Source organism: Pleurodeles waltl, chromosome 4_2 (genome assembly GCF_031143425.1).
Source record: "Pleurodeles waltl isolate 20211129_DDA chromosome 4_2, aPleWal1.hap1.20221129, whole genome shotgun sequence".
NCBI lineage: Eukaryota > Metazoa > Chordata > Amphibia > Caudata > Salamandridae > Pleurodeles > Pleurodeles waltl.
This window is the reverse complement of record NC_090443.1, coordinates 94,328,658-94,617,015: the sequence shown is the minus strand read 5'-3', so window position 1 is coordinate 94,617,015 and position 288,358 is coordinate 94,328,658. Positions and strand designations below refer to the sequence as shown.

General features: G+C 44.8%; 1 protein-coding gene across 19 annotated transcripts; it reads right to left on the bottom strand.

The window, feature by feature from the left end:
- Positions 1 to 62,034: 62,034 nt before the first annotated feature.
- Positions 62,035 to 284,459, bottom strand: DTX3 (deltex E3 ubiquitin ligase 3). 19 transcript variants are annotated; one of them, XM_069230827.1, is made up of 8 exons: positions 284,391 to 284,459; positions 257,778 to 257,900; positions 171,624 to 171,768; positions 135,443 to 135,523; positions 135,245 to 135,323; positions 128,691 to 129,427; positions 72,987 to 73,204; positions 62,035 to 66,627 (listed from the first exon to the last, which is right to left on the bottom strand). In XM_069230827.1, exons 6-8 carry the CDS (start codon positions 129,405 to 129,407, stop codon positions 66,552 to 66,554), a joined length of 1,011 nt encoding a protein of 336 aa, XP_069086928.1. In that variant the 5' UTR covers positions 129,408 to 129,427; positions 135,245 to 135,323; positions 135,443 to 135,523; positions 171,624 to 171,768; positions 257,778 to 257,900; positions 284,391 to 284,459; the 3' UTR covers positions 62,035 to 66,551. The 19 variants fall into 19 exon arrangements, with proteins under 19 accessions (XP_069086928.1, XP_069086927.1, XP_069086926.1 ...); XM_069230826.1 differs by having other exon boundaries at positions 171,656 to 171,768; XM_069230825.1 differs by having other exon boundaries at positions 171,656 to 171,768; positions 284,241 to 284,417.
- Positions 284,460 to 288,358: the final 3,899 nt, after the last annotated feature.

Sequence of the window (288,358 nt, the reverse complement as noted above, 5' to 3'; positions counted from 1 at the left end):
GAACCATAATAGAGAAATCAAGTCTACAACTGGAAAACCACCTAATGTAGTCAAAAGTATTCACTATTGCTGAAGGACAATGCAACTGTTATGACTTACTGTTCTGAATTGTTTTGTGGAGCAAAAATGGACCAAATACTCCTTACACATATGTAATGCTTTCACACATGTATGAGTGTCATAAGGAGTCTACTGAAAATGTAACTGACATATGGCATAAATTCTTCTTTCTATGTGCCTGTGCTTTTGAAAAAACTAAACTCAATAAAAATTGGTTGCCAAAAAGTAAAGACATCTTTCGGACTGTCAGAAAGTTGACCTAGAAATGCATGATTACGCCTGTTGATTAGCATTTGCTTTGTGGTTTGTAACTCACATTTTCAGGCTTTCTATTTGCTGGCTTTATATGATTTAGGCTGTCCAGATTCAGTTTGTCCCTCCTGTTGCCTAAATCGTGCTTACTGTATTCTTCCACAAACTCACTTTCTATAAAGAGGCCTTTAAATCTTGTTCTTATCTTGTCACATTTGCTGTGCATTTAAGGATAGAGGTCAAATGTCAAGCTCTGTCGTCGAGGAAACTTTATGTTTGCTTTCAGATAACTTCAAAATGACAGCGTTTATAGGAAAGAGGAATGCAGATTACTCTCTCCATGGAGCCCTCTCATGCCCCCTCTATATTCCATTTGTGTTTATAGAAAAGAAGAATGCAGATTATTCTCTCCATGGAGCCCCCTCATGCCCCCTCTATATTCCATTTGAGTGGCTGTAAAATAAATCTTAAATAGCACATCATGTAATATGCAGATGACAGAATTTTATTTTAGCTAAATAGTTACAATGTATGTTATGTAAAGTGCTCTGACACCCTGCACTGGGATTAGTGGCACTATAGAAGAAATATAATAGTGGTATTTACATTGAAGATACTGGGACACACATCTAACATTCTTACAGTGCATGCATTTCTCTTACAAACAGGGACTGAACAAAGTCAAGAGCATGCCTCTCTCAAGCACCTGTGAAGTGAAAACAAGCTTTGAGCCTTTCTTTCCCCTCCTTTCCATCTGCCAATGAGCACTTTTTCATTAAAATAGATTTAAGCTACTTGCTTTATCAACTCTAGCCTACACCAATGTGTCCTTTCGAAACAACAACAAATCCTCATCAGTAATATTTCATAACACTTTAGCAGACGTCTCTTTCTCCCATCCCTACGTTTTGCACATGCACTTATATGTCACTCTGTCTATTTGTGCAACAGATGCCTTCGCACAAGGACAATCTGGCATCAAGGACATATTGAAAACAAATTTCTGCCTCCGTTTGAATATTTTTACTGGACACCAGGATATCATCTCCTCAATCTCTATGTCACTGCTCTATGCGCTACTTTACTCTATACCATGCACTCTACAATACTTTACTCTGCAACACTGCAGTCTCTGCCATTGAACTATCCAACACTTTACTCTCCACCATTCTACTCTGCTCCACTGCCGTCTACGCCACTGGACCACTCTACTTTGCGGTACTCTAGGCCACTGCACTCTATTGAACTCTAATCTACTGTGCACCACTGCACTCTATGCCACTTTACTCCATTCTGTACTGCTGTACTCTAAGCCAATGCACACTACTTTACTACGTGCCTCTGCACTCTACACCACACCTGTCTAGGCCATTTCACTCTACTCTCCACCACTCCACTCTACGCCATTGCACTCTATGCTACTACTCGAAGCCACTCCACCCCACTCTACCTGCAGCACTTCTCTCTACGCCACTTCACTCTACTCTGAAGCAATCTACACTACTGCACTCTATGCCACTCTACTCTAAACCCTGCACTCTACCCAATGACCTCTACACCGCCTTACTCAAAACCAATGTACTCTGTACTACTGCATTCTATGCCGAACCTACCCTCTACCACTGTACCTTACACCACTACTCTATGCGACTGCTCTCTACGCCAATGCACTCTACACCACTTTACTCAAAACCAATGCATTCTAAGCTAGTGCACTCTATGCCATTCTACTCTCCACTACTGTACTTAACACCACTTCACTCTAGGCCACTCTACTCTACAACACTCCAAAGTATGACTCTCCACTCGATTAAACTCTACTTCACTCTATGACACTCTGCTCCACTCTTTGCCACTCCACTCTATACAGCTTAATGACTACTCCACTCTACAATGCTCTCTGCCACTCCCTCTACATTACTCCATGCCACTTTACTCCACTCTATTCTACACCACACTACTCCACTCTACCCCACTCCACTACCTACTTCACTCTACGCCACTCCATTCCATGCCACTTTATGCCACTCCACTCTGATACTTAATGTTACTTAATGTTACTTCACTCTACAACATTGTACTCCATTCTATGCCACTCCACTCTACTACACAATTAAACTCTGTGCCACTTCACTCACAACAATCTGCTCCGCTGTACACCACTCTACTCTAAAGCACTTACTCCACTTGACGCAACACCTTCTATGCTACTCCACTCTGCTCTAAATCACTCAACAACGCTCTAAGCCACTCTACTTTACGACACTACTCCCCTCTGGCACTCTATAACACTCTACACCACTCACCTCTACAACACTCTACGCCCTTCCACATTATAAACTATACTCACTCCACAACACTATGCCATTCCGTTCTATGCTACTCCACACTATTCAACCCTACTCTACACCTTCCCACGCCTCTCTACGCCACTCCATCCCACCTCACTCTACCCTGTGACACTATCCTTTACGACAACCCACACCACTCTTCTTTAAGCCACTTTTAGCCATGCTGAACAGCTGGAAAGCTGGTGTACAACATGGCTAAATCATATTGGCAAAGTCAATAGCCCTTGCATAGGCGAGACCTATTGGTTTTGCCATTGCTTGTCTTTTGGTGCTGCTCGCACTGAGTGGCGATGAGTATCCAATACCTCTTGCATGAGCCATTAAACACACTGCTTCTAAGAGGGTCACGTGCGTTAAAAAGTAGGAAGCCCCAAAGAGAGACGTATTTATTTTGTAAAACTTACATTTCTGAAGAGTTCGCCGAGATGATTTCAGCACAAGGTTTAATTCCAATAGCGATCGGGACAACACCTAAGAATACATGAACCATGGATAGGATTGTACATAGCAGACATTGTGTAGTCATCAGACGCAGCTGGAGACTGAAAGCAGGGTCTGCAGTTGTGCAGCTGACAGAGAAGGGGACAAAAGATATCTGGTTGGCTGTCCGCATCTGCCATCGGTATATTTATCACAGGATCCATAGGAGGTTATTAAAGAGAGAAAACACAGATCCCGAGACTATATCGAGTCCCAATGGCACAGGGGCACCAGATTTGAGAATGAGATGACTAGCGTTGCATAATAGTCAACTCAATTGTTTGTGAAAATATATGTCGAAGTGCTGTACTTTTAAGCAGGAAAATACAACCGCAAACTTAAAGAGAAGGGAGAAAGCTGGAAAGTCGACGTGACTGGTATTTGTTTTAGATACGTTTTTATCCCTTACAAGTCAGAATATCTGTATTTATGAGCAGTGTTTTTAACACCCACACAATGGAGAAAACAACATCACCAGTTTCTACTGTTCTGTTGAAACTCATACAAACATGCATTGACACGGTATCGTGCAAGACTAACCCGAATAACCATGTGGACTGACTACTAACTTTGGGCTCACTTTTAGCGTGCTACACGCTGTAAACTGCTTCAACTCCTCGTCCTGTGGTAGTAAGCGTTTTAGAAATACAATTGCAATTCATTTCAACCTTCCGAAACCATGGAAATACATCTTTCAACCGAGAAATTCAAATACACATAAAAAATCCACCACCTTGACTCAAAGAAACATTTTTATGGCCCTGGAGCGCCATCTGGTGGTTTGAGTAGTACTGGTTTGTCCACTCCAAACTGGAAGTCAAAAGAAATTATTAGTGTGCCAAAACACCACTGATCAGCAAAAGCGCGCTTTCAAGGGCCAAGTCCCCGTGACTGCACCGAGGTTCATTTGGGACATCATCCTGGTCCGGAAATTTAAAAAAAGAAAACAGTGTAATTAAGGTCAGTCATAAAATAAATCTAAGAACGCTGAATAAGCGGGTGGTGAACAACTGATATTTCAAAATAGAAGGCTTTTATATATTGCATCGCCTCATCCTCCTTGGCTACTTACTAATAACATTGGCTGATGAAGTGTGTCTGCTTAAGCTTGCCCATTTGTGGCGAGTACAATATTGTCTTCCAATTTCTCCAGGGCGAAACGAAAGATACAGTTAGGCTATTCCGTAGGCTCTCAGACTCGCCCTTTGTTAACTTGTGGATGCAGCAAGCGGTCTGTTACTGGGCTCGGAAACAGCCTTCTGTGTTTTCCATGCAGCATCGCCTGCTCGCTTGTAAACAATCGAGTTTGCAGGCAAAGCTCTCTTAGCCAGTGGGGGCGCACAGTGCCTCGATTTCCCTTAATAACGAAGCCAAACTGTTCTAGCTTTAGGCTGCTGATAGGCTGGTTGGGGGTAACGTGCTTATAATGCAAGCGAGTCTACAAACTAGGAGTAATGGAGACCCCTCAGAGACCCTTTCTCCGTATCCCCAGGTCATTGCTGTCGCTATTCGTTATGCTATGGATTCTATCCACGGTTTGGAACGAGAGAGATAAGGCAGTGTTGGGCAGATTACAGCCTAGGCGGGTAAAATGTTCTGTGGAATCTCCTGACTGAAAAGGAGCACAGTTTGAGAAGAACGTCTCAAACTGGTGCAATAAACTGAGAGCACTGAAACAGGCTGCCTCGCAGCCGGTGGGTGGGCTGTCATTAGGAGAATCTGCCCCGTGCAGACTAGAAAGGTGAGGCAAATAATTCACTTAGCCATTGTGGCCTAAACTACAGTTCAACACTATGCCTGTCTTCAAAGGCTGCAACGCCTTGGTCTGATTAACACAAAGGCGAAGTTCTTTAAAAGCAAAAGTGTAAAGCGTCCCTGGCCTTGAGGTTGTGCAGCATTTCATCAGCCGAGGAGATATGCTGCCAAAGAAAAACAGCATGAAGAAATGTCTACTCGTTCGAGTAGAACTCAGGACTACAAGGGCCTGGCCGAAACCATAATGTCCAGAGATGCTGGAGATCTGACACTTTCTAGCTAGGCTTAGCCAGAGGTACTGCAACCAGAAAGAAAGTCGGAAGTCTTTCACTGCAGAAGTTTGAAGTTACTGAGTCCATGGGCTCAAAGGGTTTGTGTAACAGTCTGGATAGAACCAAGCAGAGATTTGAAAAGTCCAGAGTGCCTGACTAGAGGGGCAGGTGATTCATACATCCTAACCATGGACCCTTGCTCCTTTATTTGTGGAGGTCTTCTTGGAAGCCATCAGAACATCTAAGCTTCCTAAACAGAGATTAAGTGAGTAAAGGTTAACTCCTCAGCAAGCATGCAACAAAGCTGAGCAATTGTAGGAAAGGTGCAGACTTCTTCATCACTCCATAAACAGGTGGTCTCTCCTCTAGGGAAGACTAAAGTGTAGTCTCTGAAGGTGGCACAGGAGGTCAGAGAACCAGACCTGCCACCGTGAAAGGTCCGGCCACCAAAATTATTGCGCATCTGTGGCTTTCTCTGATCTTCCGGAGAACCCTTGAGAGCAGAGAAGTCATAGGAAAGGCATGAAGAAATTTCCATCTCCAGTCAAGCACCACAGGGACCCTGGATTCCCCTCCCAATCCAGACAGCAACCTGCTTTCTGCTCGAGTTTATTTGGTTGGTCAAGGTGCTGGTGGCTAGTCTACGTCATGCTTTGAAGATGAACTTGAGGATTCTTGGAGGAATTCCTATTCATGACACAAGTGAAGATGCCTAGCACGGTGGTGTGCCTTTTGGTTGTTGACTCCAGCAATATGGCAGAGAGTGGAGTGTGTGTGCCGCGTGTTTCTGAATACAGAAAAGGGCGAGTTCACTTCACTGAGCCCTATCCCAAACTCATGGTTTGGCCAGCTGCAGCCACTACAGGCAGAAAGGGAGGTCGGAGCATGAGTCTACAAACTCCTGTTTGGCCTTTGAGAACTTTGTACTAGGGAAGGGTTTGACTTCAGCAACTGATCATAATTCTAATCTAGGTGAACTAAAGTGAAGCTTGCAATGGGAACCATAGACGCAACATGCCACTAGTACCATGCAACCACTAAGCTGAACTTCAACTCTGAACGCAGACCATTGCCTTTTAAGTTACAGATCACTCTAACTTGTCTGACACTTAGCTAAACCTGAGACTGATATAAGAGGGCACTAATCCTCCACCAGCTCACGTGATAAATTGTGTTACCTTTCACTATCCACACGTCTGCCACAGACTTACACTCAGGCAGGTCTGAGATACCACTAGTCAAAGGTTGAAGTTTAAAAGCAGTACTTACCTCACTAGTGAGGACTCAAGCGAGCCATCTAAGTATATGTCACCCCATGTTAATATGAACTCCACTTTAAGAGAACCATAAGCCAGTCTTTATTTTACTTTGCTGAAACACCATATTGTGATTACACAGAGTACGACACGCAGGCGTCATGCAAATGTGTTTTATCTTGGAAATTCACAGCCAGACTTGAATTCCAGACACACACAATTCAAAGGAGGCTCTTGGATTTTTACTCACATCATTTCAGGTCCCTCAGTATGTTAACAAACACACTAGGTGGTGCATATTCTCCTGTGCATGCAGCATTAAATTCAGATCAGACACAAACAAATAGAAGTCACCCAAGTGAGAGGTTTTGTCCACTTACACCCATACTAGGAATGCCCTGTTGATGCAGCCGGTAATACCTCTTCTTGGAATTACCAATACACAGATTACTAGAACCTCGGGGATGGGCGATAGAGGTATTACTTGATGATTACAAATGGGACATTGGTTCCTAGCTCCTGGTTATTCTTCATTTCCTCTGGGGATTTGATATCCAATGAGGTATCCTAGGAAGCGTTTTGTGTTAAGAAATAGGGCTAAGTGCAACAGAACATGAACTGTGTGCATGAGCAGCCACTCACACTTGCTAAATGTGTTCCTCGATTTGGATTTTTCCCCCAACTTACTACCGGATGTTAGCGCTATTTTCTTAATGCAAAATGCAGATGCATTTCCACTAAGAAAAAAGAGCTAAATACAGCAGTACACAAATAGCAAGTGTGCTCTCGTAGTAAGAATTTTTCCTTTAAATTACTTTTAATTACGCAAGAGAAGTAATCGCGTAATTATCAATAATTCTGCATCAAAGAGTAACATGGAATTACCAAAATTATTCTGATTACTCCAGTATAATTGAAATTCTGCCCAGGTCTAGTAGAAACACTGCAGGATGCAGAGTACATGTTTTGGGACTTGAAAGAAGTTCCATAATTATAAGTATTATCTATAGTGTTGCTTTGTGTGTCAGCAGTTTCTGTTTCACAGTTAGACCCCGGAATGTGTTAGGTCTTACCTGAGACAGTACATGTGTTGTCGCTTGCAACAACCTCTTGTTTCTGAAAAAAAAGTAAAGAAAACTCTAAAAGGGGGCTATAAGCCCGCCTATTTCTTACCATTGGTTGGTTTCATTGTCACTTTTTCTTCCTTTCCATTGGTGAGCACACGTTAGCACATGCCAGTTTCACTTTGTAAACATGTGTTTGTTTTCTTCCTGGAGCATTGACCAAGTACTGACTGATTTATTGATTCATGTTCTGCACCAAGCATGCCAAGAGGAAGACTGTCACAGCCATGGATGTGGTGTACCCCTTTAAGGTCAGAGGCACACTCTCTAGAGATTTGGCTACTAAATACTCTACTTACTTCCTTTACCTCTATCCACCCATAACCCTAAAATCACCCTTACCTCTCTTTATGTCTACCCACTCCAAACCCTAAAATCACCGTATCTCCTTTTACTTCAACCCACACATGAACTTTAAAATCACCTTTACCTCCTTTTACATGAACCCAACCCCAAACCCTAAACTCGCCCTTACTGCCATTTACCTTAACTCATCACTGGACCCTACAATGATCCTTTCCTCCCTTTACCGCTACCTACCCCTGAATCCTAAAATCACCCTTAGCCTGTACCCTCTGGAACTATAAAAATCAACCTTACTTTACCTCTATCCATCCCCCAAACATAAAATCACCCTTACCTTCTGTTATAAGATTGGCGCGAGTAATGGCACGTGAGGCGTTGAATAGATGACTGAATATGATTTTATTGGTTGTAAACAACAGTGCAATGGCATGGAATGCGGGTGGGGTTGTGGTTTCTCGTCAAGTCTCTTTGCCAACCAGGTATTCACGGTTTCTTCCTATTCTTCTGTTCTTCCTTTAGGTCTCTCGGGAAGCACATGTGGGAGGAAGAGAAATAGTCTCAGTAAGTATTTCACGTTTCCTTTTCTTTCTCTGTTTTCTTCCTGCCTCTGAATTTCCTTCTTCTCTTGCTATATACTTCCAGGTCTTTTGGATTCTTTTTGTTCTCTCTTTCTCTGTTTTCTCTCTCTTTCTCAATTCTTCGTTCCCTGTTCTCTTGTACACTTTGCGATATCTTCTCTAGTTAAATATCTACTCTTTTCATCTGGTTTGGTCACTCTTCTTATGGCGCGCTGCCTCTTGTTATGCTTACTCTTGGTTTTCCTTTCTGTTTTTTTTTTTCTGTTATCTCCCTTTCCTTTTCTGCAGTCCTTATTACCTCTTTTCCTTGTCTGTCTCGTGTTCTCTCTCTCTCTTCTTTCTGTTTCCCCCCCCCTTTTGTGCTTGTTACTGTTGCTACGTGCCCTCCACCTTCTCCTGTGTATGTTGTGTATTTGGGTCTTTCTTCACCTTCCCCCTCTTTTTTTATTAGTTTTCCTTTCCCTTCCGACCTCCCTAACCCCGTTCAGGAATTTGCCACGCACCTGCCAGTGCCACGCTCTTCCTGGAGCGTGGAGGGAGATCGCGTTCCGCTTCCCGGAGTCCGCACACCTCGTCTCTGGTTGAGACTGCCAGCCTTCAGGGCATCTCCCTCCTCCCGTCCTCGGAAGGAGCAGGTTGCTCTGTGCAGCAAGTGGTTTTCCCGGTCGCCTCCTCCGATGCGTTCTCGTCTTCTTCCTTTCGTGCTCTCACCGATATCGTTCTCCTCCCGCTCCTCTCTTCCTCGTCGGCCTCCATCCCTTTAAGACCCGCAGCTCGGGTTTTTAAATGTCCCTTTCCCTGCCAGGAATGACGACGGACCTCACGATTGGCTGACCCCGGAGAAGGATCCGGGTCAGCAGGGGCAGAGTCGGCACAAGCGGGAACACAGTGCGGGCCGGACCAGGTCGGCCCGTCACATACACTCCTCCTAGAGAGCGGCAGATGATGCTGCTCCGGTGTCGGATAACAGAACAAGAAGTCAGCATTCCGCATGTGGCTGCCAGGGGAGTGCACAACCTGAAAGGAGAAGGATTGCAATGAGAGAAACCACTGCAGGACACGTGAATTAGAGTCTTTGTTGTGAGCCAGCCAGGTGAGAGATGCATGATCCGTGATAAGGGTAAACAAGCGACCAGTGAGATAATACCGCAATGACTCTACCGCCCACTTAATTGCTAAACATTCTTTTTCGATAGTGGACCTCTCTGGGAAGGAGCTTCCGACTGATATACAACAGGGGGTGTATTGAACCATCATCCTGTGGCTGAGAAAGAACTGCCCCAAGTCTCTCATTGGAAGCTTCTGTTTGTAATATGAATGGTTTATGGAAATCCTGACAACATAATACTGGATCCTTAGTGAGTACACCTTTTAGGCGTTCAAAACTGGTTTGGGCTGTCACAGGGAGGGTGCGCAGGTTATTGGGCCAGGATTTTGTTAGCATATCGGTGAGTGGGGCTGCTTTGGTGGAAAACTGAGGCATAACTCGCCTGTAGTACCCCACCAAACCTAGGAAGGCTCTTACATCTTTCTTGGTGTGGGGTAAGGGTACCTGTCTGATGGCTTTCACTTTTACTACCTGTGGATGGGCCAATCCTTCTCCTAAGACATACCCGAGATATCTGATATTTGTGTATCCTAACTTACATTTTTCTGGGTTTGCTGTCAGATGGGCTTCCCGTAATGTTTGTAATACCGACCCCAACTGTTCTAGGTGTTCCTCCCAGGTTGTACTATAGATGACTATATCATCCAGATATGCCACCACATATGCTGATGGGTACGTAAAACCCTGTCCATCAGTCGTTGAAACGTGGCTGGGGCCCCATGTTTTCCAAAAGGAAGGACTGTAAATTCTGTAAATTGATAGAGCCCGACGGTGCCGCAAACGCAGTTTTTTCTCTGTCTTCTTTTCTCAACGGGATCTGCCAATATCCTTTTTGTAAGGTCCAGTGTGGACATAAAATGTGCTTGACCTAATCTCTCAAGGAGCTCGTCAATGTGTGGCATAGGATAGGCATCAAAGTAAGTTAAGTCGTTGACCGTCTATAGTCGACGCAAAAACGAGTACTCCCATCCGGCTTCGGTACCAAGACCACTGGGGAGCATCAGGGGCTATTAGGGGATTCAATAATACCGGCCTCTAGCATAGATTGAACCTCTCGCTCTATCACCTGTTTTTTTATTTCTGGGATATGAAATGGGCGTTGTCGGGAAATAGCTTCATTTTTGGTTTGTATGGAATGTTCTACTAATTGTGTTCATCCAGGATGTTTAGAAAATACATCATGGTTTTTCTTGATTACTTGTATTAGTTGTCTGTGATGTGGCTCTGTGAGGGTGGAATTTGTTTGGGGATAAGGGTTCTCCGTGAGACACCGCGTGGGAAAGGGCCAAAAGGGGATTTAGTCCGTGGCCACATTAGTGATATACCGAACGGAGTGTGTGTTTGTTGGCTCATACAATTTTTTAAAGAGGTTTATATTGTATATTTGTTCTCGGCCTTGGCCGTGGGGAAGAGCTAGGCGATATGTAGTGGGATTAAACTGTTCAAGGATTTCATAGGGACCTTGCCAGTGAGCCAGTAGTTTGTTTTCACAACTGGGAAGAAGAATTAAGGCCTTGTCCCCTACGTTCACAGTACGGAGTACACTTTTTGCATCATACCATCGTTTCTGTTTTTCTTGTGATTCTCGTAGGGAGTTGTGGGCTTCTTCCCACACGGTATGAAGATTATCCCTAAACTCCCACGTATAAGTCATCAGATCTTTGGTCTCGTCTTCGATCTCTTCCCATTGTTCGGCCAGCATCTCGAGGAGTGTCCGAGGGGGTCGGCCGAACAACAATTCAAAAGGACTGTGCCCAAGAGAGGACTGTACGTGTGTACGTATAGCATAAAGTACAAGGGGTAATTTCTTCTCCCAATCTCTACCTCCGTCGGAAATACTCTTTTTAAGTAAGGACTTAATGGTTCTATTGTATCTTTCCACAAGGCCGTCTGTTTGTGGATGATATATGGATGTTCTGATCTGTTTTACCCCATAGTGTTGTACTAACTTCTTCCATGAGCCTAGACATAAAAGGAGTTCCCTGGTCTGTTAGGATTTCTTTGGGGAACCCCACCCTGGAAAATAACTCGATCATTGCCTGTGCTATCACCTTAGTGTGCATACTAGGGAGGGGAATAGCTTCTGGGTAACGGGTGGCATAGTCTACCGATACTAATACATATATGGTCGTCCCCTACTGGACGGGGCGAGTGGTCCAATAATATCCATGCCTACCCGGGAAAAAGGGGTCTCTATGATTGGCAGGGGCTGGAGTGGAGCAGGTTGGTGTGGAGACGGATTAAACAATTGACATTTTGGGCAGTCAGAGCAGTGCGTCCGTATGTCCCCAAAAACCCCAGGCCAATAGAACCGCCGGAGGATCGCCTCCTCTGTTTTTTCTCTTCCGAGATGTCCCTCTCCATTGTCTCCGTGACCTAGATGCAAAACCTGTTGTCTATGACTACTGGGAACTATCAATTGCTTTTGTCGTCCCTCCTCTGTATGTGGTATTCGATATAGGAGTTGGTTTTGTATAAGGAATTTTGGACCTACTGCATTTCCTTCATGGTTCAGTGCTTGGTGCCATGCATTTTTCAGTGAGGGGTCCTCCCGTTGACTCTGTCTGAAGTCCCTTGAGGCGGTATATACCTTGCTGGCTATGGCCTGTCCACCATTGGAGGCAGTATGGTTGCTTCTCACATATAGTTGTCTCTGTACTCTTTTTTTGTCTTCTACTGAGGGGTTCCTTTGGATTTCGGCTTTTTCCCTCACCTGCTCCTTAGGGTACCTCCTCCCACCAAGCTTTAAGAGTGTGCTCCTGGTCTGCTTTCGTTAATAAAATGGGAAAGTCCTTATAGTCGGTTCCAATGATAATGTCCTCTTCTAGGTGAGGTAGTATGCCGACTTTGAGGGTTTCTTTTTCGTCTCTCCACTGTAAATGTACCAATGCTACCGGGTAATACTTTTGATCCCCACGGACACAAGCGAACACTTGTGATTGGGGTATTTCTTGTCCATGTTCTACTAATTCCTGACGTATCACACTCTGGCTACAACCGGAATCGATAAGTGCTGTCCTTTTCCTACCTGTATTGCTATTGCTACATGCACTACGTGCAAGGTAAACAGTGGTGCAGGGTATGGACCATTGGCCTCTGCTTCCATTTTACATTGGTTCACAACTCCATTTTGTCGAGTCCGGTTCTGTGCGTGAAACACTGTAAGGAAATGCCTCCTTGGCATGGTTACCCCCTGACTTTTTGCCTTTGCTGATGCTATGTTTTGAATTGAAAGTGTGCTGAGGCCTGCTAACCAGGCCCCAGCACCAGTGTTCTTTCCCTAACCTGTACTTTTGATTCCACAATTGGCACACCCTGGCATCCAGATAAGTCCCTTGTAACTGGTACCTCTGGTACCAAGGGCCCTGATGCCAGGGAAGGTCTCTAAGGGCTGCAGCATGTATTATGCCACCCTAGAGACCCCTCACTCAGCACAGACACACTGCTTACCAGCTTGTGTGTGCTAGTGAGAACAAAATGAGTAAGTCGACATGGCACTCCCCTCAGGGTGCCATGCCAGCCTCTCACTGCCTATGCAGTATAGGTAAGACACCCCTCTAGCAGGCCTTACAGCCCTAAGGCAGGGTGCACTATGCCATAGGTGAGGGTACCAGTGCATGAGCAATGTGCCCCTACAGTGCCTAAGCAAAACCTTAGACATTGTAAGTGCAGGGTAGCCATAAGAGTATATGGTCTGGGAGTCTGTTTTACACGAACTCCACAGCACCATAATGGCTACACTGAAAACTGGGAAGTTTGGTATCAAACTTCTCAGCACAATAAATGCACACTGATGCCAGTGTACCTTTTATTGTAAAATACACCACAGAGGGCACCTTAGAGGTGCCCCCTGAAACTTAACCGACTATCTGTGTAGGCTGACTGGTTCCAGCAGCCTGCCACACTAGAGACATGTTGCTGGCCCCATGGGGAGAGTGCCTTTGTCACTCTGAGGCCAGTAACAAAGCCTACACTGGGTGGAGATGCTAACACCTCCCCCAGGCAGGAGCTGTAACACCTGGCGGTGAGCCTCAAAGGCTCACCCCTTTGTCACAGCACCGCAGGACACTCCAGCTAGTGGAGTTGCCCGCCCCCTCCGGCCCCGGCCCCCACTTTTGGCGGCAAGGCCGGAGAAAATAATGAGAATAACAAGGAGGAGTCACTGGCCAGTCAGGACAGCCCCTAAGGTGTCCTGAGCTGAGGTGACTCTAACTTTTAGAAATCCTCCATCTTGCAGATGGAGGATTCCCCCAATAGGATTAGGGATGTGACCCCCTCCCCTTGGGAGGAGGCACAAAGAGGGTGTACCCACCCTCAGGGCTAGTAGCCATTGGCTACTAACCCCCCAGACCTAAACACGCCCTTAAATTTAGTATTTAAGGGCTTCCCTGAACCTAAAGATTTAGATTCCTGCAACAACAAGAAGAAGGACTGCCTAGCTGAAAACCCCTGCAGAGGAAGACCAGAAGACAATAACTGCCTTGGCTCCAGAAACTCACCGGCCTGTCTCCTGCCTTCCAAAGAACTCTGCTCCAGCGACGCCTTCCAAAGGGACCAGCGACCTCTGAATCCTCTGAGGACTGCCCTGCTTCGACGACGACAAGAAACTCCCGAGGACAGCGGACCTGCTCCAAAAAGACTGCAACTTTATCCAAAGGAGCAGCTTTAAAGAACCCTGCAATCTCCCCGCAAGAAGCGTGAGACTTGCAACACTGCACCCGGCGACCCCGACTCGGCTGGTGGAGAACCAACGCCTCAGGGAGGACCCCCGGACTACTCTACGACTGTGAGTACCAAAACCTGTCCCCCCTGAGCCTCCACAGCGCCGCCTGCAGAGGGAATCCCGAGGCTTCCCCTGACCGCGACTCTCTGAAACCTAAGTCCCGACGCCTGGAAAAGACCCTGCACCCGCAGCCCCCAGGACCTGAAGGACCGGACTTTCACTGCAGAAGTGACCCCCAGGAGTCCCTCTCCCTTGCCCAAGTGGAGGTTTCCCCGAGGAAGCCCCCCTTGCCTGCCTGCAGCGCTGAAGAGATCCCTTGATCTCTCATTGACTTCCATTGCGAACCCGACGCTTGTTCTAACACTGCACCCGGCCGCCCCCGCGCCGCTGAGGGTGAAATTTCTGTGTGGGCTTGTGTCCCCCCCGGTGCCCTACAAAACCCCCCTGGTCTGCCCTCCGAAGACGCGGGTACTTACCTGCTGGCAGACTGGAACCGGGGCACCCCCTTCTCGCCATTGAAGCCTATGCGTTTTGGGCACCACTTTGAACTCTGCACCTGACCGGCCCTGAGCTGCTGGTGTGGTAACTTTGGGGTTGCTCTGAACCCCCAACGGTGGGCTACCTTGGACCAAGAACTGAACCCTGTAAGTGTCGTACTTACCTGGTAAAACTAACAAAAACTTACCTCCCCCAGGAACTGTGAAAATTGCACTGTGTCCACTTTTAAAATAGCTATTTGTGAATAACTTGAAAAGTATACATGCAATTGAAATGATTCAAAGTTCCTAATGTACTTACCTGCAATACCTTTCAAACAAGATATTACATGTTAAATTTGAACCTGTGGTTCTTAAAATAAACTAAGAAAATATATTTTTCTATACAAAACCTATTGGCTGGATTTGTCTCTGAGTGTGTGTACCTCATTTATTGCCTATGTGTATGTACAACAAATGCTTAACACTACTCCTTGGATAAGCCTACTGCTCGACCACACTACCACAAAATAGAGCATTAGTATTATCTCTTTTTACCACTATTTTACCTCTAAGGGGAACCCTTGGACTCTGTGCATGCTATTCCTTACTTTGAAATAGCACATACAGAGCCAACTTCCTACATTGGTGGATCAGCGGTGGGGTACAAGACTTTGCATTTGCTGGACTACTCAGCCAATACCTGATCACACGACAAATTCCAAAATTGTCATTAGAAATTGATTTTTGCAATTTGAAAAGTTTTCTAAATTCTTAAAAGTCCTGCTAGGGCCTTGTGTTAGTCCCTGTTAGCATTTTCTTTTAGAGTTTAAAAGTTTGGTAAAAGTTTGAATTAGATTCTAGAACTAGTTTTAGTTTCTTAAAAAGTATTCCAACTTTTAGAAGCATAATGTCTAGTACAGATGTGAATGTGGTGGAACTCGACACCACACCTTACCTCCATCTACAGATGAGAGAGCTAAGGTCACTCTGTAAACTAAAGAAAATAGCAATGGGCTCCAGACCTTCCAAACTACAGCTCCAGGAGCTGTTGGCAGAGTTTGAAAGAGCCAACCCCTCTGAGGATGGCAACACAGAGGATGATGATAGTGACTTGGAGGGTGATTCCCCCCCACCAGTCCTATCTAGGGAGAACAGGGCTTCTCAAGCCCTGACTCCACAAATAATAGTCAGAGATGCTGGTTCCCTCACAGGAGGGACCAACAACTCTGAAATCACTGAGGATAACTCCAGTGAAGAGGACATCCAGTTAGCCAGGATGGCCAAAAGACTGGCTTTGGAAAGACAGATCCTAGCCATAGAAAGGGAAAGACAAGAGATGGGCCTAGGACCCATCAATGGTGGCAGCAACATAACTAGGGTCAGAGATTCTCCTGACATGTTGAAAATCCCCAAAGGGATTGTAACTAAATATGAAGATGGTGATGACATCACCAAATGGTTCACAGCTTTTGAGAGGGCTTGTGAAACCAGAAAAGTGAACAAATCTCACTGGGGTGCTCTCCTTTGGGAAATGTTCACAGGAAAGTGTAGGGATAGACTCCTCACACTCTCTAAAAAAGATGCAGAATCTTATGACCTCATGAAGGGTACCCTGATTGAGGGCTTTGGATTCTCCACTGAGGAGTATAGGATTAGATTCAGGGGGGCTCAAAAATCCTCGAGCCAGACCTGGGTTGACTTTGTAGACTACTCAGTAAAAACACTAGATGGTTGGATTCAAGGAAATGGTGTAAATGATTATGATGGGCTGTACAATTTATTTGTGAAAGAACACCTATTAAGTAATTGTTTCAATGATAAACTGCATCAGCATCTGGTGGACCTAGGACCAATTTCTCCCCAAGAATTGGGAAAGAAGGCGGACCATTGGGTCAAGACTAGGGTGTCCAAAACTTCCACAGGGGGTGACCAAAAGAAAGGGGTCACAAAACCTCCCCAGGGGAAAGGTGGTGAGACAGCCAAAAATAAAAATAGTAAAGAGTCTTCTACAGGCCCCCAAAAACCTGCACAGGAGGGTGGGCCCAGAGCCTCTTCACAAAACAATCCTCGGTATAAGGGTAAAAACTTTGATCCCAAAAAGGCCTGGTGTCGAAACTGTAGTCAGTCTGGACACCAAACTGGAGACAAGGCCTGTCCCAAGAAAGATACCACTTCTAACTCCCATCCAGCTAAAACTGGAATGGCCAGTCTCCAAGTGGGATCAACAGTGTGCCCAGAGCAAATCAGGTGTCACACTGAAGCTACATTAGTCTCTGAGGGTGGGGTGGATTTAGCCACACTGGCTGCCTGGCCCCCTAACATGCAAAAATACAGGCAGCAGCTCTTAATTAATGGGACAAGTGTAGAGGGCCTGAGGGAAACAGGTGCCAGTGTCACCATGGTGACAGAGAAACTGGTTTCCCCTGGCCAATACCTGACTGGACAAACTTATCCAGTCACCAACGCTGACAATCAGACTAAAGTACATCCCATGGCTATGGTAACTTTAGAGTGGGGAGGGGTCAATGGCCTGAAACAGGTGGTGGTCTCCTCAAATATCCCAGTAGACTGTTTGCTTGGAAATGACCTGGAGTCCTCAGCATGGGCTGAGGTAGAACTGAAAACCCATGCAGCCATGCTGGGTATCCCTGAACTGGTGTGTGTCAAGACTAGGGCACAGTGCAAGGCACAGGGTGAAAAAGTAGAGCTGGAGTCTGGAAAAATGGCCCAGCCTACCAAGAGACAAGGAAAGTCAGCTGGGAAACCAGCTGCAACACAACACCAAAAAGAGAACCTCTCTTCTCAGGAAGAAGTTCTGCCCTCTGAGGGAACTGAGCCTATGGAGCTGGAACCTTATCAGGTTGAGCTCTTGGGCCCAGGGGGACCCTCAAGGGAAGATTGTGTAAGGGACAAGAAACCTGTCCCTCTCTTGAAGGCCTTAGGCAGCAAGCTGCTGAAGAGTCCAAAGGCAAGAAAAATGGAACACATAGGGTCTATTGGGAAGATGGACTCCTGTACACTGAGGCAAGAGATCCCAAACCTGGTGCCACTAGGAGAGTGGTAGTGCCTCAGGGTTTCAGAGAGTTTATTCTGACCTTAGCCCATGATATTCCCCTTGCTGGGCATTTGGGACAAACCAAGACGTGGGAGAGGTTAGTCAACCACTTCTACTGGCCCAATATGTCCCAGAAGGTTAAGGAGTTTTGCCTCTCCTGCCCCACCTGTCAAGCCAGTGGTAAGACAGGTGGGCATCCAAAGGCCCCCCTCATTCCACTTCCAGTGGTGGGGGTCCCCTTTGAAAGAGTGGGTGTGGACATAGTTGGTCCACTAGAACCTCCCACAGCCTCAGGAAATATGTACATCCTAGTAGTAGTGGATCATGCTACTAGGTATCCTGAAGCTATTCCCCTTAGGTCGACTACTGCCCCTGCAGTAGCCAAGGCCCTCATTGGTATCTTTACCAGAGTGGGTTTCCCTAAGGAGGTGGTTTCTGACAGAGGTACCAACTTCATGTCAGCTTACCTAAAACACATGTGGAATGAGTGTGGAGTGACTTATAAATTCACTACACCATATCATCCACAAACTAATGGCCTTGTTGAGAGATTCAACAAGACATTAAAGGGCATGATCATGGGGCTCCCAGAAAAACTCAAAAGGAGATGGGATGTCCTCCTGCCATGTCTGCTTTTCGCTTACAGAGAGGTGCCTCAGAAGGGAGTAGGATTCTCACCCTTTGAACTTCTGTTTGGCCACCCTGTAAGGGGACCACTTGCTCTTGTTAAAGAAGGTTGGGAGAGACCTCTTCATGAGCCTAAACAAGACATAGTGGACTATGTACTTGGCCTTCGCTCAAGGATGGCAGAGTACATGGAAAAGGCAAGTAAAAACCTTGAGGCCAGCCAACAACTCCAGAAGTTGTGGTATGACCAAAAGGCTGCACTGGTTGAATTTCAACCAGGGCAGAAAGTCTGGGTTCTGGAGCCTGTGGCTCCCAGGGCACTCCAGGACAAATGGAGTGGCCCTTACCCAGTACTAGAGAGGAAGAGTCAGGTCACCTACCTGGTGGACCTGGGCACAAGCCGGAGCCCCAAGAGGGTGATCCATGTGAACCGCCTTAAGCTCTTCCATGACAGGGCTGATGTAAATCTGTTGATGGTAACAGATGAGGACCAGGAAGCTGAGAGTGAACCTCTCCCTGATCTCCTCTCATCAGACCCTAAGGATGGCTCAGTAGATGGAGTGATCTACTCAGACACCCTCTCTGGCCAACAGCAGTCTGACTGCAGGAAGGTCCTGCAGCAGTTTGCTGAACTCTTTTCCCTAACCCCTGGTCAGACACACCTGTGTACCCATGATGTGGACACAGGAGACAGCATGCCTGTCAAAAACAAAATATTTAGACAGTCTGACCAAGTTAAGGAAAGCATCAAGGTGGAAGTCCACAAGATGCTGGAATTGGGAGTAATTGAGTACTCTGACAGCCCCTGGGTTAGCCCAGTGGTCTTAGTCCCCAAACCTCACACCAAAGAAGGAAAGAGAGAGATGAGGTTTTGTGTGGACTACAGAGGTCTCAACTCTGTCACCAAGACAGATGCCCATCCCATTCCTAGAGCTGATGAGCTAATAGACAAATTAGGGGCTGCCAAATTCTTAAGTACCTTTGACTTAACAGCAGGGTACTGGCAAATCAAAATGGCCCCTGGAGCAAAAGAAAAGACAGCATTCTCCACACCTGATGGGCATTATCAGTTCACTGTTATGCCCTTTGGTTTAAAGAATGCCCCTGCCACCTTCCAAAGGTTGGTGAATCAAGTCCTTGCTGGGCTGGAATCCTTTAGTGCAGCTTATCTTGATGATATTGCTGTCTTCAGCTCCACCTGGCAGGATCACCTGGTCCACCTGAAGAAGGTTTTGAAGGCTCTGCAATCTGCAGGCCTCTCTATCAAGGCATCCAAATGCCAGATAGGGCAGGGAACTGTGGTTTACTTGGGACACCTTGTAGGTGGAGGCCAAGTTCAGCCACTCCAGCCTACGATCCAGACTATTCTGGACTGGGCAGCTCCAAAAACCCAGACTCAAGTCAGGGCATTCCTTGGCTTGACTGGGTACTACAGGAGGTTTGTGAAGGGATATGGATCCATTGTGACAGCCCTCACAGAACTCACCTCCAAGAAAATGCCCAAGAAAGTAAACTGGACTGTAGAATGCCAACAGGCCTTTGACACCCTGAAACAAGCTATGTGCACAGCACCAGTTCTAAAAGCTCCAGATTACTCCAAGCAGTTAATTGTGCAAACAGATGCCTCTGAACATGGGATAGGGGCAGTTTTGTCCCAAACAAATGATGATGGCCTTGACCAGCCTGTTGCTTTCATTAGCAGGAGGTTACTCCCCAGGGAGCAGCGTTGGAGTGCCATTGAGAGGGAGGCCTTTGCTGTGGTTTGGTCCCTGAAGAAGCTGAGACCATACCTCTTTGGTACTCACTTCCTAGTTCAGACTGACCACAGACCTCTCAGATGGCTGATGCAAATGAAAGGTGAAAATCCAAAACTGTTGAGGTGGTCCATCTCCCTACAGGGAATGGACTTTATAGTGGAACACAGACCTGGGACTGCCCATGCCAATGCAGATGGCCTTTCCAGGTTCTTCCACTTAGAAAATGAAGACTCTCTTGGGAAAGGTTAGTCTCATCCTCTTTCGTTTGGGGGGGGGGGGTTGTGTAAGGAAATGCCTCCTTGGCATGGTTACCCCCTGACTTTTTGCCTTTGCTGATGCTATGTTTTGAATTGAAAGTGTGCTGAGGCCTGCTAACCAGGCCCCAGCACCAGTGTTCTTTCCCTAACCTGTACTTTTGATTCCACAATTGGCACACCCTGGCATCCAGATAAGTCCCTTGTAACTGGTACCTCTGGTACCAAGGGCCCTGATGCCAGGGAAGGTCTCTAAGGGCTGCAGCATGTATTATGCCACCCTAGAGACCCCTCACTCAGCACAGACACACTGCTTACCAGCTTGTGTGTGCTAGTGAGAACAAAATGAGTAAGTCGACATGGCACTCCCCTCAGGGTGCCATGCCAACCTCTCACTGCCTATGCAGTATAGGTAAGACACCCCTCTAGCAGGCCTTACAGCCCTAAGGCAGGGTGCACTATGCCATAGGTGAGGGTACCAGTGCATGAGCACTGTGCCCCTACAGTGCCTAAGCAAAACCTTAGACATTGTAAGTGCAGGGTAGCCATAAGAGTATATGGTCTGGGAGTCTGTTTTACACGAACTCCACAGCACCATAATGGCTACACTGAAAACTGGGAAGTTTGGTATCAAACTTCTCAGCACAATAAATGCTCACTGATGCCAGTGTACCTTTTATTGTAAAATACACCACAGAGGGCACCTTAGAGGTGCCCCCTGAAACTTAACCGACTATCTGTGTAGGCTGACTGGTTCCAGCAGCCTGCCACACTGGAGACATGTTGCTGGCCCCATGGGGAGAGTGCCTTTGTCACTCTGAGGCCAGTAACAAAGCCTACACTGGGTGGAGATGCTAACACCTCCCCCAGGCAGGAGCTGTAACACCTGGTGGTGAGCCTCAAAGGCTCACCCCTTTGTCACAGCACCGCAGGACACTCCAGCTAGTGGAGTTGCCCACCCCCTCCGGCCCGGCCCCCACTTTTGGCGGCAAGGCCGGAGAAAATAATGAGAATAACAAGGAGGAGTCACTGGCCAGTCAGGACAGCCCCTAAGGTGTCCTGAGCTGAGGTGACTCTAACTTTTAGAAATCCTCCATCTTGCAGATGGAGGATTCCCCCAATAGGATTAGGGATGTGACCCCCTCCCCTTGGGAGGAGGCACAAAGAGGGTGTACCCACCCTCAGGGCTAGTAGCCATTGGCTACTAACCCCCCAGACCTAAACACACCCTTAAATTTAGTATTTAAGGGCTTCCCTGAACCTAAAGATTTAGATTCCTGCAACAACAAGAAGAAGGACTGCCAAGCTGAAAACCCCTGCAGAGGAAGACCAGAAGACAATAACTGCCTTGGCTCCAGAAACTCACCGGCCTGTCTCCTGCCTTCCAAAGAACTCTGCTCCAGCGACGCCTTCCAAAGGGACCAGCGACCTCTGAATCCTCTGAGGACTGCCCTGCTTCGACGACGACAAGAAACTCCTGAGGACAGCGGACCTGCTCCAAAAAGACTGCAACTTTATCCAAAGGAGCAGCTTTAAAGAACCCTGCAATCTCCCCGCAAGAAGCGTGAGACTTGCAACACTGCACCCGGCGACCCCGACTCGGCTGGTGGAGAACCAACGCCTCAGGGAGGACCCCCGGACTACTCTACGACTGTGAGTACCAAAACCTGTCCCCCCTGAGCCTCCACAGCGCCGCCTGCAGAGGGAATCCCGAGGCTTCCCCTGACCGCGACTCTCTGAAACCTAAGTCCCGACGCCTGGAAAAGACCCCCTGCACCCACAGCCCCCAGGACCTGAAGGACCGGACTTTCACTGCAGAAGTGACCCCCAGGAGTCCCTCTCCCTTGCCCAAGTGGAGGTTTCCCCGAGGAAGCCCCCACTTGCCTGCCTGCAGCGCTGAAGAGATCCCTTGATCTCTCATTGACTTCCATTGCGAACCCGACGCTTGTTCTAACACTGCACCCGGCCGCCCCCGCGCCGCTGAGGGTGAAATTTCTGTGTGGGCTTGTGTCCCCCCCGGTGCCCTACAAAACCCCCCTGGTCTGCCCTCCGAAGACGCGGGTACTTACCTGCTGGCAGACTGGAACCGGGGCACCCCCTTCTCGCCATTGAAGCCTATGCGTTTTGGGCACCACTTTGAACTCTGCACCTGACCGGCCCTGAGCTGCTGGTGTGGTAACTTTGGGGTTGCTCTGAACCCCCAACGGTGGGCTACCTTGGACCAAGAACTGAACCCTGTAAGTGTCGTACTTACCTGGTAAAACTAACAAAAACTTACCTCCCCCAGGAACTGTGAAAATTGCAGTGTCCACTTTTAAAATAGCTATTTGTGAATAACTTGAAAAGTATACATGCAATTGAAATGATTCAAAGTTCCTAATGTACTTACCTGCAATACCTTTCAAACAAGATATTACATGTTAAATTTGAACCTGTGGTTCTTAAAATAAAGTAAGAAAAGATATTTTTCTATACAAAACCTATTGGCTGGATTTGTCTCTGAGTGTGTGTACCTCATTTATTGCCTATGTGTATGTACAACAAATGCTTAACACTACTCCTTGGATAAGCCTACTGCTCGACCACACTACCACAAAATAGAGCATTAGTATTATCTCTTTTTACCACTATTTTACCTCTAAGGGGAACCCTTGGACTCTGTGCATGCTATTCCTACTTTGAAATAGCACATACAGAGCCAACTTCCTACAAACACTGTTCTGTGTTTTTCCACAAGCTTCGGCAAGCTGAAGGGTGGGGTGTTTTTCTGCTCAACTTCGCTCCATCTGCCTGATACGAAGGGCGCTATTTACATTCCATGAGCTATCAGTTAGGACAACAGGGGGATGCGCCTGTACTCAAGGAGGAATGCAAGCTTCACCTTGTAGCCCTCTCCTGGGAACCTGGCCCGTTCTGAGGAGACGTCTCGAAGGGTGAACAAGGTAACGCCGATTGCACAATTTGTAAAGGAGGGGGTCTTTTTCTAGAAAAGACTCCTGGGCGTTAGTAAATACTATAAAGGTCAGGAGCCTGGATGGACTGGTTTAGGAACTCTCTTCTGGGTTGGACGCAACGCCAGGAGGACTGATTGTCCCGAAGGAGACTCCCTGTGCCAGTCGATTTGGGTTCCCCAGCTTGGTGTGCGGCAGAGGGATGCAGAATCTCTTTTCGGTGAAGCCTTTCAATTTATAAGCATTGAAGCATATTGTGTGTGCGTGTGTTATATGCACTTATTCTTGCAGTTATTTTCATGCTATTCTTCATGATATCACAGAGTGCTTATATTCTTACAATTATTCTCATGTTATTCATGATATATTAGTGTGGTTAGTTTTGCCATATGAGAATTTGCCCCTTAAATATTTTAAATAAACTTGATTATTCTACTCACTAAGGTGTCTGAGAGTGATTGCTTTACATTGTGCCTTAAACTATCCTGAAGTGCATAGTTCTGTTATTCTGAAGAGTGAAGCAACACACTACGGTTGAGCAGGATAGGAAGAGTGTAAGTAGGTCTGTCTCCACCAGCCCAGAATACTCTTCCTTTTGTTATTCTGATTTCCATGGGCTCTTCCAGGTCCTTTTTGTGTGGACAGTATCGTGCTATATGACCCCACTCCGAGCAGTTGTAACACTGAGGACCCGTGGTAGGATAGGTGGGGTGGAAAAGGTGGGTCCCTAGAGCTCGCTCCTGTCCCTGTAACAACATCGGTCTTTGTGTTGTTCCTCTCCCCACAGGCGGACGCACCGGAGCCGGGGCTGGGTGTCTACTAGGGGTGGCCTTGAAGTTAGTACCCCGGTGGTACGCACAAGCTAGATCGATTGCAGTTTCATTGGTCAGCCCAGGGTGTTGCCTAACCCAGTTACGGGTGGTACTGGGTAATGCGTCCAAATACTGTTCTAGGACGATGATATCAAACATTTCTTCTCGGTTTTTCTCAGTTGGGTGCAGCCATCGTTCTGCTGCATGTTGCACCCAATAGTACAGTGTGCGGGGATTCTCTTGTGATAACCACTTGGTCTGTCGGAATCTGGTACGGCAGCTTTCACTGTCTAACCCTATTCGTTATAGTATAGTTTTCTTGATTTATTTATACGGCAGAGTCCCGCTGGGATTGATAGCTTGATAGGTGGCTTGTAGGTGCCCTGACAGTAGCGGGGAGATATATTGTCCCCATTTCTCCTTTGGCCAGCTCGCCGTGCTTGCGACCGTCTCAAAATTGGTGAAGAAGGAATCCGGGTCTTCGTGTTCCTGGTACCATTGGAGCACACTGCTTGGCACATTGGGATGCACCTTCGTGTGTGCAATGATGTCTGTGAGCTTCCCCAAGGCGGTTTCATGTACCATCATGTTGATTGTTTGCCATGATTGTGGCCTGGCTTTTGAGGGCGGTCTGTAGAGCCTCTCTCTCTTCTTTAGCCTCCTTCATTTGCTGTTCCCACATTAACTGCAGGTGTCCCTGCCCCTTCGCCAGCTTGGCAATTACTTCTGCCATGGTGTGTTTCTCCTCCATTGTGTCGGGTTTCGTCTAATCCCACTTCTGACACCGCTTGTTACAAGATTGGCACGAGTAATGGCACGTGAGGCGTTGAATAGAGGACTGAATATGATTTTATTGGTTGTAAACAACAGTCCAATGGCATGGAATGAGGGTGGGGTTGTGGTTTCTCGTCAAGTCTCTTTGCCAACCTGATATTCATGGTTTCTTCCTATTCTTCTGTTCTTCCTTTAGGTCTCTTGGGAAGCACATGTGGGAGGAAGAGTAATAGTCTCGGTAAGTATTTCACGTTTCCTTTTCTTTCTCTGTTTTCTTCCTGCCTCTGTCTTTCCCTCTTCTCCTGCTATATACTTCCAGGTCTTTTGGACTCTTTTTGTTCTCTCTTTCTCTGTTTTTCTCTCCCTTTCTCAACCCTTCGTTCCCTGTTCTCTTGTACACTTTGCGATATCTTCTCTAGTTAAATATCTACTCTTTTCATCTGGTTTGGTCACTCTTCTTATGGCGCGCTGCCTCTTGTTATGCTTACTCTTGGTTTTCCTATCTGTTTTTTTTTTTCTGTTATTTCCCTTTCCTTTTCTGCAGTCCTTATTACCTCTTTTCCTTGTCTTGTTTCTTCCCCCCCTTTTTGTGCTTGTTACTGTTGCTACGTGACCTCCACCTTCCCCCGTGTTTTTTGTGTATTTGGGTCTTTCTTCACCTTCCCCCTTTTTTTAAAATTAGTTTTCCTTTCCCTCCTGACCTCCCTAACCCTGTTCAGGAATTTGCCACGCACCTGCCAGTGCAACGCTCCTCCTGGAGCGTGGCGGGAGATCGCGTTCCGCTTCCCGGAGTCCGCACACCTCGTCTCTGGTTGAGACTGCCAGCCTTCCGGGCGTCTCCCTCCTCCCGTCCTCGGAAGGAGCAGGTTGCTCCGTGCAGCAAGGGGTTTTCCCGGTCGCCTCCTCCGATGCGTTCTCGTCTTCTTCCTTTCGTGCTCTCACCGATGTCGTTCTCCTCCCGCTCCTCTCTTCCTCGTCAGCCTCCATCCCTGTAAGACCCGCAGCTCAGGTTTTTAAATGTCCCTTTCCCCGCCAGGAATGACGACGGACCTCACGATTGGCTGACCCCGGAGAAGGATCCGGGTCAGCAGGGGCAGAGTGGGCACAAGCGGGAACACAGTGCGGGCCGGACCAGGTCGGCCCGTCACACCTTCCTTTACTTCCACTCAGCCAAACCCCAAAATCACCCTTACTTCTCATTACCTCTGCCAACCCATGAACTCTAAAATCACTCCCCTTTGTCTGTCCTCACCACTTATCCCTAAACTTACCCTTAACTGCCTTTACCTCTATCCACCACTGAACCCTAAATTCACGCTTGCCTACCTGTATGGCTACCCAAATCCTGAACCATAAAACCACCCTTGCCCTCCATTTACCTCAACCTATCCCTGAACCCTGTCACCCTTACCCCCTTTACCTATACCCACCTCCAAACCCTAAATTCATCCTTACCTCCCTTTACCTCTACCTATCCCTTAACCCTAAAATCACAAATAACTTACTTTACCTTGACCCACCACTAAACCCTAAAATCACTATTACCTCCCTTTACCTTTACCCATAATCAAACCCCAAATATGTTTACCTCCCTTTGCCTCTATTTTGCCCCCTAACCACCAAATCACCCTCATTACCCTTTGGCTCTACCAACCTCCAAGCCCTAAAATCAGCACCCTCTGCCTCTCCCTAACTCTGAACCCTAAAATCACCGTTACCTCCTTTTACATTGACCATCTTTTGAACCTTAAATTGACCCTTACGTCCCTTCAACTTTACCCATATCTCAACCCTGAATTTACCCATACCTCCCTTTTCTACTATCCACCGTGAACCCTAATATCACCCTTACCTCTACTCACTCCGAAAACCTAAAATCACTGTTAACTCTCTTTACTTCTACCAATCCCTGAAATCTAAATTCACCCTTACCTCCCTTTACCTCTACCTACCTCAAAACCCTTTAATCACCTATAACTCACTTTAACTGTACCTACTCCTAAACCCTAAAATCACTATTACCTCACTTTACCTCTACCCACTCTTAAACCATAAAATACCCCTTGACCTCTACCCATCTCTACACCCTAAAATAATTTTTAAATAACATAAAAAGTATGTTATTTTGTTTTTAAATACTTACCTGCCTGGTACAGTATTGCATGGTAAATGTACAAATGCTTACTTGTGTAGTACTTACCTATGTAGTAAAGACTATCTGGTAAATGTCCACCTTGGATAAGGCTATTTCCCCTCAGGCATTGCACATTCCTGCCTGCTCTTTAAACACTTTCCTGCTTTCACGCTAGTGCCCCTAAATGGTTTGGGGACACTGTTGGCTATTTTATGCCTTTTGGGATGTTTAGTGGGTACCTTCACCTCTTTGACAGTTTCCCCCCTTCTCCCCCATGCACTATACTTTAGGTCTTTCCTGAGACAGTGCACGCACTGTTGCTTGCAGGACATTTTGTTTACTTACAGGGGTCTTAGAGCCCATCCATTGCTTACCATTGGTTGGCCTCATCATCACTCATTTACTTGCTTCATTTTGGTCAGCAAGTGTTGGCTTCACTTCTTCTTCGTATGCTCCTCGCTACACTGTATCATAGCCAATTACTGCTTCCCTTCCTCAGAGTCTTTCCTGCTCTCCAGTTTCAGCAATTGTTTTTGTACTTATACTAGCCCCCCCCATGCCTCCTTTCCCACTCCCACATTGTTGCTTGTCCTGTCTGCCCCACCTCTCCCCCTCACATTTTGTTGCTTGACCCATCCCGTTTCACCAGCATTAAAGCTCCTAAAAGTCACTCCAACAGGTTTCAAGATAGTACAAACATGCAGACTGTACTGCACTCCCCGCTATGCATGGCATTTTTGGATCGGTCTTCATGTGGAGCCAACACAGCAAATCTCAGCTTCAGGAGCATAGCTTCAGGGTGGGGGGCTGTTACACCCACCTAACAAATGTATCTTGTAAGAAATAGTTGGGTACAGGTGCTTTTAGTTGGGTATGGTGCGGTGTCATGTCAGATTTCACCAGGAACTTTACACACACACACACAAACAAAAACGAACAAACTTTCTCTCTCAATCTGTTTTGGGAATACTTAAAAAATGTTGGTTATTTTACAAAATAATGTGCTTTCTCTCACTTAGTGCACCTACCAATCTTCATACCTCTTCCTTTTTTCTGCCTCTAAGCCCCCTTTGAGCTCCACTTGTCGTATAATGTCTTTCAACATTATGTGCCAGCGTGATTGTTGGAAAACCTGAAGCTCACAGCCCCCAGTCTTACAGACCAAGATATGCCCCTACTCAGCTTGGATGTAAGATAAACAAATTAGTTTTTTTCCTTGATATCTTTAATGAATTTGTCAGTTTCATACATCGCAGCCATGCCATGATCCTTCTCACTTTTGAAAACTTCAGACAGCTTTAAGTAGATTGCAGCCCTTGGACCCATTTATGGATAGCGGTTTTCATTTATGTTTATTATTGATTAATTTGTGTTTTGCCTGCTTTCACAGTCTTTAGCTCTCATTTCCTGCCTCAATTTAAAAAGATTGATGCATAAATGCGCAGTTTAATTGCTTGTTGTTTGCTGACAAGATGATATTGTCATTTGTTCCTGAAAGGTGTTTTTTTTGTTTTTTTGTGAAGGCAGAGAACAATCCCTTACTATGAAAATGAATCACTGCCCCTTGTTGTCAGTGCTGGCCGTGTCATGGTACTTTTATTTCTACATTTCAGCCATGTTGCTGTACACCATGCCTAAAAGACATTGACAAAGCCAATTGCTGTAACATAGGCAAGACCTACTGGCTTTGCCAATGTTTGTTTTGCAGAGGTCACAAATAAACCAATGGGTCTAACACAGCTGCTCTGCCATGCTGTGGTAGCATCACAAGGACAAAGAATTAGTTACACACCACCATCAGTAGACACGTTGTTGATCTTGGTAGTGAACAAGTGGTGGGAGTACTCAAGATGCCCAGCTGCAAGGCTATGCACCTGGAAAGTGAAAACACATGTGTAAACATAGAGCCCAAGTGCACCGCTAAAGCGCAGCAGGTGATCCAGACATAGGATATCAAGAAAATCACTAGACTCTGAGATAGAATAGAGAAGGAGCAACTGGACATCAGGAACCACTGGAGCATTCCTGGAGGGAATTTTCTCATAAAGGAAAAAGGCTTTAACCTCCTGTCCATTTGTTAAGACATGTCATGATACTGGATCAAAGACCACAATGTAGCCCAGAACGTGCACCAGTGAAGATGAAATCAGTATGGTCAAAACCGCTGATATTGAGGAGGATGACGGAAACTGTGCTTCAGTGCAGAAACAAACTGAGGGTCAGCTAAAGGCACTGCACGAGCCAGAATTTTCAATGCCAATAAGTCAGACTTATAAATGATGGTGTCTCTTAAGTCACTGGGGTGTTCTAGCACTGATTAATTAATCATACAAACTCTCACTCATCCACACATCCATCGACAGACTCATCCTTGTATTCACCCACCTACTCATCCACAATAAAACACAAACTTATCAATCATTCAGTAGAAGAACAGAACTAGAACAAGTAAAACATTCTACCACCTAAAGCGGCGTGCATATGCTTGTGAGAAAAAGTGACACTAAGCATAACAGCGGGCAGCTGTCTTACAATGTTTTTTTGTTTTTTTTACATAAAGTATTGTTTTAAAGTTCTGGATATAGCATCACATTTAGAAGCAATATTTTGGACATCTTGGAGCACTAAAATAATAATACACTATGCACAATACCATTCCAATCCAAGACGGACCTAAAAAAAGATGGCACTGGGTTGCAGTCTCTAACATACGCACCTTGATAGAAAACATTAAGTTTTAAGGAAGCTTGCACCTTAAATCATAGAAGGCAGGGATGCTAGTCTAGTTTTTTCATTATTCCCAATAATGCCTCATCATGCCTTCACCACAGAACTCCTATTATTCAGCGAAGCTCTACCACACATTTTCAACACCTGGATCGACTCAGCCACTGTACTGGACACCTGAAAACATGTCACCATCATGCCCCTGCGCAAGAAAACATCTTCTGACCCAGTCACACTTTCCAACTACAGACTCATCTCCCTCCTACCATACCCAGCAGAAGTCTTAGAGAAACTGATCAACCGACGCCTCACTGATCACCTCAGCAACAATAGCTTCTCAACACCACACAGACCCTATTCAGGCCCAACAACCGTAAAGAAACATCACTCACACAGGCACAAACAACATTTACATGATCCTTGACAGAGGAGATACAGAAACCCTCATTCTCCTCGACGTCTCTGCAGTATTTGACATGGTCTCAGATCCTACCCGCATCAGGCGCCTGCAAAAGATTGACATCCAAGGACATACTTTGCACTGGATCTGCTTCTTCTTAACGGATAGTTGGCATGTTACTCCTTAGAAGCCTGCAAAGTCATTTGTGGAGTGCCTAACCCTCTTTAACGTATACATGATCCCTTTGGCCAACATATTCCATGCACACATCAACATCCTCTCCTATGTAGACAAAATACAACTCATACTCACCCTCTCAGACATAACCCCAACACAACAAACAAGTTCACCACTTGCATGCTTGAAGTGGCCATCTGGATGAAAACCAACTGTCTCAAGCTCAACATCGACAAGACAGAAGTAGTGATCTTCAGCAAGAACCCCTCACCATGGGACTCCAACAGGCTGTCAGCCAAAATGAGACCCGCACCCAAAATCCACACTAGAAACCTCAGAATAAACATCAACAGCAAACTGGACATGACGGCACAAGTCAGCCCCGTCACTGCATCCTGCTTCCACACCCTGGGGATGCTAAGGAAGATCTACCTACAAATGGCTCCAAAGGAGCTCTAGAAACACTGTCACTCATTCTATAGCCACCTTCAAGTTGGACTAAGGAAACACGCTCTCTGCTGGGATCACCAAGCAACTGACTAGAAGACTACAAACCATCCAGAACTCGGCAGCCAGACTCACCCTCAACCTCCCACATTGTACCCACATCACACCACACCTCAGGGAACTATGCTGGTTCCCGCTACACATACGCACTCAAATCAAACTCCTCACACACAAATAGCCAAGGCACCACACAACTCAGGACCTGCCTACGTGAATAGTTGCATCTTCTTCCACCAACCACCCAGAAACCTCTGCTCTGCAGGACTCCTAGTCACACACATCTCATGCATATAAAGAACCAGATCAGGAGGAAGGGTGTTCTCTTACATCGCTCCTAAAGAGTGGAAGAGGTTCCCACTCCACATCATAGCCTCCTCCTTCTCTCATCTTGAGCTCTGCAAGATGCTAAAGACCTGGCTTTTTCATTAACCAAACTGACATAGGCAGGACTAGGCACCCACACGTGTTCAGCACCAGAATAGCCTTGTGGGTGATAGTGCTCTTTAAAAATACTCATAACATAAGTACAAAGATGTGCATTTGACTTTGGTTCTTGAGATTCTGAATACATTTCTGACGGAGAAAAGGTTTAGTTATACAATCACTTCAAGACCAGGCCCAGCTTGTGTTTTTAGATCTGCAGGATGCTGATTAACACATTCAGATTGCAAGGACTCACATGAAATACCTCAGGTCTATTAAGAGGGCATTCATATAAGCTCCATTTCAGGTCATCTTCAGCACTAAAGGCATTTACAAAGGTGATACCTGTGGTTATAGCTTAGCTTTATCATCAGGAAGATTTTCTGCATTCCTGCCTAGAATAGTGGCTTTTGAGTGTTTGTCTAAATAAGAACTGCTTTGAGACCTTCCCAGAGCTGTTATGCTTTCCTGTGAGCTATGATTCTCGGTTAATGTGAAGAGATCTCATTGATCCCACACCAATTATTTCATTTTGCCCTAGTTTTCTAAATTGGTGTGGGTTTTTCTTGTGTCTTCACTCTATTACTGTTTGAACTGATGCCTAAATACTTTAAACATTGCCTCTAATGTAAGGTTGCCTGCTTTTGTTCCAAGTTATCATAGAGGTAACCGCAAGTTAATTTGGGGTTTGCTTGTGACTTCCTCCTGACAGATATTGTGGCTACTGCTTGTGTAAGGTTTCACTTCCCTCAACCAAATTTCCAATAGAGAGCTAGACAATACACTATAAAGGGCATTACAGAATAGAAGTAATATGTGTTTTCACTAGACTGATGCTCGCTCAGATTCATAGCAGGTTACTTATCTCTCATAATGTTAATTTAGATGTATTGTCTACCTCCCAAAGATGTATTAAAAACATTCCTCTGCCTCTTGACGTGGGGGTTTTCACTGGTATTTAATACTTAAATTGTTTTTTTGTTTTTTTTATCTGCCGCTTCTCGGTTTCAGTTTCAGAATGAAAATCAGATTAAAGCGGATGTCACCAGGGCGATTAATAATATATATCCTAGGGTGAGGTCACAATTGGAGTCATTGTGGCTTCTATGAAGAATTCGGTTAGTACTGTCTGGTGCCGATAAGAAGCTGTGTTAGCTCTCAGTTTTTCAGACCCTAGCTCGCTGCCAAGGGAAATTCGTGTAATGAATCTGCAAGAGCTATACCATATATCAGAAAGAATGTTAGAGGTGATAAACTGTTCTTTGATCCAATTCCTGAATGACACAACTTAACCAAGTTTGAAAAACTGTTGGCCCAGGTGTTTCTAGATGCAATTTGTATTGCACTTTTAATGCTACAAAACTGTTTGAAATATCATGAGTGTTGCTATGTGTGGCTCTTTGAGCCAAAGTTAGGGACTACATATCTGTAAGAGTTTCAACTGGTGGCGAAGGTAGCTACTTTAAGATGGTGCAGTGTCTTCCCTCTTGGAAATGTTAAACAAATTACTTACCTTACCAATCCATCACTGTCCCCATGTTTAAAAAGGGTGTCCCCCATAGCGACCCAAGATTTTATAGGCCCATCTCTACGATCGACACAACGAGGAAGGTGTTGGGCCAGGTGATTTTGGCGAGGTTATCCAGGTGGGATAAAGAAAACAATATTATTTCTGACCTGCAGTATAAGGTTACTCCTGGTCTTAGTACTACCGATCAATCTCTGAACCTTTATCTTTTAACCGAGAAATATAGTATGATTAACAAAGATACCTTCTTCCTTAGTTTTATGGATCTTACCTCAGCGTTTGATCGGGTAGTCACACAAAGTTATGGGCTCCGATGTTGTCGGTAAGGGTGATTTGGCATTGGTCATTTTTGGGGGACCTGCACAAGGACATGTCTGCCTCAGTTAGGCTTGGTACTGATATATGATGTTCTCGATCTTTCCCCATAACCCATGGCGTCAGGCAGAGCTGCATCCTGGCACTGTTTTTGTTTACTATCTACATCAATTGCTTTGAGGGTGTGCTAACCGAAAAGAAATGTGATGCCTCTCGAGTTGCCTAGCGGGCGATACCAGTTGTGCTTTAAGCAGATGACACCGTCCTTATGTCAAGGATGGTGGGAGGGGTGCAACTTTTACTTAACACTTTCTCTGAGTTAATGGAACACCTTGATCTCTCAATAAACCACATGTAGTCCCGTGTTATGGTTATTAGACGTAAGCGTTACAAAGAAAAAGCCTTTTTCTGTAATAAGTGCAAAATTGAGCAAGTACCCACTTTTAATTACTTAAGTATCCCCCTATTAGAAGAACACTTGGGTCCCCCTTCTCATGTTTAAAAGAACATTGGCCCCACACTTGGGGAGCTATGGTGGATTTTGATGCTACAGTGGTTGGGAAATTGATAAACGCCCCTCTTTGAAATTTACTGTGTTAAATGCGTGCTAGCTACAATTTATGGTAGTGACATTTAGGGGTACAAATACTGTCACTTGATTCAGGCCGAGGAAAATAGGTTTCCAAGGAAACTCTTGGGTGTGCTGCAGTCTTCTTCCACCTTTGCTGTACATGAGGAACTGAGCCTTAAATATATTTAAGATATTTTCACTTTCAGGCCCCTACTGCAGTGGATTTCTGTATGCTACAAAATTGGGCCTTCTCTGAACCCGAATGATTATTAGGGACTGTCTTTCCCTTAGTGCCGAAAACTATACCGTGGACTGGTTATATTAAGTTGAAATTCACTGGTATGGGTCGTTCTGATTTATTTTCTACCCTGGATAAGATTAATAAAGCACATTTTGAGTGGGTTAAATGTGGCTTTTTTGCTCATACTGAGGCCTCCAGGGAAAACTTGGAACTATTGAAACCCATTGCTCGTGCTCTTTGTATAGTAAAAACAGTACCCTATGTTGAAGGCTATTTAACTTGGGTGACTAACGTCTACCATTGGCAGCTTATGACTAGATTTAGGTTCAACCTTTTTGTACACTCCATCAGTTTCCCTAAGGGTTGGTCAGATCCCGGTATTCTTGGTCTCTAGCAATACAATACAAACAATGGCACATTTTATCTTGTTTTACCCTGGCTTTTTACAACGAAAAAGCATTTTTTAATACCACTTTAGTTTTGTTTTTTGTTTTTACCCAAGTCAGACCTGCCATGTTGCATCTTATGAAGCTCAGGGATATTCATACCTGTGTGAGCGTAGCTAATTTTGTGAGCTGCGTGATCAAGTTGTGGGAAACGTGGTGTTAACTTGGGTCACAAGGTTTATTAGGGTGGATTGTGTGCTATTCTGACTTATTGAGGAGCTGTACGATGGACTGTGACTTTTAAAAACTCACCTGGGTTTCTCTTGCTTCAATATTCGGGGTTTAGACTATGTGAAATAATCCAGAATGGTGGTTTGGGGTTCAGGTGGATATAGGATGTATTTTATTTGTTTAAATGTACAAATGTTTTTATATGTTTTACTTTTGCATGGATTATGTGTATCTTTTATGGTAATTTTTAACCGAATAAAGAATACTACTACTAGTTACCTTTTGTAACACTCTTTCCGGTAGATTCCTCACTTTTTAAATATTCCTCAGGCATCGGAATAAATCTGGAAAATCTTTAGCAATACTCCTGCGTGCTGGTAGGTATTGCTGTTTGGCTCTGATCTGACAGTTTAGCTCCAGTAGCGATTAACAGAGCTGCATATAAACACCACCTATGCATGAGGACAACAGTTGGTTCTAGGCTGTCCGAACCCCAAGACAGAATAAACTGGCTTTGATCTATGTGGATATCTCTAAACTTGGAACACAACCCACTCTGAAGGCCGGTGTTTGCCTTGCAGTGATTGTCATTTTTATGTATTTATTTATTTTTATGGGGGATGTCCTCTCTCCCCCATGACCCTTCCCCACAATGCCCATAGGTATTTCACCACCACTAACTGTAATGCTATTTAATTAGGTGCTGCAGTAGAGGTAGTGAAATGTCTGTAGGCAAAAAAACCAGCCTACAGATAGTTCTGCGTACCAGAAAAAGACTGCATACCAGAAAAAGAGCCCAATTCGCAGAGGTGGCAGAGTCAGTAAGGAATCTGCTGTTAGAAAACAGTATCTACCAGAAACAGCGTTACTGAACATAAGTAACTTGATCAGTGCTTAATCTGTAAAAGAACGAGTGTTGGTGCCCGAAGATCTGTTCAGAACTCCATGGCCGGGGCAATTAAACATTGGCGAGCTGAATACCTCGTCTGGTATTCTTAAATTCACCTCATGTCTCTTCAATCCACTATCAGGTACTTTCTGACCCTTTATCTAATTCCTGCTTTCAACCTTTATGGCAGTTTTGCAGTCTTTCTTGTCCTTTAAATTTCCGATCTATATGTTTTCCCCTCTCTTGTGCCTGGTAATATCGGATGTGCAAACAGAAGGGCTGATCCTAAAAGATGAGTGCTGGTAGCCACAACCGGTAAACACCGGCTGAAATTAAGCACTGAACTCCTGGTAGATACACATAACTGCAGTTTCCTCTCCTTTTGAATAGATACCAATTAGTACCCAAGTGCAGGATCTGATATTTTTTTTATAAAGCTTTAAGTCCTGCAGAACTGAGCTGGGAAGTGTCCACTTCAACAGACCTGGCAGTCCAACTGTGGCGAAGAGATCGAGCAAAGGTTCTCCCCATTTGCAGAAAAGACAGCGCCACCTCCAGGTTCAACTGCCATTCATGATCCGCCAGGCATCAGCAGCTGAATTTGTCCACCATGGTGTTTAAAGGTCAAACCAAGTGGTGTGCCAACAGAAAAATCCCTGGTGTTCCAGCCACTTCCAGAGGTGTAGCTCTTCCCGATAGAGTCCAGGACCCCACCAAGCCCTGCTTGTAGCAGTAACACAAGGCAGTGGTGTTGTTCATAAACAATTGAAGCAGCCTCCCTTTCATGTATGGCAGGAAAGCTTTCAATGTGAAGCGGATGGCCCGCAGTTCCAGAAAACTGACGTGGAGCCACCCCTCTGCCGGACACCAGGTGCCTTTGACCTCCACCTCTGCAAGGTGGATTCCTCAATCCAGAAGCAATGCATGAGTCACCAGTCAGCTCTGAGAGCGGTCTGACACAGACTCAATGGTGGTCCAGCAGCCACCACTGCAGGTCTTTTGCTGTCTCCTGCAAAATCTGGACATGATCAGAGAGGTCCCCATGATGCTGTGCTCACTTAGACTTCAGACCCCACTGCAGAGCCTGCATATGCCACCTAGTGTGCTCAGACCACAGGATGCAGGTCACCATTAGTCCCAGCACCCTTAGTCATCAGCACTAAAAACCATGACATAGGCTGAAACATAGGGATCATGGCCTAAACACCCTGCACTCTTTGCTTCATGGGACGGCGTGAGACTGCACTGTGTCTAGATGGCTACGATGAAGGAGAGAGTCCGCAAAGGAGTAGGGCGTGTCTTTGGCATGTTGAGAGTGAACCCCCAACTAAGTTAGGAAGTTTGCCGTAGCTTGGAGGTGGCTGACGACTGCTAGAGGCGAGCCCGTCTTCAGCAGCCAGTAATCGAGGGATGGGAAGATTGAAACCTCTGACCTCCAAAGATGAGCTGCCATCATCCCCATCCCTTTCGTGAACACCTAAGGAGCAATGGTGAGGCCAACGGGGAGCACAGGGAACTGTAAGTGCTCCTGATCCACCATGAACCACAGATAGCATCTGTGGAGGTGCAGGCCAGCGATGTGAATATAAGCATCTTGCAGGTACAACCCTACCATACAGTCTCCAGGGTCGAGGGCACACAAGGCCTAGGAAAGGGTGAGCACCTTGAATTTGTCCTTCACGTGGAACGCATTGAGATAGCAAAGGTGTACAATGGGACAGAGGCTCCCATCCTTACATGGTACCAGAAAGAAGCAGGAGTAGCAATTAGCACCTACTTAAAATGCAGGCATCACTCTCTATAACTCCTTTGGCAAAAACAGCCTTCACTTCCTGTTGCAAGCGTTCTGAGGATGGTGGAATATGCAGAAGGGTGACAAGAAATGATAGGGCTTAACCTGGCTGAACAATTTGGAGGACCCACTTGTCCGAAGTGATTGCCTACCTCCCTGACAGAAAATATCAGATTCTGCCTCCGAAAAAGTGTCTGTGTGCTTGAGATTTTACAACTGGCTGGAGCTGGGGTGGGGTAGATTGGGTGGCTTGGCATCCTTGCTGGCTGTGGGTACTGCAGCCTTGGCTGAGAAGTCTGCGAGGCCGCCTGCATAGGTTGCTGGCAGTATGGAAAGCCCCTACCATAGTCACAGAGGGGATGAAACCGTGGAGCAAACAGGCTAACCTTGAAGCACATATGAGCTGAATCTGGCTTTCACCACAAAGAACATATCCATCAAGGTAAATTGGACATCCCCAGACAAGCCTGTGGATCACATCAAGGCATGGTGTTCACTGACCTCAGAGCAAGGCCTGTAGAGGAGAAAATCCACTTACCAAATTTCTCTATTAGTTTTGACTGATGATCAAGCATGGTGGTAGAGAAGGTGTTGGGGTCGATTATACTGGTGGACACCTGTATCACCAGGCTCTATCTTGTCCGATGTTGTGTAAGAAAGGATGGGTCACCTGCTACAGAATGATGGCGACGAGCAACCTGCCTATTAACAGATGGACCAGCACATGGTGTTTCTCAAGTGCCCATAAGGTTATCTCATAACTGATTCATTTAATAGCAACTGAGCCTCAGTAGCAGCCTGACCAGAGTGAAGTACTTGCCAAAACATTTGTTTTCCCCTCCATAGTAGGTAACTGTAGGTCTAAAACTGCTGCCATCGTCTGCATAACGAATATGAAGAATGTACTTTCTTCAGCGCAGGATAGAGGGGACACAAGGTCAGTATCTGTAGAAGTATCCAGACCACTGATGTCTTGGAGTTCTTCATACCAGTTTCCATATCATATTGTGGGACATATATTTATCCTTGTGATCATAATTGTCATTGTCCGAGTCAGTGCTGAAAAGATTGGGCAAAGTTCACGTCTCAGTGCCAGGTAAGGACGTGTCAGAATCAGAAATCATTGCCTGCTGGCTGCATGTTGTCAGAGCGGGCAAGGCCTTCTTTGAGGTTGATTCTGCTCTGAGTTGGATGTACAATGGGCTGCAAATCCTCCTCTGGCGTAGGTGGCTTTGATACAAAGGAAACCGGAGCAGGGGGTGGAGCCAGAACCAAAGTCAGCACCAGAGTCAATGTTGAACCTGAGGAGGGTTGTTGTGGCACAAAGGATAGACCTGCTGGAGGAAGCCGGCAGAGAAGCCCAAGAGGATCTTTGGGCCCAAGGCATACCACAGGGAACAGGTGTAAGGAAATGCCTCATTGGCATGGTTACCCCCTGACCTTTTGCCTTTGCTGATGCTAAGTTATGATTTGAAAGTGTGCTGGGACCCTGCTAACCAGACCCCAGCACCAGTGTTCTTTCCCTAAACTGTACCTTTGTCTCCATAATTGGCACAACCCTGGCACTCAGGTAAGTCCCTTGTAACTGGTACCCCTGGTACCAAGGGCCCTGATGCCAGGGAAGGACTCTAAGGGCTGCAGCATGTCTTATGCCACCCTAGGGACCCCTCACTCAGCACATGCACACTGCTTCACAGCTTGTGTGTCCTAGTGCGGAGAAAATGACTAAGTCAACATGGCACTCCCCTCAGAGTGCCATGCCAACCTCACACTGCCTGTGGCATAGATAAGTCACCCCTCTAGCAGGCTTTACAGCCCTAAAGCAGGGTGCACTATACCACAGGTGAGGGCACAGGTGCATGAGCACTATGCCCCTACAGTGTCTAAGCAAAACCTTAGACATTATAAGTGCAGAGTAGCCATAAGAGTATATGGTCTGGGAGTTTGTCAAACATGAACTCCACAGTACCATAATGGCTACACTGAAAACTGGGAAGTTTAGTATCAAACCTCTCAGCACAATAAATGCACATTGATGCCAGTGTGCAATTTATTGTAAAATACACCCAGAGGGCATCTTAGAGATGCCCCCTGAAAACATAGCCGACTTCCAGTGTAGGCTGACTAGTTTCTGCCAGCCTGCCACACACCAGACATGTTGCTGGCCACATGAGGAGAGTGCCTTTGTCACTCTGTGGCCAGGAACAAAGCCTGTACTGGGAGGAGGTGCTTCTCACCTTCCCCTGCAGGAACTGTAGCACCTGGCGGTGAGCCTCAAAGGCTCACCCCTTTTGTTACAGCACCACAGGGCATCCCAGGTAGTGGACATGCCCACCCCTCCGACAACTGCCCCCACTTTTGGTGGCAAGGCTGGAGGAGATAATGAGAAAAACAAGGAGTCACCCCCCCCCAGTCAGGACAGCCCCCAAGGTGTCCTGAGCTGAGGTGACCCTTACTTTTAGAAATCCTCCATCTTGTGGATGGAGGATTCCCCCAATAGGATTAGGGATGTGCCCCCCTCCCACACGGAGGAGGCACAAAGAGGGTGTAGCCACCCTCAAGGACAGTAGCCATTGGCTACTGCCCTCCCAGACCTAAACACCCCCCTAAATTCAGTATTTAGGGGCTCCCCAGAACCTAGGAAACTAGATTCCTGCAACCTTAACAAGAAGAAGGACTGCTGATCTGAAGCCCTGCAGTGAGGACAACAACTGCTTTGGCCCCAGCCCTACTGGCCTGTCTCCCAACTTCGAAGAAAACTGCAACAGCGATGCATCCAACGGGGACCAGCGACCTCTGAAGCCTCAGAGGACTGCCCTGCAACCAAGGACCAAGAAACTCCTGTGAACAGCGGCCCTGTTCAACAACCTGCAACTTTCTTGCAACAAAGAAAGTACTTTAAAGAATTCACGTTTCCCGCTGGAAGCGTGAGACTTTCCACTCTGCACCCAATGCCCCTGGCTCGACCTGCGGAAAACCAACACTACAGGGAGGATTCCCCAGTGACTGCGAGCCCCTGAGTAGCCAGAGACAACCCCCCTGAGCCCCCGCAGCGACGCCTGCAGAGGAAATACAGAGGCTCCCCATGACCGCGACTGCCTGTAACAAGGGACCCGACGCCTGGAACCAACACTGCACCCGCAGCCCCCAGGACCTGAAGGAACCAAACTCCAGTGCAGGAGCGACCCCCAGGTGACCCTCTGCCTAGCCCAGGTGGTGGCTACCCTGAGGAGCCCCCCCTGTGCCTGCCTGCATCATTGAAGAGACCCCCGGGTCTCCCCATTACTTCCTATCTGAAATCCGACGCCTGTTTGCACTCTGCACCCGGCCGCCCCTGTGCCGCTGAGGGTGTACTTTCTGTGCCTGCTTGTGTCTCCCCCGGTGCCCTACAAACCCACCCTGGTCTGCCCCCGAGGACGCGGGTACTTACCTGCTGGCAGACTGGAACCGGGGCACCCCTGTTCTCCATTGAAGCCTATGTGTTTTGGGCACCTCTTTGACCTCTGCACCTGACCGGCCCTGCTGGTGTGGTAACTTTGGGGTTGCCTTGAACCCCCAACGGTGGGCTACCTTGGACCCAACTTTGAACCCTGTAAGTGTTTTACTTACCTGTGAACTTAACAATGACTTACCTCCCCCAGGAACTGTTGATTTTTGCACTGTGTCCACTTTTAAAATAGCTTATTGCCATTTATACAAAGTCTGTACATGATATTGTGATTATTCAAAGTTCCTAGAATACCTGAGTGAAATACCTTTCATTTGAAGTATTACTTGTAAATCTTGAACCTGTGGTTCTAAAATAAATTAAGAAAATATATTTTTCTATATAAAAACCTATTGGCCTGGAGTAAGTCTTTGATTGTGTGTTCCTCTTTATTACCTGTGTGTGTACAACAAATGCTTAACACTACCCTCTGATAAGCCTACTGCTCGACCACACAACCACAAAATAGAGCATTAGAATTATCTCTTTTTGCCACTATCTTACCTCTAAGGGGAACCCTTGGACTCTGTGCACACTATTTCTTACTTTGAAATAGTACATGCAGAGCCAACTACCTACAACAGGTAAAGTCCAGGATACGCGTAGCATGACCTTTCTGAAGGCCTCGACTTCTTTGATGTTTCAATGTCGCTGTGAACCCCGAACTCACTAGACTCAGAATCAGTTCCGATGGAGACTGAGAGCAAGACCGTGATGCACAATAATGCCCACATGACCGGAATCCAAGAGTGGCAGGAACGGGCAGATTCCCACTTTGACTTCTTATGTTTTTACATTGAATTGCCTGAAGACTTCGACTGTGACGATGATCTGCCATGGCAATGCGACCGTCCTTTAAAGTTAAACCAGTGTCAGTGTGGAGTCTTATTATGTTTGACGATGTAAAGTGAACCCGGACTTTGAGCGCTTCAAACTATGACAAGTGTCCCAAATTTGAAGGGGCGTCAGTTGACAATTTTATGCCCCCTCCATGAACTGGCCATTACATGTAATGCTGATGATCAGCCAAAGGAAATGAGGGTGCAGCTCATCCAAGGATGCCAGTCTAAAACTCTCTGAGGCCTCATCCTGTGGCAGCCCAACATCAGCGTCGACAACATCCTGGTGAAATCCCATTACCTCTCTGTGGCACACTTCAACAACATGGACCTAGCTCTGACCCACAGTCAAAACAGCAGTAAAGCACCCATCGTCAAGGCAGAAACTGTAGACAGAGTATCCACTAGGCCAAAGAGCACACGGCACAAGCTGGCCGCTCCTTTGTCAGGCCCTCGCTGCAGGAACTGTGGCAGATAGGAACACCCCCAAGACAACTGTCCAGCCCAAGGAAAGACGTCCTCCAACTGCAGAAAATTCAACCACTTTATACAGGTATGCTGGGTGTGATGGGTCGAGGAGCCACAGAGTCAAGGGAAGAACACCTGCAGCAAAACCCATCCAACAGCTCAGCCCCATATGGTGCGTGGATGAGAAGTGTCCAGGACGAGACACCCTCTGAGGACCAAGATGTAATGCTCATCTCAATTAATAAGCACTTTAAAAAGCACAGGTGGCCTCAACCCATCTCTAAAGTGAAATTAAATTAAATGAAAAAGAGTTTGTAAAGAGAACTAAACCAAAGAGTATCAAGCGCTAAGCCAGTCCAAAGACAAACCTCTTATGCAAAGGGGTGATCTCCCAGAGCTAAAAAACTCAGAGGAAAAAAGCAAGTTTTAAAGATTTTTGTGAAAAACAGGCAATCACTCAGTTTAAGAGATGTGACCCGGTAAGGTATTCCACAATTTTGCAGCAATAACAGAGAAAAGATGGCCACCCTATCTGGCTCTATAGAACCTCTGCACGGAACCTCTGCACTACCACATTCCTGCTATATGCTGATCTAAGTGTCCTGTTAGGCAGATACCATTAAAAAGATGACATAATGAGCCTGGGTCCCTTTTGGTGAAGTGTAAGAAAAACTGTACGAAGGGCCTTAAAAATGACTCGTTTCCTCACTGGGAGACAGTGAAGGGCCTTTGGGAATGTTCAAAATAAGTCGTGCTGTAGCATTTTGGATAACCCTAAGCTTGTTCACTGAGGAGTTGTTGATGTTCAGATAAAGTGCATTTCACTAGTCTAAACAGGATGTGATCAAGGACATGGCCACTGACTTGCAAAGCTGTTCAGGAATGAAATTTGTTTTTTTCTATGTTCTAATTATATAAAAGCAGGTAATAGTAGTATGATTGACCGGCATACTGAAGCTTAAAGAATTTTCATAAAGAACCCTGAGGTTGCTGACAGAGTCCACAGGGGTGAGTAATGGGCCACATGATTCAGGCCACCATAGTACAGACCAGACAACCTTGGTTTTGTCTGCATTCAACTTAAAAAAATATCCTTCATGCAGGTACTAATACTGGCCATAAAATGTTGAAATTTATCTGCCATCAGTGGTATACTGTCAGTAATCAACACGATGATTTGCATGTTATCACCATATGACAGAACCCGGAAACCAAAAGACAGCACCAGCGGGCGAGATGGGGGGATGGAGAAGGCACAGAGATTGAAAAGAGTAGGGCTAAGTGAGGAGCCCTGTGGCAACCCACAAGGAAGGCTAAAACCTTCGACCTGAACTGTCCACAACTGATGACCTCACCCCAGTCAGTGAGAAAATACTGGAGGAGGCAGAATGCTTTGAAATCCACACCCAGATGTTGAAAACTGTGAACTATGTGTATAGATGAGACCTTATCAAAAGCTACCAATAGATCCAGCATAACCAGTATGGCAGGACCATTCTGGTCCACCTGGTTTCTGATATAGTCTGCTCCTTTTACAAGTGCAGTTTCAGTGCCATGTTCCCTCCAGAACCCATTCAGAGAGGGGTCAAGGAGGCCATGGGTATCAATGAATCGTTTCAGTTCTTGATGTACAAGTTACTTACCTTCAGTAACGAAATATCTGGTAGAGACATATTCTAGCTGCAGATTCCTTACCTTAGAATTTACCACAAGGCGTCAGACTGGCTCTGGAGATTTTTCTTCGAGCAATATCCTTGCGCGTCGGTCGACTCGGCGGGCGTCGTAGTCGCCGTGATGATGTCGGGAGTAGTATATAGACGCCGCCCTCGCGCAGTGACATCAGTTCCTTTTAAAAACTTTCCACACCAAGGCGCATAGCCGCTAAAAACACTGAGATTGGTGCGCCAGAGCTAAGGGCCTGAAAGGGGAATCCCTGTCCCTAGAAATCAGTTCGCAAGTGGGGAGGATGGGTGAGCGGTAAGGAATTTGCAACTAGAATATGTCTCTACCAGATAGTTCGTTACCAAAGGTAAGGAACTTGTACATCTGATAGAGACTTCTAGTTGCAGATTCCTCATCTTAGAATAGATACCCAAGCAATGCCATCCTCGGTGGTGGGCTGCGAACCAAGATCATACTAGCAAGTCCTGCAGGACCGTATGACCAAAGTAGCCGTCTCGACGGACCTGACTGTCCAGATAGTAGTGTTTAGCAAACGTGTGTAGGGACGCCCACATAGCTGCCTGGCAGATATCCAGGACAGGAACTCTGCGTGCTACCGTAGCGGAAGCAGCAGTTGCCCTGGTGGAATGAGCACGCAAGCCCTCAGGAGGCTGCTTTTTGGCCAAAGCGTAGCACATTTGATGCAAAGAAGCACCCATCGAGAGATGGTACACTTTTGCACCGGCTTCCCTTTTTTCGCACCCATATACCCAACAAAGAGTTGATCGTCCACCCGGAAATCTTTAGTACAATTGAGGAAGAATGCCAATGTTCTTTTTGGGCCCAGGCGGTGGAGTCTATCCTCCTGATGGGAAGGATGTGGGGGTGCGCAGAAAGTAGGCAGTGCGATGGGCTGGCCTACATGAAAAGGTGTGACCACCTTAGGAAGGAAGGAAGCCTTAGTGTTCAACACTACTTTGTCAGGGTGCACAGACAAGTATGGAGGTTTTGAGGAAAGGGCCTGAAGCTCACTCACCCTGCGAGCAGAGGTGATAGCAACAACAAAGACAGTTTTGAATGTGAGGAGCCGCAGGGGACAATTATGCACTGCCTCAAAGGGAGTACACATCAAATAAGTACAAGATTGAGGTCCCACTGAGGCATGATAAATGGAGTGGGAGGAAATAAATGGGTGAGTCCTTTCAGGAATCTACTCACAATTTAAGATTTAAAGAGTGAGGGCTGATCAGGTAGCCCAAGAAAGGCCGAAATGGCAGATAAATACCCTTTAAGTGTGCCCAAAGCAGAGCCCTGCTGGGCCAAAGAAAGAATGAACAGAAGAATCTCAGGTAGAGGGGCAGAAAGGGGATCAACAGATTTGTTGGTACACTGTAGGGAGTTGGCTCTGTATATACTATCTCAAAATGAGAGAAAGAGTCCAAGGGTTCCCCTTAGAGGTTGATAGTGGCAAAATTAGATAATACTAATGCTCTATTTTGTGGTAGTGTGGTCGAGCAGTAGGCTTATCAGAGGGTAGTGTTAAGCATTTGTTGTGTACACACAGGCAATAAATGAGGAATACACACTCAAAGACTTAACTCCAAGCCAATAGTTTTTATATAGAAAAATATATTTTCTTAATTTATTTTAGAACCACAAGATTCAAGATTTTAGGTAAGTACATAAAAAGCAAGGTACTTCACACAGGTAAGTATAGAACTTTGATTTAAAACAGTAGTGAACACAGTTTTGGTTAAAATGGCAATAAGCTATTTTAAAAGTGGACACACTGCAAAAATCAACAGTTCCCGGGGGAGGTAAGTTTGGTTAGGTTTCTCAGGTAAGTAAAGCACTTACACAGTCAGTCTCCTGGGCATAGGCAGCCCACCGTTGGGGGTTCAAGGGAACCCAAAAGTCACTGCACCAGCAACACAGGGCTGGTCAGGTGCAGAGGTCAAAGGCGGGCACAAACACATAAGCGCCTATGAAGAACGAGGTGCTCCGGTCTGAGTCTGCTTACAGGTAAGTACCTGCATCCTCGGGGAGCAGACCAGGGGGGGTTTGTAGTGCACTGGGACACACACACACAAGCCCACAAAATACACCCTCAGCGGCACAGGGGCGGCTGAGTGCAGTAGGCAAAGTAGGTGTCGGGTTTGCTATAGAATGCAATGGAGGGACCCAGGGGTCACTTAGGCGATGCAGGCAGGGCACAGGGGGGCTTCTCAGGCCAGCCACCGACTGGGCTAGGATGAGGGCCGCCTGCTGGTCACTCCTGCACTGGTAGGTGGTTCCTCTCGGTCCTGGGGGCTGCAAGTGCAGTGCTTGGTCCAGGCGTCAGGTTCCTTTGTTACCTGGCAGCCATGGTCAGGGGGAACCTCTGGGATCCTCTCTGGAGGCATCGCTGAGGGGGTGCAGGGAGGTCGACTCAGGGTGTCCACGTCGTTGGAGTCGCCTGGGAGTCCTCTCTGCAGTGTTGGTTTCTCCAAACTCGAGCTGGGGACGTTGGGTACAGAGTGTGAAGTCTCACGCTTCCGGCAGGAAGTGAAAGTTCTTTAAAAGTTGCTTCAAAGTTGCAAAGTTGTTGCAGTTTTTTAACAGTGCCGCTGTTCTTAGAAGTTTCTTGGTCCTTTAGGTACAGGACAATCCTCTGAGTCCTCAGAGGTCCATGGTCCTGTCGGATGCGTTGCTGTGCAGGTTCTTTGAGTCTGGAGATAGGCTGGTCGGGCAGGGGCCAAGTCAGTTGGTGTCTCCGTCGTCTCTGCGGTGCTTTCAGGTCAGCAGTCCTCCTTCTTTCTTCAGGTTGCAGGAATCTGATTTCTTGGGTTCAGGGTCACCCCTAAAGACTAAATTTAGGGGTGTGTTTAGGTCTGGGGGTCAGTAGCCAATGGCTACTGTCCTTGAGGGTGGCTGCATCCTCTTTGTGCCTCCTCCCAGAGGGGAGGGGGGCACACACCTATTCCTATTAGGGGAATCCTCCAAACTCAAGATGGAGGATTTCTAAAGGCAGGGGTCACCTCAGCTTAGGGCACCTTAGGGGCTGTCCTGACTGGTAGGTGACTTCTCCTTGTTTTTCTCATTATCTCCTCCTGCCTTGCCGCCAAAAGTGGGGGAAGTGGCCAGAGGGGCGGGCATCTGCACTAGCTGGGATGCCCTGGGGCGCTGTAACAAAAGGGGTGAGCCTTTGAGGCTCACCGCCAGGTGTTACAGTTCCTGCAGAGGGATGTGAGAGGCACCTACACCCAGTACAGGCTTTGTTCCTGGCTACAGAGTGACAAAGGCACTCACCTCATGTGGCCAGAAACTCATCTGGTTGTGGCAGGCGGCAGAAACTAGTCAGCCTAGCACTAGGAGTAGGACTGGTATTAAGGGGGCATCTCTAAGATGCCTTTTGGGTGTATTTTAAAATAAATCCCACACTGGCATCAGTGTGCATTTATTGTGCTGAGACGTTTGATACCAAACTTCCCAGATTTCAGTGTAGCCATTATGGAACTGTGGAGTTCGTAATTGGCAGACTCCCAGACCATATACTCTATGGCTACCCTGCACTAACAATGTCTAAGGTTTTGCTTAGACACTGTAGGGGCATAGTGTCATGCAACTATGCCCTCACCTGTGGTAAAGTGCACCCTGCCTTAGGACTGTAAGGCCTGCTAGAGGGGTGACTTACCTATGCCACAGGCAGTGAGAGGTGGGCATGGCACCCTGAGGGGAGTGCCATGTCGACTTAGTCATTTTCTCCCCACCAGCAAACACAAGCTGTGAGGCACTGTACATGTGATGAGTAAGGGGTCCCCAGGGTGGCATAATACATTCTGCAGCCCTTAGAGACCTTCCCTGGCCACTGGGCCCTTGGTACCAGGGGTACCGTTTACAAGGGACTTATCTGTGTGCCAGGGCTGTGCCAATTGTGGGAACAAAGGTACAGTTTAGGGAAAGAACACTGGTGCTGGGGTCTGGTTAGCAGGGTCCCAGCACACTTTCAATCATAACTGGCATCAACAAAAGGCAAACAGTTAGGGGGTAACCATGCCAAGGAATGCATTTCCTTACATACACCATGCCACAAATGTATTCCAACGACAGGCGTATACAGTTTTGGTTGATGGACGCCTGGCTGCCAAGATAACATCGCAGACTTCGGGTGGAAGTTCAAATGCCATCAACTGTCGCCGCTCACTCTCCATGCATGAAGGCGGAGGTTGGACAGGTTCGGGTGAACAACCGTCTCCTGTTGGTGCGACAGAAGATCCGCCCAAAGAGGCAGTCTGAGTGGAGGATAGATGGACATGCTCAATAGCTCTGGATACCATACTCTCCGTGCCCAGTCCACAGCCACCAAGATGACTTGGGCCCGGTCGTCCCTGATCTTCTTGAGAACTCTGGGCAGAAGAGGGATAGGCAGAAAGGCGTAAAGGAGGCCCGAGTTCCACTCAAGATGAAAAGCGTCTCAGAGCGAGTGCCGTCTTGGAAACTCCAACAAGCAAAACAGCTGACATTGCGCGTTCTCTGCAGAGGCGAACGTATCTAACTAAGGCTCTCCCCACTGCGGAAAGAGACCTTACGCCACCTCCGGATGGAGATGCCATTCGTGATCGGCTGTGCATCGACGGCTGAGTTTGTCCGCTCTGGCGTTGAGGGAACTAATGCTCTGATGTTCCAGCCATGTCCAGAGGCGTAGTGCCTCCAGACAAAGGGTCCAGGACCCTACTCCGCCCTGTTTGTTGCAGTACAACATGGCGGTAGTATTGTCCGTGAACACCTGCACCACTTTCCCTTTGAGAGAGGGAAGGAATGCTTTCAATGCAAGCCTGATCGACCGGAGCTCCAGAAGATTGATATGGAGCCCAGACTCCGCCGGAGACCAGAGTCCTCTGATCTCCACCTTTCCCATGTGGCCGCCCCAACCCAGAAGTGACGCATCTGTCACTATAGAGATCTGGTTGGGGAAGGGAGAGGGATCTGCCGTGGACCCAATGCGGATTCGAAAGCCACCACTGCAGGTCTTTCGCAGTCCCCTCCGAGATCTGGACCATGTCAGAGAGATTCCCCTGATGCTGTGGCCACTGGAACTTCAGGTCCCACTGCAGAGCCTGCATATGCCATCTGGCATGTGTTACTAGCAGGATGCAGGAGGCCATGAGGCCCAGCAGCCTCAGAGTCAGTCTCACCGAAACCCAAGACCGAGACCGAAAGATCAGAATCATAGCCTGAATGTCTTGGACTCGCCTTTCGGGAGGATAAGCCCGAAACTGCACTGTGTCCAGAACAGCTCTGATGAAAGGGAGAGTCTGAGAGGGAGTCAGGTGTGACTTTGGCACGTTTATAGTGAACCCCAGCGTGTGCAGGAGGTTCGCCATAGTCTGAAGGTCGGAGACGACTTTCTGGGGCAAGTCTGCGCAAATGAGCTGCAACCACCGCCATCACTTTCTTGAACACCCAAGGAGCGCTGTTAAGGCCAAAGGGGAGTACGGTAAACTGAAAGTGCTCGTGACCAACAACGAATCATAGGTAAAGTTTGTGGGCAGGTGAGATGGGGATGTGGAAATACTGCAAGTCCAACGCTACCATCCAATCTCCTGGGTCCAAGGCAGACAGAACCTGAGCCAGGGTGAGCATTTTGAATTTCTCCTACTTGAGGAAGTAGTTTAGGTCCCGAAGGTCTAGGATAGGACGTACAGGGAGTGCAGAATTATTAGGCAAGTTGTATTTTTGAGGATTAATTTTATTATTGAACAACAACCATGTTCTCAATGAACCCAAAAAACTCATTAATATCAAAGCTGAATATTTTTGGAAGTAGTTTTTAGTTTGTTTTTAGTTTTAGCTATGTTAGGGGGATATCTGTGTGTGCAGGTGACTATCACTGTGCATAATTATTAGGCAACTTAACAAAAAAAAATATATACCCATTTCAATTATTTATTATTACCAGTGAAACCAATATAACATCTCAACATTCACAAATATACATTTCTGACATTCAAAAACAAAACAAAAACAAATCAGTGACCAATATAGCCACCTTTCTTTGCAAGGACACTCAAAAGCCTGCCATCCATGGATTCTGTCAGTGTTTTGATCTGTTCACCATCAACATTGCGTGCAGCAGCAACCACAGCCTCCCAGACACTGTTCAGAGAGGTGTACTGTTTTCCCTCCTTGTAAATCTCACATTTGATGATGGACCACAGGTTCTCAATGGGGTTCAGATCAGGTGAACAAGGAGGCCATGTCATTAGATTTCCTTCTTTTATACCCTTTCTTGCCAGCCACGCTGTGGAGTACTTGGACGCGTGTGATGGAGCATTGTCCTGCATGAAAATCATGTTTTTCTTGAAGGATGCAGACTTCTTCCTGTATCACTGCTTGAAGAAGGTGTCTTCCAGGAACTGGCAGTAGGACTGGGAGTTGAGCTTGACTCCATCCTCAACCCGAAAAGGCCCCACAAGCTCATCTTTTATGATACCAGCCCAAACCAGTACTCCACCTCCACCTTGCTGGCGTCTGAGTCGGACTGGAGCTCTCTGCCCTTTACCAATCCAGCCACGGGCCCATCCATCTGGCCCATCAAGACTCACTCTCATTTCATCAGTCCATAAAACCTTAGAAAAATCAGTCTTGAGATATTTCTTGGCCCAGTCTTGACGTTTCAGCTTGTGTGTCTTGTTCAGTGGTGGTCGTCTTTCAGCCTTTCTTACCTTGGCAATGTCTCTGAGTATTGCACACCTTGTGCTTTTGGGCACTCCAGTGATGTTGCAGCTCTGAAATATGGCCAAACTGGTGGCAAGTGGCATTGTGGCAGCTGCACGCTTGACTTTTCTCAGTTCATGGGCAGTTATTTTGCGCCTTGGTTTTTCCACACGCTTCTTGCGACCCTGTTGACTATTTTGAATGAAACGCTTGATTGTTCAATGATCACGCTTCAGAAGCTTTGCAATTTTAAGAGTGCTGCATCCCTCTGCAAGATATCTCACTATTTTTGACTTTTCTGAGCCTGTCAAGTCCTTCTTTTGACCCATTTTGCCAAAGGAAAGGAAGTTGCCTAATAATTATGCACACCTGATATAGGGTGTTGATGTCATTAGACCACACCCCTTCTCATTACAGAGATGCACATCACCTAATATGCTTAATTGGTAGTAGGCTTTCGAGCCTATACAGCTTGGAGTAAGACAACATGCATACAGAGGATGATGTGGTCAAAATACTCATTTGCCTAATAATTCTGCACTCCCTGTAAGCCCTTATCCTTTTTTGGTATCAGGAATAACAATCACGACCCAATTCAGGCACAGGCACCTTTTCTATAGCTCCCTTGGCCAAGAGAGCTGTGACTTGCTGGCGGAGAAGCGCCAAATGAACCTCTGGAAGGTGACTGAAGGATGGAGGAATGGTTGGTGGAGCAGATTTGAACGGGAGGGAGTAGCCCTTTCGAACTATCTGCAAAACCCACCTGTCCGTGGTGAAGGGTTTCCCAGTGGAGCAGGTGATGGCGAATCCTGCCACCAACCGGACAGGAGTGAGGGAACGGACTAGGAGGGTTTGGAGGCTGCAGCAGGGGCGAAGGTGGACTGGGCAGACCTCTGGTTCCCTGTCCCACGGCCACATGGGATTCCTCGTACCCGGCCACGCAGAGGCTGAGCAGCATAGGTTGCACGGTAGCTGGGTGGAGGACGCGATAGGGAGCCCCTTCCGTGGCCACGAAAGGGGCGAAAAGTGGACTGCTGGGGCGAGGGGCAGAGGAAAGACCAAGGGACCGAGCCGTAGCCTGGGAATCCTTGAATCTCTCCAAGGCAGAGTCCGCTTGGTCTCCGAAGAGACATGAGCCATCAAAGGGCATGTCCATGAGTGACTGTTGGACATCCCCAGAAAAAACAGAAGTACGCAACCAAGCATGGCGACGTAAGGTCAACGTCATAGCAACCGATCTGCCCAGAGAGTCGGTCGTGTCCAGCCCACAACGGATTGTGAACTTTGCCGCATCTCGCCCATCGTTCACAGCTTGGGAGACGATAGCACGGGCCTCCTCCGGTATCTGCGGCAGGACTTGCGCAACCGCATCCCACAAAGAGTGGGTATAGCAGCCTAAAAGACATGCAGTGTTCATAGACTGCAGCACGAGACTGGAGGAAGAAAATAACTTCTTGCCAAACTGTTGCAGCCTTTTGGATTCCCTGTCCATGGGTGAAGAAGGGAATGCACCTGAAGAAGAGGACACCTGGATAACAAGGCTCTCAGGCGTGGGGTGTTGGGACAGGAATTTAGGGTCGTTCGGAGTGGGCCGATGGCAGTGTGCAATAGTCCTATTCACAGGAGCCCCTGTATTGGGTTTGGACAAGGTACCCACAAGGACATCGGTGAGGGCTTCCTTAAACGGCAAAAGGAGTTCTGAAGTAGAAGCCCCAGGCTGAGCACCTCCGTCAGGAGATTAGACCTGACCTCAACAGTGGGAAGCTCAAGACCAAGGACCTCAGCTGCCCTACTGACCACCATATCATAAGTCGCTCCCTTTGTCGTAGCCACGGTAGAAGGAGACAGTATGCCAGCATCAGGAGAAGTATCCAGACCACTGGCGTCGCCCTATTCCTGAGCCAAGTCCATAGAAGGGGCATCCTGGTATTCATAAGGGTCCAGGGATCCCTCCAATTCCTCCCCGTATTCGTACCCATAAGAAAAAGGGTCCGAATCCGACCTGGGGTGAATAGGCCCCATCAAAGTCAAACGCGGCAGCGGTGGCCGACGCCGCTCCGACTCCGAGTCGTCGGGGATAAGAATTGGATTGAAGTCGATAGTGGGCACTACCGCCGTCAGGAGCATCCACAATCGACCCGGGGAAGGTCTTGAGGGTGCGACCAGTGCCGGTGCGGATCTGCCTGCGGATCCGGAGATGACCTCGGTGGCCGGAGTTGAAGCTGTCGGTGAGGAACCCGAAGTCCCCTCAGCCAAACCCCGTGGGCCCGAAGGCACCGTATCGGGGTCGGACTGCCCAAAGATGAGGCACATGGCCTCATAAAACTCTCTAAGCTGGGCGGTGGTCGCTCCAGCTTCGGGAAACTCAGGGAAGCGCGGAGCCGACCCAAATGCAGGCTCGGAGGATGGAGGCCTTGTGCTTGGACGCTCCTCCCGCGTCGCATCAGCCAAGCGATGGGGCGAAGTCGGAGAACGATGGGATCTCTTCGACTTCTTCTTCTTCTTCTTTTTACCTTGACCCGAGGATTTGGAAGAAGACGAGTGGTGATGGCTCTGCGACCGGTCTCGAGACCTTTCCTCTCGAGTGAGAACTGGACCTACGCGAAGTCAAGTGCCTGGCCGCCATGAGCTTTAGGGACCGCTCCCTCAAAGCCTTCGGGTGCATGCCCCGGCACTCTGAGCACGACTTTCGGGTTGTGGTTGCACTCGAGACACCACAGACAAACCCAATGAAGATCAGTCACCAACATCGTACATTGACAGTCCTCGCACAGCTTAAAACCGGTCTTCGGGGACATCCTTGACGCACCAAATTTCACACAAAAACTCAACAAAATGGTCGAAGTCGGTCAAAAATAGACCAGGGTAGCTCTTCTCCGGATCAACGGCTGGTGCGGAAAGAAAAGAACTGACGTCACTGCGAGAGGGTGGTGTCTATATACAACTCCGGACGTCATCACGGCGACTACAATGCCAACGATGCCCGTGGAGATGACCGACGCAACCTACCGGCGCGTAAGAAATTGCTCGAAGAAAAATCCCCAGATCCAGTCTGACGCCTGGGGAAAATTCTAAGGTACGGAATCTGCAACTAGAAGTCTCTATCAGATTGATATATTTCTCTAAAACTTTAGCAGTGGTAGGCAATAGAGAAATGGGGCAAAAAATATTTCAAGTTCTCCAGGTCTCCATTAAGTTTTTTTTTGGAAAGAATGAGAATGGCTTCTTTTTAAAGCCTAGGAAAGATTCTGGTACCCCAAACCGGATTAAAAATCTTCACCAGATATTCTGCAACCAGGTAAGGAACAAGTTGCATAATTTAGGGGCGGGGGTTCATTGGCACGGCTCTCCTGCGGAGCCAGATCTAATACCTATCAACAGTTCCTTGACCTGAGAAGCTGAAATTGGTGCTAAAGCTGACAACAAATAAAAATGTGATGAAGAACAAAGAGACCTAGTAGGGTCTACAAGTGTGCAAGACTGATCAAATTCTAAGTATATGTTTAAATTATCTCTAAAACAAATTAGTTAACTTGTCACGAAAAACTTGTGAAATGCAAGTTGCTGAAAGGGCGGACTGGACAAATACTTGAAAACTTTAAATAATTCATTAGAGGAATTTTTGGCTGATATTTTATTCATATAAAAAGTGGATTTGGCATCAAAGATGGCAAGGTTATATGTTAAAGGTAATGTTTTATACTTAAATTTGTCTGCTGGATCCAAATTAAAGTCAGCTTAGCATTCATGACCATCAGGGCCCTCACTGACATGGTCAATGTGATGAGCTTCCACTTATGCAGATGACTTCATTTGTGACGAATACTCTTGCCCTCAACAACTAAGATCTACATCTATGGAGGGCAATTGACACTGAGAGGGATAATGAACGTGTAAATATGATCCAATAACAAGGAGACTCCAGTGAAATTCCACATCATTGAAGGGGAAACAGAGACTCCCATCCGGTGCCATTCGGTGGAGGACTTGGGCCTGGCATTATTTGTCAGAAATGTGCAGGCATTCAAAATCGACATAACCCAGTTTTTCAACCTATTCTGAGGGCTCGGGTGTCTCCACGACCCCCCTAGTCAAATTACGTATAGACAAAGCAGTCAAACAAGTGGATCTACGGCACCTGCGAGTTCCTTTCCATCTATGGCCACAGGTGGAACAAGAGGGGGACAATTTGGAAAAGTTGTGAGCCATTGAGATAATTACTGGGCCCGTCCCAAGAGTGCCTCAGGTGGTTATCCCAGAAAAGTCCAAGCAGCCGGGCATGATTTGCTTATGGATTGATATGCGCATTCCTAATAAAGCCCTCAGATGGGAGAGGCACATCACACCCACGATGGACATCATCATGGACTTCAATGGAGCCCGGAGATTCTTCTTTTGGGATTTCATCAGCTGCAGAAGTGTTCCAAAATGCCATAAGAGAGGTTTTTTCTTGCCTCTAGAGGTTAATGAACGTCAGTGATGACATCCTGATTTACTCTACAACAGCAGAGGAAAACCACCACTGGCTCAGGGACAATTTGAAGCATCTGTGTGACCATTGCCTCACCGTGCACCATGATAAATGTTCCTTCTTTGAGACAAACATCGAATACTTTGGATATGCCATCACCAAGGATGGCATCCAGGTCGACCCGAGAAAGTACCAGGCGATCCAACAAGCACACACACACCACGCAATGCCACTGAAGTCCTGTGCTTCCTTGGCATGGTCACATATTGTGGTCAGTTCATTCTCAACCTCACGACCACTTCGGAACCCCTCAGAGCACTGAAAAAGGCAGGCGCCCAGTGGTTCTGGGACCCCAAACAGAAGGATCCCTTCCAACAGTTCAGGGAGGTGCTTCTCAGCAAGACAATGGTCTATGCTGACCTCAAACATTGGACAGAGTTCAACGTAGATGCCAACCCGGTGGGGCTTGGGGCAGTGCTCACGTAGGAAGTCAACTCAGGACGGTGGGTACCCATCGCTTTTGCGGGCTGAGCACTCAGCTCGACAGAAGCCAGGTATACCCAAATCATAATGGAGGCCCTTGCCATCAAAAAGGTATGTGGACACTTACACCCGTATCTGTGTGGGTGACTGTTTCGAGTGGTCACTGGCCACCAACCGCTGGTCACGCTCTTCAGAGGCACAGCACCACATCCTTCACCCAGGGGTGAGAGGTGGGCAATACAGCTACAGCAATACCAACTTGAAGTGGTGTACAGACAGGGCTCAAAGAATCCAGCAGCCTTCCTCTCCTGCCACCCACAACAGGAAGATCAAAGTATGAAGCAGAAAGGACTGAGGAGTACATATTGTTGGAGAGCAGAAGTGCATCTTGGCCATATTCAGCTTCCCAAGGGATATCAGAACCGATAATGTCTCACCATTTCAAGGGCTCGAGTTTCAGACTTTCCTTCAACACCTCGGCATGCTCCATTGACGGACCACTCTGCAGTAATCACAAGTCAATGGCGATTTTGAGTGCTTCATGCAGACTCTGAACAAAGTCTTGAGAACTGGCGTACAAGATGGAGTGGACTCCAAGACTGGCCTGCATTGGTTTCTGTGCGAGTATCGCAGGACCCCACAATATACGACACAGTGTCCCTCATGCTGAAAAGTCACTGGCGGAACACCATCCCAGTGCACCTGGAGTGGTCCCTTCCTGAGTATGACCAGGAAGACAGAACAGAACAACACCACAGCCAGTCAGAAAAGGGGAGCCCAGAACCACTTGCTGGAACCAGGAGAACATGTACTCCTGCCACACCATCTGCCAGGGTGGAAGTTCAACACGCCTTACAAACCAGGGATGTGGAAGACAGTGACTCCGCGAGGTACAGTGGTAACTGCCTCAAAAGGAGAGGAAACGGTGACCAGGTACAAATTGTGGTTTGAGAAGATACCCGAACAGGGTGAGAACAAAGGGGATTAGGGAAGGGCCTTCGAGGAAATGACCAGCAGGTGGAGAATAGACAATAGCAAGAGCAGGATCATTGAGGAAGTCCAACATTCATCGACCAGGGTGACGTGAGCCAAGGAGATCCTGATAACAGTACCCAGATCAAACATTACAACTTAGCCCACACCCTCAACTAAGCTGAGACTAAATTACTTCGTATGCAGGATGCAGTCCTGGAAATCAGAGTAGAGTGGAGAAGGAGTGTAGTGAGCTACTCGGACACTAGATGCCCCTGACCCAGATGTACTGCACCTCACCATCAGGACTGGGCATGGCTGATGGTATAAAGGGGCGCGAGACCGCTCAGGGTCTTTGCCCATAATGCTACACTAATGCTACGCTACGCTAATGTCGGGTGTGCTCCCAGCCCTTCGCTGGCCTGTTCAGAGTCCACTGCTTCAAATGGGGCGTAAGACTTACGGGGTCCTTTAAACCCCTTGGGGCTGTACTCACTTCGGGCAGCAGAGGGATACACTCTTCTGCCTTGGCGGACATACAGCGTGCCATATGTAGAGATTTCCGTCATCCTGGCGTATAGCGCCATGCCTTCTGTGGCGCTGACACTTTGGAAGCTCCGCTAAAGGCACTAAAGTTTGCTGACCAGCTGTCATGATTCATGCACCTGCTCAGCAAAATGTTTTGGTTTACAAAAACAAACTCATTACGCTGAAACCCTTGGAGTTTTCTCCATTGGTGCGGAGATCATATGTATTTATCTTAGAGACCACCAGGCCTTCCCTGGCAGTCCTAAAAATAAGAAGAGCACATCCGAACATTTGCCCTAACTAGGTCAGAGCTACTTGCACCAACATCGACAAGTCAGTTGGGCAGTCAGTGTAAGGTGTTCACTGGCAGAGCCAGAGAAGGTAAGTTCAGTAGAAACAAAATGGTCCATCCGACCCAAAATAAAGCCGGCATACCATCGGTTTTGCAGACAGAGTAATCCACACGTTTGTGTCAGTACCCTGGCCGCTGAACTGTAAATGAGGCCATTAGTTGCTACAGCACCAGTTATGGAGGTCCTTCGTGCACGATACACTACTCGAGAGCCACAGCTCATTGATGATTTTATATTGTAAGGATGCGAGCTGCTGATACAGTGGCTAGAATTAGGTACTGTCAACAGAACCTCACAAGCAACCGGAAACCATGATGAAAATGCTCCCATGTAAATCTTCGAATGGCTGCCAGTCCAGAAGGTGCAAGAATCCTTATCTGCAAGCTTTCACACCACGGCTGCCTCCCTGATTCCAGTCAGGCACCCAAAGTAGCTGACACATCCAACATAGCACGGGTGAGTTTCTTTTTTCAAACTGTCATAAATACATTATTGCACATTAACGAGAGCGACCTGTATTAGCACAAAACAAAGACTGCTTTTCGCCAAGAATGTCGTTCACCTCAGAAATTCTTGTTTTCATGGATGGATTGTAGCGGGTTTTTTTATTTTAAGAAAATGTTTACTTACAGAGGTGTATTAGAAATTGGTCGACTGGTTTTGCATTCTACTGGATTTCAATTTTTTTCTATATTTTACAATCACAAAAGTTCATTTTGCAAAAGTATGTGTAGGACGAAGCCAGTCCTAAAATAACAGTAAAAAGCAACGAACATAAGCAAAAGCTTGTTTTGTACTTCAATTCATGGCAAAATGCAAATACATTTCTTGGATGGCTACCGTTCACCTAAAGCATTTTCCATTGTTTTAGTCCATGCTCTCCCAGCCTCAGAAATCCCTTGGGATTCCACATTCCCAGAACACTTCTACTTGATGTGCTAACAGGATGCATTCCTGGAAGGGGCGGATTTTGCATTAACAGAAGTAAGAGGAACTACGAATGTAATCTAAAAAACGATCTTATGGTGTTTTATAAAGAGGTTGAGTTATAGGAACTGAATTATAAACTCACTGAGACTAAGGAGTGTCAGGATGTGTCAGAAGAGGCCTTGTTTTATATGTTTATCCCAAGTCTGCTTACCCCATTCTCTGAAGCTGGATAATAAAGCATCTATAGAAAAGGGTTAGGGCCAAGAAGAGAAGCAGAGAGAAAAAGATAGGCAAAGATGGGGAGAAAAAGAGGGTGAAGGGGAACGGAAGAGAAGACTAGGGAGAGAAAGAAGGAAAGAGAGGGAGATGGGAAAGAAGGTGGAGGGAGAGAGAAGGCGAGGGAGAGACTAAAAGGGCAAGGAGAGAGAGACCAGGGGGAAAAGATGGCAGGCATAAGTGGGATGGGTAGGAGAGAAGAAGAGACCAGGTATTACAGAGAATAGGATTGCCTTTGATTTGCTTCTTAACCTCGGGCAGTATTAGGAAGAGGATGCTGAGGTTCGCGATTGCAAAGGGGATACTTGCTTTGAATAAGATCACTGGAGAAGTGACACCTTCTTCTGCAACTTTTAGAACGTTGTCCTAAATCCACAGAAAGGCTCCATTCATTATATTTCAATGGCAAAGGCCAAGAGTGGGGCACATGGAAAGAATTAAAGTGGGTATGACACAGAGTACCACCTCCATCAGGATGGTCGTTGCAATAGGATATGATGGGTGTGAAACTGTTCTTCCCTACAGAGTTCAAGGTGAACGTTATAAGCAGTCAAATATACAAGCTTGATTTACAGAGCCCGGGACTATTCCTACCAAACGTGGTTTTATGACAGCAGCATTAAAGGAGATAAAGTAGACTTGTGAAATGTTTCAGGATTTCATAGAGAGGATGTAGCTGAGTAAGGCCTTCACTGGGGTTGGTGACTAGGTTGTCAACATCACTAATGGACGTTAGGGATCCGAACTCTTTGGTGTTTTGGGGTTTAGGGTGACTAGATTGACTGTATGGTGTACTGATACTTCACAATCTCACAGTCTTTTGTGGCTAAAAAGCTGCTTTGCTGTAGATTGTTCGACATGCCTTCCATGCCGCTAAAGACAGCTTTGAGTATGATCCTTTTCTATTGCATTCTGTTTCAGGAATATTTGCTTTAGGTGGTGGCGGGAGAGTCAATAATCAGTAGGTGTTTTTAGGTAGCTTTGATATTTGGTGGAAGGAAAGCAATGATATACAGAGAGGACTGGAAAGTAAGAGTAATGCGTTACAAATCTGTTAAGACCAAAGACTGCAAGAGTTTTGTTGAACTTGTGAATTTCCTGAATGACAAACTGTAGCCTGCACTGGTAAACACAAGTTAATTCAGCACACCGAGCCTCAGCCAGTATCCGCTACCTCACCGTCTTTGCCCTTCCATTCAAATTTCCCAGTTCAGAACCTGCATCTGAGTGCCATTCCACATAATGAAGGCATCATCATCATCGAACGTTACCACACACCTTCCACTTTTAAATCAGAGAAAAAAAAATATATATATATATACATACTTTAAAGACATGATGAGGCACAACCCACCCTGCAAGGATCACTGCTAAAGTGAAGAACAGTACATTATATTTCAAGAATAGTAATAATTGAGGGGCGCATGACATGGAGAAGAGTTGTAACACAACTCATGGAAAGTACCTTCAATATTAGTTCCCATATTCTTTCAGGTATATTGGTTTCCTAACCAACCTCTCTCTTCTTCTAATCTAGGCATGCCCTCTTGGTGCCTCTTCAGCTGTCTCCCAGATAAATTCCCTCATCGACTACTCTAGGATGAGAGGCCCTCTCACCCAAAATCTTTGTCTTTGTCTCATTTTCTCAACACTACCACTCTGTTTTGATTCCAGACCCTGAGTTCCTCAGTTTTGACCACATTGGTAAACAACCTCACCACCCTTAAAGATGTTGCAAACTTGGAACCAAGACTGTACCCACAAAAACTTCCTAGACTCTTTCCATTTCTATCCAGCTCCTTCATGCTTTCCCTACGTATTTTCCCAAGTGGGACAGACTAGAGTCTGTTTTTGTTCCCTCAAAACAAATGTTTTTTTCCCCCATTGTGGCATGTTGGTACTAGTCTCTAAGCTTCAACTTCAATAAACATTTCTTCTCTCCAACATCTTTTATTACTCCATGCTGCCTGGATAGTTTGAAGACCCTACTGAACCCCTCGACCATCCCACCTGTCTCAAAATGGTAAAGGGCGCACTTTTTATTCTTATCTTTCTCAGAAATTCTTCTATTTCTCCTGAGACAAGCAGAACATATACGTAAATGAGCAAAGGATTAGGAATGCCTTCTCTGCTAAAGATATTCCTCAGAATGTCCTCACATGCCTGGTGTCAATACCAATACGGCTTTTGTGATTTTTTTTACATTGCAAATAGGGGAAGGCATGAAATAGAGGGTGTCTGTGCTATTTACAAGTCAGAAAGGTTTGTTTCAATGGCTTGTGAACGGAAGTGCAGTTTCAAACCTCTGATCAGCTACTGGCACCTAAACTGGGGTGATACCTAATTTGCAAGTGAGAAGCAGTTCCCAGGAAACAGCTTCAGCTTTGGAAATCATGTCGGTGACCTCAGGGAAAGCATGAAATGATTCATATGAACGCTGCCTAATTGTCCGAATATCTTACAAATGGGAAACTAAATAGCACCTGTTGCTGTAATGGGCAACGGCTGGATTAAAAAAAAAAAAAAAAAAAAAAAAAAAAAAAGCGTTTCCAGTGTGGGAATTAAAATAGAAAGCCGCACGTTTGCTATCCCTTGCATGCCTTTTTTCCTGCACGTGTAGCCAAACAAGGGGTTGAAAATTAGGACCTGTCTAACTGATATTCATTAGGCAGGTCGCTTTGTGACCCGTACTGAAGAGAAGAAATGCCATGTGCCATTAGTACACAGATCGAACCGCAAATCACATTCCTGTTGACAAACTAGTTAGTGTCCAAATAAGACATCTCTAGTTTGCTAAGGAGAATGGTAATCTGGCCCTAAATTGCCTTTCGGTTTAACAACGAACCAATCACCATGAAGTGTACGCAGCATAGAGTAGGTGAGCAGGCCAATCAAAGAATGAAGAGTACACACCTTTCTGTCGAAGAACAAACCAATAATTAAGTTAAGAACACACGTTTTCCTGTGAAATAAACACAATCGCTGAACAAAAAACTGTTTCTCGACCGGGAAGAACCTACCATCCGGAAAATAAAGAACAAAAAATGTTCCTATGGAAGAAGCAAGTAATCCGCTGATGAATAGTACACTTTTGAGCTGGAGTTATGAGATGGGGAGAACGGCTGTGCGAGGGCAGGTCAGGGAGGAAAGAATCCCTGAAAAGGCAGTGGCTCTGTCGTGGCCTGCACTGTAAGCTTTTGCTGTCACATTCAAGAAATAAACTTGCAGTATCCACAATTCGCTTTCCTCCTCGGTTCTGAAAGTAAACAGACCAGTTGTTCCCACAGAGCTATTTCCTAGGAAAGAACAATCCAATAAATTAAAAAATAACGAAGAGGAGCTTCATGTGGAAAACCAACCAATCATTTAATAAACAGCACCATTTTCCTGTGGGAAAAACAATCAGTCAGGAACAAAAAAAGGCTAACGATTCCATTGGGAGGAAAGAACCAATCTGAGACCAATTAGCAGTATTTTTTAGGACTGACCCCGATCATTTGTACTTGCACAGTCACGTTTCGCCCACTTAGGCTAGAAACATCATACACCAGGCACCAAAGAACAGGCTTCACAATGACTTTTGTATTTATTTATTTGTCATTATTATATTGTATTACATTCTACATGGCTATGTCAATAAAATAGAGTTTTTAACACACAAAATTAAGAGTAAAAAAATAAAACTGAAAAATGCTGAGCCATGGTAAGGGTAATTCATACAAGCAGCAAAATAAAACTCAAAATTATTGTACAAATTAAAAAAACAATAAAAATCGGCAAAATGATGCAAGTAATATTATTTGAGAGGGTGTGCACGCAGGATGTTATAACCACATGCCCTGGCAAAGTTCAGTGCCTCCCAGCCAAGAAGGAATGAGGATTATTTCAGTACACATGACACCCCTGCAGCATTGCAATTATTAACTGTTCCCAAAACCCGCCCCCATAAACAGACCCAGGATTTCGGAGGCATACATTTGTACCGCAATATTTACAGATGCTTGGAATGCCTGGTATCTAGCTCGAACGCATCTACACCCCCTCTTATAAGCATCCATCTCAAACTAGTTACACAATTTCACATCTAAAATGCAAAATCCCAATTGACTAACTGTGCTGGCTGGTTGAAGTGTGAGAAGTCAGCAGATGTGAATACTAACTGGCCTTTTTCTTTCGTTCTTTCACGGGGTCAATACAACATGAGCTCTAATAAGTCTGACATGGGGCCTCCTTAGTGGTCCACATTTTAGACACTGCACGGATCCAGCTTCTGTACTCCAAATCTTGTATTTCAAGACCTTGCAGCACTATTTATACCGCCTAATTAAGGTCTTTCAGAAACGGTTCGTACGTCTTTTTGCCTTGCCTGTACAGCACTACATGTACGAAAACTGCACACATACATTTCAGATTAGGTATAAAACCCAGATTTCGAAGGTCACTACTGGTTTCCTATTCGATGTGCCCAGATTGTATTTAAGGAGGCACTCTATCATGGAAAAAAATCAGGGGCCTGAATTTTGATGAGATGCAGTAAAAATGATTTTAAATTAAATCTCTTTATCCCCTCTCCTACTTTATGGCCTTTAACAAGAGGAGAAGCTAAGCATCTTGGAAAAAAACATCTGTAGGCTGCAGTTGTCATGTAGCCAATACTTTATGGTTTGAGGCAGAATTTCCTGCTATGTTGTGTCTAGGCAGTTTTAGATGGAATCTGCGTACTTCTTTAATCAGATGCTATTCCAAGATTCAGTGCAAATCTATAGGTATATATCGTAACAGGAAGTCTCGCCTCCGACTTAAGAAAATTAACAAAGAACTATGGCAAACAAAAAGTCTCGCCTCTGACTTGGAAGTGTCCCCTGTTTGACAATATCAGCCCTCAGTTCTGTAAGCAGTGTTCCAAAGACAAATGTATTATCTATCCCTTTAGAGCAACAGGGCACAAAGGTCCTGGGGAAGTTCAGAAGGAAACGAGGCATCCATCTAAAAAATGGGTGGAACTGCTTTGTAAGTGTCTCAGGTAGGTACTCCCTCCAACATTCTGGTCAAGTTCACACGAAGCGCATTTGGTTATTAAAATCTGAACAGGTAATTCAGTTAGTTTTACAGCTAACAAGAGCACATGGCAATATTTCACAATCATTTTCACAAATGGACTCACCTCACACATCTCAGAAAGTTTTAATACTGGAAACGAACTAACACATTTATTGTAGCCCTAATAAGTATTCAAAAACAAAACAAACACAAAAATAAGTGCAGGTGGTCTCTCTCACACTCTCCATAGTGTCTTTAAAAGTCCCTTGCAGTCCACCAAAGAAGAAACAACATTGTCCCATCAAAAACTAAAATAACAAAACACACTGCCAGAACTGAGAGCTCGACTGTACCTGTCCTTTTCATAAATCGGGGTCAAACCTTTTCAATGCCAAAGTATCCAATGACAGCTATTGCCCCTTCTATGAAACAGGCAACAAGAAAAAACAATCAAGTTGAGGTGAGGAGCAAGTCAATTTCTTATCCACTAGTTACTGTGGTTCCAGTTCTGGTGAGGATTAAGATGTTGACGGAACCAAACCACCAATGCAGTTGCAATTGTGTTGTCTTCACCAGAAAAGCTGTGAAAATGGCTCAAAACACCCAACTACCTTTCGAGGTGCAGCATTTCCTCTTTAATATGACATTAAACTTTTCGAAATTTGCACACAAAAAAAGAAAAAACAAAGATTCTCGCTCCTTGTGAACAATTGTCAAGATATAAAGTGCATGGAGTAAGCCATAAATAAAAGGACGTGGGGAGTATAATCTATGCCTGCACATATGAGTTAGAAAAAACTGAAAATGGTTCCAGAAGTACTGGTATGGAATAGTGAAAGAACAACAAACATTAAGAAAGATGTCAAGTTGCCTGCCAATGGGAAGTCCATAGCACTATGACTTCAGTTGCCACAAGACACTCAAAGTTATTTTATTTAGGTTTAAGACGCACAATGATTATCAATCTACTTTGCACCCTTTCTCTCTTTTTTTTTAGGTTAAATACCTTTCTTCGTTTTGTGAAAGTCTAAATTACAGGGTCCATGCTTATTACGTGTTTTCCCACAAAGCTAAGTACACTAAGTCACAACAAGCACAGAGACTTTCCGAAAGTCACTTTGATGTGGCTTAAGACTGATATTGCCATTTTGGATTACTGCAGGATGACCAAAGGAGTGACAGTGGTCAAATAAATGATCACAGTGGAAGGGAGATGAGCATGCTATGTCACATGGTTGTGCACGCCGGCTCAGAAATGCAGGTTTCTGATGCGAAAAGGGATCCACATCTTTAAGGAATCTCGGTAAGCAAGAAGGAGGAAAGGAAACATTATCATGTACTTCTTGATAAGGCTATTAACTCGCATTGAGCTCATGTATCAAGTTGTGAGGTCTGGCAACAATAAAGTAGGTTACATAGGAATGTTCAGAACCTGGCCTGCAAGTGGACAGTAACAGAACTCTTAAGTTATCCCATGTGACAACTGAGTAGTTTACACAATGCACTTTGGAGCCTTGCATTTAAAACGGGAAAACAAATCTACCGGTATTGGGTTGTAAAGGAAAAAAACAGGTCTGGATGAGAAATTACATGGTTCAAGCAGAGATCTTTGCAGTGGAGTTCTGCTCTACTGTGAGTGGTATGACAGAAGAGACATGGTTAGGATCATTATAAACTTAAAAAAGACTAGCAGGAGGAAAACACTGGCGGAAAAAACAACTATAACCCTTCAACTAATAGGAATTTCAGTGTTTTTTTTAAATCCAAATTTCCTTCTAAAGTGTCATGTTGCAACAAAGGGTAGAGCAAATGCACCTCTAAATTCTTCTGGGTCTTTTGTTCCACATGCAAACATGTCTAGTTTAAAATTAAAAATAAACATCTGATTAGTAAGAGGTTCTGTGACTTTTAAGGTGAATACACTACACCTTTTCGCTTCATGATGCTTGCCGATATCTGTCTTAACCTTCTACCACTCGCTCCCCAAAAAAATAAAACTGTAAAGGTAAAAAGTGTTCTTTAAAAATAATCATAGAATTACTTACATCTTTTTTAATGTATCCCATTATTTGGAGTAAACTTCCCAAAACCAACCTAATGTGTTTTAATTTTTTTTACATTGATTTTGCTTACCATGCTAAGTTCTTTGTATAGCCAATCAGAGAGTAAATTTATTATGTGTTGCCCTTACAAAAAAGATTCCCAGAAGTCTGGTAACAAAGGATTCAAACCTATCTCATTGTAAACATGCACTGAGAAATGTACTTTCTTTTTTCTCATTTCGCTTGCTCCAATCTATGAATTATTTTCCATACCAAATCGGCAATCAGTAGTTATTACAAAAGTACATTTTACAGGCTATGCTATTTGTTTTCAACCTAACAATGAATAGAAGTATTTTCGAGTGACTTCTGGACGAAAAATAAAATATTCACCAATATCAGGACTGTGGACTAAAATGCTAAACTCTGGTTTGTGCAAAAAGTGCAACGGTAAGGAATCATCTCTCTGTCTCTAGATTGAGAGAAATTAAGACACCTGTCAAAAACGATTCTGCTCCACACCAAACTTCTTAATAGCATCTTGTGAGACGAACAACTGATGGTAGGTGTCTAAAAGACTCAAAACCGGATGTCCTCCAATCGAGGGATTACCGTTTCTTTAAATTTAAAAAAAGGAAATATAGTAAAATTTCATTGAAATGTTTGTCGTGCATTCAATTTGGCAGGTGAGGCAAGTTTGCTGGTGGATCGTCGCTGGAGAAGAGCAAAAGGGCATGAGACCAGATAAAGGATTTGCATTTTGCATTTGCACTCTTTCCATATGGGCACATAAATGGTCTGTCTATGATGGCTGAAGCCTGCAAGCCTACACGCAAAATTATCCTTTGTTTTGTTTTCCACTGAATGCAGCCACACATACGAAAAGGGCAAAAAATATTAATGGGAACTGATTAAATTTTGGACCGAAGCTGGCAAATTGCACCATAAATGATGAATCCAACTTCCTGCGTCGTCAGGGAGCAAGTATTAAGTATTGCTTGGTGAGGGTTCAATCCTCACTTATGCCCTTGGCTCGGAGCTCCTCTTGCACCCGTGTCAAGTACGTGGGATCGGGGTATCCAAACCTGAAATTAGAGCCAAGAGAAGTATATAGATTAACTTACAACAGGCATCCTTTCTCTTGCTTACATTTTTTCCATCATGTTCACTTTAGGACATCAGGTGTAGTTATTTGGAGTCGAAGCTCATTTGCATGTCGGGTTCTGTACAATACAAATGCTAAGTATTAACATTACAAATGAACTCGGACTTTGGTGGCTTAAAATGGCTTAAACTGGGATGGTCAAATCTCCTTTATATTATGTCAGCTCTCCAAGTCTGACATTGTAGAAACGCATCTCATCATTTGCAATTAACATGAGCGTTGAGGGAAACTAAAGATGTGCTCGTTGTTCATCAGGTAACCCCTGGGGTAACAAATGTAAATAATAATTTAACAGAAAATAATATAAATCATCATCATAACAGAGGAATGTCTAGGTGGGGAGCTAGGATGATCACTGGTATAACACCTTGGCAAAGGGCCTGCTAGCAAATAAACAGTTTACTGCACACGAACCTATACCATTTAAAGTTAGCATCCCGAGGCAATATTGTGAAGTGTCATTTGAATAGACTAAGACACATAGGGGACTTATAGCATGCTCACGCCCCAAAACCTGTGGTGGCAATAAGATAATATCACCACTGGATACCTAAGGGATTTCCACCTCTGCAGTTTCAGGGCAGTGACACTACACTGTTTTTTTTATTTATTTTTAAGGTAAGTGCCCCTTCTCTTTAGTACCTGTAAATCAACAGTTATTTTGGAATATTGCAGGCAGGGGTGGCTCCTCCGTTTGGGCAGAGGAGCGTTGTCTCCCCACCAGCAGCGGCAGCTGCAAAACCTTTTAAAGAAAACGATAATAAACTATGTTTATTACTGTTTTCTTTAAATCGGGCGGGGACACGGGGTGACGTGCACTGAGATCACTTCACCTTCACAGCGCATGTGTGTTTGGCTGGCCGTTTCGTGCCGGCCAAACACACATGTGCTGTAGGCTCTATTCAGCTGGGTGGGAGAGAGCCTGCACAAGCTCCCAGTCTGCCTGGGAGCGCCCTGGCTGCGCGCTCCCAGCCAATCCTGAAGCTGCTTTGGGTAGCGTCAGAATTGGCGCAGGGCAGGCTGGGAGCCTGTGCCTGCAGAGGCAGAAGAGCGTTGAGGGACAGAGGAGCGGCAGAGGAGGTAAGTGTTTTTTTATTCATTTATTTATTTAAATTAAATTTAATGTTTATTTCCTCCCGTCTCCCCGCCCCTTCAACGGCCCTTGAGCCACTACTGATTGCAGGGCTCAAACAACATTTCGGTAACACAACTGGGAAAGATCATGCAGGCTCACATGAACTTTGCTGCTTTCAGGAAACTTGGGCTGCAGATAAAGAGGGCTGCAATACTTATTAACAAATACGAAAGGGAGACCGGTCTAATTGTGTGGGGACGTCAGCTGCCAGAATAACTTCATCCTCACACCAAAGTAGGGGTGAGAAGTATCACTGCTCCCTTGTCCTCCCTCTCGACTTTCAAACCGCACATGCAAAAAGGCAAAGAGGCAATGCCAGAAGTGGTCCTTTCTATAGTTTAGTCAGGGATCACAAGTGGGTTGTTAAAATTGCCCTCACCCACTGAAAAGTGGCATTCTTCCTCATAGGGCGTGCTACGATACTCTGGTGCAGACCAACACTCAGAGTGAAGGATAAAGTAAGTTGGTAAGGGTTGTTACCCTGACTTTTAAAGGGATCCACTTCAGCCTTAGGTAAAACTGTCTAAGGGGGTACATACCTTAACTTTATTTTGGGCCTACGTTGGCAGGGTTAAAACTCATATTTTTAGGGTGAACTATGGAAAATGAGTGCCATGCCCCCCCCCCCCCTTGCTTCTATCAACATGTTCTGGCCCCTTCCTTGCCCACCAGGGTCACAAAGCTTTCACCAGGATATTAGACCCCTTCCCTTAATCTTTCAGTGCCCCCATCTCTCTCCTTTTACCTATTGTTTGGAGGTGGGTCTGTTAAATCTGGCCAAATTTGCCCTTTTTCCATAGCACCTCAGTATTTCCCCATGTTTTGGAGGAGAGGGAGGCCTTGAGAGACAGCTGAATAGCCTGCAGTTCCAGCAGGCTGATCTGAAGTACATGCTCCTTTGGAGACCAAAGGCTTATGATCACCATGCCTTCTAGATAGCCCCCACCCCCACCCTAGGCCTTGGCGGGAAAGGGACTGAAGGTCATTCCACAGTGCAGGTTTGCCTCACTGCCCCACCAAACCACATCTGCTGTAGCGTTTAGGGAGATTATGATGGAATCTGACAAGTCTCCCCTGATCTGGAAGCTCTGCCTGCAGAGGCCCCACTGCAGAGCCCTCATATGCGAACATACAAGGGTGACCAAGAAAATGCAGGAAACCAGCGTACCTAGCAGGCACCCTCCAGAAAGGTTGTGACCATATCATCCATGTTTGAAATTCTCCTGAGTGGGAAGGATGCAGTGGAGGAGGGTGGTGTTAAGATCGTATGAATTGGAGGCACTAGCAGGGCACCGGGTGAGATCTGTTCCTGTTGAATGAAAAAGCCCAAGATAAACAGTAGCAAGACCATCGACTGTAGGTGATACGCTCGGCTATTCAGCCTAGATCAGCCAGTTGTCTAGGCACAGGAAGGTAAGGATACCTGACTTTCTGAGATGGGCTGTTACCACCGCAATCACATTGGTGAAGACTTGCGGTGCTTGTGGTGGTGTCGCCAACTGGTAATGTGTAGAACCCTCCACGAAACACAATTACTTCCGATGGGACTGTAGGACTGGAATGTGTAAATATGCAGTCAGCAAGTCTAGTGACACCATACAGTCTCTACCTTCCAACACCTACAAGAGCTAAGGTCAGCTTTTAGAACTTCTCCTCCTGATGAAGAAATTCAAGTCCCTGAGGTCCAAGATCTGATGTAAACCACAGTCCTTCTAGGGAGCAAGGAAAAATCTGAAGTAACATACTTATCTCATTTCCTGCTCCGGAACTAACTCCATATCTCCTTTCAGGAGGAGTACTGCCACTTCTTGCTTGCGGTGGAAAGATGGTCTTGCGGAAGGGCGGACAGCAAGGGAGAGTTGGGGGGGGGGGGGGGATTGGAGCCTGGAGAAAGGGTAGGGTGTACCCCTTTCTATAATCTGAAGGACCCACTGGTCTAAAGTAATGCACTTCCAGCCTGTAGAAAGGAAGACACCCACCCAATGCAATCAGAGCTACATCAAAGTGCTGTTAAGATCATACAAGAAGTGTATCGAACTGAGGGAATTGTCAAAAAACGTAAAATGACTATTTCTGTGTCTGAGGGCTTTGGCTGTGACGACCAACAATGTTTCATTCTCGGAATTTCCCAACCTATTTTTACCTGCTATCATTTTCACATGTTTTCTTCACCCTTCTTAAATGAAAAGAAAACCGGTTTTGCAAGGTCAATGCACACTACACTTTTTGTCAGAATGGTACTGATGCAATGGTGGTTTTAAGGAAACAATCACTGTATTTCAAATACATGAACTGAAACTGATTTCTGTGGCATTTACACTGTGTTTGTGTGCTTGTGTGTGAATCGAAGTCAGGTAAAGTAAAGTAAAGGTCACTTTTCCACTTATGAGCGGTGTGGCAACCAGAACTCTACATGTGATCGATGTATGTACCATAACCGATGAGGTGTGTAACTGGATTGTAGGGCATGTGCATGCATCATTACATTCTCACGACATCCACACTTAACACTCTGCAGCAGTGATTCCTAGCTTGTGGTCAAGGGACCCCTGGGGGTCTACAAAGCCTTCTCAGGAAGTCTGAGACTATTTAAAAAATACTAACAGATTAGTAAGGTCTATATAAGTAAATAAGCAAAGGGTACAATTAAAAAAAAATCTGAAAACTTTCTGTAACTTGAAAGGAAAGTGAAATTGGGGGCTAAAACTTAAGTTAGTATCCTCAGATTGATTTGCGAGATCTGTGCCAGTGCATCAAAAAGAATATAATGTGGAGGATGAGTGGTCTCAATTAGATTTAGAAAACCTAAGACCTTAAAATTAAAATGTTGGTTTATTTTTAATATTATGGTTATTTAAATATAATAATTCATCGTCTGTGTATGTGTTTGATGAAAAATTGCTTCTGTATTTTGTATATCATTTTGCAGTTCAAATCTTCAGAAATGCTTAGGCCCGGGTCATCGGCTTTCAGTAATGACCTACAGGGAGGGGATGTCCCTGGATTCCACAATAATGCAGTCGGCCTCCCCGTGTTCCAGTAATAATTAAGTGGGAGGTCCACAGAAGTCAAAAGGTTAAGAACCACTCCTTGAAAGCATGCCAATGCAAACACAGGCACAATGTGTTGCTACAATTAGTCTGACATTCAGATACAGTATGAGCTCTAGAATGATACAAGGTTTCAGAATATAACACGGAAACAGACTTTAGAAATGATAAGGAGATGGAAGATTTATTTCTGCTTGCAGTTGCCTCTCTGTTCTACTTGCCTATAAAATGACCTCAGTAGTATTCTGGGTATACCTGACGTTAATCCCATTTTGCCTTTCAATGGCATTACCCAACCTTTTGGCGTTGCCAATGCTTTTTGCTAATGCCGCTGCGCACTGGTAAAAAGAAAAAAAAATGGTTTGTTTGTCAATGCGGACCAGCACTGGCCAAAGCAAATGGGGTGATCTGCCACTGCATGGTAACATTTACATGCGCATATAAGCATCAAGATACTGCAGCTATTTTTCTTTTTTGAATTTACCATTACAATTTGGTAAATGTCAATCTTGGAGTGGTAAATTAATTTTTACAAAATATGAGAAAGAGCATTAAAAGAAAGGAAGAGACTGGTAACTAACTGCAGCTGCTAGGCCCTCCAAAAAGAAAAAAAATACATTTTTATGTTTTACGAAGGAAAGAACAAGACGTGGGTGCATGTTCTTGGAAGGAGAAGGGCCTGAATGATCACTCCAGATTTCTATACAAGAATATTTTCAATACTTGCAAAATTCGATCCATGCCTTCCACTGGAATCTAGGCAGTAATACTCAATAAGTGGGTGGAGAGCTGGTCAGGTCAGTGCATGACATATATCCACAAGTTGGCACTCCTCCAGATAAAGCAGAAGTAGCTGCTGTTTATTGTAGCAGACGTTGATACGGAGCATTGCTCACCTTAAAATAATGCTTTATCACTGTTTCAGTAAAATCTACAAATAGCCGGTTACAATCCCAAAGTAATTTTCTATCACTGACTTGTACTGGTATTTATACCATGCTTTTCATATCAATGAGACAAGACTTAGTTAAAAAAGGCTGCACTTCCACGACTATTTTATCCGGAAGAAAGTGGTTTTTAATGGCTTTACAAACAACTTGTGCTGCTGCACAACCCTTTTGGCTGTACCAAGACCCACGAGGACAAGTCCAATGGGAAACATTCTGCTCATAAGGTCATGTAAGATTGTTGTCACTAAGTTAGACATTTTCGACAAGGAATGGGAATAACAGGCTAAGAGGCACACTGCATTAGTTGTTCTCAAGACTAATCTTATAGAAGAAGCAGAGGTTTATAGGTTCAGAAGAAAAAAATTATTTACTACAAAAACAGTTTTTCAGCAAGAGGCTGACATGCTGTGCGTTGCTCTTGCATATTGTACTGAGTCCAGAAAAAAACATGCATAAAATAAAATCGAACTTTTTTTTGGCCGTCAACTATAAGAGGAGTTATACTATAAATCGAGATGATCTGACCCAAAAGGCCACAAGGCCCAAAAAAGGGACTACCATTTTCCCAAATTATTTTTTCTTTCACTGGGTTCGGAAGCAAGAATCTGAGATAACAGAAGATATTTATTACATTAAAATATTTTAATTCCTTATCTGTTGGAGTGCTGGAAAAATAATTTGGCCTTCGCTTGGGGAATGAAGGTTCGACGACAAAGTCTTCAACATGCAGTTTCATTAAGATCCTCACTAAATGGAGACCTTCTATGAGGAGATCTTGCGTAACATTAGCAAACGTATATATAACATACTTGAGCTACTGACAACGGAGTCAAAAGACGCCTGACCTTTCACACGGACCCACGAGGGGCACGAAGGGGTTCGAAACAGAATAGCTGAACGTTCTGCTGAAGTGTATTCTGGGAAGCAGAGTGGTGGTGGGGGAACCAACAACTGGAAGCTGGGCCTGACAATGTGCTGGACAACCTAACTCGATGGCGTGACAAACTGCAGAAACCTACCTGCGTTTCAGTGTGGCGCAAAACAACACACCATCATGAACATGCAAGCAGAGCCGGGGCGAAAAGTGTACAGAGGAGAGAAGAGGCATGAAGAGAACTTAAATGGAAGCACAAGGCCTACATACAGCTGTGGCCCTCCGGTGCAGTTTGTCTTGTGATGGATGTCATTCCAGGTGATGACATTGGGCCGTCCCGTTGTCATGGAGGTGCCGATGGTGAACGTCAGCCGCTGGTCGAAGGCTTTCTTGAACAGGGCCAGGACTTTATTACCCTCTGCGCAGTCAGGCAAGTAGGCGACACGTGTGGTCCCTGGATACCGTATTCCAGGATTGGGATGTTCCGACTAGAGAGAAAGCAAATACATGGCACATAAGCAACATCAAAAATGAATCTCTGTGTAGACATCCCTTTGTTATAAAACAAAAAAACTTTCAGAGCAATACATGGTGCATGAAGAGATAAACAGCTAAAATCTTGCCACATAAAACAAATTATTTCTCTACTTGGCGTACTCGAAGTGACTCTCACTCATGGATGAGCATAACTAACCTGTACAGACAGGTGTCTCTGTCAAGCTCTTAAATCTCTGATCTAGGGGACAGAGGTTCTCTTTGGGGACGGTGTCATTTCGTGAACCGTTGAAGCCAGCACATTTTTAAATTATAAGTCAGTTGCCTCCGCCAGTCAATCAGAAGTCAGCATTTCCTTCCCACTACGTAGCTTATGTCAGGCCCGGTGCTATGGGCTTGCGATACTCGGAGCAGTTGAACAACTTTAACAAGTACTGCTGCTGTCTGTGAAAACGCAAACAGCAGGTAGTGCTGCACGCGCATTGAAGCTCCAAGTACTTCCTCTTTAGGCACTGACCTTAAGACAACAGCGATGTTGAACATACAAGGCTTATTCTTATAGGGTGTATGGGTAATCAAACGGAGCATGTATCAGTCAAATTAAAATATAAATGTACAAGCTGTGTTATTCTTCTAGAAAAATATTTCAAATGTAATTACAGGTAGGAAGATATGTACAATGAAGTTAAAAAGTTGTAATAGCATTTCAAATCTTCGAAAGCAATAACCTATTTACTGTCAGTCACTGTGTTTACGCACGGTTAGCATAAATACATTTAGCAGAGCGCATCCCCTTTTAACGGCGAAATACAGAATCTTCACGGAGACGATCACACAGTTCGCTATCTGGTTTAAGGGATCATACTTTTTTGACTCGGAGTGATACAGTGGTGGGGCCCCTGGGCTCATACTGTCACTGGTGGAGGTTCACGGGCCTCGCAAACACTGGCAGCTCAGAGGTGTCGCTCGCAGCAGGAGCATCACTCGTCGGAGGTTTGCTTGTTGAACTAGGAATGAGTTGCAGGCTCCTGGTCTTGGAAGACTACCTGCTTCCTCGCCAGTTAAACAGAGGAGGGCCTCTCCTTCGGGCAGTCCGCCTCCTGGTTCTTTCAGCAGCTGCAGCAGATTTCTCTTGCAAACTAGGGGTGTGGTGTCTTTCCAATTAAAAAACACAGTCATGATTCTGATCCCTGATTATTCTACATCCAAGTGCAGACCTCCAAGTGTGAAAGGCGAACACTGGGTAAGCTGAGGAGATTTTATCCAGTCTTGTGGACAATTGGTATTTCCTAATGCCCAAAACAAATTCAAAGTTCACCCCACACTTTTACGAAGTCAAATTCATTACAAAGTGCGCCAGCTTCATGGCAACTATTAGTGGGGCACGGTTACTCAGTCTATGTGTAACCCATATAGACGATCCTTGCCTTCAGCAAAAAGCAGAGGATGCATAGGTGTGGTTAGCAGACTAGTCTTTTCAAAGGGCAGGGGAGACCCTTAGTCATGCCACCAACGCAAAATCATGACACAAATATTTCCCTCTTTCAGGCCACATGCAGAGCAGCTCTAACAAGTCCATAGTTTCAGTCAGAGTACAAAGGGTCCTTCCTTAAGAATGGCTATTGAAAGCCTGGCTGTGATTTCGCCTCAGAATCAATTCCAGAGACTGGGAGGCATCCAAAGGATCAGTATAGGGTCAGATGCTAAAATTGTTCCTTAAACTTATGGGTGGCTCCAGCGTTGGGACCCACGTCACATGAAGCCAAGTGTTTACATGCCCAGGTAGCATAGTAATAGCAGGGGAAAGAAGGGTCCCATTTATGGCATTTCATGTGCATTTACAAAAGAGCCCCAGTGAGGGTCAGGTAAAAATGTCTAACACACTACAAGAATCGGGTGCCACCAACTAAAAGCAGTGGCATAGCCTGGGCATGGAGACAGGAACAGCATCCCAAAAAGAAGTACCACCTTGGGAGATTCCTAGAACCCCAACAAATCTCAGCGTTGTGCCCACGGGCAACATGCCACAATCACTTAGAGCACAGGATTGGAGAGGCCTGACATGGATCTCCTGTAATGAAAACACAACTGGAAGTCACCTCAAACTATTCATGTCTATCCGAAATGTCCAATCATTTCCTTAGTGAAATGAAACATGCTGACAGCGCATACAACCGTAGCAGTACCGAACATGCTGACAGTGTATACAACAGCAGCTGAGATGCAAAAAACATTTTTTTGGGTAAAGGCCAAAAAGCCAAACAGGGCTTCATTTACAAGTCAACAATGGTGTAGCACATTGGTTGAACTTTGACAAACAAAAGCAGCCCTTCCGTAATCATGGCAGTCCAAGGATTTTTGCCTTCAAGGGTACAATAACATTCTGCTTGCCCATCCTTTGTTGTTTGTATAGGCAATGTGGCCATCTCTTCTGGTGAAGTTTTAGAGTGTTGCAGTGTTGCAGCAATTTCTTTTCTGGCAAAAGTATTGCCATTTCTCTAAAACAAATTTAGCAAAATTATAAAGGTCTGACATCTAACTAAATACGATCATCCAGATAGCCAAAAGTCCTGACTATTGCACAGGACAAAATTGGCACCTTAACAACCACCTACTCATAACATTCCTAGACCTGGAAAATTCTACTCGAAGCAACAACAAAAAATAGACTCCTGAATCCTGCTGGAAGAAGAGGACGCACTCAAGTTTTCAAGGACGTCTGATTCTTGCAAGCACATAGGGACTGAAACTGCTTCCCAAGTGTTACATGGCAGGCTCCGTTTGCTGTTTCAGGGCCTCAAAAAAGAGAAGAACTCCTGAATCCAAGAGGGCCTTGCTGACAGCAGGAGATTGGATCCATAATGGGATCTGGCTGGAGAGGACCTGGTGCCTTGAAGCCTGCCCTGAGGAGCTACTGGCAATGTTATAACAGGTTCAGAGGGACGTTGTGGTAAGGGTAACTGCCTTGTAGAGCCCTGCCCAGCTACTGCTTCCAGCGTTCCCAACTGGGGATTTTGACTTCCAAAAAGTGACTAAGTTCAATAATAAAACCTTGACCACGGCAAAGCAAAAAATCAGACCGACGAAGAACCCTTGGCAGCTATGAAATACAAATATGTTCTGCTCTAAGCTTTTAGTAACAAAAGCAACAGCTTTAATAGGAGCTAAACAACAACATACCCAACTTCGAGAGACCCACACCCGACAGAGCCTTGAACCTTGCTCTTCTGGAAGATGTTGACTTTCCTTTTAAAGACTACCTCTGCTCCCTCACAATTGTCCTGAAATCGCGCCTAGGTCCTGGTCAACCGCAAACTGTTGTTTTCAATGGTGCTTTACTTTTTCTAGGTGTGTTTTGCCTTAAAAGTGTGAACAATTACTACCCATGGTTCCCCTTGACCTATTTTAATGATCTTGGTTTTTTTGTGCATTATATTGTTTTTTACTTTGCCAAATTGGTTCAGGAATTTAATTGTCTTGTTTATTTTACATACTTCTCTGGAATTACCTACTGCTTGTGTCATAGCTACAAGGGGTTGAGCAAAGATTCTCTGAACTCTGTTTTCACCTTCAGTTTGTTTACTGTGTTTAGTATTGTTATGTGTCAAAATAACCACATTTCTAACAGTCACAACTTACCCTTGTTCTGCATTCTGAAAAAATTGGATTATGTTTACACTTTCTTTCTCACATTAAAATATGGTAATTAGATACTCCACCTTTTATCTAATTTTTGTTAAAAAGTGGGTCACTTTCCAAACAGAGAATTCTGTTTTTCTGCTACTTATTATCCGTAAAGTAATGCAACCGCACATTGTGAACTAAATGATGAAAAAATACCACGTTAAAATGGTAATTGTAAAAGTAAGTAGTCTGAATTTAGTCCCCTGGAGGAAGCTGCCTAAAAAGAGTACTTAACTGTAGTGAATCCGTTTGTTTTAATGGGTTACAGGAGTTAGCTTAGCCTTTGGCTTGTAGACTTGTGCCTCCGGCACCTAGTGACTTTTACCCTACCTAGCTTGTTCTGTTTTAGCACATTTATTAATTACATTTTTTAAGATGGCTGTCTTATTTTTATTTAGGCTCATGTTTTAGTTTGCGTTATCAGTGCCACCACGCTAAGGCGTCAATATCAAGCGACATAGATAAACTGTATGTGTTCACTTTAGGTACTTGCCCGCTTTCGAGGGAATTATTTATATAAATTACCGTCCCAAGCATGCCTTGTTATCTATTGCTTGGGAACAGACCTATGTCAGGGGTCCAAGTAGATCTATATAAATACTCCTCACTTAAACAGATAGTCAGAGGGATTCCGACCAGATGCCATTGCTGCTGCACGTCGCCTTGACGCTGACCTAGTCTTCGTGTCCCTACGGAGTCTGAGCTAGAGACCTCATTCCAAGGTAACAAGGGTTGGGGGCTCTTCTCATGGACATGGCATTGGCAGATTAGGTTTAACATACCTAGGTCTCTTTTAGGTTAGAAGTTAGGCTCATTATGCTAGGGTATCAGGACATATTTCACATTTCATGTCTTTTCATGGTATTGCAAGATGGTGGGGGTATTTGTATTAATAACTTTTGTCTTTACCATTCTGTTTCTTGCACCGTTTATTATCCTAATCATTGCAGCCCAAGCAACTTATTGCAGAATGCATTTTTGCTAAATAAAACCTATTAAAACTTTACTGCATCTTCTTCATTGCCTGTGTTTGGAGACATGTCGTTTATGTGAGAAAGGGGTAATCTTTGTTTAACCACAACACTCCCTGAGATGTCACACTCCTGAGTCCATGCGTAAAGGCTGTCACAAATCACCTTTTACTGTTTGGGTTTTTGGTGAGGTACTGCTTGTGAGCCGGAAGGGTTGGGACAACAGTTGTGAGTTGTGGTAGGACTGGCATAGTCGTCTACAAACATAGGTACTGTCATCCTTAAACCAGCAGCCTTGCCTGGAGCAAGAGTCTAACTACGACAATACTCATCAAATAGAGGTCATATTTTTTATGTTTTATACACTCACTGGTACTTTTTGCTACTCAATATCACCCCAAGCAGAGGGAAATAGTAACGCAATGCTTACTTGGCTTCAAAAAATAAAGGGACTATTTTAAACAGATGTTTATGTATCAAATTAAATCAAAATTTGCAGTAGTACCTCCCTGTTCCTTTCCACAACAATCCTAGTGAATTCAGAAAACTTGTAGAAACCTACATTAGTACAAAAATACTAACTCTGCTGCTTATAAGATTAGTTTGACCATAAGCTTAAAAATCAATCAACCGTTTCATATTTCCTTATTAAAACTGTTTGTTCACTATTTAAATGCTAAGAGATAACGTTGGGGTTGATGAAGAAAAAATAATGTAATCACTAAAATATTTGATTCTGATTGAGGTAACATGCAATCACAGTACTTTACTGAATTAATGGGGCATGGTCAGATAGAGCGACCACATGAGACAACAACCTATGTTCATTATGCCTCATCTTTTACAGAAGTATCATTATTTGCAAGTTTGTCCTAGTGCCCAAGACCACATGCAGGGTCATCAATGGGGGAGGCTCTACGACTAATCCTTACCTCCATTTACTGAATAAAAGTACCTGGAGGTCTCAGTGTAATGCTAGTATAAAAGAAGGCTGCAGGGGAAGCAGCAGGGTATGTCTTAGGAAAGTGGCCCTTCAGCGCCAGTCCCCATGATTTGTAGTCCCAGGTAGCAATGGCATTAAAGGATATGCCCTGAACACGTCCTCATTTGTGAGAGGAAAGGATTGAATGGCCCATGTTTTCAACTTGTATGTGGCAAATTATGCATCAGCTGCTGTGGATGTGTGCAGTTCTGTTTTTTCCTTCTTACTATGCAGGACCATTTGACCATCCAACATCAGGTTATCACATGCGGATTTCACTGAAATAAATTTGGCTAGGATCCGGGCAAGCCAAACAGTTAAACTACATTGAGTTTCCCTGTTGAAACTGAGACATTACCGTCTGATTTTCTGCCCTAATATTGTTTATCTTCTTTATTAATGCATCTCCCGATTACTGTGGCTCACAGTGAGGTATTCGTTCCCATGAAGAGTAATAGTCCTTTACCTCTTATTGTAGTTGATGCTACTGTATTAGCTGGAACCCAAAATTCTGTAAGTCATCTCATCTCCATCTTTTTAAATTACTTGGGTAACAAGAAACACAGCACTAAGGTTGCATAATGCAATTGATGGTAATGGGCCCTGTTGCCTGCCTCAGACAAAATTTTGTGTTTGTATTGATAGCTGGTGTGGATATATTATATTGGTTTCAGTGCCAATTAAATTTGAAATGGCAGAACCTTTGAGAGCTGGGCAGACATAGTATCAGTCTCTGAAGTATCCTTCATTTTAAATGCCACTTTAGCAACAAATGATTTACACTGCCTTGGAGGGTTATCAGACCGCAGTAGTTAGGCCACAATTTAGGAAGGTGGATTGTGTTTTTCCCACAAGATATTCTCAATAATGATGCAGATAATTCCATTCTTGTGAAGCTCTTATATCTCAGAACACTCCACCATAAATCTTTTAAGGATGAAGTTGGGCTAAAATAATACCCAGCAAATAAATGCTATTATGTTCCTCCTCTTTTGGATTCAAATGTTGCTCAATGTTCATGTAAGTGTTTACTGTGCTTTAGGAGTTTTCCTTGTGCTGATGTGTGAAGGCCCAATTAAAGTACTTGGATCTATGTTTTATTTGGGATAGGCCGAAATGTGCCACAGGATAATACGTGCAGCTGAAAGGGAGAATCAGCAGACATGATGTAACATTATGTTGACTAGTCAACACTGAACAGATATTGTTTACACTTCAAGATCTGGGGGCAAGAGATTAATTTTGATTAACTGCCCCTCCCGCTTACAGAGAGGAAATAATATTTTCATCCAAGATTAGGAATATTACCCCTTCCATGTGCATCCTTTTGGTGGAAAGGGATTGCATACCCAAACCCAATGCCTTTTGTCTCTTTGATAATACTGCTCTTGAAACTGTTAACAAGTTTTTGAAATTGTACTCTACATGATATTTGTGTGGGTGACTGATTCTACATCATGGTCTGGTGCTGCTTCATAATAAGGTGTCATCTGTTGAGGATCGGTCAGGTGTTAATTGCTATTCTGAAAACTAGGTGATCTTGGATGTTTATTATGTTTACTGGAACTGCATTCCAGAGTTTCGCTGCAGAAAAGAGCTGAAGTTAGACTGACCTGTGTCAACCTTACAAGCTGAAAAGTCAGTAAGAGTACCAATTTTGAGTGTATGAAGGTTTTGTAGAGTTCCTTGAAGGAGGATGTTCCTTAAAGGAACCATGCCATTATTTCTGAAATATTGACTTGCTCTATCAGGCTTCTCTAACAAGTAGCTCATAGGCTACTGGTAGCTCTCAAGCTACCTGTAAGCAGCTCTACTGAATGGAAGCTTTACTTGGTTGAATTATTACATGTATACCTAAATTGAAAAGTGTGTTTCTGAGACAAGATGTATTTTTTAAAATTCAATTTCCAAAACATATTTAAAGCTATATTTGACTGATAAATCATTCAATGTTGGTAACTAGTTATTTATATTATTACTTTGGGGCCAGTGGCATTGCAGCTGTGGCTGTTATTAATTACCCATGTAAAGACATTTCAAATTGGCCTTTTTTCATTACTGCTGGAAACCCTGCACTGAGGTGATCACTGCTGATAATCTTGCATGGTTTGCCATGAATGTAATCTTACCAGATATGGTCACTATTTCAGTACTAATATTAGTAGCTTGGGATGATTTCCATGAAACATAAGTAGCTCTTGTTATTCAAAAGGTTGGAGATCCATGGATTAGAGGATGCATTCTTTATTCTTTCGCAGACACTCATCGGAGGGTAAGAGGGTGAGTGGAACCTTGGGGTGCGGGGTTGTGAGCAGAAAGTGCTTTTGTCAGCACCCGCTTGTCGTGTGTAAATTGCCAAGGCAATCATTTGTGTCTGTAGGGGCCCTCCAGCTTCATCCCCTTTCTCACACACCGCTCTCTTGCATTCTTGCCATGAACCAGACTTCAGGTAGGGTTTTCCTTCTTAGTTTGAAGGGGAGGTTAAAGAGGCCTACACTGCACTTCCTACCCTCCCCAGCCATAAATAACTAAAAGGAAGATGAGGTGCGCTGGATGGTGCGATCAAACCATATCATCTACTGTTCGTATCAAATTGTGTGTTCAACTTCAGTTTGAAGGGTAGGACTTTGCTTTCGCAGGACATGCAGCCAACTTGCACAATAGGAATTGGTAGTGCTTGAATTTTAAGGGCATAAAGAGATATACATGCCACGCAAGTTTCACAATCTTGTGAATTTCACATACTTTAGAAACAAGATGACTTTTTACAGCATTAGCATGCAAAACAACTGCCTCTTGAAGATGACCTGGTCAAACAGAACCTGCTGTTTCACTGAGATGTGGAGGACTTAGGAAACTTTTTCTGCATTAGGAGGAAGATCTTTGCCTGAAGACGACAAAGGTGTTGATAAAATTATGTTACTTGTAGCTTCTGTGATGGCCTCTCAACGAACCTGAGGGTGAGAATGTACTGGATAAGGTTGATAACTCACCCGATAAACATGCTAGTGCACCACTTGTTGACCTAAAATGAGAAACTGGAGTGCCTCTTAGCGATGTTGCAATCTCTTTATCCAACTTTATATCCTGAAGTGCACTGTCCAAATGAAGGACATGAAGTGCCTCTCTGTAAAATGTCTTATTGTGAAACTTGTTCTGCACCGTCTGACTGCAGGAAACACTATGGAGCAAGCCTTGCATGTGGAAAATCTCCACCCTTACTATTTGGTGGAAATCATTTGTGACTACATCCATTTTGGCATTGGCCATTGTTGAAGTATGGTGCTCCCCTTCAGAAAAGATTATTTGTAAGCTTAGGGCTATGTCCACCCACATCTGGTGATGGTACCTGACTTAATTAGCTGCTTAGTGTTGGAACAACAAGAAATGAAACAAGTTTGTCAGCTATATCACTCTTTGATCCTCAAAAAACTGAAGGCACAGTTTAAAGTGATACAGGATTGTGAACTTACCCCTTAACCTCTGCCATCACTACAAGGCAATGCTGGTATATTAACCAGAGATTTATATTTTTATCTAGGAATGGGCAATGGTTAGGCAGATGGATGGGTTCCACCAGATGTGAGAGTTGATTGGTATGATTCTAACGTCCCTCCTAAGCAGGCCCATAAAACCATAACATTCACAAACCTGAGTCTCATTGCTTATACCAACGAAGGCAATGTGGCAATATCATCAGGAGGAGAATCTGCTTGAAGGCGAGTGGGTGCCTGGAGCTAAGCCATGTAATCTTCTCAATCACCTAGTCTTCCTCCTCACCATGAGTAGTCTCCTGTACCTCTCCATCCTCTATCTTCATCCACTTCCTCATGTACAGTGAGGTTAGCTTCTGCTTGACTGGGCACAAGGTCAAGAAAGCAGTGACGATGTTTGTGGAAACAGTAGAAGTAATGACTGTACAGGAGGCTGCTGCTGGGATGCAGAATTCGGTGGTAGGGGTGGTGCTCTCTTCGGTTCTGAAATCTTGTATAAAGGTCCTACAGCAACTTTGAGAATCTGAAAGTTGCTAATGCAGCATTACGTAGTATGGCTCATAAAGAGGGATCATCACAGTGTCAAACCTGATCTTCCGACTCATGTAGATGAACCAGTACTGCAGTGTGTCCACAAACTCACCCATGATGCTGTTCCTTTTCATCTAGGTCTTGACATTTGATGTCCAATTGTGTTTTGCTTTGGGCAACACCATATAGCCCCTCTTCCTCTGATTCATACCCCACTTCGATACCCCACAGCTGAGTGGGTGGCTCCACTGAAACTTTGCTGGGGGAAGTGTGAGAGCGTAGAAAACTAACTGCAACACCCCTGGCAGTGGATTACATTATCTACGCTCTGGCCGTTGGAGGGCTTTCTGTGTGATCAATTAGGAAGTAATCTAAGAGACCACTAACAACAGGACAGTCGCCAACAGGGCACTCCTTGTCAGTTGAGCTCAAGATACTGCTAAGGCAGTGGAAATGGCAAAAAGAGCCTCATCAGTTAGGAACAAGGTATCAGTGATACAGTGTCGCTGATGAAGAGATGGTCGACAAGGAGAATGACAAGTCAACCATGGCTGCAGAGCATGTTGTTAAAGGATAGGAGGTCTTTGAAAATATCACAGACAGGCACTTTGATGACTAAGTGTCCGGCAATGAAGGAAACTGATGACAGCAATGTCATCAACGACAACTTTGAAGAGGATTTCTGTTCCTTCTCCTTCATCCCATAAGACGATTTTGGAGACTTCTCTACTTTTTAGGAACTTTCTGAGGAGGTTTAAATGTGCTCATTGTACATTCTCAGTAGAAGCCACTTTTTTAAGTCACCTTTGACTTAGGAACGTATTAACTACCACTTGTGTATGCCTTTTTCGAGGATGCAACTTGATTATTCCTCACAAATTTGTTCACAGAAGAGGGGTTCCTTGAGGAAGCCTACTTCAAATACTGCAATGAGTGACTTACACTGTTCCTAAGGATTTGGGCAGAGAATGTGAGTCATCTTTTGCAGACCTTGGCCTTATGCTGAGACAGAAACAATAAGAAAAGGCTACTTACTATTTGTAATGATCTTTCTGTTATACCGCGGGTGAGTTTTCAACCCACTGCGTTACAATCTCATCCTGTGACAGGGCCCGCGGTCCGTTTTTCGGCCCGTTGGGCCTGCCACAGGCTGTGGGCCTACCTGCAGCCTCTCGTCTCTTTCCGGTGGCGAGGTCGGGCAGCCCAGGGTTGGGCCACAGACCGCGCCACGGATACTTCACGCTCTGCTCCTGCATCACAGGTGCGCAACGCACACTTGATTACTTACCTGATCTTGGGTTCTTGGACAAATTCTTTCCCTTGGACATTAGGGCCATATTTTCTCTTTCCCAGAATACTATTCCTTTCCCAGCATGCACTGTTTTCTGTTTCTTTTTCCCATTTCAAGATGGCATTTTGTCTAGTTTTCTCTATGAATCTTTCCACATTTCAATATGGCGTTTTATTTTTTTCCTGTTTGTCACTTCCTGTTAATTCGTATGTAAGTAGCTAGAGTTCTTCTCTTCTTTGCGCTGCAACACTTCCTGCTGGTAGTGGTCCACGTTCTTGTTTGTTGCTCCTGTGAAATTGCTCCTGCTTTTTTTCTCTGCAGCTTCCTGTTGCTCCAGTCCTTAGACTCCTGATTTGCTGACGCCCTTTCGCCTTCTCCTTGGAATTCCTGCTTAAACGTTTTTTTTCCCTTGTGGTTTTTCCTTTGGGACTGCTTCTAGAAGGCACGGACTGCTTCGGCACCAACAATGTCAGCACAATGGCTACTGGAAGGGGTCACCCCTATCACAGCCAGACCAGAACGTGCAGGATCCAAAGTTGTACCCCGCTTTCATCTGACAAAGGCAGTAAGAGAGGGGCAGAATGTGACACTTTCAGGTGAATATTCCATCTACCTGCAGATGCCCCACCTGTAGGATAATTACAATGGGTCAGGAAACTGCTTCAAAGCTCTTAAGATGCTCGTAAGGGGAGCTGGCTTTAGCTCAACACGAGAAGTAATGTCAGACGACGTCACCAAAGCCAAATAGCTCCAAATGCCACGCAATATCAGTTTGCATCTATTTTTTCCAAGCCTTTGAAGCGAGCAGATCGAGTGATATCGACGAGAAGTAATGCAGTACCAAATGCAGATTTAGATCTTAGTAAATCTCCCTCTTGCACCGCACATGTCACTTCCGGCATGGATAACGCCGACGATGCCACGCGGAGCCGAACACCACCACCTATCTGTACGCAGGTGTACTGCTCGATAAAAACTTATGGATCCAGTCTGACATCTGGGGATAATTTTAAGATAAGGGTTATGTGTCTAGAAGTCTCTATCAGGATTGTTACCAAGGGTAAGAAAACGTTTTCTGGTTATGGATGTTGCTACCTGCAAATTCCTCACTTATAAATGTATTCAAAAGCAGTGCCTTTTCCCTGAAGAGAGCTGATGGATGGCCATATGAGAAAGTCTTGTAAGATGGATCTGGCAAAGTGGACAACCCTATGAACTTCAGAATCCAGTCAGTAATGCTTAGCAAATGTGTAAGAATTCCCACATACCTGTCTTGCAGATTTATGCAATTAGAACACCTATGGCAAAAGCGTAAGAAGATGACTTGACTGGTTGAATGAGCTCAGGCAGCTGTGTCTTGGCATAACAGACCTGAACATAGGATGATTCAGCTGGACAGTGTCCATTTCTGAAAGAGATAGTCATCCAGTCTTATATTTTGTGTGGTCCTGGTGAAAACTGACCACCCATCTGGGATCCACCCAATTAAGCTGCTCCTACTCCTCCTCCCTTGCGGAATGAGGTGGGGTAAAGAAGGTTGGCAGGGTCATGGACTAGGTTAAGGGGAAAGGAGTCATCATCTTAGAAAGAAGGCAGCCCTGGTTTGCAACACCAACTTTTCACAGAAAAAATATGTAAAAGTAAAATACGGTGGGCACTTAAGAGCCTGCATCTCACTGAATTTCCTTGCCAAGTTGCTTGCAACTAGACCCACTGTTTTCATGGTCAACAACCATAACTGACAACTGTAAAGGGGCTTGAACAGCAACCCATCAAACCCAAGGTTAAAACAAGGTTAAGGTCCCACTGGGACCTCCTAATAAAAGGAGTTGATGGATATAGGTCGGTCAGTCTCATAAGGAACCACAGCACAGCGGGGGGGCCTGAACAGAGAAGGCTGATCTCGGTTTCAGAGGAACATCGATGAGGCAGCCAAATACCCCTTTACAGTGCACACCTTCTTTCAGACTACGGAGAGTGCAAACTGAAGGATCTATGATAACCATGCTTACAAATGGTCTACATTTTCTTCACACCATGCTGTCAACCACCTCCAGCAGCAGCTCAAAGAAGATTAAATGTCACCACTCAATCATCAGTTATGAACATGGAGGCTTTGGAGATTTCGGTACAGCACCACTCCCCCTCTGCCCCCAACTGGAGATGAGGTCTGGTCTGGATAGCAGCCTGAACAGAGGACACAGGGAGAAGCAGAGAAATCTGCATATCAGACACTTCTTGTCGGTCCAGTGCAATTAGAATTACTTACGCCCGGTCTTGAAGAATCTTACTCTGTAAGAGGGGAAATGCAGGGTGCAGGTGAAAGTTCCACCTGAACTGAAATGCAACCCGCAAGGCTCCTCTCAACAAATACTGGCAGCAAAAAACTGCTGCCACTAAGCATTTTCCAAGGAGGCAAACAAGTCCATCTGAGGAGTGCCCCATTTGGCAAAGATATCTCTGGCCCAAGCTGCCAGGTGATTAGCTGCTTACAAACCCCTTGACAGTGTGCACCAGACAACAATCTCAACACCTTTAGACATCAGATCCGAAGCACTACTCCCCCTTGATTGTTCATGTATCACACTGCAATCGTACTGTCAAGCTTTGGACAGACTAACCTTAGATAGAGGGGAGGAAGGCCTTTTGCACCAGCCAAATCACCCGCAGCTCTAGCAAGTTGATATGGAGCACTTGCTCCTCTGAAGAACGGAGGCCCCTGATCTCCAGATTCTCTTTCTGAGCTCCTCAAAGTAGAGGTGCCCATGACTACTGTGGCCAAGGTCGGTGGGGGTACTCTAGGGCATCCCTCACTAAGGGTTCATCTCATTCCCCCACAAAGCTGCATCTGCTGCAATGCTCGATAAGACTACAATAATGGAGTCCATCCGCCACGTCTTCCCCTTGTTGGAACCACTGCCTATAAAGGCACCACTGTACAGTCCCTTATACGCTAAAGCACATGCATGACCAGTCTTATATAGGAATCCAGGAGACCTAGCAGGCATAGTAGTATCAGGAATGGGACTCAGGCGTCATCTGGAAAGAATGGAATCATCGTCTGGATGTTGTGGATCCTCTGAGGAGGTGGGGAGGAACGGATAAGGGTAGTGTCCAGAACCAACCCAATGAACAGGAGACACTGGGAAGGCTTGACATGAGATTTCGGCCTCTTGACTGAAAAGCACAGGTTGAACAGTAACAAGACTTTCGTCTCCAGTTGGTGCGTCACCTTTTCAGGTGACCCGGCTTTGAGCAGTCAATTGTCCTGGGACAGAAAGGTGGGAATGGATGAACTTCTGAGATGGGCATCAACTGCTGCCATCACTTTGGTGAAGACCTAAGGTACCAATGTCAAGCCAAACAGAAGGACCGCACATTGTAATGGATGGAACTGACCACAAAGCATAAGTACCTCCAGGGGGACTGCAGGACTGGAATGTGAAAATATGCATCCTGCAGGTCAAGAGGTACCATCCAGTCACCTTATCCCAATGACAACAAGACCAGAGCTAGGGTCAGAATCTTGAACTTCTCCTTCTGGAGAAAAAAAAAAACAGGACCCTGAGATTTAGTATCAGACGTAGATTGCTGTCCTTCTTGGGAACAAAGAAGTATCAGGAGTAACATCCTTGCCTAAGCTCTTGCTCTGCCACCTCTTGCTGCAGTAGGGAAAGGTGATTTTCTAGCAGGGAAGAGTGTGGTGGGGTGGGGGTTGGGGAGCCGGAAGGAAGGGTAGAGTATAATCCCTTTCTAATAGCTGAAAGTCCCACAGGTCAAGAGTAAGGAGGACACCTGCCCTCCCTCCCCTTCTACCCCAGTGCAGAGGTGGGCTTCCCCCACGATACCATGAAAGGTTAAAATAAAGCATCATTAAATCATTAAAAGGTAAATAGGGGTTCTGAAGCGGGTGCTGAAGGTCAGCCTTCATGAGGATGCTGGTTTTGACGTTCGCCGAAGAAAGTTGTAGATCCAGAAGCTCCGCCACCTTCTTTACCACAGAATGGTAGGGCACGACTTCTGGTGTTGGAGGCCCTGCAGGAAAATTCCATATCCAGCTTTGGTGAAGTATCCAAACCACTGGCCGAGGATATGTCTGCCAACTCATGTAGTTGCTCTGCATCAGCATCATCCCCATACACACAGAGAGACTGAGGCATCCAAGTCCAATCCTAAGAGGTCATGGATTCTCTGGTAGTACTTATTTTCCTCCAGGAGCTTCTGTGCCTCTCCTCTGGACCTGTGCTGAGGAAAAGTCTATGTTACCAAAGGAGATGGTACTAGAGACGTTGAGCCTGGTCCTGGAGGTAGAGAGGTCGTCGGCTTCTGAGACCAGACTGGCCAAGGTGGATGAGGTGGAGTGGTGCACCTCTCCGTCAGATTGAGTACTTAAAGCAGAACATTACATTCATTTTATGTCTATATATGACAACTAAATGTCCTGTTGTGCTACGAGCAGGGAGGACTACACCTCACAGTTATCAGGGCCAAGGAGGCGGTCCCTGAACCGGACACAGCTGTAGCTGTTTATCCATTCAAGCGCATTATAGCGCAAGGACTGGTCCCACTGTTTTGGTCCAGTTGTGCTGCGAGCAGGGAGGACTACACCTCCCAGTTTTCATCTAGGCCAAGGAGGCGGTCCCTGCACCAGACACAGCTGTAGCGGATTATTTATTCAAGGCACTTTATAGAGCAAGGACTGGTCCCGCTGTTTGGGTCTCGTTGTGCTGCGAGGAGGGAGGACTACATCTCCCAGTTATCACCAGGGTCAAGGAGGCCGTCCCTGCACCGGACACAGCTGTAGCTGTTTATCCATGCAAGGTGCTTTATAGTGCGAGGACTGGTCCCGCTGTTTGGGTCCCGTTGTGCTGCGAGCAGGGAGGACTACACCTCCCAGTTATCATCTAGGCCAAGAAGGCGGTTCCTGCACCAGACACAGCTGTAGCTGTTTATTCATTCAAGGCACTTTGTAGAGCAAGGACTGGTCCCGCTGTTTGGGTCCCGTTGTGCTGCGAGCAGGGAGGACTACATCTCCCAGTTATCATCGGACCAAGGAGGCCGTTCCTGCACCGGACACAGCTGTAGCTGTTTATCCATTCAAGACGCTTTATAGCGTGAGGACTGGTCCCGCTGTTTGGGTCCTGTTGTGCTGCGAGCAGGGAGGACTACACCTCCCAAATATCATCAGGTTCAAGGAGGCAGTCCCTGCACTGCACACAGCTGTACCCGTTTATTCATTCAAGGATCTTTATAGCGCGAAAACTGGTCCCGTTGTGCTTCCAGCAGGGAGGACTACACCTCCCAGTTATCATCGGACCAAGGAGGCCGTTCCTGCACCAGACACAGGTGTAGCTGTTTATCCATTCAAGACGCTTTATAAAGTGAGGACTGGTCCCGCTGTTTGGGTCCTGTTGTGCTGCGAGCAGGGAGGACTACACCTCCCAAATATCATCAGGTTCAAGGAGGCAGTCCCTGCACTGGACACAGCTGTACCTGTTTATTCATTCAAGGATCTTTATAGCGCGAGGACTAGTACCGCTGCGTGGACCACGTGTGGGCCGTTCCCGACTGGGTCCCGTCCACGCCTGGAGGAGGCTGGGCTGGGCCACCCCACTTGGGTTTTCTTTTTTGTTTCTTTCTCCTCTGTTCATCATGACAGGAGACAATTCTGGAAGGCAGGTACTGTGTTAGACATAATACAATTGTGACCTACAAAATACAATCTGGCCTAGATACAAGGATTGGACTATGAAGCTCTGAAGGCTAGATTCTTGGGCCAATCTTTGACTGTTAATGGATACTAACAAATAGTTAATGTGAGATAGAACATTGCGTTGTGTGATCAGTTTGGCAGGATACAGCTTGGACTCTGCTGTCCTCTATGTTGATTTGTAATCTGGAAATTACCTACTGTATAAGCAGGGCGGTCTTAGATCAGCATGGGGAAACGTAAAGCAACTGCAGCACCCCCTGGGAAGTGGAAAATACCAAAGCTTAGGAGGAGCTTCGCAGATAACTGTACTATTGCGGAAATAGATAATCTCATAGGGGTGGTGGAAACTATGTTAGGAGGAAAACCTAAGAGCAAAAACTTGTCATCTGCGAAAATAACTTCCTTTTGTGTAAGGTAGGATGCGGAAGGCCAAAGGCCCAAAAATCAAATTGATTCTGCAAGGGAGTTGAATTTAAGGAAGCACACACCACAAGTACCAATTCTAGTCGAAGTAAATGAACTAATTACCCCAAACCCGCCACAGGCAAATTAGAACGTGATACAGTCCCAGGGAGATGTAACTGGGGGCATTATTTGCACAAATAGATTTGCACTGCTGGCTGACACAGAGGTGGAGACGACCTTCAAGGTTGAAAGCCCATGTATGACAAGCCATAAGACGCAAGGGAAATATGAAGAACTTAAATTAAAGGACAGAGCTGCAATTGTGGATCAAGGGAATGGCAGGAGAAATTTTAAGCAAAATAAGACATTTTGGGGAAGGAAGTTGAGGAGTTATGAGGCCTAGTAAAGTCATTGTGGATGGGAAATAAGCCAGTAGCCCCCCTCTCCGAACCATTAGTAGAAACAAGGGAAGAGTACAGAAAGACATCTAATTGGCATAATATGAAACCATCATTAACACAGGAAAGAGTCCCACACAATATGGTTAGGTGAGACTTTGGCATCCCAGGGCCATCACTTTTATATAGTAATAGCAAGACAGTTTGGGTAGGTCAGTACCAACAGAGACTGATGTAAGGACCCTTGAGAGAGCCAGTGTTCCTGCCCGAATTTATCAGCCCCCACCCACACAAGCAGAGCAGCGATTTGGGGGCCCTTACGAATTTACCATCCCCCTCCTATGTGTGCAGCCCAGTCCCAATTTTTAGGGAGGCATCAAATGGGACAAGGAGGTGCATTGAGCAATAGGCCTGAGAGGATTCTAATGTATTATTGCGGTGGAAAGTACACTACAAGAGAAGCTTACAACGTAAATGGGGAGCATAGGATTTATCTAACAAACTCCCAAAGCTTAAAAAGGGATGCTGAGAAGATGAGGACTTCCTGAAAAATAAGATTATCCACTGGATCAAGTATAAACGCCAATACCTATCAATTGTGGTCTCAGACATGGTGAGGGTACAACGATTGAGAGAAAGCACTAGAGATTGGGATACTATCATAGTGTCCTTCTTGTGTAGAGCAATTGTAGAGGGCGTAACAGCAATGAAATTGAGAGCAAGTTCAGTAACCTGCGCCGCAATGAGTTTCAAACTGAATAGACCAACATTTAACCAAGCTCCTATTAAGAGAAATAGCAGCCCTCAGTCAAATATAATGCACCACAAGCAAGAAGTGAATGATTTGGAAGCCACAGATTGACTGAATACTAGAATGCCACATAGAATTGAGGAGAGTACACCATCTGAATGGGGACATAATTTTGAGGGAACTGGGTGATTATGGTATGAGGGGACCGTGAACCTGCTAGAAGGGAACATGACAGATATAAATTTGAGTAATGGTAAACTAAAGCAAGAGGCTCGTTGAAAGGCCCTTTAAGGACAACAAGCATGATTGTATAGCCTTGGTGTTGTGGAATGTTGCAGGGCTGAAAGATAAACCCCTGGACCCTGACTGGCAACGTTATATTGAACAGTTCCATATATGCCTATTCCAGAAGGTATAAAACTTATCATATTAAAGTAATTCCATTCCCTCAAGGAAGACCTTCTGGATGGTTAGACCTGTGGGTTAAATTGACTCAACACTACAATTAAATTGCACCAGGTTGACTGCCAGGGTATTTTAGCTGTGCGTTTGAGTACCAAGGGCCGGACCTGTATCCACCTTTTTAATGTTTACAATAGGCCAAGCACACATAATCAGGAGTCCCAGATAGTAGCCAAATTGAATGACGCCCTAAATTTTATAAAGTCAAAGGATACAGTAATCATAGCAGGCTATTTCAACTGTACCTACGAGCCAATGATTTGACTTGAGACAACATTGGGTGAGAATGATGCGGTTCGAAGAATCCCACAGTTAGGTATAGGCTCCCGGGGTCCATGCACAACCTAAGTGATGCAAATAGTATGAATGACATTGGATCATGATTTAAGAGCATGTAATGGCAGTGTGTCTGCAGAAAATTCTGTCAACAGTACAATATGGAAAATGTTACTTGCCCAGTATACATCTGTTCATGGGCATGTAGTTCTGTAGATTCACATGCTTTGCATAAGTTTGCCATATAGTGTTGGGCTCGGAGTGTTTCAAGTTGTTTTTCTTCAAAGAATATTTTTGAGTCACGAGTTTGAGTGACTCCTCCTCTCGGTGATACTGTGCAGGGGCATTGAGTCCTTTGTTAAATTGTTTTCCCGCAAACGGGTGAAGTAAAGAGTGTATAAGTAGATGGTAAATAAAATAGATGTTCATGAAATGTATATACATATTTACAATATGTTGTACTACAATGACCACAGGCTTCTAAGGAGGAGGGAGGACGCAAGTGAATCTACAGCACTACATGCCACAAATTGGGTAACATTTTCTGCTCGATGGCATGTGTAGCTATAGATACACATGCTTTGCATAGACTGTAAGGCAGTCCCCTCCGAAATAAGCAGTGGCTAGCCTGTATGAGTTGAAGTAGATTGAAATAATGTCCTAAGGACTGCTTGGCAAAAATTGGTTGTCGACAAGCTAGAACATCTACACAGAACTGTTTAGTAAATGTGTGTGGTGTAGACCAAGTAGCAGATTCACAAATGTCTCCTATTGGAATGTTTCCTAAAAAGGCCATAGAGGCACCTTTTTCCTGGTAGAGTGTGCTCTAGAAGTAACTGGTAGTTGTCGTTTAGCTTTAAGATAACAAGTTTGTATACACTTGACTTTCCATCTAGCTTATTCATTCTTTGAAATCGGATTACCCTTGTGAGACATTGAAAAAGCTATGAATAGTTGTTTTGATTTTCTAAAACTATTTGTCCAGTCAATGTAATAGATGAGAACTCTTTTAACATCTAGTGTATGGAGAGCTCTTTCAGCCACTGAGTCTGGCTGTGGGAAGAAGACTGGTTAATATAAAATGGTGAAACTCCTTCAGGTAGAAATTTCAGGTTTGTCCTAAGTACTCCTTTGACTTTATGTATTTGGAAAAGGGGGTTCCTCTAAAGTGAATGCCTATATTTCACTAACTCTTCTTAAAGAAGTTAAAGCTACTTAAAAAGCAACCTTCCATGAAAGGAATTGTAGAGCACAGGAGTGCATGGGTTCAAATGGTGGACCCATAAGTCTGGTAAGTTCAATGTTAAGGTTCCATAAAGGAGCTGGATAAACTCAGGGTGGAATAACTCTTAAGGCCTTCCATAAATGCCTTAATTACAGGAATTCTAAATAGAGAGACATGTTGTCTATTTTGAAGGTAAGCAGCTATGGCTGCTAAATGAAGTCTAATCGAAGAGTGTGCTAAGTTTGCCTTTTGAAAATGTAGCAAATAACTGACGTCTTATACTGAGGGTTTAAGGGGATCCGTATTTTTAGATTGACAATAGTATGCAAAATGTTTCCATTTAGCAGAATGACACTGTCTAGTTGTAGGTTTGCATGCTTCTTTAAGAATGTCTATACATTCTGAAGGAAGTTGTAAGTAACCAAACTCTATGACTTCAGGAGCCATATCGCAAAATGAGGGGTTGGATGTCTGATTTGACCTCTCTTTTGAGTCAAAAGATCTGATCTGTTTGGAAGTTTTTGATGTGGAACCACTGGCAGATCCAACAGCGTTGTATACCAAGGCTGACATGCCAATGTGGGGGCTACAAGTATCATGGTTAGTGATGTTTGTTTTAATTTGCGTATTAGAAATGTTATGAGTGGGAGAGGTGGAAAAACATAAGCAAATATCCCTGACCAATTCATCCATAGAGCATCGCCCTTGGACTGAGGGTGTGGGTATCTGGACACAAAGTTTTGGCATTTTGAGTTTTCAGCAGTGGGAAAGAGATCTATTTCTGGTGTTCCCCACAGTTGAACGCATCGGAGTAATACTTGTGGGTGAATTTCCCATTTGTGGACTTGTTGCTGCATCCTACTTAATAGGCCCGCTAACTGATTGTCCATTCCTGTGAGATATTCTGCCAGTAATTTAATGTGATTGTGAATTGCCCACTTCCAAACTGCCTGAGATAGAAGGGACAATTATGATGAGTGCCCCACCCCCTGTTCTTGCAGATGATACACTGTTATATTGTCTGTATAGACTAACACTTTTTTGTGTGAGATTTGTGTAAAGAATGCTTTGAGTGCAAGAAAGACTGCTAGCAGTTCCAAATAATTGATGTGATGTGTGTTGAATGTAATCCCATTTCCCCTGTATGGTGAGGTTGTTGAGGTGAGCCCCCCCCAAACCTGTCTGTGATGCATCTGTTGTGACAGTGATCTGAGGCACAGGGTCCTGAAAGGGCCGCCCTTCTGAAAGGTTGGTGGAATTCCACCCTTGCAGAGAGCGGTGAGTCTGGCGGTCCAACAGCAGTCGATCCTGAAGATGACACTGTGACTGAGACCACTGTTGAGAAAGTCACTGTTGCAGTGGATGCATGTGTAGTCTTGTATGTGGAACTATAGCTATAGAAGAAGCCATCATTCCTAACAGCTGCATCACTAGTTTTACTGTGTAAGTAAGATTCTCCTGTAATTGAGAGATGAGATTTTGAAATGCTTGAATCCTTATTGGGTTTGGATACGCTAATGCTGACAGTGTTCAGAATTGCTCCCAGATAAGGTTGTATTTGTGTTGGATGTAAATACCCTTAGAGCTGTTGTTATCCCAAATGGTAGTACGTGGAATTGGTAGTGCTTTTCCACAGTGACAAATCTTAGATATTTGTGATGTGCCAGATGTATGGGAACGAGGAAATAAGTATCTTTGAGATCCAATGCTGTCATGAAATCCCCTTGCTGTAATATGGGAATAACATCTTGCAAAGTGACCACATGGAAACGCTCGAGAGTATGTATAGATTGAGAGGTCTGAGTAATGAACCGTCCTTTTTGGGTACGAGGAAGTAAAGTGAATATACTCCAGACCCTTGTTGGGATGTAGGTACCAGTTCTATAGCCCCTTTAAGAAGAAAAGAAGGGTCTGTACTTCCTCTTTCAACAAAACGAGATGGTCTTGAGAAAGTTTGTGGGAACGAAGAGGAATGTTTGTGGGAACGAGGAGGAATGTTTGGTGGAGTGGACATGAGTTTTAGACAATAGCCGTGTTGGATAATTGATAGGACCCACTGATCTGTGGTCATTTTGTACCATAGTGGATAACATTTTACCAGTCTTCCTCCCACAGGCACTGTGGGGATTTGTAAGAAGTCAGTGTTTTGGTGAGGTGAAGGAACCTCTGGAAGCAGATATTTTATCTCTTCCTTTATAATTAGATCCTCTGTAAAAGCCTCTGAATGAACGTCTGTTAAAGAAGCATGACCCTTGTTTCTGTTGGGAGGTGGATGGGTCTGTAGTTGATGGTTTGACACCACCTCTAAATTGTGGCTTACGAAAAGTGCCTTTAGTGTGTGTGTGGTGTATAGCACACCCTTAGTTTTAGCTGTTTCAGAGTCTTTTTTAAGTTTCTCTATAGTGGTATCCAAAGGCTCCTTATCAAAGGGCATGTTTAATAAAGCTTGCTGTATCTCTGGTTTAAAACCTGAAGATCTTAACCATGCATGTCTTATGATTACTAAGGGGGTGTTGACTCCTCTTGTTGCTGTATCAGCTGCATCAGTAGCACATCTAATTGCATTATTAGAAATAGCCTGCCCCTCTGCTACAATTTTGTTGCCCTCTTTTCTGATGTTCCGGTGGAAGATATTGCAACATCTCTTCCATCTCATCACAGTGGGCCCTATCATACCTTGCCAAGAGTGTCTGGGATTTGCAATCCTCCAGTAGTTTGCAGCTTGAGTAGCCACTCTTTTACCTGCTGGGTCTAATCTTTTACTTTCCTTGTCTGGAGGAGGAGCAACTCCTGTGGACTGACTATTGGCACGTTTTCATGCAGCACTGACAAATATAGAGTCAGGTGGTAATTGTGCTCAAATAAAAACTGGAACAGAGGGTGCAGGTTTGTACTTTCTATCAACCCTGGGAGTAATTATTCTTGCCATGCCAGGTTCTGTCTGTAGCATGTCTAAGCATGCCTGGAAGCATAGGGAGACATTGGTACTCCTTGTGGGTAGATCTGTATGCAACTGTACGTTGTGATACGCAGCTGCCCTAGCTATCACTTGATTGTAAGCAGTGGTATGTTCAGGGGGAGATGGCCTTGCTGGATATACATCTGTGTCATTAGGGAGAATGGGATCAGGATCATAAAGATCCCATGGGTCTAACATCTGCTTGAACCTCAAAGTCATCCCTATGAGGTGCCATGAATGATGTTTGTGGAGAGAACTTTGTAGGTGAGGGTGGTGGGGGTAGAAGGAAGAATAGGAGAATGTGGTGGTGAAGGCTAAGGTTGTTGTGCAGCTTTTTCTTTCTCCATCTCTTTAAAGACTTTTTGGGTGGAGGTCCAGCGTCCAAAGTCACCTGAAATATAAGCTTTCATTTAGTTGGTACAGGAGGAGAGGCTATGATCCTTCCTGTGAATCCTTTTGTATTTGAAGTTTGTGCTGCTTAGCGTCCATAACCTCTAATATAGCTTGTATTGCAGATGCTGCAGAATGTTTAGTGCTGGCAGTTTTCAATCCCAAAGGTTTTGATACAGGAATGCTCGACTCACACCGTAAATGTCAGCTCCAAAAGTGGGGTTAGTTTTTTCGGCTCCAAGGTGGAAATGTCTGATTTTCGGCTTGATACCGAAACAGATGTAGCAGTCTGTTTGGACGATGCCGAATGCAATTTGGTCTTTTCTTTGTGTGCTGAACCCAAAGGTTAGTTATACGCATGTATTTTTCCAGCTCCGACCATGGCCCAAAGGTAGTGGAGGATCGATGACCAATGCAGGAGTCTTTTTAATTGTCTTTGTTTGGTGTGATGGGGCTGATGTACTCACGTACTGCATTGGTGGTATGGACTGACTGTCCACATCAGAGTCTCAATCTGTTCCGAATCTGTAATGGAGATGGCTGTGCACTGTCCTACTTCTTCCTGCGCGTGCTCTTCTCCAAAGATGTCAGGTGTGTCTTCAGTGGACTTGGACGTCATCTCCAATTGACAAGCTCTTTGGTCCCGGAGAGTCGTCTTTGATCGAAACGATCTACAAGCGTCAAAGGTCTCTGCTCTGGGTTCCGGAGACAGACACAGATTACACACCAAATGCTGGCTGGAGTAGGGAAATTTGGTGTGACAGCGAGGACAGAACCGAAACGGAGTTCGTTCCATCAGCCTTACATCGTTCGACTACAATGTGTCGAAGTAGGCCCTAGATGGGCGAGCTTGCCCCTAAGGGTGTGAAATTGATCCCGACAATCAAAATCAGATAGACAATAAAGTATAGAAAATATGATCAAAACTATACCAACTTTTATAGAAAGTTAGAATAAAGTTCAGAAGATACCGAACCGAGATCAACCGGTGCAAGAGGAAACACGTCCAAACCCAAAGGCGAAAAGAAAACAATATAACAAAGGACTTGATGCCCATGCGCAGTATCATTGAGAGGAGGAGTCACTCGAACTTGTGATTCAAAAATATTCTCAGAAGAAAAACATCTCGTAACATTCCAAGCCCAACACTAGATGGCGGACTTATGAAAAGCATGTGTATCTACAGCTACACATGCCATCAAACATACATTTAGGAGAGGCAGTATACAATCAATACAAGGCGCTTCAGATCAGGATGGGGGGTACAGACAGAGCTGTATCCCGGCCCAGTGCTAGAATAACAGAAAGGCAGTGGGTGAGGAATAAGAAACGGAGGGCCGTGTAATTGCTGGTGTAGGAATAATGGGGCGCTGCAGGTTAGGGTTGAGGTGCACTGACAGAGTTGTATGTGGGCTGCAGTACTGGAATAGAAACAGGCACACAAGGTCAGAAGTGAGGTATGTTTTTTTTTTTTTGATAAAGACTTTTTTATTTTGCAAAAAGAAAAGAAAAGGGTAAATACAATGATACATACATGTAACAGGATGCCAACGTGCATCTAACAACAGCCGAGCCCATACTCCCAGACAGTACAATATGATTGGTGGCCATACTTTGTTTAATCTAAGGACCTGCAGCAGCCTCCCACTTCCCCCATATCTTATTATATTTGTTTGGACATCCTCTGGCCTCATATACAAGTTTTTCATTCTGCGCACACCAGTCTAGCCCTCTTCTCCATTTAGTCAGTGTTGGGGCACTTATAGCCTTCCAGCCCGCCACTATATCCCTCTTGGCTACCAGGCACGCCACCCCAAGGAAAGCTCGGTCCGGTCTCCTCAACCCAGTATCGCCCATGATCCCCAGTAGAAGGGGCAGAGGTTTACTCTCTATGTCTTCCTGTAGGACCTCGGAGATTTCCTGCAAAACAGCCTCCCAGTATGTCACCATGACTGGGCAGGTCCATACCATGTGGAAAAAGTCGGCTGTAGGGTTTCTGCAGCGAGGGCATTCCGCTGTGGGTCGTAAGCCCGCTCTGTGTAGTTTGATGGGTGTGAGATAGGCTGTGTGAAGATAGTATGTTTGTATCAATCGAAGGCGAGTAGCCATCGCTAGTGCGCGTGGGGCCATCAATGCTTCGTCCCAGTCCATCTCCTCCATGGGGCCCGTCCATCCCTCCCACCTTCGGCGGAGCCCCTCCAGGGAACCCGGGGTGCCGGTGACCAGGGCACGGTATATCTGGGAAACACCTCCCCTACCCAGGCCCCCCATCAGCACCTTAGCCTCCATAGGACTGTGTTCGGGTATGGCTTCTCCCATTCGGACATGTGCTAGTAGGGCGTGTTGGAGCTGGAGATATCTGTGGAACTGTGTCTTATTCAGGGAGAAAATGTTTTGGAGATCCTCAAATGATTGCATATACGACCCTCTCCAGACGTCCCCCAGAGTAGAGATACCTATGTTGTCCCAGTTTCGAAAACCGTCCAAGCCCGCCACCTGTGCCAAGTGTCTCCCATGCCATAACGGGGTTTGTTGGGTGAGACGCCCCTGCCACCCCGTCAACCTCTGAGCAGTCCCCGCCATCCCTGTATAATCAGCTTAGTTACGTCCGGGATGTCTTGAGAGATTGGACCTCCGTAGAGGGTGCCAAAGATCCGAGGATAGCCCATGGTCTGAAGTTCCAACCGGTATGCCGGGTCTGACCACCCACCCCCCACCCAATCGTTAATCACAAGTAACTGCGTCGCAAGGTAGTAAAAGTGGATATTGGACATGCCTAAGCCCCCCTCGTATACATCTCTTTGGCAAGTTTTGAGCGCCAGTCGTGAGCGAGCTCCGCTCCATATAAATTGGCGCGCCAGTGAGTCCATTTCCCTGAACCATTTTATGGGTATGGGGAACGGAAAATTTTGCAATAAGTAGAGGAGCCTAGGGAGGATCATCATCTTGTAAAGCGCTATTTTGCCGAGCAGATTAAGGGGGAGGGACTTCCAGCGTAGAAGATCAGTCTTGATTTTCCTAGTTAACGGCGTAATATTGAGTTCCCATGTCAATTCGGGGAGGAGTGAGATGTGTATTCCCAAGTATTTAAAACTGTTTCTTCGTACTGGAATGTTTCGCTGCCAGTCCACACAGTCCCTGGAGCGATGCAGGGGGACCAGTAGGGACTTGGTGGGATTTAGGATCAATCCAGAGGCCTCCGCAAAGAGGCCTAGGATTTCCAGCACGCGGGGCCGCTTTTGGCCGGATTGGAAATATATAGGAGAACATCATCTGCGTATAACGCCACGCGATCCTCTAAGCAGGTGGGCCAGGACCAGCCCTCGATCAGTGGGTCTCCTCGGAGTATTATCGCTAAGGGTTCTATTATCAATGCGAAGAGCAGAGGAGATAGTGGGCATCCCCGTCGGGTTCCACGGCCAATGGGGAATGGATCGGAAACCACTCCGTTCACCTGGACTCGGGCTGTCGGCCTGGAATATAGGAGTCTCACTAGGTTTTGAAATTTGGGGCCGAGCCCGTTTCTTTGCAGAACCTGTTCGAAGTAAGACCAGTCCACCGTGTCAAAGGCTTTCTCAAAATCAAGTAGGAGTAGTGCCAAGGGTTTGTGCGACAGGGTCTTGTGGTGGGCCAGGGCCAGGTGTAGCCGTCTAATGCAGTGTCTGGTGCTGCGGGTGGGCATAAAGCCACATTGGTCAGGATGCACCAGAGTGGGCATTACTTTTTTCAGTCTAGAGGCAAGGATCGAAGAGAGCACCTTGACCTCAGTGTTTAAGAGTGAGATGGGCCGGTACGCCGAACAATGTCGTGATGGGGGTTGGGTTTTGGGGATCACTACAATCGTGGCTTGATCGATCCCAACGGGGAAGCGGCCCAATCTCTCAGCCTCCTCGTACATGTTAAGAAGGTGTGGACCCAGAATGTCACTGCATTTCCTGTATAGCTCTGCTGGGAAACCGTCAGGACCGGGGGTCTTACCCGATGCCAGGCTGGAGATCGCATTGGTGATTTCTTCAAGGCTAATAGTTTCATCTAGTCTGTCTCTTGTCTCCGAGGAGACCTTAGGAAGGGTAATGTCGTTTAGAAGGGGAGCCTCTCTCTCAATGGTCGGGCGGGGGTGCCTTGCATATAGGCGGGCATAGTATGAGGCGAAACTCTGCGCAATATCAATAGGTGTTTTGGTGAGGGTGCCCGAGGCGTCTAAAATCTCTGGAATAAATCTGTTGGCCAGAGGGCGGGTGGCCAACCAATGCAAAAGCTTCCCATTTTTGTCCCCCCAGCCATATATTCGGGCAGCGGAAGCTCTCCAGATATGTTTAGCCGATTCTAGCATTATATGTTTGATTTCGCCTCTGACTAAGGTCAGCTGCCTCGTGGTAGAGGCAGACGACGAGGTCGCTTGTTGGCACTCCAGTCTTAAGGCCTTGGCCTCCAGCCTGGAGACCTGAGAATTTTGTTCCCGTTCGCGGGAACGGAGGAGGTATTTAGCTTGTCCTCTAAGGGTGGCCTTACATACTGCCCACAGTGTTCCTGGCGACTGGACTGATCCCGTGTTCAGGTCGAAGTATTGGGTAAGGTGAGTCATGACCTCGTGGGTATAGGCTTCGTCCTGCAAATACCATGCATTCAGGCGCCACACCGGGCGCCTAGAGGGGTCTGTTCCGCCCAAACGAACACGTACTGGAGCATGATCTGAGACTCCACAAGGGAGTATCTCTGCCCCTGTAACGCTCGGGAGGTCCGTGGCGGGCATGAATATAAAATCTATTCTGTCACGCGTCGGAGCGAGAGTAGGAAAGCGTTCAGTCCCGCCGGAGGGGCGTACACACAAACGAGGTTTATTAGCGACCCGTGGAGCGTCCCTGTGGCCACTACGAATCTGCCCTGTGGATCGGATTGCGTGCCTGTAATCACCATGGGTAGGGAGCGGTGGAGTAGGATGGCCACTCCCCTGGAGCCTCTAGAGAAGCCCGCGTGGTATATTCTGTCATAACCTCCTCGCATAAGCATGGGGCACCTAGTCCCGAGGAGGTGAGTTTCTTGCAAAAAAAACCACTGAGGGAGAATATCTGCGAAGAGTGCTAAATACTGCTGACCTTTTGATCTTGTCTAGCAGGCCATTTACGTTCCAGGAGAGGACCTGAGTCAGTGTATGCCAAGCGTGGGTTGCATAGGTATTGTACCAAGTTGGGTGTCTGGTTGTGGATCTAGGGACGGCTGTTTTGAACTTAACAGTGAGATATTGAAATAACAAACGAGGTTAAGCGACTCGCTAAGCTTAAAACTGGTTTCAAACCCCCCCCCCCTAACTGCCCCCCTCCCCATACTCCCACCCCGGAAGCATCTGTCGCCCAAATACCCAACCAGAACCAGATAGCCAGTATGACTATCGTTGGGGTGGAGTGGTGGACCCCTCCATTTAACCGGATCAACTGCAATTAGCGGCCATGTGCCGAGGTCAGGCGCCGCGCATTAGAAGGGCACAATGTGACCAACGGCGGCCTCCATGGGGCCCGCACCTTAAAAGTTGAACAACTCGGGTCCCCCCCGGAGGTCCTCCAGCAGGGGTCAAGTATGGTTCATTGTCAGTATTAATCAAGTGCCGGGGACTGGCTCAAGCGGCCGTCGTCCATCGCCTGGGCCGAGGCCTGAAGCTCGGGAGGGTCCGCACCTCCCTCGGTCTGTGAGTCTAAGTTCCGGGCCACCTCATTGTCCACAAGAGTGTCTGGGTATTTTTCTTTTTTCCTCCCCCTCCGGGACCTGGCGCGTCTCCGGCTCCTCCGGGGCCCCTCCGGGAGGGGGGGTCCCATCCGGGAGATCTTTTCAGCAGGACCTGAGGGGCCCCTCCGGGCTCCGACGCCCTCCTCTGTCAGCCAGTCCCACGCCTCTTCAGGTGTTTCAAAAAAATGAGCTTTCCCGGCCAACAGGACTTTGAGTCTCACGGGGAAGAGGAGCATGTATGAGAGCTGCATTGCTCTAAGTTTTTGTTTAACCTGCTCATATGAGCGACGGCGAGTCTGGACTTCACGGGTGTAGTCCGGGAAGATTAGGATTTTATGGTTTTCCCATTGAAGATCTTCCAGACGTCTAGCCTCCTTGAGGATGTTATCTCTGTCTTTAAAGTTGAGGAAGCGAGCAATCATCGGGCGTTTTGGGCCGCCCGGAGGGGGGCGAGGGGCAAGTGCCCTGTGGGCTCGCTCAACCACAAACCAGGGCGAGAGGGACTGATCCGGCATCCAGGTTTTGATCCAATTCTCTAGGAATTCGGAGGCTCCGCCGTCCTCTATGCCCTCTGGAAATCCAATGAAGCGCAGGTTGTTGCGTCTTGACCGGTTCTCCGCGTCCTCTGCGCGGCGATGCAACTCTCCGGATCGAGTCATCAGCTGGGCTACCTTGGCTTTAAGGTCGGATAGGTCGCTTTCAGTCTGGGAGACTCTGGCCTCGACCTCAGTGATCCGGGTCACTGCGTTTCTGAGGTCCTGCCTAACAAGGCCCACATCCTCCCGTACTTCCCCGATTTTGGTCTCTACAGCGGATTGCGAAGTTTGGATTGCCTGGAGGATGGCGCTCACTCCGTCTGGCGCTGGGCCCCCACCAGCCGTGTCCCCCTCTCCCCGCTGTCCCGTCGGCGTCGCGAACTGGTCGATCTTTTGCTGAGAGGGTGGAGGTTGTTTGTTTGCCTTGTCTCTCCCCATCGTGGTGCAGGGGGGGTGGGGGGAATCAGATAGGTTAAATCTTGCAGCGTTTTGATTTAAATCTTGGGCCTTGGTTCACTTGTTGTGATTGGGAATCCGCGGGGGTGGCTCACACCGGCGGGGACCCGCCACCACGGGCAGGCACGGATGTTCTCAGTATTAGATGCATGAAGGCCAGGAAGGCGGGCTCAAAGTCTCTTCTAGGTCCGTTATTGATTCTGTAGGTTCCGCGTGGAGACCCACCCCATCGATTCCACCCGGGGGTCTGGCTCGTTGGTCTCCCCTCGGCAGTTTTCCCGCGACACCTTTTGTGTAGGGAAGGATGAGAGAGAAGTGGGGAGGCACCTCGACCCAGGATCCAGTCCCCTCTGGATGTCGCAGTGTCCCAAGGTCGGTTCACAGCCTGTTTTTAGTCGCGTTGGTGGTCTGCGGCGGGCCTATTCAGGTCAGCGGCCCCGTTGGGGAGGGTGAATTTGGCCCGTCGGCCCGATCGTCAATAGCTGTTTGAAAATTGATGGGGTCACCTCCGATCCCCCGCACGACTCAGGCACACCACACGCCCTCGGCCCTCACCAGAAGTCAATCGAGGCACCGGGGTGGGGGGAGGGAATGGGAGCCGCGGGTGGGCATCCTCCTTACCACTGTCACGCTGTTCCTCTTCATGCCAACAATGTCTCGCCTCCCTTCAGCGGGGTTCCGTGGGTCTTCTCCACCGACGATTCAGATGGGCGCCGAGAGGTGGTCCCGCTGGCGCAGGACCCCTCCTCTCGGGCCGGCGTTGCCCCCTCTAATCCGGGGGCACCGCGGAGTTTCTCCGCCGATTGTCTCTGTGTGGGCACCCAGGGGCCGCCCCTTCGGTGCAGGGCCCCTCCCCCGGGCCGGGGTGACACCATCCCCTCAGTCCGCGGGGTTCCGCGTGGAGCGCGGTCCCAATGCCCTCCAGGGCTCCCGGTGTACTTCCAGTCCGGCGGGGCCCCGCGGGTCTTTTACACCGGTGTCTCCGCGTGGGCACCCAAGGGCGGCCCCGCTAACGCAGGGCCTTTTTCTCGGGCCGGGACGGCACTGTCTCTTCCGTCCGTGGGGCTCCACACGCGGACCACGACCCCAGCGCCCTCCAGGGCCCGCGAAGCGCCCTCAGTCCGGCGCCGCGGCGTCAGGAAGGTCAACAGCGTCGGAGCCGATTCAGCCGCGGAGACTCTGTCCCAGCCGCCATTTTATTTTTCTTTCCCCTCGGAACCGGTCAGGCCGCGGCGGTAGATCGGAGCCTGCCTTTCGCAACCGCTCACCTCCACCGGCTCCTCGGGATCCAGGGATCACAGGGAGAGTCAAATCGGCATCCCTCGCTCTGCAAAACCGCGTTAGCTATGGGCAGATGACGGAGGGGTCCAGAGCACTCTCAGAGTGCGACCGCCATCTTGACGTCCGAAGCCACGCCCTAGAAGTGAGGTATGTTAATGGAGTTATGTGTGGAACCAAGTATTGGCTTGCCAGTGTTGCTGAGTGTTCGCCTGGAGGTGCCCTGGTGAAGCTGCGAGTGGGGCCCAGCAAGCGAGTGCCATTGCCTTTGAACCACAAAAGCGAGGAGTCCTGAAGTGCGTGTGAGCCTTAGTACTGAGGAGAAATGTGCACCGAATGTTAGAATTGACGGATTCTAGCAGAGCTGTAATGGTTCCCATTAACAGTGGTGTTGGATGTTAGACTCGAGGTGCACTGGCTGAGCTGTGTTTTGCTCTTTTGGGTCTAGTATTGGCTTGGTAGTGGGACTGAATATTAGAATTGAGCTGCTGTAATGGAACTGTATGTGAGCGGGGTACCAGTATAGGAAAGGAAGTGACCTTGATGGGGTAGAAATGAGGTGCACTCAAAGAGCTACGCCAGAAGTCCCAGGACTGGAACAGCAGAGAATACTAACTTTAAAAACTGAGGTCCTCTTGCAGACAGGGTCTGTGGGGTTCAGGCACGACTGAGGGGCTTGGAGTGTGTGAACTGAGGTGCACTGAGGGTGCTGCACCGGAGGTCCCATAACTGGAACAGCAGAGTGTACTGACTGTAATAATGCGGTGCTCTGGCAGACAGCATGTGTGGGATTCTGGCACTAGAGAGGCTGAGGTGCTTTGAGTGTGTGAACTGAGGTGCACTGATGGAGCGGTGGCCGAGGCTCCAGTACTGAATCAGCAGTGTGCACTGACTGTAAGAATTGAGGTGCTCTGGCAGACAGTGTGGGTGGAGTTCTGCCACTGGCACAGCGGAGGGCTCGGAGTGTGTGAACTGAGGTGCACTGATGGAGCTGCGCCCAAGGTCCCAATACTGGAGCAGCAGAGTGTACTGACTGGAAGAACTAAGGTGCTCTGCCAGACAGCGGCTGTGGGGTTCCTGGCACTGGCACGTCTGAGGGCTTGGAGAGTGTGAACTGAGGGGCACTGATGGAGCTGCAAGTAGGATCCCAGTTCAGAGCAGAAGTCGGCACTGTCTCTAAGGATTGCAAAGCCCGGCTAGGTTATCAGCAACAAGGAATGGTTACGAGCCAGGCAGCTGAGAGAGGGTGCAGAAAGCCCAGGAAGACCAAATGTGACCAAGATAACAGCCTGATTTATAGCCTTGTTTACCAAAAGTCCTCTACAGACCAGATAAACAGGACAAAGTGTAATTATACAGTAGTTGGTCCCTGCTCCCACACAGAAGGAGGGACAAAGAGGCATGATTGACCACTAGCAAGAAAGGATTTTTAAATGACACAAACTAACAAATTAAATACATGGAATCCCACAAAAGAACTATACTTAAAAGTATACAAGAGGTCGTATGCTTACACTCGACCTAAAAAAAGCAGAGAAGATAAGGTGCAGTAATGTAGCCCTATATAAAATTCCAGATGACAGTTTGGAAATGGCCTCCATTAGACCCAACTGCTTCATATGGTCTCCTGAAAATTGGACAATGGGTGTCAAGGCAGGACTGGCCGCAAAGGGCATTGGGCATTTCTCCAGGAGGCTGGAAGGGTTGTTAATGGAGGGCTGGTTTTGTATCACTGCAGCAGTTTTAAAAGCACTGCAGTTCTATATAGCCAACAGTTTTCAGGCAACAATAAAGGTGTCAAGTTAACTCTGGTTATTAATGTAGCTGTTGGAGAGAAATCGAGTTTTGTCTATTCGCAGTTTTATCTTATCTAAGGGAGCGCAGAGGGATAATATGCCTGCTGCCAAGAACATGTATTATGCAGATCACAGATGGTATTTTATGTGCATAGCTCAGTAGGATACTGCTTTTGTTATAGCGATCCTTTTGTCACTGTGCAGTTCATAAGTTACAATCATAATCTATCACAGTGAGCTATGAACTGCCATCAAAAAGCTGCATGCAAACTGTCTAGAAAGTTAGTATTTTTTCCTCAGTCTTTGATTATCCTAATGTTGTTAAAAAGTGTTTGTTTGGGTAGAAAATTATTAGTAGTCAGTGCGAACTACTGTGTTACTTTCTGAATCCTGCATTTGTTTCCCCAGCCCAAACACTCTTAAAAAATGCCTACCAATATGGATGACATGTGAATCCCACACCTTGTAGTCCCCTTTGTCTTTTATAGCTTTTCCTGTACACTGATTTACACACGTTTGATTCATTGTCTCTTTATGTGGGTGTGATGTAAAGTGCTCCAACACCCTACACTGGTAAGAGAGCGGCTATAAAACAAACGAAATACATGTGAGAGAGGGGCTATAGTTAGATGAGAGGCACTGTTAGAGGGTGATGGTGAGGGAATCATTGAAGAGCCCAAATAAGGAGGACTGCTTTATCCTGGTACTCTGTAATGTCATCATTTACTATGCTTTAAAAACTAATACGATTGTATACAGAATAAAAAATGGTTTGTAGAATGCACCATTTTTCCACATTTTCTTGGGGGTAGAGACCCCCTCCCCCCCTCCAATCTCCAAGCCCCACTGTAGTGGTCAGGTTAGCTTGCTATGTACCCTATGGGGGATGGTCTGACAACATTTGCCAGAGTTGCTTTGGGTACCCAGTCCGTCCCTGCTGAGTGTCCAGAAAAACTAAGGAAGTGCTAATATTGAAAACTACTAACCTCACCAATAGACACCAAAACAAAAATTTACTTACTTTTAATCCTAGTTCTTCTTCATGGGTATCTTTATCCATCTCATATACTTGGATTGTCCCTGCCTATGTGTTAGACGTACAAAAACATCACTCAGTAAAGGCTATACTTTTTAAATACACTTCCAAGAGTACATTTCCTTTCTTTTTATGCAAATATGTGGGTCGGCGGCCAGCACTCTCAGAACAAATAAAAGAAACAGTACTGCCACTATAAGGCTGCCTGGCCTAGAATGCATTTTGCAAGGCAGTTCATTTTGATGACCAAGTATGAGGACTTGACCTATAGCTATATACCAATTGCTTAGAACGCAATTATGTAGTTCAGTCAAGCTAACAACAAAGGGCCCTCTCTCAAGCACGTGATCCCTTGGCTGAAGAAGATGGGTTCTGAAAGTCTGCAAGAGGTAGACTGATTCACACAAAATAAGATATCACTTTCATAAGAAAAGGAGTGATGCATTGTTTTAGTAAATTTAGTTTTATTGAATATTACCTAGTGGAAATATGAATGCTATCTTCCTAGCCTCAGAGGCTTAACAAATAATCAATGTAAAAGCACATTTTCGAGGAAGGGGATGACGATCCAAAGTGATGTTAACTCTTTTACTTAACAAAAATGTATGTTTTCTCCGTAAAATGATGCTTAAAAATGAAAAACATCCATGATGCAGAACTTTTGCTATTCACGCAATAGTGAATTTCTCTGCAGGTCTAACCATGCTTCAGACACCTGTTCCAGTGCACAGGACTCACATGAAAGGGGGTCCCAACTCCTCTGCCACTGGTCTGCATCCAGTTTAGAAGAAATAGAAACCATTTGTGTGGGGCCCCAGACTATGCCCAAACCTGCGCTGTTAACATTAGGTTTGGCCTTCCGGTGGCGTAACAGCTCACACGTCTCTGTATTGTTGACCGCACCATTAGCTCCTCATCCCTCTTGCTTATCTCCATTGCATAATGAGACCCCTGTGCCTCGCAGACACTCTCCACCAATCTAAAAAGTGCCCATGACCACCACACCACCTGATTTTTTTAAATTTAATTTTGGATTTAATTCTGCTTGAGAATAGTCTCTGCTTTGACCGATAAGAGAGCATGTCTGGATGCAGTAAAGGAGGGAAGGGTCCCAGCAACTGACCTGTTGGAGACTTCCTGATCCTTCGGGATACTGCTATCTAGCTACTGTGCCTCACCTGGAGGTTCGCTCTACTGCAGACTACTGCTCTGCTTCTGGGCCTCACATAGAGAGACACTAGAGTGCAAATTAGCTATATCTTCACAGAGAGCTTTGCTGAGAGCAAATCAGCTATTATATCTTCATAGAGAGCTTTTTTTCCTCTGCTCTTTTTTTCTCTCAGCACAGATCTGATTTAGCAATGAACTAACGACTGGCTGGCAAGCAAAGCTCTTCAGCGAAATACATCACTGCTGCTACGTAATGGGGTCAATTGCAGAAGACAATGCACACACTACTGACGCTATGATTGACATGGAATGGCACAACAAAACAAAGAGGACACGACTCGTGCCCAAACTCACCAGACAAAGCACCCAAGCTTGCCCACGCACCACCCAAAAGCTTTGAAACAGCAAATCGCTTTCAAACTCTGCAACATGCCAAGGATTGCAACGCTGATCTGCAAAAAAACGGGACAACCAGAGCTGAAACGGTTTCATGCCCTAAAAAGCGACTGCAGATCCCACCCATCATCTTGAAGAACTTGCTCACTCACAGCGATCTTGAACTCCTGGAGGAACACTGCGTCTCCACTTCAACAATAAAGCCCCGGCAGGACCACGCCATAATAATTCTGACAACTATAGGAGTGTGACCAGCTTACTCACGGAGCAATAACTAGAATACCACACTTTCTCCTTGACCACAGTAAAAGCCCAGCACTTTGTAATATGGGGACTACCAGTTAATGCATCCCATGGATACCTCACTCGTGGTTTATCGGAACTTGGACTCCCAGTAAAGAATATAACCCAGACTGCTTCGCCCACGAACAAGAACAAGAGGTTTCCCCTGTTCATTGTAACTTTGTCTGCAAGCCAAGATGGAAAACCTGCTGATCTTTCAGTAGTCACAAGGCTCTGCATCGTCACCACAGAAGCACCTAAGGGAGATGGGGCTCAGCCATGTGCTACAGTTGCCAATGCTTGGGGCACACCTTTTCATTCTGCCATCAGAAACCAAGGTGTGTATGCTGTGGGGGAGAGCATACCTCCAACCTATTCAGGAATAGAGAAACAGAACCAGCCATATGTGCAAACTGCACAGGAAATCACCCTTCAAGCTATCACAGCTGCCCTTACATAGGTAAGAAAGCAAAGAAGGACGAACCACAGTAGCAACTACCACAACCACAAAAGGTATCTCACCACACACCAATGTCGGATACGGGCCAGCAGAAGACATACGCCCAGAAACCCGAAACATCACACAGGACCCCAACACAAACCTCAAGAAACAACCATGGTGACACACATGTGGTTTGAAAGACTAACACAGATGTCACAAGACCCAAGCAAGGCAATCCACCAACCACAACCACCCCAGCTTCATCCTGGAGAAAAAAGCACTGCTGTCAACTGGCAAGACCTCATTGTGAAGATTGCAAAAGTAGTTGCAGATATGAATATCCACCCTGTGGGGACAATGGTGGTGAACCTGATCGCCAGACTTTTCCATGGTGAAGAAATCAACCATCATGGCACCCAAGACTAAGAAAAACTCTGTGTTCTTGATGTGGAATGCCAACAGCATTCGAAAGAAAACCGCTGAACTCCTGCACCTGATGGAGTCTAAAGATGTGAGTGTAGCGCTTATCTCCGAGACAGATCTCCAGAGAAACCAGAAGCTCAACCTGCAAAATCAGAGTATACCACACAGACTGATCGACTGGAGCCAACGGCATAGGAACAGCTGTGATTGTCAGCACAAAAGTAAAGCATCATGAGATTGCACTACCACCAGTGGGGAGTATTGAAGCAGCTGGAATACAGATCCAGACATCTGGGGTCCCACTTCGTTTGATTGCTGCCTGCTACCCCCAATCCAGCTATGCCCAAGCGACCTAGATGCCTTACTGGACTCCAATATACCAACATTAACTGGAGGCGACCTTAATGCCAAGCACCAGTGCTGGAACTCTCAGACTGCAAACAGCAAAAGACATGCTCTTCTCGCCCACTCAAGAAAGAAGGACTTTGTGGTTACTGACCCAACAGATCCAACGCACTATCCAGACACTGCACATCAGAAACCAGACATCCTAGATTTTGTTGTCATGAAGAAACTTTCCCATTCTATGGAGACTTTAACAGCACTGACGACCACAGCCCAGTATTGATCACTGTTGGAGATGTAATCAAAAGTCAACAAGAGGGGGCCAGGCACAACTACAAGAAGGCAGATCGTTGCTTCTACAAGATAAGCATGGATGAAACACTGACTCTTGATCCATTACCCTGCATCAAAGACATTGAACAAGCTGTTGACCGCTTCACAGATGCATTACACACTGCCATCAAATGCACCATTCCTCAAAAGAAACCTCAACACTGTTCCATCTAGAACCTCCTAAGCAGCATCAAGCAGTCAACAACTGAGAAGAACAGAGCACGAGGACAGTGGCAGACGTACTGCACCCCTGACCTGTTGCAGAAGTACATGTTGACAAAACTAATGAGGACACAAATAAGCCAGCACAGAGGCAAAAATGGGAAGCAGCCACAGCTAACTTGAAGGACTCAGACAACTCTCTGTGAAGAACCACCAGGCACTTGACTGGATGAAAGCAACCAAACCCACCGATACAAGGAAAGACTCACCTGGCATGCAGCAAAAGAGACACAGCAGATGCCCTTGCTGACATCCTGGAGACATCCTTCTAGCCCAACCAGGCCAGCAAACTGACAACATAAATAGAACAAGACGCCACCATGCATTACCTGGAGCACCCATCAGAAACAAAAGCTGCAACTGAGGAGGAATGAATGCTCATGTGACGAAATACGAAGCCTGACAAAGAAAATGAAAAATGGCAACGCTGCAGGAAACGACAGAATAACCAACCAAGCCATCAAGATCCTCCCAAATGCAGCAGTGGATCGTCTTGCTGAAATGTTCAGTGCTTGTATCCAGCACCAGTATTTCCCTAAAGCCTGGAAAAAAGCAAGAGTCATCTGGCCTATCAAAGTTCTTCAAAACGGTAACTCTTGCACGTCTCAGTGACTTTGCATTAAGCGAAAACCTTCTTGCCAAAGAATAGTTTGGGTTCTGGAAAGAACACTCTACAAATCATCAACTTCTCAGAGTTGTGGACATTATTAGCCATGGTATGAACATCAACAAATCAACATGAGTCAGCTTCCGGAAAGTAGCCAAAGCCTTCGACTAAGTATGACATAGAGGACTGCGCACAAGCTTATTAAGCTGAAGTTTCCCAGCAACCTGGTAAACCTGCTGACTAGCTACCTGGAAGGACGCACCTTTCATGTGGTAATACGAGAGGAATGTTCAACTGTACGCCCTATTCTTGCTGCAGTACCTCAAGGACAATTTCTCTTTAATGTATTTGCAAACGATATTCCCAAGCACTTAAAGAACACAGACCTCCCTCTCTACGTCGATGATGTTGCAGTCATCTCCCAATCTTTCAGCAAAAAGGAAGCAGCTAAGAAACTTGCAGCTACGCTCAGCAAAATCTCTGGATGATACAGCGACTGGCAGATAAATCGCAACACAAGCAAAACCACAGCAATTTTGTTCACCAGAAAGCAGATCAAGAATCATCCACAGATTCGCCTCAATGGAAAGGTGATACAGTGGGAAAACAGCAGCTCATAACTAGGGGTGACACTTAACTCCAAACTGAGCTGGAGAAATCACATTAAGAAAACATGCCAGAAAGCATCAACCAAACTTGCTGCATTGTACCCGCTTCTGAGAATTACGTCAATGCCTATGTGGAGCAAGCTGTGCACAATAAATGCAATTATTCAACCAACTATGACATATGCTTCACCAGTGTGGAGCGGCTGCAAGCCGGAGTATCCGAAGCCTCTGCAGACACTACAGAACAATGCCTTACAGATAGCAGCAGGTGCTCCTTGCTTTGTAAAAACGGCAGACCTCCACAGAGATTTAGGTGTTGAGATGTTAAATGACCATCTCCGCTAACTCAACAAGAAATTTTACAAAGGACTGGATCAAAAGGAAAACCCACTGATCAAGAAACTAGCTGACATTTCTGAAAACCCTTTTGACTGCTATCCGCGGGCCACCACAGCAATGACCATGTGAACCAACCTCACAGTGACAAAGTGTCAGAGATCGATAAGTAAACAAAACAGTGATTTAAAATTTCAAAATGAATATGGATTAATGGGGCTACTGCCTCGGAATCCAAAACACACTGCTGTCAGAAGGAATTTGACAGCCAAAGAAGACAATGACCACACCACCTGTTCTTTTGTGTCTGTAGACACTGAAGGCTGTGTGTGGTACCTCGCTCCAGCGAGGGTTTGTTTCTTTGTTTGATGGAGGTGATGGCGGGCATGCTGCCATTGGTCCTAGTATGATGCGGAAAATAGTTGTTCCGGTTGTTGCTGTGAGTTTCTCTCCCGTGGGATGTTTGCACGCATGTTTTTACCCAGCTGGAGGTCGGCGGTACTTTCTTCCAGTCATGGTGGGCATGGCCTGTTTCCGGGGCTGGGCTCCACCTGCCGGAGGTTTGCTGTGCCTTTCTCCACCTGGGAGTGTGTGGCTGTGTTGCCATGCTCTCAGCTGGTCTTGCCATCTCTTCTGGTTTGGTGGTATTTTTCAGCTGGAGGATTTCTGCACATCAGGGGGCAGAGTTTCCATGGAGCCCTTAACCCGGTGCCGGAGTTAGTGTGGTACATCTCTTGTGACCCACATGGGGAACAGCGTCTGCTTGCAGTACGGCAGACGTTTCCCTGTATATATGTTATGTCTCCTGTCTGGGAGGCTATGGTGCTTTCCTCCAGCCAGGATTTGCGTGGCCTTCTGACCGAGGGCTGTTCTAAGGGCAGTGGGTAGGCGGCGCCTTTCTCTGCACGGGGAGGTGTTGCGAGGATGGTGATGTGTTGATGGATTACCATGCTTCTGGCTTCTCTCGGTTCTACTGCAGGGGTTCTTTCTCACTGCAAAGCAGCATTTTTACGGCAGAGTGGTTGCTGGTGTGTTTATATTTTTAACAAAGCTCTTCTTGCTTGTTCCACAGCATTCAGTAGAATGTTTACAGTGGGAGCCAGCTTGTTTCTGTTATGTACGGTTAAGCAAGGGGAATGGTTGTTCGGCTGCACACGATGCAGCAGCCTCGAACATTGCTTCTTTGACCTGTTTTCGTCCTGCCAGAGGTCTGCGGTGTCTTCCTCCAACCGGGAAGGGCGTGTATGGGTCATGGTCTTGAGAATTTTTTTGTGGCATTTCCCATTCTTTGCAAGGATTCATCCTGTCTATGCTCTCATGGGGCATTTGGGGCTCCTGTTTTCTATTTCAACCAGTGTTGTGGCCTGGTTGGTCAGGGCTGCTGACTATTCCTCTGGAAAGACTTTACACGTTTGCTCAGCTTTCGATGATTCTGGGCATATCTATGCTTTCCCTGTGCTTACAGTACATTGGTCTGACCTTGAATTGTGTGATCTGGTGATCATGGCTTACGCTCCCATGCCTTTGGGCCATGCTTTCTCTCTCTGTCACTACTCTATCAAAGCTAACGGATTGGCAATTATGTATTTCAGGGTTTGATCTTTTTGTTGGCAGGGTCAATGCATTCCTTCGGCAGTCTGCTGGTTGGTACGTTCAGTGGGGCTTCCAGCATGATTAGATCGGATTTGGTCTGGTTATCTGAGTTATTGTAACTTAGTGGTTAAGGTCTTCGTCTCTCGAGGTGGTGATAAGTGTTTGTGCCTTGTTGTTTATGCAGCCCTATACCTGGTGTGGGTTAAGTGGGGCCTCGTGGAATGGTCTTACGATCTCACTCTGACTATTAGGTTTATGCTGCTTCCGTCCTTCATTTGGAGTGGGCATTTCTGGGTTACCCCGGTGGCGGTGCCTCCTCGGCTACCAGATGATTGGCCTGTGTGGCTCTCTGTTGTGAGGTAAACCGGGTGGTGTGGAGACTGCAGTCTGTCTGGGCTGAGTGTATTTTTCTTGCTGGCGAGGATAGTTTTAGTTGTACATTCGGCCACAATGGTGCGGGTATCAGCATTATGGTTTTGGCAGTGCATTGGTGCTGATTTTCCCATTGCCAGCGAGTGGAGCAGCATGGGCATGCAGTGCGGCTGGCCTTTCCTTGCTCCACTATTCGCCAGGCCGGGGTATGCAATGCCTCTCTTCAGCGGGAGTGAGTGTGTTTGGGAACATGTGGCTTCCTGCTGGTATCCTAGTGATTTTGCCCAGGGTCGGGATGCCCACACACCAATAAAAAAAGATAAGGGGGGTTTGGAGGGCTTACTTACCACTGGATACTTTCTTGGGTGGTTTATGTGCTATTCACCTCATCATTACATGACTGTGTGTAGGCCTCCAATTATGCCCTTCTATTATGGTGTTTTCTGTGTAATACTGGTGTATGGTGTTTTGTGGCTTTCTATTGTTCAGTTTGGACTTCCAGGGCCTTCTGACACTTGGTGAGGAGGTGGTCTCGTTCTCCTGATTCAGCTGTACACTGGAGGCAGGTGTGATGCTTTTGCAGCATTCCCATTTGATTGGTTCCTTCTTGGCCCCTCTTGTGGACGGAGCTTCATTCATTCACTGGGGTTTCAGCCTTCGGTTCCTGTGGTTCACTGGGTGGATGGTGGCCTGGCAGACTCTTCTGCCGTCTCTAGTTTGGTGCTAAGGATGGCATTGTATGGGGCATTGCCAGTGTACTCTTTGGTGACAGATTTTTTGGCTCTGGTAGGGGCTATTCCGGAGGGGGTGTGTGTTGCTTGTTAGGGTTCAAATGAATCACCATATTGCCTTCCTGGCTGTTGTGTTGGCTGTTCTTATTACTGGCATCTGTGGTGTCCTCCCCTGCGATCATGGCCTGCTGGTTCCTCTGACTGCAAGACTGTTAGCAGCCCTGGCTATCCCTTAGGCTGCCGTTGGGGTTGCCTGGCTGGTCAGTGAGCGGTTTACCCAGCTGTCCGTTGTGGATTGGTTACATGCCTGGTCCTGCTGGTCCTCTCCCAGTGCTGCTTCTCACTCGGCTGCAAGGGGCCCAGTGGATTCCCTTGTGCTGTCCTCCATTTCTGTTCCATCCGTAGGGGCGGTCTCTGCCCAGGCCAGTTGAATGGCAGGATCTCCTCGTCAATGTGGGTCCCTCGAGCGGCACTCCTAGCTTGGGCTGTCCAGGGGGCACATGACCTGTGGGTGGTAGAAGACATTGTTCCTTCCTGCATGGGTACTTGCCTTTCCATCTGGTGGGTGTGGTGCTTCGTTGGAGCTGCCTTCTCATTATCTCCTTCCTTCCTCCAGTTATGGGGTGCCTCTCTGCTCCTGTACCGAGGTGGGTTGTCCCAGTCCCACTGATTCAAGTCGGTCAGACGGATGCATGATGTCCTTTTCCTAGTCTTGTAGATTTCAGGGATTTTTCAGTCGGTGTTGGGGCTGTGGCGCCACTGGGTGGCCTTGGTTCCTTTCTTAAGCTTTTCTTACAGCAGCTACTTCCCCTGAGGTCTTCATGGCTGTGATCATTTTGCAGATTAAGTTCCTGTTTGTCCATGTCTTCAAATGTTTCTGGTGTTTGCGGGGGGGAGAAATAGAGGCTTTTTTGGCCTTGGTGTGGGCTGCCCTGATGGCTATTCTAGCGTCTTATGGCTTTTTGGTGCCTGCAAAGCTGTTGTTTCTTTGGGTTCATTCTTGTTCGGAATGTTCTGGATTGTCTGGCCGTACACCTGTGCTGAGGGTTAGGGGGGTGGGGGTGGAGAATCGTCCTCTCAGGGCTTTTGTCTTTTGCCACCTGTGTTTGCCAAGGTGGTCAGGTTGTGGGTTCACACATGTGTGGGCTTGTTTTTGCGCCCTGGAATTGCACTTCTTCCCCAGTGTTCGTTTCTGGTAGAAGGGTTGGTTTTGAGGTTGGATGCACTGACGGGTCCTTGGCATATGGGTCTACTGTTTGTTTACCTTTGTTTCCTTGCTCCTGAAATTTCTGTTTTGGGTTTAGAGGGGGAAGAATCTGGTTGTTCTGGTGTCTCCAGCGTGGCCAGTTCTGTTTGTTTCCTCTTTTGATGGAGATGGTGGTGGGTCTGGAGTGGAGGGTTCCACTAATTTTGTCTGCCCTGTGGTTTTTGAGTCTCCAGGTGCCCTCTCTGGCGATTTTCAAGTTGGCAGCTTGGCAACTGAGTGGGGTGGCTTCATGTTGCAGGGTCTCTCGGCTTCTCTCTCCTCATCCGGGCTGGCATCCGGAGGGTGTCTACCAGGTCTTCTTCTGCTCGGCTTTGGGTGTTGTTTCAGGATTGGTGTGACTGTACGCCTGTGGTTCCGATTTCGGTTTCTATGCCTCTGTTCCTGGAGATCCTCCAGGATGGGTTTTTTAGGGCTTTCACGTCCCCTGGAAGGCATCTGGAGGTCAGTCTGGGTCTAGTCTCCGGTTCTTTCAGGGGTTATCTGTTCTACATCCGTTCCCTCCGGTGGTGTGTGCCATCTAGGTTTTCCATCTGGTTTTGCAGGCTCTCCAGTGTCCCCCATTTGTGTCTGTCGTTGCTAGGGGTTACTCCTTCTGACTTAACAGGGTTTTGTTTTCTGGTGGCGGTATTGTCTGCTCGCCGGCTGGGGAAACTCTACTTGTTGTCTTGTCTATCTCCTTTCTTTTGTGTTTTTGGGGGTCAGGTTTTGGCTCAAAAGCTCTGTCCGCTGTGTTGGAGCTGACTGTCTTTGCTGTTTGTTTGCCCATGACTATGCAGCTTTGTTGGGGGTATTTCTAAGCAGATACTTGTACAGTTGGGCTGGTCTTTTTTTGGCTCATTTGTCTCATTGTGTAATGGAAATAAGAGAGAGGGTTGAGGAGGTAATCCTTCTATTACTTACCAGTAATTGCATTACTCCACGTCCTACTCTCGTTATCTCCATTACTGACCTCCCTCCCGGTTGTCAGACTACTGTGTCTGGGGCGGCTTGGTACACACAGGACGTGGGGTGGGATGGGAGCTTTTTATATTGGTAGGGGGTGTGTCTGCAAGCGACAGGGTCCTCATCTTGTAATGGAGAATAACGAGAGTAGGAAAAAGGAGTAATGCAAATAGCAGTAAGTAACAGAAGCATTTCACTGCCGTCTGCCAGAGTTTAGCCATCTTACTTCAGTTCAGGAACATTTTAGCTAAGTGTATACACTGTAAAATAAATGATCAAGAATGACAAATGTAATTATTAAGATAACAGCATCAACAATCTTTATGCTGTGAATGATGCAGGATGCTGAGAGGAGTCTTGGTGTAAAATGATAGCTGGAACTACAGGTCCCGACAGAAAGGGATATGACTTGATATCGATCCATAAATAATGGCAGTTGCTAGAATATTCGAAAGTTAAAGAGAAACGAGAACCCCTAGCTAGTTAGCTAGAGAATAAGGTAAAAAAGACTTGCAGCTATTAAGGTAGACTGGTGGCTATGCCTGCTGGCATGCACCTAAGCAGACTGAAATACAACTATAATACGAGCATTTAAAGACACGTAGAAAGAAGACAAGCCGGCAAATAAGTAAGATAAGCTCTACAATGGCCTACACATATATGCATGCAGTTTAGCTGACAGTTGGCCAGCTAAGCAGAGCTTAAGGTATTTAAGAAGAGAAACATACACAGAGACAAATAAACAGACCAGCATACTGGAACACGCCGACAAGTAAAGAAACAGAAAGACAGACAAACGCACCAAGCCAGAGATCAAGAAAAACAGCTGGAGAGAATGACAACTGATAGTGATTAGACAGCCGCAAACGTATGCTTTCCGCTAACCAGGCAGTCAGCAAGATACCAGATAGGCAGACAAGTACAGAAAGAAAATGAGAGACAGGCACAAAAAGACATAGCAATCATTAGTAACGCTCTGTAAACAGTAGGCGTCATATAGCGACGGACACGCTAGATATGAACAGACCACGACATAGATTTCAACGCATACTTAAACATAAGGACAAACTCCAAGTTTTTTCATATGAATTAATATGATGTTGCTTATGTGTGGTGGCCCGTTTTGCATCGGAGTTCCTTGGACCCCAGAAGCTAAATACATTTGTGCATGCAGAAGCTCTCAAATGAAAAATTGTCAGCGTCATTTCCAAACCTTTGTATAGGTTTGCCTTGAAATGGAGAAAAAAAAACTTCCAAGCGGGATTACATTCAGGATACCTTCTAGAGGAGTTAAGCTAATTACCCTTAAATTTACCTATATCAAGTATTTGCAACGCAATAGATCTTGCATTTGCTTGAGTTAGAGCTATTGGCATTGTAAATTCATAACTGGACTTCTCTTGTCACATAAAGTGGCCAACCCTTCCTCATAATTTCGTCTTTTCCTGCCAAATAGGTCCTGTGGCCCTGCATACAACTAAAGTACTTCCAATTACCTTCTTCCTCTATCTGCAGTAAAAAAGGAAAATGTTGCCATTTAGCATCCCAACTGAAATCTGCCGTGCTAATTCCAATAGAATACCACTTTAACCACCCCACAATCAGAGTTGCTGGCTGACTAACACAATTTCCCCAAAAAGACACAAGACAGCTACAGAGGAGAAATAAACTAGAAGGGTCACCCAAACATATCAAGAGTGTTCAAACAGTCATTGTATAATAAGATGTTAAGTTGGCCTGAATCATGGTCATAATTGTAATGAGGGTAAATTGTTAAAACATATACAGTTATCATATAAACCTTCAGCAGATTTTTTTTTTTTTTGCATTTGACTATAATGCTCAAAACAGCCCCTAGAGGGCACCATAACAAAAATATCATTTGTATGAAACATGGTCATGTAACCATATTGTTAGCCCCTAGACGGCATAGCCCCATGAAAAAAAATAGGAGAAAGTACTGCAGTGTAACAACATACTTAGCCCCTGGAGGGCATTTTTAGGTCTAACAAGATTACTGCAGTGTTATGACAAAAAAGACCTTTACAACAAAACTTTTCCCAGGTGTAAAGCAAAAGTTCTATCCATGAGAAAGCTTATAAGACACTGAATGTTGGGAGGGGTTATTTTTTGGGGTCCTCACTAACCTAGTGTGGAGACCCAGCGATGTTGTAGACAAAAAGAGTGTTTTGAAGGTAGTCCCATTGTTTTGAAGGTGGTCCCATTCACCACAGGCTGAATGCCCAGCAAAGCATTATGGAGCAAGATTCCAAGCCACAAATATTTTAGTATGTTGATATGACTGCAAAGCTTAGAACAGTCCCTAGAAGACACCACAATTAAAATAGCATTTGTAACAAACATGGTCATGTAACTGTATAGTTAGCTCCTAGAAGGAATAACCCCACAAAAAGAAAATGGCAGATAGTAATGCAGTGTATCAAATAGTTAGCCCCTAGAGGGCATAATGCATTACGCATTTTCAGGGCTGGCAGGCTTACTGCAACAATATTACAATCAAGGCCCTTAAAACATTAACTATTCTCAGCTGTAAAAAGTTCCAGCCATGAGAGCTTAAACATACACTGACTGGTGGCAGGGGTTATTTTGGGGTCCCCACTAATCTAGTGTGGGGACCCATAGATGACCTAGGCAGAAAAAGTGTGTCGTGCTAAACGTTTTTTTGTGGTGGCCCCATTGTCTTAGGACAACCACAGACTGAGTTATGAGCAAAACATTTTTGTAAAACTAATTCCCTTCAAAGTATTATGGGGTGAGTTTCTCAGGTGCAGTGAATATGGTAGTATCGGCTCTCCTGCTATGCCGGGAGAGCCGCTTTCGCTTTCAGGATTTCTGTTTTACATAAAGCATTTGCCAATTTCAAGTGTTTAAAGGGGAGAGCCACAAGAAATTACTCTGATTAGGTAACTGTGCTCTGATTAGGTAACTGTGAACAATGTGACCACTGCTTCAATGCCGCCCATCGAATTCACACTGCTGTGCCTGTTAGCGCTGTGAGTGCCATGGCCGCCATGCAGCATGAAGGGGGGAGACAAAAGAAAAAAAAATAGTTTACCTACGCTGAAGTCTATCGGCAAACGTGCAAAAATCCACGTAACAGGGGCAGTCTGCAAGGCGTGACCAAAACAGCCTCAAGACGGGACAAACATAAAGCATTTACCGAAGACATCAAGTGATTTTTGAAAGGGAAGCCCAGGAACGAATCAAAGTGGCGGGCTTGAGATGGGCATGGTTAAAGGCCCACAATACTTACCACAGGTCAAAGCGCTTGTGTGCTTCACCTAAAAACGGGATGTACAAGAACATTTTTGCTTTATTTCCTGGAAAAGACGTTTTATCAACTATATTAACAAATTAAATGAACAGCATCAAAAAATTCCCCAAAATAGTCCGAAAGGCCTAAAATGAGACATAAAATGTGTTTGTTACTTAACAGAAATGGAAACATTTTCAGACTAAAGCAACATCCGTATCCACCATCAATTTATATCAATACAGTATGTCCATATGGCAATATGGCCAACATCACAGTCATGATATAGATATGAATAGAAGATATACTGTTTAGAGATTAAGTTGTTGGTTGTGCAAACTCTTCAGGGGAAAACTAAAATAAAAACATTTCCACCAATACAGTAATACTCTTCTAAAAGAAAATAATTCAGGATTATATTTTACTGAAGTTTGTTTGCTGAAAACTGCCTCTGTGGGCTCTGCAGAGCAAGTCTCAGAAAATACTTTTGTCAGTAGACAACACATAGCCAGTCTACAGAGTATCTGGTAGATTCTGAACAAATGACCTCTTTCTCATGAGAAATTCAATGTGGTATGCACTGCTGCAGAAATGCACTGCAGTCTCGTCATGTTGTTTATTCTGGAAAGAGGGAGCTGTTTTTCTGTAATATTTAAGATACCTAAAAGTAGTCATTTTTGCAATGAAAGAAAACAGATAAGAGTTCCCTGCCACACCTCCAAGAAATGGACACCCAGGTGGTAAACATTCGGCTGATTCTTGCCTTCCAGCAAAGAATGCAACTGAAGACTTCCAGATGAGCATCAGAGGCACTAAACAGTATTATCTAGGTCTGGAAGGTCTACGGAGGTACCAGGTGATACTTTCCCTGCTAGATGGCCAGCCAAGTCCACAAACAGGGTGATGACTAGAACAGCACAGATTCCACACTTTATGCAAGGATGGGGTTGTCACTCTCCCAAAGGCAAGTCACACCCCTCTTAATTTGAGTATCAATGGTCCGTGCTCCCAAACTCCACCCACCCATTTCTAGAAGCACATCTGAGGATTCAGTCACCTTAGGCTGCCAGACAGCCTACCCGGTAATGTAGTATTCAAGACACTCTAGTCTAGGCTCTACGTATCGTAGGTCTAAGGCTATAATCATACTAAAAGCTGACCTTCTTCCACTAAAGATTAAATCTTACACTGATCACCAACCTTTCAGTAGCCCTCCATGCCACCCTCTCTGCAAGCTTGATGTTGCTACTCAGCCTCTTCCCCTCAATGCATAAAGGGACCACTGGAATGCCAGATGTCTAAGGCTTCCAGACACCTACAGATTCACTCCCTGGCATACTAGATGCCAAGGGACACAAGCCACACTAGTACCCTCCCCTTCATGCGCTAGATGGGTAGGTCAGCCAGTATGTCAATCAGCAGTCAGAAAAGGCTTGACCTCTCCTAGTCTCCTCATCAACAAAGGTCAGCATCTAAGGCTGCTAGGCAGCCTAGCATTTGCCCTCCATCCCCACAAGCCTTAATGTCCCCTTCCTGCTGCTGCACTCCTTACCCAAACATGCTAGTTTGCCTAAGCTGGCCATACCCGCAACCTCCTCCCCAATATACTAGCTATCTAAGGGTATCATTTCACCCCCACAAGAAACTACACTGTTCTGGGGCTGGGTAAACAAAAACTGTATCATTCACATATGCACAGACTGTGGGAAGTATTCTCCAAGGAGAATGTCAACTTCCTTGCCTTAAGAAAGCCGAAGCTATACTAGCAACAGGGTGAGACACAAGCTGACAACAAGGCTGCAAGATTCACTCAAGAAAACAGTACACAGAATAGCTTTTACAAGCAATAAACAATTTAAAATCAAGATCTATAAATAAAAACAACAATCACAAACTAATAGAGTTGTCACTTTACTGTCCATAGGACTATATAAAAAAAAACACTTTTGAAGGCACATGTCATGCATCAACATTATAACTAAATAAGCATATAGATGGCAAACAGTGAAGCGTTTTAATGAAAAGCCAAAGCACAACCGAAAATGTTTGGAACCAGAACGCTGGAATGTTTTACCCACACTGATTATGAGTGGGGCAATACAGATGAGTTTTTCACAACAGGTTGCTACACGTAACTGACAGCGTTACGGAGAAAAAAGCTGCAGATTATATGCATTAGACTTCTAAAATGTCCCACCTCATTAAAATGTGTCACTGAATATTGATTCTTCCAAGAATCATTAGATAGGCTGTGTAACAGCTCCATGTGCATCTGTCAGAGAAAATACTTGGAACCAAAATTCCTATTCATGCTTCCTTAGCTGTCTCCTTCACCTTAGTCCCATCCAATCACCCCCTTACTTGCCTCATGATCTGCATTTGGTGCTGGCTCCTCACATTTCCACTACGCAAGACAACTAAAAGGTTCACAGAAGCTGAAAACAGAGTATCGGCGGTGGGAGATAAAACACAGACCACGCAGACTTCACTTTCACTCTTTAACTGACTGACATTTTTATTCAATTAATAATTAAACCATAAAAACGTTCACACTTAATGGAGGTGTTGAGGAGCTTGGAGGGAAGAGTGGAAGAGGATGAAAGAAGAACCCAGAGAAACGTCTGTACAGTGGGCATGACAGAGGGTGCAGAAGACACGCCTGCGGATCAATTTCTTACCATCTGGCTACAAATCTGAATTACAGCTGATAAGTTCTCACCATGTTGTAATATTGAACGGGTGTACAGAGGCCCCCAAGTGCCCAACCAAGACCCATGTTGCTCACCTCCTTAAATAATTAGCGAGAGAGACATCATTCTGAGGGAGGAACGCATCAGAACTGTGTGACAATCAGAAAGGAAGGATATTCCCAGACTACACATACCTGGCGCAGCAAGAGACAAGATCCTTTCTGGCAGTTATACAAAAACTCAGAGCTCTTCAATTGGAATACTACTTGATGTTTCTCGTCAAGCTCAGAGTTACCAGGGTAAAACTTACTTTTTTGAAACACCTGAAACCAAGTGGGCCTGGGTCAAAGAACAAGACGAACACAACCCAAAAAAGAACAGTACAATATCAGCAATTGGGTTAGAGGCAAGGGACCTCCTCCCAACACCCCTATAGCAAGGAGGTGAGCGAATCCGCGCAGCATGACCTTGGGGAGGGTGCTCTTCTCAGTGTATGTATGAGCCTCTTCTCCTTGACCTCAATGCTTTGTTCCTGTGGTCAAATCAGTACTCTCATGGTACTCGATCTCGCATAATGCAACCTCTCCTCATTAATCAGACTCCACTGATTCTTCCAACACACTTCTGATGTTCAATGGTCCAGCCAGGAAGTATCAGTTTCGGTTTGTGGCCATGGTAAGGCAGTCGCTCAAACAATGTGGATGGTGGAGGCTGAAGCTTAGGATCTCCATAGGGACATACCCATGTACACCTCCTGTTAGACTTAAATGTTCATAGATTTTTAACGGTGCCAGACACCGCAGGGGAGGAAATATAGAATGAGTGGAGGTTGGGGGAGTCAGGGTCTTTCAAAATGTTTTGGTTTGGGGGTTTATTTGGTTTCACAACATAACTGCAGGCATGTGTTGGTCCACTGCCGACATGTAAAGAGGAATACAACACCTCAGTTGAAATAAGGTGGGCAAGATAGAAGGTAACAAGTGCGTCCCACCACAGGTCCTCGTCACAACACAGATGTAGTGGATGGTGGAGATGTACTCCCTGCAGTGTGCCTCCCTTTCAGCCCAATCATGCTCAGCATGGACTATTCAGAAATCAGAACGCCCTGTTTAACCTATGGACAATAGTGCGTTACGCCCTGGAATTGAATGGGCTAAACAATAAAATTATTATGAGGACAGTAATGTAATATGTCAAGAAGTACGCTCCTATGCTTTCCTTCTTCATGAGACCCACCTTTCCAGCACTAAATATGAATTTTTGGGTCACCACAGGTACACAAGGGTATATTGAGAGTTTACTTTGGGCTCCTGGGGGGTGAAGGGGAAGGGGTGGCTATCATGCCCAGCAAGTTCTTCCTGTTCACGGTAACAGCTATACAAAGAGATGCACTGAGCAGGGTTCTGAGAGTGAGCGGCGTGCTGAGTAGCTGAGTGTGGTCCTTGATTAGTGACTAAGTTCCTCCAGGTTTACCTGGGGATAGCCTTGAATTATTTTACAAAGTACTGATAGACTCCTTGTCCCTCCCTGGTTTGACAATCGTCCATGGTGACTTCAGCTTTGTGGGCAATGCATTTCTCAACGTGCATTCATCAGCCTGCTCCAGCATACCAAAGGCCTTTTGCAAGTGGACGGCCTCACTGAGACTTGTAGACACATGGCGTAGATGGAACGGCAAATCGAGGCAGTACGCTGACTACTCAGCTCAGCGTTACTCTGCATCGCCTATTAATTAAATCTTTGTCCCAGAGTCATACACCACTCGTATAAAACAAGGCTCTTTTCTTCACAGAGGCCTCTCTGATGATGCCCCAATAAAAACAGTATTCCATGATATGGAAAGAGGACAAAGGAGTGTTTGTCGCATGAACACCTGGGGGCTGAAGGATAAGAACTTGGCCAAACTACACATGAAGCAAACATCATAATACTTTGACATAATATCAATTTGGTTGCCTTGGCTCTAACCCACTGTGAGGTATTTCAAACTGTAATCTGAGGAAGGGCCATGTGATAACTCAACAGCAGAGCTAGGGATCGAGATGGGGAACTCGATATTATGGATCAGAAAATAGAGATTCTAGAAAATAATGTCAGAACACACTCAGATGGCCTAAAGTGGCTCTGTTCTCCTTAAAATATACTTTGATAGACTCAACCCAGAATGCATGGGTATTTTCGGAACACAGAGGTTAGCAATAAGGGAAAAGGTGGGGGAACCTGCTATATTAGATGATTAACAAGGAAGTGGATGTAAGCATTGTTCTCTTAATGCTAGAAAGTCTCATGAGGTTGACATCAGACAGCGTAGATACTGCAGAAACCTTTGCTGCATTCTAAAAAAATCTGTATGCACAGTGTGTGCTCTCAGAAATAGAACTGGTTCATCCAATAATCTATGCTCTTCTCCTACTCTCCACTTTCTCAGATGCAGTGCGGGTGGAGCCTGACCTCCCCATCTCAGCTGAGGCGATACAAAAAGCCAAAACATAGCTACTCTGGCAAGCCTCGGGTTAAAATGGCTTCCCACTGGTGTGTCTTAGAACGCACGCATTGCTATGTTCAGCCATCTCCTACATCGTTCCTAAAGCGTGGCACGACCTGCCGCTATATACAAGAGTCTCCTCCTCACTTCTTCAATTCCGCAGCAAGCTGCAGACCTGGCTTTTCCAATAGCCCCACTAGGCACGAGGTGTGCAGAGACTCCCACATGGTCAGCGCCAGGATACATTACCGGGTGGTAGGGACTCTGCAAAGCTCCATAACTTAACACCTAGTCACAGTATTTGAGGAGACTCACACCGCAGATTTATAGATCGCAACAATCTCTGTAATCTTAAAAAGCAGGAAAACGTGCCATCCTCCCTCACCCCTCCCCCAGTATAGCTTATTTCGGTCAATATCATTTATAAACACTGAAGTGAATGTGATAGCCAAAATTTTAGGGACCAGACTATCCAAAGTACTACACACGCTCATTCACTATGATCAAAATGGCTTTATGCTGGGCCGCATCATCAGTCACTGCCTCAGACGTATTCATAATGCGCCAGCTCTGGATCACAAAAAACGACTGAGTGTGGCTTTGTTATCAATTGACTCCGAAAATGCCACAGATTCAGTGCATTGGCCTTTCCTGCAACAGGTGGTTCAGAAGTTGTCCTTTCATCGATTATTGAAGGCATAATATACTGCTTGCTCCCTAGGCACAGGTCAGGGTGAATGGGGTGAGATCTTCACATTCGCATTAGCATGAAGCACTCTCTCCGCTTCTATTTGCATTAATAGTTGAACGACTGGTGGTGCTGTGATGCACAAATGATAGATGTTTGCTGAAAGAATGGGCAGGTAGACCCGGTACCCCTCTAAATGAATGACGTCTTGCTTTACATTCAGCAACCCAATATTTATCTTCCTTGCATGACACAGAGGTTGCAAATCTATGGCTATACATCTTATCTACAGGTAAACTGGGACAAAACCATATTTCATATTTATGTCAATGCTACGTAACCCACCACAATGTCTCCAACATACCCTCAATAAAGGTGGCAGATGGACACTCCAAAAAATCTGGGTATGTGGGTCTGAAGATCACAATATTGCATTGACAGATTAAACGAGAGCTGCATGAATGGGCTTACTTGTTACTAACCATTATGGAATGTATTGCAATATTTAAGTCAATATCGCTACCAAATTTTTTAACACTGTAAAACTTTCCATTTCCTATGCCTGCCCGATTCTTTCAGGACCTACAATCTCTTACTAAGTAATTTGTTTATGGACTGGTGGTACGCAACAAGCTTCGCTTATGAAATGCACACAGCTATAATATGATGATGGTCTAGGGAAACACACTTTGGTCAGTTATATTACTAGGCCCCCATTTAATTCTACTGAATGATTGGCTTTTTGGAGCAGAGAACAAATGATGATCATATTGGACTTGGAGCTTTTTAGAGCCGCATTATATCTTCTCATTACTATTTAGGACAACATCCCCAACACAATTCCATATGCTACAAAAGGCCCTGCGAGTCATCTAGTGTCTCAAAACCCTAACGAAAGATACTCCTCTGTGGTGTGGCTCCTGGCTAGCTCAGGTCACAACTTACAGGCTTCAAACCTGGGCTCTCAAAGCTGGGAGATATATGGGCTTCAAGCCACATAAAATATTTTGATCAGTTGCCAAACGAGAATTAAGCTCTGCAAAACACAACGTTTTCTCTATTGAAACATCTGCGTGTATTGGACACATACAAAGGTAAAATAACAATGAGACCTGCGTTAAGCCTCAGCAAAGCTAAAATAACACTAGAAAGGCTGGGCAAGAAAGGCCCTTCTCAAATATACAGATCATTGATAATTAATACTCCCAGCATGTTTGCTAAACTCCAGGAGAAATGAGAGGGGGTGTGTAAGCTAGGTGGCAAGGGATCGAGGGAGGCGAGGATGGTCTCTTGCACCTTGGCCATATCTGTTCGCTTATGGTTAACACAATTTAATAAGTTCCACAGAGTTTACTTTCATCCAACAAGGTTGTGGAGGGTGGATAGGGCTCCTAACCTCTCCGCCTTCCACTGTAACTTTGCGAATGGCACCTTCATGCATGTCATATGGGAAGTGAATCTATCAATCACTTGGGCTGTAATTGGGCACTCTAGTGTTCCTGACTGAAAGGTAGCTCTGTTAGGAATACTTGAGGGTCATAATCGATCTGCAGCTGCCAACACTCAGTTAGGGGTTACTTGCTAGAGGCCAAGAAGGGCAAAGCTCAAAGATGGAAAAGAGAGGGCCTGTAGTTTGAATGGCTCCGTGGGAGGAACGGTTGTTTAAAAGACAAGGAAACAGTCTCTAATGCTTGTGGCTTTGCAAAAAAGCAACAGAAGATCTGAGGGTGCTGGCGAAACTGCCACATTGTGAACGTGGAATAACTAGGGTCTGTTGTTTCATCCTTTCCTGTCAACAAATGATATTGACTTCCGTACCCTGTGCTAATATTGCGTTTAGTAATCAATTACCTTTAACACTGTTTTCACTTAAAATAGGACAATAAATGATATGTGATGAAAAAATGACTATGCTTACCCCTTGAATGCCTGGAGGAAAGACATATTGGATAATAATGGTCCCGTATTTCTCGTACCCAGGTAAGAGCAGACTGGAGTCTTTTGAAACCAACATCCTCCCGTTTTCTGGCTGGTTTCCAACTAGTTGACCATAAAAGCGCCCACACATGGGGCAGGCTTTCTTAACCTGCAGGGCTCTTGTGATGCAGTCCTCGCAGAAGGAGTGCCGGCACTTTTCTAGTGTCTTTATGTTCTGGATCTCACCCAGACAGATCGGGCACTGGTTCTCCTGGTCATCCTCCACTACCGGCTCCTCCCGCCTGAAGTCTCGTGAGCTGCCTGGGGGCCCACGGGAGCCACTGCTATGCTGGGCACGTGAGAAGGCTGTCTGGCCGCGATAGTGCAGCTCCGCTGCTGCGTGCCCCATGCTTTTGTCCGAGAAGGCCATGCAACCGCCCAGCTCATGCATCCGCTGTGACTTTTTGAGCTCTTTTTCGGTTTCCTTCAGCAAGGCTTTCAGAGCCTTGCGTGCCAGGGGTAGTCCATTGGCAGCCACGTGAGCCTCGGTGGTCAGACGTAGAACGTAAATCTCTGAAGTCTCGCCATCTATAAGAATTCGGACCTTGTTCTCATCCCGCAATTTAACTAGCTTGGTAGGGCTCTCCTTGGTCAGAAAGTCCCACACATACTTGGGCACAGTCACTTTGTTCTTGGAGGTGCCACCGCACGCCGCCATTCTGGACAACACAAACGACACTGGAAACGGAGGGGTGAGAGGAATTAAGGAGAAACAAAGGAGAAGTGGTCAAATTATACTGTGCTCTCAGGAAAAATCATACAATATTTCAAAGAAACAGATATAGAACACTACAGAGCAGGGTGCACAGTCAGCAGGTGGGAACACATGACAGGACATATTAGAGAGGCAATAACATACGATTAAGGGAGGGTTGTGGACACAATTGTTGCATAAATGTTCCTTCCTTTGATGTGGCATGTCCCTTTTCATGCATTGTGCTGTTCTGTGCGTTTTTTAAGCAATTTAGTTGGACAATAGCACAAATCACAGGGGAATAAATACCCAATACCCAAAGGAGGCGATTGAATGGGGCAGGGATGAACTAGGACATTCTCATCTTGACCTACAAACAATTCACTTTGTAAAGACGCAAACACACACAGACTGATTAGAGGAAAAAAAACATTGTATCTTTTGTTGCCTATATTCATAGCTATAATTTTGTTTCAGTAATGACAGTCTCAGATCAACCAACCATTTTCAACGGTTATGTGACCTATGTTGGTTCTTTAGCTTGGAGTACATATTTAAGGTAAGTTCACTTTTCTTGCTTTTAGATGCACATTTTCCATATTACATTAGTACCAGGTTCTATCTTGTTACCTACCATATTCCTGATCACATATTGTATTAAATCTCCAAACTGTGTACATGACGGAAATGATCTAACTTTGTCTCTCTGAATGCCTTAAAAGGGAAGAAAGCATAACCAGGGCCTTCCCGAACACTGCCACTGATCATTGGTCACAAGTGGAAATGCTACTTTTTCTTTATGCACCTGTAAGTTTATTAGTCAATGAGAATTTATAACCTACATTATATTATTACTAAATTCTCTAAAAGGTAAAGTTGAACAATAAACGAAAATATTAATACAGATCACAATGTATTCTGCAGGTTCTTTTTTAGCTATATTTTCACAAATTCTTACACTCGGGCTCTCCTACAAAAACACATTCTGGAGTAATTTTCAGATCAGCTATGTTCAGCTGGTATACCTTCTATTTCTAGGTACTTTTAAATGTTGTGGTTTACAATTTCTGTTATAATTTAAGTAAGGCATGCCATTTTGTATCCTAAATTAACATTTATTTCATTTTTCAGATAAATACGAGTTCTGCATTCTATGCTTCAATTACATACGGCAGAGAAGACAAAGTAGAGGTTACGCGGGGAGAGAAAGCTATAACATTATGCAGCTAACTATATCTCAGCACGGGAAGGCCAACTAAGGAGCACTGATTCTTACTTCTTGGCCCCGGCTGATGCTCAAGGAAATAATCTATTAATAATCCAACACAGCATCGGATAAAGGATAGAGCATCTTATAATTTCCACCAAAGTGACCATAAAACTTTACAGTCATCTCCATAATTAGAAGAACATTTGTTATTAAAAACACCATAGAAACTGCTGAAGAAACCATATGACTGCCTACACCGCGTCCAAATTGTTGCAGACTACGTGGCCCTAATCAGCGGCAGATATTGCCTATATATTATGCGTCTTCTCTGGCTGCCCAAATATTTTAAGGCTTCAAAGCTGGACTTTATTAAAAATGTGACAAATCATGATCTACATATAATGTTCACCTTCCAATCTACCCAAGCAGTAGACTGCAGACTTCATACTAAAGAAGAGATTCGATCAATAGATGTTTTATTCCACATTCCTTACTCTTTGTCTTAAAAAGCGCAGAGAGTTTCCACAAATGTCATGTACCCCATAGAGGAAACCTTTTATCTAACAACCTGAAAATCTGCAAAATATTTTTCTAGGGCGCTATGTCAGCACAGCGCTTCATACAAGTGCCCGAATCCCACTGATCTAATGGTGTTCAGGGTCTCTTTACTAGGTCTACGTCAAAAATAAAAAATATTTAGAACAGAATACCCAGCACTAGGCATGACAGAAATTAAAAGCAGAAAGTCAACAGAATAGGAAAGAAAGGAGATACTAGTACTTGGAACAATCTCAGCTACAATTAGCCCTAGCTGAGTCTGTATATTTTCATCAGATTGGTGCCAAAATAAAATTAACTTGCTCAACCTTTCATAAGTTCAGTTAAGACCTGAATGTCTGACACTGTTAATGACCAGACCATGGGCCAAGACCTTGCTAAAAGATCTAGCTGGCTGAAAACAATATACTCTTGCAACTATTTTCATGCATACCCTTATTATTTGCACTTAAACGTATCAGAAATACTTTAAAAATGTAGCCCTGTTTTATTTCTATGATGCCTTTTAAAAAACCCATGCAGGTTAAAGGGGACTATCATCCACAAATAGTGTATCTTGTTTACATCATGGAGCTAGTTATCAGTGCAGCAGCACAAGGACTCTGAGGGAACAACCACATCACAAATGTGGCTGTCTCTTTATACGTAACCATATCACCCTTGCCGAGTCAATGGTTCAAATAGGACTCCTACTCCAAACTTCTCCATGAGGCCTTTTTCTGAGACTCTGGATACTCCAGGGAGAGTGCACATTAACTCAGAAAATGATACTGTCTTGCAACTGGGTGTGACCACCATGTCTGTAGGCGAAGATTGAGGTATGACGATCTTTTATTGCGTTCACCTGATCGGATACACTGATCTTCTCCAGCTGTGCCTCCAGGCCACTATAAAGAATATAAGGAAAGTCCTACGCACAAAACATGTAAGGTGGTGCAAAACCACCACCAAAGGATTCCCAAAAATGTATCCTGACTTCGAAGTATTGCAAACTTAAAAAAACAAAAAGAGTAACTAATATGGAAACATATTTGACTGTTTCTCCAAGAAGCCTTTTACGTAATGCTGAGCTAGTGCTAACATACTAAACTAAATTAGTTTCTAGGACGACTGCGGAAATTAGAATCAGAAAAACCAATAAAAACAAGCATTGGTGATACCAATGCACCTGGCTTGCCTTAATACCCAGAACAGACACATTGTGGTTTCATGTATCCTTACAAACAAAATAGCGAAGCAGAAATTTAAGCTGCTTCACCTGCGACACAATGGTGTTGATTACACAATATGCACGTCTAATATGCTATAGATTGATAGTATGAACCTCATCAACAAATGCTCTCCTAAACCAGACGTTAAAAATTAGTTTTTGAACAAAGAAACCGAAATAGATTGAAGTTATACATGCCTAGAGACCACAAACGAAAAGGCAAACTAGATGCTGTGCAAAATAGGTCTTCCCAAGACAGGCAGACATTTGACGAATTAAAAATGGCTGATAGTCTCCTTCTGCTACAAAGACTTCTCTGTGTATAGGAAGAGCAATTTCTGTGGGGTTATACATATTGGAAGGTAAATCTTTTGGGCCCATTAGTGGCCAACTTTAAAGTTTCCCACCAGTGAGGCCTCTTGCCCGTCTGTTCTAGGGCGTCTGAAAATCTAGGTACCACCAAAGGAGCTGATGTGCATGTTCTGGATTAATGATTTGGGGAGGGTGCCCACCTAACTGTTTTAACTCCCATTAACCACAGAGTGTGTTGCAGGTGTAAAGCAACCGTGGAAAAGTGGGGCAAGATTGCTTATTTTGGATCAATTTAAGAATGGAAAAGGATTTTAAGAACATTTGCAATCAGATAATCATCAAATGCATCTTAAGGGCACAGCCCGGCTTCTGGGAACAGGGGTTGGAGGGTAGCATCCACATCTCTTCCAAAAACAGGCTGTCTCATTATCTGCTTCATGTTAAGGGCAGGGTGGACGTTAATACTAACAATATTATTTCTCTGTAGCACTATAAACATTGCAAGGACAAAAGGCTGAGTTTAATTCATCATATTCAAACGTGTGACTAGCAGGTGGCGCAAAGTTTTCGGCAGCACATGCCATAATTCACTGGGCTATTTTGTTAGTATCCTGAAGTTCACGTACAAGTTAAAAAGCTTGAATATTTTTTTTTTTCATGGGTGCACCATTTTCAGTCTCTAGAAAAAAAAATGTCTGTCCCAGCTTTTGTAAATATGCTGTGTTTTTCCAACAAACATACAAATCCAGGTCACTCTTGAAGAAAAACTCAGTGCGAACGGCGAATTCTGGACAGGTGGGTGATTTTTTCTGTCGAAAATTTCACATTTGGCAGACAAGTGGAAATAGATGCTATTAAATAAGCCCCAAAAACGGAGTCGGGAAATTGGCACTTTTCCTAAAGATTTCCCATGAAAAGATGGAAGTGACTTTGAAAAGGCCAGACGCCACACCCAGTTTCATTCTCAGAGCAATTTCAAATGTAATCAACTTCGCCCAGATCGTTACAAACGCTGAAAATAAAAAACACACGTCATGTTGCTACGGAATTTCTAAACATGAAAGGAGTGCCCAGGTACAGCACTTAGACTTAAGGCCCGATGTACTAAGCACCTTTCGCATACCATGGTATGCTATTTGCAAATTATATTGGTTTGAAAATGTGTTTGCAATTTGACCAATATACTAATAAGAAAAACTAAAAATGACTACATTGAATTTTTCACATCTTTAGGGGATCTTAAAATGCCCTTCCTAATTATTATTCAGGCATGTCACAATTTAGGACCCTAGGCGAATTGCTAAGAATACGTGGATGGTGGTGTACAAGGGGCAGCAGACCACCACTATCCATGAATTTGCTTTCCAAAATAGGAACCTTTTTTTGGGAAAAAAAATCCACCTGTGTCCATTCAAGGGAAAGGTGCTACTCTTGAAAACAAATCACATTTTGGAAGGCGCCAAGGGTACGAGGTAGTGGGCCCGAAGACCGTTGCCTGCTTCCCTCGAGGCTGCCGTACACGACTCCCAAAGGGGCAGCTGTCCGCTAGTTACAAACCTCTTTTAAGTGTCAGTAACTTCTCAATAGTTCGTAACCAGAATGGTGACAAAACACTGACATATACCAATGAACATTTCAATAGAGGGGGAATGCTGCCTTTACAACCTCTCATATGTCATGTCATAATGATTCACAAAACCCCTCTAGCAAGTCAGAGAGACTTTTCAAAGTCGCAAAAGGGGTTTGATAGTTGGAACACCACCATCTGGCAGTGCAAACCTTGTGCTTAAATTGTAGAGGTTGCGACTGTAAAATGGTTTAGTACATGTGGCCCTTTATTTTATTTTTTAAAACAGGAATTTACATGGTCGGGCTTCTAGGCTTGTGGCCGGACATAGAGGTCCCAGCATCATTGCATCGCCCCACAGATTTGCAGAGTTGGTAAAAAGTGTCACTATTATCCCACTCAGTGGTGCTCGTCGTCTGCATCTTCAAAGGTGAAAGGAGCAGCCTTCGCCACTAAGGACTGGAATCCCTCACTGACAGATTACACACACATGCCTGCAGCAGGCACGCTGACCTATTTAACTATCTTATCCAGGTCAGGTGTCTCACGGTGAGTGAAGAGAGGCCCAGCGAGGAAAGTGAAGGGGGTGCATTGGTATTAAAGAATGGGGGACCTGGCCATTCAATACGGAAAGCAAATAAAGTAAGTATGCCAGCTTTGACAGATTCTTTAGCACTCTTGTATCTGAGTTTTTAAGGGGGGGGGAGAAGCTCTGTGAATTTGAAGCGGCACATCTGAGAATAGGGGAAATGTAAACTTTTTACACATACACAGTTGTTTAGCTGACCGTGTGTTTAGTTGTTGTGGACTTATCTCTAGCACTCTAGCGTACACCGAGCTCTTCGGGACAGCCACAAACACTCCCCAGTCCTCCCACGAGAAGAAAAAAATAAAACGGGAAACACGGGAAAACAGCACAATTCTGGCGACCGCTTTAGGCCTACCTCTGCACAGACCCTTACTTTCAGGGCCGTCCTTCGTTTAAATCAAAAATTCTCCTGGTGACTGGTTTGTCATTAAATGCTGGAAGTTGAAAAAAAGCAAAAAAAATAGCCTCTTATATTGGGAGAGTTGTCAAGGAGGGTAGACATGCATACATTTATATACATAACACCGAGCAAAGAGTGGCATGGTTTGTTTACCTGGAGAGCCCATGGGCGAGGGAACGTGCAGCAGGAACTTCTCCGAGTCTCGAGGTCAGCGGCTGAACTGCAGACCAGGAACTACAACAAGCCGAAGAAAGGGAGGGGGGAGAGAAGAGATTAATGTAAAAAGTCCCGAGGAGAACACAGTGTCATGTGCACCCACGAGAAAAGCAAACAATCTCGGTTCCGCTTGCGTCAGTCAATTCCCAGACGGGCTCAGCCCTTTTCAGACACAGTTTTCGCAAATTATCACAGATTACACCATCAATACACACAAAGAGGGTCAGACACAGTCAGACAATGCTTGCTGTAAGTGACATTCACAAGCTGAAGCAGTCAACAATACAGCTACTGGGCGATGTAACTGTCAGTCATGGCACAGGGTGAATTTTCTTTTTTTTGTTTAATTAGATAAGGATTTTCAGGAGACAACAGTCAGCGACATGGATCAATGACTACGGGCGGAAGGAGGGAGAATTGATCGGTGCATCCAAACACAAGGTGCCTCGATCCTATAAATGGGATCAAGGCAAGGGGGCACGTCTCGGAGTCAGAGTCCTCCTAGGGCTCTGCCTGCAATCCTCAGAATTGAGCGCCCCATCCCTGAGGTGTGGTTTTGTTAGTGTCACCCCAATGTTCTGGTAAATGAGGTATGTTGACAAAACTTTAGATTTTGAGCTTTACATTGGGCTAATCAAGTGGTAGGAGAGAATTTGCAAATTATTTAACTTGAGCGTCAAACTTGAAAGTAGTCTCAGATTTAGACATTTGATGCCGGCATTTGATAAAATAAATACACTTTTATGATTAAGACATCTAAAGCTAGAAGTGGTCTAAGCTCATCTGGACATCTAATAGGAAGAGGCTATATGCAGTTGCTAGGTGAGTGCAGGGGTGATTAAAGACATTTAGGTATTGCAAACGGATTGGAAGTGAAAATATAGATTTTAATATACTTTGCAATAGGCTGCACAAAGTCCTACAGATTTACAGAGTTGGTAAGAAGTGTCACTATTATCCCACTCAGTGGTGCTCGTCGTCTGCATCATCAAAGGTGAAAGGAGCAGTCTTCGCCACTAAGGACTGGAATCTCTTACTGACCGATTACACACATATGCCTGCAGCAGGCATGCTGACCTATTTAACTATCTTATCCAAATTATGCACAGGGAATTTCTAATTTTAAAACGAACTCTGCCTTCACCCCTCCTCCCCCTCAATAGCAGCGGAGAGGGTCTAAGGGTATTCATAGCGGTAGTGCCCTACCGCCCACGTCAGCATGCCCTTACTCATTCATTAGCAAAAGCACAGACACAAAGTACAAGTTCTGTGAATCGAAGTACACAACATCCAAACACCATTGCGATTAAAACAAAAACCTTCAAGCTTACCATCAATCCAAACAAACAACCTCAAGCTCCATTTAAAAGATAATAACCCCTAATTCCACATGAATCCAATTACATAACCCCAACTTCAACTTCGGTCCAAGTAGACAATCCCAAACTCCACAGACACAACCCTAAATTCTACCTCAATTCAAGTCCACAGCCTCAAACCCCAGTTCAAGCATACTAAGACTCAAACTCAGGCAGAATACAAACACACTCTCCTTTCTTCAACAGCCCCAAATACACAACCCCAAACTCCACCGGAATCTAAATGCACAACGTCAACTTCTTTTTAATCCCAGTACGACCCCAAACTCCACCTGACACTAAATGCACAAAACCAAGCCTATCTTATTTCTGTCACACAAGCTCATACCCATTCTCAATCCAAGCACAGAGCCCAAACTCCATCTCGATGTAAGTCCACAGCCACAAACCCTATGTCAATCCAAGCCCCAAACATCTCACAAATCAAAATAGACAACCCTAACACCACTTCAAATCACATTCAAGACCTCACACTACAGCTCGATCTAAGTACTGAGTCCTACACCCCACCTACATTCAATTGCACACCCCAGACTCCACTTCACTACCCTACTACAGCTCAGTTCAGGTACAGAGCCCATTCTGTAAGCTCTAGATAACAATAGTCTCTGCCTCAGATCAAGTATGCAGCCTTAATCTCCATTTTCACCTCGACTTTTCGTTCCAATCCTATTCATTCCTCATCATCCTAAATACATAGTCTAAAAAGCCTCCTCATCCTTGAGTTAGAACATAAACTCTGCATCACCCCTGCTACACAACAACAAACTCCTCATTTCCCCAATCATAACTTAAGGAAGAGTGCCAATAGCACATATATAAATCCACAAACACCTCATCACAGCAACTAAATAACCTCCAGAGTCACCACTTCAACTAAACACTGGCACAATGTTTAAAACTCAAATGACAACTACTGAGGTTCCAACCACTGCATCTACACAACAGCAAGCTCTGCCATATCCCAACTACACAAACACAAGTTCTTCCTTACCCAGTTAAACAACCTAAAATCAATACAGATGCAATAATTTAATTCTCACCCCATAAACCACTCCAAATACAGTCATATACACAGCTACAGTCCTACCACACAAACTACGCAATCAAAACACAGTCCTCAACCTATCTCAGCCACAAAATCTCCCTACTTTAAAGTATGCAACAATTAACTTATACCAACAATTCTATGCTCTTTCAACCAACTGCATAGGCTTAAATTCCTACAAATCGTTGATACACAATTCTAGAATACTACACTTTCCAACACAGCCACAAGATTCTTTTCACCCACACACATAATTGCCATGCCCTCTCGCTGCACACCACAGAGATGTAATCTCTACCTACACCTAAACAGTAGACGCCATTCAGCACCTGAAAGATACACCGATTAACAGATCTCATGTTCAGAACCTGCCTATAGTTATCGCCATCCCCAATGCTCAGCAAGCATTTGCAATGCAATGGGTCTCACGTTTGCTCAAACTAGAATTATTGACGTTGTAAATTCCTAACTGGACTTTTCTTGCCACATAAATTGAAAATGAAAAGTGTAAAAGTTCACATAAGCAAGTCAATTCAAAGCGCCACGGCCGCCATGAGCGTGAGAGTTATTGGCTCCCTGCATGAAAGTCTAGAAAGGATCGCTGCTGGGATGAAAGGCAAACCGAACCGGAGGAGGGGCCATCACACGCTGCAACATGAGGAAGCGTGACGTATTGTAATGGCCAACAAAAACGTTCACTTAGTGAAATCGCCTGGGAGGGAACGCGGCACACAAGGAAGAACATTTCACAAAATGCACCTGCTAACGCATCCCGTTTTAGGTCATTTAATTAATCTGGGACTTGTTTTAGGCCAATGAATCTTTTGATCCTGATTGGAGACACCTTAAGGCGAGATAACTAATCAGCATGTCAATCAATGGATCAATAACCTCATTGATATTCACAATAGTAAATCAATCAAATTGGTTAGTAACATTAATGAAAACCGAAACACCCCATGACCCTTCAGTCATGAATAACCACACATTTTTTAGTAAGATTTATATTCCCTATTGATTACACTCTACTAGCAAGTTTATTAGTCTCAATACCAGAAAACACATCAACAATGTCACAATATGGCAACTTGAAGAAGATTTCATCAAAGCAAAGATCATAAACATTAGAACAAAGCACGACGTCAACATGGACTAATCTTAGCAGAGTATCATTAGCGCATTATTCAACAAAACATTGATTCAGTCCTTTGTCTATTTGCTTCTGTCTTAGTGAACCCCTCAACTATCCTGAAATTAGCATTAGCATATTGGGCTTCATGCAAAACAATTTAGCAACACAAATTTAGAAAACATCTGACTATGGTCTCTATCAAAAGAAGCAGTTGGTACCTAGAAAGAAAAGGCAAACAGAAAATTACGATTTCATTATCATATAGTTACCCTCCGTTATGGGTCAGCATACAGAGTCAGCCTTCGTCCTCAGGACATCAGTTGATTCGCCATCAGCAGGAAACGCAGCAAAGTTCAGCAAGACAGGTAATAAGGAACACTTCCCTCATAAGGAGGAAACGTATAAAACGGGCAAGGCAAGGTTAAGGATGGTTGGAAGAGTCAAACAGCAAAGTCTTTAAGACACAGTGGCTAGGTACTAGCAAAGAATGGCACGTAATGGCTGATTTCTCCTTGTGACACTGGGTTATATTACTCTTGCTGTACAGTCTCTTAATTTCCAATTGGGTAAATTTTGGTGCATCATTATCTCAAACCAATAATTGACTTGTCACCTCACTAGGATTTTCAGTTTAGGACAGTTCTCACGTAGTTCATTGGCTCCTGTAATTGACGTCCCCAACGGGTAGAATGTCAGGTACAAACTTTTATTCTCGCAGGCTCAGTCAGTAGTCCCATTGTCTTTACCTGTTCAGGCGACCTTGTACCTGTGGCAAGTTTACACTGTTGCATTCAGCAAGAATGTCTCCTTGAGCAAGTCGAGTCTCATACGAAAGAAATTACTACGGTTACACACATCTTCTAGCTTTCGGGAAAAGTACGGCTACATGTCCTTCAGCAAGTCAGCACATTGCACGTTAGAAAAACACATTTAATATGAGACCGGCCGCTAGGCCCCGAGTCATGCTAACTAAGGCCTAGCAATTAATTTTAGCAAAATCTTAACATATAACTCTTAACGCTAATACAAAACCACACATTAGTACATCAATAATTCATTATTAGTCAACTTCATTTATCATCGTATACACTGATGGCCACTCCCCGTGGGCACATTTCAAGTGCGTATGTTAAAAGAACATTGATACATTTTCTATGCGACATCATTATACATTAATTTGCAAACATTTCATGTTAATTTTTTGATTATAATAACTACACTCCAACACACCAATAAAAATGAAGCATTTAAAACAAGCACAACAAAGAGTGAATAGCAAGAGTGGGTGTGGTTAAATGCCCACAGAGACATTACAACAAGGCAGAGCACTTTGGCGCTCTTCCCTAAAAAGGATCTCACACCTAAAGGATACCTAACCCTCTTAATATCCTTATAAAAATGCACCCTCCCATCACATACAAATCTTACTCATTCCCCAGGATCATGGGCATCTCCTTCCTATGCGAATCTCACCTTCCAAAAACTCTTACCGCTCTTAATGTCCCCAACATGCTTGCAGCTCTCATCCTCCCAAAACTCTTCGTCATCTTCCAATATTCATGTATGTATCAGACCCACTGCCAAACTCCCATATTGACCCCCCTCTCGCCCAATACCCATGAAGAACCCACCCTCCCACAAAACCAATGATGTCCTCACTTTACGATTACTCACCCACACATGGAGATTTTTCCTAACACTCTCAAGGGTCTATACTCTCCAACACCTTTACAGCTGTTTGAAAGCATTGATACACATTTCACACGCCCCAAAACTCACACAGATCTCCCCAGACTCTATGCAGTTTTAATCCCACAGAGCTCATCCTCTCACTCACACCAATGAGCCATAACACTCACATAGATCTTCAATCCTAAACATTCCCGAGTCCTTCCCCTAAACTCGATACACGTACCAGAGTGCTTGCTTATTTCTGAGAAGTGCCGGTATTCTCCAATGAAAAGTATTACGTTTTTCTTGGGAAGTGCAGGTACCCACCCTCTAAAAATAAAAAAAGTGCAGGTATTCCGTACCGGACAGTACCGGCCCATTTGAAGCACTGTCCAACAAACATCCCCATCCCTAATACTCGTACAGATATTCCTCTTCCAGCATCTAAAAATGACACGTTCTCGATGGTACAGGGTCCCTCTCACCGACGCACCATCATTGTACTTGACCATTCCCAAACAACGATACACAATACCTCACCCCACACACACTCCTCCAAGCCCACGTATACTGCCATCATTCCACATTCATCACATTTTCTAATAAAAGAGATTTACGAAAGCGGAGCAGGTGAAGGGGAAAGAGAGACGGATGCCATCACCTTCCCCACTGACAGGAGGAAGGACGTGTATTATTCAGAGAAGGTGCGAATAGAATTACATGTTAAAACAAATACGGGCGAGTCGACCTCCAAAACAGAAGGAGGAATGATCAGGTCCTCATGAAGGCGCCAGTCAACCTTCTGCACCCGAGCCCCCGCCGCCACCCATCGCAATCAAAACACAAACCTTGCCTTCGTCTTTCTTTCCCTTTCATGTTAACTGCGAAGCAGCGGCCGAGAAGAGGTGAGAGATTTTCTGCTGCCTGATGGATGCTCGGAGGTGTCAACGAAGAGGAGGTGCCCAGGTTGCGACCGACCTATGCACGACGTCGCGCTATCGTCATTTCTTTGTCGCGATACAGTATGTTCACGAGTCCCGGTTCCATCGTACCTTTTGTCATGACAGTAAAGTCCTACTGGTTCCGTTTTCATGACTCCATTTCACCCTAGGCTTCTTCCCAATTCCGGCGCCCTCTAGGCATCACAATTTCGTCATACCCTCGGCGCCCTAATTTCATCAACCCTCCTCACATCGTCAAACACGACAGCAGAAGAGATGCGCATCAAATCCTCTCTTTCACATTCCCGCAGCCCGTTCCCCTCCACCCCTCTTTCGCGCGCCTCCTCCCACCGCCCACAGCAGCGATGAGGGGATCTCCGAGGCGCAAGAGCGATCGCCGCTTCCTCTCCACACAGAATCACGTTCAGGAACAGAGCTGTTCCCACGCCTTCGTTTGTCTTTTTCGACTGCGCCTCTTACAGTCTGTTGACTTCCCCGCGTCCCTCCCACCCTACAACACTGCTTTTTTCCGAGGTACAGTACAGAAGGTTATTTTCTTCGCCTCTGGCCTAGTTTGTGACGTGCCCGTGTCCCAGGCTTGCCTGCCAACATAGCTGCTAGACTGCGGCACATAAACCCGAGCTGCAATAGCAAAGGCGGGCTTCCACGCCAACATCTGCACCGAGCCAACCACTTGGCCTTAAAAAAGAAATGAATAATGCAACTCTTTTCACTCCAGACTAAACTCTCTGTTCAAGGAGCAATTTAGCTCACAGTGCGCAAACTATTTATGGGTCTGATTCCCCGGTATCTTAAACCACACAGAATACGGAGATCTAAGCTGTCAGGTGTGAGTGTGTTATCCAGTTGTGGCTTTCTTTACACTGTGGTATTCCCAGAGCTGCATTAAAAATAATGGGTAAACACAACTCAATTTTTATTTATGATTTGGAACTCAACCGAGATCCACCTAAAAATAAGCACTAAAACAATACATTTGTCCCTACCGCACTTTACAAATGAAATCTAGTTGGACATGTTTAAAATGCTATACAGTAAAGGGTTCTGTAAAACTACTCAACATTACTTTTTCCGAACTTGCAATTGCACATACAAAAAAGGGTTAACACAACCAACAGTACCACAATAAAAAGTGAAAAAAAACCAATCTAAATATAAATGAGCTAGTCACTTCTGACGCAGGGTCGCCTACGAGCTGCGCGGGGAACAAGGTGGCTTGCTTACAATAGCATTTGTAGGTATAAATTCCAAGGCCCCATATTCACAGACTCAAGAACTCTAGAAATGTAGGACTTGATCATAAGTGCTCCTGAGTAATCGGAGACAGTACTGGAATTGGGGAAAAAAATACTGCAGGAACCCATAAATTGGGGTTCAAGGGGCCAGATGTATCAAACAATTGTGCATTCGCAAACAGTGCAAATCGCAAAATTCGACCGTTTGCGAATGCAAAAATGCCTTTCAAGATTTATGAAAGGCATTTGCAGTGCAGTTTCAAGGAATCGTTAAAATAGCGAGACCCTGAAATTGAAACTCCATTTAGGGAATCTCAAATTACGAATCTTTCAATAGGGAATTCCTATTTGCGATTTCCAAAGCACATGTATCAAGCATTTCCTAAATGCGAATTGGGCATTTAGGAAATGCAATTATCACCAAATCCAATTTGGTGGTAAGCATGTGCAATTTTTTTTTAATCCATTATCAAAAATGACATGTAGCGCTTCACATGTCCACAAATATTTTTTGGGGGTGAATCAAAGGGGGCCTTAGGCCCTCAGAACCCTGGGGGTTGCATTCCTAAAAGGAATTTGCAAATTAGGTAATCCAAAATCTATGGGACTACAGGCCCATAGGGATGAATGGAGTTCCATTCCCTAACTGCGATTCGGTAATAGCAATTGCAATTTTTAAGAAATCGCTAGTACCAGATCGCAATTTTCATACATCCCATTTTGCATTTCTTAAATAGCAATTTCCTAAAAATTGCTATTTGGAAAATGCAAACAGGGACTTTGATACATCTGGCCTAAGGTGTTGTAGTTTAAAAGGGGTGGAGTCACAAAAGGCGGAGCTTTAAAATAATTGAAAATCAATGTACACATTTCTTTGAAAAAAATGCTGCAAAGAAATTAGCAACAAGGACAACATTGACAGGATACCTGTTATACCTTATTTAATTGGCCACACAGAGGATGCATTTTAAAATATCTTACAGATGTGAGCTACGTGCTGGAGAGATCTTTGTGTGCCCAACAATGTTTAGAGGATTTTAATAGCAGTAAGCTAACTCATCAGAACCACCATTACCAAAGCTAAGTAACTCATTCTTCTACTGGATGCTTGTTCCCACAAAATCCTTACATAAACCAACCCCAAAATCATCTCTTAAGAAGGATCTCTGAGGAAAAGCCGGAACACTGCCCTACCAAAATAAGTATGTTCCTTTTTGTGTACTACCAAATAATGATTGGTATAAAAGTGCATAGAGGACTAGAGGCCAGATCTAAGACCCCAAGTTTTTCGACTCCTCAATTTGCGATTCACAAAAACATATGTACAATCAATCAGCCATAACATTTGTAAAGTGCACTACTCACCCGTGAGGGTCACAAGGTGCTGGGGGTGAGGCGGGGGGGGGGGGAAGGGAGCTACTGCTCGAACAGCCAGGTCTTAAGGAGTCTCCTGAAGGTTATCAGGTCCTCTGTCTGTCGCAGGTAGATAGGAGGGGTGTTCCACATCTTGGCGGTGAGGTGGGAAAACGATCTGCCATCAGCCGTCGATCTATGGATGTGTGGAACCTGGCAAGGGCAAGGTCAGCGGAGCGAAGCTGACGGGTCGGGGTGTAGAAGGTGAGTCGTCTGTTGAGGTATTCCGGTCCAGCTGTGTGCAGTGTTTTGTGAGCATGGGTGAGGAGCTTGAACGTGATTCTCTTGTTGACGGGGAACCAGTGCAGGTCTCTCAGGTGGGGTGTGACGTGGTAGTGGATGTCCAGGGTGAGGCGTGCGGAGGCGTTCTTTACCCGTTGCAGTCTTTTCTGGAGCTTGGCCATGGTTCCTGTGTAAAGGGTGTTGCCGTAGTCCAGTCTGCTGCTTACAAGGGCTTGGGTGACCGTCTTTCTGGTTTCGGTGGGGATCCATCTGTAGATCTTCCGAAGCATGCAGAGGGTGTTGAAGCAGGAGGAAGAGACAGCGTTGACTTGCTGGGTCACTGATAGCGATGAGTCCAGGATGAACCCCAGGTTGCGTGCTTGGTCGGTGGGTGTCGGTGCGGTTCCCACTGTGGCAGGCCACCAGGATAAGGACCTCAGTCTTGTCAGAGTTCAGTTTCAGGCCGCTGTTCTTCATCCATTTGGCGATCGCCTTCGTGGTGGTTGGTTCTGGCGGTGGCGGGGTCCTTGGTGAGGGAGAGGATCAGCTGAGTGTTGTCGGTGTATGAGACGATGTTAAGGTCATGTGATCGGAGGATGTTTGTGAGCGGTGACAGGTAAACGTTAAAGAGGGTCGGGCTGAGGGATGACCCTTGGGGTATGCCGCAGATGATGTGTGCGTTCTTGTCAATGCGTTCTTTGAAGGAGGTTCTTTTGGCGGTTCAGATGAGTTGGTGGTATCTGCGGATGGCGTTCTTGAAGACTGTGGTTGTCCGGTGTCTGTTCTTGGTGCCACTTCTTCTTGAGTTTTCGGCATGTTTGCTTGGATTCTTGGAGGTCGGCGGTGAACCAGATGGCCTTTCTGTCAGTGCATCTGTTTGAAGGTTTCTTGATCGAGGCGAGAATGTTGGCAAAGCTCTCCCACTAGACACCAGGGATGACACGCAGACAGAAGCCTGAGGGTGAAGGAGGGCCTCGAATTCCTGACAGAGGTCAGAGTTCAGAGGAATGAAGGGCTCTACTTGCCGCTAGAGCTACGAGGAGGTAGAGCAGTTCACTGACTAAGTCAGTGATGTTGCTCGTCCTACTGAGAAGTGGCCACCATTATGTAGGGAGGGGGGGAGGAAAGGACAGCTGAGAAGCAGGGTGAAAAATGGGGCGGGGCCACAGGGGCGGCAGTGGCGGGGATACAGCGTGAAAGAGAGGAGAGGGGCAGGGGAGAGAGAGAGGGGGGGGGACAGCGAGAGTGAGAAAGCGGAGTGAGAAGAGAAAGAAACGAGGAGGAGAGAGTGAAACGCAGAAGCGAAAGACAAATGGAACACAAACAGGACAGAACACAGATGGAAAAGCACACAAAGAGTGAGACAGAGGCAAAAGAGGAAAAGAGGAGAAGAGAGGCAGAGGGCAGCCGAGTAGAAGAGCAGAGCTCTCCACTAAACACCGGGGATGAGGCGCAGACAGAAGCCTGTGTGTGAAGGAGGGCCTCGAACTCCTGACAGAGGTCAAAGTTCAGAGGATCGAAGGGCTCTACTTGCTGGTGGAACTACGAGGAGGCAGAGCAGTTCACTGACTAGGTCAGGTGTACTTCACACTGTTTGCGATTCCCAATGGGGTCGCAAATGATCTACCTCATTACCCCATTGGGAATGGCTGCACTCACAGGGATGGTGGCCTGCTCGGGACAGCAGAACACCATGTCTGTGACTGCTTTTAAATAAAGCAGTTTTTTTTGTTTTTTTGGGGAAATGCAGGCCGTTATCCTTAAAGGAAAACGGGATGCATTTCAAAATCAAAAATGAAAAGCTTTCTTTATTTTTTTTTCGGAGCAGGTAGTGGTTTCCACTACCATTCCCAAAGGGGAAGAGGTCTCATGGGGACCTCTTCCAGTTTGGGAATGGGTTAGCACCAATTTGAAATTGGTTTTAACTGCAATTGTTTTGAACCGCATTCACAGTCACAAAACAATCCTACATGGCACTGCGACTCGCAATTAGGAAGGGAACGCTCCTTCGTAATTGCGACTCGCAAACCTATTTTGTGATTCGGTAAATAGATTACAGAATTGCAAAATAAGGTCTGTACATACCAAAATGCTTTTTTCTTGTCTTAAACGGCCTGATTCTGCAAATCGTGCCATTTGCAAAAAGAGAAAAGCTACATACATGCATCTTCAAAGATGTTTTAAGTATCATGCCTCTCAGCACATCTAAGCATCTGCCATGCCTATAGCTGACTGGACATGAAACTTTTGGTGGGATTTGTTTACCAGCTCAAAACAATGCTTTACAGGAGTATACATCTAGATTTGCTTTGTATCTGCCACCATTTCCTAGATTATTTCCTTTAAAGCTTAAAAAGAAAGCTGCCATCAACCCTGAGGGGCTTGTGTTCTCTGAATATTGTGGCTGACAGCTCTCATGGAATCTAATCTATGCAGCTCTCTCCGCTCTTAGATACGTGATCTGAACAAAAACAAATGACGTTAATGAGATTATCTCAGCCATATGGAATTTCATCAGGAAGGAAGGAAGGTTCAACTCCAAGTGCCACAATTTTGTTTAGAGAATATGTAGGAATGGAGGAGGGAGTGAATGGGGTTGCTTTGCAGTGCGCCTCCCAGCTGAAGTTATTGCCAACACTAATAGATCCCAAGTGAGAAATTGAAGGGATCAAGGATATTTGAGGATGCCCTTTTCTGCAAACCTTCATAGAAACTATTAACAGTTAAACGACAGGCCTTGATCATGCAAATCATTTAAAGAGAAATAGCTGCTGAGTGGTCCTTAGCAGCCTCAAGATTTAATCCGTTTTCTGCGTAAACTTCTTGGTGCTATTTTTGCCTGAAACTTTACAAAAATCATAACTCTGGGCCTACATACTGGAATTTAGTAATTTTATTTTTTTTAATTTACTCTATGTTTGTAAATTGGTTTGGGACTTTTCTTGTGTTGTGTTTTCCCTTTATTACTGTTTGTGTGATGCATAAATACTTTACAGATTGCCTTTAAGTTAAGTCTGACTACGTTTGTGCCAAGCTATGAAAGGTATAATCACATGTTAATTTAGTGGCTTTTGTGGTTCACCCTGACAAGGTCTGTGTTTGTTACTTGAGTGACGCTCTCATCCTTCTCAGCTAATCACCCAATTTCTTACAATACACATCTACTTGAATAGGTATCTCTGGTGAAAGAGCAGGATAGCTGATGGGTACACCTCCATCACTTCTGAAGGAAGATCATTTTGAAAAAGTGCTTGTTTTCAAGTTCAAGGCATACATGTTTAGAATTGGGAGGTCTGGGAAAAGTAAGCAAGCTGCGGAGATGTAGGTTTTCCATTCTTGGAAAATTTCAAGGAGGGGTGCAGCTCAGCTCTAGTAGATCCAAGGACCCTGGCCACCTCGCACAGTCCGGGACAACAAGAACAAAAATTTGCATTGTGAATTCAAATCTTATGGATCATCCTTTGAAGTCAAACTTGGCTTGCTCTGGTCGTGCTATAATTTAAGTAGGCAGATCGTTCTTCTGCTACATAATGATGTTGTTGGGGAAACCTATGCACTTTCTCTTGATTAGTTCTATATAAATGGTCTGCCACGGACTGTGCTCATAAGGAAATAATTGGGACATCATGTACCCTTATTGATATCTTCAGCTACCAACGAAAGCAAGCAATTAGGACTGTTATTGAGGTGACTACATTTCTTTTGGATGGTGATGTTAAAGAGAATAGAAAAAGCCCACAGGTACAAAACATGTTGGTTGACGTGAAATAAAAAATGCTTATGATCATTGACAAGGAAAACGCCTGAGAAGATTATTGCTCTGCCCATCAAATCCACACACATTTTTCATTTTTTGATCACCTGTTTATTTACCTTTATACTGTGGGTCAGCCTCATCACTGGTGACTCACCATGGTAAACTTACAGTAAATGGACTGCAAGGGATTACCTCTAGTGTCTGGCTTTTATGATAAGGCCACTAAGTTGCAGCCAAGGTAAGGGGCACTTGGCTGGTTGCACGTCTGAGGGCCACGCGGAGGAGACTCCTGTCATGTGGAGACCGGTAAATGCACGTAGGTAACCAATCTGCAAGGTTGGATATTGACCTTAGGTATACCTCATAATGATGGTGTATACTCGGCAAACGTCAGTGTGGTTTACTGTCTCGTCTGCCCTGTCACTCCATTATACACCCATGGGGAAGACTGCCTTAGAGTGCAGCTTTGCTTCCATTTGGCCTAAAGAGGCCAGTGACATATAGAACTGGGGTGGAATATGAATGCCAAACCCAAATATGAGAGCTCCAAAAGGATATCTGTACAGATCTTATGGGTCATCCAGGATTGTCATATTTCTCTGGTTCAGCTCAGGATCAGAGTTCGGGCCTTTTGTCATGCTGCTGTGCCAAGTTAGTTGTATTTCTCTTCAGCATCAGAAGCAAAGGCCACCCCCACACAAAGAGAGCAATCAGTGCCTCACTCAGACCATGAGGAGGAAGAGTATGGAGACCTCTGCATCAATCAACCAGGTGCCACACTGTACCAGGTATGGGCCAGCCCAAGCTCACTGAAGAAGGGAGCCCAGCCAACTACAGCCAACACAGTAGTGGCTCCCCTTTAAGGTTTTAGTGGGAAAGGTCCTGGCAGTGATGTCAGTGAAGGGTGGGCCCCAGAGGGGATATGACTAGTGACTTCTGGGTGACACCATTTTGAACTATCTCATCATGCTGTGCAGGAAGTTTGGGACAGGGATGGAGAGGTGATGTGGCACCCCAGGATAGGCAGGATGTGCCTCACTTCTGGGACGTTCTGTCCCCAGTTAAAACATTTTCTGCAAGAGGGAGAGCTCTCTTGGTTGTGATCTTCTGCTGGACAAATGAAACACTCATCGGCACACATTTGGAACCACAATGTCACACAGTACCTGTAGAGCAAGCCACCATCTTTTTTGTGATGTATGGTAAAATGAACCAGGAAAAACGATTTATATGTTTTTATATATATGTAAAGGAGAAGCTTTGGAGAACTTATACTAATGTAAAATGTTGAATGATTAGTGACATTATTGATATTGGCTAACTGTATGTGCTCTGGTTTTTAGATGTAGGGTATATACTATGTGTGTTGAATGAGTGTTTGGTATGTATTTTATGGGGGGATGAATACATAGGAAGAGGTAGCAGTTGATTGAATCTATGTTATTGGAAACCGTTTTCTAAATTATGAAAAATGTTTGTTTGTACAAGTATATTTTGCATTAAAAAAATATACCTTAATAAAGAGGATCTTTTGGTAACAATTGCTGACTCCAACTGAAATTAATTTGAATGTATGAAGTAAATATATAATTTTAGAGTAACCTACTCAATAGTATTGTGAAGGGAGCCGTTTTTTGTAGATGCTTATGTAATGTCGAGATTATAATGAATGGGTTTGTACAATGAGGGGTATGTTGCAATTTGCCCGTATACCATTATCACATTTGTTGACGCTAATTTACCAGATAGTTTAGATAAAGTGTCTACGCAGTATCGTGGTTGGTCTTGTCCTCAAGAAAGTAGGAGGAGCTGTGGCTCTGAATAGATTAGGATTAACAATACATCAAATAGCATAGTTTGATAAACACGTCTTCTGGAGAAAAGTTAGAAACCACGGAGTTAAAACCATACAGAAGGCTAACTATGGTTAATCTGTCAAAAGCATAATAATCTCATATATGGCGACTTAACATTAAACTCAGTCAAATGTAATAAGAGGTCTGACATACGATCAAGCCTCAGAAAAAACATAAAAATTATTCTAAGTATGAATCAGACAGACTAGCAGGAAGCATCTCAAATGACAAGGAATAGTAGACATGACTCACCTTCAAAATGAGCCTCGTTTTATATGAAATACAACTTAAAACTGTCAGCATGGGTAAGCAAAATGATTCAAAGGCTCAGCAAATCACAATACAGAATACAATGCAACAATACCTGCGAACACCCCCTAAATAAATACTATTTAGTCCCCATTTACCATAAAATCATTGGCTGTGAACGTGCAAATCTTTTTATATGTAAGAACAACGACAGACTTATGAAATGAAAGGCTCACTGAGTTTCAGGCAGGAAGAGTCCTGAACAGTAACTTTTGAGAGCAAAGCTTCCTCGAAAGCTTACAAAGAACAAAATCTTATTAAGACAGAACCACAATCCATAATACTTTTAACAGTGTTTCAGCACACATTTTGTTGCGTGTGGAGATACGAAGAATGAAAACATAGTCACATTTTAAATTTCAAGATGGAGTTAGAAAGGGGCCCAGTCTGGTTAATTTAAGGAAACACAGTCCTGTTGAGTGCAGCAAATTCAATTCAAATGCAAGTTATTCATGCCACAAAAGGTATTACTTATTAATTAGAAATTTGCTCTAACACATCCCATATGTCCAAAAAAATACATCAGCGTCCAGTAGACCCCAGAAAGGAATAAACATGGTCTGTCATGTGGTTTAAGGTATTTCTACACATTTCCCAGCCCGAATGGGTATGCAAAGCGCGCCAATACAGATGGCACCCCGGGTCGTGACGGGCGGGTTGGATTCCTATCCAGGTCCCAACACATAACTGCATAAAAATCCCCCCATATTATGCAGATCACTGGGGTATCCAAAAGGATGGGGCCCAGAGCCTCCAGTACCTGCAACTGGAGCTGCAGCAGGGCGTACACATTATTGATAAGTTTTTTCCTGCCCCACTCTCCTGTACCTCCACGTAACCTTCCTGGTCTACCCACTGGCGCTCAACCACAAAGGATGGAGACATCTTAGCCGGGATAACTACGCCATGGGAACCCTGCATGCTCCAAACCTATATTTACCCCCCTTTGAAGACAGCAGCATGTGATCCATTTCCTGAAGGAGCATAAGGTCGGGAGAGAGTCTTTGGATGTACTGCATAACCATCCGCCATTTGATCTTACAACTTAACCCACTGGCATTCCACAAGACGATCACCAGTCCGTCACTATATGATGGGATCATTAAACAGGCAAATGTCATCCTCTCTCCCTAGAGGCATCCTACTCAAGATCTCCCCCCTAGTACCCACCGAGGCGACATCACGCAGTCATGTATCTTACTAAACCTAACTGTGTCAACCTGAACAAAAAAATCCCCCCCCCAAAAAAAAACTCTACATTTGCCGTACATGGGTTCTGAACAACCCACTTTCCCAACTTAGGAAGGGTCTGTCACCCACCCTGTCTCCCCCTCATGCATGCAACACATGCCCTCTCTCTCCCCTGAACACCTCACACCTCAACCACACAAGCAACGAGCAAAGGGGGGAAAAAGAACCAGTTAGTAGTCAATGCCAGAAGGCCTCCTCCAGACCATGAGCACAAGTCGGCTTCTAATAAAAACAGAAAACATCAGCAAAAGATAGCCTAGGTTTTATCCCGAAGAAAATTTCCACTCCCCTAAACAACAGCCTATGAAAGAATTGTCACGGTGGGGCAGGCAGAGAGTCTTCCTGCGCCACTGCCGTCTCCATCGCACCCTAGATCTCAGAGGCCACCTGGTCCCCTCCACAGACACCTGCTAAACCGCCGATTCAGAAGAGGCATCACACCCACAGGCAGCAGCTCGGGTCCTTCAAGACCATGTGCGCCTCCTCTGCTGTGCCCGCGGGCCATGACGGAGTGCCCTGGGCGTCTCATCAGTCTCAGTGGTCCCAGTTTGCCCCTGTCAAGGAAAGTCCACCCTCTTCGTGGCACACTCCTTTGCCTGTTAGGGTGTTTAAAAAAAATGAACTACGGAGTTAAGGATAACTTTCAGTTTGGCTGAGTGCAACATATAGGGGAGTTTAAGGGCTCGTCGTTTCTGCCTAAATTCATTAAAGGATCGTCATATCTGCTTGACTTTCCTTGTGTAGTCTGGAAAAATCATAATACAGGTGTTATCAAAATGCACGTCAGAGTGCTTTTGGGCTTTGCGGAGAATGGAGTCTCAATCCCAGTAGATAAACTGGCGAGCAATCAGCACACATGCCAGAGGCCCCAGGGGATGCCTCTAGAGCAGCGACCTGTGGCAACTTGGAGGCCTGTTACTTAAGTGTGGCCACCTCATCCTCCACCAAAGAGACATGGGTCTCTCCCTCCGTGACCAGATGAGCCACATTTCGAAGGTCCAGATGCAGGAGAGAAACCTAAATCTGGACCTCACCCAGATTAGATTCCACCGCTTCTCTGGAACCCTGAATAGCAGAGAGATGGTAGTAAGGTCTGGGGGGGTCCTGACCCCCCCTGCCACACGAGGAGAGCAGGGGCAGAGTCTAGGCCTTCGGGGCCACGGTGGTGAATCTATTCATCTTGGTTTGCATCTGCACAGGTGGTAGTAGCTTGTCCCTTCCCATTATGAGAGGAAGCCGCCCTGTACTGAGCTTGGGCAGTGCAGGGCACCCAGTACGCCTGACCCAGGGGCAGCACGTACAGCCAACTACAGGTCATTCAGCCTTCATCAGCACTGGAAACCAGCTAGCCACCACCAAAGTAATATCAAGGGGAGGCACAGCACAACCAAGGTCCGTCCTGCTGGCCAACAAGCAGCAGCGAAGTGTAGACGGGTCCAGGCCAGCTCGCCCAGGGGAGGTTGGGTGGGGGGAGTAGGTGGAGGAGAACAAGCAGCCCAGAACCCAGCTCTAGTCTCCCGCTGCTCAGGTGCCTCAACCACGGCCTGTTACAATCCTCAGGCATGGGAAATCCCTGTGGGTTTCCGGTGTGTCCAATGCCGCCGGCCATCGGCCCTGTAGCCATGTGGGGTTCCACTGATGGCCCCTGCGAGGCTGCCACCAATGCTAGGCCAAGTCAACCAAGAAAGGGAGGGGGCAGGGTTGCAGACCTATATGGCCCATGAGGCAGTCGGCCTCCTGCACTTTAAGGAGCCTGCCCAGCACTCACCACTCCTCAGATGCCAATCAGATCCAACGAGGGCACGCTCACCTCCACAAGGCTCCACAGTCTACAGCACTCATGCAGGTGCACCAGCGGTGTCGCACATAGCCTGCCATAACTGGGCTGCAATCCTCTGGGGGCCGCTCTTTTGCTTCGGCGCTATACGCGGCCCCAGTCGGACTGCTGGAATTGCAGCCTTCCGGATCCTTCCCCCTCTGTTCGGTGCAGCAATGCCTCAGTGGGGAGGAGCCCCAAACTGGATTAGAGGCTGTAGATGTCAATGGAGGTCGAGAGGGGCACTAAACTGCGACCATCATCTTGGTTGCTCGGCCACTCCCACTCATAACATTTTTGCAAGAATGTTCCTTGGTCTCTTGTCTGTGGCTGCTGTTTTGGGCATAAACTATGTACCCACTCAATTCACACATTCTCGCCTTATTGGACACCCAAAATCTGCACAATGAGCAGTTTAGCATAGTCAAGGACATCATATTTTTTGGCACATTCTCTTACTATTAATTTGCCTTTCCTGTTTTCCAAAGTCGTCTGATTAATCATGTAGTCTCGATATTTGCACAGATTCAGGCAGAGAAAAATCTACTCGCCCACTTGTTATCGCAGTTGAGCTATTTTTAGGAACTACTCACCTCTTCTGATGAGTTGACAAAGAATAGGTGTTCTGTTCAGTTAGAAGGTGAAGGAGCACACATTTAAATATACTGAGAAACACTCCTGCCCTGATGATAATGGTATTAATAAACTAGGAGGCAAGTCATGGATCATGTGTACCCTTATATGTGGGCTAGATTGTTAAACTTGCATATTTGAAGGTACACTCATCATATGTGAGAATGAAGAAAAAGGCAATTCCATAAAATAAAATATTTCCCTTGTATAACATACCAAGACCCTTTTACGGGCCAAGCACATTACATTTAGGTCAAGTAGGTTATTCAGGTTACTCGACCTGCAGGTCTAGTAACAACTTTATGATTTTTCGAGGCCTGAAATTACTCCAAAGTATCTTATGCTCCTAGTACAAGAATCACTATTCCTCCAGTGAATCTAGCTCCTGTTCTATTGATGTATGTTGATACTGAGTGTGGTTAAAGCATCTGTCAGGGATTGACAGATTTATGCTAATTCTTGCCAGAGGTCTTCCTCCATTATGTTGTGAGTTCTGGCAGGACAAATGTAAGCTCTTCCTCAGTCAATGGGTTGATTTTCTGCTGTTGCACCATTTTTAACTCTCCACTGACCTTAAAGGTGTTGCTGCATAGACCCCTTCCACTTGCTGTCTAGTCCATAGATCCCCAATATCTTCCTAGCCCATGGGCTTAGATGTTGGTGTCATTTAGAGCAATGGCAGAACAATCTATGCAGGAAATCCCCAAAGTACTAAAGTAATGGTTTGAAAGCTGGGTTACCATTAGTTGGCTGTCTCCGTCATTAGGATTGAGGCATAGCTCTCGTAAGGGCCAATTTGTGTGTTCCAGGTGTCTCTGGGGAGGGGCGTTAGATCTCAGAATTATTTTTTTTCTGGCATAGGTGATCCCATTTTCCAAGCTGTATTTTCCCTGAGCTGTGTTACCATGGTTCTTGTACATTTTTGTGAAACAAATTACTATAGCCTCAAGGCTCTTGATGTGGGTTTCTTCACTCTCACCCCCACCCCATCTGTGGAACTGCAGAACCTGACATCTATTATGGGGCAGGTGAAAGCAGGCCATAATGCTTAAAAGAGCAATCACTTCCCCGCTGCCTCCACAAACTCGGGAATCTTCCCTCGAGTCGACAGGCCACTTCCCTAGCCCAAGTTACTGGTCCTTGATGGATGGCAATGGTGGTGCCACCTGCTGCGTATATGGCTATTCCTCTGCTTTCTTTCTGTGTTCTGGGATCAGAGCGACAGGATATGGCACCAGTAATCACTATTCTGCTGACTACCGTGATCCGGCTTTTGCCTGCCTCCCTACATCGCTGAGCCTGGTCATGTTTCATTTGCTTTCAAGCCAAAGGATGAGTGGGGGTCTGTCATGCCGCATTCTGCTTGTTGTTAAGCTTATTCCCTGCACTAGGCCTTCCAGCATTGTACACCTGTGGGGCTAAATCCTTGCGTGTGTTTTCTTGCCCCTTAATGATGTGTAATGAGGCCTACCTCTGTTGTATGCACTTACAGAGGGGGTGTTGCCACTGCTATCTTCGTGGCTGCAGCCACCCCCAGAGTTATTTGTTTACATCTTCAAGATGGGTTTTAAGATGAGACAGTGTTCTTGCTTTGAGGGACCTTTAAATTTCTATCTCAAAGAGGCCATGTACATTTTAACCTTATATGATTGGATTAGGTTGCAGAATGGCACAGAGACTGCACAATGAGGTGTCAGGCAACCTACAGATAGAACAAATGACTTGCCTTCGGTAACGTCTTATCTGGTAAAGGCTATCTAGCTGCAGATTCCTTACCTAAGAATTATCCCCAGGTGTCTTATTTAATCTGGAAATTCTTGAGTAGTACCCCTGCAAGTTGGTAGGAGGTGTCGTTTGGCTCCACATCATCCACACCGGATGTGTCTATGTAGGTGCCACCCCAGCGTGCTGACAGTTTCTTTTGGGGACTTTTCAGGCAAGAAGCGTACAGTCACAAAGAATGCTGATGCACTGGTGTGCAGTACTAAGGGCCCCAAAAGGTAACCTTATACAGACATCAGTTTGCAGAGCATAGAGAATGGTTAAGGAATCTGTGAGTAGATAGAGCTTCTACCAGATAAGGTATTACTGAAAGTAAGTAACTTGTTCATCTGATCGAGACTTCTAGCCGCAGACTCCTTAACTTAGAATAGATACCCAAGCAGTAATCCTGAGGTGGGCCTGCAAGCAAATTAGACCAAAAGGTCCTGTAGGACTGAACGGGCAAAATATCCATCATGACAGAACAGACTGTCCAGACAGTAATGTTTGGTCAATCTGTGCAGTGACGCTCACAATGCTGCCTCACAGATGTCCAGGGCAGGGTCTCCATGAGAATGCAGTGGTTGCAGCCTTGGCTCTGGTAGAATGAGCGTACAAGACCTCAGGGGGTTGCTTTTTGGTCAGTGAGCACTAGATTTTTATGCAAAGCACTATCCATTGTGAGACAGTTCGTTTCTGCACAGCCTTTCCGTTCTTCACCCCAAGATACCCAACAAGCATTTGATCATCCAGCCGGTACTCTGGTACGATCAATGTAGAACTACGACACTCTTTTTGGGATCAGGCTGTGTTGTCTCATCTTATCTTTAGAAGGGTATAGCGGAGGAAAGAAGGTAAACAAGGTGATATTCTGGCATATGTAAAAAGGTGTCAACCATCGGAAGAAGGAGCCATCGGTCCTCAGAACCACTTAGTCTGAATAGAATGTTGTATAGGGAAGTTTCAGAGAGTGCTTACAATTTGCTGACCCTCCTGGCTGATACTATGGCCACCAGAAAATGCATTGTAATATCCATGGTACATTCATGGGTTTGTTACGTCATACTTTGTAACTATCGATATTCAATCCACCTAGGTACCAAATGCAGTAATTAAGCCAATAAGGGCCTGTAAACAACATCTGCTTGCAACCAGATCAGCACTGCTTATAGCCCAAAGATTTGTTAGGAAACATTCTTCCCAAATCCTGAAGAAAGTGACAAAAACAAAAACACATAGAAGAGATCAAGAAATCTTAAAAACTTCTTATCCTTCATAGGGATGGGAATAAAAGGAACGGAAGTTACTCTGTATTGATGCACCCTATGTATCCTGCCAAAGACACTTCCAGTGAGTTCGCAACTCCAGTGTCAACTTCATTCAGAGCCACCAGGCACCCATGAATTGGTATTGCCAAAAAAATCTGGATCTAGTTTAGCACATAAGTAGGTTCACTTAATGAATCTGATCGAAAGATCCTTAAAGTTGAAATCCAAAAGACATGTGCCAGTCTTAGGTGTATGACCAGCTGGTATTTGTGTGATTTAGTTGCATGCAAGCTATCAGGTATAGCTCATAGGAAATCCAAACTGTATGCTGATTGGAAGAGATGCATTTTCTGGTCTTCACTCTACTTTAAATGTCTTAAGGGTGGGGAGCCATTCGAGAGGATGATGTCTGAACATGAGGAGATCTGCAACCATCTGTTCTCCATAAACAGTCAATAAGTAGAAGATTTGAAGTGAACAAGATCCAGTGCTTTATAGGACTAGAAAAGTTTAGTTTGGTAACCTAGAGCATGAGCACGAAAAGGCATCTAGACAATGAGGCCTAATCAACTGCGATTTCCTTTGATATGAAAAACACATTTGCTATCTGAAGGCAGGAGTGATGTGACCATTGCATCTGGGTGTCACTGCGGCTTAGAAGGAATACAGTTGAAACAATGAAGACGGAAAACGTTATGACAAATGTAGGGTGACCTCCTGGATGCATCTGAGCAAGATTCAAAATGACCTGAAGCAATAGCAGATGATGGAAAGTGCTCTTGGTGACGTTGTTTATGTGTGGAACGAATGTCAGATTAAAAAAAAGAAATATTCATGTTTTATGTACAGAACATTCAATACTCGAGGTACAAAAGCAATTGTCCACTCGAAGAAATGTATATGCAGCCACTTGACACATCTAGACCGCTGGTTATGAAGCAGCAGAAGTTTATTAGGATGTATACTCTGAGTTTATGTCCACAGTTCTTGAATAAAAATCTTCCATTTTAGAAATATGAAGGAATCAGCTTCTGAAGCAAAACTGCAGGTCAGGCGAACTCAAATAACATTAATAATGGAAAAGCACAACCTGAGCTACTGCATTTGATGATGGGAAGAGTAAAAGCTGTTACTGCATTTCTGCACAAGGTGTGAACTACTGCAGTGGCTAACAGCCTCAAGTAACAATACAATAATATTACCGAGGGGCCAAAAGAACTCATTTTCCTTGATACAATCTCATCTGCTTATGTTCTTCTAAAGAGTATTGTTTCCAGCCAATGCTTGTATCTCTGCTAATGTTACAGCTGACTATATAATGCAACTGCTTATTTCACGGACGGACAGACCCATCTACAACCTAACGGACTTACCTGGGTCCGTGCTACCCTTTTTTTTGGGGGGGAAACTGTTTTTTACACAGATTACTACCTGTGCTTACCACTACGGTTACTAAGCCATTTAACATACGGACTTCCCCACAGATACGGACGTCGTACCAGACACCGTCTGACACAGCCTTGATAAAGTCACAGGTGTGACGAAACACGTGTTGGCTGTACCAGTTTCTGACTGTACTTTGGATTCATGATTAACAATCTGAATAAAGGACCTACTGGAACACAAAGAAGGACTTTGGATTATCCTCTTACTGCTTTATTACATTTGAACATTTGCTCATACTGAATTTGAGCTATACGCTTTTTTAGTGCTGTGGTCTTTATTTGTTCATTTCATGTTGTGTATTTTATGCACTTTACAGTGCCTGTTTGGAAGTCAGGCACTCGGCCACGCGAACCGATCTTCGTTTCTTTTAATACATCCCACCACTGTGGACACCGCTGGATGTGCGATCTGTACCATTTACTATCTTCCTATGTATATTATCTCATATAACATAACACAATAAAAAGACCAAAACCAACATTTTTCAAACCCAGAGATGCGCTCCTTTGTCTTTTCTCGAAACACACATCTGTGCGCTGCATTCACCCAAGATGTGATTACAATCACGGTATCCTCAAGCTACTTTCTTTAAATCTCCATTCAGGTCAATATTCTGTCTCTGTCTCTTTGATGGAAGTACGGTATAAGCAGGTGACCTCATCACTCTGTAATATGGAGGCAGTGCTTAGTTCAGCATTGTATACAGACAGGGCAATAAAGACATAAGTGCACTTATTGACTTGCTCCACTTTCCAAAACAAAGCAGCAATGTCCGCGGTAAGTTTTGCCTAAATGCCTCCAATACCAAATTCCTGCTGGTTGGGGCAGACGGAAATGGGAATGCCATCAAAACTGTATTCAATGTGTTTTTTGTTTTCATTAATTAACGCAGAACCTTTTTGTAAAGCACACCTGTGATCCTAACCACTGCGCCTTGCTCCGAAACACACCAGACATCACCTTCACACTAACGTGTTATAAATCACAACTGCCTTCTCGGCCATGCACTGTACCCTCTTCAGGGGCACACTTGAAATTACCTACTGAATGAAGCTCCCTCTCCAGCACAGTAGACATCATAGACTGAGCACTGTAACTTGTAATCGAGCACCTAGAAATCCCTTGAAAAGAAGCATGATATTTTGTCACAATGCACATAATAACCAGCATTCCAAGTAGCATGCCTTGTTCCCAAAAACGCAAATACACTGTGTCTTGTGCTCACTTCCATGACTACCCCTCGTATTTCAAGGGCGCCAACGCTTTTCCTCGAGCACACCTGAAATGCTTTACTGCTGAAACTGTTCTTGAAGGGGCCAACACAGCTAACGATGTAACATTTTACAAAACATATACAGACATCATCAAACAAAGGAAAATTCTAAAATGTTTATTAGTGGGGCCATCTTGAAAGAAATGCACAAGGGGCTTTGGGCAAGAGCCGAATTAAATCAAGACTGCTGCAGTCTAAAAAAAAAACGTTTTGTAAAAAATGGCGTACACCAGGGTTGTGTTCTGGCCTCAACTCTATTTGCCATTTATTATTTTTGTTAAGTTTTATTACAGCACAGTACAGGTTTATGCAGTGCTTAATTTGTAAATACACAGGTGCAGGTGCTCAGAGCCCTTCTCTTAAACACGAGGCTGCTGTAATTAAATCTGCCAGCACTGAATACTGAGGCAGCGTAATCCTGAAGCCATCTTGCGCCTCTTCAATCCATTTACAGCCACCCCTGTCCCTTCAGCTCATCCTGCAACTTTCTCCCTCTATGACGCTTTTAAGTTTTTCCTTCTTTCGTCTTTCCCATTTGTGTCTTTTGCTCGCAGCAAATGCTTGAAGCATGCAAATAAGCCCTGGCCCTCAAAATAAGTGCCGGTGCTCAGCACCGGAAACAACAAGCACAAATTAAGCACTGGGTTTATGCATACATTTTATACAAATCGCAGTAATTCGATCAAAATATTCACGCTACACGTATATCAGGTGACATAAGGAAGGAGTCATTGGTTCATCAAAGAAATCATCAAATCAAATTAACACAGAAACAACATGCCATGCCAACTACTTCTGAACTCAAAAGGACGGTCTCAGAAGAAAGCAGCCCCTCCCTTTTCATCCACCACCAGCCTCAGGCTCCCAACACCACAGCAGCTCTGCCAAGTGTCACGAATCTCGTGTTAGAATAACGTATATCCGGTCATTTTTCCCACAATGCCGGAGATTGTCACACAAAGCAACCGTGACCTGAAGTGCGGTAAAACCATCTTGTTCCAGTTTCTCACTTTCCTAGGTAAGCTCAGAGTAGTGCTTATCAAAGGCCACAAGGGGGCAGTGGTGTAAAAGGGGAGGTATAGGATTCTCAATATATTACGATATTTCTATGATTCCCTCGTCTTCATCGCTTGATTTAGCTTGCGAGAAAGTGTTGTTATGTAGCCATTTTAGTTATAGCTCCATACACGTTATGCAAGCTAGGCCTGCCGCTGTGCACTTTAACCCAGACATATTTTATTTAGCTTCAATTGATTATTTTAGTAAAAGCCACATTTGCGGTCTTGTTTTATTTTCTCTATCTAGCTGTTCTTTGTCTAGGCCAGCACGGCGTTCTTAAACAAGACATTTCTTTCATTCTGTGCTTTTCTCAAGGCTGCAGTAAGATAGGTTGCCAGTAAACGTGGTAACGCTTTGTCTCTGGTGTTCATAGAAACACATACTCTTACGTAGGGATCCTTTCTTGGAACATCAGCTGTTTTATTATAAAAACACTATTTTGACCCATGTACGTTAGAGGGAGATTTCAGCCAGATGACCACGAATGTATGCTTATTGGGGAGTGCTTCGCTGCAGCTGCTTATATAGACTACAGGCCTCTTGCGCAGGTTTGAGGGATGATGTCTTCCCAGGAGAACCTGAAGGGCAGAACTAGAGCTTAACATACTGTCCTCTAACATAGCCTAGGTAGGAATTATTTTAATGATTTTGGTGACAATATGGTAGCGTTATTTTTTTGCTTTACCCTCCTTGTCACAATTTCAATCCTTCATCGTCCTAGTTATTGCAGTACATGCTTTATTATCTAAGATGCAGTTGCTTCAATAAACCCTTACTGAATTTTATTCTGCCTCTGATTGTCCTTGCATATGTGAGACTAATGTAACTGAGAGAAACGGATGCGATCGGAGTGACCACGATTTCCTTCGGGAGTCAATTGTGTCATGCGCTCAGCTGCCCAATCATCCCTGCTCTTGGGTGGGGATGAGGCACTGCTAGTTAGCCGGAGCAAAACCCGGATTAGGCCGACAGGTGTCACCTGTAGTGGGTTCAGACTCTGTCCCCCCCAGCGCAAGTGATAATGCCGCCCAAATCCAGTAGTCTCATTACGATAATGAGAGCCTACGCAACAGTGTCACTCGTAGTCATTGAAATGTCACTCATAATTACACGGAAATTATGAAAGTTTCACACATAGCCATCTTAAACCTTGGCAGCTATGCCATATTGAGAGATCTGGACATAAAAGGAGCTCAATATCAGCCCCTCATAGCCGCCATGAATACAGTCCCACACTGCTGGTCCAACAATCACCGGAAAACAGGAGGTCCGTTGACGTGGCAGAGGGTGCTACCCTGTAGATAACTAGCCAGACATTTTACTTGGGGTCAGGGGATGCCTCCTGGGTCATCTGTAACTCGTCCCTCAAGCCCTCCCAGTCTGTGTTATGCAAACCCCGCGCCTCCTTCCGACATAATGCCACTGTCTCAGCCCTACCCAACTTAAGTGTTGTTGCGCACCAATGTCCCAAGGCGGACATCACAGCTGCCTGCCAGTTCATGGCGATTAACCTAGGCACCACTGACATCGCTAAATCCAAAAAAACTATTCACTGCACTCCCTGCTTTGCTAAGCCTAAACAGCTCCAAGAAACCGCTTGCCATAGTTGCCCTGAAGCGCAGACGCTATGAAGGCACATGAGTTTCGAAAGGACTCTGCGCACCCCCTGACAAGCTGGCTACACGGAAACCGGCTCTTGTAGACTGAGGTCTCTGCCTCAAAGCCATATCATTATCTGTTTTGCTGAATGTTTCGCCGCTGGGATATGCAAATTTTACTTCAACCCCCCCCACCCCCCCCCCCCCCACCCCAAGAGGCTGTTAGCCGCTCTGGGATCATAGCTGACAGCAGAAAGGCCTTCCTCACCAGAAGCTGCACTTGATCCCCCACAGGTGCATCTAGGTCCTCTACCAGTTGCCCTGCCAACCAGCGAGCATGTCACTGCAACTGTGCCGCCAAACAGTAGTGCTCGAAGTTGGGGGCCCCAAGACCCCTTCTCCACCCACAGCTGCATCTTGTACAGTGCCATGCAGTGCCTGCCTTTATTCCTGAAGAAACCTCCTAACACGGCATGCATAGTGTGTAAGGTGTTTCGAGGTAAGGTCACCAGAAGGTTATTAAATATTATAACAGACAGGGAATTATCACCGTCCTTGACAGTAACACCCTGCCTTGCACTGTGTGGAAGGGTGCACCAGAACACCAACTGGGGACGGTGAGCAATGGCTCTCGTCAGACTTCAGTCACCAAGATCTTGGGGCTATGGTAGATGTTGATCCCTAAATACTTAAAGGTACGTGGATCCCAGCGCAGTGGATGTGTAGAAGCTGGCTAAATATGCAATATACTAAATGTAGGGGTACTCTATGCAGATAGTACAGGCGAATCATATTGGTTTACAGGAGTAAAAGTAATAAGCCCAAAAACTCTCTTTTGTGGTAGTGTGGGTAATCCGTTAGGCTTAGCAGAGGGTAGTGCTAAGCATTTGTTGAACACACAGTTAATAAATGAGAGACACTCAAGACCAATGTTTCGAAAAATAGTTACTTTGCTTATATAATGTTTCAACAACAGAAAACATCCAAGAAGAGGAATACTGTTGCGGTTGTATTAATTTGGCAAGTAAGTAACACTTTCACTCAAATGTGTTTTTACCAGGTAAAGGTTTCAAGGTACGTTTCCTGCAATGGGGTCCTTGCAAACAGTTCTCGGGGGTCCCCTGTGGACTTTAGTCTGCTAAGGGTACAAGGTCACAAGCAAGACCGGCAATACAGTTTTAAATGCCCAGAGGCATCCAGGTCCAGTGATGCAAGTCAAGTCGAGGGTCCTGCGACGGGCACGGCTTGTGATTAGGAAGCCACCTAGAAAGAGACTGCAAGGAGGTACTTGGTGACAAGTCTCGAAGCTCACAATAGGGGGCTCAGTCTGTGGGGGTTCTGGGAGCTAGGACACACCGCCGGATGTCATGGACCCAGACCGTGGAGCTCGGGTGCAGCAGGTCTTTGTAGATGGTGCTGCTGCGACAAAGTGTCCACTGTTCTTTGGTGGACCTGCAAGAAGAGGGGCAAAACAAAGCAGCTGAACTACTCTGGACGATGTCCTCTGTGGTGCTGACATCCCTTGACAACTGGGCTTTGAATTCGATGTTGAATCCGGATTGGACTTCAACTAGCCTTGGTTGCTGCAAGTGGTCCGGTACCAAGATATTGGTGCAGGACGCATCTGGGTCATCCTGATGTCTTCTCACTTGGTGGGGAGAAGGGACTGGGCTCTTGGAGCTCAGTGACGTCCCCCTAGGCGGCTGCTGCATCTGTGGACTCGGTGGTCAGCAGAACAGTGACCCGAACATTTCAGTTGGTGCCTGCAGGTAGCAGTGAAGTGGATCCTCCACTCCAAGGGATATTCTCAAGCTGGTGAAGTGCTGGAGAACCTCAGAGGCTTTTGGAGTCCCCACAGCTGCAGAACGAGTCAGGACTGTTGTGATTGTCAGGACAGAAGCAGGAAGGCAGGCAGGGTTTTGCATCAAAAGTCCACCAGTCATCCACAGGTCTTGCTCCTTCAGCTCTCTTTTGTTCTGCTCTTCTTGGGTCGGACAAATCGGTTCTTCTGGTGTTAGGGGGCATCTAAATACTCAATTCTGGGATGTTTAGGGGAGTGTATGGGCTACTTACCCTTGGGTGACTACCCCCCTATATGACCACTTCCTGTGGGAAGTGGGCATAACCCTGTCCCAGAATTCCTAGTTCCACCAAAATCAAGATGGTGAACATTTCCTCAAGTGTCAATTTCGGGTAGCTCACCATAGGGGTATGGCTACCCCAAAGGTGGAACACTCCTACTCATAACTACATTTCCTGCCTGTCCTGGTGCTAATTGGGCCTCAGGGAAGGGGTGGCAACTCCAAGGTCTGGGGAAGCCAGGGTCGCATACCAAAGGTTGAAGTCCCTGGCCTTGGTATGCAGATTCACTATCCATCATGCTGGAGTAGATAATAACACCTTCCTCCTGAGCAAGCATTGTTTCTGGCCTCAGAGTGCAGATTCTCACCTCCAGGTGGGTGGGGAGGGGGGGGTGAGAAACATATCTGTGGTGGCATGATGGTTGGTACCAGTCAGCCAGCACACTGTGGAATTAGTAGGTTTCAGGGGCATCTCTAAGGTGCCCTCTGGGTGCACGTCATAATAAATCCAAGGCTGGTATCAGCCTGGATTTATTAAGACGAGGTGTTTGAAACCAAATACCATAGGTTTCAGTGAAGCCATTATGTAGCAGGGGAACTCGTAATGATGAGTGTCCAGTACATACCTTAAGATGGCATCCCTGTTCACTTGCAATAGCCAGAAATCGAACTAGACATCACAGGGGCATATATGCTCAAGCAGATATGTCCTCACATCAAATATAATGCACCCTGCCTTAGGGCTCTAAGGTCTTCTGTAGGGGTGACAAACAAATTAAGATGCAGTGAGTGGGGCATGGCACACAAGGGGTGTTCCATGCCGTGTTTTCTCCTGGCTTGCACCAGGACACACTGTGTGCAACTTGTTTTAGGGGGTCCCTGGGGGTGGCACAATGCATACTGCAGCCCTCTCCAAAACCTAGGCCCTAGGTACAAGGGGTACCATTTACTTGGGACTTACAGAGGTACAGGAGTGTGTGTCAATTGTACACATTTTACCCTGTTTTAGGGAAAGAGCACTGGCACTGGGGACCTGTTTGGCAGTGTTCCAGTGTACCTCAGTCAAAAAAAACCTTGGTACCAGTGAGCAAAAAGTGGGGGTGACCATGTCCAAAAGGGGCACTTCCCTACAGGGTGCATGTCCATTATAAATTGCTGCGACAGACAGGCTGGATGTACCAGATATAGACAGATCTTGGACCAATTCACCTCAAGTCCGGAGGCATCCCATGAATGCCGAACGTATATCCATTATGCCCCCTCAAATATTGCAAAGTAGATCAGGACATCATCAGCATAGTAAAAAGACAACTTGCGTCACTCCCTCCAATGGTAGGTCCCATGCCTGGCCATTGTGTTAAAGCCTTTGTGTAAGTGGATCTATCACCAGAGGGAAGAGGAGTAGGGAGAGAGGGCACCCCGGCTCATGCCTCTGATCACTGAAAAAGGGGCCCAAGACACATTGCTCTACCTTTACACGGGCTGCGGGACTGAGTAAAAGAGCCTGATTAGTCGCTGCATTTGGCCATCAATGCCCATGGAAGCTAGTGTCGAAAACATTCAGTTCCAGTTGACAGTGTCGGAAACTTTTTCTAACTCCAACACTACAGAAGCCGCATATGGCCAATGTGTATGGGACAGCTTCAACACCCTCTAGAGCCTACTTATACTAAGGGTTGTACATCTACACGGGATAAAGCCGTTTTGATCCAGGTGGACCAAATGGGGGTAGATGTTCCAGCAGCAATACTGTCTCAATTTTACTGAGAATTTTGTAATCCATCCCAAGCATGGGCAAGGGACAGTACAACAACAGCTCCAGCGGGTCTTTACCAGGCTTTGGGAGGGAAATCAACAGTGCCTCCCAAAGCATTGGCATTGCCCTCCGTCAAGGCAGAACTGTCCAATGCCAGCAGCTTTAGGACCAGGAGGCCTTCGTATGCTATGTAAAACTCAACTGGCAGTCCTTTCCAAACCTGGGGCCTGACCCCATAACATCTCTGCGGGTCTCTTTCTCTGTTATGGAAGCATTCAGATCTTCCCTGTCTGGTGGCTCAATAACAGTTAAGGTAACCTCACTGAGGAAATCTAGGATCTGGGCTTGACAATCCACAAGGGTCTGTGGGTTGTAAGGAGAACAACAATGAGCAGTAAACATCCTATGGATATACTCCTAGGTAGTGATTAGGCAGGTCAGGGTCGCTTAGATCAACGTGATGGGGGCAGTGCCACAACGCTTTCAGCAGCAATGCCAGCTACCGGCATGATCTGTTGTCCTCTGTATGCATTTTGGCCTGATACGCTCTAAATTCCAAATGTTGCAGCTGCTCACACAGTTGAGCATGTTGTTCCCACACCGTTGCTAATAGCAGAATCCTTGAAGGAGCAGCTTGCACCACCACTTCCAGGGCTTCCAGCATAGTTACCAAACAAATCAGATATTGGTGCACTCTGCCCTTACACACACTATCACAAGTATAAAATGGCCCTTGAGGACAACTTTCATGACTTCCAATTCCGTTGGGTGTGAGTTGGTAGTGTCCTAGTTTTCTGCCAGGTAGTTGGAAAGTGTGGTGCTTGTTGAATCCCTACACACCTGGTCCTCTAACATGGTATGCTGCAGATGCCAAATAAAAAAACGGCAGAGGGTAGTCCTCTGTCGAGTACCATTAACTGCTTCTCATGGACCCACCAGTTCCCTTCTCCCCTCCACAGAGTAAGCAATCAGGTGGCACATGCAGTCCAGAGCTCCGACAAGACAGCCATTGTCAATCACTGAGTGGGCCTCACACTACTGAGAAAAGCAGTGTTCAGTGTGTGTGTTGGGGGGGGGGGGGTCCGTGGTCTCCCCGTCAGACCTCCAAGCAGTGCTCCACTGCCAATGGGGGGTAGTAATGCACGCTGGCAACTTCCGACTCAGGGCCCCAGCAGAAGCCAACCAACACCTCTAGCAGGCACTCAATCCGACCTCACTGGTGCAATCCCAAAGGCTCCCCTGCTTTGTCCAGTCCAGGACCCACCTCTCCCCTACTCCTCTATCACATCATAATGAGGGGGCATGAGTAGTCTGATTGTGGGGAAATCCTAAAGGGGGGGCCCATCTTAGCCAATCTTGGTTGCGAGACAATCACCCCCAGCCTCCAATACTCCCAAACGTGACCAAGGCAGGCCTACAGTCCTGTCTCCCATCTGCCAGGGATATGGGGAGAGGGGGTAAAAGAGACCCCCACAAAGCAGTGTCATTTAGACGTGGGAGGCTATTCCTCACTTGGAGGGGGGGGGGGGGCACTACAAAGACTGACCCATCTCAGAGCTCACCACTCATTGGTGGTGGCAGAGCCCCTGCTCCATAGATGAACCTCAAAATGCTGCCTCCAGCTGGTGGCCAGGGTGCATCCTCATTCTAGTGGGGCCAAGGCCCCAACATCAAAGCTCCCACCAGCAATGTCAAGAAGGGGCAGAGAGCAGGAGCCACCGCCGCTGCTACCCTTTCAGGTCCGCGGAGGCTCTGGGAGCCATTGGACCAAGTGGTTGGATCAGGCCTATGATGGGGAAATCCATCGCCCAACTATCCTGCAGGAACCCAGGTGCATGTGCAATGTTGTGAGACCACAGCTTCAAACACTACTTTCCCTCCACTCTGGCAGGCCTCAATGAACAGGCTGCATGGCTGCGAGCTGCCAGCAGCCTCCGCACCCCTCCTCTGCCTTTTAGTTGCTCAAGATGCGGCTTGACAGGTGTCGCTTGCCATTCCCTGTAGGTTCCTCCCTGGCCAAGGCTATTTCGGCAAGGATGATTGAGCTCTATGCCAGATTGTGGGTTGCATGGCTGGAGCTCGCTTAGGACGTGTCCGCCATCTTGCCTGGGCTGGCCACACCCCCTATTTGCAATATATTTAAAGGATTTACCCACAGTCCTATTAAGTGCTCATGCATTTGTAACCAAAATGGGAGGGAGACATGCCTTGTCTCCGGTATGCAGTGATTATAGATGTGACTGAGGCAGGATTACAAAGAAAACTTGATGCTTTTTTAAATATTGCAAAGAAAATCAATAAATATGGAAAAAAAATCTAAAACTTTTATTTGGGCATACAAAGAAAAGGCATCAATGATTTATTAGTAACTTAAGGGTACAGGAAGTTAGCTCTTATGCATATTTTGGTATGCATTTCACAACAAACAGACTGAAAATTGCACTTAGAGGTTATAAAATCTCATGTGTTACCAAATATAGGAGGATTACACACGTTTGGTAAGGCCTATGGAGCACCCGATTTATATCCAGTCTTGCAAGCATTTAAGGCAATCGTATAAACAAAGTAATCATATGGAACCAAAATAATGTGCATAATTAGGATGCAAAACTGGAATAAGTTGGAGGGTCAGTGTTTGGAATTACTTTTGAATCTTCCCTAATCATCCACGCCTCTTCGATGCCGGAATTCACCACAAAGCCCTGGACTGGCTCACCTCCTTCCTCTCCGAAAGAACCCAAAGAGTTTGCCTCCCTCCTTTCCGGTCTACTGCCACCACAACCATCTGGGGGGTCCTCAAAGGATCCTTCCTCAGCCCCACCCTTTTCAATATCTACATGGCTCCGCTCGCCAGCATCATCCGCCCCCACGGCCTCAATATCATTTCATACGCTGACGACACCCAGCTCATCATCTCCCTCATGAGGAACCCATCTACCGCCAAGAATAACCTACACGCTGGACTCCTTGCCATCGCCAACTGGATGACAGCAAGCCACCTCAAACTGAACTCAGAAAAAACTGAGATCATCATCTTCGGTCCCAACAAGACAGCACTGAACGACTCATGGTGGCCCACCATCCTAGGACCACCCACCACCCACGCATGCAATCTCAGCATCATACTGGACTCCTCTCTCTCCATGACTCAGCAATTCAACGCCATATCATCCTCCTGCTTCAACAATCTCCGCATGCTACGCAAGACTTTCAAATGGATTCCCCTAGAAACAAGAAGAGCGGTCACCCATGCCCTCATAAGCAGCAGACTGGACTTCCACAACGCCCTCTTATCAGGGACCACTGCCAAACTTCAGAGAAAACTCCAGCGCATCCAGAACACAGCCGCACGTCTCACCCTCAACCACCCTCGCCACGAACACATCTCCGCCCACCTCAGATCCCTACACTGGCTGCCCATCAACAAAAGGATCATCTTCAAAATCCTAATCCACGTTCACAAAGCTCTCCATGACACCAGACTGGCCTACCTCAACAAACGCATCAACTGCCACAACCCAACTCGATAGCTCTGCTCCGCCGCGCTCGCAACAGTCCCCCGCATCCAACGCACCACCTCCAGCTGCAGATCCTTCTCCCGCCTTGCCCACAAGACCTGGAACTCCCTCCCCACCAACCTACGCAAGACCCAGGACCTCCTAACTTTCAGAAAGCACCTCAAACCTTGGCTTTTTGAGCAGTAACCCCCTCTCCTTTCCCCCGCCCCCCCCCCCCCGTGCCTTGAGACCATACCGGATGAGTAGCCCGCTTAAAAAATGTGATTGATTGATTGAAGGTACAAGCCATAGGAATGGAAACAAGATTGGTTTTCTGGTATTTTATATCTATGAAATTGTTGGTGAAAATTCTGGAACAGATTACTTTAAGCTGAAATTGATCAAATTGTTTTTTATTGTAAAGAAAAGCTCTTAACTGGTGATCTGAGGTGGCCTACGATCATAAGAGGGCAGATAAGCACAATGACTGATTTGCCGTCTTTATACTCCGCTCTTGTAATGTCCTGTCACAATTTCTTGTTCAGATTTAAATATGAAAATTGAAGTTTTGTCCAGAGAATATGATTTAATGTATTTATGTTCAAAGGATTTAGTTTTGCACCTGATTTATTCTTGGTGTAATGATGTGTTTTCTTATAACTCCAGTATACCGGATCAAAGTACTGAGACCTAGAGTTTTAAAACATATACATTGGGGCTAAAGCTATATTTGCTTTCAGTGAGCTTGCTGGAAAACAGGAGAGTGGTGCATATGTGGTATTAATATGAAATGTTTAAATGTACATAATCTATTGGACTGCATATTATTTTTTTAGAGGAAAGGAGGAGTTTTTAACACCAATTTTTGCTAAATATAAGAACGTCAGAGGATTGAGCTTTTTGTCGGCTATGCATTCAATGGAAGTATGGTTTGAACGTTCTTGCAAATGGTGGAAACGAAAAACAAAATAACGCGTTTTTTATCTGCTTCGATTGTAAAACCTTTTAAACATATAATGATAGGTTATGACGATTTTTTATGTTTTATAAGAGGTTTTTAATAGTTTAAAGAATCACAGTCCTCAGAAAATTATTTTTGACTGATTTATGGAGATCACCAGAAATCACTGAAAAAACACGACATTTTTTCTAAAGCACAAAATAAAAAGTATTCTAGGTATCATGCCCTTTTCCCAAAACCCAAAAACACACTGATGAGTTTCTGTGCCTTGGCCTCACATGCAAGACCACCACTTGTTTTAAAAAAAACACCAACCCTTGTTCTCAAGCACATAGAAAAAGCTTTATTACTGAAACGTGTTCTTTTAGGGCACATCCAGTTATTGGTATCACACCTCAAAACCTAAACAGACATCATCGAACAAAGGAAAATTCTACGATGGTTGTTAGTGGGGCAAGACTGTGTAAAGAGAACTGTTTTTATTCTCTTAACTGATCCTTTAAGCACACCAGAAATCACTTTACAGATTGTGGCTTGCTATCAAGGACTTTAGAAATCACATCCCAAGAATCACACCTCGTCCTAAACAACAGCAAAAGCCATTTAGCTACCACTGTAACTGCTGGAAATGATACTTTCTCACGGTCACTGCTTGCATTTATACACTTTCATGCTACAAACAGCGGTAAAATTACCAGCTGTTAATAATGCGATATGAAAAAAATAGCTCCTACCATTAAATATGCATCGTGCATAATATTCTCACCCTAGGTGTCAAGTTGGAAGAAAGGTGATGAAGAGGTGTAGGAGAAGCACATCCGTGGAGACGGTGGTGGGGAAGGAGGGAAACAGGATCACTTACAAAATGAAACTTCGTATCTAAAAAAAAAAAGCACCGTTCCGATTAACATATTTTAAATAATGTAATATTTCTATTGCTTAATGTATATGATGTTAAATATCATGCAAAACAACCTTCTATATCACAGCATCAACTGCTTAGTGTTCTTTTTCACGCAATCAAATCAAATCAAATCAAAGAACTGAATGCTGCCGCTCGCAAAATAATACAATATTCAATATCACAATCAAAAGAAAGCAATGTTGCATGTCGCCTATCTTTACGAGAGAAACACAATATTTAAACAATGTCCTACTGACGAGCACAAAGTCAAAACTGTGCAACGGTATGTAACTTACAACCCAAGGAATATAATAATTATTACATGTTTCTTCTTCAGAATAGGTACGATTAACGCATTCAACCATGTGATTAGGACAACGGAATCCACGTGTTTAGGACAAAGGAATCCCGTAGAGACAGATTACCAAGGTTCATAGCGGCTGGGCAAAAGATATCAGATGCAAAGGAGAGAAAATGCAGGACAAGCCTCAAGATGCGAACATGACTTACTGGACGTGAGAAAACGTTACGCATTCTCTAGGTTCAACCGAGAAAAATCGTTAAGGGAAGGTTATCACAAGAGTGTTGAAGTGTGGTGGAGTGGCCAGTGTAGGTTGGTCTGAAAAATCAAATTAATTTTGGGCTATTTTTAATGAAAAAGGTAAAACTGCTAGAATCTTTTCGACGGTCTACCTTTCTGTACACATTTCAAACTCTTCCCTCAGCGTTGTCTTTAAATGTGTCCGTGGTCTGGCCCTCCTTCCTTCTCCTCTCCTGAGGAGTGCCGCACGCTCTTCTACCCCACCTACCTGTGCAGACTCGTTACCGCCGCCTCGCAATGCCAATTTTCCAATTGAACTATTTTACCATTCTTGTCACTTATTCTAGAACTCCCTCCCCCTGTTAACTCCACTTCCGTGAACATCTTTCAGGCCTCTCTAAAAGACTATCTTTCTCACAAGAAGTTTCCAATAGCTTTTTCACGAACAGCTGAACTGCCTTTTTTACGCAACTTTTCATGGCCGATGATATCTGCCACTTTTATTTTGCCTGTCGCCGTTCTCTGTACAGCCCACGGGCTTAAATGCCTTGTAAATACAATAAAATCAAATGAGGCAGATGTACTGTACATATTTGCTCTTTGCTTCGCTACATTTGGACAACATTTTTCAATGTTCAAGTGGCAAGATGGGCCAGGATTTGCAGCCAAGCATTCACTCTTTTTTATCTTTGGATCAACGACTAATTGGTTGAAAATCCACTGTACTGTGCAGTAAATGTAAACAAAACAAAATTTGTCCATAGATGGAAATTACCCTTCAACATTTTAGAGCTGGTGGGTCATTTAACAGGAAGGTCACACCCTTAACAAAATAGTCACTACATTGAACAGTAAACCCCTCAGGCATTGACACATTTAGGCCAGGACTGAGCTTAAGGTGAAAGTTTTCTCTCCTCATGTTATAACATCCTGACTTGCATAACCTGACATTTCTATGCAAAACATGTTGGCATGGTTATTTTATGTATCCAGACTTCTTCAATAAATAAATAAGAAAGGAGAGGAGTGGCAAAGGAAGGAAAAAGTTAATAATTGAGTTGACTAATTTAAATAAAACTCCATCACATCCCTAGGAAAGAAGTAGAGTTTCTCTCTAAAAGAGTTTGGAGGGATGATTCACCGTAAATCTGCTGTGCTCACGACCTAACCAATACTTGCACATCTCCCACCCCATTTAGAAGTGGTGGAAAATGCCGAGTTACCATAGGTGAAGCCTCATTCAGCCTCCACCAGTGGAAATGTTTGACCTGGCACTCATCCCCAACTGGGCTGCAAAGCCGTAAAGTCAATAGCACTGCTCTTTTCAGGGTGGGTCGACCATCACTAGAGTGAGACATGGCAGTCCAAAATAGGGAAATCACTCAATGGCCCCCAGGCAAAGAGAGAACCTCTTCAGTCAGTGCAACGGATTTTCTTCAGCAATAAAACTCTTATTCTGTAGCTTGTTCCTGGGAAACAAAAGATTTCGCCAAGGAGGCACAAGCGTGGCACCCACTCTGCAAAGTTGAGCCTTTCTAGCAACTACTGCACTGGCGGTTGCACTGAGGGCTTTAGAGATTTTCGCTTGGTGGCTTGAACCTGACTGCCTTTAAATGAGTCTTTGTCTTTTGAGGACAATGGGCCAGATCCAGCATGGTGGGTCCTGTCAGGGTGAAAGAAATGTTTGGTAAACGCCCCTTCTTGGTTTTCACTAAACGTTAAGCAACGTTTTGCTTTCAAGAACAAACTTCCAAAGAAGCAGTTTGTTATTGAAAAACAAAAGCTAGTGATAACACTTGGAGTTTCCTTCCTGGGATTGGGGTGGAGGGGGGAAGCGGGGCATCAGTATTTGTTTTTTCTGTCCCTCACCGCCAAGGTATACCTAATAGTGAATGACAGACAACAATGATATCACTCCATTCACCCTAATTAGGATGGGCAAGGTAATGCCCTTCATCTGATGGCCCATTCTCTGAAAGAGAAAGCTTTCGGTTGATGGAGCCAAGGGGGGCTCCATCAATGAACAATGATTACCCACCACTCCTAAATAAAGCAGGTGGGACCATCATGGTGGTGGACATGGTACTGAGTTGTTTTTGCGATGGAGTACCCTGTGTGCCAGACTATGAAAGACCAATGTTTGATAGCAGTACAGGCAAAACCTTTACTCTGAACCCACCGGCTAAAGCTACTGTCACTGGGAAGGTTTTCAGAAAGAATTTCATGCCCAAACTATGCAAACACTCATATGGTTGAGACTTCAACTGCACTAACATCAAATTGAAGTCCCACTGAGCTGCAATGTGGGTAGTAGTGGTAAGTAGTGATTCTATTCAATCGATATATGATCATTTACATAAAATATATAATTGTCTAATAGAATACATAAATACATTTTTTTTTAAATATAAAAACACAAAGTACATTTCAAGCAATCAGTATACAAAAAACAACAATACAACATAAAATACACCTAAAATGACATCCACGAGGATTATCAGAGCTACACCATAACCAAATGTAGATAATACTAATTCTGGACGAATATTTTGTTCCTAATCTTCCAGGCAAAAAGTAGACACCTTGATACAGAAAACACATATCATTCCATATTATCTGATCTTAAAATGCTCATAGCTTCTGCAGGTCGTGAAATACACCTTAATCAGCAGTCTGGAACTATCCATCTTCTTCTGGTCTTCACATATACAGGGCAAAAAACATAAGATGCTCTACAGATTCCGGACAGATTGTAGGCTGGGCAAGTCGAAGATATGGTAGACTGCTTCCATTTGCTTTTACTTAAATTCAGAGACAAATTCCCATACCTGAATTTTGAGTTAAATGCACGTGCAAGTGGTGGTTTTATCTGATTCATGAATGCCTTCGGAAAGAAAATACATTTAATATCAAGAAACTGTCCAGTTAAAGTGCCAAAGAATTAATAAGAGAGCCCTGAGTGAAGTCCCAGAACCTCACCTTTAACTATGAAACCGTATCCGTGGTCATGGACTCCGGATCCTGCCACAGTTCACTCAAATTTTATTAATACAGTCAATGTTTAATCTTCTTGAACCGGAGGATACACCCTGCCTCCACCTCGGCAACAGCAGCTTTGACAGGGATCTGTGACTTGCATGTCCAAAGTCTCACCCAAAACACTAAGGTTTTTAGGGCAGCAATAATCCTTAGACCAATACTGAGAAATACTTCTTAGATAGGCATACAGGGACCAGCGGTGTACATGGGAAATTCAATATAGGTCTTATAAACCTATTCTCAACCAGCTCTAATCCCTTTGTCTGTTCCAAGACACACAATTCAGCCTCATATAAAGCTGCCCCAGCAACTTACCATGACAGATTTCAAGAACTGGGAATTTGAGGCGAAAGAGACACCAGTTTAGCTTTTTAACAAATCGCCACCTGTACATGTTTCAGTGACATTATGTGTTTTTGAATCTGGGCAATAATCAAACTTCTTAACCTGCTCAAGAATGTTCAATTCCAACTACAACTTCACCTTGATTGATCGATGAGGCCGAAAAGTCATACATTTTGTTTTAGAGCATTTGAACTCCAGATTAAAATTATCACATTTGTTGGCAAACTTCTTTAGTATATTTGTCATGCCCAATGGTGTTTTTGAAATTAACAGCATATCATCGGCAAAGAGAAATGCTGGTATTGGATGACCCCCTAGATTGGGGGGGTGGCGGTCACCTCTGCTGTCATAAAGTGTATTAACTATCCCATTCATATATAATGTAAATAATGTTAGGGCTAGGACACAGCCTTGGCAAACCCCTCTGGAAACATTAATTTTCTTGGTGAGTTCTTCACCCTTCCCCACCTAACTTGAGCATAGTTACAGTCATGCAGGTGCGTAATAAGCTGCAACAGACCTGGAGGCATCCTAGCATCCCTCAGAGCAACCCACATTTTGTCCTGCGGTATTAAATCAAAAGTGGATTTAAGGTCCACAAACAACAATCAATAAAAAGCGAAACATTTGATCTAGGTTGCTACTATGTGACCTAAAGCCAGCTTGCAAATGGGTTAGCAACCTGTTATCCTCCATCCACGTTTTCATCTGTCAAAACTATTTTGCAAAATACGTCCTGCATAGTATCTACCAGGCAGATTGATCTATACTTTGCAAGATCCCCTTTACCCCATTTCTTATAAGTTGGGATTCTTTCAGCACCCTTCTATGTGCCTGGTATTTCTCTACCCCGGGCAATGGTATTAAAAACTACGTTGAGTATATAGCCCCAAATAGTCAGCTCTGAACTATTAAGGTCTCCAGGACTTCCATCTAGCGCTGGTGCTCTACCTCATTTCATACTATCAATAGCAGTTATAGTATCAGCTACCGGAAAACCAACAATTTCTCCTCCCTCGGAGTCTAGAGGTTTATACTATGCTTCCTTCTCAGTGTCTAGTCTTATTTGTCCTACCCCCCTGAGTATAGTTTGGAGAAGTGCTGTTCCCACACATGGGTTTGTATAAAAAAAAAAGTCCTCTTCCTTGACAATGTGTTATACCCCTTTGGACAACAAATGCCAGAATAACTGGCTCTCTTTCAATTTTGACACACTTGATAGTTCATGCTAGTTGTCCTCTTCCCAGCTATCCCTGGAGTGCAACTGCTGTCTGTTGTAAACCCTCTTTTCTCTGCTATTGCTATGCTATTACTGCTCTTCACACCTGAAATCAGCGCTGATCTTGCTAGCTTGCAATTTCCATTGCACCACGGCACATTTCTCTGCCTGGCTGGACCATTATAATATTGTCCACAAAAACGGCCCCTAATAGACGTAAGTAAATTAGTAAAACTATTCATAATGGACAAATTATCTGGCTCAGTATTCTCAAAAGTGAATAGAGTCAGGATTATTTCTCTGTAGATACCTACTAATGACTCCATATCAAATTCTAGATTAGGCCATGTTATCCTCCTTTCATTATTAGAAGAAACTATAGGAATATCTGTTATGACACAACAAATAGTAAAAAAGGGGAAAACAACTAATTCCATAACCAAGGCGCTGTGATCACTGTCGGATCTATCTTCAACTTTCATGTCATGTACCCTAGACCACAAGTCCAGATCTACCATAATGTAGTCTATCCTAGACTGAGTGTTTTAAAGGTGAAGGATGCACCTAGGTGTGAGGTTGTTCCTCCATTACAAGCACGTAAGCCAGAGGCTAGAGTTAGAAGAAGTTGGAAGGTTGCCCAGCAAGTTATGTCCCTAAGAGGGGAAATCTGCAGTTTTTGTATGCCTCTTGCTACCGCTTGCTCATGGACAAGATCTTGTATAAAATCTATGGGCTCATATGAAACATTAAAATCCTCAGCTAAAATGAGTTAACGATCTCTATCCATACCATCCAAGAAAATATCCAGGGTCAGAAGTGTGGCAGAGGCCTGATTCAAACTATTAAAATGATTGTAAGTGTTTACCAGTCTAACTGCAAACTTCCCTCCCAATGATTCAACTTCAAACCCCAGAATACCTGCTGAGTCAATATTTAACATACATATTTTGCAGGCCAACCTTGTCTTTACCCAAATTAGTAAACCTCCCACTGGGCACCTTGCTGGTGACACCGTAGCCTGAAAACTACAATTTGTGAAACCTGCGGTAAAAATAGGTCGAGTTGCCCAGCTTTTTTGGAATAGATAAATAGGACACCCATCTATACACTCGCTCCATTCTGGATCATTCAGCTTTGACCTCAATCCAGCAACATTCCAGGAGATTATCTAATGGTGTTGATCATCTGACTTAATCAGTTGGATATCTCTAGTCTTGTAGACTATGCCCTGCATTACGGGCCTTTCTGCAGCCATATTACCAACTAATCTACAACTACCCTCTGAACATGCTAGGGGCTGGGGTTGGTTCTCTAACTGGATAACTCCTTCATTGGTTACATGTTTGTCCCCAATATTTTTATATGGAGGGGGGGCAACTTGGGCTGGCATATGATACTTGCTATGACCTATCGGACGTCAGTCTAAACTATCAAGGTTTGTGAGTGGCTGGAACCTATTACGAATTGTAATTGTGGATTTTGGTGGTTCCATAAACCTACTCCAGGCAGAAATATCTCCAGTTTGAAGTATCGGATGAAGGGGGGGAGATAAGATGTTTATAAAAATATCCCAAGGGAGCAATGCCTAAGCCAAGCCCCATACCCTCCCAATTAAGTTTATAACCATGGCTAATCAGTCATTCAGCAAGTTTGGGGTATCTACAATTCACCACTATGCAGTCACCAGTAAAATGCTTGGGCGATGGGCCAACCCTTCTAACAAACAAAATGTGCTGAAAATTAGTATTCTGCGATAACCAATGGCAAACATTGCTCTTCAGCTGGCCTGTCGACTCCTCATTACTAAGGCTCAGTTGGGGAACACTAGCCCTAATAGCCACATAGGGGTAACAGTCTGGGGGAAGAACCAGGGTGACCTGATTGGAGTAGGGATGCTGCCTTGTGGATTTTTTGGTTGGTTAATCAGGTATAGAACTGGAACCCCTACTGGAGCCTTCCTGCTGACGCCACTCTACCAGACCATCAGATGCAGTGTTACATCCTCTTACAGTACCTTTGACCTGAGGCTCTGCTAACCCCGCATCAGGACCCCTGTTATTGATTTAAGTGGAAATAATGGTGCAGGGTCGAGAAGATGAATGCCCCACCTGACAGCCACCCTCTTCTGGGCCATCATTCTCCACTGTACCCCAACTTTTAGCTCCCCATAGTTGGAGGCTATCCAATAAGGTCAAAGCAATAACACAGTGTCCTTCAATTTGCTAAGTCTAAGAAATATTGGAAATGCTTGTTGTTAACAAAAACTCAAATTTACTAAGAATGAAGGACAAATCCATAACCGGTTGCGGTGTGTGACCAGAAGTTTCCGAAGGCGCATTTAGCAGCAAGGGTAGCGAGGGGGTATTAACATAGTGCTCAGAGTGCTAATAGCCCTAATTGCTCTAGAACTTAATGCCCTTTTTCAGCTTGTTTGCTTAGTTTCCTTTTTCTTTTTGATGGAGACCCATCCATACTAGTGATTAATGATTAGGGTGACAACAGGGAAGCCGGCAAATCTTGACAGGCAGCCTCCACCTCAGCCATGTGGCCACTTTTGTTACCGCTGGGGAACTCTAAAGTACTGAGGGGTTTTATGAGCAACATGATGGATTCTCCCATCTCCATCGATAGATGACGTTCTGCCAGCGTGATCTCATTGTCAATAACCCTAAACTAACAGCATGCACCAAAAAAGAATCCAATGTAGTGCCATGCGGCCTCTTAGGTGAGGCTTCCTTGTCCCCCTTGTCTCCCTTAACCCCCAATAACGTCTGTTTCACCATTCCCACAGAATTTTCTGTGCTGTTGCGATAAAAGGTGTTTTTAAGCGTAGAGAAGCCCCTCCTCTTTAGTGGCAAGCCAGAAAACAATAAGCCAGAAACAACAGGTTCTACAGTTAAAAGAAGTATCCAAAGGCAATGTCAGAGTGTTGCTTCCAAATGTAGCCAACGTGGCAATGATGAGTCACGGGGCCTATACCAAATCCCAGTGAAACCAGTAAAAAGGCCAACAGAGGGGGCCAACCAAGCAGCACAACAACCCAATAACAGCAGTGTCAGTTGGCCACATACCTCCTTACAATGGTCTTCCAGCCACTGCCTCCACGCACACAAGCGAAGGCTATAAATGAAGGCAGGAGGAAGTGGTAACAGACGGCCAACAACAGGTGGCGACAGTTGTTGGCAACAGGTGACAGCAGGTAACAGAAATAACAGGAATGGAAAAAACGGCAAAAGGACACAGAGTCTGATGAGCCATTAGTCCACTGTTTGACCTGCACGCTTGCTTGTTTGCTATAACGGACCCCTCTAACAGGCTACAAGCTCAATAATCCCAATTGACAGTCATCAGTTGCCAATCTATTGGCAATCAGTTACACCCCTGATCATTAATCATCTTTAATCGCCTTCACACCGCACCGCACTGCCTCCCCCTCATCTAGAGAAGACTACTCGCAGCTGAGCGGAACCATGGCAAACCAAGGAACAGCACGGCGGCAATCTAAGGAACAGCAAAGCACAGTCCAGTGGTCCAGGAAAGAAAGCAACAATCCCCAGAGCCGTCACCAACACCTCTTCAACGCCTCTCCCCTAACGCAGCTCCGTGTCCTAACCGCCCTGCCGTACACCTGCATCCGCTCGTCTCCACGAGTTGGCCAGGTACAGTTGCAGGGGTCATGGGTTGCCAGGGGCAGCAACGGAGCAACAAAGCAATGGCAAGAAAGACCCAAAGGTAAGGATGGCTTCTGTCACAGCAGGCACTCAGCTCAGCCCGGTCCTTACTGGATGTAACAGCTGCGTCAGCTCTCAAAATGATAGTCCCTCAGAGCATGTGGAGAGCGCTCAGAACTGAGTTACCTCAGGGCGTGTGGCGAGCATGGATAGTAGGGTGGCAAGTTGAGCAGCGTGTGGGAGTGCACGAGCACAACCTCAAGGGGCAGGGCGGGGCTGCCTCAGGGGCAGGGGTGTGGAATTTAATAAAATATCTACTTGTCCATGGTGACAGGATGCTTCTTAAATCTACTTGTCCTGTAAAAAAATCTACTTGTCCCTTTGGTGCCATGCGGCAACAAATTATGGCAGCACTCTCCTTATGTTAGAGCTCTGATAATAGCCATCATGCCAAGGCTAATTCTGTAGTAGAGCTTGAATACTTGCAATTTTAGCCCCTACTAAAGCAATTTCCTTATTTCACTACCTTTCTGCAGATCTACGTAGTGTGGCTGGAGAAAGCAGCAAGCAATAGTTACACGGCTGGAATGCCTTTGAGTCTGCAAACCTGCTAACTTGCATGTTTTAAAGATGGTCACTAGCTCTTCTCTAATCTTTTCTATAAACTGAGAAAGTTGGAAATTTACTCCTGACAATGGCAGAAGTAGAAGTTCTTCCAGGATTGGGGAAAAATGTGGGTGGAGTCAACGTGAACTTGTAAATGTTCAATAGATTTTCCCATGAGCAAATCTGCACAAGCATATTTGTTCATGCTAAAATGCAGTTCACAAATATTTTCTAGGAGTACGATTTCCTGGTCTGCTTTTGTAAGTTCTTGTGAATTCATGAAAGCTACTAATTCAAAGACATACAGCATGGGTGCACTTTTGTGACGTTTTAAAGAATTGGATCCCTAATTAGGTCTGGCGTTGACCAAGACGTTTTGTTTTTATAAAAATTCTATTTCTCTCTCTATGTATTGGCTGGCTTTACTGTGAGTGATCGTATTCTGCTGTTCCGCAAGGAGCATATTGGCACACAAACTAGTTTTGTTCAGTGCAAGGAACTACTGTGGCAATCAGTGGTGTAACAAAACTGGAGAGGGCCCCTCTGCAAAGAACTTGGAGGGGCTCCTTCTCCAGACTCACTCAGGGCAGGTGCCATGCTGAAGGGAGCCCCTGGAGGGGGTCCCACGCACTGCAGGGACTGCTGGGCCTTTGTTACACTACTGGTGGTAATGTGTGCTTTTTTTTTTAGACCAAAAAAACTTGTTTTTGCTCTTAGTCAATGTTCGTTACAATGATGAGGGCCTGGCAGCTCCCACAACAATAAAGTGTTACAAAAGTCATGTCAAAACAAGGCATGCATTGATGAAACCAAAAGGCTCAAAACAAATGTTGGATCGGTTAACTTCGCCAGTGCTTGCTTATTTTCATGCTCCCATAATCTTGTTAAAAATGGTTACACTGATTTTCCTTTAGGAATATTTTCTTTGGAAATACTAGCATGCATCAACACATTTTTACTAAATGACGTTTCAAAGAAATAGCACCTAATTTCATAATAGTGAAACATTTTTTCCTTCTTGCAAACATTTGCATCTAATCAGAGAGCATTCTGGGAGCATTATATAGCTTCATATTGATAAACTTTTCAAATGTGTGTACACTTTTTTTTATTATTAAAACCACTGCCAGTAGTAGAGTGTACTCGTTCTCGGGCCTCTTCCCGATGACTTGGACTAGTGTGGTGAAGTCAAAGACTGAAAACACAATATTGCACACCCTCTCCGTGCAATGCTCACTCACACTGCATGTACCATATGTAAGCTACCCTGCAGCTGGCCTGAGAGCCCTAAGGCTGGGTGTGTTAAACTACATGTGAGGGCACATCTGCATGAGCAGACGTGTCCCTGTAATGCCTAATTCCATTGCTAGACACTTCAAGTGATCAGAAAGCCATTTTGATGACATGTACTGGGCATTGGCCATTACAAGTAACCCAGCTACATGATGGCTTCGCAGAAAATAATGGTGTTTGGTATCAAGAACCTTGCCTTAATAAATCCGTACTGATGCCAGTATCAGATTTACTATGACATGCATGCAGAAGGCAGCTTAGAGGTGCCTCCTGTATCTCTACTAGTCACTTAAGTGTGCTGACTGACTGGTATAGTGCAGCCTGCCACCACAGATGAATTTGTCCCCCTGCAGGTAAGGGCCGCAAACTCAGAGGCCAGGAACAATGCATACCCAGCAGAAGGTGATCTCACCTTATCTGTCAGGATGGCTAGTGAATTTAGCATATCACGGCCAGAGGCTTCAAAGCCCCTGTCACTGTTGATATGCAACACTGGCTCCCCACCCAGACCTGGGGAACGCCACCGTCTGCCCTGAGGCCCATTTGGCACCAGAACATGTGGGAAAATAGATGTTCATAAGGTGTGTCACATTTACAGGCTGGGCACAACCCTACGGTGAGCCACCAGAAGTGGACAGTCGAAGAAGGATTTCACCATCTTGGTTGTGGTGCAACTAGGTAATCTGGGTTAGGATTATGCCCACTTCTCATAGAAAGTGATTACATAGGGGGTGTAGACAACCAAGGGGTAGGCAGCCCATTGACCTCTCCCCTACACTCACCTAAACACCCCTAAATTCGGTATTTAGGGTATCCCCTGATGCCAGAGACCGATAAGTCTACCTGGGAACAAAAAAGGCAAAGAAGAGTCAACACAGCAAGAACAAAAGACCTACACCGAACTTGGCACAAAACCCTGCCTGACTGCTGGTACCTCAAAAATTGCAAAGACCCGACTCTTCCAGAGGTTGTGCATCCTCCTCAATACTGGGAAGACTGTCCAGCACTTTGCCAACCATCTAGCTTCTCCCTTGGGTTGGAGGAGCCATCCCACTGCATCTGCAGGCACCTATTGTATCCCATCTGGTACATTGTTTAGCTGGACATGGGGCCCACAGAGGAAGCATAAAGCCAGGAAGATGTTTCGGTGGTTCCAGGAGTCACCCCCTCTCTCCACTGAGTTTCAAGACACTACACCCTCTCCTTGCTCTAAAGATCTGCATGAGCCCAGACTTCCTTGGGTTCAGCCAGTCTTGTCCACAAGCCCCAGCCCCCATTGCAGCCGCTTTGTTTCAGGGCATTTAAATCTTTCAGTGTGGGGCTCAAGGCTACCATTCCGATCAGCTCCTCTGCACTCAGGCAGCCCAGGACAGGTAAACCGTAACTGTTGTTGGTAGTTTGGACCTTGGCCTCCTAGCACCTCAAGCCCAAAAAGGCCCCTCTGAAATATAACTGCAAGTACTGTTTTGCTACATGTGCTTTTCCTCCCATAAGTTAACATTGCAGAGTTCAAGGCTCTCACCTCAAAACCATTATTTGAAGTATTTTTGCATTTCTTCTAAAATCATTAACTCCGAAAGTATTTACCTGATTTTGATAATCATGAGTGTCTAAAATAATATAAAAATATTTTTATATATATTTATATATAAATTGGTCTTGGATTTATTTTTGAGTGGGTGTATCATTTATTGATCCTGTGTGCAAAACTCCCCTCTGATAAGCCTAACCTGCTCAACCAAACAACCATAAATAGAACACCTGGAATAATTAAAGTAAGCCATGTAAACCCATAGGGGTCACCTGAACTTTTTTCATGGTGTGCCCTTACATTGACACACTACATAAAAAGCCAGTTTCCTACATTTGGTGGCACAGCGGTGGGATACAAGACTTTGCATTTGCTGATACCACTTGGTCAATAGGTGATTCCACTAAGAAATCCACAATTGACATTAATCAAAGATATTTTTTCAAACTTTTCGATTTTTCGTTTTTTTCTAAATTGTTTATTTTGAACTTTTAGGGTCCCCCAGTCCACTGCTTTAGAATTTTAAAAAGTGTACTTGTCAGTTAGGCTTCAAAAGTTTTTTAAAGGATTTCTTTAAATCAATTTTCTAAAAAAAAGGTCCCAACTGTTGTAAATAAGTCTGGCACAGAGGAGACAGAGCAGGAATTCAAACTGACCCCTTATTTGCACCGCAGTATGCAGCAGTTAAAGAACCTCTGAAGCCAGTAAAATTGCAACTGGCTCACACTCTACAAACGTAAGCCTCAAGGAGGTCCTTGCAGAATTTGATGCAGCCCAGTTGGAAAACAAAATTCTGACATCCATGACGAGGAGGTGGACAGTGACAATAAGTCTGTAGCCAGTAGTCAAGGGGATATACCCCTCCCCCATCCTAACCAGAGAGGATGAGGAACGAAATATAAACCTCTATCCAAAACATGTACCTAGAGTGCCTTCCCCCTTCTGGAGATAGATCAGGCCACTCCAGGCACAAGAAGAACCAGATTATCAAGATGTAAATCTCCTGCTGTGATGGATAGAATATTTTGGAAGCTCCCGCGTCCCAATATAAACTTTCTAATACAGCTAACCATTTCGATGAGGTTCATCTTTCCTCTTATTACTAGCTGCTTTCCTTTATTTGGCATAAATCAGAATCAAATTGGAGGTCCATTATGTTATATTTTATTGTTTGCCCTGAAGAAGGTGGTGATTGGTCCAGGTTCATGTCCACCGAAATGCACGTTGGCATAAAGGATGCAAAAATTGTGAAAAATATGAGTTAATTGACAAGGAACATACAGCAAATTATGTGGATCATCAAGACGAAGTTATGGGGAATAATTAGAGCTAAGAGACAGTGAAGTTTCTTCTGTTATGATAAAACACATATCATGGGCATCTAAATGCCATGTTGTTGAATGAAATAAAAAGCATGGCGAAGAACTTTGGCTGCTAGTATATACCCCGATTGGTCAAATATACAAGGATGAAGAAATAGCTCTGTTAACATATTTTAGTGAACTATTAAAATCTATGGTTATACAGTGCACCATAGACTATCAAAAACAACTGTGAACTTTGAAGTCACACAATTTTTGTACTCCAACACTAAATTTAAAAAGAGAAGTTGAATTAGTGCTTTCAATAATTAAGGTTATATCAAGATTTAGTGTTTAGATTTTTGTACAACTTTATTTTCCATGTCTATTAGTTATTACAGCCATTGTAAATCTGATTATATGCTCGCTGTTTTTATGGATTGTTTTTTAGTATGTATGTAGTTCTGTATGGGTGATGATGCGATTGTGGTGTTTTCTATTTTGGACCTTCAGTAGTTTTTTCGTTATTGTGAATCATTTATAGAACACCATTAGTTATTTAATTGCTATCTATATGTATGTGTGTAGGTGATATTTTGATATGCTTATGATAAAGTCATGTATGTTGAATTATACCTAGTGCATCTGGTTGAATTTTGGCTTCAAGAATACTATATTGAAAATAGGTCATGAGGTTTATGTACCCATGTCAATAACTTTGGAGAGCCAAGTCTTGTTTTTCACATTATCACATGTTTATTTGGGTATGCTCTCCTTATCTTTTCAGGGCCCCTTAGTGTATTTTTATATCTTGAGAGACTACCCAAAAGAGCAGACTTGGAAGCCAAAATCCTGGCTATAGAATAGGGCTGAGATGGCTCTAGTACCCATGAGAGGTGGCAGCAACAAGGTAAATAGTGGGAGAGAGGAAACTTTAGATCCCAAAATCCCCAAAGGCATTGCCCCCAAATATGAGGAGGGTGAAGACAGTACCAAATGTTTTACAGCCTTTGAAAGGACTTCTAAAATGAGGAAGTTACACCAGAAATACTAGGGCTATGTACTGTGGGAGTTATTCTCAGGAAAGTGCGGGATAGACTCCTGACTCCTATGACCTGAAGAAGGGTACCCTGATTGAGGGCTTTGGACTCAACACTGAAAAATCCACTGAAAAGTACAGGCTCAAATTCAGGGAGACTCGCAAAACCTTGAGTTAGTCCTTGGTAGATTTTGTTGACTTCTCAGTCAAAACAATAGGTGGCTGGTTGAAAAGCAGTAAGGTGCAAGATTATGATGGGCTCTATAATTTAATATAGAAGGAGCACCTGTTAAGTAATTGTATATCTGAAAAACTGCAACAGTATTTAGTGGACTTAGGGTTGGTCTCTCCTCAAGAGATGGGGAAGAAGGTTGACCACAGGGTCAAAACAAGGGTGTCCAGAAAGACCAAAGGTGGGGGTGACAGAAAGAAAGAGCTTACTGCCCCCCTGCCCAGGGGAAAGATGAGGGAGACAAAGGGGAAAACCAAAGGAGTGTTCTAAAGGCCCCAAAAATCCTGTTTAGAGGTGTGGGCCCAGAGACTATTCCCAATCCACGGGTGGGTACCAGTTTAAAAACTGGGATCCAAAGAAGGCTTGGTGCTATCTTGGTAAACAGAATGGTCATCAAACTGGGGGCTTTATTTGTCCCAAAAGGGTTACCACTAGTCCTGCACTCACAGGGGTTGCTAGTCTCCAGATAGAGTCCTTGGTGTCCTCTGACCAGGTCAGAGAGCACATTGAAGCTATTTTAGTCTCAGAGGGTGGGGTGGATATGGCTATCCTATGTGTCGGTCCCAGTAACCTGGAGAAATATAGGCAGACGCCACTCATTAATGGGGAAGTAAAAGCACTGTGGAATACAGGTGCAAGTGTCACCATGGTGACTGAAAAACTGATATCCCCAGAACAATACTTATCTGGAGAGACCTATCCAGTTATCAAAGCTGATAACATTACCAAGGTGCATCCCATATGGTGTCTTTGGAGTGGGGAGGGGTTATTGGCCAAAAGAAGGTGGTCGTGTCCTTGGCCACACCAGTTGAATGTCTGCTAGGGAATGATCTGGAGACCTCAGCCTGAGCTGAGGTAAAGATGAGAATAAATGTAGCCATGCTGGGACTACCTGGATGGGTGTGTGTATAAATAAGAGCACAGAGCAAAGCCAAGAGTGGAAAAAAGGTTGTGTATCCAGGAATAATGGCCCAAGAAACCTCGAAGAGAAAAGGCAAGAAGGCTTGTAAACCAACTTTTGAAAAGACACACGCTCAGGTCCCCTCACCGCAGGGACAAGACCTGTCAGCCCTTGAGGGAAGTGAACCTTACACGGCAGAGCTCCTAGGACCAGGGGGATCCTTTAGGGAAGATCTATGCCAGGGACAAAAACCTGTCCCACTCTTGAAAGCCTAAGACAGTGAGCTGCTGCACAGGGGAGCGGGGTTGTCAGTGGCTCCCACAGGACCTACTGGGTGGAAGGACTCCTACACACTGAGGCCAGAGACACCAAACCTGGTGCCACTAGGAATGTGTTAATGCTTCAGATGTACAGGGAGTTCCTACTTACTTTCGCCCAAGACATCCCTGTAGTTGGGCATCTTGGTCAGACTAAAACTTGGAGTAGGATGGTTGCCCTCTTCTACTGGCCAACATGTTCCAGAAAGTAAAGGAGTTCTGTAACTCCTGTTTTACCTGTCAAGCCAGTGGCAAGACAGGCAAAAAAACAAAGGCTTCTTTAATTCCACTACCAGTAGTTGGGGTCTCCTTTGAAAGGGTAGGGTTTGACATTGTTGGCCACTTTGACCATTAAACAGCTTCATGCAACAGGTTTATTCTGGTGGTAGTGAATCATACCACCAGGTTTTCTGAGGCTATTCCCTTTAGGACTGTCACTGTTCCTGCAGTTGTGAGGGCCCTCTTAAGTATTTTTACTAGAGTGGGGTTCTCTAAGGAGGTGGTTTCAGACAGAGGTAGTAAGTTCATGTCTGCTTACCTGAAAGCAATATGGACTGAGTGTATTAGGTGATGTACAAGTTCACCACCCCCTATCACCCACAAAAAAATGGCCTTGTTCAAAGGTTTAACAAGACCATGAAAGGTATGATTATAGGACTGCCTGAAAAGCTCAGGAGGAGATGAGAGCTCCTGTCACCATGCCTGCTTTTTACCTATAGAGAGTTGCCACAGGAAGAGGTGGGCCTCAGTCACTTTGAGCTTCTGTTTGGCCAACCTGTTAGAGGTCCTCTAAGTCTGGTGAGGGAAGGCTCGGAGAAGCCTCTCAAAGAGCCAAAACTGGAAATAGTGGACTATGTACTTGGTCTGGAGAAAGAAAGCCACAACCCTGAGGCCAGCCAAGAGCTACAGAAGCAATGGTTTGACCAAAGGCTGCACTGGTTGAATTTCAACCAGGGCAAACAGTATGGGTATTGAAGCCCGTGGCACCTAGGGCCCTCCAAACCAAATTGAGTCGACCCTACCCTATCCTTGCGAGAAAAGGCAAGGTCACCTACTTGGCGGATGTTGGTACTTCCAGAAGCCCCCAGAGGGTCATCTATGTGGATCACATTAAACCCTTTCACAACAGGGCTGATATGACCATGCTCCCCCAGACCTACTCTCTAATAACCTTAAAAATGAGTCTGTTGAAGGAGTAGTCTTGTCAGACAACCTCACTTTCCAACAGCAAACTGACTGCAGTAAAGTCCTGAGGCAGTATACTGAGTTATTTTTCCTAAACCCTGGTCAGACTACCTGGTGCACACGATGTGGACACTGGGGACAGCCTTCCTGTTGAAAACAAAATTTACAGGCAGACTGACCAAGTTAACAAAAGCATCAGAGCTGAAGTCAGCAACATGCAGACTGAACCCTCAAAGAGTCCCTGGGCCAGACCAGTGAGTCCCCAAACCTCATTGCAAGAGAGGTAAACCAGAGCTAAGATTTTGTGTGGACTACAAGGGTCTCAATGCAGTCACAAAGACTGATGCTCACCCTATTCCAAGAGCAGATGAACTGACAGTTTGGGCGCTGTCAAGTTTCTCAGTACCTTTGATTTAACATCAGGGTTCTGGCAGATATGACTCACCCCAGGAGCTAAAGAAAACTCAGCATTCTCAACCCCAGATGGGCATTACCAGTTTACTGTGATGCCCTTTAGTTTAAAGAATGTCCCTGCAAACATCTAGATGCCGGTGAACAAAATCCTGGCTGTGCTGGAGTCCTTTAGTGCAGCATATCTTGATGATATTGCGGTCTATAGCTCCACCTGGCAGGATCACCTGATCCACCTTGGAAAGGCCCTTGAGGCTCTGCAGAAAGTAGATCTCACTATCAAGGCCAGCAAATGCCAGACAGAACAGGGATCAGTTGTATACTTAGGCCACCTTGTAGGTGGAGGCCAAGTTTAACAATACAGCCCAAGATCCAGACTATTCTGGACTGAGAAGCTCCAACAACCCGGACTCAAGTCAGGGCATTCATTGACTTGACTGGGTACTACAGGAGGTTTGTGAAGGGGTATGGTACAAGTGCGGCACCCCTCACAGAATTGACCTCCAAAAAGCAACCAAAGAAAGTAAACCGGACCTGAAGCTGTCAAAAGGCTTATTTATTTATTATTATTTATTTATAGTACTTATAAAGCGTACTGTGACCATAACAGGTATCCTAGCACTAAAGCGACTGCAAGGCTAGAGAGAAGGAGTACAGAAGTTTTTCTGAACTTTAACAGTTCCAGTACACTCTCAGTGAGCACTGCTGAGTAGTTTTGAAAGAGAAAGCTCATCCTCCCAACAGAGCTTTACAAAATCTCAGATGTCACACCAAATTAGGGGAAGCAGAGCGCAAAGATCTGCTCAGCACATTTCTCTGAAATTTATTTTGCAAAATTACCAAACCTTTTTGCTGAAGTGCCTTGAACACTAGACACATTGCTTTGAAAAGTATCCTGTTATCTATTGGGAGCCAATCCAATTTTGTGAGCACATTTGTGATAGAGGATCTATGGGATAAACTCAGTGCCAACTTAGCAGCAGCTGATTGGACTCTTTGGAGTCTCTTGTTCAAGTAATCAGGTGCCATCCTAATATAACGCTTCTGGAGATTGTGGCTCTAGCACACATTGGCAGAACTGGGAATATTCTTCTGAGGCTTCGCCATAAGGAGAAACAGACATTAGCCACCTTGGACACATGTTTTCCAATGAGAGATAGGCACCAAACATAACACCTAAATTCCACACTGCATCAGAATCATTTCAGTGTCCGTAGGCAATGGCCAGAAATTTGTGGGTAATGGTAAAAAGCCATTTTTTGGGGCACAACAAAGAAACTCAGTTTTATCCCCATTACATTTAAGGAATTGACATCCATCCAGTCTGCAACATTATACATGCAAGTTTGGAAAGAGGAGATCTCGTCCCCTTACGAAGAGATAGGATTAATTGCGTATCATCAGCATAATTAATACCCAAGATATTATGACTTTTAATGAGAGAGATTAATGGTTTCATATAGATATTGAATAGGATTGGGCTCAAGGCTGATCCCTGAGAAACTCCTTGTTTTAGTTATCTAAATTCTGAGTGGTAAGGAGGCAAGGCCACTTCCTGACATCTGTCCTGCAAACAGGAGCATATCCACTTTATAACAGGCCCATCTAATCCACAGCATTCTAACCTTTTTAAGACGGTTTTCTGGTTGACTGTATCAAATGCTGTTGATAAGTCAAGCAGCACCAGAATGACCCCCTGGCCTTTGTCCACTATCATGCGTTGCTCTTTCAGTGCACACACAAGAGCTGTCGCTGTTCTGTGGCCTGGTCTGAAACGGAATTGTTTGGCCTCAAGTAAAGTGTGTTCCTCCAGGTAATTGGATAAAACCTCCCTCACATACCTCTCCAGTATTTTAATAGGGTAGGGAAGGAGAGAGAGCTAGGCCTGAAATTACTCAGAATAGTGGGATCCACGGAGGCTTTCTTCAGTAAAAGAGTCACCAAAGCTTTTTTCCCCATGTTTTGGGTACTACTCCCGTACTCTATGATACATTACATGGTTCTCTTTGAGCCGGGAAAAGCTCATCTGCCCACTTCTTCCATTGCTTGGCTGGTAACGGGTCTAAAGGGAATCCTGACATGATAGTCATTGCAATGTTAAAAAAATTCCCTTTGTGATAGGTTCAAAATTCTCCAATCAACAGTCAGAATTTACTAAAGTCTCTGTCCCAAAATACCATCCTGTGTCATTTACACAGGGACTAGTCGGCTAGGTGCAGCCATCCAGTGCAAGAGAAACTTCCTTACTCTGATTTGGGTCAATACCTAAGATCTTAGAAATCTTGCTCTCAAAGAAGATTGCATTAAAGCCTTTGGTGCCGTTACATGAAACTGACTTCCCCTCCATCCCCCAAACCTGGGGAACACCACCCCCTGCCCACGCAGTGTTCAAGAGCAGCATTGCCAGACTGGCGGAAGAAAATATCTTCCCAAATGAGTCCAGCCTCTTGGATTCCCTATCCGGGGGAACGCTAGGGAAAGCACACTGAGAAGTTGTGGCTTGGACCACCAAGCTCTCACGGGTAGGGTGTTGTGTGAGGAAGGTCGAGTCCCCAGGTGCAGGGCAATAGCAGCGGACTGTCATCCTATTCACAGGAGCCCCGGTGCTGGGTTTGGACCAGGTACCCAAAAAGACGTACGTGAGAGCATCACTGAAAAGGAGCAGGGGTTCAGATGTGAAAGCTCCTGGTTCTAATACCTCTGTCAAGACATTATTCCTGACTGCTATTGAGTTCCAGGACCTCAGCTGCCCTCCTCTCCACCACTGCATAGGAAGCTCCCTCCTCCGTCACCATGGTAAGTGGAGAAAGCATATCAGTATCTGGAGATGTGTCCAGTCCACTGGCTTCACCTAAATCCTCACGCCAGTCCATTTCTTCCTCAAAGGGCTGGTATTCTAAATGGTCCAGCGAAGACAGTCGGGCAACAGCCATCCGGTTTGGAGTTGGAAATGATAATTGGGATGGCGCCACTGGGGTAATTGGCACTGGTGCCAGGGAAGGTCGAGATGGTACGACTGGCGTTGATCCGGATCCAGAAGTGGATACTCAGGAGCCCATCGGAGACAAAGTTGAAGGTGTGGAACCAGATGAGGCCCTCTCTGACCCTGTGGGGCCTGAAAGTGCACCACTGGGGTCAAACAGCCCAAAAAATGAGCTGCATAGCCTCATAAAACTTCTTAAGTCAGACAAGGGTCGCTCCGGCTTCCAAAAAGTCGGGGAGATGCAGAGTGGGCCCAGGTGCAGTTTCCGAGGAACAAAGCAGAGAAAGCCAACGCTTCCTACTGCATCGGCTGACCGACAAAGAAGTCGAAGACTACTTCGACTTCTTTCTCCTTCTTGTAACATGACCTACCCGATCGTCCCAAGGACTTGCAGTGGAACGACTGGTCCCAGAACCTTCCTCTCGACCGTGACCTTGACTTGCATGGAGTTGCATGCTGGCCCGCCATCAGCTTTAGGGACCGCTCCCTCAAAACCTTCAGATGCTTGGCCCATAAATTGGAGCGTGACTTTGGGTAATGGACATGCTCCAAACACCAAAGACAGATGAGTTGGGGATCCATCACCAACATCGGCCGGTGCCAGTCTCTGCAGGTATTAAAACTGTCTTACATGACAAGATCCTAGACACACCAGGAGGTAAACCTCTAAAATGGTCAACAAAAATTCAAAAACCTCCAGTCAAAAACTAAGGGGTAGCTCTTCTCTCAGTCAGTGCTAGCTGGTGCGGAAAGAAAAGAACTGACGCCAGGGTGTCTGGATAGTGCCTATATAGGTACAGCAACATCACTTCCAGCGTGGACGATGCGAAAGACAGACATGGAGCTGATCGATACCAGGGCGCAGGGGTATGCCTGGGGAGAATTCAAAGGTAAGGAATCAGCAGCTAGAAGCCTCTATCAGATGTCTAAAATTATATAAAAAAAATAAAAAAATTAAAAAAAGTTTTTTTTTTTTTTTTTTTTAAATTGGTCTTGGATTTCTTTCTGGGCGTATGTACCATTTAAAAATCTGCGTGTGCAAAAAATGCTTAACACTCCCCTCTGATAAGCTGAAGCTGCTCAACCACACTTACACAAATAGAGCACTTAGGATGATAAAAAAAAAGCCTGTAAAACTATGGGGTGTCACATGGGCTTTTTGCATAGTGTGCCCTTACATTGGCCCACTAAATGAAAAGCAAGCTCCCTACAGGACTGATGTGCTTAGTCCATCAAAAGTCCTACATGCATGTCTATCTTGAAGACCTCCCAGGATGGCACTTCAGTGCATTAAATACCCAGGATGCCAAGAACTCCCATTCTCCTTGAAAGGCTCGGTAGTAGTCTGGTGCTTCCTCACAAAGCTGCTTATCAAACAACTTAAAGATGGGCAGACAAACACTCTCTAGGCAAGGATGTCCTCTTCTGCCTTTTATCCTTGAGGAATGCCCATGTTTAGAAGTTTTAGGTTCACTATGAGAGTTTGAACTCATTTATGTGTGCTTTTTTAGCTGGCCATTTGGAGAAACTGCTGTAGAAGCTCTTCTTCGAAATGGTAGCAACAACCAAGTTACTTACCTTTGATAACGTCCAATCTGGTAGAGACTATCTGGCTGCAGATTACTTAATTTAAAATTATCCTGATGAGTCAGGCTGGATCTGAAATTTTTTGTGAGCAATACCCCCAAACGCCGGTAGGTGGCCTCATTTGGCTCTGCGTTGCATCGTAGTAGAAACATAGAAGTACCTGAGAAAGCGGAGCAGAAAGGGAGTATACTTGCCAATGCACAACATGCCACAAACTTGCCCAAGCGGCAGGCATATACTGTCTTGGTGGAGGGATGCCTGCCTGCCAAGATAACATTGCACACTTCAGGCAGAAGGTCAAAAGCTGTCAGCTGTTGCTGCTCAATCCCTAAGGATGGAGGCAGAGCGCAGCTAGGTTCTGGTAAAAAAACCACTTGTGCTGCTACAACAGGAGATCCTCCTGATCAGAGGACCGATGGTCATGCTCAACAGCTCAGGATACCAAACTCTCCAAGCCCAGTCCAGATCCACAAGGATGATTCGTTCCTGATCTTCTTGAGAACTTGTCAGGAGTGGTATGGACGGAAAGGTGTACAGGAGGCTCGAGCTCGAGACAAAAAGAGTTTCCAAGTAAGAGTCACCCTGGAAGCTCCAGCACCCAAAACCGCTGACATTGCCTGTTCTTGGCAGTATCTAACAGATCTAAACAAGGCTCTTCCCACTGCTGAAAGAGACCTTGCAAAACCTCCGGATGGAGGTGCCACTTGTGATCCGCTAGGCATCTTTGGTTGAGTTTGTCTGCCATAGCATTCAGAGAGCCTGCCAGGTTTTGAACTGCCACAGATATACCCTGACGTTCCAGCCATGTCCAGGGGCGTAGGGCCTCTTGACAAAGGGTCCACGACTCCACCCCGCCCCGTTTGTTGCAATACCATATCGCAGTAGCGTTACCTGTGAACATCTGCACTAGCCTTTCCTTGATGGAGGGTAGAAAGACTTTCAATGTCAGTCGGATTGCCCAGTGCTGCAGTTGGTCAATGTAGAGTCCAGATTCTGCTGGACACCAGAGGCCTCTGATCTCCACCTAGCTCAGATGACCTCCCCATTTCATTTTTGACGCATCTGTCACCATGGTCAGATCTGGTTGAGGAAAGAAGATCAGTCTGCCGCTAACCCATTTGCGGTTCATTAACCGCCACTGCAGGTCATTTGAAGTTCCCTCCAAGATCTGGACCATGTCGGAGAGATTCTCCTGATGCTGCACCCGCTGGAACTTCAGGTCCCACCGCACAGCCCTCATATGCCTGTGGGCATGTGTCACAAGAAGGATTTAGAAGGCCATGACACTCAGCAGCCTCGTAGTCAGTCTCACCGAAATCAGGATACAGGCTGGAACATCGGCATTATAGCCTGTATATCCTGGACTCGCCATTCTTGAGGATAAGCCAGAAACTGCACTGTGTCCAGAACAGCTCAGATGAAAGGGAACATCTGAGAAGAGGTCAGGTGTGACTTTGGCACATTGATAGTGAACACCAGCAAGTGCAGGCGATCCACTGTAGTCTGGAAGTGGGAGACGACTGCCTGGGGCAGTCGTCGAGATAGGGAAAGACTGGCAAGTCTGATCTCAGCAATGATTTGCAACCACAGCCATCACCTTGGTGAACACCCGAGGGGTGCTGGTAAGACCAAAGGTGAGGATGCTTAACTTAAAAAGCTCAGTCTGCCCTGAACCGCAGCTAACTTCTGTGGGCAGGCAGGATGGGGATGTTGAAGTATGAGTCCTGCAAGTCCGATGCTACCATTCAGTCTCCTGGGTCCGACTTGAGCGATTTAGAATTTCTTCTTTTTCAGAAAGAAATTGAGAGGGAACAGGTCTAGGAAAGGACAGAGGCCACCACTTCTTGGGTGCCAAAAAGCAGCAGGAATAGCAATCACAACCAACATCTGATGCTGGCATCCTCTCTAGAACTCAACTGGCCAAGAGAGCTGCTACTTCCTGGAGGAGTAATGCTAAATGGTCCTCAGTCAGCCTGTATTAAGAGGGTGCCATCGGTGGAGGGGTAGTCATGAAGAGGAGGGACTAGCCCCTCCTAACAATCTGGAGAACCCAGTGGTCTGATGTTATTGGCCTCCAGTGGTGCTGTTGATGGCATATCCTGCCACCCACTGGTTGCTCATGATGGTCAGAGGGCACACTAAAGAGGCTTGGAAGCTACGGCTGCTGGAGGAGGTGGTGGAATAGGCTGACCTATGGCTGCCTGACCCACAAGGTCTGTGGATGCCATGTCCTCGGCCTTGTAGAGGCTGGGAAGCTTGCGGGCCATGTTGTCCACGGATGGAGCAAAAGGGCGACTGATTTTGACTGGGGGGGCCATGAAAAGACCCAAGGACCTGGCCGGAGCCCTTCTGTCCTTGAAGCACTGCAGCCCAGAGTACATTTTGTCTCTGAAAAGACAGGTGCCATCAAAGTGCATGTATATAAATGACACTTGGACAACCCCTGAAAAGACAGTTGTCCTCAGTCAGGCATGGTGCCTTTTGGCCACCCACGAAGCAACTGCTTTGTCTAGTAAGTTGGTCGTGTCCAGTCCACATCTGATAGTGAACTTAGCAGCCTCTATCCAGTCACCCATAGCTTGAGAGACTATGGCCCGGCCTCGTCTTGGACCGCAGGCAGTGCATGTGTAACCAAATCCCACAAGGAACGGAAGCAACAGCCCAAAAGGCATGCACTGTTCACTGACCACAATGTAAGGCTGGCAGAAGAAAACACTTTTTTTCTTAGATGTCCAGCCTCATGGATTCTCTATCTGGTGAAGTGGTAAGGAATGCACCAGGTTTTATTCAGGAAGTGGAGGCTTGGACCACCAAGCTCTCCAGGGTGGGGTGCTCGGTGAGAAAAGAGGGGTCCCCTGGGGCAGGGCGATGGAGGCGGGCAATTGTCATGTTCACAGGAGCCCCTATGCAGGGCTGGGACCAGGCAGGAGGTCTGTGAGGGCTTTGTTAAACGGGGGAGGCAGTTCTGAAGGGGTGACTCCCAGCTGAAGTAACTCTGTCAATACGTTATTCTTGACAGCCACTAAGGGCAACTGAAGGTTCACAACCTTGGCTGCTCTCTTCATCACCATAGCAAATATGGCTCCCTCTTCCATAGCCACGGATGGAGGAGAGACCAGCCCAGTACCTGGAGAGGTGTCCAGTCCACTGGAATCTGGCAATTTGTCACACCAATCCATGTCAGGGTTTAGGGGCCAGTATTGGAAATGGTTAAGTTTAAGACCTCTTTGACTTCTTACTCTTGTTCTTTTTGTAGGACTTACACGAATGCCAGGATGACTTCGATGAAGATCAATAGCTCCGCAACCGATCCTGTGACTTTCCTCTCGACTGGGATCAAGACCGGCATGGTATCGCACGTCGAACAGCAGGGACCTTGAGGGATCGCTCCCTCAAGGCCTTGGGGTGCCAGGCACGGCAACTGACAAATGTTTTTGCGTCATGGTAGAGATCAAGACACCAGAGGCAGACAAGATGCAGGTCCGTTGCCAACATCTAGTTGATGACAGGTGCCGCAAGGCTTTAAACCAGTCTTCCTGATGGACATAACTGTGACATCAGGAGAAAAACCTAAAAAAAAAAAATTCACCAAAAGTCGAAAAAGGTCAGTCAAAAAGTGAGTGAAGGCAGCTCTCTCTGGATCGGCACTGACTGGGGCAGAAGGAAAAGATACCACGTCAACACGCTAGGTGGTGCCTATACAGGCACTGCACACATCACTTCCAGTGGAAAGGACGCACAATGAAGCCGACCGACGCTAACACCCTGTGTACAGGGCCACTGTTTAGGAAATATTTCCAGATCCAGTCTGACACCTGGAGATAATTCTAAGGTAAGAAATCTGTACCTAGAATTCTCTATCAGATAGAAAGGTTTCACAGTATCAGGAACATCCATATTTTCAGGGGGTAATCCAGCAAAATCATTCATAACCATTACTTTCTTTCACAAACTACAGCTTTAAACCCTGGAACCTTCATACTTTTAACACCCAAAACACTAAAAAAAAAGTAGAAATTCATCAAATATCTATGAAATTCAAAACATTTCTGTGACCGGTGGAATTGTTAAACCATCTATGAAGGGAACTGTAGAGGTTCAGGCAGGGCAATGGCATTCATGAGCTCAGGTTTGCCACCACTGGTCTGAATCACACATCAATATGTTGTCACCCTGTGACAAATGTGACACCACTAGGTGCCGCAAAAGCATATAAAATATTTTCTGTGACCCCAGCCTTTGATTCTAACTTGTTTAACATGGACCATTGCACAATCTAAAGGCTGTGCTCCTCCATAAACTGGACCTTATAGAATGCAACATCATAAATGAAGATATCTGAACAATTCAGTGGTGCTTAATGCATAACCAAGTCAATACAACAGCTTTCTTAGAAGCTATTCCAATTTGAGCAAATGACCAATACATTACTATGGCACAAACAGAGCAGAAAATGCCACCCAAGCACTGAAAAATAAGCTAAATATGCCCTCCTTCTGAAGGAGATGTAATAAAACATTCTGTGCATTTCGAGAGCTAGGCTGCTCCATTGATCACAGATGGGAATAAATGCATTGCTCAACATACCTTTGTTTCATAGTAGGCAGTACCAATCAACCAGTGTCTTCGGATTTAAGCAGCCTATAAGCACTTTAACAGTAAGGGTTCTTTGCTGTAAAGTTCCAGATAAGGAAGTCTGAACATTATGATTGTTTTCTGAGGAAACCATTGAAGTTCTTTCATTCCTAAAGTTATCTACAACATCTTAGGGTCTTCTGACGAATACAGGCCCTTTGATTCTGGAGCACCTGCAGACTGCGTATAACATACAGAGGCATTCCTTTATTTAAGGCATTGCAATTGTCCAGTTACATACCATTAACTGGCCAGAAGAAGTTAAGGATGTGAGCGTCAATCAAGAAGGGTTTAACATGCCTAGAAGGCCCAAGATGGCAGGAAGTGGATTTCACTACCACAGTGACCTGTGAAACAATTGGCTGTTTCCAAGTTACATACAAGTATTAAGAAGGAAGCAAAGTTGGCTCACCACAAACAATATTGTTCATAAATTGTTAAGGGCTTGTGTGGTGTTGCCTAAAGAAGATGCTTTGTTTTTATTCTTTAAGGCTAAAGAAGTTAGCCCTTATCAAAGCTACAGACTGTTTGAAAATGAGATATATCAACCGCCAGATCCTCTAAAAGATTTCAGACATCTTGAGTGTTGTCAGCGTAAGTATGGAACCCAACACTAAGAAAATGTAAATGTAACATGAGAGGGTCAACATATGCATAGACGAACTATGCGGAAGTACAGGGCCCCATAAGTAATAGACAACACTAATATTTAATGACCAGAGCTGCTGACTTCCGATCAGGGGAACCAGGTTTGAGTCCCGGTATTGGCTCAACATCCTTTGATACTGGACAAATCATGTACTCTCCTGTACGTAACATAAAATAAATCTGACCTTGTGTACTATAACCTGGTGCTCTTGTAAAACACTTCAGTGTCTTTGGGCCACCTTCACAATGTGTAAAACTGCAGTATGGGCCATGTTTGAACAGATAAATGGATATGAGGCCTTGTCCCATATATGCTGCAGAAGAGATAGCTAAAATGTTCTAAAATATCTGGTATCAACACCAGGATTTTTCAGAAGCCTTGTGATTTTAGCGAACGGATGCCAGAGGCCAGCAACCCCACTCTGAAAAGTGTTCCAGATCCAGAGCAGTTCACCATCTGCAACTTTTATGGGCAGATCAATATCTTGGCCACAGACTGATATTGGAGGGTGTGGTCAAGGTTGGGACATTTACAAACAGTTGCTGCAATTACATTAAAGAAATTGCCCCACCTCATGCACTTCAAAGCTAGATGGGTCACAAACGTTTGTTGTTCTAACAATTGGGGAGTGGTTCTAGAAAGTTTGGGAAGCACTGTAATAATCTTAACAAAACAGTACACCATGCACCAAACCTAAAGAATGCAATGTCACCTGAGAAAGAATCTAAATAATGCTACTAAGTGCATCACATGATCTAAAGGTAGCCCCTTTGCATGTCACGGAATTTAAAGAATGCAGCGATGCATACCAAAGAGTGACAACTGCAGCGTCTTACATCAAACATCATAGCATGTAAAAAAAACTACAAACTCGAATACCGTTGAAATTAAACAAAGCAACACTTCATGTCTAAGAATCTAAAGAATTGAGAGTTTCAAATTGTGAAATATTATGAATGCATCAAATATTTGAAAGTTACATCGCAAATCACAAAATAAACGTAGTGTTGTCTGTGACAACGTCTAAAAGACATACTGCATGTCACAGAACCTAAAGAATGATAATGCGCAACTAGAATGTAAAGAAGGTGATGTTGCATAAAACTGAATATAAAGAGAGCTAGTTGGAATGCCAAGGACTACACAATACAATAATATAATAATGAATGGAATCTCAGTAATTTAACATCAAACAATAATATCTAAAGACTGCAACACTGAACGGCGGAGAATACGAAGAATACAAGGACTAATAAGGAAATAAAAAACACCGGAAAGTCAAAGTCAAATCATGGCACCCAAAGAATCCACTGACTAACCAAAACTGTAAAATCTAAAAAAAACATAACAGGCATCTCGGACACCATAAAACAATAAAACTGAATACCACATCTAAACACTTCAACGTTCAATGATGTGAAATTAAGACATTTTGTATCAAAGAATTAAGACGATGCCAAATAATACAAAGCTGAAGACCATGTAAATATAAGTAATACAGTATCACACTATTCATAGACTATTAAGACGTGATCAAAGTAGTCATGGATTTCATTAGTAGCGGTCGATGTCAGATGGGTAGTGGGGGCGTGGTGTGGGCGAAAATAAGAAAATAAATAATAAAAAAAAATAAAAGAACTTACCTGACTCCCAAGGGAACACCGCTCTTCTGCTCCTCCAGCTCCACGGGAGGCACAGGCTCCCAGCCTGTCCTGCAGCCAATGCTAACGCTGCTCTCTTGCTGCTGGCAGCATGACAGCAGCGTCAGGATTGGCCTGAGCGCCATCGATTTGTGCTCCCAGGAAGACTGGGAGTCTGTGCCTGCTGTCTACAACCCGGCAACACGGCTCAGGTTGGAGAGAGCTCAGTGCGCATGTTTGATTGGTCATCCTGAGATGGCTGGCCAAACACACATGTGCACTGAGGGGTGTGCACACCACTCGCCCTCCCTGCCTGTCGTCAGGATGATGACCTCGCCCCCCAGACTCGGCCAGGAACTATAAAAATAAAATAATAAACCTGGTTTATTGTCATTTTATTTTTCAAGTTTTGCCTCTCATAGGGGGGAGGGGGAAGCAACACTCCTCTGGATTTCATCATTATCAGTGACCGCAGATGTTTTCATTGGCACCCGTGATTTATAGGCAATTTCCTTTTTAAGCTCCCACCTTTGGCCTTGTGCCACTTATTCTTTCCCTTCTTCACACTCCCACCCAGGGCTTAAAAATGTGGTCTGCACCTGCGTCTTTTCCTGAAGCTGTCAAAATGCACCTGTGTACGGGCATGTATAGTCAGGCTTTACATGTCCGTCCCTAACCTATAGGCATACATTTATGGGCGGCAGGAATTAACAGCTGAGAGTTTAGATATGGCCAGGGGGCTCCAATTTTAAGCCCATAACTGGAGGGAGAAGGGAGGGAAAAACAGACAAGGCACATGGCACAACAAGTAATTTAGGGCAGTGGCCCATTAAGGCAAAGATAACATTGGCACCCTAAAAATTCAATGAACAACGTCATCTCGTGGGTGTTTGTAAATGTCTTTCAGCGCTTTCTATCAAACAACTTCCTCTTGTAGAGGCAGAGAACCACAAACTGAAAGCGAAATACTGACCAATGTAAGGCGAGCAACAGGCAATACATGGTGTGCTGTTTTAGGACTGTAGAAAGCGGTAACTTTATATCAAATACAATTTTATGCCCTACGGTTATTTCTGTCACTTATGTAAATATGATTCTATTTTAAGCTGGTTTTAGAAGGATAACGTAGTTTGTATATATTTAACATAACGTTTTAGCTTTTCAGTAACCTGCCAACATATTAAAAAGTCCCATGCCAAAAATACAAATATCATTGTGAAATTACCGAGATACTTATCGAGATACTCTAACTTGAAACTCAAAAAGCAATGCTGCTGTGCACCAGGAGATTATGTTGTGCAGCTCCACACTGACTTTGTTCCACTTCGGAAGTGAAAAATAGAGTTGCATATAAGCACCATCTGTGCATGCTGATGTTGGTTTCTTTCATAAGGTTTTCTGTTTCTGTGCCCTTCGATGCGGAGTCCATCAACAACCTTGAAGGACCAGTGTGCAAATTAATTAATTGGGACATTTTTCTAAGGAAAACTAGATTGTTCCACAGAACGGGAGGTAGGAAGGTGGTGACAAATCCACAATTAAACAGAGTATCCACCATATAGAGCGTTACTGAGGTTAAGTAACTTATTCATTAAAGGGATCATTCTCAACACAAAGTTATGACCTTGTAAATAGGTATCAAAGCAGCACCTCCAACAATGGTGGGACTATGGAATTGCTCTGAATAATGGGCAAAATGCTCAGACTCTTCAGGCAATATTACTTTGTGAACATGTGCACTGCTGCCCAAGTAGCAGCTTGACTGATATCCAGGACAGGCACTCTGCACGCCAACACAGTCATTGCAGCCTTGGCTCTGGTAGAAGGAGCTCTCAGATGTCTTGGAGGCTGCTTCTTGGCTAATGCGTAACACATCTTAATACGGAGGACCGTCCGTTGTGATATAATCCGCTTCTAGACCCCCTTGACTTTCTTTGCTCCAAAGAACTCCACAAGGAGCTGATCATTCAAGTAAAATAAAATAAGGGTTTATAAAGCACAACTACTCATCCGTTAGGGTCTCAAGGCGCCTGATGGTGCTTGGTGGGATTGGTGCAAAAGCTCAGAACTCCTTTCCAGACCTAAAGAAAGAACTTCTCTTCCTCTTTAATAGGAAGAGGCAGAGCAGAGAATATCTGAAGAGTGATAGTGTGTCCATCATGAAATGGTGTCACTATCTTTGGACTAGAACACTGCTAGAGTTCTTTACATCAGTTTGTTCAGTAGAAAGGTGATATAAGGTGGCTGGACTGAGAGGGCCTGAAGCATGCTCACCCCATTAACAGATGTTATTGCAACCACAGAAAACATCTTCAGGGTCAAAATGTGTACTGTGCGTTGGCTCTAAAGAGGTAGACATTTAGAAAGTGAAAAACAAATTTACGTACCTCTTTGGCACCACAAAGGGCTTCTGAGAAAACATATATTGCAAATATTTCAAAAAATGTAATCCCACCGGGAGATTTGAATAGGGATGCCTGGTCCAGCAGACACAAAAAGGCCGCAAGGGCTGACAAGTAACCTTTAATAGTGCCCACTGAAAGTCCCTGCAGGGTCAAATAAAAAACGGACAATAAGACATCTAACAATTTGGCTTACAACAGGTCCATCTGGCAGGTGCCAAACCAAGACACAAACTTATCCAAGGGCCTGGCGTACACTGATTTCGCGGAAGGATGTCTAGCTGTGCAGATTACATCAATTACTTTAGAACGGAGATCTAAGGAAATTAACTTCTGCTGTTAAGGATCCACCCTTAGGGATGCAGGTTGCAAAGACCTGAGTGCAAGAGCCTGCCTGCTGCTGTGAATGTCCTTGCAAAAAGGGGACCTGATCAGAGGATAGATGCTCAAGTCCAGAAGTTCCCTCTACCACATTCTTCTAGGCCAATCCAAAGCCACTAAGGTGACTTGGGGCTGGTCATTCCTGATCTTCAGAACTTAGGACAGGAGAAAGGAATACAGGAGTTCCATGCTTCACTTCAGGCAGAAAGCGCCTTCGAGAGGAAGCCTTCTTGGGAACTCCAATGTATAAATGTGTTGACACGGAGTGTTCTCAGTGGTGGCAAAGAGATCGAGCCAAGGTTCTCATTGCTGAAGACACCCTCCGTCACCTCTGGTGTAGCTGCCATCCATTCATTGGCAGCTGAGTTTATAAGCCCTGGCGTTCCAAGATCCCACCAAGTGATTAACAACCATGGAGTCAGTTTTAGAGGTGTAGAGCATTATGGTACAGGAACAAGGACACCCAACCTGTTTTTCATAGTACCATGTGGCAATGGTGTTGTGCGTGGGAACTTGCACCTGTCTCCCTTTCATGGCTGGCACGAAGACTTTACAAACCAAGGGAATTTATCCACATCCCCAGCAAACTGATATGGAGGTGGGCCCACTGGAGACCAGAGAACTCTGATCTTCACCTCTCCCAAATGAAATCTCTAGCCCAGTAGTGATGCGTCCATCACCACTGTCAACTTTGGGTGGAGTAGAGAGAGAAGTCCGCTGCTGTTTGGGCTGCCAAATTTGCAGATCTTCTGCGGTCACCTTCAAGACCATGATGAAATCTGACTGGTTCCACTAGTAGTGGGTCCACTGTGGCTTGCCTGTGCCATCTTGTGCCATCTTGCATGGTTGGTGAGCAGGATGCAGGAGGCCCAGGGCAGACGCTGAAACTTCAGGATCATAGTTTAAATGACCTGGCCTGACCCAGAGGTCCAAAAGCACACTGTATTCTGGATTGCTCTAATGAAAGGAATACTCCTTGCAGGAGTGGCGTGTGACTTCAACAGGCTGAGTGAGACCCCCAGCTAATTAAGGAGGTTTGCCGTTTCCTGGAAATGGTCTGTGACGGACTGTGGAAAGTCCACCATCAACAGCCGGTCACCAAGGCAAAGGAAGAATATTACTCTGACTTCCAAAGATAAGCAGCAACCACTGCCATCACCTTTATGAACACCTGAGGGGCACTGGTGAGACTGGAGGGGAGTACAACAAAGTTAAGTTGCTCTTTGCTTGCACATTGTCTGTTGTGGCTACGGCTCCATCCTTGCAAAGGGCTGAGAAGCTTTTTATGTGTGAAGCGGGGCCTCACACTGTCAATACTCCAAGCCCCTGAAAAAGAGCGCAACTGTTGGGAATACTGCCGAACTGTTGCAGAAAGAGCGTGCAGCGTCTTGGCACCCCTTAAAACTCTCCAGGGATAAACAGAAGGATCACTCAACAGGCTTGCCCAGAAGGGATGCCTGGAAGTCCTACGAAACGCCTGTGGACCTCATCCATACATAGTACTAAAGCACAACACTTTTCATAATAGCCCCTCCTAGACAGTTATTGGTGCCTAGGCCCGAACGGATGACAAACTTAGCTGCATCCTGGCAAAGCTGAATGATCTGAGCAAAGAAGGCCCATAAGTCTTCTGGGACTGCCGGTAGCATTTCACCAACCATATCTTAGAGTACATGGGCATAGCGTCCCAGAAGAGAGCAGGACAAGACCGACCAAAAAAAAAAAAAAAGGCACCCAACAAAAACATTATTTTACCAAACATTCCCATATGTCTGGACTCTGCCTGGAAGAGTAGCCAGAAAGACATTAGGGTTCACTCTGCCGGTGGATGCCTGCACCACCAAACTCTAAGAAATTGGATGCTCAGTTTAAAAAACAAAACAAAAAAAATGAAGGTCACCTGGAGCTGGTTTATGGCAACAAGCAACTCAGCAATTGTCCGGCGGGCCAGAACATGGTTTAGCTTAAGTGCTCAAGAGTGTGTTAGTGGGGGCCTCATTGAAAGGCAGAAAATGTAAGGTTGCTACCTGGCTACACTGAAGGACCTCACTTTGGAGAAATGAAAAATAACAGCTTTACTGAGGTGAGAGGTGATGGTGAAGGTCTGATGAATATGGCAAATAATGTACTTTTCTCAGTACCTGCTTCAGGATTAGAAACCAGCCAAGCATCAGGTGAGTTATTCAGTCCACTGGTATTTTACCAATCCACAATCCAGCTTCCCTCATCATAGGGTAGGGAAAACGTATCCCCATTTTCCCCACTATTGTCTCCATATGGCTGCCTCTGGTCAGATCCTGGGCCAAAAACCTGGTGAGGAGCCTGTGCATGACTGCTCAGTAATGGTATTGTGTCTGAATCAGAGGGGTTGAGAATTAGCTGCACCACATCGGAACTGGGGTGCAGCTTCGGTCAAGATCAAGACTAATCATGCTTGGAGTTGGACACCACAATAGTTTGTGGCTCCTCCTCCTCCGCATGGCATCTAAGGGACTGGTGCAGATTTTGGCACCACAACTAAAGTTGGCATTGACTCTTGTGTGGAATCTGAAGTGGGTTCAAGGGGCACAGATGGCGCTGAGGACGGATCTGCTGGTAGTAACCTGACTGGTGGTCCCTGTGGGTCCTTTGGGCCTAAATGTGCACCAGAGAGAACAGGAAGAGTTCTGAAGATGCTCAACATGGTCTTCCTAAAGGCTTTGATCTACTGCAACGTCAACAACAAACCTGGAAAGTTGTGGTGTATCTAGATCAAAATGGAATCGGCTGGAGTGTCCCACTTGGACTTCTTTTTGGACTTACCTGAAGACTTCAATCACAATCAAGATCTGTTACTGTAACAGCTTCGGGTGCGGAAATGAGTCTATACCCTCTACTTCGACCAAGTGGCACCCGTGTGAAGTCTTATGGTATTTTGCCACATAGAGATTCACCTGATGTTCTCAAACGACTTTTGGGTTAATCTGTGCACAGTTGTCACAGGTCTGGTAGTCATGTGCAGAACTCAAACACTGGAGCCACACTTTGTGAGAACCTGTCACAGGCATCTGTTTGCGACAGTCCCTACAAGGTTTAAACTCCGTACCCTTAGGAAATGACATGTTCCATTGCACAGTGCTAAAATTGAGAGAAAAACCTTATGAGGGAAAAACCTTGTCACAGTATGATGAAAAGGAGTAGAAACCTGGATCTGTGTCTGAAGGTGCATAAAGAATGGAAATTATGTCAGTGTGCATGTGTGGTGCTTATTATGCAGCTCTGTTTGTCACTTGTAGAGTGGAATAAATTCAGCAAGGAGCCACACAATGGCACCTACCAGCACACAGAAGCAGTGTCCGGATCCAGTCTGGTGCCTTGGGATATTCACAAGATAAGAAATCTGTGGTTAGAAGTATCCATAAAAACCTTAGTTTTAAAAGTTCAAAGAAAACTACATTGAATGCCGAAGAATATGAAGAATGCAATGTCTCTTATCCCAGATTATGAAAAATTGCACACAACAGTATCTTAAAAAGGCTATGTTTACATCATGAAATTAGATGATTGTAGTACTGCATATTACATAATGTAAGATAGTGACATTGCATATTATGAAATTTAAATAATGTAATGTTATAAAACAGAATCTGTAGTATTCAGTCTTGATTTATCACTCCAATGAATAAATCGGCAAACAACATGGAATGAAAAAAGGTATTATATTGCTTCTCCGTTATGGGTATCTTATTGATAGTTACAATTACTGGGATATCCCTGCCTGAGTAATCCCAGAACACATTTTCTTTGATACAATTTTCAGTTTTGAAAATGAACTCTTTAGGAACACAGGCCTACCGAGGCATCATTAAATAAAGCCAGTTTGAAAAATAAAAATAAAATGAACATTATAAATACATTTGACTGAAACACCCACTTTAACTATCCTTGTATTGAAAAATGAAACAGGAAATGCTGCAAATAGAGCTCATTCTTTAAGAAAAAGAAGTATTATACTGTTCAGAAGATTAATTGACCCAGAATGCACAGCAATTTCAATTCAGAAAACACTGAGAAAACGCAGTCTACTGAACACCAAATTGCACATGGCGCTTTGGTCCACTAAGGAATCTTTTCTGAAGTAAGAGTGTGTGTGATCATGCTTGACAAATGTGTGGATTGATCACAAAGTGGCTTTCTGCATATCTCAGTGATCATCTTTCTTGTGATGGCCACAAAGTAGGCTTTACTTCTTGTGGCATAACCTGTGGGAGTTCTCAGAATAGGCTACTATATAATGGGACGCTACCCCTCCATGTCCTCCTTTTCATGCTTAAAATCTACTTTCTAGCAACCTCTTCATTTCAGCTTATGTGACCATTTTCTAACGAGGGTTCTACCTTTGGCAGTTGGGACTGGGTGTTAAATCTATGAGCCGTTATGATGTTATCCTTATAAATGAACTATTTTGTGATTTTTCCAGAATGTTGTTTTATTATCACTGAAAAGTCTGGACGTAATATGGATGACTTTTTGAAGCAATAATTCCAGTTGCCCTGTATGGAGAAGGGTCTTACTTAAAAAAGGGACAAACAATGACCCAAAATGGCGATTGCTTAATCCAGCATTGCCACCATAATCCCAACCATCAATCAGTATCCTAATTCACCAAATGTTTAAATTAGACGGTAAAGAGGTCAACCTGCAAGCTGCTGCTTTGGAGAGCTGAAAGGAGAGACATATTGCCTACAAAGGTGCATTCCATGAAAACAGAACAACAGGCAAGATGGTGATTGGAGCTCGGCGCCCATAGGAGATCTGCTTGCAGTCCTGCAATGTGGTGAACCTGGGGCCTCTATGTCCACGACAATCCTGAGGGGTGTCCATGGAATCAGGAGAGCAATGTGAGGATGAAGGGGCTCTACCCAGATGTTCTGCCACCTTCCCCTCGTCTGGCGGGCTAGTGAGGCACAGGAGTGCAGAGCAGAGGCTAAAGCTGACCAGGCAGCTAGTACTCTTAGGACGAGGAGAGGCAGTGCCTCTCTGGACAGTATAGTGTGGGACAAAGACTCTGGGAGCCACACATGGGGTACGGAGGCCCCTCACCCTATTTTGATGGTCTAGTGAGATGAATACACAGCAGATGGTTGCAACCGCTGCACCCAGAACCATCATGAGCTCTGCAGCCTATATCAAGCAAAGAAGCCAGATAGAGGCATTGGCAGTGTGCTCGCACCTCCCTTGGTGCTGAGTGGGGGCCAAGCAAAAGTTCAGCCCAACTAGGGGGCAGCCCAGCAAGTCTGACAGGAGCTTTGGTACTTCACATAGTGGAAGACAGTTTAGCACCTGCGCCTTCCCCCAATATTCGCTATCTTTGAAGTGATGCTCACTGGGCCTGTGGTCCTGGACTACCCTCAGCTGTTGAGTTCAAGAGCTAACAAGGACTTGGCAGCATTTAGTCTATTGGGGAGACCAGGTCTTAGGAGCTGCTGACTCCAGTCTCCCGACTCGGAGACCTACATGGGTTGGGCCTAAGTTCACAGGGAAAGACAGGGTAACGGTCTGACCCACCTCATCTCTTGGGGTCCTACCTTCGATCTTAGAGGTGCTGGCCAGTAAAGTAAAAGTAGTGAAAGACAAAGCAACCAATATCAGGAAAAGATAGACAGGTACACCTAGACCCCATGTTTTAGCTGTTTGCAGTTCTTTCTCTACACTTTCTGTTGAGAGCTGTTAAGCTCGTTGAGTGTTTTTGTTCACTTTCTTTTGTACACTGGTGCCGGTTAAATATTAGTTTGGTAATCTTTTTTGGTGGGCAGGTTTATAACATGAAGCAGAAGTATATAGAAGATTTAGAAGTGGGTCACAGACGCAACATGTTGGCCAAAGAACAATTACTGTTGAAACAAAGTAAAACACCACAAACAAGTATGACATTTGTATCAACATATTCCACTAGAAGATTCAAATTGAAAAATATCACAAAAGAGTTGCAAATATTGCAACTGGAACCTGATTTTGGTGCTCTGTTTATGGACCCACCCTTTAATCACATACAAGAGGTCAAGCAACTTCTCAGTGGATACATAAGAACTGTTATGCAATCCTGTTTTCCTTCTTTTCAACCCCAACCCTAGCACATATGTGTAAAAACCCAGCAGATTTGTCAAGGGAGATCTGACACTCCAACAGGATTTTACATTGTTATGCTAAAAAAGTGGGTCCCTGTGATTGGAGCCTGTCTGGTTGAGGAAGACAAAGGCATGTTCACGCCAGGTACAGCTAACATTTGTCTGTGCCAGGAGAGGCCTCTGAAGTTCCTAGGCCAAAACCCACTGGTCATCTTTTCAAGGCAACACCACTTCCCTACACCCACGTCTTTGTTCTCTAGTGTGAGAGCAGTTTTCACACCTCTTCAAATGATAAACACTGGCTGGTAGAAGTGGGAGAGCAAATTCAAATTTAGCATTCAGGAACTTCAGAGAGAGAAATAGTAACTTTCTAAAAGTTACTTTTTCTTAATATTTAACCATTGCATTGGATTCTTTTAAAGCTATTAAAAGTGGTAGTATTTCTACTTTTCTAGCTAGTCCCATTACAGACCTGCAGCATAAGGATTTGAACATCTATTTTCAACCTAGGACAGTTAGGTGTGTCACAGTGAAAATTATATTTTGGGTGCTAGTCACCATAAGAACATGTTAGCATTAAATCCCTACATATCCTACTTTTAAATACCATGCACCCTGCCTTGTGGGCGACAAGGCCTATTCAGTGGTAATATTAATATTTGAAAGGGAGGTTTTGACATGTCAAAAGGGTTCATTTTGACAGTTTGAATTGCAGATTTCACAATGCTTCTATCAGACTACGATGGTAGGCCAAAAGCCCTATTTGCACTACCAATTTAGTGGATCAAACAATAGGAGCTGCAGTCCATTTAACCACTTATGTTTGTTTTTTGGTTTTTAATGAGAGTTCTGCCGTCATAACCATAAAATGAAGGCTCAACAAGCCAACGGGCTCCTTTTATTTTCACAGCATCACTGCTTGGGGGCATATCTATGCAGCCCCTAGCACTGATTGAGGTGGGGGAGGTACAATTGGAAAGGCAAAATCTCCTCTTTCCAGTGCTATATCTAGCCAGAGGATCCTTGCTTGGGGATTGCCACAAAAAAAAGCTAACTATGTTCATCTTTCTGTTCTCCCTGGCAGATGGATTGGAGCAATTACCATTAGTATGGCCATGCCCCAACCCCAAAAAGAGTCAAATGGTCATTTTGCCCCCCCCCAGGGCAGATTGGAGGTTTACCCCAATCTGTCTCCCCCGTGGAAGCGGGGGTCAGAAAGGCCACAAAACAGGAAAAGTTTAAATGTGGAGGTGGGGGCTGACCACCATGGGCATGCCATCACAAACAAGGGTTCAAAAGTACTTCTGCCCACCCTGAGGGGAGCACTTACCCCAAATCTGCTCCCTCAGGGATTGGTGCTTAGAAAGCCCACTACATATCAGGATTACAAAAAAAGCAGAAAATGGAGTGGTGGGGCTGTCTTCCAAGGGCACAATCATGCCCCCAACCCAAAAAGGGGCAAAAAGGAGCAGATTTGATGTTTTCCCTAATATGTTGGGGAGGCAGAAATCCCACTACACACCCTAAGTTACAAAAAAATACATAGGGGTGGAAGCATTCCACCATGGGCATAGCGATGTCCCTGCCACAAAAAAAGGGCACCACAGTCTTTCTGCCCTCATGGGATGTGTGCTGTTGGACTTGGCCCTTTTGCACTGTCGGACTGTCATCCCCAAACTTTAATGCCTTTACTTTACTGTTTTCTGAATCCCTGTTTGTTAGCTTTTAGGACTCTGTGCATTTTACCACTGCTAAACATTGTCAAAGTGCTTGTGCTCTCTCCCTTCAAGCATGGCAAAATTGGCTTACACCCAATCGGCATATTTAATTTACCTGTAAGCCTGTAGTAAAGTGGTACTACATGTGCCCAGTGCCCATAAATGAAATGCATTTCTACTGTACAAAACATCTTGCTTGATTAAATAGACTAAACATATGCTCCATGTATAATGTAGCCCACATAAAGGGGACACATGATCCATGACTTGCCTCTCAGCTTACTAATAGCATTCCATCAGGGCAGGACCTTTTCTCAGTTTATTTTAAAACACTCTCTCTTAATAAATATATTACTGAAGCATGATGTGAAAGCACACTGTCATTTACAGAAAGTACATTTTCAAAAATTGTCCAAAAGACTTCCCACTAACCTGCAGCTTTACTGATATATAGAGTATTAAACAATCTGAAAATTGGGTTTCTGAAAACACATTTATCCTTGGCACATCACCAAATAAAGTTTTCTGATTAGTTTTCATCCTACTAAAGAATCTTTTCATCACAGAGAAGTACAAACAAATATTGGGCTTTCACAACTACTGAAATATATTTTGAAATGTTTGTACAGTTCACTTAGTTATTTAAATGTTGCATATTAGGAAACACCTGACACCCTACAGCCTTTCATTTCTCACTCTTAGTACAACAGGTCAGACAGTCACCTTACAAAATCCTGGAACTCTGCAGTCAGAAGGAAATGAAGGAAGTCAAACTGACTTCTGACCTCTGTCTCTGAACACACAGCAAATGTGCCAAGGTTTGTATTTATTTTATTTATTAAATTCTTATGTAGCACCAACAAGCCCTGTCAGGGTATCAGAGCACTGTACAGGGAGGTGATACGTAGATAAGCATAGATACACATAGTAAATAGAGAACATGCAACCAGGGAGGTGGAATTCCTATAGCCAGATGCCCATAACATATTGTTTGGGGGCAATGGCAACAGGTTTTCATGTTTATTTTGTCCTTGGGACAAGTAGCTCAACCACCTGCAGCACAAACCCTTCTGCTGTCAGTTTACAAAGAAGGGAACTGTCTGAAGTTGAGGTAATGTGTGTTCATATGTTAATGCTGTTCAAACTTGTATTTTTGGTTTATTAATGAAAAGCCTTCATTATGAGGGTGAATGCTGTAAATAGACGTTTTAAGGTCACACTGCACTACTGGCAGTGGTTCCAGTAAAAACAAAAAAGTGTACACACAATTTAAAAGTCTAACAATATGAGGCTAAGTATAATTCTTTCAGAATGCTCTTGATTATATGAAAATATTTGCAGAAGCTTGTAAGCAAAAGTGATGATTCTTTGCTTTCAAATAAAATGTTCAGAAAAAAATGCAAGTAGAGAAAAATATTTTGCTACTATGAAATTTTAGGTGCTGTTTCTTTGAAGGGTAATTTAGTAAAAATGTGTTGATGTATGCCAGTATTTAAAAAAAAAATATCCTAATGGAAAATCAGTGTTACCATTTTCAGCAAGATTATAGGAAGCAGAAAAATAAACACTGGAAAAGCCAATCGATCCGACATGTTTATTTTTTTTATTTTTTAGTCTTTTGGTTTGGTCAAAGCGTGTCTTGTTTTGACATGGCTTTTGTAACACTTTATTGTTGTGAGAGCCGTCGGGCCCTCACCATTGTAACAAACACTGGCAAAAAGAAAAAAAGCTTTTGGTCTCAAAAAGCACTCATTACTACAGGTAGTGTAAAAAAGGCCCAGCAGCCTCCCCTCCTGGGGGCTGCCTCAGCACAGCACCTGCTCTGAGTGAGTCTGGAAGGGGGGGGCCCCCTCCAGTTTTGTTATGCCATTGATTGCCACAGTAGTTCCCGGCACTGAAGAAAACTAAATTGTGTGCTAATATGCTCCTTGTGAAAGAGCAGAATGCGATCACTCACGGTAAAGCCAGCCAAAGGATAGAGAGGAATAGAAGTTTAATAAAAACTAAATGTCTTTGTTAACGCAAGACCTAATTAGGGACCCAATCCATAAAATAAAGGCACAAAAGTGCACCCATGGTATATGTCTTTGAATTAGTGGGTTTCGAAAATTCAGAAGAACTAACAGAAGTAGACCAGGAAATTGTACTCCTAGAAAATATTTGTGAAATGTATTTTAGCGCGAGCAAATGTGCATGTGTAGATTTGCTCATGTGAAAATCTATTGAGCGTTTACAAGTTCACTTTCCCTCCAACAACTTTCTTCCCAAACCTGGAAGAACTTCCACTTCTGCCATTGGCAGGAGTAAATTTCCAACCTCTCTCAGTATGGGAAAAGATTAGAAAAAAGCTGGTAAAAGTCCTTAAAGCATGCAAGTTAGTAGGTTTGCAGCCTCAAAAGCATTCTAGCCCTGGAACTATTGCTTACCACTTCCTCCAGCCCCATTATGTAGATCTGTTCAAAGGTGGCAAAATAAGGAAATTGCTATAGTAGGGATTGAAATTTCAAATATTCAAGCCATATTATAGTAGTAGCCCTGGCATAATCAGAGAGGCTATTATTAGAGCTCATACATAATGAGATTGATGGCATAATTTGTTGTCGCACTACATGGCACCAAAAGGACAACTAGTTTTAAACAGGACAAGAAGATGTAAGAAGCAACCTGTCCCATGGACATGTAGATATTTTATTAAATTCCACACGCCTGTGTCACGTAAGGTTAAGCAACCAAAATGAGTAATAGAAAAACAAGAGCAAAGTATATAGTATGAGCAAATAGTAAAATGGTGTCCAGATCTGTATACATGAAATAATACTCAGGTTGAGTGGCTTCTGCCTAAAGTTGAAGGTATTAATACCCGAGTAACCGATTTACTTCTTATTTGAATGAAGAGGTCGAGGGGTTAGCTCTGGATTCAGAGCGTTCCATATTCTTGGGGAGAGATCGAAGAAGGAACATTTATAAGTTCTCTTCTTTTTTAATTTTTGTGGTTTCAACAGTAGAAACGGTTTGATTTTCCTTACTCTGTTACGGTGATGGTTGGCTTCTCTGGTGGTAGCACTGATGTGGACGTGCATATGCAAGTATTTGTCCAGCGTGATGCCTAATGATCTACTGGAGTCAACAACATGAGGGGCACAGTTGAGTGTTAGTTGTTTGAACCACTTGTGTGGGGGGCAAGGTGGTTGCAAGGGGCAATCAGGAGAAATTCCATCTTGAATGCGATTAGTTTAAGATGATTGCGTGATAACCATTGTTGAGTTTTCAGTAAGGCGCAGTTAAGAGTTTTGCAATCATCATCTAATCAAATTTTCATGTACAATTGAGTCTCATCGGTGTACATGTGATAAAGTATGTTAGAGTGATTCAGGATTTCGGTGAGAGGTTCCATGAATAGCTGAAAAGCATAGGAGGGAGTGCAGCTCCTTGAGGCACTCCAATGAAAAATGGTGTATTGTTAGAAAGAGACTGGTTGACTTTAATTATTTGCGTTCTGTTATGATGGAGCAACGCAAACCTGCTTAAACTTAGCCAGATAACCCCATCCTTTTTTTAAGATGATCAATCATGTTTGATTGTATCAAACACCGAGGAGAGAACAAGCAGTATAAGCAAGCAAGGTTTGTTCTGGTCGAGAAGCCTCAGGGTGTCATCCACAATGTGTGTGAGAACCCCTTCAATTCTGTGATCTGATCTGAAGCCTGATTGGTATTGATCAAGTAGCTGAAATTGCTCGATGTGTTTGTAGAGTTGTATGCGTACGCATTTCTCAAGCAGTTTAGTTAGAGTCATGTTAGTGATTGGCCGAAAATTGTTTGGATCAGACAAGTCAGCATTTTTTCTGTGTATTTTGGGGTAGGGGTGACCTGTCCTATGTTTAGCCAGTCAGGAATCATGCCCTGTGAGAGAGATTTGTGGACAATCTTAGACAGACCAAGAGAATGGAAGATATAAGCTCATTGAACAATTTGGCATAAAGGATCACTGAAGTGGGTCAAAGGTTTTAATGATATTATTTTGAGTAGCTCAGCATCGTCTCAAAGTCTAAAGGTATTCCATGTCGCATTATTTTTTTGGTGTTGTAACCCGTAGATCCAGAAAAAGGGGAACTCAACATGGGAAGGTAGGTAGAAGTGCAGGGATGGGCCCAATGTTGAGGGTTCGGGGAGACGAGTTGCAGTACTAACTCAATTTTCCTTGTCTTGTCAATGAAGTGAGTGGAGAACTCATCCGCAATAGAGAGTAAATCTTTGTTTGCAAAGTGGTGATTAGTTGACTAGTTAGCCTGTTGTTTTATATCAAATAGTTTTTTCTGTCTGTTTTTGCGTTGTCCAGTTGCGCCCTAAAGTGGTTGGCTTTGGTTCTACGGAAAAGTCTCTTATATCAACTTCTTGTCATCCTCAGCTGTTTAAGGCACATTAAGGAGTGAGAGTTTCTCAGTGATCTCTCAGCAAGTCTTATTTTGGGTAGTTCCTCTTTAAGTAAGCCATTGAATCAGGGTTTGGAATGTTTACTGGGAATTCTTTTGAGTGTCATCATAGCAAATGAATTGAGTATATCAGTCATGGAATGAATGTAATGCTCCGTAACATCATTTAAATTAGTCATTCTGGAGGGTGGGGGAGGGAGGTTATTGGTAATAGAATTTAGATCAACAATGTTGATATTTCTCCAATCTCTAGACCATTGTTTGGTCTTACAAGGTTGGCCTTGTCGAATCAGCACCGTTTACAAGATAAGAGAGATTAGGTAGTGATTCGACCAGTCGCAGGGTGATATTGCTTCTAGTTGTATGATGTTATCCTTAGCGATTATGAGATTGAGGGTGGAGCCTTTGTTGTGGGTGGGTCCGTTCGTTGCAAGACCGGGTCAGGTTTAGGTCTCATAGGATGGCCTTGAAGGTGATCAGCAAGGGATCTATGTCATTCCAATGTAAGCTGACATCACCTAGGAAAATTTAGTTAGGATGTTGGTCAGAGTTCGAGGATATGGTCTCCATTATTTCTTTGATGAAAGGATGGTTATATCCCGGGGGACGTGGTAGATTGTGTGTAGTTTACATACCAACTTGTCATTGGTCCACATTTCGATGCTGAGGTATTCATAGGAGGACATAGGGGCAGTTTGTGCCTGTCTTAGAGTGAGCATGGAGCAATAGATTTAGGCTATGCCACCTCCATATTCAGGTCTATCCAATCCAATGATGTCTTGGTTGGGAGAAATTAAAACATCCAGAATAGGTGAGGAGGTGTCTTTCAGGCACGTTTCAGTTAAGTTCAGTAGCTCAGGTTCTTGCGTAAGAATGAGGTTGGCAATATCAGCACGATGTTTTACCGCTGATCTACTCTTAATAAGTATAGATTTGATATGAGATTTAGTTATTATGGTCAAGGTCTCATGCAAGTATTGTCAGGTCTTTGAGGGAAGGTTGAATTGTTTTGTGCCTGGGGTTCTGTTGGTCTGAGAGGGCAGGTTGGGAGAGTAGCAGGTCCTGAAGGCTGGGTTTAACTAGTTGTAGATCATGCTTAAGATCAGTGAGCCTATCCTAAATGTTGGGTAGGTCTGAAGTATGGATGGATGGTCTGGGAGTAGGTAACGAGAGTGATCCCTCATAGTAGGGAGTGGTAGTTAGTAGGGTGGACTGCTCGTAGATGAGTAGGGAGGAGGTAGGGGAGGCAATAGGAAGATGATGCTGACTCTTAGTTGGAGTACAAGAGGTGGAGAATGGTAGAGGGTTAGGCAGAGGATTTAGAATAACTTTGTTGACTGGTTTCTTGTGTTGTAAGGGAGCAGCAACCAGAGGGTATGGGATCCCAGTGAACGAGTGAGGCGCCAATTGGTGTGAAGGTGCTGTGGTAGAAGAGTAATTAGTCGACCTGCAGAACTCCAGGTTGTAGAAGATGGTGACGTTGGAACAATGAGTATTGTGTCTTAATATATTGCAAGCAGAGGGAGAAGGCAAGTCACCCAAGTTGGTTCTAGGGGAGGTGCAAAAGTCCTTATTTGTAATAAAAGGCCTAGGTTCATCAGCAATGATTCTAATGTTGCAGCAAGGGGACTGGTCAGGCAGCATTAAAGGTAGTGACAATAGATGACGCATTCATTATATCTGAGGTCTTGGAGAAGAGACTTTGATTTGGTGAGGTAGGAGGGACAGTATTGGGCAGGTATGTTTAATCATCATAAATCATAAATATATTGTCAAGCCGTTCTAGATTTTCATCCGATGCTTGTATAAGGACGTTCCCATGGATGTATAAGGAGATGGTTATGTTGACCTTGAAGACAGATGAAGGTATAATGGAGATGTGCAAACCGTGCAGTGTTCTCCTAGTTGTCTTAGTTCGGAGCATAGATGCTATGACTCTTCTCCATTGAGCTCTTCCGTTGGTGTAAAAGGTTAGATTGTTAACCTCAACTCCTTCTGAAGTACAGAAGTAGGTGTCAGAGATGAGCAATTTGGGGTACAGCTTGAGTAGTTTATATTTGAAATTCTTAGCAGCGTTTTTAGATAGGTTAGGGAGGTAATTCATCTTGAAAGCACTATGACCTACCAGTGACAGCAGATTCTCATTGGGGAAGGTGTTGCTTAGATCCATTGTAGTGACAGAGTTTTAGGGTGGGCTATGGATCCTCAGTGATCAATTACAAGAAGGCTGCCCTGATTAATATGAGCTATGATGGTTATTGGTAAGACAGTGGGTAGAGTATTATAAAAGATAGTGGATCTTCACTAGACCATTGCAAGACGGTCACTCTATTTGCGAAGATAGTAGATTATTGCTCACTAGTCATATTTTCCTTTCTATTCTTTGAATTGCATGCAGTCCTGTTTCAGTTGTGATAAGATTTAGAGACATCTTTATTTCTCCTTCACTTTCTGACTGAACAGAAGAAGTGTTGTTTGTCAACTCACCAGAAGGGGCGAGTAGGTCATATAAATAGTTTGACCTGATAAAACATGACTCACCATAGCAAGTGGGCAAGTAGATTTTTTGAGGCCTGTGTGCTATGTTTTCACTTTGTTATTGTTTGAAGTGCTGCATACTTTGCACATTGCCTCTGAATTTAGCCTGACTACTTTTGTGCCAAGCTACCAGAGAGTTTAGCATAGATTAATTTGGGGTCTGCTTGTGACTCGACCCTGAAAAGGATTGTGGTTGATGCTTGTGTAGGGTTTCACTCTCCTCAGCCAGCAACCCATTTTCTTACAGGGATGATTAACTCCAAATGGCCCCTTCATGGAGCGGGGTAGGGCTTAAAGCCCACTAGGTACCAGAGAGAGAGAAAAAAAAAAAAAGGAGAGGTGGGGGGGCTGCCCAAAATAAGTGCAACAGTATTTCTGCCCCCTCCAGTGTCCCAATCTGCGTCCCCCGGGGTGGCAGACAGCCCACTAGATACCAGGGAATTAAAATGGCACAAAAAAAATAATAAAAAAAATAAGAGGCTATGGAATATCCTGGCATGTAGCCATACCTCTCCCCCAGTAAGGGGAGGGGGGAGAATAATGTCTTCCCGCACCCTTCACCCCATGAAGCCAGAAAGGAGGTTTGACCCAATTGAGGAGGTTGTCCCAAATCTGCCCCCCAACCCCCTCCCCCAGGAGAAGGGGGAAAGAAAAATGCAATGGGCACCAAGGATTTTGCATTTGGAGCAAAAGAAACTGGTCCAGGGATTGCACTCTGGCACTGGCCACACCCCTCACCCCCAAATGGGACAAACAAGCCTTTCTGCTCCATCCATGGTAGACAGGATGCTTGGCCCCAATTTGCCACCGGGGGGGGCATAAACCCCCTGAATGGCAGGATTTTTAAAATATAAAATAATGGTGTAGGTTAGGTCTATCCTGACATCATGCCCCATTCTCACCCTTAAAGCCTCAGCAGTCTTTCTGCAACCATGTGGACTAAAACTTCCCAATCCAATGACAAATGAGAAGACATTTGATTCTTTGGGCAGTCTGTGCTCTGTGTGGATCCCACAATATTTTTCCTGAAAATTCCTACCACCTAGGGTTCGCACTCTGGTTCTAATAAAAATGATGCCCCACTTGCGGGGCCAGGCCTAGTACCGTAACAAGAATAGATCAAGACTGGGTTAATAGTAGTCCTCATAGGAGACTCCCACTGACTCTGGTTTGATCCCTTCCTGTCGCTGGCACTAGGCCCAGCCACAAAGTGGGGCATAGTGTTATCAGGACAAGAGGGTATTGCCGAGTAATAGGAATTATGTGAATTCCTGTGGATTTCTGAAGTTTCCATCGCAGAAATGTAAGGAAAATGTGTGATTTTAGGCAAAGTTTGAGGTCTGCAAGACATTGTGGGTATGCAGTTGTGTGGCATCCATGCAAAGCAGACCACCCTGGAATACCCTAGGTGTCTAGTTTAAAAAAATATCTGTGGTGCTGTACACAGCCCCGGACACCAAAGTCCCCCCCCCCCCCCCCAATCGCTGATCTCTCCACATAGCTCCGTAGGAACTTTTAAGAGAGCTGACTCTTGGCCTATCCATACAAGTGGGGCACTATTATTATCGAGAGATGTTAAATCTTTGGGTGGCACAACATTTCTGGATATCTACAGATTCCTGAACTTTCCCACACTGATATGCAAGTAAAATGGATGTTTTTAGTCAAAGTTTGAGCTTTGTAAGGGCTTGTGGTCAGGACAACCTAGGGAGAGGCTCAAAAGTTAACCCACCATGGATTCCTCAGAGCATCTACTTTTCAAAAATGTGCAGGTTTGCTTGTTTTCCCTATGTGCCGACTGAGGCACGGTCCAAAATCCACAGCCATCCACACTGCGAAAAAACAAAAGGGCCAGTTTTCAGTGAAAGAATTTGACATCTCCATGTTGTGTTTTGGGCCCTTTCCTGCTGCGAGTACTAGGCCTACCCACACAAGGGAGGCACCATTTGTTTTCAGGAGACTTGAGGGAACACTGGGTGGTAGGAAATGTGTGGCTCCGCAGAGTTCCCAAAAGTTTTCCTCATAGAAATGTGCAGAAAATGTGTGCTTTTGTCAAAGTCTGAGGCTTGCAAGTGCTTCTGGTAAGAAAGTCTGGTGAGAGCCTTGCAAGTCACCCCACCCTGTATTTCCCAGCGTGTCTAGTTTTCAAAAATGTGCATGTTTGCTAGGTTTCCCTAGGAGTAAATGACCTACAGTCCAAAATCCACAAATTTACTAATACCAGCTGTAGCTAAAGGCAGCATCTGGTGTTATTTCAGAAATACATAGGTTTCCTTCATATCCATTTTTATGGTCTGGCTTGACAGCTCAGCTGCCAGCAGACAATTATGCGAGAAAAACTAGAGAGGGGTTTTGGCTCCCCCACATGTTTTGATTGGGCAGAAGTTGTGTGCTTCCACAAAAAAGTGCTTGCCCTCCACACAGCTGTGATCATTTTCCTTATTTATCCAGCTGTCTGAGCTTGAACATTTAGGGGGCAAACACACCACATTGCAAAGCTATTAAAGTGTCTTAAATAACTTGAAAATGTATAGTCTGTTCTCTGGCAGCATGACAGATGGGAGTTGGGAAGTCATTAACCTACTTGGATGTTTAGGTCTGGCTTGAAGCTTCGACTGTCACCTGACCTTTTAACCTTAAGCAATATTATTCTACCGTTCTTTGCTTCCACACAAATAATTATCCATCCCCAAGCTATTTATGGTAATGTTTCACATTAAGATACAACATTCCTTTGAAAGCCAGACCTACTGGCATTGCCAAAGCTGGTCAACTCTTTATATTTTACCATAAAAAATAACTCACTATAGAACGATAAACTATTGTAAGATATAGCTCCGTTGTTGGCTCTGGGTACCAAGGATTATTGGACAACATACAAACCCTATATAATCCCACAACCCGAAGAGCATAGCAGCTGTGTTTGTAAATCAGCCATCGTGACAAGAAGTTGCAGATTAAAATGTTGTCACAAATGGCAGTTTTTCCCTACTCATTTTCAATATATATTTCAACAGTTAGTTTTGGAAAAACCCTGAGGAAAACCTTAAGGGATCTACAAAAATTACCTCTTGCTGAATTCAGAATTTTGTCCACTTTTAAGAAATCGATAGCTTTCAAGGATCACCCATGGGTTTCAAATTGGCTTCTACCACAAACTTGGAGAAGGTTGAAAGTAAAGAAATTAGAAAAATGGTCTCCCTCTCAGAAAATTACCAAAACTGTTGTAAAGAATAGTTTTTTGATTCACCTTTGCATGTTCCTGAAAGCTGGAAAGATGTTGATTTTAGCAAAGCAAACCTTTGGCTGATGTAATTTTAGAAAAAAATAGACACCTTTTAGTGGCGCAATTTGTTCCTATTTTACCCCAAAACCCTCAAAATGTAGCTATGTTTTGCCAATTTCACGTCTCCTCCAGGAAACTTCACAAACCCTAGATACCTTTAGAATCCCCATGAAGTTGGAAAGAAATGCGCAAATTTGGCGAGGATAACTTAAGTGGAAAAAAGTTATGGAGGCCCAAGTAGGAATTACCCCAAATAACCAAAAAGGGATCAGTTCTGGGGTGAAAAAGCCTCAGCAGATAAGGAGTTAAATTCCAAGCCCTGGGTATATGTTGACCGACAGACTAGGATTTATAGGTAGGCTAAATATGCCAATTAGGAATATGCCAATTCAAACATGTTTTAAGAGGGGGAGGGGCACAGACCCTTTGCTATTGATTAGTGGGGATTCATTTCTAAAATTAGCAAAAATATAGGGCCCAGAAAAAGTAAAAAAAAATATGGGGTGACCATGCAGATAAGGTGCATTTACTACAGCTTGGGTCTGGCGGCTGCCTGATCTATCCAAATGAAAGGGTTGTGGAATAGTTGACTTCTACTACGCTCCTACACAGAACATTTGTTTGGAGTTAAAAATATCTCTGTGTTGGTGGGTGAAAGATGCTTCAGCACAAAATGTATAGGGTGGGGAGTTGGAAAGATAATGGGATCATTTCATGGTTCTGTTTTAGCTTATTGGTTTTGTGATACCAATGCAAGCAAAATTGAAAACGTTCCATCGAGATGTATCAGATTTGGGGAGGAGAGGGTATCAGGAAGTCCCTGATCTGGCACCAAAGAGGCCAGGCACTCACGAACATGCACTGAGACGTACACATCTTTGACCACCCGAACATGACAGTCATGAGTGATGCAGATCCCATCAACACTGCAAAGTCCCAGAATAACCTTCTATATTATCATGGAATGTAAATGGACATAATGATAAGATTAAGAAAAGGGCAGTAATGGAGTGTGTCAAAAATATGTCTCAGATATTTTATTTTTACAGCAGACCCACTTATCCAGCACTTAACTTGACGTCTCAGACCACCACAGGTACACTGGAGTGTTACACACAAGTTTCGGCCAGGGTTCCCGGGGAGTTGCTACACTGTTATGCATGACTTTCCCCCACACTGTGTCTCAGTTCAGGCTGATGCAACTGGCAGATTCTTGATTGTCAAGGGAAGGCTGGAAGGATGCATGTGGACTTTCATTAATGTGTATGTAGAATATGTCCTGGGGGCTCTCCAATCCTGTCTCAGTCGAGGTTACATTTGAGGGGTGGGGGGCGGTGGGCAGCCAAGGGACAGAGCAAAGAAAGTGTGGCAGTTCAACGTCTGGTGGCTGAAGGATTGGCACCTTACTGACTTTTTTTTTTTAGGAAAGAAATAACAGAGTACCTTGACTCAGTTGCCTTGGTAGCTACCCTTTGGGAGGCTTTTAAAACTGTGCTATGGGGGAAGGCTGTGCCCTATCTGAGGGGAAAGGTGGTGGACAGGGACAGGGAGGCCGCAGCCTTGGAGCATGGAAAAAAAGCCTAGCACCTGCCCACTCAGAAGCCACACATATGCTCAGTTGTGGCCAGGTCCCCTTTAGTGCAAATATAACTGGACACAGCACGACAGGCATGGATCTACCCTGGCATAGCCTGTATAAATGGGGCTTGCAAAGTGGGCAGGCTGTTGTACTGGCTAGCTAATAAGGATTCAGAAGCAAGAATTGTTCAGACAATCTTCAACAGCAACAAGTCACAGACAGCAAAGATACTTCTGGAACCTTTGCAAACTTTAATAAAGGACTCTACTAAAAAAAAAAGAAACTCCGTATGCAGAATTGGACGTACCCATAGTCAATGACACCCCACTCCCTACACTCTGAGCACAAGATAAGCTAGAATTGGACCAACCTATGAAAGCTGAGGACGTCAAGCAGGCGATAACATATGTCTTCATGTGTAACTCCAGGCCTCAAGGGACTCCCTAAGTATGCCTTGCTACTTATATCACATTTGCTAGCAGTGCTACATGAGGTGAGAGGACTGGGCTCCTTCGCTGCAGCTTAAGGCGGGCCACTCATTTTTTATAATGCATCTGGCCTGTTTGTAAACTGATAAATCCTTATTTATGCTGATATTTGATTGGGTGCTTTTAAGGCACTGTAGTATGTCCTCACTCTAAGGTGGCACATAAATGCTTCAAATACCTGGACTGTGGGTGACAAGCGCTGTGGTGAGAGGGCATGGCCTAAACATTATCCGATTGCTCATACACATGAAGCAGGAACTAGGGGTTGGACATCTCTCCAGGTGTCCAACATACGGTACAGTGCACTCTGAAACTGTCTTTAAATTGGTTCCTGAGCACCTTACAGTTCTCTATAAGCATTTTCTTCTGGAACAGTGCCACGCCACAAGTGCCTTTCTCAAAATACATACAGAAGCCATTCCCGAGTGGGTTGTGAACCACCTGACATCCAACTGTATTGCTGGGCATTACAGCTGATTCCATTAATTCACTGACTGCTCCGTGACAGACAACCCTATAATCAAGGTGAAGTTAGAGCAGACACACACTCTTGCACGGCTCAGCCATTCCACATGCGAAGATGTAAACTCAACTGTTGATATGTTGCCACGGAACAATGCAATGTATTAAGTGGCACAAAACCTTAACAGGTGAGTCACCACTGTGGTGCAGCTCCTGGCCAGAGCAGGTCATAAAGCTCGAAGGATTACAAACATGGGACCTCATTCAGATTTCAAAATTGGTTGATGTTTGGGCTTTGGAACACAGTAAAACGTTCAGCCAGCTTTGACGAATCTCCACTGAATGTATACTATGCAAATTACAATCTTCCTGATAACTCCAACTCCAACATGCACTGGAGACCAAACTAAAACATGTTCCTGAATTTAATCCCAAGCATACAAAAGTTATGGTGGGAAAACTAGATGGCAAGGGTATCTCCAGGGTTTATAAATCTCTGATACTTAAACACTTCTCACATCCACACAGCATTTAGGGAAAGGTGGGAGGGAGGGTTCCACTGAGACAGTTTTGCCAAATCAGATTAAGGTAGAAGCCATGATCACACCGCATCCAGGGTAAAAGAGAAGCAACAACAGGCTACGGCAATGATATCAGTATGATATGGCAAGGGTGATAGGGTAGGCTACTTTAACAATATTTGACTTATTTTTTTAGACAACATCCTTGGTGGTGCATTGCTACTTGATTTTAGCATGAATGATCATATGATTTCACAAATATTGGCCTATCCAGAATATCAAAAGGGCTTAAAGAAGTGCCAATTACATTAGGTATGAATTCCATATTTATCAGTATCGAATCTCAAACCCCAAATTGTAACTCCCTGACGTCAATCCTAATCTGCATTTTACATTGCCGAATTCCGAGTACACAGTGCAAATGAGAAACCTGTGTGGATGTCTTTCTCTAACTTTTATAAAGTACCAATTTGGAATTCTTAATAACCATTCGGAACTCACTTTTGTTGATAAAACTGCTCACTTGTGAAATACGAAATTAGATGGCCTAAAACAGAACTAAGAAATGTGTAGATGAAACAGGAAATGTATGGAAAATAGAAATTATCCAAAAAGGATGAAGAAAATGTAGAAACCTGACACACGTGATTCCGTAACAAAGGCTATACTAAGAAAATTTCATGAATCAGTCAGTGAAGTCAAAGGCCCAACCAGAATGGTGCACGTTATCTCATGGAGAACTACTATCCTGCCACACCATAACCAACTATGCATAAAAAGCACACATGAAAACAGGCTTAAATATTTTACAAATACATGCAACTTTAAAATATTTTTTTTAAGTTTACTGTAGACAAATTAACAAAAAAATCTCCAGAGAACTAGCTCTTTGAGATGAAAAAGTATGATTACCTTCAGTGGAAAGTATTAGCCAGTTACGTCTCACCTTGCAATTATGGGCTCAAACTAATGGCAGGTTATGGTCATAAAGAGAGAAAGGATAGTTAATAGCTGGTAAAGTCAAGAATCAAAGTAGTAATAATGATATTAGGAAGCATCCCCCAGTCTCACCCAAGCAGGTAAATAGACAACCGCTCTTGTCTAGATCAAAACCCATCTCTGACTTTCACTGTGAAATTCAAGCAAGCAACAACGGTCCATGTCAACATTTTAAGCCTTCTGACCTGACAGCCGGAGACAAAAAAGTAAATATCAGCATAATACACGGAGATTTCTTAAGTGTCATTGTCACTTAATGGGCCTGGTTTACTATCCTCAAAGATTGAAAGCTGGATAAACCATGCTGATATTAAATCCTGTGGACCTGCAGGCTTCACACAGATCTCCGACGGAGGTACATAAATCCACTGAAACACGGGGCTGTACTGGCCATTTTGATATTCTGCCATTTTGCCAGTAGACTGCAGGCTAGGGGTCTGCTTAGGATAGGTATGTATAACCCAACAATGTCCCCCTACCTAAGCCCCGTTCAACCGTGGCCTCTAGTTTGGCCCTGCTGAGCTATCTTGCTTTGGAACTAATACCTACAGTATGGCAAAGTATTCAATGAGTCACAGCGGGAAGTGTGAACATGGCACATTTTCTGAAATTCTCAGAGCAGCCCACACAGTGACACCATGTTTTCTATCTTTGCGCTTAAAATAGCTAGGCGGTTAACCTGCATTAAATATAAACCAAACACTTCTTGGTATTTATTATGAGGATACACCTTACCATGCGCAGACTTGTTTTCACAGGTTTTGTGTGAATTTTATTCAGCGCAGTAAAAAATGTGTTTTGTCTATAACACTTGAGATTAGTATCCCTGTAGCAATGCAAGATCTCCACAATCTATACAGTCACTCCACTGGCAAAGGCAAGGAAGCAGCACTTGTGCAGACATAGTAGAATGAAAGGCAGATACAGTACAACTACACTTACATAAACGAACTTGGTAGTCTATGTACAGTTACTCTCTAGTACTACTCTCTCAAACTCAAACACAGAGGGTATTAAGGGGGTGGCTACCATACCTGCAGCAGCACTGTATAATTCCATCTTACACAACTGCTTCAGTATATGCAACGTCTGTGCAATGTTCTCTAAAACAGGGAACGATATGCATCAAAGGTAATCCTGTGTTCGTCAGAACCTGGGTGTCATATAGTACATAAAAATGGTTCTGTCTAATGGAATTCGTTGTCAGTCACCAAAATCGATAGTTGCACAAATGCTTATATGACTGATTTATATTAGGAAATAAATTCTAAAAGAGTTAGGCCTGAACAACTAGTTGCTGAGCGAGTAATCTATTTTATAGTAATTGAGTAACAATAATTCATATAGTCAAACTATAAGGTGTTCCATATGTGCTATGTGAAAAGGAGCTCGTGCAGTGCATATAAGGAAAAAGGTGACAGTACATATACTCAAAAGACACAAAACGATTCAGTTTCTTTGATCGCCAGACCACTATATCCAAAATCTATAGTCTCTCAAAAATGGCTTAATTTTCAGTTGCCCCAGAAAGCGGAGTTTCAATACAAACAGCATATACAACCATAAACAGTTTAACCCTCTTATGAAGCTTGTACTTACATTGTATCTAAACAGGTCTTCATTTGGACTCAATATGGAACAACTTGTGGTTTAAAGTGTACAGTGTTAGACCTCATGTATTCATAACTGCTGTGCTGTCCTAAGAAGCCTTGAAACAACAACATGACTCACCTGAAGTAAAAGAAAGACAAGTATGGCCTTTTCTCCCTCAAACAAAATGTGTACCTCTGCCTTGCAAATTCAACACGTTTAGTGGGTCATAATAAAGATTTTTTTTTTAAAGATTTTTTTCAATAAAAAGAAAGCACTAGGTGGTATAGTGTGTTTAGCAAAACTCACAAAGTACTTTGGGTGGGTGATTCCTACCAGTGTCAATTGTGACGGCTTTGATTGCTTGTTATATAAGTGGGTCCTCTATATGGATGACTTGCACAAGTAAAGTAATGAAATTTCTTCTTAATGAAAATTGCATTGAATTACTTCTAACTCATTCATTCGCCCTTAATTTTATTTTTCATCAGTAATACTGATTAGGATGCGACAGATAATGCAAATCCACCTCACATTCCAGATAATTTGGGGAGCTTTTGTATGGTGTTCCCTTTTATGAAATTCATAAATCACGGGATGCAATTTTCATTTAGAATGTGTTAATTCTTTAACTTATGGGAGTTATCCATACAAGGGACCCACTTATATGACAAGAAATCAAAGCTGTCACTGTTGAATCTAGGAGGAATCACCTACCCAATGCACTTGGATTTTACAAAACACACTATACGTCCTGGAGCTTTTTTCAGTTTTTGAAAAAATTCTTCAAAATTACCCACCTAACCTGTTGTGTTTACAACACAGGGGGCACACATTTTGTTTGGGGGAAGAGGTCAGACTTTTCTTTCTTCTACTGTAGGTGAGTCACACCCTTGTCTCAATGCTTTATATGAACACACAGAAATTCTGAATACATGAGGTCTCACAATGTACACTTTAAACTACAGGTTGTTCTATACTCAGTCCTGATGAAGACCTGCTTATGTGAACAGAAGGCACCCTGTTCATAAGTGTGTTGAAACGTCAACGGTGGTATATGCTGTCTATACAGAAATTCCACTTTTTGGACATTCAAGGACAGATGAACATTAGCCCATTTTTGAGAGAGAATAGAATTGAATATATTGGGCAGGCCCATCAAAGAATCTCAATTGTTTTCGGTTTTTATGAATATGTAGAGTCACCTTCGATGCACTGCATGAACATTATTTCACTCAACACGTATGGAGCACCTTAATGTTTGACTGTATGAGTTATTGTTATTCATTTACTATAAAATTATTGTTATCTGCTCAGCAACTGAGTTGTTTGGGCCTCAATGTTTTGGATTTATTTCCTCACATGAATCAATCATATAAGCATTTGTGCAACTATTGATTTTGATGATTGGCAACAAATCTTATCCGACAGAACCATTTTTGTTTACGTACTCTCTAAAGTCAGAATAACAAATGCCATTACAACAAATGGCTTTACAATGCAAACGCATATGCAGTTGCAACAAAAATGTAAGTATTTCACAAATGAGTATAAAGCCTTAATAAATATATATTTTTACCTGTAAAATATTTAACAATATAAATTATGTATTAATTTATCTATCTATATATATATACATATATATATATATATGAAAACAAAACCTTATTGATCAATAAGGCAACCGGCACTCCGTGAATGTGCAATTCAGGTTTAATGTAACCAAAACAGGAACGCGTTTCGGTGTCTCCGCCTTTCTCAACCTGTGGGGCCGCCATTTTTGCCCCCTTTATATATCATGTGTGCCATGTTACAAGTGATTTTCTTAAAGCAACATAGTAACAAAAAAAATAAATATAGTACATAATGTCCATCGTATCACCTTTTAAGAATATGTATATATACAACTCTAAATAATACATCATATATCACATTAATGTGAGCAATATTCTCATCTATTTGAAACCCATCCTCAAATGAAAAAAATTAAAAAAATTAAAAAATTATTGTATACTGTTGTCAGCAATTACCATTAAAGAATTAATTAATCATTAATCTACAAGGAACAAAAAAAATGAAATAGATTACCATGAAAAAAATCTTAAGACGTGTAGAGGACTCGATACGAAAACTACAACAACATGAAAAGAATGTAATCGTACCCTCCAACCTATTTAAATGATTTAATGTCATCTAGTTTGACATGAGTGAGCAGAATATTCCAGGAGGGGTAAATCTCCGGAGGAATAAATATGCCAACAGGGAGAAAATATGTCAACAGATGAAAATGTGTTAACTGTAGCAGTGAACGAAGAGTATTAACTCAAATGTATATATAATTCTTCACTGGAATTTAACCCTGCTGGTTCTCTAGAGTCTAATATCAGTATGTATCTGGACTCTAACTTTCTCAAATATTTCTCCCTATCACCTCTACGGACATCTTTTCTTATCCTGTCAATTACGCTATATTTAATATTTTCTAATCGTCCACCATGGAACTCATGTACATGTCTGGCAACGGGATAAGAATCATCTTTATTGGCTATAGCCCTGAAATGTTGAAGTATTCTTTTATGTGCTTGTAGTTTAGTGCTGCCAACATATATCTTGGGGCAGCTACATTTTAAAATGTAAATGACGTATTCACTCCTGCAGTCATATCTGCCTTTTATAGTATGTATGATTCTGTCTCCTTGCCTGATGGTTTTAATGTTTTCACCATTTTTGCATGCTTTACATTTGGTGCATTTGAAGAATCCATTTTGCGTTTTGAGCCAACCGCTTTGAGAAATTTTACCTTGTCGCACATCACTCTTCACAAGTAAATTTCTCATGGATGTCCCTTTTCTATATGTTATCGTGGGCCTCTTTTTCAAATTTGTGCCTATAACAGGATCACTTTTTAACATATGCCAATGTTTTTGTAAAATCTTTCTTATGGATTCATGTGCGGTATTAAAAGGTAGTTATATATCTAACGTTGGCAGTATCTTTCTGGGTATCGCATTCATTATTCACACCATTGCCCCTTTGTTCTGAAGAAAATAACAGCTGGTCCCTGGAACCGGATTTAACTCTAGCGACACTGTGTTGTAATATCTCGCTGGAGTATCCTCTCTGTTTTAATCTATCAATCATGTTTTCTTGCACCTTTAGATAATCATTCTCTTTGCTACAAATCCTCTTGGCTCTCAAAAACTCTCCAAAAGGAATGTTATTCTTCAAAGGTTGGGGATGGTAACTTTTAGCATGTAGGATGCTATTCCCTGCTGTAACTTTCCTAAACAATGTTGTCTCAATTTTATTGTTTTCAATACATACTCTGTATACATACACACACACACACAAAGAACTATCCATTTATATATTTTCAACCTATTAACCAACAACCCCTGAACCCTAAAAAAATCCCTAACCCACCCTAAAAATTGTAAAAGTTCCATTACCACCCACAAATCAATACTCACCCTAAACCCTAAAATTTCCCTTATCACCCAAAACCCATCCTAAACCCTTAAAAATTCCCTTACCACCCAAAAACCTATACCCACCCTTAGCCCTAAAAATTCCTTTACCACCAAAAAACACATACCCACCCTAAAACCTAAAAATGTCTTTACCACCCAAAAAGCCATATGTATCCTAAACTCTAAATATTCTCTTTACCACCCAAATATATACACCCACTTTAAAACCTAAAAAATACACTATCACCCAAAAGGCCATAGCCACCCTGAACTCTAAAAGCCATACCCAACTATGAACCTTAAACATTCCTCTACCACTCAAAAAGCCATACCTACCCATAGCCCTAAAAATTCCATTGCCACCCAAAAGCCCATACCCATACTAATACCTAAAATTTTAATTACGACCCAAAACCCATACCCACCCTAAATCCATTACCACCCAAAAAACCCATGCGCACCCTAAACCTTAAAAATTCCTTTAGAACCCAAAAACCCATACCCACCCTTAAATCTAAAAACTCTCTAAACTCCTAAAACCCCATACCCACCCTAAGACTTCCCTTACCACCCAAAGACCCATACCCACCCTCAAACCTAAAAAATCCCTAACCACCCAAAAACCCATACCCTCCCTAATTCATATTCTCATTATTTTTTATATATATATATATATATACACGCTCCCCTAAAAGTAAACAAAAAAGATAGATTGTGTGTATATACAATCTATCTTTTTTGTTTATTTGTATGTATATATATGTATATATATATATATATATATATATATATACACACACACACACACACACACACACACACACACACACAGGCACACATTCACTGAAAAAAGGTTACAGGGACGTTATATTTAGGAAATAGAATTTACAAAAAAACATAGAAATTCACTGAAAAAAAACAAAGGTTATGGGACGTTATAATTAGGCTCACATTTTAAACGTGCAAAACCTTAGAAATTAGCCAGTTAGAGTTATCTCAAGTAACTATAACTGGTGCCTTAAGGTAATTATATCTTGCGCTCTCACCATGCACTGGTAATTACCCACAAATTATGGCACTTATGACATCTTTGATAATATCAATGTCATATTTACAGTAAAATGTTTGACATAAAACTGTGCGTGGCGACTGCCAGTAGGTCATATAAATATGGTACTGGCAGGTACTAGTAGGTAGTTATAGTTAGGACCTAGTTTCCATAGGAAGAGGTTTTTTTTTTGCCAATAAACTTTGGTGCCCCTTGACAAATCTTCACAAAAGTTTCAAAACTTATACTTTGGTCAGTTCAGCAGCTGTCTTGAAAAATTCGGGGTGATCCGTCAAGTGGGGGCCGAGAATAAGAGGGGGGGTCCAAGAACGCGTTTTCCCCATGCATTTTCCCATCAAGATTTTGAACACGACTTCAGCCCGAATGGCTGAACAGAATTAGACCAAATTTGGTAGAAGGCTAGCTCTTGCCTCAGAAAGAGTGCTTTTTGTGATTTGGTGTAAATCCATTCTGTAGTTTTGGAGCTATTAAAGGTAAACAAAATAGACATATCTAGGGATGCGGATCCTCCGCAGATCCTACTGTCCCCGTGCTAATATCTGATTGGTTTCAAACACTTCAACAAGGAAGTGCTGGCAGCCAACTTGGGACTCGGCTTCGCCAGGGTCCCCGAAAAAAAGTCTTGCACCCTCGCCATGCACTGCTAATTACCCCAGATATTACAGCCTTCATGACAACTTTTATAACATCAATAAAAACAGCCATGAAACATTAGTCAAATTATTGAAGAAAAACTGTGCATGGCGAGGGAGCTATTTATAGTTAAAGGCCTCAAAAAATGTTACTAGATCTGCAGGTCAAGTAACCTAAATAACCTACTCGACCTAATTGTAATGTACTTAACCCGTAAACTGGTCTCAAATTGTGTGATCATAGGCAAATAGTGTAAAGAGTCGTCTTTTTCTTCATTCTCACATGATTGCACCTTCAAATGTGTGAGCTCTGCATTTCTGCATTACAAAAAACCTCTTTTGTTTGATTAAGTAGACTAAAGTTTGCTGCATGCATCACATGAATCTAGCCCACATATAGGGGACAGATTACCCCCGACTTCTTTTAGTTTACTAACAGCATTGCTATCAGGGCAGGATTGTTTCTTAGTTTGTTGAAACACTCACTTTTAATAAATATACTAGTAAACCATGATTTGGTAGCATATTGTCGTCTACAGACACTATGGCGGTCATTCTGACCCTGGCGGTCAAAGACCGCCAGGGCGGAGGACCGCGGGAGCACCGCCGACAGGCCGGCGGTGCTCCAATGGGGATTCCGACCGCGGCGGTAAAGCCGCGGTCGGACCGGCACCACTGGCGGTCTCCCGCCAGTGTCCCGCCGCCCCATTGAATCCTCCAAGGCGGCGCAGCTTGCTGCGCCGCCGAGGGGATTCCGACCCCCCCTACCGCCATCCAGATCCCGGCGGTCCGACCGCCGGGAACCGGATGGCGGTAGGGGGGGTCGCGGGGCCCCTGGGGGCCCCTGCAGTGCCCATGCCACTGGCATGGGCACTGCAGGGGCTCCCGTAAGAGGGCCCCTACAAGTATTTCACTGTCTGCTGCGCAGACAGTGAAATACGCGACGGGTGCAACTGCACCCGTCGCACAGCTTTCACTCCGCCGGCTCGATTCCGAGCCGGCTTCATCGTGGAAGCCTCTTTCCCGCTGGGCTGGCGGGCGGCCTGAAGGCGGCCGCCCGCCAGCCCAGCGGGAATGTCAGAATTACCGCCGCGGTCTTTCGACCGCGGAACGGTAACCTGACGGCGGGACTTTGGCGGGCGGCCTCCGCCGCCCGCCAAGGTCAGAATGAGGGCCTAAGTTTCTAAGAAATGCCCAAAAACCTTTCAACTAACTTGCAGTTTTACTGATTAAACTATATAGTGTATTAACAATATGTGAAAATTGGGCTTCAAAAGACATCCCTTGCACATCAACACTTAGGCCCTCATTATGACATTTGCGGTAAATTCCACTTACCGTCATGGTGACGGTCGCCAACATACTGCCGGGGTGGTGAATATCCGTTCGCCATATTATGACACACACACACACACTAATCCGACAGAATACTGCCACATACACAAATCCGCCAGCCCAAAGGTCATTGTTAAACTGGTGGTACCAACACCCATACTGTTACGCCAACAAAACAACACCCACTACATGATCCACAAATTACCAAGGCGGACATTCAACAGCGGTAAACCATTGCCGGTACACATCGGCACTCTCAGAATGGACACCCAAATAATAAACTGCACAACATTGGCTAATACCAAAAACACACACCTGGCACTCATACACACACCACACCCACCCACAGCACTATAAAACACACACCCACATTACACACAACCCTTTACAAATACAAATTATTGCCACCAGACTGACACCAAGACCACAGCGACAACACGACACACACACCACATACGTCCCTCACGCAACCCAGTTCGCACACCCAACCACAGTACCCAACACCCACATACTTACACACACCACACAACACCCATGTCCCCAAAAAGGCACCCCCGTTTCACAGATGAGGAGTTGCGGGTCATGGTGGAGGAAATAGGGCAGAGCCACAGCTGTCTGGAGCACAGGTGCAGCAAATATCCATTAACAGGAAGATGGAGCTATGGCAGAGAATCGTGGAGAGGGTGAACGCCGTGGGACAGCATCAAGGGACGACATCAGGAAGAGGTGGAACGACCTACGGGGGAAGGTACGTTCCATAGCAGCAAGGCATCAGCTCGCCACACAGAGGACTGCCAGTGGACCCACACCTCCTCCCCCACAGCATGGGAGTACCAAGCCTTAGCAATACTGCATCCTGAGGGACTCCCTGGAGTAGCCGGAGGACTGGACACTGGTGAGTCAATATTTACTACCTATCACACCCTCATACCTCCATGCCATCTCACCCCCTCACCTTCACTCCCATCACTCCAGCCCATCCCACACACTGCACCTACACATACGACTAACTCCAATGCCCAGCCCTGCATGCTATACCAATGCATGGACAGCCCTCCCAGCATAGGGGAACTAACAATCCCACAATACATCAACAAACACAAACCAAGGCGGCAGGGCAATAGCAACAATAGAGGGGAAGATAGGGATGTACAATATGTCACAGAAATGAAGCATAATACATTACTTACATCCCCACAGGTGCCCCTGCTAATCTCAGTGGAGAGGAGGTGACATGACAAACCAGTCCCCCAACAGAAGATGCCGCCAGTAACTCTGGACTTCAAGAGCTGGATCAACAACCTGGTCCATCAGGGACCACTGGACAGTCGGTCACCCCAGCCCACTCATAGTCCACCACAGAGCCTCCCCCATCAGTATCCAACACCACAGCACCCACCCAGCGTCTCCACACCTCTGTCCCCAGGACACGTCAATCAGCAGTGTGCCCACCTGTACAGGGATCCCAGTCCACACCTCACACCCAAGACAATCAGGGACCTGGTGTCAGTGGCAGTGGGCACACCGTTCAGGGGACAGAGGCACAGGGGAACAGAGACACTGGAAGGACTGCTGTGTGCCAGGGGGAGGACAGGCCCAGGGAACCAACTCTCCAGGAGGACTCACCAAGATCCTGGGTGCCCACCAACAATTCCAGGACACGATGGGTCAGATCCTTGACAACAAGCAGGAGAACAAGCGGCTGCAGGAGAATCATCATCAGGAGATCAGGGAGGACTTGCAGGCTCTCAACACCACCATGATCTCCATAGCAGGGGTGCTGGCAGACATGGCCAACATCACAAGGGAATCTGCAGCACACCAGTGGGCCCCTACTACTAGCCAGTCTACCGACCATCCCACCACTTCCACTGCAGCTAGTGGGCAGGAGGCCCCACCACAGGACCCACAGGCCACCAGCACCCCTCCCCCTGCAGAAGGTGAACCACCCCGTAAACGTTCCCTGCGACCCAGACAGACACCAGAGACACTTGCCAAGACCAAGACCACCGCTGAGAAATGACTCTCCTGATTGTCCCTCGTGTCCCACCCTGTCACGTTGTCCACTTTGAACTGCTTTTGCTCCCCTTCTTATGGCCCCTTGGACACTGCACCTGTGCTACAAACAGACTGAAACAATACCATGGACTTTCCTCTACTAAACCCCATTCAATTGCACTTTTCCCTCAATTTTATAGCACTACAATGAACACCCTTGAAAACAACTTGACTGATAGTATTTTATGTGTTGAGAATATGCATACAGGGAAACGGTCACATCTGGTGCAAATGATCTGAACACTGTGATAGCATACAATTAATGACTTGTAATTGTCTGTACGATCACATCGGGACACTGTCATAGCACCAACATCTGTAAAATGACAAGCCATAGGTGACAGTGAGTTGAGATGCAAAGGAAGCAAATGGCATCATGACACACAGTCACACAGATGGAATCAATAGTCAGAACAATGATCAGTACCACTGTCTCACCTGTGTCATTGGAAGTATTGACGTATAACTGATGTTCTGTTGTCGACATCCTCATCCTCTGCCTCCTCATTCTCACTGTCCTCAGGGTCTACTGCTGCCACAGGGTCATCTTCAGTCTCCTCTGCCTGCAGAAAAGGCACATGTCGTCTGAGGGCCAGGCTGTGCAACATGCAGCATGCCACAACTATCTGGCAGACCTTCATGGGTGAGTAGCACAGGGATCCACCTGTCAGATGGAGGCACCTGAACCTGACCTTCAGGAGGCCAAAGGTCCCTTTGATTATTCTTCTGGTTCTCCCATGTGCCTCATTATAACAGTTCTCAGCCCCTGTCCCGGCAATCCTCACAGGGGTCAGGAGCCACAATAGGTTTGGATAGCAAGAGTCACCTGCAAGCATTGAGAAACAAACATTAGCCTAACAGAATGCTAGGGGGATAACACCTGAAGGCATACATTGACATACAGTGGGTGGGGACTCTGGCTCGCCTATTAGCCACACCCTGTGTCTCTGTAGCTGGGCCATCACATTTGAGATGCTGCTATTCTTCGGGAAAAGGTGCCATTCACCGACCCAGGATACCTGGCAGTGGCGTGGAGATGTACTGGTCCGCCAGGCACACCATTTGCACATTCAGTGAGGGGAAACTCTTCAGATTCCTCAACACCTGTTCATTCTGGTGGGGGGGACAAACGCAATATGTGTACAGTCAATCGCCCCAATAATAATGGAGATATGCCCCACTGCATAGAATCCTGCCATCTTAGTGGCCAAATCTTCCACCTGGGGGAAAACAATGTAGCTGCACATGTGTTTCACCAAGGCAGACAAAAGCCTTGCCAGCATGATTGATAACATTGGCTGTGACATTCCTGCTGCCAGGCCCGCTGTCACTTAGAAAGAACCAGTAGCCAGGAAATAGAGCACTGACAGCACTTGCACAAGAGGGGGGATCCCAGTGGGATAACAGCCAGCAGATATCCGGTCAGGCTTCAATTTGGCACACAGCTCTGTGATTGTGGCCCTGTCCAGTCTATAGGTGAGTATTATGTGCCTGTCCTTCAGTGTAGCCAAGTCCACAAGGGGTCTGTACATGGGGGTTTGTCTCTTCCTCCTATTCATCCGCAGCGGTAGGTGTCTAAGGGACACAAGGGTGAGTAGGCTGTCACAATCTGATCAACGGAACCACAATTACAGTGTACATACAGCATCAATGTGGTGGGACCGTGGGAATGGAAATGTATTTATCAATTTTAGGCAATGACCCAGTTATGGTTTATCGGATCGTTGTCCAACACCTTGAAATGGCGACCACCTGTCTTGTATCTTGGGACAGGTGGAAGTGAAGTAGCTCCGCCGATGTTGGGCGTCGTGGCGCGTGCAATTCCTCACTGGCTAATATGGAGCTCTATGGAGTATAGTGGGCAATGGGGATCAGCGCCGGTGGTGACGGTGTACAGCGCCGCAGACGTGACCGCAATTTTCTAACTAAATCCTCACTTTTTTCGTGATTTTCCACAGGACAACACCTACATTGCGTGTGCTGCTGTGACCTGTGCCTGGAACCTACCGTGGCCCATGTGACCAGGGAAAGGGCCCCTGCCTTCACTTTAGAGGAGTTAGAGCAACTGGTGGATGGGTCCTACCCCAGTATGGACTTCTATATGGGCCTCCAGACCAACAGGTGAGTACACCCTGGGCACGATGCTTGTGGGAAGGATGCATGGAGATGTGTGTGCAAGCATTGTGTAATCAGGGGGGGGCGTGGTCTGGTGGTAGTGTACATGGTGGGCGCCAGGTGGTGTGTGTGCCAATGGTGATTGAAACAAGATTGGTGCGCCATATGTGCAACAGGCTGGATTGTTTGTGTAATGGTGTCCTCTTGTCTGCATTCCCTCTGCAGGTCAGCCCATCAAAAGAAGGGATTGTAGCGTGCCATCGCCAAGGACATGCAGACCCTGGGGGTCTATAGCAGGAGGAGCACCCACTGCAGGAAACGGTGGGAGGACCTGAGACACTGGGCACGAAAGACTGTGGGAGGTCCAGCTGGGGATGGCCTCCCAACGAGGAAGGGGTGCCTGTTGGAACCTGATCCCCCTGATGGCCCGCATACTGGCGGTGGCCTACCCATATCTGATGGGCGCTAGAGGGCATCACAGCAACCACAAGGGGGGTGAGTATAGTGGGGGTTACTACAATAAGTGGTAGGTGGCATGGGATCCGGTTGGTGTGTGTGAGTTAGTGGGTGTCCCTTAATGCCAGGCCGGACATTGCAGCGTGATCCTGCTCAAGGGTAATGGGTGTATGGCAAATTCAGATAACCTAGCTTGTTTGCATTCCAAGTTCGTAAGGGCTTTGTGGGTCCCAGGAGGTGTGCAGTTGGAGGTGTTTGGCCCTCATCTTGGTGTGGCATCTAGCCAAATCAATGCCAGTGCAATGCATAGTGCTCAATCCTGATCCCTGTGTGTGATGGTGCAGTGTATGCCAACTGTGGTGTTGGTGCTGTAATTAACCCAGTGTTCCCCTTTCTCTCTCTCCCCACATTTTTTCTTCTGTCATCCTGTCTATGTGTGCATTAGCATCATCTGGCGGAGGAGCAGTGGCACTGGCGACAGAGGGAGCTGCATCCCACAGGACCCAGGAGCCAAAGTCCATAGACGCCAAGGGAACCAGAAGGACGGAGGGCGAGGGGAGCACCACAGCGGAGACAACACTGACTCAGATACCTCCTCTGATGGAAGCTCCCTGGTGGTGGTGGACACCTCTGACCACCCCAGCTGCAGGTACCGCTGACACCCCCCGTACAAGCACTGCCTGCCTGGTAGCCCCTGAGCAAGTTGCCCGTGCCGGCTAACCCAGGAGGGTGGGCATCTCCTTTGCCCCAGGCACCTCAGGCCCTGCCCCAGTGAGCCCTGCCGCACTCAGTGAGGAGGCTATTGACCTCCTGAGATCTATCTCTGTAGGGCAGTCAACCATTGTGAATCCCATCCAGGGGCTGGCATCCCAGATGTAGCAATGCAGTGCATTCCTGGAGGGCATCTACGGTGGATTGGCGGCCCATCAGAGATCGAAATCAGGCTCTGGCCTCATCTCTGATGGCAGCCATTGTCCCTGTTCCCACTATCCCCCTCTCCAACTACCACTTCCCAGTCCCAGTCTCCTCAACTCCAAACCATCCCATCCCATGCACACATACAAACGAGCATGCATGCAAGACAACACACAAGAGTGGCACAAACACAGGCACCACACTTCAGTCCACAAGCACTCATGCAAACACCAGACAGTTGCACACACAACCACATCCACTGCCTCCACTGTCTCCCCCTCCTCCACCTCCCTCACACTCATGTCCACACTCACACCTGCATGCACAGCTTCAACAGCCACCACCACCATCACCACACCAAGCAGCACACACACCTCACTGGCAGTCACCTCCACAACATCCATGCATCCCATGTGTCCCCCCCCCCCACCTGCCAAAGGACAGAAACACAGGCACTCAGACTCCCAACAGCCATCCACCTCACATCAGTACACTACCCATGCACCAGCACCCAAGTCCAGCAGACGTACACTTCCAACAACCACTCCCTCAACCTCCACTCCCATCCCTCATCCCACCCCACCATCCCCAGGAAGATTTTCCTTGCCCAACTTGACCTTTTCCCTCCCCCTCATCCTGCCCATAAGAGCAGGGTCCCAACAATCCAGCCCAGCACCTCAGCCAAACAGTCCATGGGGACAGTGGAGGCACCTCCTAGTCGTGGAGCAAGACAGTGAATGGTCCCACTCCAGCAACCAGGAAGGGTAAGGATCTCACTCCACCAGCAAGGAAGGGTAAGGATCCCACTCCAGCAGCCAGGAAGGGTAAGGATCCCACTCCAGCAGCCAGGAAGAGGAAGGAACCCCTCACCTCCTGCCATGAAAGGGAAGAAGCCCTCACCTCCAGCTGAGAAACAACAGCCCTTGCCTCCAACGGAGGCTGCCCATGAGGCCCCTTCCCCTGCTGAAACACAGCAGCCCTCACCTCCTGCAAAGGCTTCCCAGGAGGCACCTTCACCAGCTGAGACACTGCAGCCCTCAACTCCAGCAGAGGCTGGCAGGGTACCACTACCACCACCACCAGTGGTCATGGAACCGTCACCTCCAGCTGAAAGGGTGCAGCCCTCACCTCCAGCAGCGGACATGTAGGCCACCCTCCAGGGACTTCTGTACAAGGAGCCCCCTACAGAACCAGTGGGCAAGGTCCCCACCTCAGAGACTGTGATCTTGCACTCCCCAGCATTGGGAAATGGGCATGAAGCCCCCTCCAGAACCAGTGGGCAAGTCCTAGACTTCGGCTGAGGTGCCCCCACCCCCTTTCCCCCTGAGGTGCCTGCCCACTTCAATGATGACCCTTCACACTTCTGTGAGGATGTAGTCAGGAAACAAGTTGGGCCTTGGACTGTGCCCTGTGGCCATGTGAGCCCTTAGTACTTTGGACTGGGAATTGACCCTTTGTGGACAATTGTACACATCTTTTTGTTTTCAAATTGGTTTATGTGGTGGTTTTTGCCTAGCAAATAAATTTTCAGTACTTCCGTACTCTAGTCCTTGTATTATTAAGCTCTGTGTCGCGTGCCACTGGTTTTCCTCTGCAGCTAGTTGTGTGCATGGTGTGTGTGTGTGTGTGTGTGTGTCTGGTGTGTGTTGTGCATGTGTGTCACTCTCCTTTTCTCCCTCCCTCCCTCCCTTGTGTGATAGGCAGCTGTACTCCCCGTTGTCGTCTTCGTCAGCGTTGGTGTTCCAGGTGGACCAGGGCGTAGAAGAGCATTGGGAGGACTTGCAGTTCCAGTTCTATTGTGCCATTGGTCTTCTCTGTGTCTCTTATGGTGAGTCTTTGGCCTTCTGTGTTCTGTTTCCGCCAGGGTTTTGATGGCGTTGGTACTGCCCTGGAAATCCAGTTGGTTTGCTATGTCATAATACGGGGGGCGGTACCTTGTCTTCCGCCTGGCTGTTGATGGCTACTGCCCTGGTGCGTGATGTTAACGCCCTGCCGGAGGGTGTGGTACATTGGCTGTCTATGGGAGTTATCACCGACATGGTACTAATTTGGCGGTAATTACCGCCAGCCTGTTGGCCGTATTTCCGCCACTTTATCACTCACCACCAATGTCATAATGACCACCTTAATGTATTCCGATTTGTTTTCATCCCATTAAAAAAAAAAATGTCATCACAGAAATATAAAAAAATGGACTTTCAAAAATACTGGATATATTTTGTAAAGTTTGCACAGTTGACTTAGTCATTTAAATGTTGGTTGTTAGGAAAAACCTGACACCCTATATCCTTTTTATTTTACACTTTAAACACTTTACAAAGTCCTGGAACTCTGCAGTCAGAAGGAAAATTAATTGTAAGACAAACTGACTTCTGACCTCTGTCAACAAAGAGCAAAAAATATGAACAAGATTTAAAGGCATCTTTTATTGCCCTTCTACTTTTCAACTGAACACAACACCTGTTCTTTGTCAACTGGCCAGAAGGGGCAAGTGCTAAAAATAGCTCGACCTGATCAAATAAGACTGGCCATAGCGAGTGGTCAAGTAGATTTTTCCAGCACTGAGTTACTTGAAATAACTAACTATAACTGCAGAATTTTTCTGGTTTTGTGTGAGTAAATACAGAACCTGTCTATAACATCCCCGTAACCTTTGGTTTTATGTGTGGAAAAAAAAAAAAAAAATATATATATATATATATATATATATACACACACACACACGCACACATATACATATACACACATATACATATATACACACACACACACACACTTAAAAGCTTTTTACTTACATTACCATGATTTTTGTTGTAAAATGCATCCGCTGTAAAGGCATATTCGTTGCAAAAGACTTTCGCTGTAAAGGCCTCTCGTTGTTTAGCATTCGTGATAAAGGCTGTTTCCCCATCACACAGGTACAGCAAAGACATGTATAGTCAAAACCTCCCTCACACAGAAGGGATGTAGCACAGGCAAGAGCAGTGCAAACCTGAACAGAAGAATGAGCTGAAGTCTTGAATATTATACTCCTCTGTCTCTCATCTCCTTCGCCGGCTGAGGTTTCCCTTTCAAAGAAAGTGCTTTAAATATGGGATTACTCAAATTAGGTTGTAATAGCGCAGCTGGTTAAAGGGGATGAAAATCTTTTTAAACGGTTTTAAACATGGGCAGCGATTATCCTTTCGTTGCATTAATTCGAAACTCTCCTTCAATGGCTACTTCTCTACCCCGTCCCACAACTCCCTCATTTCCGTGTTCCTTTGTTCTTACAACTGATTAAACTTCTGGAATAGGACATCTTTTAGCTTATGCTAGGCAAGCTGTTAAACAAAAAACAAATCTGCATCCAAACTATTTCAGAATTGCAACGAAAAGATACATATTACACTGTGATGCTGGGGGGGAAAAAGCATCACGCTATCTGCCCTTACAGAACGACATCACACAAAACGCTGCTCCTGTCACAGTGACACAAAATGCTAACTGTCCTCATTGCAGGACATGAATGCTAGAGCTGTACTTACTGCTCTGGCATCAGAGTTCAATTACAACACTGAAATCACACTGGAAACTGCCATCCCATCAGGGCCTCAGGCTGGGAGCTGCTATTAATGCATTATACAGAAAGGTGGTCATACTGCTGACATCACAGCTAGCCGCCCTTACTGCTCTGACATAACACTAAAGTACTCAACTGACTTTAGGGATAATCAGACTAGCAACTGGTGTTACTTCAGTGACATTATTCAGGACGCTGTTTTTCTTTTGCTCTGATATTGCTCTTCCAACACTACCCTGACATCACACTCGAATTCAGCCTCCCGAGAACCACATCACATTGTTAGCCACAATCCACGTAATGACATCAGAGTGGGGCTGCCTTCCATGCTACGCCATGCCATTACACTCAAAGCCTGCATGGACTCTTATGAACAACAGAGAAATCCAATAATCCCACAGAAGACTAGGTATACATATAAATTCAAACACACTAATGACGGAGAAATCTACAAGAACATTTTCCTAGTGTGGTAGTTGGTGCCAGAAGAATCCAATCACTGGTAACAATGAAAGAACATAGCATGAAATACATTCGCTATATATTTTTTTATAAGGTATACTCTGTGTAAAGGGTACAGTCTGTGTTTTTATTTTGAATTTTTTCATCATCCATCATTATTACATTGATATATAATTTCATTGGGTCAAATAGAAACACACAACTGCTGTTTCAATAGTCATACAAAATAATCATAACATTCTTGGTGGCTATACTCAGTGAGGAACTCCACTCAACAGATGTTCAAAGTCTATAATATAATCCTTGTTCTCTGGTTATGCATCAAGTGTAGTCTATGAGGAAATTGAATTGGATTCAACATCAAAGTTTCAGTCTGTTTGTGTCAAACAAGAATGTGAGGCTATCTTCAGGTCAAGGTGTTAAACCTCAATGGCCAACCCATTTCCAAAAAACAGCTTAAAAATGTATATAGGATATATTTATCAGATAAAAAGTGTATATAAGATATATTTGTCAGGTAACAAAATATTTAAGAAAAAAGAAGAAACCAGCACATAAGTGGGCCTCCAGCAAGCAGTGCTTTAATTGTGACGGTATTGTGTGCTCAGCGACGGCATCTATTTCTTAACACCACACATACTTATGCCAGCTCATCACATGGTTGCACTGTAAGTCTATTTTTAAAAGAGCACAGGAGCAGAGTATTAAACAATCCAATGTACTATTACACCAGCATGCCAAGGCCATTGGTAACCTGGTCTAGTCCAAACTGTCACAATTGTAAGTGTGTGATGGTGAGTAGGTGGCGTTAATTTACAGCTTGTCAAGGTCTGAAGGTTGTGTAAGCAGCAGTAGCCTCCTGAAGAATACCTGTGCACTGGCACTTTAAAAAAAAAAATTTAATTAAGCACTTGCCTCCACTGGACACAATTGTGTGGCTAATTCACTCAAAAACCACATGTAGAACCTTAAATGCATTCTACTGTAAACAGACACCAGTCCTCAACCACAAGAACGAATCAGGGGTCTAAGCAATTCTATGTCAGGACCGGAAGCTCTGATTATGCTTCTCAGTCATTACTACTCAAAACACAGCAGCCAATGAAAAAACAGCAAAATCACACTACATATCTCATGAGGCTTTGAACCATGCCTCTTATTCAACCCACCAATAATCTCCAGGCATAATATACAAAATATAGAGGCGCCATGTGTCCTGCCCCTTTCTTTGCTGCTCCGCAGTCAAGTTAAGTGTCTCTCTAGTTATTATTACTAAAGCAATTCTGTTTGTTACATATAGAGTACTGGCTTTGTTGTTATAGCAAGTGTGTGATCGACGCATTAAGGTTGTTTTTTTGTCTAACCATTTTTTCCCCTGCCAGGTTGCATCTCCGGAGCTCCAGGCCTGTCTGACAGCGAGACTGCTCTTCAGTCCGCACCATCTCTGCTGGCACTGGATGCGTATTACAACCCCCTCGTTGTTTCCTCTCTAGTCCTTCCCCCGATTTAATTCCCCAGTGCACTCGTGCAGCCGAAGTGCAAGTGGGAAGCCGCTCCCGGGAGGGAGACTGTGTTGTGTAGCCCAACTGGGCTACAGCACACGAGCCTCAGGGAAGCTTGCTCAAGTCTCAGTGTCTCAGTCTCTCTCTCTCTCTCTGTCTCTCTCTCTGTCTCTCTCTCTCTCTCTCTCTCTCTCTCTCTCCTCCCCTACCCTCCCTTCCCTCCCCCCACATCAGTGGCAATATAACTAAACATAACAAAGCATTTTAATAGCTAAATACAGGTTTTCCTCCTGTTTTAGCTTAGAAAAACAGATTTGAATTTTCTATAATTTTTGGAGCACTGGAGATTGTTGATTTATCGTTCCTGCTAGCAGCTTTTAGCTCCTATTGATGTCCTGCTCCCGTGAGCTGGGCAGGGCTGTAATAATTTGGCTATCAGGATCTCTTAACCCCTCCCCTCCTGTGGATAACTAGAAGAACCTAGCTTCCCTCTGGGGATTTGTGTTTGAGAGGTTATTTTCCCCTCTAGTGACCATGACTGATTATGAGACATAAGAAGGGCCTTGAAATCTATGGCCCAAACAAAGATGAGGATTAGTACTATGGTGAGGGCATGGAACACATTATTGATAAATCAGTCCAGAAAACCCTGGATAAAGCCTTTAGCTCGGCCCTGCGATCCATTTCGAAGCGTCTTGATGAGCTCGCAAATTGCCCCTCCACCCCTTACCCATCCGGAGGACCCTCCTGCCCCCTTCTACGCATTACACAGAACCCTCATGGGCCCATTAGGATACTATTTCAAAGATTTCCAAAGGAGCGTTCTCTGATCACGCTTGTCCTTCTGGAGTTCTCCTTGTCCCTCCCTCCCGCTACCTCCCCCAGTAGTGACTCTGATTCAGATTCATCCTCTTTTTCCCCACAAGTCCCAGGCTCATAACCGCTCTAAAAAACAAACATTCCCACGCTCCTTCACGTTCTACTCCTTTCACTTTTGAGCCTTTGGAGATTGTCCATCCCAAATCCTCCGATTGGATCCCTGCTCCTGTGGTGGCTGATTCTATGCAGCTCCAGCTCCACAGAAGCTTCAAAAAGAAGTCAGAGCCCGGCTCAGATCCGAATGCTCTAGACTTGATCTATCTCAAAACTGTTCTCACTCCTGGCGTAGATGCCACATTGCTGGCCTTCTTAAAGTTCAACAAAGAAAGGTATTGATAGAGCCCTCATGGCCTATTAGGATAAGCTTCTTAATGTCTCCAGCCCTTTGGCTAAGATTTTTAAACTGGCCCTCCACGCACAGGAGACAGGTGCCCTTATCCACCCAGAAGTTCTGGCTGGGTGGACACAGCATACAATCTGCCTCCTGGGAAATGCCAACTGCAGGCTGGCCTCAGAGGGCCGCAAATCTGTACTGTTATGGATTGACCCCCAGTTGGTTGAACTGGCTCCTGCTTAAGGGGCAATTATTTGGAGATCGCTTTGTCAAAGATATTGCAAAATTGGTGAACACCTTCACATCTCTTGATAAGTCTCAGTCGTCTTTGAAGAGGATGTTCAACTCCCTTTTTTGCCATGCCGGTCACGACAGAGAATGCTTGGCTGGCCGCTCCAATCAGCAAGGTCCTCCACGAGGTTTTAATCGGTTTAATCCCAGACACAGAGGCTAAGGCCAAGACCCGGTCTAGGTGGGTTTCTACCCCAGTAGATCCAGGGGCTACCCCGGTCATTAACAAAGGCGTCAGCAGGAGCTATTGAGCCTCTGACAATCAATCTTCAGGTAACAAATCCTCCTTCTCTTTTACCTCTTCTTCTGGGGGGGAAGATTACGCTATTTTCTCCACAATTGGGCTAAGATTTAAACAGATTGTTGGATGTTAAATATGGATCAGGGCTACCGTACAGAGTTGTCTCACCCCGCTGTCCAACCTTATTCTCCCCCCTCCTCATTTTTTCCCAAGACATGCCTTTTATAGACTCTGAAATTCTAGGGCTTTTGCCAAAACATGCCATCGCCTCTACATCTCCTCATCCACAACGTTTCTGCAGCAATGTGTTTTTTGTTGAGAAGAAGGACAGCAATCAGAGGCTGGTTCTCAACATCAGGGAATTCAACCCTTATGTGGTGTATCAATATTTTAAGATGGGGGTATCCATCTTCTAAGGGATCTGCTTCAGGAAGGGGACCAGATGGGTTGCCTCAACCTTAAGGATGCCTACCTTTCAGTTCTCATTTCTCACCTTCAGCAACAGCATCTTCAGTTCTAATGGAGAGACCAGTGGTACAAATAATGGTCCCTTCCATTCAGTCTCTCGTCCACTCCCTGAGTGTTAACCAAACTAATTAAACCTGTGGTGGAACACCTGCAGGGGATGGAGGTTTGCATGACCTTCTATCTCGATGACATAATCCTCTGAGCTCAGGACAAAATTCAACTCCTGAATCAGCTCTCTTAGACAGTTTCTCTGCTCCAGGAGTTGGGGTTTGTGATCAATTACAAGAAATACTGGATGATTCACTGTCAACAAATAGAATTCATGGTGTTTCAAGGGGATTCCATCAAAGCTCAACTATTGCTTCCTCTGCAAAAAATAAATCCATCAAACGGGAACTGAGGTCCACTCTGTTGAAACAGATGGTGTCTTTGAGATCCCTGGCTCGGATTTGAGGTTGTTAGGATCTTCAATTAAGGCAGTGTTACCTGGTCCCTTACTTTACAGGGCTCTTCAGTGCCTGACGATTCAGTACCTTCAACAGGGCTTCAGCTACGATCACCTGGTTCCTTTGTCCTCAGAAGTCCAGGAAGAGATTCAGTGGCGGTTTCTTCATAGGGAGGCGTGGAATGGCAAGGTCATTTTTGGTGTGACTCAGGAGGTTATCATCGAATCATACACTAGTTGCTGGGGTTGGAGAGCAAGATGCTGAGAATTTTCTACCGGAGAGGGGTGGTCGTCCAAGGAACTACAACTCCACATAAACTGTTTGGAGCTGCTGGCAGGCTCATTAGCCATAGGGTCCCCATCTCTAATAAAGAGAAACAGGTGCATCCTCCTGCAGATGGACAATGTGTCTGCAGTCCGATACATCAATCGGTTGGGGTGGTTCAAACAGATCTTGCCTTCTTGCAAACATAGCCTGGGAGTTCTGGCATTTTTGCCTTTCGCAGAAGATAACCGTGCCTGTGGAATTCTTTCCGGGGAAAGACAATCTCCTGGTTGATTGGAATTCCAGATTCCTGGTGGATTATAGCGATTAGAAACTCCACCCTTGTATCTTCCAGAAGATTATGCTAATCTTGGGATGCTGTTAGGTGGACTCATTTGCTTCGTGCTTGGATGCTCAGCCGAAGGATTTTTACCGTTGGAGGCTTGATCAGACAGCCCTGGCGACAGATGCCTTTCTACAGAATTGGACAGGTCGAGTGAACTATGGGTTCCCACCCTTTGCCATGATTCCGAGGGTCGCAGCTCAAGCCAGACGGCAATTGGTGTAATTAATTCTGATTACTCCAGTGTGGAAAACACAATCTTGGTTTCCGTCCCTTCTGGAAATGTACATAGTCCTTCCCATGCTTCTTCTGGTTTTCTTGCATCTTCTCTTGGATCCGGTGGAAACCTCCCACCCACTGCTCCTTCAAGGCCGGTTAACTCTTATGGCTTGGAAGATACCACCAGGAGATATGGTCAAACTGAGGACATTTCATCAGTGGCTGCCGCTCTTATACACCAGGCTTGGGCTCCTTATAAAAATGTTTCAAATTCCATTCTTTGCTATTTAAATTCAGATGCATGATTTGACACTACATGTAAAATGGCATGCCATTCAATTACCACATTGGTAATGTCCTATAACGGGGTCCAAGCCACACAATTAGGTGAGTAAAGCCTTTTGGGGTTTCTTGGATGTGTTTACTAGTCTAACTTTCAAATTACTGGCCATTTTGGAACACAAGTATAGGGTTGTCTATACTGAAGAAATTGCACTTTAAATGACAGTTGTTTTTAAAAAAATAGCTTTCTTGAGGTTATTGGGCCCAGATCTACATGTGGTGGTGCAAATTGTTTCTTGTCTTAACCTTGAGGAGTGAGTCAGTCATCATACAAGGCCCTTTTAGAAGATTCTTCACTAACTGATAAGCATAACCCCTGGAAATTAGTTTGGCCATAAGATTTGTTGATTTAAGTTCTTATTCTTTTTGGTGCATTTCTATCTAATGTGTAAGAAATGCCTACGGGGCAAGTTATTCCTGAGATGTTAGGGTGATGGCTGCTATAAGTATGGCATACAGTATGCTAGGTATATAGACATGTATCGAGGGCCCTTAATCATTCTTGATGGTAAGGTTTGAGAAATTAATCTGCTACTGTAATTCAGTGTAAATTGTAGATGTCTATTTTGGTTATTCAAACAATTGTGGAACAGTTGGTAGTGAATTAGTGTTACACTCCAAATCAACAATCAATCATCGATGTACCAAAACCATTTTCAAATAATAGTCTTTGGTGGTATCCTCAGAATCAGCCAAATAAAGGTTAGCTATGCCAGAAGCAAAATTGCTCCTGTTGCTACACCTTTGATCTGTGCATAGAAACCCTCTTGGAAGATAAAGTAATTGTTTTCTAGTGTGATAGTTGCACAGTCTACAACGAAAGAAGTTGGTACTCTGTGTGGTCTGGTAAGGGTCTCCAAGACAGAGTGTTTGATCTTTAGAGCATTGGTTTGTGGAATATTTGTTTAGAGACCCTCTATGTCTATAGTTACTGAAATGTCTGGTGTCATGAAATAGTTCTCCTTCTACCGGATTAATCACAGACATACTGACTTTAGTATATGACTGTAAGTGGAACAAAAGGTTTGATAAAGAAATAGATTATGTTTGTTGATTAATGGTTTGACACCCTCCAACAACCTGCATCCTTGTGGTTTAGAGCTGGGTTGATGTATTTTTTAAAGATACTAAAACGCTTGGATCACAATTATTTGTATTGAGAAATGTATATTCTGTTGTACTTCACAAAGTTTAATTCAGTGCTGGTAAGCTAGTAAATTTATTTTTTAAGGCCCGAGTACGGTCTCCCTACAGTTTTTATGAAGTCTGCAGGGTTTCTTAGAAGATCAATAATCTCATTATCATAGTCATGTTTGTTTTTTATCACTATACTTCCCATTTTATCAGCTGGTTTTATTAAGCTATTACATGATGCTTTGTATTGGGGTTTGGACATAGTATATATAATGTATTTGCGTTTGCTAAATAATGATTATATTTCAGACAATACCACGTTTCCAAAAGTTAGTATTTCTTTTGACATAGTGTTGGATGGAGGTTAGAATGTAGAAGGACTGTGCAAACCTGTCACATCCATTGTGGGTTAAGAGTCTCTAAAGGAAAAGATGTACCGCATTGACATAGTTGGAGATATATGATCTTCAGATTTGGAGGTGTTGTTGGTTTGTGGCACCACACCACAGCTCCAGTGCTTTAGCTCCACCATACTGGCTGCATGAAATACCATCGGTAATGCTTTTTCATGGGGAACAAAAGCCAACCGGAAAAAACAAGCTCTAGCAAGGCCTATCTCACTTACAGGTTCTATTAACTTTGCAAATGTTTCTTAAACCATGCTGTACAGCATCGCGGTTGCTGAACGGCATGTAAGAAAAAAACTGCGATAGTGAGACTGCTAGTTCATCTTGTAAGTGCATGCAGGTTTTTAACAAGCCTGTGCATGCCTCCAAAAGACATTTGTTTTTAAAGTTGCCAAATCAAAATGGATTATTAAATGGAGAGAATGCACAGTATTAAAACGTAGTGCAAAAGAGCTTTTATTTTTTTTAAAAAAGTGAATGGGTGTGCGGGTTGTGGGAGAAGGTTGGGGAGGGGTGAAGCAATGCGGAAGGTGATGCAACAAAGCTGTTGCGAGGAGAGTCAACACAGCGGAAGTTAGGATAAGCACAAGAGGGAGAGAGCACGGGCAAAAGAGCACCATTTAGTGCCGGGATAGATAGGGTTGGGGGACATACTCACGAAGGAAAACACCAAGTAAGGGTGTGAGAAGAGAATCACACAAACAACAAGAGTGAGAGAGAGGGGAAAAGCACACAAGGGAGATAGCTGGAACACACATGAAACTTTTGTGGAGGGCTTAAATAAAAAGAAAAAAGCAGTTCCCTAAAAGCAAGCAGTGGAAGCACAGACACCAAAATATCAAAGAGATGATAAAGTGGCTATACCAAGGGACACTGAAATTATGCAGCAGAGAAGGACCAAAATATGCTGCAGGGTTGACCAAATTATGTGGCAACAAAAGGTAAGCTATGCAGCACATTCTGTATAAGAATTACTTCATTATTTTCTCATTTTTACAATAGTAACGCTGTCTGGGAAAATATTTCACCTTATCAGTAACAATTTAATACCCAAATTGGAATAGGACTGATATTTATACCATGCTTACTAACACTAATGAGGCGTTGAATTGATTTACTGTGAGTAGCACGCTACTCTGGAACCCAAGGTTAGAGGCTAATCTAGTGATGGTTGTTGTTGGTTATTGTGATTAGTCATGTGCTCTAAACAATTGCATGCACTGCATGCAATTGCAATATCCCCCTCCCACCCCCCCCAGCGCCTCGAAACCCTAACGGGTACATAGCGCGCTTTATAAATCTATTGATTGATTGATTGATTGATTGATTTCCTATAGTTACTTTGTGATATTTTAATACCAGGTAGGTGTGATCATTGGTTGGAGCCATGTGTTATCAGACGACTAGTTGGAGAGATAGATAGGCTGGCAGAGATTAGGCAATATTAGATTATAGGGGAAGAATTTTTAAAGAGGAGAGGTTGTGAACTATGAAATGTGTTATCCGCCAACTGTAGAATTACAATAAGGATTGAGGTACACATGCAAGAGGCTGAGAGGTGACTTATCAGAAATAGAAGGTATGCAGGGAATGGAAGGTAATAAAGGGATCACTCAGAAGAAATTAAGGAAAGGAATCAAGCGGGAGTAAGTCAAAGTCAATTTTTCATGCATGGTTTAGGAGTTTAGTGGGAGAAGGATTGCTGAATTGGCAAGTAATAGGAGAATATAAGATGCAAAAAGAAACAAGGTTATATATAGCGCTCCATATCCAGGGCAGACAATTTAAACATGTCATTTCGAGTGTACATGTAATTTGAAAATTGAAGCTTTAGCATGTTGTGTCCCAAGTCTAGGACAGCCCTTTTAAACAATGAATGGAGTATCCCAACCTTGGTACAGGATTTGTACGCTGCACAGGGGGAGTTGGCGCAGAAAAAGAAAGGTCTTATTTAAAAATCTTCACTCACTATTCTGTTCATAGAAGGTTTTTTACTCACTCAGTAAGAATTAGTTATTTGGCACTGGGTAGAAGTCTCACCAATTCACAATCAGATGTATACCCTTTATTGTCACCTAATTCTGTCCAAGTGTATCTCCTGCATTGTGTATGTGACTACTGTACTATATGCATTATAATAAATGCTGCAGCAAGCAACTGAAAGATGCCAAGCATCTTTATGTGTCATTTTTTGCGAAGGGCCTTCCAGTGTGCAGGAACACTTTGCCATGTTTTTCATAACTTTTGATTAGTTTGTGTTAGAAATAATAAAATTGTGTTAATATCTGCAGATTATGCAGTAGATGATGGGGTATGTGGCAAATGCAGCAAAATCATAATTATCACCCCCCCAAAAAAAGACCATGACCGCAGAATCGCAGTTCCAATGAGCCTGGCTATACTCTCTGGGAGGAACAAACACAAGGTGAACAGCCACAAACAAGGAAAGCCATACAATAGAAAACAAGAAAATATGATTGATAGTAAAGCCAACCAATGGGCGGGCTGAAAGTCCTGTATGTTACTGGTAAATTCACAATAGGTCTTTTCAAACTAGACAGCTTATGAGGTCTGTAAGGCTCGTCTCAACAAGCATTTGAAAAGCCAACAAGTTTGACCTTGGCAAGCTTGATTTATTTTTCAGGCATATGCAAAACAAATTAAAAATGATCAAAGTAAAAAAGCTGCAGTGCTAAGGTGGGCTGCGTGTATCAGTAATAAAATAAATAAATCATCAAAAACATAAATAAAGACATGAAATGGTAGACAATACAAAACAGATAGGTCTACAAGCCCATACTGAAGTGGAATACTTTTTATTAGGCAGATGTGTACATGAGCACTAACAAAATGAGGCCACAATGTTAACAACCACGGGATGAAGTGAGCAGACTCACTGCTCCATTCTATATGCTGTGGTGGGCAGAAGCAAAAAGAAAAATGGTGATCGACACTTGAAAAGATCAATTGTTAAAGAGCTCTAGTTGTATTTCTATGTATGCATTTTACTTAAGAATTGTTTGGAAAACATTAAGCTGATTTATAGGCCAGGTTTTAAAAGAAATTAGGAGGGTTTTATGATTTCAACCATCACAAAGGGAACTGCTGACATACAGTCTAGCCAAAGATACATTTGCCCATGACTTTCGGTCTAGCAAACACAGGTCTCGAAAAATCTACTGGCCAACTTGCTATGGCAAGTGAGATTTCATCAGGACGAGCTATTTTGAAGGCCTACTCACCCGTTCTTGCTAGCTGACAAATAATCGGTGTTCTGTTCACTCACTAAGTGAATGAGCAATAAAAATGGCATTAAATCTTGTATAACAATTGTCACATTTGCTTGGCATTCAGAGACTGAGGTCAAAAGTCAGCTGTCTTCCTGCATTTACTTCTCTTTCTCCGACTGTGAATTTAGAGGATTTTGTAAAGAGAACTGTGTGACAACCATGCTGCGCAAAGCGTGTGAAACGAAAGGCCATAAGACGTCAGGCTTTTTTTTTTTTTTAATAACAAAACATTGAAATGGCTAATAAGTGAACTGTACAAACATTTAAAAATATATTTCAGCAGTTATGACGGTACATTTTTATAATTCTGAAATAAATCAGAACACCTTAATTGGTCATTTGCAAATGTTTCCAAAATAGTTTATGCACTATATAGTTCATCAGTAAAACTTCCTGTTAGTGTGAAAGTTTGTGGCCATTACGAAGGAAAATGTGCTGTAAATGACAGGGCAGTTAGCACTATATTGATTAAACATGAGTTTTTAAGCATGAACTGGGAAATATTCCTGCCCTAATGGCAATGCTATCAGTGAACTAAGAGGCAAGCCAGGGGTCTTGTGTACCCTACATGTGGACTTAAATCTTATACATGGATCAAACGTTTAATCTAGCAAATAAAAAAATGTTTTATGTGCAGCAGAAATGGTGAACTCGCATATTTGAAGGTGATCTTGTATGTGCTAATAAAAAAAGCTGGCTTCATAGAACAAAATATTTGCCTAGGATCACATAATTTGAGCCCAGTTTACAGGTCAAGTACATTACAGTTAGGTCGAGTATATTATTCAAGTTACTAGATCTGCAGGTATAGTAACATTTTATGATTTTTTGAGGCCTGAAACAGCACCAAGTATTCCCTTGCATTGGGGTGTTGACGTCCACAAATACTCATCAGTACCTCATACCTCACCAGGAGCATAAAGCCCTACATAGATACAATTACAATACATAGAGAAGGTGTAAACTTAAGACCGTCTTGGTAGGTGGCAAACGTCAACTGGCACAACCCTCGCAAGACAGGAGGTAGGGCATTCTCTTTCATGGCATCCAAATCCCAGAACAACCTCCCTCAGCACATTAGGACAATCACATCTCTTATAGAGTTCCACAAGGAACTGAAAACCTGGCTTTTCAACTGAACCTGCTTGCACAGCCTGCACCTACTCTGTGCCTGGATAGCCTCACTGGTGACAAGTCTTCGCTGTACAAATCCACATTACAAGACACTGCCTTGATACTCTGAAGCCCTCAAGTGGCTTCTTTTTAACGAGAGGACAAGCAACTTAATGTTGTAACCATTATATTTGGAAATAGCCTGTTTTGTGCCTGCCTTGAATCTCTATGCGCCCCAAAGATAACAAAAAACTTTTTCAGAATGAAATTTCATGAAACATGCGTTGAATTATGCTTTATATTGAGTTAAATATGGAGGTAGGCCCACAGAACAACAAGTTTCTTATCTTTGGTAACACTGTTTATGGTACTTTATGTACTCTAAGGTACAGACCCTAGCCACAGGTTACTCACCTTTTGAATATTAACCAGAAGTCAGAATGGATCTAGAAACTTCACAGCAGTACCACTGAACACCAGTAGGTGGCACCGTGTAGCACCACACTGATGCAGTTCTACTCTGGAAATGGCGTGCAGAGCATATATAAGCAACACTACCATGCACTGTCAGTTGCTTTTGAGAGTGTCTCCCCCCTCCTCCCCGGTGGAGAGCCCCCAAAAAAATTGGTGTAACCAGTGTGCAGGTTTCTAGACTTGGTATCTTAGTCTAATGCATAGAACAGGCAGGATGGGAGAGTTGCTGGGTAAACTGCAGCTAGATAGAGTCTCTACCAGAAAGAACGTTACTGAAGGCAGGATTCCAAACCTTTTGAATAGACAATAAAGCAGTATCTATTTGGAAGTGGGCTGTGAGTTGACTCAAACCACAATGTCCTTTTGAACTGAGCAGGCAAAGCACCCTTCTCGGTGGACCAGACTGTCTAGACGATAGTGCTTCATGAACATATAGCGGAATGCCCACGTAGCACATGTCTAGGACATGGACCCCACATGCTAACACAATGATAGCAGCTTTGGCCTTGGGAGAAATAGTGGTCAGTCTTTTTTGGCAGTGCATAGCAAATCTTAAAGCAGAGCACAATCCAGCGGGAGATGGTTCTATTCTGCACACCCTTGCCTTTTTTCACCCCGGAGGTCCTCAGAAAGAAGTGATCATCCACTAGATGGTCTTTAGTATGATTTATGTTGAATCTCAGTGTACTCTTCCAAGCGATAGAGTCTCTCCTCCTCCTAAGGGGGTGAAGGGGAGCATGGAACACTAGCAGGGATATGGACTGATCAATATGAAACACCATCACAACTTTAGGGAGACAGGTTGCCAGAGTTTACAGAACCAGTTTGTCTGAGAAGAAAGTGGCATACGGTGGGTTTACAAAGAGAGCTTCAAGCTCACTCACACACCGCTGATTTTCTGGCGACAAGGTACATTGTCTCAAGGGTGATGACAGAAAGGTACAGCTGTGAAGCAGCTCAAATAGAGTGCATATCAGAAAGATGAGGAGAAAATGCCCAGTGTGACATGATGAAGAGAGAGGGAGGAAACAATGTTGTAGACCTTTCAAAAATCTCATAACAGGAGACAAACAAAAAAGGCTGATCTGGCAACCACAAGAAAGCTGAAAGAGCCAAAAGATCCGAAAGCTACACTTTACTAGTGCCCAGGAAAGGCCTTGCGAGGCAGGGACAAAACAAACGATAAAATGTGAGATAACTTGACCTGAAGGGGGGCTATCTGCTGAGTATCGTATCAAGCCACACATTTGTTCCAACAACCAGCATATACAGTTTTTGTCAAGGGACACCAGGCTGTCAAAAATACATACACCACCTCCGGAAGAAGGTGAAAGGTGTTTAGCTGTTGCCGCTCAATCTTCAAGAGTGAAGGTGGAGCCTGCGAAAGCCCATTTGCAGATCCCTGCCTGCTATTGCGAAAGCTGTTCCTCTTGAAAGAGCAGCCTGATCGGAGAACAGATGGTCAGGCCCAGGAGTTCTCGATACCATACTCCCCATGCCCAATCCTGGGCCACTACGATAACTTGACCTGGCCCGTACTGATCTTCTTCAATACTAGGGGCAGGAGTGGTATTGGTGAGAAGGCGTGCAGGAGTCCTAAAGCCAGAACAACACAGTCTTGAAGTCGTACAGTACTTGAGGTAGCTGTTTGGCCGGCGTCAATGGATTCGGTACCAGAGCCTAAATCCCAGGGACCAGCGTGGCCCATGGCACCAGAGGCAGGTATCAGACTGGAACCGGAGGTGTTGTAACATGTTTGGAGCATCCAACGGGTGCTGAGACCCACCAGTGGGACTCCAGGTGAAAGGCCTCTCGGATCTTTGGGGCCCAAAGGGAGTTGGTAAGGATCTCAAAAGGTGGAGCATGGCTGCGCAAAACTCTTTGATCTATTGAGGGGGTGGCAGACAGCCCCATAAACTCGGGTTGTGCCTGAACCAGCTGCATGATCTGCAGCAAAGTCAGCTAAATCAGGGAGCAAAAGTGAGAACCAGGGCGCTGCCCCAACGCCTATTCAGGCAAATGTGAACGACAAGAGTTGGCCGAGTCCTGCATAGATTTCTTATGCTTGTTTTTTGCCCTTCAGGTTCATCGATGCGCAGTTACTGGAGGCCTTGGAGTCGTGACTCAACCACAATCACCCCTGATGGAGATTTGTCACAGACATTTGCTTGCGACACACCACACATGGTTTAAAACCTGTTGTTTTAGGGGAGACATTCCCTGCGCACCATAGAATTTTGACAAAAATATTGAAGTAAAGAGTCTCTGAGAGAGAAGAGGAAGCTTCAGATCCAAATTAGGAGGTGCAGAAAGAAAATACTCAATGTCACTGTGCTCGAGTTGTGCCTATATAGGCTTTGCATGACATTTCCGGAGCTAAACTGCAGCAGTGCAGAGCAACCTGCCACCACTTACCGGGACGCAGAGGTACAGCAAAAAGAAATTCCAAACCCAGTCTTAGGCCTGGGGTACATTCAAACGTTGAGGAATGTGCATCTAGACGTCTTTGTCTGAAAAGTGTTGCTATTCACTCACCTCGCTGAAGTAATAACCACCAAAAACCCCGTAATCGTCTGATCAGGGAGACAGGAACTGAGTGTTAGGATGACAAAGGAGATTCACCGCTCCCTTCCACACTCCATTTTTGATTGGTGGAGACTAAGGGCACAAAGAATGTAAAAACATGGGTTATTTTGATCATTTGGTTACACAAACAAAATCAGCCTGTGTAGCTCACTTTCGGGCTCGGTTGTTAACAGGAATGGCTCAAAGCAGACAGTCTAGACCTCATGATTTGAGTTCCAGCCATAACAGACTAATAGAAGAGTCGCTTGTTCACACAGGCAAGGGTTGCATAACAGACAGCAGATAGGCCCCTCCCCCAACTAGCGTTAAATCAGTATTCAGGGAATGTTTATTGCACGGGAACACTGCATTTTTCCCTGTTCAAGAAATTAAAACACCTAACATACAATGTAATGAACCAAACTACAATTTAGTTAAGTGTTTAACTCAGTTTCCCACAGTCCCACTCATCTAACGTGAAGCACTTCTTTCTTTTCACTGAATAAGATGCAGAAATTTCAGGGAAACAGATTTTATAAGGAAGTTAATGTCCACAAAAAACATACTATGCTTAAAGCAGTAAAATATACGAGTAAACAAAGTGTATTTGAAAAATACTGTTTTTAAGTCACGCATGACAACAAATAACACGACAGAAAGAACAGATATTAGGGTGATCTGCTAAAATATGCAGATCTATTTGGGGATATATTAATAATTTGCCTTTTTTTTTTTTTTTTTTTTTTTAGAATTGCTGTGTTTTTCCTTGAAAGAACTTGAATATCGATTAAGAAGCAGACGTCCCAGGACGTTTTGCATAGCGAGCCCATGTCAAAGTTCGACATTTTAAGCCACTACTGTCTTTTTACACATCAGCACTTTTCTTTCTTAGTCGTTTAAATACACACTTAAGATGCCACAAATGAACGGCCTGTGGAACGGCACGTACCACTGGTTAAAAAGCCAGAACTACCTAACGGAGCATGTAAAAAGGTGCACAAAAGTATATATTCAAAAGACAATGAGCCACCATGACAAAGGGCGCCGAGAAGAAAGGCAGAGTCTCATTGTTGAGGAAGGTGGCTTAAACCGGATGGAAAATGAGCCCCGGCCAGACAAAGATATTTTGATAAAGTAAAGAGGAATGATGAAACCGGGGTCACAAAACTATGACGACTGCCATAGCAGAGAATTGGAGGGGTTGCGAATTGCGGTATTTCTTACCTGCAACAAAGGAATATATCTCCGACCAGGATGACAATAACTGGCACACTATAGAGAAAATCCTAGAAACTCCACTATAAGAGGAAGGTGACAGGCTAATGGGTTTTGTAAGGTGCAGAAACCAATGGGCAAGGATGCAGAATGGGAGCAGGTCCAGTCATCATCCGCTGAACCTCTATGATTAATTGAAAGAATCCCCAGGCCAATCTGAGAGAAAGAGGGATCTAGACTAACACATGGGTCTAAATGAATAGATAAAATAGAGACCAGAGACCGAAAAGGGGAATATGAACCCTCGAAGGCTGGTTGTGTAACCTCTAAAAGAATGAAGTGACCTTTAACAAAAATACCCTATTTTAAATGCATGGCATTTTGTAGTGAATACCTTTATAAGTGTTGTGTCGCTCAGAGAAGAGATTTGGATAAATGTGTGCCTAAGCTATTAACTAAAACCACATTCAATTGGAAATGACACTTTGTGTACACCTAGTGATTACTTACAGTGCCACACAGGACATATGCTACCTGGCAGCTATGCCACTGTTCCACAATGACCGTGGAAGGTTGTGTGTTGGCATTAACAATTCATAAGGAGGGTTGCTTGCTAAGACATTACACATTAAGGAGACTTATTCACACCTTCCTCATTTGCTCAACTTTGGAGAAATTACTTTGTACCATAGCTCTATTACCTACACAAAATGTAAGAAAGACGTATAGTACTTGGCTTTACAATGTGCACTATACAAGGAAATGTACTCAAACGGAATGAGGCAATGCAAAAATTGCCTCGACATTCCAAGTTTTTCCATTGAAGGTATGAGTAGTTCAACCAGTCCTGTATTTATTTCTTTACAATATGGAACGTGTGTTTTTGCATTCGAGCTGCAGGGTTAAGAAATGAAAAGGAAAAGATGAGCTACCCACCCGGTATCGTACATATCGAGAGCTCTGAACTTCGATCAGTCCATGATTGAGAAAATACATGTATTCCTCAAAGCGATTGCCTTTGGTCCATATTGTCAGCTCTGTAAGGTCTTAAATATGAAAAATATGCAGTCGGATATTTTTAATGAGATGCACAAGTTCAGGATGAAAGGAGGCTGCACCAGCAGATGTACATAACTGAATTAACATCCAATCATCTCACCACCCAGTGGGCAGCGGTGCAGCAGAAAAAGATTGAACCATCTTGATGTATGTGGAGCGTGACCCAAGATAAATACTAGCTACAGTATCACTGATTACCTAAAACCTCCTCATCCCTTTCCTTTGATCCCCAGAAACTTTTTGATTTTTAATTCTAGTGTTGCAGCGTTCACTGTTCACGTTTGCATAACCTTCAAGTCACAAACCCAAATCCCAGGACAGTGACTGAACATTTCATCTTCCTAAGGTCAAGACAACAAGTACATTTAAACTTGGTGACAGAGTGTTAACCATTTTATGGGGAGCAATTGTTAGTAATTATAAGTGAATTTTACCACTGCATACCTCAGTGTTAATAACAGCTGACTGCCACCTGATGCAAAATCCTGATGTTTTAATGACGGTGGTGTGCTAGCTTGCAGTAGGTGTGAGGATCTCTTGATGTTAGTACACGTGGGTTCTGGTCTGCTGCTAATACGGGCCCTGTAAATGTAGACAGTACAGGTCTAGCCTGGAGCTATTGATTGTGGCCTTGGTTATACTGCCCTGCTCCTAGGTTGACGGGCCTTCTGGTGTGCAGCTTACTCTGACTGTATATTTCTCAGCAAAGGCAAGAGGAGAATTTGCTGCTGCATCAAGGTAGGTTTTATAGTGTAATGAGGATTGTGAAATAGGAGCAGCAGCGACAAAGTATAGCCCTAACACATTTTTCCCCGGACACAGAAAAATTGTTCTTATTGGATAGCAGTGTCACTGGGAGGTGGTCGGGGTGCAGTCAGTAATTCTCTTGCCCTGGCATGGTCTGAGTTGTCCCGTATCTAGATAGCATACCAAGTAGACAGATGTATGACTCTGGCCCTCCAGGCTCCCAGCACCACTATTATAGCATTTCCCCAATTTTGAGAGCACCAACAAATGGTCACTAAAGTGAGGCAGAGTTAGGTGGACTGTGACATATGTCCATGGCAAGAGCAACAAACATTTTAATAGTATGCTCCAAACTGCTGCTATGAAGCAGGTTTAGCCAAAAACCAGACCAGTTCTTTGGCTCGATGGTGCACCCGACACAAACTAGATTGAGAGCAGTTCCTAGGCACATCCAGTCAAGGTAAATAGCAACTTTCTGAGATCCTAGTGACCAATCTAGCACTACTGCCCCAAATTAGAGGCACTGTTGTGGTTCACCACCATTGTTAACAACTACAGCGAACCAGGACAACAATACCAGCTAGCCCATAATGCCTCCTTCCCAGAGCATTTAGTTTGAAGAAGACCTTGTAATGAATCTGGGCCAGCATCAACAGCAGGCCCTGGTATATAGGACAGAGAACATTATGCGGATTGACTCTTCTGAATCCTGAATAATCCTATTAGAAGTGTCTTTTAACTGCTAGGGAACAGACATACTAATAGACTAGCACTATACATAACTATGTTTCCACTCTGTTTCACGGCAATATTTTCCAATGTTCATGGGGATTTGGATGCACAGTTGTTTGGGTTGGTACTACTTAACCATCAAGAACCATGCTTCAGATCACAAGCATAAAATACAGCCACACTACCAACTCACATTGAATGACCACTCAATCATCCACTTCATCATCACGACCCCCGTGCTCCCTTGCGCAACCAAAGCCGCCTGTCGCAGTTGGAATAAGGCCTCAGAGACCAAATGGACCAATACCCTCAACTTTAATCCACCGAAAAACACCACAACAACGTGAACCAGAAAGTCAGAAGCCTCAATACCTAGATCACTGACTGCGCTGACATTGTTGCCCCCTTCAAGAACAAGAAACATAAAAGATCCACGAAGCAAGCCAGCTGGTACATAGAGGACCTAAGGTCAGCCAAGCACCACTGCAAGCACCTCGACAGAAGGTGGCTCACCAATAAAGACCCAGCAGACAGAGTGCCAACAAATCAGCACTCAACCTATACTACCACCAACTACATGAGACGAAAAGCCCTACCATCAAGCATCAAAGCCAAACCCAATGACAGTAAGGAGCTATTCTGCATAGTCAATAAATTCACCAACTGCTCAATGGCAACAAGAAACATCTCTCTCTCTCAGGACCTATGCAACAGCTTTGCAGATTACTCCCACAACAAAAAAATCTCCAAAAGCTATAGAAACTTCAACTCAAGCATGAAGACTTTTTCAACATCCTTACCTCAACAATCATGACCAACTCCAGGCTAACCACCTGGAACAATCTCACCACTCAGGACACCATCATCATCATGAAATCCATCCACTCAGGGGCCCCATCTGACACATGTCCCCAGCATACTATAAACCTTGGAGTATTCAAGATCGGCCTCAAGATTTCCATCCTAATCAACTTCTCAATGGATTCTGCCTCCTTCCCAGAAGACTAGAAGAATGCAGAAATCCAAAACCTGCTGAAGAAACCTTCCACAGGCCCCACCAAACTCATCAACTATAGACCCATCCCCCTGCTCCCTTTCCCGACCAAAGTCATAGAAAAAGCTATCATCAAACAACTCAACATCTACCTGGAACATAATCACCTTCTGGACGACTCCCAATCCAGAATCCGCTGCAACTACAGCATCGAGACAGCACTGATCGCGACCACAGATGACATTTGGGCCTTTCTCAACAAAGGAGGGACAGCTTCCCTTATCCTCCTTGATCTCTCAGCAACCATCAACACTGTCTTCCACCACATGCTCATTGCCAGATTTTACAACATAGGTATCCAGGGAGCCGCCCTCAGATGGTCTGCCACCTTCCTCACTGACAGAGCACAAGTGCACCTTCCACCCTTCACTTCTAAACCCAAACCAATCATCTGAGGAGTTCCTCAAGGCTCATCACTCAGCCTCACCCTCTTCATCATGTCCCACCCCCAGCCAACAATGTCCGATCCTACTGACTACATTATATTCTACACCAACGACACATAACTCATCCACTCCCTCTCTGAAAACTCCACTGCCGCCAGAACCAACTTCCACTAATGCATGACCAGAGTCACCAATTGAATGAGGAATAACTGCCTCAAGTTCAACACAGAAAAGACAGAACTCTTAATCTTCTGCAGCAACAACTACCCTTGGGACACCTACTGGAGGCCCACAGAACTAGGACCCACCCCAACCTCAGCTGCGCATGCCATGAATCTCGGTATTACCAGGTACAGCAAACTCACCATGAGTTCCCAAGTCAACGCAATGACATTCTCCTGCTTCTTCACCCTGTGCATGTAACGGAAGATTTTCAAGTGGCTTCCCAAAAATGTGAGATGCAACATCACCGAAGCCCTCGTCACCAGTCGACTGGACTATGGAAACACCCTCTACGTGGGATTCAAGGCCCACCTAGTTTAAAGACTACAGGCCATCCAGAATGTTGCAGCAAGACTCATCCTGGATCTCATTCGTCACACCCACATCACCACCCACCTCCAATAACTCCACTGGCTCCCGGTTCAGAAAAGATGCCAATTCAAGCTTCTCACCAACACATTTAAGGCCCTGCACGACTCGGGACCCGCCTACATCGACCACTGCATAAGATTCCACAAACCCTCCAGACACCTCCTCTCCATCTCCCTCGCACTGGCCCATACCTCGTCACCTACAATGCAGCAGAGCAGAAGGATAATCCTTCTCCTACCTCACAGCTTACGGCCTGCCCCTGTGCCTCAGGACCTCCCCTACTCTACAGGAGTTTTGTAGGACAATGAAAACCTGGCTCTTCAACGGAGACCCTGGACCCTGCCAGTACCTGGACACCCTCACAGGTGACAAGATACGCTCTACAAGTCGACTGATTGATTGACAAGAACTGGGGGGCTAAAATGGACACTTCATAAGAAACTACAAACACTCAAAGTTGAAATGGAGCTGTACAAAGCACTTGGGCAAAAAAGAATTAACCTCCACTCAACACGCAGACCCCCAAAGGCATCGTAAACAGGACTTCATCAGAATAAATAAAACCTGAAATAACAGCTAGTTATCTTTTAAGAGCAACTATAGTCAGGAAAGGAGCAAAGAAGATGATCTTTAGAAATGGACGAGAAAAGTAAAACAAATCTTCCTCTGCACGAAAGGATGTAAATTTGCTCCAATAACTAAACAAACGCTGCTATGGTGGAGGATTGACTAGCAGCCAAAGCTAAGTGCATTGCATCCACTGACAATTAGTGATCTGCAAAAACAACTTTTCTGCGTTCAGTACTGCATGTATGTCTCATGGTTTGGGTACAATGTAGGATCCTCTGCTGACACAGAAGATCCAACTGAGCAGTAACTTGATAGGCAACAAAAATGAAATTTAGAGGGTTTGCATACTGTGTGTTACTCCCAGTTTGATGCTATGAGAGCCAGATGAACCCTGCATGATTCCATTTTCTGCTGAACTCTAGGTAGTTGTGGGATAACAGGAATTGCACAAATGGCAAATGTATCCCACATGGACATGCTTAGCAGAAACTCCTGGGAGGAGAACAAAGCCTGCTGTGTGCTTGGTGCTAGAAGCAAAAAGATAGGCGTGCAGAGGGACCATACTGATGGTCGGCTCCTGTAATGTGGAAGATAAAACCAAAACTCTTACAATGGGAGATCCAACCACATTATGGTCCAATACCTGTTGGATGGTTCCTATGGTAACACTCCAGTTTCTTCTTCTACCGTAAGATATCTCTGAACTATTTTTTTATTCAGAGAAATAATTTAAGTCATATATAAGCAAAGCTACTTCTCCCTGCTTTTCTGCATAACTGTCTTGAGGAAAAGTGTGCCTCATCTGTGCATCTATTTTAGTAAATTGGTTATGCAGGCAGAGTTGTCCACTTGCCTAGACAACATTAATAGTAAATATCCAGGGCTTCCCAAATATTTAACTACAAAAATAAATTATTCTGCTGCTCATACTGCTGGAGCCAAACACCAATTATGTTTTCCCCAATTAAAAAACAAGTTACTCACCTTGGGTAAGGATGTATCTGGTAGAGATTCTATCTAGCCGCAGGTTCCTTACCGTAGAATTATCCCCAGGCATCAGACCAGATCCATAAAATTTTGATGAGCAGCACCCCTGCTTGCCGGCAAGTGGTGGTGTTCGGCTGTGCAAGTCATCATCCGCACCGGAAGTGATGTGTGCGGTGCTATAAAGGCACCACCCTAATGCGCTGACACCAGTTTCTTTTCATGAATTTCCATGCCAGGAGCACAGAGCCACAAAGAACATTAACCTCTGGTGTGGAAAATTAGGGCCCTCAAAGGGGGAAAATATGTGCCCCTAGAAATGCATTCAGAGTGGGGAAGATGGGTGGGTCCGTAAGGAATCTGCAGCAAGATAGTCTCTACCAGATAAGGTGTTACCAAAGGTAAGTACCGTGTTCATCTGATAGAGACTTCTACGGCAGATTCCGTACCTTATAATAGATACATAAGTAATACCTCCCCGGAGGTGGGTCTGCAAAACTGTTTCACACCAAAAGCTCCTGCAGGACCGAACAAAGTGCCCTCTCTGACGGACCCAAACGTTTAGGCAGTAGTGCTTGGTGAACGTGTGCAGAGAGGTCAACGCTGCTGCCTGGCAGATGTCCAGCACTGAAACTCCACATGCTAACTAACAGTGGTCGCAGTCTTACCTCTGATGGAATGAACACACAGGCCTTCAGGGGGTTGCTTCTTGGCTCATGCATAGCAGATCTTAATGCAGAGCAAGATCCATCAGGAGACAGTCTGTTTCTGCATGCCCTTCCCCTTCTTTGCACAGCCATATTCCACTTGGAACTCTTTTGTGCGGTCAAGGTGGACCGGCAACGTTCTTTTTGGGTCCAGACGGTGGATTCGCTCCTCTTCCTCAGAGGGATGCAGCAGAGCACAAACTGTAGGCAGGGTGATGAACTGGCCTCCCTGAAAAGGAGTGATAACCTTTGGAAGGAAGGAAGGGTTGGTGCGAAGGATCAACTTGTCCAGGGAGATGTTGAGGCAGGGAGGCTTAGACAACAAAGCATGGGTCTCACTGACCTTCCAGGCAACAGGTATGGCCACTAGGAAGGACGTCTTCACGGTAAGGAGCCTGAGAGGACAGTTGTGCAGTTGCTCAAAAGGAGCAGACATCAGAAAGGTGGGTATGACATGGAGGTCCCACTGAGACATGAAGGGTGAAGGTGGGAACATGTGTTGAAGACCTTTCAAATTCCTATTCACAACAGGGGCTTTGAACAGAGATGGCTGATCTGGCAACTGAAGAAAGACTGCGATGGCAGAAAGATACCCCTTAAAGGTGCTCAAACAGAGCCCTGCGGAGCAAGAGAAAGAATAAATAGAAGGACCTGACAAATGGAAGCAGAACTGGGGTGAATCTTTTTTCTGTACACCATGCAACAAATTTGGTCCAACGACAGGCGTATACTATCTTGGTGGAGGGACGCCTGGCTGCCAAGATAACAGTGCAGACTTCAGTCAAAAGCTGTCAACTGTTGCTGCTCAATCCCCACGCATGAAGGTGGAGCATTGCCAGGTTTGGGTGGAGAACCATCCTCTGCTGCGACAGACAATTCTCCTGAAGGGGCAGCCTGATCAGAGGACCGCTGGCCATGCTCAACTGTTTGGGATACCAAACCCTCCAAGCCCATTTCAGAGTCACAAGGATGACTTGGGCCCAGTCATTCCTGATCTTCTTGTGAACACTGGGCAGGAGCAGTATAGGAGGAAAGGTGCACAGGAGGCCTGAGCATCACTCAAGAAGAAAAGCGTCTCCGAGTGAGAGCCACCCTGAAAACTCCAGTGCACAAACCTGCAGACATTGCGTGTTCTCAGGGTGGCAAACAAATCTAACCAAGGGTCTCCCTTACTGGTGAAAGAGGCCTTGCACCACCTCCAGATGGCGATGCTATTTGTGATCCACTAAGCATATTTGGCTGAGTTTGTCCAGCCTCGCGTTCAGAGAGTGTTGAACCACCAGGGATATGTCCTGATGTTCCAGCCATGTCCAGAAACGGAGAGCCTCTTGACAAAGGGTTCACGACCCTACCTGGCCCAGTTTACTGAAGTAACACATAGCAGTGGTGTTGTCAGTGGACATCTGCGCTAGTCTTCACTTGATGGAGGGCAGAAAGGCTTTCAATGTCAGCTGGACTGCCCAGAGCTCCTGTAGATTGATGTGGAGCCTGCATTTTGGCAGAGACCTCTGCTTTCCACCTCTCCCAAATGGCCACCCCATTCCAGTCTGTCGCTGACCCAATCACAATACTTTAACCACCACTGCAGATCTCTTACAGTTTCCTCTAAGATCTGGACCATGTTGAAGAGATTATCCTGATGCTGGGCCCACTGGAACTTCAGGTCCCACTGCAGAGCCTGTATATGCCAGCAGGAATGTGTTACGGGGAAGATGCAGCTAGCCAGGAGGCGCAGGATCCTCAGGGCCAGTCTCACTGAAACCCAGGATAGAGGCTAAAACATCAGTATAACAGCCTGAATTTCCTGGACTTGCCATTCAGGAGGATGAGCCTGAAACTTCACCATGTCCAGAACAGCTCTGATGAAAGGGAGAGTCAGAGGGAGAGGCAGGCTTGACTTCGGACCACTGATAATGAAACCAAGCGAATACAGAAGGTCCCACGTAGTCTGGAGGAGGGAGACGACTATCTGGGGGAGACCGCCTTTAACAACCAGTCATCGAGTTAGGGGAAGCCCAGTAGGGGCCCCTCCTGAAACCCCACGACTCAAGGGAACACCAGTGGGAACGGGACACCCAAGTATGAGGATAACGGCCTCATAAAACTCAGATTTAGGTGGGAGTCGCTCCAGTAAACTCAGAGAGGTGTGGAAACAATCCTGGGGCAAGCTCAACCGATGAGCAAGACCTTAAATGCTGATATTCTCTCATCTTGATGGATGGCTTCGATGGACAGGATGAAGTCAAAGACCTCTTCAACTCCTTGCTCTTATTTTTCATGTGGAACTTACAGAAATGGGACAATCTCGACATCTCTGTGTCAGATCTCGGGACATTACTCTCGACCGGGACCAAGACTGTAGCTGAGTCGCACGTCGAGCAGCAAGCAGTTTCAAAGATCGCATCCTCAATGCTTTGGGGGGTATGGTGTGACAACCGAAAGGTCTTGGCATCGTGGTTGCAATCAAGGCAGCAGAGACAGATGAGGTGTGGCTCTGACATCGACCGGAGACAGGAGCCACAGGGCTTAAAGCCAACCTTTTTTGTAGACACCCTTGGAAACCAGGAGACATTGTGTCAAAATAAATCTTCAACAAAATGTCGAAATAAGGACAGTCAAAAAGTGATCTGCACTGATTGCCTGTGAAAGAAAATAACTGACGTCAGTGCACTGGGCTGGTACCTATATACGTACCGGGCACACCACTTCTGGCGCAGATGATGCCACACGGACCAAACAATGCCACCGACTGGAATACAGGTGTACTGCTCCTGAAAAATGTTTCCAGATCCAGTCTGATGCCTAGGGATAATTTTAAGGTAAGGAATTTTCAGCTAGAAGTCTCAATCAGATGAAAGTGATAGTGAGCAAAAAATGCTATAATGTAACAAGTAATGGTAAAGCAGATGGAACCATCCAGGTCTAGTCCTGCAATAAAAATTTGAGAGAAGAAAAACTGGCCACATTTTAATCCCAATCATCTGAAAAATTGTGTTAAGGATGGGGGGGACACATGGCGTTCCTAATGCATTTTGTACAAAATTGTGGCGTGTGAAAAGTTTCTCACATCGCATTGTTTTCCACACAAATGCCAACACTTGTATTCACAAGATAGGGTGTGTTCCTTTGGCATTAAAGAGAGGTCTTAGCCAATAGTTTGCGTGTCTGTGTAATGGTGGAATCATAGCTAGAGAAGCACCTGTACGGTTAAGTCCTTTGGTTCTTGCAAGTAAAACCAAAAGTAAGATTAAAATGTGCAGATCTAAATAAGTGCTTATAAGTCGGCGGGCATCACCAACACAACACCAATGAAATGTTAGCTGCCTTCAGTGAGGCAAAGTTATTTACAAATTTGGATTTGTCGAATGGCTACCGTCAGATCAAACTGCACTGGGAGTTCAGGCATTTGATATCCTTTGTCAAACCAGAAGAAGTGTAAAGATTTGTGAGAATGCATTTGGGTCTGACCTCTTCATCAGCAGCATTTCAGCGTCTGATGCAGAGGCTGCTAAGGGGGATATACCAATCAGCTACTTCCATGATATTATGGTATGGATCTGATGCAGAGGCTGCTAAGGGGGATATACCAATCAGCTTCTTCCATGATATTATGGTATGGGTCTGATGCAGAGGCTGCTAAGGGGGATATACCAATCAGCTACTTCCATGATATTATGGTATGGGTCTGATGCAGAGACTGCTAAGGGGGATATACCAATCAGCTACTTCCATGATATTATGGTATGGGGTAAAGATCAAAAGTAATGTGATGCAATACTGAGAATTGGGATATTAGATTAAGCCACTTTGACTATTAGTATAGTCAAGTGCAAGCTTGCTGTGCCCGAAGTTGATTACTTGGGATGCACGATTTCCAAAGAGTGTCAAACCAAAACTTAAACTGATGCAATTGGGGATGCTGCACCACCAGACATTAAGGAACAGTTACATTTCTACCTTAGGGATGGTAGAGTTTTACAAAAAAAATAATTGATAATTTCACAGATTGAATCAATGCATGAGAGTGCAAAAATACAGTGTAGGAAAGGAAATAAGGCTGTCAAGTGGCGTTCTGAAACATTATAAAATACATTACAGGACCAGTGCGCCCATAAAACCTTATGACCCTAGGGATAAAACTATTGTGGTGACAAGTACTAGTACATATTGTCTGGGGCTGCAAGAAAGGAATAGCAAAGAAAGAGTTGTGGCATTTATTGCTGCATATTTAAGAGAGCAGACAACTACTATGCTGTATTTCAAAGCGTACCTTTAGGGCACAGAATGTGAACAGCGAAGAGCCAAGAAGCCACTTTTGGACATATTTTCATCAAAGGAGCGGGTAAAGCAATGAAATCTGTCAAAGTGGCTGTATTAAATACAGTTATTTATTTTCAGCTATGGCATCTACATGGTTCTCAAAATACCTAATGACAGTTTATCCATTTGCCTGTGGAAAATGGACAGGATGATGGAGAGTGTGGAAGAATGTTGTCAGAGCACCATCATTAATGTGGTATGAAAGCATAGCATTGTAATGGAGGAAGGTATTAAGGAGATATTGAGTTATCAGATTAGTGTTTGGTCAAGAAGTGAGGAGAGGAAAAAAAGGTGAGTTGTTCAAAATGGTACAACCATAAATGACTATTCTTAAGGGGTTATTACACAGATCAGACAAATAGGTTGTTCCATTGTGTCTGAGAAAGAGGTCGATACAGTAACTGAGTCCATAAAGGCATGCCATCAATGAAGAGAAAGGAGAGGTGTGATTTCCAATGGCCGGTCAATTGATAGATGTGGACCATTTGTTTATGGACTGGCTGTTAAGTATGCAATTGTAATGGTACAGTATTACTCAGGGTGCTGAGACTTGAAATTTGTGAATCAAATTACAAAAGAAGGATGTCATAGATGTTGATGAATTTTCAAGAGAACGTTCTCCTGAATATGTTATTCCTGATAATGGGCCAAACTTTGTATCAGAGTTTATGTGGCTGGTATGGAAGTTACAGTGTACAAAACATCAAAGAACTGTGTTGTTCCATTCTAGAGGGGATAGGTTGTAACAACTCTTTAGCCAATTGTCGGGTTTAGGCATGTAATTAATAACATGGAGTACCCTGGAATGGAAGGATTTGATAAGGGAACTTCTGTGAAGCTACAGAACCATTCCACAATTTGCAAAAAGGGGAATCTACTGTTTGTTGAGAGGCAGGCTTCCTTGTTCCAAAGTATGCTCCGGATTTATGAACAGGTATAAAGAGAAAAGATGTTCTAGAAAGGATTTGGAAAAGAAGATACTGTTGAGACAACAGCAATATGAAGATCTTCACTGTGCTCAAACTGGAATGGTTGAGGGAAAGTTAGAGAATAGGTGAGAGTAAAATTGGATGTGAGAGAAATGAAAGGTCAGCCCAAATTCTCATCACCTTAGAAAGCTGAGAAGGCTTTTAACAACTTGATCATTTTAGATGGTGGAGTAAAATAGAATGTGAAAATGGTAACAACGTCATCCACAGGAGATAATAATTCTGGGTCTGGAGGCTGGTTCAAGGGTAACCGAGAGAGATAAAGACAAGAGGTTGGTGAAGAACAGATAATCTTCCAGAGAGCAAAATGTGCCTAACCCATATAACAATCCTGTTGTACCCAATATACTGTTCAGTAACCAAAATTGTACTTTTCCTTTACTTTTCTTTCTTTTTTTAAGGAGGGAGATGCGTTACATTCTCGCCACCAGCTATAAGGCAGAGCGTTACGTGGAATATAAAATTGGATGATAGCTTTTCATGTGGCAGAGTGAGAGAGAGAAAAGAGTAATTGCTCCTGGTGGAGGACGCTGTGTAGTATGTATCCTTGCACTCAGTAAACCTGTTAGACCCTACCTTAAGCAGTGAGAGCAGCTCCTTACATAGTGTAATGTCATTTCTTGCTGTCTTCCTTCTTTTGTCACAATTGCTTTCATGTGTTTCAACAGGGGAAAGTTAACACTGTGAAACTTGTCTTCAATAACTTGTTGAGCTACCCAAGGTCCAAAATGGGGCATATACTCTCCCTCTGTTTTGGGTACCAGGGAATGCATGGCATTGCATTAGTCCCCATGTCTGTACTGAACTCTCAATTGCATCATGTAAAAGGAAAGAAAGCATTTTCTCTTGCAGGATAAGTTCTCGAGAATAGTATGAAGAGCTCCTCTACTCCTGCTGCATTATGAACTACAGGACCCACTAGTCGATGGATATCTCCCCTCAGGACCTCAACAAACTCTACACTCAGTAGGCGAGGTATGAGAAGTTAAGGGTGAGCCACTAAAAAGGGTAGCAGCAGTGAGTGGTAGCAGTCTCCTGTGCCTTGAGCGGGGTGAAAATACAGCTGGCATTGTAGTGAGAGTCCTATCACTAATAATGTGACTTCCGAAATGGCCACAGCTTCGAGAACTGATGCGAGAACAACGTAGAAGAGGGTAAATCCAGCACCTTTGTAGGATACTGTTTACAATTTTCAAAAGATCACCACGACAGCTGCACAAGTCCATGACGCCCCACACCAGCACAGTGGTAGCAGCCTTCGCTATGATGGAATGAGCATTCAAGCCATCCAGGGGTCTGCTTTTTAGCAAGCCCACAGCAGATCTTGATTCACAGTACAATCCATCTTCAGATTCTCCACTTTTGCACCACTTTGCTATTCATAACCCCAGAGAAACAAGCAAAAAATTGGTTGTCCTGTCAGTAGTCTCTAGTTTGATTCACATAGAAGCTAAGGGGCCAAAAGCTGCACTTCCTCTTTGGAGGGATGAGGCAGTGCATAGAAAGCCGGCAAGGTGATGGATTGTCCAAAGTGGAAAGGCGTAATTACTTTGGCCAAGAACAAAGCTTTTGTCCGGTGGACTCATTTGGTCAGGAAGAAAGATGTATATGGGGGGGGGGTCACAGACAAGCCTCGTGTTCAATCAATCGACTCATCGTCGTGATGGTGATGAAGAATGTTGTCTTGATGGTAAGAAGACTGATAAATACTGTGCATGGGCTTGAAAGCATTGCACATGACGTAGAGGAGTACAAATAAGGTCTCACTGTGGCATGACAAAATAGAGTCGGCAGGAACATATGGACCAGTCCCTTCAAAAAAATGTAGCACAACAGGTGGCTTGAAGAAGAATGTCTGGTCAGGCAAATATAAAAAAGCAGAAAAGGCTAAAAGGTAATCTTCTACTGTGGCCCGGCATGGCTTGCTGGGCCAGTGACAAACGGAACAAGCGAACCCTCCAGCTGCAGAGTATTCTTGCAAAAAAACTTCTTCAGGCCTCCTACATAAATTGACTTGGTTGATGGACAACTATCTGCTAAAATTACACCGACCACTTCAGCAGGAAGATCAAAATCAATCAACTGCTGCCACTTAATCTCCACATAAGGAAGTGTAGATTGTGCAGGCTCTGGTGTAAGACTCACTTCTGATGGTGCAATAGGAGGTTCTCCCAAAGAGGCAGCTGGATTGGAAGACACATGCTCATGACTAGAAGCTACAGACTTTACTCTCCCTTCACCCACTCCGGGGCCACTAAGATGTCTTGGAACTGGTCTGTCTTGATCTTTTTGAGTACTCTGGGCAGGAGAGGGAGCGACAAAGGTGTACAGATGTCTTGACCACCAGTGCTGGAGAAAGGCATCTCTGAGGAAGGACAGCCTTGGGAACTCTAGTGTGCAAAGGTTTCGACCTTGCACATTCTCTGAGGTGGTGAATAGATCAAGCCAGGGTTTAGGGTTCTCTCCATTGCTGTAAGATGCCCTTTGCGACCTCTTATTGTACCCACTGTTTGCGATCCGCTAGGCAACATCGGCTGAATGTCTGACCTAGTGTTTAAAGATCCTGCCAGATGCTCCTAGATCAGGGAGATGCTGCGGGTGTTCAGCCACTTCCAAAGGTGCAGACTCTCCTGGCACAGAACCCATGACTACCCTGCCCTGCCTGTTGCAATATCACATAGCAGTTATGTTGTCTATGAGTCCCTGCACCTGCTCCCCTTTGAAGGTCGGGAGGAACGCTGTCAGTGCCAAGCAAATTACTCGCAACTCCAGCAAGCTCAGTGTCCTCTGATCTATGTCTCTCCCATATGTTCTGAACAAACCAGCAACAATGCATTCATCAAAACACTCGAGATGGACAAGGGAGAATGTTCTGCTGCTGGTCCAATTAAGTTGAGCAGCCACCACTGCAGGTCTTTCGCAGTCTTCTTCGACATCTAGAGGGAGTCTGAGGGATTGCTTGGTGCCAAGTCCACTGCGACTTTAGATCCCACTGCGGAGTCCGCATATGCCACTGGTGTGGTCCACTAGGTGGATGCAGAAGATCAAGAGGCTTCTGAGCCACTCCCACTGAGACCCAGGTCAAAGGCCGAAACATCAGGATCATAGCCCGAATGCTGAGGAGGAATTGCTCAGAAAGGCACAGTATCCGTGATGGTTCAGATGAAGGAAGCCTATGTGAAGAGGTTAGGTGTGACTATGGCATGTTGCTAGAGTAACCAAACAATGTTAACAAGTCTGCTGTCATCTGGATGTGGCTCATGACTGTTTGAGGCAAGACCACTTTCAGCAACCAGTCGTAAAGTTATGGGAAGACTGGTATTTCCAACCTCCATAGATGAGGTGCGACGACCACCATCACCTTTGTTAACATCTGAGGCCAAAAGGTAGCATATAGAACTTTAAGTGCTTATGAAGTACCTGAAACCGCAGGTAACACCTGTAGGTCTGCAGGACTTGAATGTCGGAGTAGGCAACCTGCAAGTCCAACACTACCACTGAATCTCCTGGATCTAGGATACATAGGACTTAGGCCAGGGTTTGATGCTAAAGGCTAAATTAGCCCAGAGAGCGAGCTGTGCTTTTCTCTCTTTAAATTTCTGGATGCTGAGTCAAAAGTTTTGAGCCAAAGGGTATGTCCATGAGGGACTGCTGTACATTTGCTAAAAAAACACCCCCTAGAGCGACTCCAGGCATGGTGCCTAAGCACCACAGTGGGGTCCAGACTGCCCTATCCAGGTAGCCTGTTATGTCCAGGCCGGAATAGATGCTGTATTTCTTGGCCATTTGAGGATCAGACATTGAAGCATGTGTCTGACATCATCTGGGGCAGCGGAAATATGTCCTTTACTTTGTCTTACAAGGTGTGCAAATATTGCACTAAGAGGGAAGAGGTACTGACAGATCACAAGGCAAGGCTGGCACTGGAAAAAAACAGTTTCGCTAAATGTTCTAGCCCCTTGGATAACCCTCTGGGGTGGGGTGAAAGGGAATGAGTTTGGGCTGAGGCTGCTGGATGATGCTTGAACCACCAGACTCTCCATGGTAGGATGCTGAAATAAGGAATCGGTGTCTCTGGGAGCAGACCCGTGCCGCCTTGCCTACTGTTACCGAAGGGGTGTGGGGAGGGAAGTTGGTGGGGGGCAAGACCTTGGCTTTTCCAGGTGCCCACCAGTATATTGGTGAGAACCTCGTTAAAGGGGAGCACAGGTTCTTGGGTGGTGCCTGCGGGGTTGAGGACTTCAGTCAATACTTTGGTTTTGACCTCCTGCATGGGCAGTGTTAGATCAAGAAGTTCTGCATGCACTTCGGATGACAGTTGCAAAAGAGTCAGATCATTCAGTCTCCATACTGTTTGAAGAATTCAGCCAATGTCAGGGAAGGTGTCCAATCCACTGGCATCCTGCAGGTCTTTAAAAATATTAGGTTCCTCATAAATGTCATCACCGTTATCGCTATAACATCGTTCTGGATCTGGAAAACTGTAACAGTTTTGTTGAGGGATAGCTCAGCTATCAAATCTGATAAAAACTGATCCAACATCTGTGATGTTGGTGCTGGCTTCGAGGCTTGGACTGTGACATCATCTCTGTGCCTTGGACGGCATCGGACATTGCACAGGGGCAAAAGCTGAGGTAGTGGGCTCGTTGCCCGGATTGACCTTGGTGGTGGTAAGGTTGCCCAGTCGGCATCTGGGACAAAACCACCAACCTTCCTCAGACAGGCTGCCACCTTGAAAATCCAGGGACACAATGGCACTCCAGTGGGTTTTCATAGGAGGGCACAAATAATGATGGCTGCAGCTTCCTTAAGACGTTCCATTTAATTCACTGTGGCTGTCCACTATGGCAGGAGGCCAAGCAAATCTACTTTGGGAGCCGATGACAAGTGGCACACGGCACATCACGCAACTGAGTGGTTGGAGTAATGTAACGTCGGCGACCCATGGTCGAACTTCTTCGGTTTCTAGTGCGACTTATGTGACTTACCTGAACTCCTGGACCTTGGTTTAAAGCAGCCTAGAGATCGGCCCGGGGAACTGGAGTGCTTCTGCAAACTTTTCTGGAGTTCGATGATGGTGTGCCTGGCTTTACGATCTTGAATCACTTTTAGGCTCATATTCATAACTGAGGCAGATGTCATGGGTGTCTGTCACCGACATGTAATAGGGCTTGAAACCTGTTTTTTTAGGGTCTCTCTGCACACTGAAGAAGAATCGGCTGCACACTGAAGAAGAATCGGCTGCACACTGAAGAATAATTCGGCAGCACAGCTAGCTTCAGATCAGCATCAGAAGGCAGTTAAAGAAAAAAACCGACAACAACGCAAGGATGTGATGTTTATGTGGGGGCCCCAATGTCATACAGAGCTGATGGATCCGACAGAAAGCTGCATGATGCCGCCAGTTAAAGTGCAAGGGAACTGCTGAAAAGTTTCCACATCAAGTCTAGCGACTGAGAGGGAATTCACATGGTGAGGAATTTGCGGTTAGTAGTTCCTATTTGAAAAGACCAATCAAGACACACACATGTGCTGCTACTGCACATCACCTATAAGGCCCATCAATAGTATACATGATTGCCCCGGACCTTCCTTATTAGGTTAATCAAGGACACAACATGCTGGGTTTTCTTGTTTTCCCATGCAGAGGGGATGTGGCCTACCTCTTCAGGCGAAATGGTCCCCATTGAGGCAGAGCCAAGACTGATTTTCTTTTGGTAGGTCACTGTCTTCATTTGCACAGTGATCAAAAAAACAATATACTGGGATGGGGCCCAGAATAACTAACAGAGTCTGAGTTTAATTCAAGCATTACACCTCTACCGTCCGTGTTTTTATCACCACCACAAAGGCACTCTCCTGTACCTGAAGAAACAGGAGACTGGAAGCTGTCCTTGTTGTTACTCCAACACCACAATTGGACTGCTCAGTACAGCAGCAACACACTGGGAATTTCCTTCAAATCACATTTGGTTGTGACTCACATCTTCACTGAAATGGCATCAGTCTACTAGTTCCCATCATTGCAATGATATTACAATAGTTCTCCCTTACTGCAATAAAATAACCTTGCAAGATTCTCTCAATGCAATGATATTCCCATGAGAACTGCCTGAGAACTGCCTTCACTGCAATCTTATCAGAATGGGAGCTGCCTTGCTTCAGAAGCATCACACGAAAAAGTACTTAACTACAATAAACTTGCAGTGGCTGCTATTTTCAAAGTGGCAACTGCACAATGTGTATAGGCTCCACTGCAGAATCATCATAAAAGTAGCTTGATTCGCTAACGTAAGATTAGGCTGACAGCTTCTACCACTATAGTGCCAAATATACTCTTATAAGAAATCAACAGCTAGAAAATAAACTAGCTACACCCCTCAGGCCTCACGCCACACTGTCCCCGTACTTCACCATCTACAAACCCACTATCCATAATTATCACACCTAGACCCTCATTAGGAGTTTGGCGGGTGGCTGAGGCCCCCCACCAAACTCATACTGCCGAGAGACCACCTGTAAAGTCCAAACATTGCCAGCTATTTTTGGAGTTCATCGCAGGGTCGGCAGGTGGAAACAGCGTTTCCACCTGCCTGCCCTGCAGTGAACAGGGCCTTAACATTACAGCCAGGTCGTAATTGAGCCGGTGGCAATATGGGGGTGCGCCAGCACCCACTGTGCATTCCATGGCCATAATTCAGGCAGTGGAATGCGCAACGGGCTGCCCATGCCAACTGCATGGGCAGTGCAGGGGCCCCACTATCCCCCCATTCCACCAGCCTTTCCATGGTGGTGGAACTGCCATGAAAAGGCTGGCAGTAGTAATCGGGCACCGCTGCCCTGACGGATTACAACCGTAGGGACTGCCAGGCTGCTGGCAATCTGGCGGTGTCAGCGGTCAGACCGTGGCGGCTCCGCCATGGTCATGATGTGGCGGTCCAACCGCCACCATGATTCTGGTGGACCCCTAGATGCCCCTCCAGGCACCCCTAGATTTCCACACCTACCACTATCTGGGCACCTAGCTTCCACACACTCCACTGTCTGCAAACATTATACCTGCACACCACCATGCCTTTGTGCACCCGATTTGCACTCCTACAACCGCCTGTCGTCAGCACACTTCCATGGTTCATCCACTCATCCTCTACATAATCTGAATCAGCACTCCAACTATTCACACACAGGACCAAAGTTGACACACTCCACCATCTTTATATGCACTTATCCTCCAAGCTACCCTAGACCTCAATCCTTGCTACTAGCTGGTCATCCAACGTCCATGCACAGCACACTGTCTGCATGTACTAATCCCCACACCTGCCTGCCCCAACTGACACTCCCAAAACCTCCTATCATCCACATACTGCCTTTACTGACCCACCTAACCACAGTCTCCACATATTAAACACTCCAACTGTTCACACACCAGACCAATCAACACACTCCACTAGCTACACACATTTGCAGATTCCCATTGTCTATACAATCAAACGAGCCGCCCAGTATTAAAAGTCAAGAGAAATTCAGTGTTTGTGAATAGCTGTAATTGTACCAACTGAGGATGCCTGCAGGAGCTTGCAATCGTATAAATCAGGTAAGATAATAAGATCTACAGCATCAGAGATAGTCATGAAACTCCGATGTATAGATCTTAGAGGAGGAGAAGGAACATGGTCAGGACTGAGGACACAAGACCATATGTGTAATATCAGGTGCTGTATGTTCTACATTGTGTCACACCACGGAGAGTGCAGCTCTGTAGTTTTGATGTCATGGTAAACCCATAATGGAGGCATTTTTCTAGCAAAATTATGGCAGGTGGGAATCCCTTCTTCTAAAAATAAAAAATGGAAGGGGACTGCTTGGTGTCCCAGAGAAAGAGAGCTATACCGTTGATACTTTAGATGTGCTCAAATCATCACTTAATGTAGTTTGCATTAACAGCTGCATAGAATCAGCTTAAGAAGTCGTGTAAAGGACAGTATCAACAGGGTATATTTATAGATATGTTAAAGTCCCTGTATTGAACATGTTCCATATCTTCATTCACCCCTAAGGCACCTCTAGGGTTGCTTTGCGACACTCTCCAAGAAGGGTGCAATTGTAGTTTGCACTTCTGCTAACTCCATGGATCCAAGCGTTATATGGATTGTAAGGTGGACCATATGTGAAGTAAATATCAACTATGATGGGCAAATTATAGTTGACACATCAGTAAGAAAGCATTTAGTAAACATCTATTTGACCTTATTTTTCCATTAGGATGTCCTTTCTAACCCAAGTGTGAAGCACTACATAACGAATGAATAACAGGAAATATATAAATGCGGCTGCAGTCCATATGCTATAAGACCTGTGACCGAGTGCAATATGTGGTATTCCAACACTGTATATAAAGTTTCTTAGGGTGTGTTTTGGTGGCTTAATTCTTTCCTTTTGGCGCCATTAGTTACTTTTAAATATACAGCACTGCGAGATCTGCAAGGTTGTGGGAGCTTTCACTTTTTTAACCAGATAGGTCTTAAGGAAGAAATGTTTTTTGCACAATGTTTCTTTCACTTTCCCTAACCCTGGGAGTTTAGTGAGGTCTCATTAACAGATGTTTAGAATTTGTGAAGCTATGCTCATTTGGAATTTGTGCTGTGACTCGTACATTTCTATATTTTTAATTGTAATAGAGATTTCCCCACTTGTTGGACGGACTGGGTTAATTAAGAAATGTAGGAGTACTAGGTCCTGAAGGAGATGGTCAAAAGAACCTATATTCCAGCATGACCATTTTTTGGGAAAAATCCAGTTCAAGACGCATCAATGGAAGGCCGAAGAAGAATGGTCTCTTTGGTTGTCTGTTAAATATTTCTTGTTCTGGGAGTTTAAAGGACTTATATATGTGGGGTGCATGGGAGTTGTGTGTGAGTGAGAGATAGTGATTGGTGAGTGAGATGATCAAATATTGTTGTGTACTGTATTATTTTGATCTTGCATTCATTGTAGTACTGTCTGTGGAATCAATGTATGAGTTTTAAGAATGGTATTTATATAAAAAGGTTATGAAAAATTAAACATGAAAATAAGAAACAAAATTGTTAGAAAATAAATCATGCAAATTGAAATAAAAGTGTAAACACATTTTTCTGGGTCTCTCCACATTGGATTAATTCAATTGATAATATAGATAGGTTACACAGGACATGTTATTACTGATTGTTGTGATTTCCACAGTCTATATAAATAAACCCAGTCAGCACACTCACGCTTTTCACACATCCATTGATAATCTACAATATCCCATTGTTTGTAAATTAAGCCACTGTCCAAACAGATTGAGACAGCACACCCATCCAACAAGCCAAAAACCTACCCTTCCAGAGCACTGCTGAATTTCTGCACACCTCCACAATCCACACCTCCCACCAACACGTATATTCACATACCCCATCCATTTACTAACCACTCATTCCATTTACACACATACACAGCCACCATCCACATAATGTTCAAAGCCAAAAACCTACCCACTCAGACCATTTACCACCTTCCGACCACCTCCAATCCACATGTCCCACCACTATCTACACACACACAAACACACCACACCAATTTACTGAACACCGACCCAGTCCACATACATAAAAGCACCATCCATACACCACTAAATCATTTGCCCAAAATGACCAATAGTGTAGGGCTCACTTAATGAAAATGATCACTCTAAAAGTGTTCTTTGTCGTTCGCCAAAATATAAATTAGTTACCACCCCCCACACCACATTTCCCCATTTTTCTTTATTACAAATGTATATCTTCCTTTACCTAGGCATTTCAAAGTTGCTATAACAGGACTACATGCAGGTACTACATAAAATACAAAATGTAAATATTCACATTGGTGCTTGTGTGCCCTTATATAAATAACACACAGGTTTATAATAATAGTGCACCATCTACATCAACGAACACGATATTGTTAAGGTAGGCACATAATTACTATTCTTACCTCCATATCTACTTACCTTGCAATGTCATTAGGTTGATTTAGTGATCTAGTGGGGATATACCCCTACAAGTACTTTGGATGGGCTGCCCATTTGCTAATTTGTGGATTTTTAACAAACGACGATGGGTCCAAACTAAACTTTATCACCTAGCTCTCTATTTGCTCCTTGAAGAGATCAAGATTTCCAATGTCACATGTGAGTAGGCTACCCAATACTATACTTTTATTTGAAGTCTGGTGTTTGCAGAGTTATTTCATTATTAGAATTCCAAGACTAAAAGTATGGGAATACATAGTTCTCCCTTCACTTCTAGTCTGGACGTACAAGACTCGAGAGAAGCTTCTATTTATCATGTTGCTTGGGAAAAACAGAATACCCGTGTGCTTATTTCATACCTATAAATCAAAGACTGGCTTTCTCAATTATCCCTTCTGTCCAACATGCCAACTCAGGGAAGACCTTCTCAACAAAGTGACAGAGGGTCCACTTGTGTCCATTTAATGGCAACTGGCCTCCACAACTTCCCGAAACAATAACAATAAAGGAAAATTAGCGATAGAGATACATGTGTGTTTCTATGGGCAACAGGTATCACCACCTGAAAGTAAGACTGAACAGTTGAATTAATTAAACATTGACATAGTGACTGTATTGACAACTGACCTCTGCCCCAAGAAGAAAGTTGATACAGGTGACTTAATGATATAAAGATATGGGCATTTCAATAGACAAACTTTCCTCACGAAAAAAGGCAAAAGAGGGCGCTCAATAGAGAGCCTTTGGGGGTCGCTATGGATAATTGGCTTTTTAACTGACAATGACAATACAGCTGAATTGATAATCAAAGGACATGCATGCCAACTGGCTTCTTCTGACACAGATGGTGTATGTATGTATGTATGTATATATTGGCACGAATCTGCCACCCCAAGTGCCAACTAAGGGTTTAACATCCCTCTAGGGGTGATCTGCATCCTTACAGGAAAAGAGATGGTGCTCTTACTTCAGTGATGCAGGTAAGTGTTTCCATGAATAGACAAAACAGCTCTCCTCTGAAAGTAGTATACCGACGATCAACGATATGGGAACAGGCATCTCCAGAAAAAGGACCGTGTGCTCCTCTCCCTAAACTATGGAACAGATTGAATTACTGATACAATGACACCTATGTTAATTTACAAATAATGGGCTTAACTTTGATAAATAGGCTAAAGGTAACATTATTTTTACAAGCAAACACAAATGCAAAGTGTAATGTTGATAATGGAAAGAGTGTCAGTTTGCAAACAACATCACCGCCTCTCGATAAAGGAACACCTCTGCCTACGTGGGGGTATTAGGCCTGTGGCACACACAAAAAGGTTAGAGGTTCAAAAAGGTTAGAGGTTCAAAAGGTTAGAGGTTCAAAAGGTGAGGGGGGTGAAAATTATCCTCCCTCTGATAAGCAGGCTAAACCTTAAATGTCAGTATGATAAAGAGACGAATACGGTGAAGATCCTCCTCTGAAGAAGATACAGTTGTACTGTCAACAACGGAACGCGTCTCCTCTTTACAAACAAAGAGACTCCACAAAAGTGGACTGTCTTTGCAGAGTACGTCCGTCCATGTCCGAAACAGTAATTTCTTATATTAATGAGACAGAGGTTCACAGTTGATATAGATGTATTCATTCATCAAGACAATAGGACTCTCTTTTACAAAAAGTATAACTGAACTCAATAATTACAGCCGCATAATCTATATTAAAATGTGCATGTACATGGACAAAAACTCTCTCTATCCTGTCGGTGGGGAAAAAAAACACAAGTGCATGCAGGGACAACAGGCCTTCCGCTGGTAGTAAAGGATACAGGTGCAATGTCAATATCGGTATATGCGTGCCTGTATAAAAACAAGTCTCACTGAGTTAAGTAGGACGCGTACATTAGCAGTCTTGGAACACTTGTCTCTACGAACGACACGATACTAGTGAAAAGCTTAAACTCCATAAAAAATATAGGTGGATGGATAATCTCGGGAAACGTGCGTGTACAGGGAGAGCAGTCTCCCACTGAAATACATGTGGCACTGAACGGTCAGGAGGCGTCCGCACAAAGAACCGCGCCTCGCAGATAAACCGGATGCAGTAGAATAACTGCACAATGAACGCATGTATCAACGTTGGGAACAATGTGTTGCCTTCAGAAAAACACAAATTCTGGGGCTGATTATAGCAACGCACATGCACTGATCAGGACAGTAGTCGGCTTCCAATAATTATACCATTTTCGGTTTTATATAGTGCGAACTCAACCCGAAGGTATTGGAGCGCTTTACACGAGCACCAGTTACGTTACAGACGAACACGTTTATTTTAGTAGGCACGGGACAGTTAAGTGATTTTTCCCAGAATCACATGATGTTGAGCCCATCCCAAATGCCAATGTCGATAAAGGATGAGCTCCTTGTCTCCCTCGGATACATAAGGGCTTGTCGATCCAATAAAACATCGGTATGTGTATGAACAACAGGCCCGCTCAACCACTGCAAGATTAATGCATCTAAGGTGCTTTATGGGTACAGACTTAACCAATCTAAGTACAGAAAATCGTCTCCCCTTGTTTTTGGAGATCTGGATTTAATAAGAACATGAGTAGTGCGCGAGTAATACAGAAAGACGGGAGACACAGGTGCGTTATTGCAACAGGGAGTCTTATCTGAGGATGACAATTTTCTCTACCAAATGTCCGTACGGTAGCTACAGGAGCATGCAAGCAATAAAGTACTCCGCCCCCTCTCTCCCCGGACGGATAATTACCGGTGCATGATGGAATGAGAAGGCTCAGGTGTTACAGCGGAAAACGAGACAGCCCGATCTCTTAGGAAGCCGTCACTGAATCCCAAAGCAATGTGCCAAATGACCACTGGTCAGGAGATTTAGACGAACAACAAGACCCACCCACGCAGTAGGGCAGCCTTTCCACCCAGTGCGCCTAAACACCTTTGTACTTTGGCGCCATATCAACATCTAAGATCAAACCAGCATCGCCTCTGCCTCAAATCACTTGGTCATCTAAAGAAAAATAGGCAAACGAACCAGCTGGTCATCCAGAGTCCGGGCTGGATGGGGTCACAAGGCGGCACAGAGATATACGCTTCCAGCTGGCAGCGACGCGCGCACGTTTCCCCGTTCCCAAAACAAAAGGGAACGCGGGCTAGGTGTGGATAATTCTCCGGGATTACATACCTCCCCTCCGAGCAGCCATAATAGAGTGGCGGGAGGGGCGGGAGCGGCGGAGTCGTCACGTGTCCCGCCTAGCACTCGGTGGAGTGGTGGGAACCGCCATAGCAACAGCGTGACGAATGTGGCGGGAGCAAGACGGGGGCGGAACACCAGGGACTGGAGGGCCAGGTGAGGGGAAGGGGACCTGGAAAGTGAGAAGAGGGTGCACAAGAAAGGAATGGAAGCAGACGAGATAAGAAGCTCACGCTTCTTTACGTGCATTTGTGTGTTAGCAGTCTCGAACGACTAGAATAACGGCATTTTATATGCACCCATATAGATCGGACTACCATAGGCGGCACTTTTGGCACAGCGACATTATTGATGTGCTCAGGATCACACAGTATGAATGATGGGGAGTTCGTTATGAGAACAGCGCCTCCGGCTTTAAGAGAAGAAGGGATGAAATTAAAACAGAAAAAAATGATATTAAAATATCACAGTGGGTATATAGTGAGGATAGTGGTATTTTTTTAAAAGGGGTTTATTAGACGAATAGCCAGAATTTGGGTTAATGGGCAGCATCACTTTGTATCCTCGCCAAATAGATTTGCGTAATGGCATAGGCTGCAGATTCACCCAGGGCTGCATTGCATGCACTTATGAAAGTATTAGGATCTAAAACATGCATCTAGGTGGACGACTGCGTGATGTTCACCATACGAATCAAAATACTAATAGGTCTTATACCACCAGGCTGTTTTACAATATTATTTCTATTTTAATGACAATATGCGAGAAAAACAACTTAATTATATTTTGTTGCTCAGTAATATCCTTTCCTGGAGATCAGAGTGTAGGGGGAGTTAGATGCAAGGGGATGAACAAAGGCTCACAACTCAAAGTAGATTCAGCATCAATGAATGATTTCCAGTCATATTTGCTTTTTGGAATAAAAGGAGTATTTATATACGAACACAAAGTGAAATTCAGCATACACAAGCAATACAGCCCTGTGGTTGGAGCCCTAGTGTGCAATAGGCAGGTCTCTGTGTACCACTTCCATCTCACTATTGTAAAGCTCATTCCCCATTAACTATAGGGGACATTCGGGTTATGCCCCACTAGCAGCAGTCTCAAGAATCCTCCTCAAACTCTTTTTTTTTTTAAAGTCAAAAGTGTTCATGTGCCAATGCTCTTTGTGCAGGACAAGTTCCCCCAGGGCATTCTGGTCCTATGATCAGCCTTACCCGCTCCTGCAGGGACTGTGTGACCGGCATCTCTAGGAGAGTTTCACTCATGGACGTTACGGAGAGCTATAGCAGCTGCTGTTGGTGAGTAGCACTTGCAGATCAGCTGGGGCAGTGGAAGGGGCATCCATGGTGCTTTCTACGGTGAGATGATGAGTTGCTTTGATCCTACTCACAGGTGAGGGGTTGATTACCTCAGTCCCAATCCTCATTCAGGGGCTCGGGCCTGCATGGGTCACCTTAGCAGCCTTTCCTTTTAGCGACGGCCTGAGCCAAGCAACAGTCCTTGTCATTTAAGGTGGCCCTCTCTTGCATTGGGGGGTCACCCATGTTACTCCGTACACGGGTGGCGGCCTAATCAGCACAGCAGTAACTTTCTCTTCACAACTGCCCCATTTGGTATAAGGGGGTCACATACTTAACCCTGCATACAGGATAGCCCAATTGGCAGGACAGTGATGCCAACCACAGCTCACTTCACAGTGACCACCTCTGGCATACAGGTTTTCTGTCGTGAACATATACACAGGTGTCAATCTGATCAGTGCAGCAGCTGCCACCTCATACCTTGCTAAATGGATCCACTCTCCAGGATACCCACTGGACCTTTCTCCTTCCAGCACTCTCCTCCCCCTCTCAAGGAACACTGATCTAGGTAGGCACTGGTGTTTCAGGGACAGATTTTCGTAGATTTCCCTGGGAGATGTCCCCTCATCCAACTGGGAGACTGGCAGTCTTTAGATGCCAGTCCTGGTTCCAGGCAGAAGTCTTGCCGAGCTTTTCCTCGCACAGCCTGACTGGCTGCTTAACAGTTCACAATTTTGGGGCCCTCAAGCTACCCTTCTTTTAGTCCATTTCCAAACACCAAATGTGATTTGGAGCCTGAGTCTTTGAAGTTTGTGTTGAAGGTCTGCTTCCTTTTGAAGTGCCCACTCCTCTGCCCTACCCTTCCTCCAGAAAGCAGTATGTCACAGTAGTAGCAACTCCAAATCTTAAAGCACCACAACGTAGGCCATAGATATGATTAGGTTCAAACCAGGATGTCAGTCACAGTGATATGTGCATCAAAAGGTTACCCCAGGGCCCCAAGCCCTAGTCTTTATGATTCTTTTATCAGTCCAATTACCTTCCTGAGATGTGCCTACGCCCCTTTCCAGTGACCTTTCCCTGATTCAAAAAACACCCTTTGAAGTGTTGTGAAGAGCTTGGCTCTTCTTCCTCCAGTGTGTGTGTTCCATCCAAGTCAGACGAACATCAGCAATCTTCTAATTTGTCTGAGAGGGATTCCTCTATTTTCACATGCTCTTTCAGTCAGTCATGGGTCTCTGAAAATAGAACCCAGAGTCCTCCTTGTAATGCACCATTCACAGGCAGGCACACACAGAGGACGTGCATGCCACCATAAGTGTGCTGCGCAGCACTTCATACTAAGTTGATGTAGGCCAAGGGTGAGTTAAGCACATAGCAGCAGAACGTTAATTGAGTTAGCCTGTTGGCCTCACCATAGTGTCACAGGCAAAAAGGCCTGTTCACTCCTACTCAGCACTACACATTTGCTGCCACCACGTTTGTACTACTAAACTCCTAGTAAAGGTAGCACCCTTTCACCATCATTAGGGTAGCGTTTTGGGGCCCCATCCTAGTCCAACAAGACAGCAGTCCATGATGAAGGCCTGTGTCATCACGCACATGCATAATTCTTCTTTACCCATGATAACAAGAATCAGCATCAGGAATCCAGATACCATTGCAGCTGAGGCACTCATGGAAAGGGTGCACGTCTATTACCATGCAAGAGGCTTTTCAATCCTAACAGTCACCAAGTTAGGATTGACAAAACATGGTTTGTTGACAGCCCTATATTAGATCGGTTACTCTCTTCAGCACGTAAAATTAAAAACAAAGACGTAGGCCAAATTGCAGCTGGTACTTTTGAACAATTTTACCCCCACAATCCAAGCTACCATCCTTAAATCGTCTGAATCCTTTGATTAGGTGACCCGATGTTTCTTGGTCAATCCCAAATCATCACCATCAAGTGTCTTCCACACAGTAAATCGGTAGGCATAATTAGACACTCAAATAGCACCTTTGAACAGATTTTGAAAATGAACCCCTACCCCCAAAAACATTAACTTGCAGTTTTCTTAAAATATACAAAAGCTGCCATAAATACCAGCTTTTCATTTTTTTCTAATGTGGTTCCCCAACATCAAATTGTTAACTTTTATTAGGAACTCTTTTACTATAGCCCAAGTAGTCAGATACTGCCTTACAATGGCCAGTTTCAGCCTCATCATACCTTATCTTATAGCAGGCTTTATCACCAAGTGTCCAAAAGGCAATGCATGCCTCTGATTGCCATCATATGAACAGGAGCTCTCACACACTGGCACACATACATGCTAACAGACAACTCTCTCAAATACCCCCCTGAGGCAGTCTCCCCTTGCAAGGAAATGGGGTCTATTGTATCATGTGGTTGTGCAATCTCACCATGTAATACACCTAACAACGCCTTTAGGACCCTTAGGCTTCATTTGTTAAACCTTCAGCTCAACCCTGGGTAGCTATGTCTCTGAGCAGGAAGGCTTACACAAAGGAACAAATGCAAAGTATTTAAACAGCACCCAAACAAATAAAGAATAAAATGACAAAACACTAAAGAAATCTGACCCCATTTTATATGAATAGCCTGTATTTTCATGTTTTTTAGGCACCATAACGAAAAAGATCCATCAG

What these genes read in the sequence shown, in the direction of transcription:
- DTX3 (XM_069230815.1), bottom strand. An exon ending in TTCCTCCAGGCATTCAAGGG is followed by an intron (nt 73,205 to 128,690) that starts GTAAGCATAGTC and finishes CTTTCTCTCTAG; the next exon opens with TCGGAACATCCCAATCCTGG. An exon ending in TGCACCGGAGGGCCACAGCT is followed by an intron (nt 66,628 to 72,986) that starts GTATGTAGGCCT and finishes CTCTAATTTCAG; the next exon opens with GTTTGGATACCCCGATCCCA.